The sequence below is a fragment of the Mesoplodon bidens genome (genome assembly GCF_964165515.1).
Source record: "Mesoplodon bidens genome assembly, chromosome: 12".
Classification (NCBI taxonomy): domain Eukaryota; kingdom Metazoa; phylum Chordata; class Mammalia; order Artiodactyla; family Ziphiidae; genus Mesoplodon; species Mesoplodon bidens.
This window is the reverse complement of record NC_138168.1, coordinates 19004946-19293303: the sequence shown is the minus strand read 5'-3', so window position 1 is coordinate 19293303 and position 288358 is coordinate 19004946. Positions and strand designations below refer to the sequence as shown.

At 35.2% G+C, this 288358-nt stretch overlaps 1 protein-coding gene across 1 annotated transcript; it reads right to left on the bottom strand.

The window, feature by feature from the left end:
• Positions 1-89883: 89883 nt before the first annotated feature.
• LOC308625870 (protein crumbs homolog 1-like) lies at positions 89884-271070 on the bottom strand (the record flags this gene model as incomplete). The annotated part of the gene is made up of 5 exons (XM_081250482.1): positions 89884-89921; positions 251547-251737; positions 262226-262304; positions 263267-263438; positions 270983-271070. The coding sequence occupies 5 exons, from the start codon at positions 271068-271070 to the stop codon at positions 89894-89896; spliced, it is 558 nt and encodes a 185-aa protein (XP_081106608.1). The 3' UTR covers positions 89884-89893.
• Between the last annotated feature and the right edge of the window lie 17288 nt (positions 271071-288358).

The following is a 288358-nucleotide window of genomic DNA, read 5'->3' as shown; positions in this document are numbered from 1 at the left end:
TGTGTTTATAACTATACCACAGCAAATATCTGCTTTAGGGATAAGTGCCTTTCTGTCTTAAGAAATTGAAGTCTTAGTTCAAAAGTGTTATCCCTTTAATTGATAGCCCTTTAATTGTTATATAATGTCCACAGCTGAGTAGAATTAGGCTCACCAGTCCTTGTCCTATGTACTAGTTATCGGACTTTGAGTTTCAGAGAATAAAATAATTTTTGTTTCATATTCTATAAAATGAGAATAACAACAGTCATGGCCGGATGTTGTGAGGATTATCCCTCTCATATTCATATGAAAACCAAAGTCTAAGTGAGCCAAGTTATCACAAAGAAAAAATTGCAGGTGTAGGACTCAAACTTCATCCTCTGTTCTCTTAAACACTATAATATTTTCCTCAATATATAGGTAGCTGCTTAAAGAGATTCAGATTTTTAAATCTTATTCATGACTAGGATGTGTTACTTGTACAAGGCATATTTCCTAGGAATGATCTCTAAAATTATGTTTGAAATACCGGTAACTCCTTTCAGGTAATATGTTGAATTGTTTTGGATCTTTCACCTCTTAATGTAACACTTACAGGGTATAATCATTTGAGACTCTGAGACAAAACCAGTTTTCCCTCAGTTTGAGAGTTTTTCTTTTTAGTCAGTGCACTAACTGAGAGAATATGCAATTTGGGAGAAGTTAATAGAAACAAGTCTAATAAATAGCTCTCAGAATTTTCACTCTTTTACTCATGGCACAATTGGGAAAGAAAGAGTTGCAACAAAGGGAATTCAGTTCAAAGTTTTGGTTAGGAAGGTAAAGAGGAAGCTGAAGATGAACCAGAAGAGGGTAGGGAGTTGAGAGATTAGTAATTGCAGGGAAGCACCCACAGCTCCCAGGCTGGAGAGGGAAAGGGAAACAACGGTATCACCTGTAGCAGCCCCAGTGCCTGGATGGAAGGAGGGGTCTGTCCTGTGGGAAGGCGAGCCACTCCCAGAAGAGCTGCGAAGTGGCAGAGTGAGGGGAGGACCATCTGAGCTTCTTCCTGCCCCGCGGGCTCCACGCAGCATCTCTCACAGGCTGACCTCAGCTGGGGGTCGGGAAGTGTGGCACGTGGGACACACAGCACACAGAGGTCACCTTCTTAGGTGACGCTCATTACTCCACAAGCTGTTACACATTTAATTTCTGAAGGTTCAGATCAATTTACCCACTCACACAATCAAAATAAAGCTTTATGTCTTCTGACAAAGTAGAGAGTGTTCCTAAGGTACTACCCTTCTACTACTAGCCGTTTACTTTTAGTTACCGGGGGTGAACATGACACTGCTTCCCCAATACAGACCCACACAGCATTCATGCTGTCAACCAGAAAGGCTGACCTCCCCTCCGTCCCTGACTATCACAAGCAGTTAAGTTTCATATGGCGAAGGAAACACGATGCAAATACAGGATGAACATGGGACCGAGTCCCTCCATAGTTACATGTGCTGTGCATTCCTAGACCTGACCACTGACACATTTGTGTGAACTTCTTCTCTGGTTTCATGGTTAAAGTCATGCAAAGTGAAACTTCTCAAAACGTAGCTGACTCTTTTATGGTATTTCTCATTTCCAAACACGAGTATAGGCACTCTAAATTCCTCACGCTTTCCTACCACATGCTGAAGCTTCACTTTAATTCTGCCCGTATTACTATTAATAATTGCCAATAATGGCCAGACCAGAAACTGCTAAATTATTCAAGTGCTTAGTAGAAAAACCCTTCCACAGTAGTCACCTTTTTTTTTTTTCTATTTGTAGGCAATTTAAAACATGTTTTGAATGTGGAACAATAACATATAGTTTAAATATATATATATGCAGTAGCTTCTTCATAAGTCTATTAGACTTTATCTGATTTTAGGTGATTGCAAAATAAAAAGTTGGATAGTATTTTTTTTAAAATGTTAGAGGAATACCCAAACATTGACTGCAGATGTGAGGGGTTGGTGTCTCTACTGAGGGTTTCAAAGCTGTTGCTTCCCATCGGATTACTTTGTTTATTCATCTGACTACATGCATATGAAATGAATCCAATAATAATCTGGAAACTTAAAGCATTAACATGAATTTTCCCACATATGTATTTATTATTAACAAAATAGATGATTTCAGTTTTCATTTAATCAATTGCTTACTGATACTGAGGCATGAGATAGATGGAACCCAGGCTGAGCAGCTGGAATCTGCCCCCTGTGTACAGACAATCCAAGATAAAGATAATGACAGAGGCAGGGAGGAGCTGAGTCCTGCTTGGATAAGAGATAAGGAGACCATGCATTTCTCATTCTTGAGGTAAAGGAGACCTCCCAAACTACACATGCTCAGAAAGGTTCCTCAGGGGTCAGAGAAGGGAGGGGGCACCAGACCATATATGTTCAGTCAACTTCCCAGAAACCTTCACACTACAATCAATCTTGGCTAAAAGATGTGCTCATACACAGGAGAGGGCACTGAGTCAGACCAAATATGGACTCAGAGCCAGAAAAATCAAGATGAAACCCAAAAGAACTTTTCCATGTAAGAGACTTAAACTACCCCAAGGACACTACTCTTTCTCTGAATCCGCCTGTGTGTGTCTATCCACTTGTATTCTTTCCTCTTAATCAACACTTTGTCATTACTTTCCATCTCTTTGTTGAAATTCCTTTCTCCAAAGCAGACAAGACAGGGCCTTGCAACAAGCTACTGTCCCTTGAGGTACAGTGGCTAAGATTTAATGCTCTCACTGCCATGGCCTGGCTTCAATCTCTGGTCAGGGGAACTGATATTCTGCTTCAAGCTGCTTAAGGCTGAGGCCACCCGAGATCAATGCTTTACATACACTGACGGTATTGCATCCTTTATTTAAATTCTCTACACAAAGAATGAAATATAATGCAGTGATGACTACCCACTTTACAAATAGAGGATAACCTCTAACACTCACATGCTTATAGCACATTGTTTATATCTGAGACTCAGCGAAAAGGTTCCTTTAACAACTTTAGAAATAAAAAATCAAGAACATCTGTGATGTTGATTTGACCCATAGGCAGTTACAGGGCAGATGTGCATACTCTCCCATCAATCACCATAGCAACAACCAAGTAATTGTTTTTAAATAGCAAAAAGTACCTTTGTGGAAATCATTTCAGGTATCCACAGTTAACTCTATGTCAACAATACACTGATGGGTCTTTGTTTCTTTAACAGGAGGTTCTTTTAATAAAAGAATGTCACCTTTCCAATTATTCGTTCAGAGTTTCAGAAAAATAAAACATACCACCGAAAATGTATTCTCCAACTTCCAAGGAATGACTGGCAAACCTGAATCTCATTTCTGTATTCCTAATATTTTTTTCCTATGCATATAATATCTGTAGAGATAAGACCTTAAGGCAGTGCTCGTGTCACTTGTTTTCTTTGTTTTCTTATGATTATTTTATACAGATTTATTATGAAAATAAATTCACATTTTTAGTATATTTTCTGTGAAAAGTTTGTGAAATAGCATCTAAAAGAAATTATATGCTGCATTTTTTATTCCTGAAACATTTTGTAGGTTCAATTCAATTAGCATATTTTGAAAGGTGCTTAGGGTGCATCAGGCCCCTTGAAAAATTCAACTTTCCAATAGCTATATTCCCTGGACGCTCTTTATTTTCATCTCAGCCAAATAAAACAACCTACTTATGAATTTAAATCATTATGCTATTTGCATTCTTTGCTATACCTTAGAAACAGCTCTAAATACTAAAATATAGAGGAAAATCCTGATAGGGTATATATTTGTTTCTTTTTCAATTTAAAAAAGGGTGTGTCTTCTCCTAGGATGGAGAAATGAGGCAGTAAGATCTAGAAGAACAGGCATCATTATACCTAGTTTACTCTAAAACAGTTGAATAACAACAAATTAACCCATTTTTAGATTATATTAAAACATTGTTTTTTTGGAAAACATCAGAATAATTACACAAATTTTGTATTTAACAACTAGATATTTGTCAATTTTCAGCTGGAAAACCAGAAGAGATTAAACCCTATCCAGTTGGTCCCCTCCTGTCAACGTGCAGTGCTTGGCATCACGGGGGCTCCTTAGAAGTGTAGACGGTCATGGCTCACCTAACACCGGGGTCAGAACCTGTGTTTTTACAAGAGCCCAGTGGTTTGTATTCAATTTAAAGACTGACAAACTCTGAGCTAGACCTAAATAATTTTATGCAATTTTCACCTATTGATTAACTTCAGTATAACCAGCAAATTATTTTGACAAACTAATTCACCAGCTTGGTGTATAATTAATTATACATGCAATTTTTCTCACTCTGAAAAGGTCTGGTGGTGAATTTTTGAAAACTTCATACTAAATACGGTGACATCATATTTAAATTACATTTTATGTATGTAGTTAATAATTTGGTAATTCCAACCATGAACACCAAAGACCTTGGATAGTTAACATGAAGAAATTCTAAGACAGTCAAACTCTTGCAGGATATGTTCTTAAAAATCCATTAGAATAACTCACATGATTAAAAAAAAATCAAGGTGAATGATACATTTTGAAAAATTGAAGTAGCCATTTTAAGCTACATAGAGGCACTGTTAAAATAAATGTGATTAAAACATTTTATTTGCTTAGCTGCTTTGTGAGTACTTATATTCTGGAGCCAAGGAAGATCATAAAAATCACTTAAGGGTATAAATTCCAGACAACATTTTACAGTACAATTAGCATCTTGGCTAGAATGCTAAGCACTTGTGAGTTTTATTCTATGAATAACTAGCTAACCAAATTATTCCAGACTATCTGACTTCCCCAAATAGGGCTTCAGAGGCTTGTTAACTCTCTTTAAATAAATTCCTGCTTCTGTTCCTCTTGGATCAAGTTACATAAAAATGACCATGATGTAGCCTAGACAAAATAAGGCTGTCAGTTCAGCACACCTGACCTTATGACTCTTAATTTTATTCTCTTATTTGAAACCCATTGTGTCTTCTCTGTCCACATCACCTCCTTGGGGACGTCATCTCACATAACCTCCTTGTATCTTATTGTGAGCTGCTAACAGGATGACCCTTTCTATGCAATCAATACATCACATAGTCGGTATTTTAAATGAGTGTATATTCAATATGCCCTGAAATTTGCTGAAACTCCATTCACATTTTTTGGTGATTCATTTATGGATCAACAGACAAGGAAGAAATAAGTTTAATTTTATTTATGTAAGGAAGATATCCACCTTTTGTCAATAATGACATTCCTCTAAAAGAATGGATTGCTTATAGAGTTTATATAAAATCACAAAATAAATATTGAACTACAAAAACATGTTATAATACATAAAACCAGTAGAGTTTATTGCCGGGGAACTTAATATAAATTTGTAATACGAAATGGTTCAAGGATGTTATATACAATTCACTTTCTTCTTCTCTTTCTTCCTTTCTTTATTTTTCCTTATTTCAATTACATAGATATTTAATTGGGCACTTGCTGTGATCTGGGCTTTTTCCTTATTGCTGAGTATGTGTCAGTCATCAAGAAGTCCCTGCTCACATGCCATTTGCCTATCAGGAAATCAAACAAAAATTATGTACAGATATGAGTATAGCATATATATATATATATATATATATATATATATATATATATATATATATATATATATATATATATATGAATATATATATATATGAATATATATGTATTTGTGTAAGAATGTGGGTATAATTAGTTGCATATAAGAACTATATATGCATATATATGTATGTATTTGTGTGTGAATTTATTTATGTGTAATCACTTGCATACAAGTACTATGAAAAAAGTTTAATCAGGATGCTGATGGAGAGTGTTATTTTAAATTGAGATTGAGTGGTTAGGAAAAGCTACCCTGAGATTGAAATTAGAATAGAAATGAATGTAGTCAAGGAATGAACCCTACAGTTATCTGGGTGAAGTGCTCATAGACACAAGAGTGAACAAGTGCAAAGTTCCTGAGATGAAGAGGACGACATATAAAGGAACATCTAGTTGACCACTGTGGCTGGAGATGGTGGGAAGAGATGTGGACGATAGGAGCAGTGAAGGAGATGGGAATAAGTCTTGTAAGTTAGGCCATAGTGAACATTTTGGATTTCATTCTGAATGCAATGTTTTAAAAAATGATAACTTTGACTGCTAGGAGGGATGCAGACATCAGAAAATAACAGCTGGGGCAGAGTGACTAGTTAAGTGGTCATTGCAGTAGTTGAGCCACAAATCATACACGAGAGTGGATCAGTGGAGGTGGTGGAACGTGTACAGATTGTGATATATTTAGAAGGTAAAGCCACTAGAATTACCTAATAGGTAGATGTGAGTATGAGAAAAATAAAGCAGTCAAGAACAACTTTTGTTATTAGCAACTGGATGAATACATTTGCTACTTACGGAAATAAGAAAGTCTTGGCAAGAAATATGTTCCAGGGGAGAATCAATGGTACTTCCAAGCAGAACTGAATAGGGATATAGCTATCTGAATATGAAGTTCATGGAAAAAATAAGAGCTTCACAAGCAAATTGGAAAGCTATCAATACATAAATGCTATTTTAAATCCACAAATCTTGTTGAAATACCTAGGGGATATATGAAACTGTAGAAAGGGAGAGGTCCAAGATTATAAATACACAGGTAGTCAAATCATGGATTTAGTAACCATATAAGCTAAATGTTTTTTGCATATAAAATGAAAACATGTTACTGAATGCACTTTAAAATTATTTTTTATAATTTTTCTAGAAATTATACTGTCAGGCTTAGGTGAAACTGGTAAATAGATTACATGATAAAATCTACATCTGCTGTTCCAGAAACAGGAATATTTGATAAATATATCAAATATATATATATATATATATATATATATATATATATATATATGTACACATATACATATATATCCACACACAGATAGATATAGATATAGACACTATAAAACTACACATATGTATAGTGATTTTACATGTATATGCATATATAAATATTTTGGTAAAAAAAGAAAAACCTCCTAATGATTTGACATAATCTCATCAAGTTAAAATTGACAAATTGGTTGCAAAATTTTTATGGAAAAGCAAAGGGCCTAGAATAGTCCAAACGATTTTGAAAAAGGACCAAGTTGGAAGATTCATGTTATCTGAGTTTAGGATTTTCTCGAAAGATATAGTTAATCAAAATAATGTGGTATTGGCCTAAGGAGAAACATAGATAAGTTGAACAGAATAGAGTGTTTAAATTGGTTTTCAACTAATGATCTAAGGTAAATCAATGGAGAAAGGATTCTATCTACGTCACTAAGTGATGAAGTACTGGATATTATTGTACAAATAAATCATCATCCATTGCATTACATACAAAAATAAAATTGAAATATAAAAGTGTAAAACCAAAATTATAAAAATTCTAATAGAACAAATGGGAGAAAATGTTTGTTTCTTTATGGTTCAAAAATATTTATATGTAGGATACAAAAGCATGAACCATAAGAGAAAAAAAATAAATTAGTCATCATCAATAAACATAAAACTTCCTGCTCCTAAAAAGACATTGTTAAAAAAATAAAAGCACAAGCCACAGGTTCAGAGAAAATATTTGCAAAACATGCATTGGATAAATATTTTAATTCTATAATATATAAAGAAGTTTGACAAACAAAAATATAAACATGCAAAAGAAGAGATACACATAGCAAATAAGTATATGGCAAAGATGCTCAAAGTCATTAGTCATTGGAAAAATGAAAATCAAAATCCCATTGGGATACTACCACACACTAGTAGAATAGCAAAAATTAAAGACTAGAACAAAAACACCACAGAAAGTGCTGACAAGGATGGGAAGAAGTTGGAGTTCTCACATAATGCTGATGGCCATACAATGCTGCTTTCACACTGTAATGGGAGAGATGAGTAGTTGTGAGAGAGACCTGCAAGGCCTAAAACAGTTACTCTCTGGCCGTTTACAGAACAGTCAGTTTCTGCACAGCTCCCACAGTCACCATGAGAATACTTATGACACTAAAGATATGTTCACTTTCAACTAAGAGGAGAATCAAGAATTTTTTTTTTTCAGAAATGTACTACTATTATATTTTCTGTTCATTAGATAAATTAAATTAATTAAAAAAATAAAACATTTTAAATTAATATCTTCCTGTATAGTGTACTGCTGATTTGTTTGTTTGTTTGTTTGTTTCATTTAAGCTGTTTCATTCACTTTATCTCTAATAGTACTTGACTAAGGTAAAGAGTTTCCTTCAACTTCAGGATTGAAAGATTTGAGGGGTGGCAATAATGTGCTTTCATAGAAACAACCCCCAAAACAAAAACTGTGCGTTGGTTGAGAAAAATATTTAGTTTCTGAATATTTTGTACTTCAATTGAAGATTGTTGTTTGGACTAAATTTTTTTCTAATGTTTTAAACATGAACTTTTGCTTTCCAAAATTATTTTTTTAAATGTCCTTATACCTTTGCTCTAGGGTAGCTCTCAGGTGATGGTGATTTTACCCCTCCAGGGAAAATAGAGCAATGTCTGTAGACACTTCTGGTAGGTGCATTGCTGGTGGGGGAAGGGGTACACATTACTGACATAGGGGCCAGGGATGCTGCTAAACATGTTACAGTTGCACTGGACGTTCCCCACAACAAAAAATGATTCCACCCAAAATGTCAACCGTGGTAAGGTTGAGAAACCCTCCTGTAGGGATATGGCAACAAACAAAGTAATTAGCTTCAAGGCAACAAAATTACCCTGGAATTACTATCTCCATTTCAACTTTCATTACATCTATGCAAATCTCAGCATCTTCCCTGAAGTAAAATGACAGGAGGAACTTTACAGCAGATTTCCTGTAATAAGCAATGTGCAATTACAAAGAACATAAACTTAGGAATTTTTTAGGAAGTTCCAGGAAATAAAATAATTTCCCTGCTAACAAAATTATATATATATATATATATATACACACACACACACACACACACACACACAATGGAATATTACTCAGCCATAAAAAGAAACGAAATTGTGTTATTTGTAGTGAGGTGGATGGACCTAGAGTTTGTCATACAGAGTGAAGTAAGTCAGAAAGAGAAAAAGAAATACCATAGAGTAACACATATATATGGAATCTAAAAAGAAAAAAAGAAAAAAAAAAAAAGGTCATGAAGAACCTAGGGGCAGGACAGGAATAAAGATGCAGACTTACTAGAGAATGGACATGAGGACACAGGGAGGGGGAAGTGTAAGCTGGGACAAAGTGAGTGAGAGAGTGGCATGGACATATATACACTACCAAATGTAAAACAGATAGCTAGTGGGAAGCAGCCGCATAGCACAGGGAGATTAGCTCGGTGCTTTGTGACCACTTAGAGGGGTGGGATAGGGAGGGTGGGAGGCAGGGAGATGCAAAGATATGGGGATATATGTGTATGTATATGTATAGCTATTCAGACTGTTATAAAGCAGAAACTAACACACTATTGTAAAGCAATTATACTCCAATAAAGACGTAAAAAAAAGAAAAAAAAATGTGCAAGACCTGAGTTCTTCCGTGAGTGAGAAGGAGTAGCAAAGATAGAGCAAGTAAAGGAGGATGAGCCAGCAAAACAGATCAAGAAGTAGCATCCGAGAGAGAGGAGCACCTGGAAGCGCAGTGCCGAGACCTTCCCCTGGTCAAATCGAATAGTTTAAAACATCTTCTAATGCTTTTTCAAGTTTCTACAACATTTGGGCACAATATCAATAACCAGTAAGAAACTCTCCCTACATCAGCACAGTGATCCACTGACATAGGAACAGCAAAAGTATTTAGTCAGGAGAGTCAATTCAATTCAGAAATCCTTGTGTGACACCGATTTCACTGCACTCTGTGGGGGGTAATGTGGAGGGGGATAAAAGCATGAGAAAGACTGCAGAAGAATAAATCCCATGGGAAAACGAGTATTATAGAAGATTATACAGAGACATAGTTCCCTCTAAATAATATGGTGATTAATTCCTCTGGGGGTCAGAAGGTGAGGGACTCTAAGGATGACTCCCTGGAGAGATGACGTTTTGACAGAAGCCTTGAAACAAATATAAGACTTCAGCAGTGTTTGAGGATGAAAGCCATTTTAAATTTAGAAACTAGCTTGTGTAAGACCTAAAGTATAATGTTAAGGAAAATAACTCTGGCATGAGAGGAAAAGCCTTTCTTCTGGGCATCTTCAGACAGCTATTACTTGATATTCTTTAAGAGAAAGTGAAAGTCTTGGGGGAACGTACAGGACAATCGCAAAGTAGGTGGATCCAGAATAGGAATGGACGAAAATAATCAATGTTGAATGATGACTAAAACAAAAGAAACAACACAAACTACAAATAGATACTAGATCATATATAAAATGAAGTCCTTTTTTATATTACAAATTAAATTACTTATCTATTCTTTTAAATTACATTCCATTTATGTAAAAACTTAGTTGTGCATATTTATTATAGGAAAAATGATTTCAAAGGGCTGTGCATCATAATAGCTCCAGAGAGATCATTTAAATACTCACAAAATATTTATTAATTTATATCATGAGTCACGAGTATTTCCAATTACTGAGAAAAGTATTTGTCTAAAATGCATTATGCACATGAATAAGATAGACTTTATATTTGGACCTTTATTTTTAACCACAATGAGTGTTTGTAGTGAGAATAATAACTTTTAGGAGATAATTTCGCACTATTCTTGAAACTGATATCAAAGACATAAAGTGTGGGAACATTTTTGTGACAAGCTTTGAGTTATTTACTTAATTGAGATTAAAGAAATACATCAAAATTGTGCTCCATTGCTCATTGAAATATTTTATGCTCTACTTGTTACAAGAGTTCCAACTGACTTGATATTATTTATTTTTAAGAGGAAAAATAAAAGATCATGTGAAGACTGTTTCTCGTTATGAATGCATACACTCATGTATAGTCTTTGGGTCTCCAGCACAATATACTAAGTTACTATAGAAACCGTTTCTAGGGCAACAGGAGAAAGAAGTATGGGTGTTTCTGCTGTCAGCTGTGTGCCTTAAAGAAATGAATAGTAAACAAATAGTAGCTATTTGTATAAATAAATCAAGGTATTTTGTAATATACTGTCTTATGTAATTAAAAGTACCAAGAACGAATAACTGACCATACAAGCAGATACATTGGAAAAAATGACCATTTGATATTCATTTGTCACATCTCCAAAATCTGAATACGTTTGAAAACTTCTATTAGAAACAGGTTAAATATAACTATTGTACATCATAAGAAAGAGCTCATACCTGTTTCTAATCAGAGAAAATCTTTCTTGGTTCTTCACTTTGTCACATGAAGAAGCTGAGGGTAGTGATCTGCACATAATCTTAGAGTAATTTAAGGGACACTGAGTTTAAATTCAGGTTCCCAAACCCAAATCCAATCTCCTCCACCACTAAGTTTACCTCCAAAATATGTTTTTAAGAACAATAAAATACATCAAATTTATACTGAAGACCTACCTCTGTGTTCAATACTCAGGGCACAAAAAAAAAATTGAGGCTTTTAAACAATCTATTTTCTAATGTGTACTGATGGCAAATGGACAACTATACACTTAATTACCATCAAACAATTGTCATAGAAGAGGGGTCATCATAGTGACACCGTACCAAGGCTCTCACTATTGCAAAGCTTGTCCCAGATCCCCACAGAACTTTGAGTGACTGCTAAGAGGACAAAGTGAGAAGTTAAATTCATCGTGTTTAGCTCACTCCTACCACATAGGAAATCCTTAATATATTTAGTTATTAGTTTTGCAAGAAAGTGATTAAAAGTGATATAAAGAACATGTAATCACCACCATCTAATCACAGGTACAATTTGACCTATTCTGGGAACTGCTACCCTGAGTCAGAGTCATAAACACTACTTGGTCTCTCTCGCTCTTTCTCTTTTTTTTTTAATTTCTAATCCTTTGTTCATTTTTAAATTTTTGTGCCCTGATCTCAGTCTGAACACTGAGAACCCACTTCTGCTTGTATCCATTCACCCAGTCCAGATCCAGCAAAGAGGTCTCCTAAGCATGGTTCACCAGCTGGGGGTCTACTTGTTATGGGGTCTTGTAGTTTCCATTTACTCCCTTGCCCCACCATATCACAGTTTTCTGGATTCTCTTGTGTTGTCAGCAGAATACTAAGATGACCCTTTCCACGACCCTCATCCTTGATCAATGTCCCTTTGAATGTGGGTGGATCCTGTGAGTATGGGAAACCATAACTCTGGTGATTATATTCTGCCATAAGCAAAGGAAGATTACACAGTGGAACTAATCTAATCACAGGAGCCCCTTAAGCAGACCAGTTTCTCCCACAAGTTGCAGAAGAGGAAGTCAAGGAATTCAAAGGGTGAGAGAGGTTAGACACCAGGAATGCTCTCTGTTACTGAGACAGAGGGAGTTGGGGGCACAGCCTCGAGCATGTCTTCTGGGAACTGCGAGCTGTACCCAGCTGATGGCCAGTGAGAAAAAGGCACCTCCGTCCTACAACAGCAAAGAAAAGGATTCCTTCCACAAGTAGTGAGTTGGAGGAGGACCCTAAGACCAGATGGGACAATAGCCAGAGCAGAGATTCCATTGGTATATTCCTGACCTATAGTAGCTGTAAAATAGTACGTAGCATTAAGATTGTGGTGATTTGTTACCCAGCAAAAAAAAAAAAAAAAAAAAGACATGATGCTTTCTGCATAAACCCTTTGCTCTAGCATCTGCATCTGCCAACTCTGAACCCAGTCTCCCAGCTGAGATCTCTTTCATCTACACCAGTCTCCCCTGGCCCATCGTACTTCAGCCAGCTACCTAGGCAGGCTTTAGAATTTGATGTTGACATGTAGCAGGGTTTTTTTTTTTTTAAATGAAGAAAATTACAGAAATAGAATTATCTATTCATGAAAAAAGAATAAGATAAAAAAGATGAGAAGTGATATTTCCAGCATTTTTACAGGCAGTTACATTATCTTGTCCTGGTCCTAACTTGGTCTCCAAATCACACTGTCAGGACCAATAAAGTTAATGGTAATGTATTTTTTTAAATTATAAAATTTGAACTGAATTTGCCGATTTCCATGTAGTAGCCTCAAATTAACCATGAACAGGTCTAAGAAGGTATGATACTTGTGAAATTAGTAGGACCTGAGTATAATTCTTTCAAATGTTTTCTAGTTTTCCCGTCTTTTTAGAATTAGATTTTTATTTTTCCAGAACAAATATATGTGGAATAACAATATTTGAAACGCATAAAAATTTCTCTTTAAAAGTAGAACAATATTTGAATAGTTAGCAAATATAGTAGTTGGCAGAAGTACTAAAAATTTGGTGTAACTTGACATTTCTGAGGTGGTAGACCAGGATACTTATCTCTTTTACAACAACCTATTTTTTTTTCTTCAATTTCCTTACCTAATTAAGGGAAGCAGATAATAAAAATGGTAGGGAGCTTAAATCAATTTCAAATGCAAAATTAAAAAAAAATCAACATCAAAATGCCTTTGAGAAAAGTTGCTTTGCGTTGAATTGAAACTAATTTTGTTGGATGAGGGCAAGTTTCAAAGCAAGGACACTGGAGGCTAAAATTTACCATTTAAAATGAGACCTGACAGTCTAGGACATCTGTAAGTGCTAAGCTATACATTCCAAGAAATAGCTGAAAGTTAGCTTTGAAAGATAATAGATCATTTCATGCAAACAAAATATTTTAAAAACATCATTAAGTCATGGATATTATCTTGGTATGTGCTATTAGCAGTTAAGTAATTTTTGAAAGAAAATGATAGCACAAAGTGGAAAGCTTCAAATAGAAAGTAAATGTATAAAGGGATAAAAGATAAAGAATTCCAATGACCTTCATGAGAAAAATTCAGATAAAATAGATTATTCTTTCAGATAAAAGAATAATCTTTCAACACAATTTTAAGAAGCAATAAATGTGTTTTTGTTAACAAATTTATTAAAAGCAAATTATTCTTATTGGATGTATATAACATATTGAGTTGTTTACTCTCATCCATGTCTCTTGTCATGTATAACATGAAAAAATATATATAAAACAAAACAAACCCTATTCCTAAAAAGACTTGTCTTACGTTTGGAAATTAGCTCTGTCCCAGAGATTTTACATATATTAAAGTGAAATCTTACGTATTTTATCTTTAATATTAGTGGTTCTGTTCAAAATTTGTGCACACAAATATTTATAGTTTACAAGCTGGAGTCCTTATATGGCCTATATGATAAAATTAAACTAATATGAGTTTAATTTCTTGCTTGTGATTCAGTCAATTAGTACTAGATCTCTCAAAAAAAATTTCTTTTTGAAATGAGCTAAACAGAAAAAAATGGGTGAACACTGATTTCTATCACCAGGAAATAAAGACAATTAGTACCAAATCAATAAAATACCAAAAAAGTATTTACATATTTATAGAGATTATAATTTCAAGCAAAATCAATATCTTTTATAATACAATTTATATACGTTTACAAATCTGTAACAAATATTTTGGTGATGAATAGGACATGGAGATGATTTAGAAACAAATTGTCCTCTTGTTTCTGTTTTCTCGTAAAGTGAAGGGGTGAAACTAGCTGATTAATTGTCATTCCAAATGTAGTAATTGCTTCTTCATCTACTGGCTGGTACTTCTAATCATGCCTTTTCTAGTTTATGCTAGAAAATTATTTTTCCTAGACCCTTTACATTTGAAAAGTACTTTCAGATGTTTATAAAATGTATTATTTTTGTGAGGATTTTATCTTTGAGTCAGAACTTTCCTATTATTTACTTAACCATTTGTAATGTCTACCACTGTCTGTGTCTTGAAATACAGTTGACTCAGAAAGAAACATTCTAATGTCCATATAGATTGGCTCAGTTTGTTCACTTGTCCACTGTGTGGATGGATGCCGAGCCGCCTTGCTATGACCACATCACTGCAGTGGGGTCAAGAGCACAGTAACCTCAGGAAGCAGCATACTCACTTTACCACGCCAACTGTGGACAGGTTTTCTTCACCATGTATGTTTTTCTCCTAATTTAAAAAAAAATGTTTTAATGGAGGATTTGTTTTGAACTTTTTTGATTTTATGTTAAGAGTAATGATAGATGCAATGTATATAGACTGACTACCTCTAAAAACTGAGTTAAACACAGCATATGCCTTGTCTAGTTTAATCCTCACAAGAGCTTTTTGCAGTGGCCATGGTTATTATTCCCATTTTAAAGAGAGAAAGGCTAAGTATTCCCAAGATCACACCACTACTAAGTAGATTTGGAACTATATAGCTTGGTTCTAGAGCCCAAATTCTAAACCCCCATGCTGTTGTAAGGACACTTTAGAAAACAATATGCTAATTTTGGGGGGCATCAATAAAAAAAGTATAAGTCCTTTACACGCATGTTTCGGTTTCCACCTATGTCTGTGGAATTCAACTGATATTATTTATCTCTTGTGCTTTTAAAAAATAAATAAATATAAAATAGGGGGCAATTCCTGTGTGGTTAATAAAAATAAATACACTTTTTTCAGCCAGTTTGTGAAAAATGTTACTTTAATTACAGGCCCTATTTGGTTTTGAAAAAAAAAAAAAAGGCGACTTTCTTCAAGTAGAAACAGTGATACTTACCTACCTTCAGGTACAAATATTAAATGGTATAAAAGTACAAAATTGCACTGTTTATTAATTTCCACTATCAAAATGATAAAACACAACTTTATTTTATTTCCTTCCATTATAGAGAGCCCATCAGATGCTGTAAAGAGTGACAGAGGCAATGGTATCAAAGGAAGAGACAGAAAAAAACACTAGAGGAAATAAAAATTATCCAAAATCTAAGCAAAATGGTAAGTTACTTAGAGAAGCTTCACCCAAAATAAGAGCATTTATGAAAATCAAATAGAAAAATACAGTTCATAGTTATAATCTTAGATCAAAAGAGTTGTGCTTATCATCTGAATTTTCCAAATTCTATCCAGAATTTTTTTCAATGTCCTAATATGAATGGAATATTCATGTCTTGTTTCTTAAGCATTAAAAATCACTGTTTAGAAAGTAAAATAGGGAAGTTTTGGAGGAAAGGGAAAGAAAATATGATAGGAATATAGGAATTAATGTTATTTTTATACTTGAAGGATCCTGTAATTCAAAGCTGAGAGTAGGCGTTAGACACTGGCTGCCTTCAGGGTGTGAATGCAGAATGAGGAGTCAAGGTCTCAGGAAGGAGAGGACAGCCTCACCCCGGATCTAGGGAGCCTCACTACTGACTCTCTGGAACTGATGATACATGCTTCAAAGCATTAATAAGAACTAAAGAGACTTAGGGAAGGGTTAGAAATCCCTGGCCAAAGTACAACCAGGGGTTTTCAACTACAAGAGTTACAAGAGTGTGTCTCTGTCTAGAAATAAAATATCACAATAGAGTAAATTATTCAACCGTAAGTAAGCAAATCAAAAGAGAGTATATATCAATAAAATTCAGGGCAAACATCAAGCTTAGATTTCAAGTACTCAGAGCTTAAAGACCAGACAGGTATTAGCTGTGTCTGGGACAGTAGTCTAGAAACTAAAAGAGCATATAGAGTTGAATTACAAAAACAGAAGCTTAGAGAGAGGCTAGCATTCAGGTGGCAGTGTGACAGCAGTTTATATATATTTACTCATATAATCCTAAAAATTAACTCCACAAAATTAGTGGTAGACCCATTTAATAACAGAGACTAATCACATAGCTTTTCTAAAGTCAAAGAGTTAGAAAGTCAGAGAATGGGAATTTTAGGATTTGTCCATCTTTCTGCCAGATTACCAGGCAATGAAATTATATAACTCAAGGTTTTTAAAAATCTTTTTGCTTTTAGTGTGTCCTTGTAGGAAGATGGTGAAACACACAGTGGGACACCATGTGACAAGAGAAGGCAGAAATTAGTGATGCAGCTGCAAACCAAGGAACACCGAGGGCTGACAGCCCCACCAGAAGCTGGGAAGTAAGGAAGGACTCACCTCTGTAGGTTTCAGAGGGAGAACCTGGCCCTACCAGCACCTTGTTTTTCAGATCTCTGGGGTCCAGGACTGTGAGACAACAAATTTCTGTTGTTTTAAGTCACCCAGTTTGTGTTCCTTTGTTGTGGCAGCCCTAGGAAACTAATACCTTGTTCATCAAAATATATTTATAATTCTAACATCAGTGTCACATTTACAAAATTTCAAAATCAATATTATCAAATTTCGCTGTCTCAGGATCTGTTTTCTTCTCTTTCCATATTTTCTAATTCTGGCTTGTGTTCTGTCAATAGTTCATACTACATCCTTGGGTCTCTCTACTCCATATGGGCTTCTTGTTATATACAAACACATAGGCATGCACCCAAGTCTATACACATACATACACACACACACACATGATACATGTACTATTCTAGTTATATTACCACTCAGGGCATAGATAGCTTGGATTACTAAATATTGTTATTAGTAGAGAGTTCCTCCATTCAACACAAACTCACAGGTAAATTTCCAAAATAAGCATAAATACAAAACACTAAACACATATTTCACGCCGAACATGACTTGGTAATTCATGACAGATGCAGGAGTGAGAGTCTTTCTGTGCCTCAGGGCCATGATCAGTAATGTCATTATAAACTTATCAGACTTTTGCGTTGTAATAGAGCTATTGTAAGACACCAGTTACAGCTGATAAAATGTCAGATAATCTTATTTGCAGCATGTCTGGAAAAATTGGTTTGCCTAGTTTTCCTTATTTGTCTTCAGAGGGTGGTTTAAGACAATTCTCTCTGCTTAAAAAAACCGATTACCAAAATAAATAAAAATAATACAGTGTACCAGCAAATCCTATTGGCTTAATCTTCAAAATAGATCCAGAATCTGACCATTTCTCAGGCCTTCACTGCCACCACCTGGACAGAGCCAAGGTCATTGCTCACCTGGATGAGGGCATCGGCCTCCTAACTGGTCCCCTGCCTTTGACAGCCCCACTCCCACCCACTAATCAATACTCAGCAGTACAGCCAGAGTGATCACTCAGATCCTGTCACTGTCCTGCCCAAGCCCCTGGCATAATTTTCTGCTTCACTCAGAGTACAAGACAAGCCCTTGTAATGACCTAAAGTTCCTGGAATCTGATTTTGTTTCCTCTCCCCTATTATATACCTGACTTCACCCTCTACAAGTCTTCCTCTTGCTTACTTGTCCCACCACATGGAGTTTCCCTTATGTTCGTAGAAAATGTCAAGCAAACGGCATCGGATACTTGCTCTTGGTGACATGTTTTTCTTCCTGCCTCTACTCAGTCCTTATCTCCTTCAAGTTGTTTCCTCAGCGAGATCAAACCTGACCATTGTCTCCCACCCATCAGCACAGAATCTGTGACAGCCCCTACCAGTCTGTTCTGCTTTTTTTTTTTTTTCTGTACACGGGTCTCTCACTGTTGTGGCCTCTCCCGTTGCGGAGCACAGACTCCGGAAGTGCAGGCTCGGCAGCCATGGCCTACGGGCCTAGCCACTCCGCGGCATGTGGGATCCTCCTGGACCAGGGCATGAACCCGTGTTCCGTGCAGCAGCAGGCGGACTCTCAACCACTGCGCCACCAGGGAAGCCCTGTTCTGCTTTTTTATACATGCAGATTACCACATTATATATATATATATATATATATATATATATATATATATATATATATATATATATATATATATATATATATATATATATATATATATATACATATATATACATATATATACATAGTATGTATATTATGTGTATATACACATGATATGTATATTAGAACTTCACTATGTACACTTTATTATATATAACATGTTACAGAGAAATACAGGTTTGTTACACTCAGTGTTTACTATCTGTCTCTCTCCACTGGAATTTAAGCTCCAGGAAGGCAGGAGACATGTGTTCTGTTTAGCACTGTATCACTCACACCACAAACAGAGACTAGGACATCCTCACTAAGATGTGTTGTAAGTGAAACACGGTTATTCAGGAAGAACATCAGTTACGCTAATCTCTGTTACACTCAGATGAAAACACTCTCTAGGGATTTAAATAGTGTCTTAATTACTGACATTAAATAGCATCTCAAAATGCTGCTGACTGATGTTCATAGAAGTGACAGCTTGTCATACTGCACCACTTGCTTCAAGTATAAATAGATTTGGGAGGCAACAGAAATATATTTTTATTAATTTCCTATGTACAAGTGACTGACAATAGTACATAGAATTGAGAAAAACTACGTCTGTGGAGAGGTAAGTGATTAGGTACGCTGTCAAAGGTGCTTTTACACCAGGGGTTCCAGAAACTACCACCACATAAAGCCTACTGGCTACATTTTTTTTTTTTCTTTTGGGAAAGGTTTTGACAAAAGAACTAGGTACACGGTCCCTACCCAAGGGCAAAAGCCCGTGAGCTGCAGGTCCTTACCCCAGTTTTGAACCTTGTTCCCCTGCTTCCCGGACTCCCCAGAGAAGGGATGCCATTCCCCAGGGTGCCCCACTGAGATCTACCCAAGAATGGGGGCCAACAAAGACATGAAGAATAAAAAGAACCACACTCCCTTCATTGAATTGTATCTTATCCTTACAATTCATCATATCTGGGTCTCGCCAAGTTCAATTCCAATGCCCATGAGATACTTACTAGCTGAGGGACCTGAGCCAGGACAGTCTCCACCTGATCCTCATCTGTAAAGTTGGGAGGGGACCCGGTCACTGTCAGTTACTAAATGGATATTGAATAAATGGCAGCTAGTATTATTAAAATCATCCGTGAAACCAGGAGTTGTATCTTCATTCCCATAATATCCAGAGATGTCCACGAGTATCTGTGCTGTTTCTTGGCCAAAGCATTTCCTCCCTGTGACAGTGTTTTGCAAGGCTTATTGTAACACTGACCCAGATCACAGGACTGGATTATTTAGGTCCTCTGCTGGGAGCATCCAGTGCCCATCCTCACTCATACTCTCACTGTAGAGCTGATATTCTGTCTCATACCCGCACTGTGCTGAATCCTTTCCCAAGAGCAGATAGCTGTTCCCTAAAGGAATACCACTTCCTGAACAGCTGGGATCATGCTCAGAAACAAACATGACCGCCCCATTTTTACCTGTCTCACCAGCTGCCTAGGGTCTCCCGGTGTCAAGTCACTTGATAACCAAAGGCCTCCTGACCTGATACATTCATAATTCTTTGAGATGACTGTATATGAAGCTATCCAGCTTCTTCCTTAGGAAACCAGACACTTCAACCATGTTTAGGGTATTTTTCCCAACCTCCAGCTTCTGAACTTCCACAGCTTATATTGCTCTAGTCATAGTAGCCTTCACAGCTAAACCTCCCTTTTACTAAGTTGATGACAATCTTTGTGACCAGCTTTAAGATAGGTTTTACCAGAAACAGACTCAAGACATAGAGAACAGACTCGTAGGTGCCAAGGCGGGAGGGACAATAAAGGGAAGAAAAACAAAGGGAAAACATAAATTGTAAGTGTTTTTACAAACGTCTTCTGATAAGAGGAGATGTTTGCATCGACCCTGAGGATAGGTATTCTCACAAACTGGGCAATAGAGGGCATCCATGAAGATGGAATATGGACCCTAAAGAGAAGAGCTGTGAAACTGTATGATGGGATTGAAGAGGGTTTTTCAAAAATAGGGTGGAGATGGGTGGTAGAGAAGTAGCTGTAATGCTTCAGATTTAAACCTTTTCTGATAGGAAATGAAGACTCACTATAGTTTTTTGTTTCTTTGTTTGTTTGTTTTTGTGGTGCACGGGCCTCTCACTGTTGTGGCCTCTCCTGCTGTGGAGCATAGGCTCCGGACGCGCAGGCTCAGCGGCCATGGCTCACTGGCCCAGCCGCTCCGCGGCATGTGGGATCTTCCCGGACCGGGGCACGAACCCGTGTCCCCTGCATCGGCAGGCGGACTCTCAACCACTGTGCCACCAGGGAAGCCCTTACTGTAGCTTTTTAAGCAGAGGAATTTAAAATATCACATAAGAAGAACAACTCTGAAAGTAATGTGGAAGAGAGACTGGGAGAATGTAGACTAGAAATAAGCAGCCAATTTTAGAGAGAACTGTGGTAGTCCAAAAAAGATGATAAGAGTTTAAACTGGAGTGATAGTAGTGAGCTGAGAAGCTGCTGGAGAGAACTTTATAGATAGAATCCATAGTGCTTTTGATGAACTAAAGTTTACCCTGAAGTTTGGAAAAATAGATGGATATAAATTTCATGTCTGAGGTATGAATCAGGGGAGAAAAATTATGGGTAGGGAGAGAGATGGAGGTTGAAGTTGGGGAGATAAAGATTTTATCTTAGGTTTCTGAGGCACTGACTGGTTGAAAATGTGATTCTGAAAGTGGGAGAGAGTTTATACCTCTGCATGTATTTGAAGCCATGATTGTAGGTGCTTCACCTCCAAAGACAAATTTCAAATAAAGGAATGAGAATTGAAAGAAGCGTGAAGAGTGTGTGAAAGGAAGGAGACAAGAGAGAGGGGAAACATTTAAGAACACACCCTGGAGGATTCAAACTGCAAAACTACATGAAACTGGCCTGGAGGAGTAGGGAAGAAAATTCCAGAACCGCAGCAGCACAGGCAGGGCCAGATACACCACTCAGGGAACCAAATGCAAAATGAAAATATGGGGTCATTTGTTTAAAAGAAGCAGAAAAAAATGTTCCATTAAAGGTACTAAAATATAAAGCTTTTCCCTTTTTACCTGTGGTCTCTTTCCCATCTTTTCATAGTATTTTTTTACTTACTGTTTAAGGTAATTCCAAACAAATTTTAAATTTTCAATTATTAGCAAAACTTTGACCATTCATCTTTATATTGTGCAATGCCAGTTTTAAATGCAAACATAAGAGAATTTAGTCCTTTTTTCACATGATCAAAATTACACACTTCATATTTCAGAGCTAGTATGTGCATTTTGTTCTTACTAAGAGCTAACTCTGAACACTGAAACAAACTAACTCAACTGCTTTTATTACATGTCTTGGAGGATGCATATTCTAACACCACTTTGGAAGCTGACAGCTGTCATAGTACAATATCAGCCATGGAAAATATGTAAATAAATGAGTAAAGCTATATTCCAGCAAAACTCATTACAAAGACAGGTAGTAAGCCTGGGCAGCTTTGACCTGCAGGCCATACTTCGCCAATCCCTGGTTTATGAGATTAATTTTCCCAAGGTCACATGCTGCTGAGATGGATATTCAACAATAAAGATGAAAGCATTTTGAAACCAAAGAACAGTAACATGCATGAAAAAAATTGTATTATTAAATTATTATATTCACTCTACTATATTTTGTATATGGTGTCAATAATACAATTCATTTTAGTGACCAGCGGGAATAAAATGCAAATAATGAATGTTTTTGAATACTGCAAACTAGCACAACACAAAAAACACAGGGTATTCATTTGTGGAAGATGCTGGAAGATGCACAGGAGAGAAAATGTCAGAATGTTACTTCTGAATTTATTACTGTCCTGTGCTGCATGTCAGCAGATGTAGTTTGACCTGCAGGAAAACCGTGGTGTTCATTACTGGATCAGTTCTGTATGGGGTTTGTTTTATAAATTGCAAGTAAATTAGAACAAAAGTGACTATTCGATATTGCAACAAAAGCTTCTATCACTATGTAAGTGCTTCCTTGCCCACAGGGCTAAGGTGAGGTGCAGTACAAGGTGTCACATGTCAGCTGCACATGTCTGTCTCCTCTGACACTTAGTAGTTTTCACCAAAGGAAAGCTTCTTCATCCAAATTTGCTGGCTTAGGAAATGTAAACATAATAATGAGTCATTTGAAAACCCTAGGATAAAAACATGATTCAAAATGTGTCAAGAGATAGAAATAAGAAACAGGTATGATTGTTTTAAAAAGGTGTAATTCGTATCTGAACAATTCTGGGCCAAACAGACAAACAAACCAAAAATTACATCAATGTCTGGTGCCTTTCACAAAGTAGTCAGTCAGTTAACATCTGAATATTGGATAAAATGATGTGCTTAATGCCATTCCAATTTTTTTCCAATTTCATTAAAGTGTAAAAATGCTGCAGACATGTTACTAATGATTTCAACATATATAGTAATTTAGTTTTTAAAAAGTGCATGGCATGTTTGAATATAAAGATATAGCCCTGTGTTATTTCAGAGAAATATACTACAATTTTTTCAGTTGACTCCCTTGTCACTATAATAAGGTTAATTAGCAATAATTTTCTTTTTTTTTCTACATGAATATTTTCCTCAAGATTCTTGTAAAATTGATCATTTTGATCTAATATGAATAAAGTGATTAAATATACTTTCTGACATTTTTTCTCACTATACACAAATACTTGCAAAATCTTATTTTACTATGAGTATAAAATATATAATCAGTGTAAAACATTCAGAAAATAAAAACAATATTAAAAGCAACATTAATGTTTTGAAAGAATCCTATGTATGCATATGTGTGGTGTGCTTGCACTACAGATGTCTGAGCAAATATGTGGTTTTATTGGTTCCACTTAATAGTATGAGAGAAGTAACTTTTCATGTCAGCATTTATTTAGTACAACCACCACTTTTGAACACAGATGTTTTGAAATATTTATTATTTTAATAACATAATTTGGGTATATCAGTAATAATTACCTAAAACTGAAATTGATATGTTAAAACTTTTCCAATGGCAAACAACCTCTGAAAAACGGGTGCCCATTTACTTCCCCCCAAAGGGTAGAGAATCTTCACCAATTCAGAGTATTGTAATTAAAAAACAAAAACAAAAAACTGGCGAACAGAGAAAATTTGTCTCATTTTAAATTTGCTATCTTCAATTGATTCTGATGATTTTGAAATATATTTTTATTGTGTGTTTATAGCAATCTGTTTTACTCTTCCAGTGGTCAGCTTTTTCAGTTTGATTTGACAGAGTATTTTATAGCCATATGTCTATCTTATGAGGCAATACATTTTTGCATATATCTGCATTATGTTTATGACAATTTTTGGCTTAAAAATTATTAATTTTAGTTATTCTACTATAAATATACTCACTATCAACATTTTACTTATAATTTTCTATTTTTGCTTCGAGATTAAAAATTTCCAGTTAGATATCAAATAAATATTAACTTTTATTTAGATTATTTAATGTTTTATTTTGTAATTTTATCTAGTTAGTACTCATGGATTTATTTTGGTATAAGATATAGGGGAAGAGTTTTCAAAATAACAGAATGCATCAACATAATTTAGTAAGTATTAAAATCTTTACCAATTAAGATCCCTCCTTTTTATGTAATTTTATATCTAATGAGTATATATATATATCTGGACTTTCTGTTCTATTTTTTTATCTGCATCCCTGTGATAACATCATAATCATTTATTAAAGTTTATTTTAATACTTTACAAGCAAGTTCTCTTATTGCCATTCCTTTTCAACATTTCTCTTCCTACTGTCTTTCACTTTAAAATGACTTGATCAGGGTTCAACAATTATCCCATTTGAACTTGTTTGAAATTGCTTTATACTTTTCAAATGTAGTGTCTCTGTAGTGTTAAGGGATCACACTTCTGAGCTCTCAAATAAAGATATGTCTCCATTTATCTACATTTAAGATATTCAACAAATTTCACCTTTTAAACTTTGTTCTGTATAGTATTAAGCAGCAGTAGTTTGTGTTTTTGGTTACTTAAATAATGCATTTTCCCATTAGATTTTCTAAATACTATAAGAAAAAATATGTACATAAAAAGGCATTTTTACTAGTTTATGAGTTTAATAGAACTACCTCTTCTGTTTCAACTTTAAGAATGGACAAAAGACACCGAATAGCCAAAGCAATCTTGAGAACAAAAAATGGAGCTGGAGGGCTTCCCTGGTGGTGCAGTGGTTGAAAGTCTGCTTGCTGATGCAGGGGACGTGGGTTTGTGCCCCCATCCAGGAGGATCCCACATGCTGCAGAGCAGCTAGGCCCGTGAGCCATGGCCACAGAGCCTACGTGTCCAGAGCCTGTGCTCCACGACAGGAGAGGCCACAACAGTGAGAGGCCCGTGTACCACACACACACTCAAAAATGAAGTTGGAGGAATCAGGCTCCCTGACTTCAGACTATACTACAAAGCTACAGTAATCAAGAGAGTATGGTACTGGCACAAAAACAGAAATATAGATCAATGCAACAGGATAGAAAGCCCAGAGATGAACCTACGCACATATTGTCACCTTATCTTTGATAAAGGAGGCAGGAATGTACAGTGGAGAAAGGACAGCCTCTTCAATAAGTGGTGATGGGAAAACTGGACAGGTACATGTAAAAGTATGAGACTAGAACACTCCCTAACACCATACATGAAAATAAATTCAAAAAGGATTAAAGTCCTAAATGTAAGGTCAGACACTATCGAACTGTTAGAGGAAAACATAGGCAGAACATTCTATGACATAAATCACAGCAAGATCCTTTTTGACCCACCTCCTAGAGAAATGGAAATAAAAAGAAAAATAAACAAGTGGGACCTAATGAAACTTCAAAGCTTTTGCACAGAAAAGTAAACCATAAACAAGACCAAAAAACAGCCCTCAGAATCGGAGAAAATATTTGCAAATGAAGCAACTGACAAAGGATTAATCTCCAAAATTTACAAGCAGCTCATGCAGCTCAATAACAAAAAAAACAAACAACCCAATCCAAAAATGGGCAGAAGACCTAAATAGACATTTTTCCAAAAAAGATATATGGATTGCCAACAAACACATGAAAGAAAGCTCCACATCATTAATCATTAGAGAAATGCAAATCAAAACTTCAATGAGATAGCATCTCACACCAGACAGAATGACCATCATCAAAAAATCTAGAAACAATAAATGTTGGAGAGGATGTGGGGAAAAGGAACACTCTTGCACTGTTGGTGGGAATGTAAATTGATACAGCCACTATGGAGCACAGTATGGAGATTCCTTAAAAAACTAAAAATATAACTACCATACAACCCAGCAATCCCACTACTGGGCATATACCCTGATCAAACCATAACTCAAAAAGTGTCATGTACCAATATGTTCATTGCAGCTCTATTTAAAATAGCCAGGACATGGAAGCAACCTAAGTATACATCAACAGATGAATGGATAAAGAAGATGTGGCACATAGATACAATGGGATATTACTCAGCCATAAAAGGAAACGAAATTTCGTTATTTGTAGTGAGGTGGATGGACCTAGAATCTGTCATACAGAGTGAAGTAAGTCAGAAAAAGAAAGACAAATACCGTATGCTAACACATATATATGGCATCAAATAAATAAACAACAACAAACAAAACAAAACAAAACAAAAGGTTATGAAGAACCTAGGGGTAAGAAGAGAATAAAGACACGGACCTACTAGAGAATGGACTTGAGGATATGGTAAGGGTAAGCTGTGACAAAGTGAGAGAGTGGCATGGACATATATACACTACCAAACGTAAAATAGATAGCTAGTGGGAAGCGGCCGCATAACACAGGGAGATCAGCTCAGTGGTTTGTGACAACCTAGAGGGGTGGGATAGGGAGGGTGGGAAGGAGGGAGACGCAAGAGGGAAGAAATATGGGAACATATGTATATGTATAACTGATTCACTTTGTTATAAAGCAGAAACTAACACACCATTGTAAAGCAATTAGACTCCAATAAAGATGTTTTTTTTTAAAAAAAGAATGGGACTAAGTATTATTGTGAGCTATTTATATTGTTATATTTGTTAATAATAACAGATACCTAAAATATTTGGAGATAATGTAAATTCCTTAGAATAGAAAGGAGAAAAGAGAAAAAAATAAACATTCTCAGTAAACTGTAAAATGAATGTCAGTGTCTTTATATATAATGATGTGGTAAATTGTATTATTAAATATCTTACTTTGACTCATTCTTTTATTCCTGGAGAAAATAATATTTGCCATTTTCTAGAATTTTACTAATATAGTACTGGATTTTTTTTTAATTGAAACGTTACATCTATGAATGGAATAACTGGAACTCATGCAAACTTTTCTTTTTGTGCTATTTTTGTTACCCACAGCTACTAGAGAATATTTGGGTGAGGAATCTCCGGTTGCTCTCCCTTACACTCTTCCAAACAACTGGTAGAAAAAAAAATAGACATATTACTACAGAAAAATAATATGAACTGCTAAAAAATGTCCCTTTTTCTCTCTTAAGTTTCATTTTATTCATGAGTTAGACCAAACCACAAAGACTGAATTGTTTAGAGGATGGCGTACCACAACACCTTCCATTCAGCTTAATAGAGCTGTGGCTGGACTGCCAAATAGCAATCATATGCGCCAAAAGTCCCACCAAACTCTAGGAGACACACTGGTAGAGGGTGTGCCATGATGCTCACTTCGCTGATCACAAGAGGGTGCTTGAGGTATCTTTTTTTTTTTCTCAGCAACCCAGTGCAAGGTGAGGAATCCACCAGAGCAAGGGAGCACAGAATAACAGGCTCTCCAACTTTTATACTTCCTAGTATGGAAGCAGCAAGAAGGGAGGAAACAGTAGTGCCCAATGTTTCACTTTAGAAACATGCAAGGAAATTCTCCCTGCGTCAGTGACACGCTCCTTCCATACTTTGGCAGTGTATTAGAACGTACTGAAGATTTTCACACTGCAGGCCATTCTACTATGGCCTACCCCACCTTTTCTTTACATGAAAATATTAGACCAGATGTGGTTTTAAAGGTATTTTCCAGATCCTGAATGGGTTTGGCCAACAGGCACAGGAGACAGTGAGGTTGTGTGTACATCTCCTGGACTTCTCCATATTGGATTGCCTTGAACTCCTGTGTCTTCCCCTACAGAGGAGACACAGCTTCTGTAAACTAGCGGCTTTCCTCCAGAGTTTCTGGGTCCTGGTAACTGCCCTTTCCTTTGCCCATTCTGGCCTAGGGTCAGTAATGATATTCTGCTGGTACTAGTCCCAGCAAACCATACTATGTCTCATTGTTTCCTTATACCCTACCCATATATTTGTAAATGATCTTTTTATTAAACTCTCCCCAAGTACCCAGTTGGAGTTTGCTATCTTTTTCCTGATTTGACCCTTACCAATACAGTGGATGAAGATATTGGAAAAATGCCAGCATGTCTTGGAAATGATTGATTACCTTGTCTAAAAGGATTAGGGAGGCTAGAGAAACTAGAAGGAGACTAGGAGAATTGGAGGAGGTCAAAACCATCAAAGAATATTTGCAGTTGGAGTGAGGGATGAGCAAAATGCAATGTGACAAGATTTTGCTCATAAAGGGCAAAACTAGGATTCAATTTCCTAGAAATGGGGAATTTGTGTCCTGATTGTCTGGACAGTCAGGGGTGGCTATGGGATTACTGTAGGAGAGGGGGTGTAACTCAGCTACATTTCCTAAGAACCTTCTCTGTGAACAGTGACGTGTTAGGCATTGTCAATAAGTCATAAGTTAGACAACCAGCTATCATCTTGTAAAAGTACAGGGAGGATTCTACTTTTAAATTCGTAATTAAACTTACTACGTTATTTTTAGAAACTTTGTAAAGAAAATCATATCATATTGGACACACCAAATATAATGATTTGGTCTTTCATATTACTGAGTTGTCAGCCATAAGTCACACACTTAAAAACTTTAAAATATTGATATAATGTGAATTTCTTCTGAAGCATACACGTACACACATACACACACAAAAAACTAATACATTCCTCACTGAAGAAAAATTAACTTCACTGTCACAATTACACTTGAAATGCCACAAGATAGAACTCTTCTAAAAATGAAAAAAAATCCTCTTTCTGTAAAATACAATTTATTAAACTTTTTTTGTACATTTCCTAACTTGATAGTAATTTACAAGGGTAAAGGAGATTAGTAATTTCTAAAATGCTTTAAGCTAAGAGCAGTTATCTAAGAAAAGTGGCTTTTCATTAATTACTTCAAGACTCTGAATTCAAATTCATATACAGGATATTATTTTCTGTCAGTTGTTATATGGTGTTTTTGTTAAATAAATAACATTAATTTATATTCTGTGTTATGTATACAGTGATAGCATCATGGCTTTGCATGCAAAAATGATAAACCACACCATGTAGGATGGGCAAATCCAATAGAGTTCCCTTGAGTTTTTTCATCTTCTCAGTTTAAAAAGTACCAGCTCTGAAGAAAATGTTAGAAAGTGTTTGCTATATTGTGTTCAATCTGACAAAGAAGCTATTTCAAGAAATGAGAATAATAAGAGTTATTCCAAAACTTTGAAAGATCCATTGTAACGACTTGAACTACTTGTTGCTGATTGATTGCCTGTGGTATTGCCATCTCCAACATACTCCTGCATTGATCTGGGAGCCTTTGTGGCAGTGTGTAAAGAATAACCACTTATGACAGGTACAATGGCAGGGGCCATCTCCATTGAACTGGCTGCTGCCCTGATTACAAAGAGTCTGTTTAGAGCACCTGGTGACCACGACAGGCTCTTTCTTCTCTGTAGAAAATAAACTCATTTCTAAAAGTTTACAGAACTAAAAGTGAGAAACTCACCAGAAATCATCAGCTGAGGAGGTGCCGGAATGGGCTCCAGGGAAGACCAGATAAGAGATCTAGTGATGGAAAGCCTTTGACTTGCTGCAGGAGATTCCTGACCACGCCCATGATGCTGCAGCTCCCATCTGGACCATTCTGAAGAAGTTCTGACCTCTTGTTTTAAATCAGTTGCTAAGGTCAGATAATCTGTATAATATGTCCAATCTGACATAACTACAGACATGGGGACAGAAGTCTGTATTGGAAGTGATTGGGTTGCTGAAACTATAGAAAATGTTACAGGAGAGGTTACTTCTGAAAAAACAGATGTGGAGTCTACATGTCGTGGCAGGTTGTTTTTGAGGTCACTTGAATACGTAGTTTCTGGATGACTTTGAAAGTTTAATTCAAAATCTAGAGATCCATCCCCTGTGTGAGGTTTGAACCGGGTATAAGACCCTTCATGCTCTGGCATGCCCAGTAACTTGTCTTCATTCAGCATCTCAGTGGCACGCAAGGTTATACCATAGAGTCCTATTTTCAATAGTTTAAAAATGTTTTCTGATACTGAAGGATCATCAGCAGTCAGTTTTGAAGTCAAATCCGAATTCACCAGGTCTGAAGGGACAGTTTGTGAAGGGATAATGGATGAACGCCTCTTATCCAAACATAAATTAACATCCAAATTACTTGATAGGGTTACATATTCTTCTACAGATGAGACTAAAATTATTTTTGTACTCTTTGTAGAAGGAAATAAAGATGACAGTTCTGTGATTGCCACTGATGGCATGATTTCAGCAGCCGAAGGAAGTGAGTGTCCAGAAGAGATAGTTTGTGTTCCTGTTCGTGCAAACCAGCTGGCTAATACTGCTGAATTCATCCAGAATGTCTCGTAAAAGTGGGACTGTTTGCTATGCAAAACTTGATCTGAAAATTCATGAGAGGATTTTATTTCAGTCATAGAACACGTTGCACATGTTTGGATTAATTCACTTAAAGAATCAGCAACCTGTGGTTTGATATTTGTGAGTCTCTGGTTGCTGGATGCTTCAGTAATAACCTGATCTTCATTGGGAATGGAGGGTTGTGTGGTGAATTGGTGCAGAGTTGATGAATTTAAGACAGGTAACTGCTTGGATATGATTATCTTAGCAGGAGAAATGAGAGACATCGAAGGGCTCAGCAGTCTCCAGGACTCTTTTCTTGAAATTAATGAAAGAGCTGAATATTCTTCAATATCCTCTTGAGAGACGACTGGAGGTGCACTCAAGGAAGCAGTTGCAGTCGGGAAGCCACGAGAGACTAATAAGTGTCTGTTTAACTCAACAGCAGCCCCTGGAACACCACTAATTACTGAACTCATTGTGGTAGCAGACAAGACAACAGTCCGGGAGCTCTCAGATAATAAAGACTGTGTAGGAAAAATAAAATCTGTCATTAAGGAAGAGATGATAAACGGGGTGCTCTCTTCCCTATCAGGGAAAAAGAGTCCTGGTGCACCCACTGGAGTTTGGATGGGCATACATGATACAGATGTTTTGCCCCCGACGATTTGTGCTGGATCATGAGCACCAAAATTCAGAAACTGAGAAGAGGAAATATCTGCAGAAGAAGGAAGACTGTGTTTTGCTGAAAGCTCTTTAGTGGAAATCAGTTCTTCGAGTAAATAGCTTTCAGAGGACGTGCCAATATTTAATGATGCCAAACCAGTGGTTGGGAGAACGTCGTGCTGGAAAATGTCTGTCTGTTTTGGACCTTCAGAGAGGAAAAGGTAAGAAAGAAAGAACGAGAGAGCGAGAAAGAAAAGGAAGAAGAAAAATGGATTAAGCCCTGGGCTGAATCTTCTGCAAATTACACTACACCTTATATGCATTATATATATGCAGACAAATATGGCTCTGTAAATCATATTTCTAATAAAAGTGTATGAGAAAGTTTAGTGACTTCACAAGCTGCATAAATGCAGAGCTCTATTATTCATACTCCCTGGGGTGACCAAATTCAGAATAAATGGTCTTCTTTAGAATAACTTTCATTCCAAATTAATGATGCTTTTGAAGTACGAAACATGAAAATTTACAATTCTTTGACAGTGAAAAATATAAAAGAATACTTGACCTAATGAGTTAGAAATATTAGAAATTTCATTTTACTTTCTGAATAGAAAATCTTTTTATATTAGATACCATTATATTTCAAATTAACTCCTTAAAAGAACATAAATTATACAGAAAAAATATAGAGCAGTATACCTTTATGCTTATAATATCCATTAGGCTTTAAAAATATATTTTTTAACAAGGAATACCTTGTTAAAGGCTATAATTCTCATTCTAATTATCCTGAGAGACAAGAAAGAATTTGGAATTTAACATACAATATACTATCTACAATATGGCACCATTTGATTTAGTAAGTTAAATAAGACGTGTCAAAACATACTCAACCTGTCAAAATACTTCCCAATAGGGAAAAAAAAAAAACAGATTTTTAAATATCTGAGTGTTCTTCCAATAAATTGATAAAAATATAAGTTTACATATAATGATTCAGAGGATGTTAAATAAAGACATAATGAGGCAAGTAGTAGAGGCCTTTTAAATAAGTTTTACTGATAGTTGAAACAAAATGAGGTAGAATTGGGGTTCAGTTATCTACCAAAATTTACGTATCAGAATAAAGACTATTCATGAACATTTTGCACTGTTTCAGAAAGAGTATTTATTCATAAAGGACACCAACATTTTTAAAACTTAAAAAACAACACATAACCAACAAGAATTCTAAGCCAATTTTATAGCCCTGAAAAATCAAGTGTCTTAGAAAAATAAATATTGAAATAAATCAGAAAATGTTTTAAAACATAACTTTTTCAAACTTTTCTGCATCATACTCTCATCTACTTACCTTGACCAACTGGAGTAGTGTTCACCATGGCCCTCAGTTGGGTAGCACTGGCAGGTGGGATGCTACTGACCGAAGTCCCTGAGGTGGGCACTGTGTATGTTTGTGTGGAAGTGGCCTCTTTTCCTTGAGAGCTGGGAGGTAAACAGGTGGTTCTTCTTATTTCATTACCACAGAGAAGCCCAATGGAGCAGGTCTGCAAATGACAATCGCCATAGTTAAGCACATAGTTTCTTTGTCCTTGAGAATTTTTAAGTTAGTTTTGAGGTCCATTTGCATTTTCATAGTTATATTAGTTAGCTCACCACCTTATTGTTTAGAAAATGGAATCTCTACAGTAAATTTACCTATATTTCAAAATTAATTAAATTCTTCAAATTTTAGATATGCTCAACTGAATGCCTAAATTTATTCTTGATTCCTTTAAGTCAAAATACTATTTTCCATTTGCTTTGTGGATATTTTTTTCCAGTGAAGAATCTGTGCTGTATGGTAGAAAATATGAATATAAAAACTCTGTTACAAATTTTAAACTTTTCTTCTCTAAATGTCATATTTAGTTGGATACTAAAATAAAACACATGATCTACAACAGATAATTTGAAGACATTATCTTGTGATTTTCTGAATCTTTTTAATCTACATTGGTTTAAAAAGCAAGGGTCGTTTTCTGTTTTAGCTTGACTTGAATGGTCTACTTCTGCCATATACTTATAAAATAATTTCCACATAAAAAATTAATTTTTAATTCATAGGAAAGAGAGTTGTGAGGCATGTATAAATAAGTGTAAATGGATCAGGGATTCTCCTTTAAATGTAGAGTTAAAAATTAGTTATACTATTTGAAACATTTTGAATTTTAAGGAAATACCACATACCTATTTTCTGACAATAAAGACATTCATAGGTAGCTCTGCTTCACTGTTACAGTATTTGTCCAAGATTGTATCTAATTTGTACAAAATGTAAATTTTGCTTTAGTTATCCCTTTTTTGTTTGTTTCACAGTTATATATTTTGTATGTACTTTCAACTCACACATTAAAGTATTTAAAGATTAAAGGCCAGTGTTATATAACTACCTTAAAAATCTAACATGTAGAAAAAAGTAAAAAGTGAAGCTAGAAGTAATAGAAGAAACAGCAAGAAAAATATATCTATTATCATTCCACACATTCAAGACCAAGAGATTGTCCTTTTCTCCACTCAAGGGTAAGCAGCAAGCCCTAGAAGGGCTTCACAGATTAATGACAATGCACAGGAAGCTAGGATAAAAACCAGAATGCCAATATGCTATCTTACAGTGAAAACCTAGCTGTTACACAGCTCATAAATATTTGCATGGTCATGGTCAGCTTTCCCCTCCAGAATCACAATCAGAAGCCCTAATTAACTACCTTGAGAAATCATCACCACAGGATTAAGGATCCTCAAAGTCCCCATGACCAACAAGTTCTCTCCATGTCAGCAGCAGAGCTACCCAAGAATCACAGGTTTCCCTGAGGTGCATTAGACCAGGACATGTAAAACTAGTTTTCAAATGCTTAACAACATCAGACTAAGTTACTGCCAGAAGAATGATCTTGAATACTTGATGTTAACTGATGTATCACTGATTAAAGTTATCTACCTATTAGACAACTTGACACTGGCCCTGCCGACATTTGTCTCTATGATTCTCATATGTTCTCTAATAGTGTTGACTGTTATATTATTGATGTGATAATACATTCATCTTCCAGGTGACACTTAGGTCCAGCAACCAGGAAGCCATACTCCTTCTTTCCTATGTTGCATGCCTAGGCTCACATACATCCAGTGCGGTTTTTAGCCTTTAACTCTCAAAGCTGAATTTACTTTCCCAATTTTGAGCTTGATAGGAAACATCTTGTTATATTCCCAAGTACTAGCAACTTTTATATCATATTTTTTAATGTTCTTCCAAATAGATTTTAATTGTTTGAACTTTCTCTGTCTATACACACAGACACAGACACATACACATATGCCAATACAATTTGTCTTAGAGAGACTTCCATATTTTCCTTAGTTAAATCCAAAACTTCATGGGAAAGCTCAATACATGTTCACTAAATCTATTTCCTCTTCCTCTTGGGTTACATGTCTCAGTCACTCTTGTGTCTCTGTGTGATCATGTGACTTACTTCTACCCAAGGAAGGGTGAACGTACCATGTGTGATCCTCCAGCCTCCCCGCTGTGTGCTGACCTCTGAAAACACATATTAAAGATGGGTAGCCACAGAAAGGAAGTAGCCTAAGTTCCTAAAAGTCTATCTGAAGGAGAATATCTGAAATCAGGAACACTCACTTGGACTTCATGTGAATGGAAAATAAATTTATATTGTATCAGGCTAGCAAAGTTTTGGAGGTTATTGTTATAGCAGCTAGCATTTTCCTTACTAGTACATCAATCTTTGCCTCACCTGGTCTTTCTGATAATATTCTTTGTTAGCTATGAGAAAATTAAATTTAAAAAGCACCTCATAAATGATTGAACATTTCTTTTTCTATATCTGCCTGATTACATTGGAAGGTATAGCATTTCAAATATTTAGTTTTGCTTTAATTCAGTAAGCCTTTAATTCTGTATATTTCTTTCTTAATTTGGTGGTTACCATAGTAACTTATTTGACCAATACAACCTAATTCACTCATTCATTTATCCATCAAGTATGTATTGAGTGACTGCTATTATATGTTTTATTCACTGATATTTATTGAAACTTAATATGTGCCAAGATGATGATCATCATTTCTACAAAATTTCATGACTTTAAAAAATATATTTTTACTTCTGAATCTATGTTCAAGGAAAACAAGGCAAATAGGATTTTTTGAGTCAAAGCTTTATGAGAATATGGTCATACGCATTTTTTAAATTTTATTTTATTGTATTCATTTTTGGCTGTGTTGGATCTTCGTTGCTGAGTGCGGGCTTTCTCTAAGTTGCGGCTAGTGGGTGTTACTCTTCACTGCAGTGCACAGGCTTCTCATTGCTGGGGCTTCTCTTGTTGTGGAGCACAGGCTCTAGGCACACAGGCTTCAGTAGCTGTGGCTTGCGGGCTGTAGAGTGCAGGCTCAGTAGTTGTGGCACACAGGCTTAATTGCTCTGTAGCATGTGGGATCTTCCCAGACCAGGGCTCGACCTTGTGTTCACTGCATTGGCATGTGCCACCAGGGAAGTCCCGATCACCTACTTTTTAATGGACATTGTGTAGCTCTCTTGTCTTTGCTCAACAAATATTTGTTGGTCAATTTCTAAGTGTCAGTGACTGCTGTAAAGCCTGGGAATGAACTAGTCAACAAGATTAGCAAAGTTTCTCCCATCATATAACTTGTATTTTAGTAAAGGAATTAGAATTAATACTAATTAACAACAATTTGCTTAAAGACAAAATTTTGTGAAATAAATAATAAGGAAAAGCAGGGAGGGCTGTTTTGGACGAGTGGTTAGGGAAGTCTTATTTGATCAGGGATCTGAATTAAGTAAATATCTGAGGAAAGGGTATTCAAGGCCGAAAGAATTGTAGTACAAAGACCTCAAGACAGAAACACGCTTGTGTATTTGAGTAACAGCAAGATGGGCAATGCAGATAAAGAGAATGAGGAAAGGCCATTGGTGGACAGAAATGAGGTAATCGACATGGCCAGGAGAGATATCATACCAGATGATTTGTTTGTTTATTTGTTTGTTCTTGAATTTGGAATTAATTCTGAGTGTGATGAGCAGCCATTGGAATATTAACATTTAGAGTAGAAAAACTGTATGGTTTGACTTATATTATGAAAAGATTATGTTTATGCTACATAGATAATAGACTCTTAAGGGAGTCTGAAGAGAGGACAGAGTGGAAGCTGGGGCATCAGTTGGAAGGTGGCGGTAACCTTGGTTAGAGACAGAAATAGATTAGCCTGGAGTGAAAGTAGTGGTAGACAGAATAAGGTTACTTTCAGGAGATACTTGGGAGACAGAGCCTATGAGATATGTTGGTAGATTGATGTCTGGAGTGAGAAGAGAAGGTTAATAAATGATTCCTAGGTTTCTGTTCCTGTTAATGGATGAGTAGAGGTGCCACTTACTAATTTGAAGAACACTAGTGGAGACAAGTTAGGGGATGGAGGTGGATCCAGATTTCTATTTAAATACTTTAAATTTGAGAAGTTTATTAGCTATCCAAATATGGAGATAGAGTAGTAAACTGGAAACATGAGTTTTTCTTGAGGCAGAATTAGCCTTAAATCATTTCCATTAATTAAGAAACTATGATTTAAAATATACCATAGCCCTTCTCCCTAATTCTCTAGTCATAAAGCTAGAGAATGGCAGAGCTGGGATTCATATGTGGGCAATGAGGAGCTTGAACCCACACTCACAATCATAATTTTGCCTCTTGTTACTACTTCAACATTTGTTATGAACAGTTCTACCCTATAGCTGATTACTTTAGATAAAAAATTAAAATGTTCTTCTACTCAGCCTGTTTAACAAACACCACTATCAATTAAATTTAATGATCAACAACAATGTTTTAAGATCTGGGCAAAACAGTGTCTCTCACTGAAATGAGTTTACAACCCAGCAGATCATTTTTCTTTCTATGGACGGTCACATTTGACAATGTAATATCGTACTTCATCCATATTTTCTACTTGAAATGATGAGTATGTAATACAGCAAACAACAACAAAGATCCCAGTGGTCGCAATCAGTTTTGTATCAATTTAATTCTGTGGTTTAATCTACTTTCATCAGAACGGGTGGGCAAATTTTACTCTTTAAAATACTCTAAAATAATTGAAAGATTGAATTTGTCCAACCTCATTGAAATATACATTATTAATATGTCATTGTTTATATAGCAAACTGTGTACATAATTTGTGGAGGTTAGTGAAAATAAAAGTATAAAACCCCTTGTTGAGAAATGATTAAATATTCAAGTCAACAACAGCAGAACATTTGACCGTGTGTGTGTGTGTGTGCATGTGTGTGTGATGGGGGAAGGGTCTTCTAATGGCAGGGTCTCTCCAACTCACAGGTCACACAGCCATGATGGCAGCCTGCTTATATATACTAATTTTCCCAGACTAGAACATTGGATCTACCCACTTGTAGCTTGGTGCTCTTTGAAAATTTTCTCTGCGTAATATTTGCCTTCTTAAAATGAAATATCTTTTAGATAATTAGAAGAAACAATTCAGATCATTGGTGTGCCAAATTCATGGTATGGTTGTTCCTTGTAGAATTATAAAGAAAACATCAAGCAGATGAACCAAGATAAAGTAACCAATTAAATCAGTCTCTAAGTATAGGTTTAGTTGCCCCATCGATTACAGTTCTAAGAAACAATAAGCTTTTCCCAGGTTTGTTGAAATTGAAGCTTTTAATTTATGCTAATTGCAACTGTCCTGTTGCATTAGCAAAGATTCACTAAACTTGGTTCTCTTTAAACAATCTCCGCTTTTTGGCAAAACTTTGCATCATTTACATCATTTCCAATTCTATAAAAATTTCACTGCATCAATTTACTACTTAAAATTCTCATGTCACAAGTTACAAATCACGGTCCAGTCACAAGACCAATAACCAATAGTTCACATCTAGATAATAGATTTTCCCCATAACTTGTTAGTTAGATAAGGGGGGAGGGGATTACAAACTGAAACTTTTTACTATCCTGTATATGGTAGGAAGAATGCTACGTTCTAAGTTGGCCCTCAAGCTTTCCTGCCCACCCAAACCTCCCACCCACCAGTGTATAGACCCTGCATAATACATGATGGGTTTCACTGCATGATCAGCCTAGGTGACTTACATGGTACGGTTAACCTTAAGAAAGGGGGATTACGTAAGCCTTTTAAAAGCAGTTTTCTCTGGCTGGTCACAGAGGAGGAAGCCAGGGATTTGAAGTAAAACAAGGATTTGAGTCTTGTTGCTGGTTTAAAGACAGAGGGAGTCACATGTCAAGAATTTCAAGTGGCCTCTAGGAGTTGAGACCAGCCTCCAGCTGCAGCCAGCCTGGCCACAGAACTGAATGCTGCCATTGACAGAAATGAGCCTGGAAGTAGATGTTCACCCAATCTTCCGAGGAGAATGTAGCCCAGCTGACACACTGATCTCAGGTTGACTGCTGACTTACAGAACTACAGCTGATAAATGGGGGTTGTCTTAAGCTGCTGAATTTGTAGAAATTTGTTCTGAAGCAATGGAAAACTAATGCATTGTCTCACTAGCCTCAACACAGTAAACACCAAGACGTTGGGTCCTCTCCAGTCTTGGAGACCAGGAAGTCGTCATCTTAGGGTTGTTGGCGCCACCAGCTGGCGGGGTTTGTAATTTTTGTTTGAGTCAGTCCTGGACCTTTGTGCCCTCAGATCCCCTCCTCCCCACTCCACTCTCAAGCTTTGCTAGGAATCCTGCCCCCTGCAGGCTGCACTTCCTGGGTTCCTCATTGGCTGGCTTCCGCCAATGGGAGGCACTAGGGTCTTGGGAGAGGGTGAGGGGAGAGCAAAACGTAGACATCTCCGCCCCCTCCCCCTATGCCCAACGTATGCATGTGGTGTCCCAGACTGCATCCTTTCCGCTCCCATGCCTGCATCCTCCAGATGCCCTGTGCGGTGCACACTTCCCCCTTCCAGCCTGTCTGCAGTGGTTTCGTGCCGTGGCTAATCTCCTCTTGCTTCGCTAACTTTTGGTTGGATCCCAGCTCTTCCCTCACCTCTGTAACCAGTTCCCTCTATTATAAATGCTAGAGGTGGTTTCTGTTTTTTTTCTGGTTAAGACACGAATTGATTCACTGTTGCTGTACTATAGAGGATACAGGCAGATTTCTGTAGGCAGTTATCTAACTTGATGGGGAGATGAAAGGTAATGTGGGCGTCAACTTGAAAGCAGGAATGACATTCTGAAGATTGATATAATTCACCCATAGTAATAAAATATATATATATATATATATATATATATATATATATATATATATATATATATATATATATATATATATATATAATGATCAGAGATCAAACGTTAAGAATACTTTGGTGTAAAATATGTAATATTGACATAATTTTGTGCTTATACAATTGGGATAAGTATTTTTATTTCCAGCTTTTCTAGAATTTCCTACATAAAGTCAATATGTAGTGTCCATGCCAATAATCAAAATTGTTAATGATATGACTGTTTGTGTGCCAACTTGACTTATATGTCTTTATCAGTAAACTAAACATGCTTCTAGGCAGCTGGTTATGTTTGTTCCACTTTCCCCTGAAAGCCCAGGGCTAGTACATAGTTAAATATTTGGGAGTTAGTAAACATTTGTGGGAAAAAAACGAAAAGATAACATTTTTGGAGAAGACATTTTTATCTAGCTACTTCCCCATTTCTTTTTCCCCTTTCTAGACACACATTTTGAGAGATGTATTGGCCAGATCTCTCACACATTCTGTTCTTTATTCCAGCCATTCTAATCCAGCTGTCATGTCATCAGGTCACTAAAAATATTCATGTAAATTTCCAGAACTACAACCATACTGTTCTATTCAAAGCACGGTTTGGGGTATTCATTTTATTTAATTCCTCATCAATATTTAACAGAATCAACCACTATCTTCTGAAACGTTTGGTTTCTCCCATACTTCCTACCTCTCTCCCTACTCCTGTCTCCTCCCTTGGCTTCTTCTCTTCATTCTGGTCTTTAATTTGGAATTCCTTGGAGCTTTATCTTCAATTTTTACCCATTTTTTTTCTACATTTTCCCCAGAAGCATTTTCATCTATTCAAAAAAACATAAAGATATCTGTATATTCATGAGTCCCCAAACTATATCTCCACCTCACACCTCTTGCAGGAGGACCTAATATTTAACACATACAGTATTACAGTGATGAACTGCTTATTCTAACACGTTCCTATAACGATCCTCTTCGCTCAGGAAATGCAACACCTTTGCTTGATTGCTCAAGCTATCTCTGGTTTCTATCTAACACGTCTACTTAATGCCACGTCTTGCTAATTCTTCTATAGTATATTTTAAATATATTTTTTTCTCTCAATTTGCCTTGCCACAACCATAGGTCAGGCCTATGAAATAATTCATGCAATAATTGCAATGGCCTAGCTTCACTCATACTTCTAACCTCCTTCCAGACCCTTCTTCACAGAATAGGAAGGATATTTTAAACATCTGAATAAGATCACATCACTCCCCTATTAAATTTTTTAAAATATATTTCCACTATATATTTGAAGAAAATCCAAATAATTTTCCATTTTTTTGACTCACTTCGTAATCTGGCTCTGCCTGTTTCTGCTGACCTATCTTCTCCCTTGTTCCGACCGGACCTACTGCGCTCATCTCACAGTGTCTGTTTTCACCACCGCATGTGGGGCAAAGCCTTTTCCTCCTTATGACCCATGCATGTGTCCATACCCCTGACATCACGTCCAACTCTCACTCTTCCCTTGGATGATTTCTTCTCATCCTCCGGTCTTAAGTGTACCCCCCTTAGAGAGAACTTCTCTGTCACCTGCATTATTTTTCTCTCACTGCAAAGTTTTCTTTTCTTTCAGAACACTAAGTACAGTTTGAATTTTATTTTCATTTTTCATTTACCTTGATTGCTGTGTCTTTTCTGGTATGCTACAAGCACCACTAGGTAGACACCTATGTATGTTCCATTCTGAGCCCTACTCAGCACACTGTTTGTTGGCCATTAGCCAATGAGGGTTCGTTGAATGAATATATAAAAAATACTTACAAATTGTCTCTATACATTAAATAGTTGACTTTCCAAAATATCTGTATAATTCCACCCACACCTTCTGTAATTGATGTTTGAAACACAAATGATCCTTCACATGCCATATGTGACAAGGAATGCAAGCAACCAAATATGAGAGTCCAATAGATGCCAGTCTTGACTTACAAGGGGGGTTAAGTTTCCTCTGAGAAATAAGGACCCAAATCATGTGAATAGTCTGTCTTGAGACCAGAGGCGACAGGTGAAAAAGTACAGCTGGTACTATTCTACTTTCCCTTTGTGTCTTATACATTGAGAAAAACAATTTCTCCCTTTTACAGGGTCTCTTGTTAAGGAATACTCAACTACTAAACAAAGATGTGCTAGGAAGAATGGATAAATTCTTTGATTTTAAGAACTGGGGAGTTAAATAAGACCAAAGTCACTTAGCAACCTCCCCTACACCACACTTAAGTTGTATGAGGTAACTGCTAGGCTTTGGGTACTGATAAAAATAGAGCCCTGAGTGAGTTTTATGTGTGCGTAGCAAGTCCTAGACAGGGATACAGCTGATGGAAGGACAGTCCCGTTGTCTCTTGTGCTGGAGGAATGTGTGCCAGGGTTATCTTTTAAAATAAAATCTGACCAGGTCATTCCTCAACATAGAAAATCATCAGTGGTTTACCACTCTTCCTCGGAAAAACCAAAAATGATTTAGCATAGCACACAAAGCCACTGGCCATTTCTCAAAACTTATCATTTCTTACCACTTTTTCACATATGCTAGGCTAATTCCTATTTCACATATGTTGTTTTCCTTCCTGAATCCCACTTCTGCCACATATTCCCACCTTGAACCCAGGTAATCTAAGTACCCTACTTTTTTGGTTCAGTTCAGTATAAGTATTCTTTCAGTATTCTCTTCTGTGTTCCTCCAGTTTTAAAAAATACAGTTGACCCTTGAACAAGATGGGAGTTAGAGGTACTGACCCTACACACAGCCAAAAATCTGCTTATAACTTATTGGTTTCTCTGTATCAGGGTTTCTGCATCCTCTGATCCAACCAACTGCAGAGCACGTAGTGCTGTAGAATTTACTATTAAAAAAAAACCAAAACTCCCTTTTAAGTGGATCCACACGTGTATTTTAAACACATGTTCAAGAGCCCACTGTACATCACTACTGTGCTTTCATGAAATATTGTGCATACCTTAACTCTGTCTACTACCTATCATATTGTGATTATCATTTGACATATTTTGAACTCCCAGTAGTATATAGCTTTTTAAGAACCAAAATAGTCCTTAAGTGTCTGGCTCTGTGTGTGAGATATAGGTTAGTAAAGGGAGCTCTTGGGGAGACTGTGGTCTCGGGCTAAGTGAGGCTGCTTCACATTGGGTTGAAAGAAGAGGGTAATGTTTCTAATGAGTTGGAGACCAAGAGCCTTTGATCTAGTCAACTCAAATTGATTAGAAATGTTGAACTGGAGTCTTAGGAAAAGATCTTCATATTACTTAGTTTTCATTGAAATTCACAGGTGACAAAAAAACCTGTGGAGTACAATGGGTCTTAATTTGAGAACCACATTTTAATTAATGAAATAACAATTTGAGAAATAAGATACACATTTGAAAGTTAATTATACATACAAATTACTCAGAGCAGATACATGAATAATATATGTCTAATACATTTATAATGAAGGTATTTAAGCATTTTCCCCCTTTTTCTGTACTGGTAAATGTGCCTGTACATAAAAAACATATTAAAAAAAAAATTTGGAGTTATAGGAAGATTGGGTTAAAACTACATTTGTAATAAATTTGCTCTGAATACGTTTCTACTGTTTTCACATAAATAAAACCCTAAAAGTCCAGATAAATTTTTAGAAATAAAACAATCCATATAACAATTATCTTATTATATTTTGATAGAAGATGCACATAAATGGGGTATCTTCAAATTTTAAGCAAATGGTATTTTATCAACTTTCCACAATGGATGAATTCACTTATATGCAATTAATTTTCATCTCTGTGATCCTAATCAAAGAGGTGCTAGTTAACTATAATTATTGGGCTCAGAGAGATGAAGTAGTTTGAGTTTTAAAATTATAAGCTTGTTTGTAGCAGAGCTCATGTTGGAAATACCATTGTATTCAATTTAAATTTAAATAATTTGTACTTGATGTGATATAATTCAACACAGCAATATTGAGAATCTACTCTGTCAACCATCATATCAGAATCATTTAATAACTATCATAATTATTGTAGGTGCAAATTATCAGTGTGATTGATACAATGAAATCTCTGGGTTCCTAATGCCAATAGCCTCCTCTAAATTGTGGCTCCAAATTCCCCCCTCCTCACATTGAAATCAAACATAATAAAGATTTCTCTGAGGCCACTGTCTATGAATCACCAGTCCTAAGATATGATATCTGATTCAGAGCCCTGACTATGTACAAGAAAAGAACCACTAAAATATCTCAGAAGTCAAACGCCCTGGACTAACCTACTATTTCAGGAAGAATAGATGAAACTAGCAGACACTATAGACTAACCAGTGTGAACACCCAGGATTCTCCAATGGTCATTTGAGAGCTGGCAAGTAGAAAGTTTTCTTACCATCATATGCTTATGCAATTTAGGGTATCTTTCCTTAGTCACAGAGTGTTCAATTATTGTTCATGAGGAAAGACACTCATTTCATGATTCATTTACTAATTCCTGCAATAGAAATAATGTCTTCATTCTCTGAATCCCTACAATCCTTTAATTGTTTACACCTTAGATCACTCATCTCTTTCTAATCTGTGTTATACTTGTTTCTATTCATGTTTTATCTCTGCTTTACTTTTTTGAATTCCTTAAATCACATCTCAAGTAATTCTGTAAATCAAGTCCTAAAGAAGCACTAAAATATGTGTAATAACTTTTGTTTTTAAATAATACACCCTAACACCCTTCCAGGTACATTGCTTATAAATAACTTGCAACTTTCCTTACCTGTTCTCTGTGGGACAGCTTCCACATATCTCAGTCATATCTTTATTTTGACATCTATAGCATCATATATATGTAACTCTATCAAAACATGTTAGCTGATAAATATCATTTATTTATCTTTTTCTTTCTTTGGGATGCTCTTCTACACCAACCAAAACAGCCACATTTGTGTGCATGACACACATCAAAGATTTATCAAAACACTGATAATTTTACACTTTTCTTTACCTTTAGAACATAAAGGTGAAATCTTCATTTTAAAACATTAAACAGGATGCCTTCTGAACACTACCAAGCCTATTTTCTATAACATAATTTGGCAAGACATGTTATCTTTCTCTCTTCCATGAGTTAGGCTGACAGTTAGAATGTTTTGAAGCTGATCTTCAAGTTCTGAGTCTATGTATACAATCCTACCTTTACTTAGGAAATGCAAGTGCTAATGACATGAAAACGTTACACAAAGTAAGACAAAATAAATCAAGCGCTATGTTACAAGGATAGCGTCTAACACCTAAAATAAATCAAATGTTACAAACACAATACGATGAGCTGAACCCCAGTACCACATGGAGAAGGAAGATCAACAGGACTTATTCTTCCTTGTAGAGCCACTTTTTTCTTAATTTCATTTATTTTTAATTAAGGGGAAAATGCTAAACCAGGTGCATTGAGTATGAATTAAAAAAGACTCCCAGAACACAAGGTAAGCACGAAAATCCTGCTGTTTCTCAGTGGCAATGCCAGAAGGATCAGGGAAACAGAGAGATTGGTTTTTATCATCAAAGAAATGCAGTAGATGTGGGTTATCATATTTCCTCCTGCTACCTAGCCTACATTTAATTACTTATAGAATCAACTGGCAGATGTAAAATGCACAGTTCTATTTGTTAGAACATAAGAACCATGTGAAATAAGAAATTTTGGTGCAAAAACATAAGAAAATTTTTGTAGGAATGATGTGAGCTAAGTCCTTTATAGTGTAGACTGTTTTTGACAAGAGAAATTTGAGCATAGCTCAGAGTGAAAAAAAACAGAACTCGAGCTGAATGCAGAATAAAATCTTTCTGACCTAGTGTTTATGAATATAAGATTTGGATTTAATGGAAAAATGTAATTCTAATATTTTCCAGCTCTGGATAAGTGTTTCAAACTCTGAATCTGTTTCCTCATATGCACAATAAGGGGAATAATGATTCTTATGTCACGAGTTTGTTTTAAACATTAAATGAGGTATGCATCTAAAACATTTAGCCTGCCAAATAGTTAATGCTTCACAAATAATAACTACTTCTCATGGTAGCTTATGGCTCAAGTGATATTTTAAATCACTTAACCATTATGGTAGAAAGGAATTTGTGATATATTTAATGGTGTATGGCATTGTACCCAATAGCCTCTGGTTTGCAAATTTATAGTATGATTAATTAAATCTAAAACATGTATAGTCTCATCCATGTTATTGTGCATTTGATAAACAAAGACTTATTCAGAATCTATTATGTGGCATCAACTTGGAGAATAGAAGAAAACTAGATGCACATATTTCTTGTTCACATGGAGCTTATTGGAAGGGAGAGAAGCAGAGTAGAGTGAAGAAGAGAAGAGGGAAGAGGAGGGTAAGGGGGAGAGTGTGATCACACATTAAACATATAGCCACACAAATGATGGATCTGATGGATTACAGTCTGGCGATTGATATGAAAACAAATTATAAAATGCTACCTAATTGCTTATGAAAATTCAAAATGGTACTGCACTTTGAAATTCAGTTTGGCAGTTTCTTAGGTAACTTAATAAATTTTACCATAAGATCCTGCAATTGCCCATTCCCTGGTGTTTATACAAATTAACTGAAAATTTATGAATGCACTAAAGCCTGCATACAGATGTTTGTAACAGGTTTATTCATAATTGCTAAAACTTGCAAGAAACCAAGGTGTCCTTCAGCAGGTGAACGGATAAAGTGCAGTACATCCAGGCTATGGAATATTCAGCACTAAAAATAAATAAGCTATCAAGCCATAAAAAGACACAGAATAGGGCTTCCCTGGTGGCGCAGTGATTGAGAGTCCATCTGCCGATGCGGGGGACGCTGGTTCGTGCCCCGGTCTGGGAGGATCCCACATGCCGTGGAGTGGCTGGGCCCGTGAGCCATGGCCGCTGAGCCTGCACGTCTGGAGCCTGTGCTCCACAACAGGAGAGACCACAACAGTGAGAGGACCACGTACCGCAAAAAAAAAAAAAAAAGACACAGAATAAATTTAAATGCATATTGTTAAGTGAAAGAAGCCAGTCTGAAAAGACTTAGCATGATTCCAACTGTATGACATTCTGGAAAAAGCAAAACTAAAGAGACGGTAAAAAGATCAGTGATTGCCAGGAGTTAGAGGGGAGGGAAGGATGAATAGGAGGATCACAGAGGATTTTTAGGGCAGTGAAAATACTCTGCATGATACTATAATTGTAGATGCCTGTCATCATTTGTTTGTCAAAACCCATAGAATGCAAACACCGAGAGTGAACCCTTATGTAAACTATGGACCTTGGGTGATAATGTTTTTCATCATTTGTAGCAAATGTACCCCTGTAGTGGGGGATGCCAATGGTAGGGGAGGCTATGGAGTGGGTTTTGGAATCCAGCCTATGCTTTTATTTTGGAAAGTGATTCAATAATATCTTCTGCCCCTACCCCTACCAATATGACATAGAGATATTTATGTTAATAATAAATGAATAAAAGGTAAGTCGTAGAGGAAACATCACCAGCCTATAAGTGTGAGCGTTTAACATTCTGTTCCCAACTTTCCAATGTACTAACAATGTTATCTTAGGTATGATTCAGAAGTCAACTCATCATCTATACCTTCATGCTATAGATTTGGAAACTGAGGCTCACAGAACTTTCTATCTAACTGAGGTCTAAAATGTTAAGCCCATTCTCCTTTGAGGTAATATATAAAACCAAGAATATTCTAAGTTTCTATCAAATATGAACATTAATCCACTAGCCCTTTTTATACAAGAAATAGATGCATAAAGATGAGAGGAGGGCAACTATTACCCATGATATCTAAATAGCTCTAGGGGGTAGTCACAATTTTACTACACTTCATTTACCAATAAAAACCACTGCTCTAAAACATTTGGGTTGTACATCATAACTGTGCCATAGATCTGTTATATAAAATGAAGAAAAATCTTATTTTCAATAGTGTATTTATGAAAATATTAAACTATATTTGCCCATTATAAACTATATTTACATTATACAGATAACTTCCTCTTTGGTTGTTAAGTTTCATTTAAATTTGTACCTTTCTTCCTTCTCCAATATCATCACAACAACCCTTGGATTGCGTAAGATTGTTACTGTGTTGGTTAGAATGCTTAGAAGACATTCAAACAGGGATGAGATGCTTGTGGTGAAACTGGTCCTGAGAAGCAGATGAGCCTTTGTTCTAACTACTGCACACAGCGTTTTCATTAGCAGTACTGAGCAATCCCTCTGGGTGGGCTTCCAACTTAGGTAAGCAGAGGAAGTCTTGGCACTTTTAGAGATTCCTTTCTAACCCTTGCAGGGAAGCCTTAATCTTCGTCCCTTGAGAAAGTTCTTCTAATGAGTACTTTACTCAGATTTGAAAATTGCCTTATTACACTTAATGTTAGAACCACAAACAGTGTCCTCGATAATGTCTTCATTTCCCTTGGCAAACAGTTTCCTGAATAAACCCATTGCTGTCTTTCTTATTATCCTATATGCACCTGTCTACTCCACTCAGCTGAAAGCTCTCTTTGGTGAGAAATTGAAACTAATGAAGTTTTACATTTGTTGAGGGTCTATCATAGTGTTCTGCACACAAAATATGCTCAAAATATCTTAAAGCAAAGCATCAAATTTTGCCTTAAAGGGAGCATTGTTGTTGTTTTCCTATGCATTCATTTGCTTATGGACCTGGCCCCTTTTCCTTAATTTGAATATAAGAACAGTACGTGTTCATGTTTTTCTTCATATGATTTACAAGTACTTTGCTATGGTGAGTGTCCAAGGGATGTGTTTGATCTAAAATATCAATAACCTGATCTCAAATATGGATAAATTTCTAAAGCAATAAAACATTCTTCTTTATAAAAGGAATTATTGAGTTTATCTAAGAATTATGCCTTTGCTTATGTACTTTCTACATAGAAACAATAAACTTTAATTATTTAATAGGATAAGTCATGGCATCCTGAACACAGCAAATACTTGTGAATATTTATTAACAACATTGATCACTTTATATCATGATAAAATAAACACCAGAACCATAAACAAACATAAAACCCAATGGTCTGTCTTGCTATCCTGTGCCTTGTTCTTAGGTCTATTTTGAAGATGACATTTAAAAACCAGGTATTGCAAATAGACTGTATTGTTGTAGAATTCAGAGCATATTTTCTCATGCAGAAAGTGGTTTTTCCTTTTTTTTTCCATTTTTAATAGAATCCAGCTTCTACACTACATAAAGATCTGTGTTTTAATTTAAAGAATGAAATAACACTTTTATTGACTGCTATAATTCTGTAAAATACAATAAGCATGACCAACTCACAGTCACCAGTTAATGTATGGATCTATCTTGTTCGGTAGAAATTCATTTATTGAGGGAGAAAAGAGCAATGGTGATCAAATTAAAAAGAAGGAGATCATTTGCCTTGAATTTTTTAGCAAGCAAGTCTAGGACACTCAATAAATTGTGTCTGTCACTTAAATTCTTTTACAGAGTATTTGAATTTCAGAATAATGTAAGTACTTTAGTGCTTTGATTTACTTTCAAAATCAGATCTGCTAAAAAGAATAATCTGCAAAAATTATCAGCTTGTCAGAGATTGTCGCAGCTCAAAACATTAAGAAAATCTGAGAGTTTAGGTCTTTAATATTATGCACCAAATATTAATTATCAGAAATAAAGAAAAAATAGCAGATGATGTTCACTCCTTAAGTTACTCTTCATTATCAAATAATCATTGTAGGGATATTAATATTAAATGTAGTGATATTAATTTTCTCTAACCTCATAAACATGCAGCTGAGTTAACATTTTTATATGACATTGTAATTAGTGAGAGTTTTAAAATAGCTTAAATAGAAGAAATATAGAAAAAATGTAGCATCTTTTCAAAGATCTGTTTGAAGAATGATGATTTTAGAGGGAAGTTGAAGTTAACATAAATAGACTTAATGTGAAGAGACTTGCTACAAACTATTTCAGTAAGAAGCTTGATGATTTGTATTGAGTTTTGCTGTTTCAAGTTATAATCAGAAATTCAATACTTGCATATTCCCAATAATTTGATATATTTTAACAGATTATGTGTGCTATTATATCAGCAGTTATACTTCTATGTACAATATAATATATATATATATATATATATTTTTTTTTTTCTACATGTTAGTGGAGAATCTGATTGCCATGGTATCTTTTAAGCAATTCCATGAAGACCTCAAGCAACTCTGGGAAATAGAATGATCATTCAAGGTGAGATACCTGAGAAGCCTAGTTAGAATAAGGAAATCGGTTTTTTAAAGACACATTGAATTTCATGAATGAAGGAAAATTCATCTATTTCCTTATTAAATATATTCATAGGTTATTTTATTCTTAAAACAATCACAAGACTTCTGTTTTCTGGCCCAGTGTGTAAGAAGCTTAGAAGTCATCACTCCCTTCTTCACAAACATAAAAAACTGGATAAAACAAAAATGACAACTTTTCTTTGATTTGTGATACAACTGAGGTCACAGGGCAAAGTCCTCCCCCCAGAACTGGACAGACAGTAAGGCAGAAACAAAGAATCATAGCAGAGCAGAAACCATTGCTGGAGCCAGTGCCATGGTAGGAAAACAAACTGTAATTGACAAAGTGCTGGAGGCCTACTGTGTACAAGCTTGAGAGTTAAATTAATCACTCTGGGGCAGTGGGGGAGATCTTAGGGAATCCCCTGTACTTTCATTAAATTTTATCTCCAGGAGTTCCACCAGGTTCTCATGGTAAATACATGAGAAAAATCCCTTTGTGCTTCCAACAGCAGGGGAAGAATAGTTGTTCTGAAGTACTTCCAGGGCATTCTGTTCTCCTTAACAAGGTCTGACCCCAAAGGAAACTTTTGCCAGAATGATTAATCAATATTCCCATCTCCAGCCTCCTGAAGCTTTCTTGTCACACGTAAGAGAGGGGGAGGTTGAGAAGGAAATGTGTAGCTCACAGCCCAGAGGTGAGGCACAGGCTCCCTAAGGGCCAGAGACCCTACTCTCCCACTTCACCCACATCAACAGGGCTCCTTTACAGTAACAGGGACTACAATGGAAAGAACTGCACAGTCAGAGTGATTTAAGAAGAAGTCTCTAAGGAAACCCAGTGATTAGAGAGGAGACAAAACAAGGAAATCAGCAGACATTTTAGCCTCTGGCACCCATAGCCAGAGTAAACAGTAAACATGGCCTGACTCCTAGTTAGACAAAAATAAAGTCTCATACTAAACACCTGTTTATCTCAGTTATTTTTATCCAGCACTCCATGTGTGGTTATAACTATAAAATGACAAGGCATGCTAAAAGACAACACAGTTTGAAGAGACAAAGAAAGTACCAAAATCAGACTCAGATATGGCAGAAACTTTTCAATGTTCAGACTAGGAACTTAACACTATTATGATTAATATGATAAGAACTCAAAAAAAAAAAAAACTCAACAATGATAACCAAATTCAAAACATATGTATTATATTTTGTGCTCTTAAAGATACTACAATTATCCCTGCTCTTCAAGAGCTTGAAATCTATCAGGGTGGACAGATAAATAAGGAAACAAGCAAATATTATACTAGAATGTGATAACTGATGCAGGCTTTAGTCTCTTCCCATCTATCCTGACTTACCCCTTCTGTGAGTTGTCAATTTTTCCCTATGCCCACTGCTTTCATGGCCACCTAAGCTCTATATGAGCACGTAATCCTTACTCCTAATGGATTCAATTTACCTATCCTCCAATCCTACTAACTACGTTGTTCCTTAAGCCTCTCTGAAATTCTATATTATTCTGTGAATGACATTCTTTAACATACCAGTGAAGTTTGACTTTTTGCCATGATTATGAGTCTTATTTCTTTATATCCCATTTACTCTCAGGATTAGTTGGAGAAGGAAGGAAAAATCTAAAAAGCAATTGTTCAGTAGTCTTATGTATTTGCCATAACTGTTTCTAAAATAGTTTTGTCAAAGGTGTGGACAAGATGACAGAGAAGGAAGAACTTGAACGCCTCCCACAGACACCACAAAATTACAAATACAGAGAAACTAACTATGAAAACTATATGAAGACTAGCAGAAAAGGTTTTCCACAATTAAAAACATAAAGAAGGAGCCAAAAGGAGAAAGGTAGGAGGAGTGGAGATGCAGTATAGTCAAGACCCAGACCCACCTGGTCAGTGACCCACACACAAGAGGAATATCACAACTGCAGAGGTTCACCCCAAAAAGCAAGAGATAAAACCACATTTTGAGTTTCCCCACCCAGACATCCTGCACTTAGGGTATGAGCCCCTAGAGAGTCTGGCTTTGAAAACCAGCAGGGTTTGCATATGGGAGACCCAGAGGGCTGTGGGAACAGAGATTTTGCTCTTCAAGAGTATGCACAAAATCTCACACACTCTGAGTCCCAGCATAGAGACTATAGTTTGAGAAGCCTGAGTCAGACCCACTTGCTGATCTTGCAGAGTCTCCCAGAGAGACCGGAGGCAAACTGAGACACCCACAGGAGATGGAGATACTGTTAGCAGCCATTTTTGAGAGTCATTCTATCATGTGAACACAAGCTCTAGCAGGCAGCATTTTGGAATCCTCCCACTATGCTGTCATTGTCAAGGGCTTACCTCCCCACCAGTGGACCAGCACCAGCCCTGTGTCCCTCTGACACTTTGATCCACACAGCCAGGCATGTAGGGACATGGCTCAACCAATGAGTGACCAGCACCAGCTGCATGCCAAGCCACCCCCCCATCAGTTCGTATAGCCAGCTGGATGAGGACACAGACCCACCCAAAAAAGGGCTAACACCAGAGTGCAGCCCTGGATCTACACAGCCAGCTGTGTAGGGACCTGGTCCTCTCCTCCAGTGGCCCTGCAAACATGAAATGAGGCAGAGCCTCACAGCCAACTGGGCTGGAATATAGCCCCATCTATCAACAAGCCCCAAGTTCTTGGCCCACCATAATAGAAGGGGAAACACAGCCCACATAGGGGGCAGCCTTAGAGTGTATGACTCTAGCAACCAGAAGGAAGCATGCTGCTGGGCCTCATAGGATAATTCCTACATAAGATCATTTCACCAAGGTTGGTAAACATAACCAAAATACCTAATACATAGAAATAAACACAAATAATTAGGCAAAATAAGGAGAGAGAGAAATATGTTCCAAACAAATAAATAACACAAAACCTCATTAAAAGAACTAAATGAAGTAGAATAAACAATCTGCCCAGTAAAGAGTTCAAAGTTATGATAAGCAAGATGCCCAATGAACTTGGGAGAAGAAAGGATGAACACAGTGAGAAGTTCAACAAAGATTAAAAAATATAAAGAAACAAACACAGCTGGAAAATAAAATAAAACCTACACTAGAAGGAATCAACAGTAGATATGAAAAACAGATCAGTCATTGAAAGACAGAGTAGTGAAAATCACCCAAACTGAACAGAAAAAAAAAAAATAATTAAAAGAAATGAGGATAGTTTAAGAGACCTATGGGACACCACCAGACATACTAACAATTACATTATAGAAGTCCAAGAAAAGAAAATAGAGAGAGAAATAGGGGCAGAGAACTTATTTGAACAAATAATAGCTGAAAACTTCCCTCACCTGGGAAAAGAAGCAAACATTCAGTTCCAAGAAGCACAGAGAGTCCCAAACAAGATAACTCCAAAGGGGTTCATACCAAGACATGTTCTAATTAAAATGGAAAAAAATGAAAGATAATGAAAGAATCTTAAAAGTAGCAAGAGGAATGCAAAAAGTTTCATACAAACAAACTCCCGTGAGACTGTAAATTGATTTCTCAGCAGAAATTTTGTAGGCCATAAAGAAGAGAAATTATATTGTTAAAGTGATTAAAGGCTACAACTTCCAACCAACTCTACCCAACAAAGGATATCATTCAGATTTGAAGGAAAGATAAAGAGTTTTACAGACAAGAAAAACCTAAAAGTGTTGAGCACCACTAAACTGGCTCTACAAGAAATGTGAAACGGACTTCTGTAAGTGAAAAAGAAAAGGCAGTGACTGTAAATATGAAAATTACAAAATAAAAAAAAATCTCTCAGGTAAATGCAAATATACAATAACAATAGTAGAGCAACACTTATAAAGCTACTAGGAAGGTTAAAAGACAAAAGAAGTGAAACAATCTATATCCTCAATAAGTAGTTAAGAAATACACAAAACAAGAAGGATGTAAAATATGATATTAAAAACATTAAATGTGGGGGGAGAGAGTAAAGATGCAGGGTGTTAAAACATGTTGGAAAATAAGAGATCATCAACTAAAAATTGTTGTTTAGGTTGTTATATATAAAAATCATGGTAACCACAATCCAAAAATCTATAATAGATATACACATAAAGAAGAGAAAGGTACCCAAACATGACACTAAAGATAGTCATCAAATCATAAGGGAAGAGAGCAAAGGAAGAAAGGGGAAAAAAAGAAAAAGAATGAAATGGCAATAAGTACATAATTTTTAATAATTTTTTAAAATATAAATGAATTAAATGCTCCAATCAAATACAGAATGGCTGATTGGATACAATACCAAGATCCATATATATGCTGCCTGCAAGAGACTCACTTCTGATCTAAAGACACACACAGACTGAAAGTGAGGGGATGGGAAAAGGTATTCCCGGTAAATGGAAATCAAAAGAAAACTGGGGTAACAACATTTACATCAGACAAAATTGACTTTAAAACAAAGACTGTAAGATGAGACACAGAATGACATTACATAATAGTAAAATAGAAGATATAACAATTGTAAATCTATGTGCACTCAAAACAGCAGCACCTAAATACATAAAGCAATTATTAATAAATATAAAGAAATAAATTAACAGTTACACAATAATAGTAGGGTACTTTAACACCCATTTACATAAATTGACATATCATCCAGCCAGAAAATCAGTAGGTAAACATTAGTCTCAAATGATACATCAAACCAAATAGACTTAATAGCTATCTATAGAATAGTTCATCCAAAAGCAGCAGAATATACATATTCAAGTGCACATGTGATATTTTCTAGGATAGATCACATGCTAAGCCACAAAACAAGTCTCAGAAAACTTAAAAATATTAAAATCATACGAAGCATCTTTTCTGAACACAATACCATGAGAATAGAATTACGTATAAGAAAAAAAAAACTGCAAAAAACACAAACACATGGAGTCTAAACAACATGCTACTAAACAATCAATGGATTACAGAAGAAATCAAAGAGGAAATAAAAAAAAATACCTGTAGACAAATGAAAACAAAAACACAGGATCCAAAATCTATGGGACAGAGCAAAAGCAATTCTAAGAAGGGAGTTCATAGCAATACGAGCCTACAACAGGAAACAATAAAATCCAAGAAAGCAACATAATCTTACACCTAAAGGGACTTAAAAAAGAAAAACAAAGAAACCCAAAGTTAGTAGAAGGAAATAAATGATTAAGATCAGAGCAGAAATAAATGAGTCTAAAAAAAGAACAGAAAAGATCATTAAAACTAAGAGCTGCTTCTATGAAAAACTAAATGAAATTGATAAACTTTTAGCCAGGCTTAAAAAAATAGAGAGAGGGCTTAAATAAGTGAAATTAGAGAGGAGAAGTAACAACCAACAGCACATGAGAGGTTGTTACAAACAATTATATGCATATAAAATGGACAACCTAGAAGAAAAAGGCAAATGCCTAAAAGAATATAACCCCCAAAGACTGAATTAGGAAGAAATAGATAGTACAAACAGACTGATTCCTAGTAATGAAATTGAGTCAATAATTTAAACAAAACAGAAAAAAAAAACTCCCAACAAACAAGTCTACCAAACATTCAGAAAAGAGTTAATGCCTATCTTTCTCAAACTACACAAACAAACTGAAGAGGAAAGAACTCTTTCAAACTCATTCTGTGAGGCCAGCTTCACCCTGATACCAAAACCAGACAAAGAAAAAAAGAAAGAAAGAAAGAAAATTATAGGCCAATATCACTAAAGAATACAGATGCAAAAGTCTTCAAGAAAATATTAGCAAAATGAATTTAACAATACATTAAAATGATCCTACAGTACAATCAAGTGGATTTATCCCAGGGATGCAAGAATGGTTTAATATCCACAAATCAGTCAATGTGATATATCACATTAACTAATTAAAGAATAAAATTTATACAATGATCAGAATAGATACTGAAAAAGATTTCTAAGAAATTAAACATCCACTTATGAGAAAAATCCTCAACAAACTATGTATAAAGGGAAGAATCCTCAACATAATAAATCCCACATATAAGAAATACCCAGCCAACATCATACTTAATGTTGAAAAGCTGAAAGCATTGCCTCTAAGATCAGGAGCACAACAAGGATGTCTACTCTCACCATTTTTATTCAACAGTGTTGGAAACCCTAGGTATAGCAATCAGACAAGAAAAGGAAATAAGTGTAGATTGGAGAGGAAGAAGTAAAATTGTCACTGTTTGTAGATGACGTGATACATATACAGTAAATCCTAAAGACACAATCAAAAGACTATTAGAACTAGTAAATAAATTCAGCAAATTGCAGGATACAAAATTTATATGCAGAAATCTCTTTTACTTCTATACACTGATAACAAACTATCAGAAAGAGAAATGATGAAAACAATCCCATTAAAATTGAATAAAAAAGAATATGTTACCACTGTATAAATCTAACAAACAAGGTAAAAGTCTTGTACTCCAATAACTATGACACTGATGAAAGAAACTGAAGAAGGCACACATACACATAAAGTTTAACAATGTTCATGGATTGGAAGAATTAATATTGATAAAATGTTCATACTACTCAAGGCAATCTACATGTTCAATGCAATCTCTATCAAAATACCAATGGCATTTTTCACAGAACTAGAACAAATAATTCTAAAAATTTGTGTGGAAACACAAAAGACCCCAAATAGCTAAAGCAATGTTGAGAAAGAAGAATGAAGCTGGAAGTATCAAGTACTGGATTTTAAACTATACAACAAAGCTATAGTAATCAAAACAGCATGGTACTGGCACAGGAACAGACACATAGTTCAATGGAACAGAAGAGAGAGCCCAGAAATAAACCCACACACTCATGGTTAATTAATCTATGACAAGGGAGGCAAGAATATACAACAGAGAAAAAACAGCCTCTTCAATAAATGGTGGTGGGAAAATTAAACAGCTACACAAAACGATCAAACTGGACCACTTTCTCACACCATATATAGAAATAAACTCAAAATAGATTTAAGACTTAAGCATAAAATCTGAAACTATAAAACTCTTAGTTAGAAAACATAGGCAGTACACTCTTTGACATAGGTCTTAGTAACATTTTTTGGATCTCTCTTCTCAAGCCAGGAAAACAAAAGCAAAAATAAACAAAAGAGACTACATCAAACTAAAAAGCTCTTGCACAGTGAAGGAAATTACCAATGCAAAAAAGGCAGCCTACTAAATGAGAGACAATATTTGCAAATCATATATCTGATTTTCTTATATTTGAGCAAAACATTTTTCTTTTGAAATTCCAACTAATAATTTATATCTTAATTTCAAGGGTATATATTTAAGTCATATTTAGTTTAAAATGTCTATATACTGCTATAACATTGATAGGTACAACATAAATTGTAGATTCTTTTTCACTAAATTGTTTCCTCTATATTTATCTGGTCATTTTAGAACATATCAAATGCATTAACAAAAGTAGAATCCCCCTTATATCTTTGTAGCTTTTACCCACACAGTATATCTTATGATTATAAGTTTTTAAGTTTTATTTTAGCTTTCAATACTTGAGACAGTGGCTATAAGAATATCCATTTCAAATTTATTTGTTAAATGCCATAGTAAAATATAGGTTTATTATATCTGTAACAGTTCCTTCCAATTAGTAGACTTCTGGTTTTATAAAACTATATGTTTTTTAGGATATTTTTTACATTGTCAACATATACCTCAAAGGAATTTTAAAGATATTTGGTAGTAAATTCTTCTTGTTTAACAAAAAATTCTATAAAATGATCATTTCTTTTCTAATTATTTAGATTTCTATATACCAGCTGCATTAGCAGCATAATTTACTTAAATAAAGGATATAGTTCAGTCTTCTCTTTCTACTGACTCCTTGAGGAAGCTATTATTGACATAATCTGAGGTGATACGAAAATAATTTCTTGGCACTGAATACCTCCCACACTCAGTTGTCAGAGTGCCTGAAATTCTTCCTCAAAGATCATCCTCCTGCGATCACTAAGGGAAAATCCTTTCCCCAGGGCAAAGCCTGGACTGGAGGATTCTCAGAGAAAGGAAGACAATGGTTCTGTTTTAGTTTACCCACATTCATCTCAGACAGATTGGACTTATACCCAGGATTTCTCATATTCTTGTGTTCTGATGATAGGTATCGACCATTTTTCTGTTCAATTCCTTAACCACTTCTGGGCACTCCTGCTTCTGATCCTCCAGCTCTGAGGAGTCCCCTGCCCCATTCATATCTGGGCATCTTTCTTCAGCACTGGCCAGGCCTCGAATTTCTTGAAGTGTGATTCCTGAATACTGCACCTGACTGGATATCCTCCCTAATTATTTAACCTTAATCTTGGTTAAGACTAGTCTATCTATTAATCAAATTTATAAATATATATTTTTAAATTTATTTTTATTTTATTTTTTTATCTTTTGACTGTGGTGGGTCTTCATTGTGGTGTGCGGGCTTCCTCTAGTTGTGGCGAGTGGGGGCTCTTCTTCGTTGCAGTGTGTGGGCTACTCATTGTGGAGGCTTCTCTTGTTGCAGAGCATGGGCTCTAGGCATGGGGGTTTCAGTAGTTGTGGCATGCGGGCTCGGTAGTTATGGCTTGAGGGCTCTAGAGCACAAGCTCAGTAGTTGTGGTGCATGGGCTTAGTTGCTCCACGGCATGTGGGATCTTCCCGGACAAGGGCTTGAACCCTTGTCCCCTCCTTTGGCAGGCAGATTCTTGACAACTGCACCACCAGGGAAGCCCTATTTTTAAATTTTATATTGGAGTATAGTTGATTTACTATGTTGTGGTAGTTTCAGGTGTATGGCAAAGTGATTTAGCTATACATACATATATATATATATATATATATATATATATATATATATATATATATATATATATATATATATATATATATATATACATTTTATAAATATACATTTAGAGTTCCTGGCAACACAGTCTTGCCAATTGCTCTTCCCTTACTATCGATATATTCATATGCTGTGGCCAGCTTTAATAAAGGATTGTGGTCAAAAGCTGTCTTTTAATAATGATATTTCTACCAGGTAAGTCTATTCTAGTGCTAATGGAATCACCTGTTCAAATTTGCCAAAGAAGGAGATTCATCCTCCCCAGACACACTACACTCTGAGCTCAGCCCTGGAAGCAGTGCTATGTCATTGAGCAAAATGGAGGTTCTGCCAATACCCTGATGATATTAAGTAATTCCTCCCTGGCATTAAAAAGAAAAATGTTTAGCTCAAATATAAGAATTATTTGCCCTTTAATGTTTTAATGCATTTGGTCACTTGCACCTTCGTATAGATCAGTTTCTCAGAATGCTTTTCTCCTGAGAGGAAGGGCTGAAGGTTCATGTGATGGATAGAAGAAGGGAAAGGGAATGGTGAGAAAAGCACAGTAAGTGCAGACAGAGAAGGAGAGAGGTACTGAGAGGAACGTCTCCAACCTCCATTTGTCACCATGCAACATTCCAGTATTTCCTCTTGTTCAAAGATGATGAAAAAAAGGATCACAACAAAACCCATCAGGAAGTTTTACCATAAGTCCAGGTGTGCATAAGCATGGCAAGCCATCACTGTGTTCATTTCCTCTGCACATTCCATGAACATGAAGTTTGGAAAGGCACTCATAAAGTTCTTTCTCACAGGGACGTCCTGATCTTCCTGTTAACACAATAACAAAACAGAGATTCAACTCTTAATAATAGTTGTAACGATAATAGCTTATATATATACATACACACACACACACACACACACACACATATATATATATATACATATATATATATAGTTTCAATTCAATTCTTAATAATAATAATAGTAAGGAGAATAGCTTAATAATAATTCAATTAATAATAATAATAGAAAGGAGACTAGCATATATACATTTATATAGTTTATATACACTCCTACTCTATATTTGTGCTAGGTATTTAATATAAACTGTTTCAATTATCTTTATAATCATTCTATCAAGTAGCTATTATTATTATCTCTATTTATTAGCTGGAAAAATTAAATTAAGAGAAGACAAATAATTTGCCCTAAAATCATACAGTGTGTAGAAATGGAAGCAAATATATGTAAAATAAAGTTTCATATTGTACCTTTGGTGTCATTCTACATTCCACATCTAAATTTTTTTACATATTTACTTTGGAATAGATACGTAGAAGAGAATGGAATAAACACACCCCATAATTCCATTTAAAATGAATCTTAAATTCAAAGGAAAGCAATTATTACAGATTTCCCAATATGAAATGTTTTCTTGTAATACTCATAGTGTTTTACAGTTAGTATTTCTTAAGCTGTAGTTCTAAAGAATACAAATATTATGTTTTTGTTCAGCTGACTACTGTCTGTAAGAATTCTCCTTAAACATGAGATCTAATTTTCCACACTAAAACACTGTGTGTTTGTCTTCTGTTTGATATTTTCCAGAATTTTAACATGAAACCAGCACCAACATTGCTAAACTACACACACAATATCTGAGCTGTGGTTTACTAGGTGCATATTAGAAGCAGTGTGAAACCATTGATTCTTTTTTATGGGGCAACTATTTATAATAAATCAGCATGTTTAAGAACATGTTAACCTGAATATACTATTCCACATAGGAATGAAAGATCTACAGAAACAACTGTCACTACTCCTTGATGACCTATGTGAACTTTAAAGCAACTTTTTAAATTTTATTTGTCTATGTATTATCTCACAGCATTTAATCTGAACTCTGGCTAGTGGGAAATTCAGTCTTATTCTTGTTCCCACTTAGCAATATATTCTCACCTTTCTCCCTGATAAATTGTATGAGAACAATTAAATAAGTATTCTGGGGTGTTTAGAAATGATTTTTACATATAACGTGTTTATATATATATATATATATATATATATATATATATATATATATATATATATATATATATATATATATATATACATATATATATATATCATGTGGTTGTTGGCAATCTGTATATCTTCTTTGGAGAAATGTCTATTTAGGACTTCTGCCCATTTTTGGATTGGGTTATCTACTTTTTTGATATTGAGCTGCATGAGCTGCTTGTATATTTTGGACATTAATTCTTTGTCAGTTTCTTCTTTTGCAAATATTTTCTCCTGTTCTGAGGGTTGTCTTTTTGTCTTGTTTATGGTTTCTTTTGCTGTGCAAAAGCTTTGAAGTTTCATTAGATCTCTGTGTTCACTTTTGTTTCTATTTTCATTACTCTAGGAGGTGGGTCAAAGAAGATCTTGCTGTGATTTATGTCAAAGAGCATTCTGCCTATGTTTTCCTCTAAGAGTTTTATAGTGTCCTGTCTTACATTTAAGTCTGTAATCCATTTTGAGTTTATGTTTGTGAGTGGTGTTAGGGAGTGTTCTAATTTCATTATTTTCCATTAGCTTTCCAGTTTTCCCAGCACCACTTATTGAAGAGGCTGTCTTTTCTCCATTGTATATCCTTGCCTCCTTCGTCATAGATTAGTTGGACATAGGTGCATGGGTTTATCTCTGGGCTTTCTATCCTGTTCCATTGATCTATATTTCTGTTTTTGTGCCAGTACCATATTGTCTTGATTACTGTAGCTTTGTAGTATAGTCTTAAGTCCGGGAGTCTGATTCCTCCAGCTCCATTTTTTTTCCTCAGGATTGCCTTAGCTATTTGGGGTCTTTTGTGTCTGCATACAATTTTAAGATTTTTTGTTCTAGTTCTGTAAAAAATGCCATGGGTAATTTGATAGGGATTGCATTGAATCTGTAGATTGCTTTGGATAGTATAGTCATTTTCACAATATTGATTCTTCCAATCCAAGAATATGGTATATATCTCCATCTGTTTGTTTCATCTTTGATTTCTTTCATCAGTGTCTTGTAGTTTTCTGAAATCAGGTCTTTTGTGTCCTTAGGTAGGTTTATTCCTAGGTATTTTATTCTTTTTGTTTTAATGGTGAATGGGATTGTTTCCTTAATTTATTTTTCTGATCTTTTGTTGTCAGTGTATAGGAATGAAGAATATTTCTGTGCATTGATTTTATATCCTGCACCTTTATCAATTCATTGATTAGCTCTAGTAGTCTTCTGATGGCATCTTTAGGATTATCCATGTATAGTATCATGTCATCCATGATAGTGACAGGTTTACTTGTTTTCCAGTTTGTATTCCTTTTATTTCTTTTCCTTCTCTGATTGCTGTGGCAAAAACTTCCAAAACTATATTGAATAATAGTGGTAAGAATGGACATCCTCTCGTGTTCCTGATCTTGCAGCAAATGTTTTCAGTTTTTCACATTTGAGAATGATGTTTGCTGTGGGTTTGTCATATATGGCCTTTATTATGTTGAGGTAGGTTTCCTCTATGCCGACTTTCTGGAGACTTTTTATCATAAATGGGTGTTGAATTTTGTCAAAAGCTTTTTCTATTTCTACTGAGATGATCACAGGGTTTTTAGTCTTCAATTTGTTAATATGGTGTATCATGTTAAGTGGTTTGCATATATTGAAGAATCCTTGCATCCCTGGGATAAATCCCATTTGACCATGGTGTATGATCCTTTTAATGTGTTGTTGGATTCGATTCTGTTTGCTAGTATTTTGTTGAGGATTTTTTCATTATCTTCATCAGTGATATTGGTCTGTAATTTTATTTTATTTTTTTACTCTCTTTGGTATCAGGGTAATGGTGGTCTTCTAGAATGAGTTTGGGAGTGTTCCTTTCTCTGCAATTTTTGGGAAGCATTTGAGAAGGATGGGTGTTAGCTCTACTCTAAATGTTTGAGAAATTCACCTGTGAAGCCATCTGGTCCTGGACTATTTTTGATTGTTTGTTTTATAACAAATTTAATCAGTTATACACATACATATGTTCCCATATCCCCTCCCTTTAGCGTCTCCCTCCCACCCTCCCTATCCCACCCCTCCAGGCGGTCACAAAGCACAGAGCTGATCTCCCTGTGCTATGCGGCTGCTTCCCACTAGCTATCTACCTTACGTTTGGTAGTGTATATATGTCCATGCCGCTCTTTCACTTTGTCACAGCTTACCCTTCCCCCTCCCCATATCCTCAAGTCCATTCTCTAGTAGGTCTGTGTCTTTATTCCTGTCTTACCCCTATGTTCTTCATGACATTTTTTTTCTTAAATTCCATATATATGTGTCAGCATACAGTATTTGACTTTCTTTTTCTGACTTACTTCACTCTGTATGACAGACTCTAGGTCCATCCACCTCATTACAAATAGCTCAATTTCATTTATTTTTATGGCTGAGTAATATTCCATTGTATATATGTGCCACATCTTCTTTATCCATTCATCCGATGATGGACACTTAGGTTGTTTCCATCTCCGGGCTATTGTAAATAGGGCTGCTATGAACATTTTGGTACATGTCTCTTTTTGAATTATGGTTTTCTCAGTGTATATGCCCAGTAGTGGGATTGCTGGGTCATATGGTAGTTCTATTTGTAGTTTTTAAGGAACCTCCATACCGTTCTCCATAGTGGCTGTACCAATTCACATTCCCACCAGCAGTGCAAGAGTGTTCCTTTTTTTCCACACCCTCTCCAGCATTTATTGTTTCTAGATTTCTTGATGATGGCCATTCTGACTGGTGTGAGATGATATCTCCTTGTAGTTTTGATTTGCATTTCTCTAATGAGTAAAGATGTTGAGCATCCTTTCATGTATTTGTTGGCAGTCTGTATATCTTCTGTGGAGAAATGTCTATTTAGGTCTTCTGCCCATTTTTGGATTGGGTTGTTTGTTTTTTTGTCATTGAGCTGCATGAACTGCTTATAAATTTTGGAGATTAATCCTTTGTCAGTTGCTTCATTTGGAAATATTTTCTCCCATTCTGAGGGTTGTCTTTTGGTCTTGTTTATGGTTTCCTTTGCTGTGCAAAAGCTTTGAAGTTTCATTAGGTCCCATGTGTTTATTTTTGTCTTTATTTCCATTTCTCTAGGAGGTGGGTCCAAAAGGATCTTGCTGTGATTTATGTCATAGAGTGTTCTACCTATGTTTTCCTCTAAGAGTTTGATAGTGTCTGGCCTTACATTTAGGTCTTTAATCCATTTTGAGCTTATTTTTGTGTATGGTGTTAGGGAGTGATCTAATCTCATACTTTTACATGTCCCTGTCCAGTTTTCCCAGCACCACTTATTGAAGAGACTGTCCTTTCTCCACTGTACATTCCTGCCTCCTTTATCAAAGATAAGGTGACCATATGTCCGTGGGTTTATCTCTGGGCTTTCTATCCTGTTCCATTGATCTATCTTTCTGTTTTTGTGCCAGTACCATACTGTCTTGATTACTGTAGCTTTGTAGTATAGTCTGAAGTCAGGGAGCCTGATTCCTCCAGCTCCATTTTTCGTTCTCAAGATTGCTTTGGCTATTCGGGGTCTTTTGTGTTTCCATACAAATTGTGACATTTTTTGTTCTAGTTCTGTGAAAAATGCCAGTGGTAGTTTGATAGGGATTGCATTGAATCTGTAGATTGCTTTGGGTAGTAGAGTCATTTTCACAATGTTGATTCTTCCAATCCAAGAACATGGTACATCTCTCCATCTATTTGTATCATCTGTAATTTCTTTCATCAGTGTCTTATAATTTTCTGCATACAGGTCTTTTGTCTCCTTAGGTAGGTTTATTCCTAGATATTTTATTCTTTTTGTTGCAATGGTAAATGGGAGTGTTTCCTTGATTTCACTTTCAGATTTTTCATCATTAGTATATAGGAATGCCAGAGATTTCTGTGCATTAATTTTGTATCCTGCAACTTTACCAAATTCATTGACTAGCTCTAGTAGTTTTCTGGTAGCATCTTTAGGATTCTCTATGTATAGTATCATGTCATCTGCAAACAGTGACAGCTTTACTCCTTCTTTGCCATTTTGGATTCCTTATATTTCCTTTTCTTCTCTGATTGCTGTGGCTAAAACTTCCAAAACTATGTTGAATAAGAGTGGTGAGAGTGGGCAACCTTGTCTTGTTCCTGGTCTTAGTGGAAATGGTTTCAGTTTTTCACCATTAAGGATGATGCTGGCTGTGGGTTTGTCATATATGGCCTGTATTATGTTGAGGAAAGTTCCCTCTATGCCTACTTTCTGCAGGGTTTTTATCATAAATGGGTGTTGAATTTTGTCGAAAGTTTCTCTGCATCTATTGAGATGATCATATGGATTTTCTCCTTCAATTTGTTAATATGGTGTATAACGTTCATTGATTTGTGTATATTGAAGAATCCTTGCATTCTTGGAATAAACCCCACGTGATCATGGTGTATGATCCTTTTAATGTGCTGTTGCATTCTGTTTGCTAGTATTTTGTTGAGGATTTTTGCATCTATGTTCATCAGTGATATTGGCCTGTAGATTTCTTTCTTTGTGACATCCTTGTCTGGTTTTGGTATCAAGGTGATGGTGGCCTCGTAGAATGAGTTTGGGAGTGATCCTCCCTCTGCTATATTTTAGAAGAGTTTGAGAAGGATAGCTGTTAGCTCTTCTCTAAATGCTTGATAGAATTCGCCTGTGAAGCCATCTGGTCCTGGACTTTTGTTTGTTGGAAGATTTTTTATCACGGTTTCAATTTCAGTGCTTGTGATTGGTCTGTTCATATTTTCTATTTCTTCCTGATTCAGTCTTGGCAGGTTGTGCATTTCTAAGAATTTGTCCATTTCTTCCAGGTTGTCCTTTTTATTGGCCTAGAGTTGCTTATAGTAATCTCTCATGGTCTTTTGTATTTCTGCAGTGTCAGTTGTTACTTCTCCTTTTTCATTTCTAATTCTATTGATTTGAGTTTTCTCCCTTTTTTTCTTGATGAGTCTGGCTAATGTTTTACCAATTTTGTTTATCTTCTCAAAGAACCAGCTTTTAGTTTTATTGATCTTTGCTATCATTTCCTTCATTTGTTTTTCATTTATTTCTGATCTGATTTTTATGATTTCTTTCCTTTTGCTATCTTTGGGATATTTTTGTTCTTCTTTCTCTAATTGCTTTAGGTGCAAGGTTAGGTTGTTTATTCGAGATGTTTCCTGTTTCTTAAGGTGGGATTGTATTGCTATAAACTTCCCTCTTAGAACTGCTTTTCCTGCATCCCATGGGTTTTGGGTCGTCGTGTCTCCATTGTCATTTGTTTCTAGGTATTTTTTAAGTTTCCCCTTTGATTTCTTCAGTGATCACTTCGTTATTGAGTAGTGTATTGTTTAGCCTCCATGTGTTTGTATTTTTTATAGCTCTTTTCCTGTAATTGATATCTAGTCTCATAGCATTGTGGTTGGAAAAGATACTTGATACAATTTCAATTTTCTTAAATTTACCAAGGCTTGATTTGTGACCCAAGATATGATCTATCCTGGAGAATGTTCCATGAGCACTTGAGAAAAATGTGTATTCTGTTGTTTTTGGATGGAATGTCCTATAAATATCAATTAAGTCCATCTTGTTTAATGTATCATTTAAAGCTTGTGTTTCCTTATTTAGTTTCATTTTGGATGATCTGTCCATTGGTGAAAGTGGGGTGTTAAAGTCCCCTACTGTGATTGTGTTACTGTCGATTTCTCCTTTTATGGCTGTTAGTATTTGCCTTATGTATTCAGGTGCTCCTCTGTTTGGTGCATAAATATTTACAATTGTTATATCTTCTTCTTGTATCGATCCCTTGATCATTATGTAGTGTCCTTCTTTGTCTCTTCTAGTAGTCTTTATTTTAAAGTCTATTTTTTATGATATGAGAATTGCTACTCCAGCTTTCTTTTGATTTCCATTTGCATGGAATATCTTTTTCCATCCCCTTTCTTTCAGTCTGTATGTGTCTCTAGGTCTGAAGTTGGTCTCTTGTAGACAGCACATATATGGGTCTTGTTTTTGTATCCATTCAGCCAATCTGTGTTTTTTGGTGGGAGTATTCAGTCCATTTACATTTAAGATAATTATCGAAATGTATGTTCCTATTCCCATTTTCTTAATTGATGTGGGTTCGTTATTGTATGTCTTTTCCTTCTGTTGTGTTTCTAGCCTAGAGAAGTTCCTTTAGCATTTGTTGTAAAGCTGGTTTGGTGGTGCTGAACTCTCTCAGCTTTTGGTTGTCTATAAACGTTTTAATTTCTCCATCAAAACTGAATGAGATCCTTGCTGGGTAGAGTAATCTTGGTTGCAGGTTTCTCTCCTTCATCACTTTAGTTATGTCCTGCCACTCCCTTCTGGCTTGTAGAGTTTCTGCTGAGAGATCAGCTGTTAACCTGATGGGGATTCCCTTGTGTGTTATTTGTTGTTTTTCCCTTGCTGCTTTTAATATGATTTCTTTGTGTTTAATATTTGACAGTTTGATTAATATGTGTCTTGGCGTATTTCTCCTTGGATTTATTCTGTATGGGACTCTCTGTGCCTCCTGGACTTGATTAACTATTTCCTTTCCCATATTAGGGAAGTTTTCAACTATAATCTCTTCAAATATTTTCTCAGTCCCTTTCTTTTTCTCTTCTTCTGGAACCCCTATAATTCGAATGTTGGTGTGTTTAATGTTGTCCCAGAGGTCTCTGAGACTGTCCTCTGTTCTTTTCATTCTTTTTTCTTTATTTTGCTCTGCAGCAGTTATTTCCACTATTTTATCTTCCACCTCACTTATCCGTTCTTCTGCCTCTGTTATTCTGCTATTGATCCCGTCTAGAGTATTTTTTTTTTCATTTATTGTGTTTTTAATCGATGCTTGATTCATCTTTAGTTCTTCTAGGTCCTTGTTAACTGTTTCTTGAATTTTGTCTATTCTATTTCCAAGATTTTGGATCTGGGAAATAGAACCTTGGATCATCTTTACCATCATTATTCTGAATTCTTTTTCAGGTAGACTGCCTATTCCCTCTTCATTTGTTAGGTCTGGTGGGTTTTTATCTTGCTCCTTCTCCTGCTGTGTGTTTTTCTGTCTTCTCATTTTGCTTATGTTACTGTGTTTGGGGTCTCCTTTTTGCAGGCTGCAGGTTTGTAGTTCCCGTTGTTTTTGGTGTCTGTCCCCAGTGGCTATGGTTGGTTTAGTGGGTTGTGTAGGCTTCCTGGTGGAGGGGACTAGTGCCTGTGTTCTGGTGGATGAGGCTGGATCTTGTCTTTCTGGTGTACAGGTCCACGTCTGGTGGTGTGTTTTGGGGTGTCTGTGGACTTTTTATGATTTTAGGCCACCTCTCTGCTAATGGGTGGCATTGTGTTCCTGTCTTGCTAGTTGTTTGGCATAGGGTGCCAGCACTGTAACTTGCTGGTCATTGAGTGAAGCTGTGTGCTGGTGTTGAGATGGAGATCTCTGGAAGATTTTCGCCATTTGATATTATGTGGAGCTGGGAGGTCTCTTGTGGACCAGTGTCCTGAAGTTGGCTTTTTCACCTCAGAGGCACAGCACTGACTCCTGGCTCCTCAGTTTGGGACAATTTGTTGTCTATTCATGTATTCCACAGATGCAGCGTACATGAAGTTGATTGTGGAGATTTAATCCGCTGCTTCTGAGGCTGCTGGGAGAGGCTTCCCTTTCTCTTCTTTGTTCTCATAGCTCCTGGGTCTCAGCTTTGGATTTGGCAGCTCCTCTGCGTGTAAGTCACCGGATGGCGTCTGTTCTTCGCTCAGATAGGACAGGGTTAAAGGAGCAGCCTCTTCGGGGACTCTGGCTCACTCAGGCTGGGCGGGAGGGAGGGGCATGGAGTGCGGGGTGAGCCTGCAGCGTTCAGAGGTCGACGTGACGTTGCACCAGCCCGAGGCGTGCCGTGTGTTCTCCCAGGGAAGCTGCCCCTGGATCCCGGGACCCCTGCAGTGGCGGGCTGCACAGGCTTCCGGAAGGGCAGTGTGGACAGTGACCTGTGCTCGCACACAGGCTTCTTGGCGGTGGCAGCAGCAGCCCCAGCATCCCACGCCCGTCTCTGTGCTCTGAGCTTTCAGCCGCGACTCGCACCCGTCTGTGGAGGCCCTTTAAGCAGCGCTCTTAATCCCCTCTCCTCGCGCACCAGGAAACCAAGAGGGAAGAAAAAGTCTCTTGCCTCTTTGGCAGCTCCAGAATTTTCCCGGACTCCCACCCGGCTAGCTGTGGCACATTAGCCCCCTTCAGGCTGAGTTCTCGCCGCCTGCCCCAGTCCTCTCCCTGCGCTCTGACCGAAGCCCGAGCCTCAGCTTCCAGCGCCGCCCGCCCCGGCAGGCGAGGAGACAAGCCTCTCAGGCTGGTGAGTGCCGCTCAGCACCACTCCTCTGTGCGGGAATCTCTCCGTTTTCCCTACCCAGGTATGTGGGGAGTTTCTTGCCTTTTGGTAGGTCTGGGGTCTTCTGCCAGCGTTCAGTAGGTGTTCTGTAGGAGTTGTTCCACGTGTAGCTGTATTTCTGGTATATCCGTGGGGAGGAAGTTGATCTCCCCGTCTTACTCTTCTGCCATCTTACCCGGAAGTCCTGGACTTTTGTTTGTTGGAAGATTTTTAATCACAGTTTCAATTTCATTGCTTGTGATTGGTCTGTTCATGTTTTCTATTTCTTCCTGGTTTAATCTTGTAAGGTTATACCTTTCTAAGAATCCGTCCATTTCTTCCAGGCTGTTCATTTTATTGGCATAAAGTTGCTGTAGTAGTCTCTTATGATCCTTTGTATTTCTGTGGTGTCCAATGTAACTTCACCTTTTTCATTTCTAATTTTATTGATTTGAGTACTCTCTCTCTTTTTCTTGATGATTCTGGCTAAAAGTTTGTCAATTTTGTTTATCTTCTCAAATAACCAGCTTTTAGTTTTATTGATCTTTGCTATTGTTTCTTTGTTTCTATTTCATTTATTTCTTCTCTGATCTTTATGATTCCTTTCCTTCTACTAACTTTGGAGTTTGTTTGTTCTTCTTTCTATAGTTCCTTTAGGTGTAAGATTAGATTGTTTGAGATTTTTCTGTTTCTTCAGGTAGGATTGTATTGCTATAAACTTCCCTCTTACAACATCTTTTGCTGCATCCCATAGGTTTTGGATTATCATGTTTTCATTGTCATTTGTTTCTAAGTATATTTTAATTTCCTCTTTGATTTTATCAGAGATCCCTTGGTTATTTAGTGAAGTATTGTTTAGCCTCCATGTATTTGTGATTTTTACATTTTTTCCTTGTAATTTATTTCTAATCTCATAGCATTGTTATTGGAAAAGATGCTTGATAGGATTTCAATTTTCTTAAATTTACCGAGGCATGATTTGTGACCCAAGATGTGATCTATCCTGGATCATGTCCCATGTGCCCTTGAGAAGAAAGTGTAATCTGCTCTTTTCAGATGGAATGTCCTATAAATATCAATTACATCTATCTGGTCTATTGTGTCATTTACAGCTTGTGTGTCCTTATTAATTTTCTGTCTGGATGATCTGTCCATTGGTGTTAGTGAGGTGTTAAAGTCCCCTATTATTATTGTGTTACTGTTCATTTCCTCTTCTATAGCTGTTAGCATTTGCCTTATGTGTTGAGGTGCTCCTATGTTGGGTGCATAGATATTTATAATTGTTATATCTTCTTCTTGGATTGATCCCTTGATCATTATGTAGTGTCCTTCCTTGTCTCTTGTAACACTCTTTATTTTAAATCTATTTTATCTGATATGAGTATTGAAAGTCCAGGTTTCTTTTGATTTCCATTTACATGGAATATCTTTTTCTACCCCCTCACTTTCAGTCTGTATGTGTCCCTTGGTCTGAAGTGGGTCTGTTGTCGACAGTATATATATGGGCCTTGCTTTTGTATTCATTGATTAAGCCTGTGTCTTTTGGTTGGAGAATTTAATCCATTCACATTCAAGGCAATTATCAATATGTTTATTCCTATTACCATTTTCTTAATTATTTTGCATTTGTTTTTGTAGGTTCTTTCCTTCTCTTATGTTTCCTAGTTAGAGAAGTTTCTTTAGCAATTCTTGTAGAGCTTGTTTGGTGATGCTGAACTATATTAGCTTTTGCTTGTCTGTAAAGCTTTTTAATTCCCCATCGAATCTGAATGAGATCCTTGTCATGTAGAGTAATTGTGGTTGTAGTTTCTTCCCTTACATCACTTTAAATATATGGTGCAATTCCCTTCTGGCTTCTAGAGTTTCTGCTGAGAAATCAGCTGTTAACCTTATGGGAGTTCCCTTCTAATTTATTTGTCTCTTTTCCCTTGTTGCTTTGAATAATTTGTCTTTAATTTTTGTCAGTTTGATTACTCTGTGTCTTGGCATGTTTCTCCTTGGGTTTTTCCTTTATGGGACTCTCTGTACTCCCTGGACATGACTGGATATTTCCTTTCCTTGTTAGGGAAGTTTTTTACTATAATCACTTCATATATTTTCTCAGGTCCTTTCTCTCTCTCTTCTCCTTCTGGGACCCCTATTATGTGAAAGTTGTTGCATTTAATATTGTCCCAGAGTTCTCTTAGGCTGTCTTCATTTCTTTTCTTTCTTTCTTTCTTTCTTTTTTTTTTTACATATTTATTGGAGTATAATTGCTTTACAATGGTGTGTTAGTTTCTGCTTTATAACGAAGTGAATCAGTTATACTCATACATATGTTCCCATATCTCTTCCCTCTTGCATCTCCCTCCCTCCCTCCACCCCCCCATCTTCATTTTTTTTCATTCATTTTTCTTTAATCTGTTCTGCAGCATTGAATTCCACCATTCTGTCTTCCAGGTCACTTTTCCTTTCTCCTGTCTCAGTTATCCTGCTATTGATTCCTTCTAGTTTATTTTTCACTTCAGTTATTATATTGTTCATCTGTTTGTTTGTTCTTTAATTCTTCTAAGTGTTTGTTGTTTAATTCTTCTAGGTCATTGTCAACCATTTCTTATCTCTTCTTGATCTTTGTCTCCATTCTTTTTCTGAGGTCGTTGATCATCTTCACTATCATTTTTTGAATTATTTTTCTAGAAGGTTGCCTATCTCCACTTCATTTAGTTGTTTTTCTGGGGTTTTATCTTGTTCCTTCATCTGGTATATAGCCCTCTGCCTTTTCATCTTGTCTATATTTCTGTGAATGTGATTTTCGTTCCACAGTCAGCAGGATTGTAGTTCTTCTTGCTTCTGCTGTCTGAGAAATATTTTTTTTGGGGGGGAAAAGCAAAAGCTTTTAAATGGTATTTATTTCTCCTATCAGAGCATTGTAAGTTTTATTCTACTTCTTTTATCTGTAAGAATTATTGGCTGTTATTTCCTCTGGGGATTCAAATCACCAGGATCCCAGAACTCTGGGGTATCCACAAGCTGTCTTAAGCCTTCTCTGGGGTTTGTGAATAGTGAGAATTCTTTTTTAGTGACCAAAAATATCCCCCATATATATTCTTGTGAGACTATTATTGCTCAAGGAAATTCATGTATTCAACATCATTTTGGGATGGATGAAACTAAATTTTGAAGGTAAGATGAGTGATAGAAGTCACAGGTAGAAAGCAACAAATCTGAAAGTTTAGAAAACTGGAGGAAAGAGAGGGAAGAAGACTCCTGGACACAACTTGTTTATATCAGTATACAGTTAAAGATAATATGAGCAAAGGCAGCAATGGCCCAAAAGACCTGTTGTTAATAAAAAAGTTCCCCTTGAATAAAATCATTTCACCCAACTTGTCCATCTCTATACTGATGATCATTGGCAGTAATAATAATGTAAATATTAATGAACCAGCTTTTACAAAGGACGTGTTGTGCACCAGACACAATGGATATAGATAAAAATCAGGAATTTGAAGCTTACATAAATTTTGAAAATACCTGTAGTGAGATACCATGATCTAAGCACCAGGATTTCTTGCTGATAACCTAAAGGATTGATTACTAGTATCACAGAACAACGATTTCATATGTTTTAAGTGTGATCATCACTTAGAAGCTGGTTGATAGTCAACAACATTATTGGTGAGTTGATTGTCAAAATTGTATTGTACAAACACACACATATACAATACACATATATAAATACATATATTTTGTAAATAAATGTGACATTTGCATGATCAATACTTTTTCGTAATTACCTTGTTGACATTTGCAAATATATCCATTGATGTGATCCTCACAGTTCACACCATTTAGGCATGGTGATGAAGAACTTTCATTTATGTTAATTTCACAAAATTTCCCAGAAAATCCAGGGATACATCTAAGAAAGAAAAGTGAAAAATACATATCTCTATAAAATACACATGAGTCCATATTGTAGAGTTAATATTTGCCAAATTAATAATAAAATTAAGGACATGAAGTAGTAATTTATTTATTATTAAAGACATGAAGTAGTCATTTATTATAAAATTAAGGACATGCAGTAGTCATTTATTATCAACTACTATTTATTAGTAGTTGATTTATGAGAGATAATTTATGAATATCTATTAGTGTTTTCAGTGAAATTAAGGCCAATTGATCTAAAAGCAACCATAGCCACAAAGAAAAAGGGAAAATAAAAAGACTCAGGAATCCTAGATCTAAATCACTGTAGACTTTACTCTTTCCATTCTATTTTAAACATAGGTAGCTTGGTATATACGTATGTGTGCATGAATACATGTATGTGTGTACTATAAAATACCTATGCCTGTACTATAGAAAATATTGACTAAGGTTGATTACAGGACAGTCAGTAAACGTTTAGAATAAAGGTAAGCTTGATAATTATATACAGTGTTTCACAAATATTTAAATATAAAATAATTCGTTAGTGATCTGTTTTAGCCAAAAAACTGACCATATTTACTTAAATTTATAAAATAAGTAATTTTAGGGGCTTCCCTGGTGGTGCAGTGGTTGAGAGTCTGCCTGCCGATGTGGGGGGCGCGGGTTCATGCTCCGGGCTGGGAAGATCACACATGCCGTGGAGCGGCTGGGCCCGTGAGCCATGGCCGCTGGGCCTGCGCATCCAGAGCCTGTGCTCTGCAACAGGAGAGGCCACAACAGTGAGAGGCCCGTGTACCAAAAAAAAAAAAAAAAGTAATTTTAAATTTAGCATGTAACTGAAACTGATATAGAATACATTATAACATTTAAAATATTGGTTGTGCTTATCCTTAGTTTGATAGAAATGTCACCTTTCACCTTGGAATTCCCTCATTTAGATGAGTTTTCAGAGCTCCAACCACGTGTAGTTGGGAACCTGCCTTGAGGGAATAGAAAGGAGTGAACTGTGGCCCCAAAACAGTACATTTAAGTCCTAAAAGCACTCAGTGCCTGTGAATGACCTTATTTGGAAAAACGGTCTTTGCACATGCAATTAAGGATCTTGAGGTGACATCACAGTGAATTAACTGGGTGTGTCCTAAATCCAAAGACACATGTTCTTATAAAGAGGAGACACAGGGACACACAGGAAAGAAGGCCATGTAAAGAAAGAGGAAGAGCTTGTGTCGTGCAACCCCAAGACAGGGAGCACATGGACCTTCTAGAAGCTTCAAAAGTAGGGTTGTTAATATATATATATGTATAGTGTTCAATGTTCATGACAGTTACACATTTACTGAATGCCTACAACATGAGAGATCTTTCAAAAAAGCTAAATATAAACTTATAGGTACATATAATATATGTACATATATTTGCACTCACTGCCATTGCCCAGCATCATGAGAGAGTTTGTACCCCATATAGCTTGCCAGGGAAAAAAAATCAAAATTCAAAATTCAGAGTATGGTTTCTACTGAATGTGTATGGCTTTTTCACCATTGTAAAGTCAAAACATTGTTAAGTCAACCATTGTAATTTGGGCACCGTTTTTACTTGAAACTGCCAAATTTAAATTTTAAAAAGTCAAAGATAACTTTGTGTGTGTGTGTGTGTGTGTGTGTGTGTGTGTGTATATATATATATATATAGTGTGTACATATATATGTATATATAGGATGTATATAAATATATAGTCAGGATGCATAGTTTATACTAGTGTCTCTGACACCTCCAGAGAGAGTGTGGCCTTGCCGACACCTTGATTTTTGATTTCTGGTCTCCACAGCTGTGACCAAATAAATTTCTGTTGTTTTAAGCCACCAAATCTGTGGTAATTTGTTACACCATCCCTAGGAAACAAATACAGAAATTGACATTATTAGTGTCTGTGTCTGCTCATGCAATTCCTCTCCATACTTTCTTTTGGGATATCATTATACAAAGCACTTAGATGTCAGTTGCCAAACCATGGTCCAGGAACTAATAGAGGATACACAAACATTGATTAAAGTGAAAAGTCATGAGAGTTACATATTTACTGAATGCCTACAACACTGCAAGTAGTTCAAATGACTGACACATGATGTGTGAGGGCACAGTCTGGGGTGATGCCAGTGAAAAAGGAAACATTAATAAATGGAGGTTAAGAAAATTATATAATTTTGGAACACAATTTTTACAGTAGCTAATAAACTGAAAACTTATTTACTAGTAATGTTTCTAAGGTCACAGCACTAGCAAATTGCACAGGTGGAATTTTTGTCTTAATTTTTATTGGAATATAATTGATTTACAATGTTGTATTAATTTCAGGTGTATAGCAAAGTTAATCAGTTATACATATACATAGATACACTTTTTTTTAGACTTTTTCCCATATAGGCCATTACAGAGTACTAAGTAGAGTTCCCTGTGCTGTACAGTAGGTCCTTATTAGTTACCTGTTTTATATACAGTAGTGTGTATATGTCAATCCCAGCCTCCCAATTTATCCCCCTTCTTACCCTCTGGTTACCATAAGTTTGTGTTCTATACCTGTAACTCTATTTCTGTTCTGTAGATAAGTTCATTTCTACTTTTTTTTTCAGATTCCTCATATAAGTGATATCATACGATATTTGTCATTGTCATTCTCTGTCTGATTTACTTCACTTACTTTGACAATCTCTAGGTCCTTTCAAGTTGGTGCAAATGACATTATTTCATTCATTTTTATGGCTGTACACTCATCCACAAGCCAAAGCTAGCCACTCTGTTTTATTTTGAGCAACTGGCTCTATTCAGCCAAAGCTAATAGATAACTCTATATTAAATGATCCAACATGTTAGCATGACCCCCAATATGTGGGACTGTCACTGGACCTAATTGAAAGCTCTCTCCTGACCAACAAACAGTAAGACCTGTTTTAACTATGTATGGATTTATGAGCTCATTCTGCACAATCAAGGTGAAATCTTCAATATTAAATTATCATTGAGACCAAGAACCTCCTCTTTGTAGCACATAGGAATCAAAGATAATTCCCTTTCAAAGGAAATTCTCCATTGCTGGTGGTCCCTTACTTGGAAAGTAAACAAAGTTGTGGCTTATTTATTCACCACTGAAAGATTCATTTTTTTTCCTTTAGTATCATAAATTGTTTATTAAAAAGAACAACTAAAGAAGATAGCGGTGCTGGTGGGGAGGGACAAATTAGGAGTTTGTGGTTAACATATACACAATACTATATATAAAATAGATAAACAACAAGGACCTACTGTATAGCACAGGGAACTATACTCAGTATCTTGTAATAAACTATAATGGAAAAGAATCTGATAAAGAATATAGATGAAAGAGAATCACTTTGCTATTACACTTGAAAGTAACACAGCATTGCAAATTAACTATACTATAATAATTTTTTTAAATGCTCTATCAATTACATATTTGCCAACATTATATGAAATGCTTATTTGTCTACATTCTTATCCATCATCAATATTAATATTTTTTTTAACTTCCTCTGTAAATGAAATAAAAATTATGAGCTTTATAGGGATTTTTTTTTGGGGGGAAGTAGGTTAGCATTTTTTTAAAATTCTTTCCAAAACTTCAGTTCCTATCACTTTATTATTATTTTTAACATCTTTATTGGAGTATAATTGCTTCACAATGTATGTTAGTTTCTGCTTTATAAAAAAGTGAAGCAGCTATACATATACATATATTCCCATATCTCCTCCCTCTTGCATCTCCCTCCCACACTCCCTATCCAACCCCTCTAGGTGGTCACAAAACAACGAGCTGATCTCCCTGCTCTATGCAGTTGCTTCCACTAGCTAACTGTTTTACATATGGTAGTGTATATATGTACATGCCACTCTCTCACTTTGTCCCAGCTTCCCCTTCCCCCTCCACACAGCCTCAAGTCCATTCTCTACATCTGCATCTTTATTCCTGTCCTGCATCTTGGTTCTTCAGAACCATTATTTTTGTTTTTGTTTTTAGATTCCATGTATATGTATTACCATATGGCACTTGTTTTTCTCTTGCTGACTTACTTCACTCTGCATAACAGTCTCTAGGTCCATCCACCTCACTACAAATAACTAAATTTCGTTTCTTTTTATTACTGAGTAATATTCCATTTTATATATGTGCCACATCTTCTTTATCCATTCATCTGTTGATGGACACTTAGGTTGTTTCCATGCCCCAGCTATTGTAAATAGAGCTGCAATGAATATTGTGGTACATGACTCCTTTTGAATTATGGTTTTCTCAGGGTATATGCCCAAGAGTGGGATTGCTGAGTCATTAAGGTAGTTCTATTTTTCTTTTTTTAAGGAACTCCATACTGTACTCCATAGTGGCTGTATCAATTTACCTTCCCACCAACAGTGCATGAGGGTTCCCTTTTCTCCACACCCTCTCCAGAATTTATTGTTTGTAGACTTTGTGATGATGGCCATTCTTTATATCTTCTTTGGAGAAATTTCTATTTAAGTCTTCTGACCATTTTTTGGATTAGGTTGTTTGTTTTCTTGATATTGAGCTGCAGGAACTGCTTGTAAATTTTGCAGATTAATCTTTTGTCAGTTGCTTCATTTGCAAATATTTTCTCCCATTCTGAGGGTTGTCTTATCATCTTGTTTTTGGTTTCCTTTGCTGTGCAAAAGCTTTTAAGTTTCATTAGGTCCCATTTGTTTATTTTTGTTTTTATTTCCATTTCTCTAGGAGGTGGGTCGAAAAGGATCTTGTTGTGATTTATATCATAGAGTGTTCTGCCTATGTTTTCCTCTAAGAGTTTTATAGTGTCTGGCCTAACATTCAGGTCTTTAATCCATTTTGAGTTTATTTTTGTGTATGGTGTTAGGGAGTCTTCGAATTTCATTCTTTTACATGTAGCTGTCCAGTTTTCCCAGCACCACTTATTGAAGAGACTGTCTTTTCTTCATTGTATATTTTTGCCTCCTTTATCAAAAATAAGGTAACCATATGTTCCTGGGTTTATCTCTGGGCTGTCTATCCTGTTCCATTGATCTATATTTCTGTTTTTGTGCCATTACCATACTGCCTTGATTACTGTAGCTTTGTAGTAGTGTCTGAAGTCAAGGAGCCTGATTCCTCCAGCTCCATTTTTCGTTCTCAAGATTGCTTTGGCTATTCGGGGCCTTTTGTGTTTCCATACAAATTGTGAACTTGTTTGTTCTAGTTCTGTGAAAAATGCTATTGGTAGTTTGATAGGGATTACATTGAATCTGTAGATTGCTTTGTGTAGTACAGTCATTTTCACAATGTTGATTCTTCCAATCCAAGAACATGGTATATCTCTCCATCTGTGTGCATCAACTTTAATTTATTTTATCAGTGTCTTATAGGTTTTGCATACAGGTCTTTTGTCTCCTTAGATAGGTTTATTCCTAGGCATTTTATTCTTTTTGTTGCAGTGGTATATGGGAGTGTTTCCTTAATTTCCCTTTCAGGTTTTTCATCATTAATGTATAGGAATGCAAGAGATTTCTGTGCATTATTTTTTTATCCTGTTACTTTACCAAATTCATTGATTAGCTCCAGCAGTTTTCTGGTATTATCTTTAGGATTTTCTATGTATAATCTCATGTCATCTGCAAACAGTGGCAGCTTTAATTCTTCTTTTCCAATTTGGATTCCTTTTATTTATTTTTCTTCTCTGATTGCTGTGGCTAAACCTTCCAAAACTATGTTGAATAATAATGGTGAGAGTGGACAACCTTCTTTTGTTCCTGATCATGGAGGAAATGTTTTCAGTTTTTCACCATTGAGAAATATGTTGGCTGTGGGGTTTTCATACATGATCTTTATTATGTTGAGGTAATATTACTAATGAACATAGATGCAAAAATCCTCAACAAAATACTAGTAAACAGAATCCAACAGCACATTAAAAGGATCATACACCATGATCAAGTGGCGTTTATCCCAAGAATGCAAGGATTCTTCAATATATGCAAATCAATCAATGTGATAAACCATATTAACAACCTGAAGAAGAAAAACCATATGATCATCTCAATAGATGAAGAAAAAAACTTTTGAGAAATTTCAACACCCATTTATGAAAAAAAATCCTCCAGAAAGTAGGCTAGCTTTTAAAAAATTAACAGGCTATATTCTTAGAATTATTTTAGATTTATAGAAAAGTTGCAAAGGTAGACAGAGGGTTCCCATACACCCTGTTTCCCTTATGGTTAACATCTTACATTTATATGGTTCATTTGTCATAACTGATGACACAATATTGATAGATTATTATTACCTAAAGTCCATATATTATGGGGATGTACTTATTTTTTACCTAATGCCTTTTTTCATCTTCCAGGATCTTATCTAGGACACCACATTACATTTAGTTGTCATGTTTCCTTAGCCTCCTCTATACTGTAACAGTTTCTCTTACTTCTTTCTTTTTGATGATTTTGAGATTTTCAAAGTGTTTTGGTTAAGTATTTTATACAGTGTCCTTCAACTTGGGCTTATTTATTGCTTTACTTATGGTTGTTAAGGTGATATGGGTTTGGAGAATAAATACATCATAGGAAAGATTCATTCTCTCTAAATCATATCAAGTGTACCCTTTAGGAGGGGGTTGCTACACACATCCCTCATAAGGGGTGGGAAGTTATTCTCTATCTCCATAAGGGGAAAAAATCTACAAAATAATTTGAAACTCTTGAAATTAAAAGTTTTGCTGAGATTTTTGAGTGATAGTGCCTTGAATCTATAAATCAAGTTGGGAGGAAATAACACTCTAAAAATATAGATTGTTACAAGTAATGAATAAGGAATATCTTTATTTATTTAGATCATCTTTGAATAAGGAATATTTCTCAATATACTTAGATTATTTTTTTATTTCTTTCATCAGAGTTTTGTATTTTTCCACATACAGGTATTACAGATATTTTATTAGATGTAAACCTACGTGTTTTACTTTTGGATGGTTGCTATTGTAAGTGGTATTAATTTTCTGTTTCTTACTTTCCAAAATTCCAGTGTTCATTGGTAGAAAACAATTGACTTGTATATTGATCTTATATCCTGCAAACTTGCAATACTAGTTTATTTGTTCTAAGAGTGGATAAAAAAGTTAGTAGACTCCTTAGAGTTTTCTTCAGGGACATCTGTGAATAAAGACAATTCTACCTCATCTTGTCCAACCTATAAATATTTTATTTCTTGTCCTATCTGTAAATATTTTATTTTATTAGGTTAAGGAAGTTTCCTTTAATTTCTAGTTTTTTGACAGTTTTATCATGACTGGGCTTTGACTTTTCTAAATTATTTTTGTGTATCGATTAATATATTCAAGTATTTTTTTTTATTTTTCATATGTTACTGTGATCATATGATAATATGGTAAAATGATACCTGAAATGATAATATGATGCCACGATTTATATGACTATGTTTTCTTAATCATTTGTTAATATGATGAATTGCACTAATTGATTTATGAATGTTAAATCAGCCTTGCTTTCCTGGAATGAACCACACTTGTTTATTTCAGGCTTGAACATAGTTATCTTCTTGTCATCTGCAAAGGGCCTATGATTTTTATTTTATTTTATTTTATTAATTATTTTATTTTTTTTATTTAAACTAGTACCCAATATTTTATTTTATTTTATTTTTTGAATTTTAGTTTATTTATTTTTTTATACAGCAAGTTCTTATTAGTAATCCATTTTATACATATTAGTGTATATATGTCATGATTTTAATTTTAAGCTTTAAAAGTTAAACTTTTACTTTTTGTTCTTGTAAGTTTAGGTGATGTTCACATTTCTAGCTTGGATGATGAAAATATTCTGTAACTTCTTAAAATATGGAAATGCATAACAGTTTATAGACCTGTACTCCATGAAAATATTTATACCATGACAAGTAATAATGTTTAACATATGGGGGAATTGGGTATTTATATTGATATTAATGGTAATTTAATCTTATACACATCTATGCACTTTATAAACATTTTAATAGAATTTATGACAGATTGAAATAATATAGCCAATTTGTTTATCCAAAAGGATTTATTTAAAAAATACTAAGACACTTTTGTCCTAACAAGTAAAAAGTTGAACAGATTGAAGTCAACTCCTCTTGGGTCCATAAAGCCAGCGAGCCACTGACCACAAGATTGTAGAGACAGATGGAATACAGGGATTCCTGGCTTTGCTGTAGAGACTCAAGCAAGGAAAACACCTCAAGAATGAGATCCAGGGTAAGACAACTTTCACTGGAAGTAATGAACTGCTGGAGGCTCATTGTGGACAAGGCTGAGAGTTAAAAGTTCCATGAGGATCCAGTCATAAAGGGGCCTCTGGAATATTTAGAGATTTACTTCCAGAAGTTTAACCAGGTTCCCACAGTAAATATTAGAGAAAAATCCTCATCTGCTTTAGCAGGGGAGGGGAGAGGAGTCATTTTGAAATATACCAGAGCACTCTGTTCTTCTTGACATGGCCTGCCCTCAGGGGAAACTAGTTAGCCAGACCCTATCCTACTGGGGTACTATCAGAACTTAACTGACCTGGGGAAGGTAAAGGCCAAGTTCCAATCAGTTCTAGCTTTCCATGTGGGAGAAGGCAAATGCTAACTCCAGCCCACTCTAGCCATCCAGCCTTAGCTACAGGGGAGGAAAAAACTCAGAAACACTCACAGTCCAGAGACATAGGCTCACTGACAACTGTGACCTACTCAGAAACCCTAGAACACTGCCTCTCCTTCTACACCTCACACCACATTATTAAACACCTATTTACTACAATGGAATAGTATTCAGTGCTGGAAAGTAATTAGCTATCAAGCTATGCCAAGGCATGGAGGAACCTTTAATACAAATTACTAAGTGAAATATGCTAATCTGAAAAGGTTACATCCTGTGTGATTCTGAATATATGACATTCTGGAAAAGGCAAAACTATGGAGACAGTAAAAAGATCAGTGTTTGCCATGGGTAAGAATGGAAGGGAGATGAATAGCAGAGCACAGAGGATTTTTAGGGCAGTGAAAATATCTTGTAGGATATTATAATGATGGATATGTCAGCATACATTTGTCCAAACTCATGAAATATACAACACTAGGAGTGAATCCTAAGGGAAACTATGGTATTTGGGTGATCATGATGTGTCAATATAGGTTCATCTTTGATAACAAATATACTGTTCTACTGAATGATGTTAATAATTGGGGAGGCTATGCATGTATGAGAGTAAGAGATATATGGACAAATCTCTGTACCTTCCTCTCAAATTGCTGTAAACCTGAAACTGCTAAAAAATAGAAAGTCTTTTAAAAAACAGTAAGGCACTACTAAACCATGAAACTGTCATATAGGGCTTTTAACACAGGACTTGATCTACCATACTGAGGGAAGGGACATAAAACACAAATTGATTCTGAAACATGGTAATTCAAAAACATTGAAAGCAGATATATTTTAATGAGAGCTCAGAATATAACTTCACAGAGACCTAACCTCATCCTTCCATTTGAGTACTTGACAGTCACAAGTTTATTTGAACTGATATTATCAGTTGGTGGGAGCCACCCTCAAGTGATTATTCAAATAGGAAAATACTGCTTCATTACCTGTTGGAGATAGGTACAAACGGAATCATTTAGTATAGTTTGTAGCTACTTTGATAACAACCTCACCTGAACGCTTTACTATAAGCACTCCGCTGGTTACCACCTCTTTCTTTAACTTTTCGAAATCCTCCTCTAGTTACCCACTGTTCTTATTGCTGCTACTGTTGCCTTGATATGGCTACCTTTATTTCACATTTACTAAGATCAACATTGTGGTGTTTCTTTCCATTATCTTCTTTGCTTGTTCCTCTTCCTTAAAGACAGCAAAGCATTATCGACCTCTCTTACTGATCTTGTCCGTGGGGAGCTCATGGATTGCACCACAACAAAACCACCATTTGGGGCATTTATCAAGTTAAATTATAAAGCACATAACAAAGAAGTCTGGAAATAGCTTATTAAACAAATAAAATAATGCCTGGTATCATATATTAAGGTGAAAAAAATGATTAGTATTCAAAAACTGAATTTACGTCCCACACAATCTATTCAGAAACCTTTTTAATTTTAGTTGACAGGTGTTACAATTGAATTTAAATGAGATTTATTTTAACTTACACACATTCACTAAACTCTTCTTTGACTTTGAAATACTTACTTTCCAGTTTAAAAATAAATATAATTGTAATCTCTATTATTCCATTTGCTGGATTTAGTAGCATCGTTTAATTTAATAATTTTTAAGAAAGGAACGACATTATAGCATTTTTTTTCAATTGCAAAGCATCAACATTAAATATATCAATTTTAAATTCTCAGAAGCTGAAGTAATTATTCATTATTGGGAATTTTGCTTAAACCAATACGTCTCAAGTTAGAATATCAAAAAGTATCAAATGTGTGAATAAGTCCTTTCATACAGTTTAAAAATCCTCACAGTTCTTTTCTGTGATCTATCTTCTTTCTTCAAAATAATTAGTGACTACAACTGTACACATAGCCATTGCTTTAAGATATACCAAAATATGAAGTGTTTATCCCTCTAAATAAGAGACACTCCCTTTATAGGTAACTGTCTCCAATTAAGAATCCACACACCTTGAACATAGCTTTTGCATAAGTTTGCTTGTTTGACTATATCTTAGTAAAAAAATAAAACTTTCTGGACTCATTGGCTGCTTTTTATGTAAGTACCATAGTCCTGGAGAATAGCCATAGGCAAAACAAAACAAAATAAAATTATATTACATCTCTCTTATCACTGAGCTCTGATCTTGTCTTTGCCTTGAATGATATACCAGATAATCATACTGGAACTGAAATTGTCATTTGTAACTGATCTAAATCATGGAATTCAAACATTTTTATTATATTCATGTAAATGACCATGGATTCACTACGCTATTTTATTTCTCTTATAGTTTCTGTAGATATTTTGTTATTGTAAACTACCAGATCCCTGGGAAACCCAAAAGGAACACCAAGTGGATAAGTCAGGGATATCCTAGTGAGTAGGCAGAACCTGACCAGGGTGGCCTTGATTATTTGCTGAAAACATGACATTATGTTGTGCCTCACTATTTACTGTTCCATTCAATTGAGCACATTGTATCTTCTAAATATTTTAAAACACAGGTATTTTCAACTTATTTGATTGATTTGTTGCAGGAATGGTGATAGGTCAAAATCTAAATTACTACATGTATTTTCAAATGTATAATTTCATTTTATTACAGCCTTAAGTAAATTGCACAAAATATAATCCTAATTAATATGTGAAATATATATTTTTATTAGTATTTCCTAAATTATGAATCTTAAAGACCATTTTCAATTTAACATTTTTACTTTTATCCTGAGTAATTCTAATATCATTATTACTAATTATGCATATGAACCAAGAGAATATTCTCAGAAGATAACTATTGTAACATAAATCTAAGTTTCCTGAGACCACTTTACAAATCAGAATATTGTCAAAATAGCTGTTGAAACAATATATAGACACATAAAATAATTTAGAAAAAAGCAAGTACATACAAAATAACTACAGCTGTCAGTGATTATAAATGCACAAAAATAAAAATGAATTTCTTTTTATAGATGATACTATTTCATATCAGTTTTTAAGAAAATGTTGCTTTAAATTTTGATCTTGAGAGTTTTTAAATCTCAGAGTGCTAAGTTGTTTTGGTTTGGAATGCTCCATATGCAGAAACTGAACCAAGGAAATGAACGCAGGTTGTTTATTTGGTAGGTGATGACAAATAGGCAGAAGTGAAGAAGTGAGGAGAATGAGACAGAAGAAAAAAGTCAGTTAGGAATGCATTATTCATCTGTGTGACACTGTGTGTGCTGGGGCTCAGTCCCACCTTTCTCTATTTTCTTCTCTCACTGAGTGTATGTTGTACTTAGTGATTCACTACTAATGGGTGGAATATGGTCAAAGCGTGCCTTCTCTTTCTTCTCTCTTTACTTTTCTTGGGCAAGCCAGCTGCTCTGTAGTAAGGATACTCAGACAACACTGTGGAGATGGTTACATGGAGAAGAACTGAAACCTCTGGGCAACAGCTGCATGAGGGAACTTGGAAGAGGATCTTTTAGCCCCAGTAAAGTCTTCATACAACTGTAACCCAACTGGCATCTTGATTGCAACCTAATGAGAGGTCCTGAGACAGAACCACCCAGATGAGCCACTCCTAAACTCCTGAGACACAGAATAATAAGTAATTAATAAACAAGTGCCACTGTTTCAAGCCATTGGATTTGGGGGTAGTTTGTTACAGAGCAACAGGTAACTATGAGGACCTTCTGAAGATCTAGGAAGAAGACACATCAGAAGTTTTCCCTGGAATCTTTGAGAGATGGAGCAGTTGTACATTGCCTCTTGTCTACTTTGGTCAAGGTTGCCCCGAGTGCATTAGCTTACCCACATGTCTGGGCTGATTTGTCAGTGGTTATCCTCCATGTGCCCCCAGTAAGGTCCCTCAGCTTCCGAAAAAGTTCAAGACATAAAAGCAGAGACAGCTGAGGTGGGATCTAGTGGTGTGGCTAGGGACTGTCCAGCACAGCTATTATGGGATGATAACCAACAAAAACACTTGCTGTATTTGCTACATGTGGAGCCCAACCTACTGTGTATGTTAAATAAGTTTTCAAAAAAAAAAATGGAGGAAGGAATTTAATGAACTTCAACTACACTGAGATCTTATGTTAAGAGGAATTTTTTTTCTTCTATATTCTGCTTTTAGGGATAATTCATGTAATATAAAAAAGTAGACGGTCATTTGGGGGATTATTTTTAAGAGATAATAAGCAAATAGTCAGAACCAACCTGGGCAATGAAACATCTCAATCTATTATAAATTTTATCACTATGTCTATATTACTCTATTGTGATTAGAATTATTTTCTCAAAGCAAATACTCATTATTAAGAAAGATTGCATATTTACAGTATACTGTGATATTCCAGTTAACAAACGTTATATAATTAATGCTAGCTAAATTTCCGACTTATGTACTAGGCACTTTGGAAGGTCATTTGCATCCATTTGTGAATCCTCAGAACACAATCCAAGATTGACAATATTTTTAGGCTACCAATAATTGGAGCCCTCTCTCTGGCCTGAGTTTAAAATAAAAATAATTCACTTGGCAGGCACAATTTTAGTAGATTCCGTAGTAAACATATTGTTCCCATGGCAAGAGTCAGTCTAAATCCTGACCCACAAATGAACCCAGTTATGAAAGAAGATTCTGACTAAATCTCTTTAAAGTTTTGTTTCACTTAAAGATCCAAAATTTCTAGTGCTAGAATGGCTTAAACAAAGTATTCAAGAAGTAGGGAGTTGTATTCTGCAGGCCCCATCCAATGTTAAAGAGCACACAACTTCAGGAGGCAACCTATCTGGTATTTCAAAAGCTCTATTGACAACAAGTAAATTAAGTTGAGCCATCATTATTTTTTTTAATACTTGCAAGGCATCAAGACTTTTGCCATAGTGTTATTATAATGCTATTAACTATTCTCTTCTTCTTCCACTCATTGGATGGCATTCTATTGATTGCAGAAATCCATGAACATTCTAACCCATCTCCTAAGCACTTGACCATAACTTTCATTTTGTCAAAAAATTTTCCCCCTTATATGGGAAATTTCCAAGTTTCTTAACTCATTCATTATAAAGCATAGTTTCCAGGTTTCTGATTATCATGACTACACATCTCTGGAAGAACAGTTTCTTCCAATAAGCAGATTTCCCCTCCTAACCTCCATCCCAATATTACATTTAAAAGATGTTTTATTCTTTGAGGACATTTGTCTACGTATGTGGACACACAGTATATATTCTGCTAGAGAAATTAAGGCTCTTTTCATAGGGAAATAAGTTTTACACTACTTCTTTTTGGGGAACAAATAGTAATTATGTTTGAGGAGGCAACATGCTAGAGCTGTTTAGCATCCTAAGTTTTTACATTTCAAATATGTTTTATTTCAATAACTATTTACACATAAGTCATTTGGTATATATGTGTATTTTTTTGTGTGTATGTATATATGTATATATATATATGAAATGGAGGCTCAGGAGGTTACACAGTATAAAACAAAACCAAGATTAAAGGGGACTAGGATTTCACATTAAATGGTGAAAAAATTGATTTTTAAACAGTAAAATATATACATTTCTAAAATTTATCTGAGGTTTCACGAAAGCACATTTAAAATTATGAGTTTTGTGGTTTCCAACATGCCCCCAACCTCAACATACACCATATTATCTTATTGAATCATTTAATTCTCCTTTGACTAATGATATTTTAATGAAATTATTTTAAGCCTTCTTCAGACTTCCAATTGTCTCTCTTAAACTTTAATATATAAATTATCTTTTAAATGGCCTCTGTTTTTATTTTCTTATTGACTTTCTCTTCTTCCATTTTAACCAGTCTAACTCTGTCCAATCTCCATGGGCATAGAGTGTGATTGAAGCAATTCCCCAGCAGAACTTTGGTTAGTTTCACAGGATCCTGTATCTTTAGCAAGATTTTAAATTTTACTCTTAAGTTGATTTCCCTTGTATTTACATTGTCTTTTCTGCAAGTTATCAGGGAACAGATTCCTGATATCTCAATGTAGTATTTATTTAAGAGCCATATTTGAGTTAGGGTTAATATTAAAAATGACTTTTTTTTAATTTCAACAAATCCTATAGCAGCAAGGTTTGGAAAAATATCACTAAATAACAAATACTCAGGGGAAAAAAGATCCCTTGTACTTAACAGTATATAACATATTTTGAAAATTATTGTACTTCTCTAATTTCCTTTTTATGAATATGACTGTACCAAAAGGAAAAGTCTGAAACATGGAATTTTTTTTTCCATCTTGCCACAAGGCTTAGCAGAGAAATGGAAATGTCCAAAGTATACTTCTTTCTAAATAATTGCTATTTATGCTATTTCTGGACTTTAGTTCAAAGATAATATTTGAATGTAATATATTCTAGCTCAGTGTGGAATCAGAAATTTCTGAAAGTATTTAAGTTGTGTGTAACTAATATAGCTAATATAGCCAATATGGTGAGGAATTCTCCAACATAAGACATAAGACAAAAATGCTTCTATAATCCTCCATGAAATAATATAAATGAACTAAAATACTAACCGGCCACTCATCAGCCTAAATCAGCTCATAATGAATAAATCACTGCATAAATTGAACTTTAAGAAATGCCTTTAGGATTGTTTATATCCAGATAATTTATTTCTCTCAAGAGCATCTATGGCTTCTATTCAGCTTGTTAAAATACTGATTATTCTGACCTCTACCTATTTACAAAACTGTACATTTCCTTAGGATCATTCTTTCTAATTTGCAATTGTGTCATTAGAAAACTGATAGGAGGAAAAACAAATCTGAGCTCCAATTATAGAAACTGATTTTCATATTAGAATCACATTTATCGAAAAGATGGGTAGCAAGAAGTATGTCATGAACTCTATAAAACTCCTAGCTGTGAAATAACTATGTTGTATTTTCATTTTTTTATTTATAATATGAGTACATTATGGTCAGAGACCACAATCTGTGTAAGTGCTTTTCAAACTTTAATGTAAATATACATTTAGGGATAAACTTCTAACAGACTCTGCTTCTTTCTGAAATGGCATTTAGTTATAGATAGCTACATGTTTCTTCTCTACAGAAGTTCTAACCAGATTCTCTATTATATCTGAAATAGTGAGAATGTCAATTGTGTGTTTGTAAAAAATACAAAAAAAATAAAAAAACTAAGTGTTTATTAAAGTCAATAAATATATCCTGTTTTAATTATAATTATTATGACCTGTTAAATATTATGCAGCTGGTTACTCTACCTCCACAAGACGCAGCTCCTGTCTGGGCTCAAGGAAATTCTCTCCATTTTCCATGTTCTCTTCAGCATTCATATTTTGAGAGATTCTTAGAAGGAGCAGGCCGTCCAGCCTGTATATTTTTAGACTATCTTCATCGGCCCAAAAACATCCTCTTTGACATCATCTGTCATTAAGTATTTTGTACTGGGGAGGAGGGAGTTTAAAGCCGTAGCATCCAAGGAACAAAGTGAGCTCATTTTAAGCATTTTCCCTGAACATGTCCTTCCCTCTGGAATTTTTAGGGATGTTAAGAACATGATGCAGGTGTTCCTAGCTCACTACCAAGTAATATTTTAATAAGATGACAATGTATTCAGTCCACTAATTAGTCTTTAATGATTTTATATTTTTAATAGTGCCTTAGTTGCTTCAGGAATTTTCTTTCTTGTTCACTTTCTTGCCTGCCTGTGCTTTTTGCTAGGGCTGACAAAAGTAACACAGATGGGATGTCTTAAAAAATAGAAACCCATTTTCTCACAATTCTGGAAGCTACATGATCTAGATAAAGGTGTCAGCAGGGGTGGTTTCTTCTGAGGACACTCTCATTCACTTGTAGAAGGCTGTCCTCTTCCAATGTCTTCACGTGATGTTCCCTCTGTCTGCGTCTTCAGCCCCTCTTCTTGAAGGACCTCAGTCATATGGGATTAGTTCTCACTCATATGACCTCATTTTGCCTTCATTACTTCTTTAAATATCTTATCTCCAAATGTAGTCAAACTCCAGGGGTTAAGACTTCAACATATGAATTCATAACACCTGCTTCTTATCCGTAACTCAAAAGAAGTCTATGCCTGGATAACAATCAGAAGAAAAATGTTAGGAATATACTCAATGAAGGAAAAGCAAAGACATGAGTTTTGAAGTAGAGTTAGACAAAACATGCCAATAAAACTTTAAAGCATGGCTTCCCTGGTGGCACAGTGGTTGAGAGTCCGCCTGCCAATTCAGGGGACACGGGTTCGTGTCCCGGTCTGGGAAGATCCCACATACCGCAGAGCGGCTGAGCCCATGAGCCATGGCCGCTGAGCCTGCGTGTCCGGAACCTGTGCTCTGCAATGGGAGAGGCCGCAACAGTGAGAGGCCCGTATACCACACACACACAAAAAAAAAACACTTTAAGGTGAGCAAAAGCCATTTTAAGAACCTTCACAGACATTCCTATTATATGAAAATTCTTGATCAGAATTGTGAATTTTTAAAACTATGGTTAATTATTAGCATTATACAAATATTTTTTTCCTATTTTCACTACATAAGCCCCAAAGGTAGAATAGCAGTTTAAGTTATAAAGTGAAAATACCTTTATTAAAAAGTCCTCTTCATGTTTTTTGGAGAAAAGGCGTTATATGGGAATCCCCTACACTGAAGAATTACATGCATGCAAAGGACAGAAAAATCTGCATTGTTATACTTCGTGATGAAGGCAAAAATAACATTTGAATCTTCCCTCCTGTTCTTTGTATTCACTAAGCACACTGAATGTCTCATCTTGGATAAATGGCTATGGGGCACTGAGCTCAGTATCTAAGGTCAGCTGCCCTAACCAAGAAACTTAGGGCTTTTGGCATCTCCTCCAGTCACTTAGGTGACATTTCTACTTAACAAAAACTGTTGAGTTGAAATGAAAGCCTGCCTTACCAGGTAGAGGGGTAGAATTTTTCTTGAATTGTAAAGCTGTATCATCACAATAGAACTGCTCAAAAATTATATTGTTTTGCTACTTGACACAGTAGAGATTATATGTTCCAGAGAGAAAATCACACACAGGTGTGGTTCCCATGTGTTGGTGTAGCATCAGAAGAGCAATATATCTCACACACACACATACATACACGTACACACAGACACACACACATTACAGCAGGGAGTGGAGACCACTTTGAGAAAAGAACACTTGATTTCACTCTCAGCTTCCCTTTAACACTTAAAAAAGTTTCAGGTGTTGCAACCACTGTGTCCAAGAAAACAAAAAGTGCATACAGGCTGTGCAGAGTAGAACACAAAGGCAGAATCATCCTACCAACTTGATGACATTATTGAGCTGCTGAAACAAACCTGGAATCACCAATCTCTGGATTTCTTATTTGGGGAAAATAAATTCCTATTGTTTGACTCTCCCGTAGCCTGTTGTGATTATTATTTAAAGCAAAATCACCTTAAATCATAGCAGCTTTTGTTTGAACTATCACTCAGAGTTTGTCTTTGGATTTAACTTCTACTTTGATAAACTTTTATGTGTACATGTTTTCAGAACATATAGAAATGTGATCACATTTTATAAATTAAGACAGCTGAAATTTAATATACTATTATATATTATCTTCTGGACCTCTCCATAGTTGTATACATATATTTTCTTATATTTACAATTGAAATACATTTTCCCCCCAGGGATTTTAGGATCTTCTACTGTGAGTGAGCATGGGACATGTGATGTGGCCCCTTGAATACTGTGCCCTTGTCTATATATCATTTTACCCATATGATCCATCTGTTCCAATATATATAGGTTTCCTCTTCTTTGGAGAAATAATGAATGAAATAGTGCCTGTGCAGAAAACTCACATTCACTTTGGGAGCAGTCAAAGTTCCTGCCAGAGATTCAACATGGGTCCAACTCTGCATTACCAAAAACAAGCTATCTGTTCTTTTCATTCTTTCTAAAGCCCTTCTTTATCTTGAGAGGGTAGAATAATCTTGTACCTGCTCTGTAATTAATAGAAATTTTTAAAAAAGAAAATATTTTCAACCTGTTAGTTCTTCCAAATTCACCTACTTCCATTCTCAGGAGAGAAGAGATGTGCTCTTACGCACAGATAGAGTGATGTTATAATTTGCATCTAAGTCTACAGACTTCGAGGATTAAACAAGATCCTCCTATTAATTAACACAGAAAAACAACAGGCATGAACCACAACTATTTCAGACAATCTGGTAAGTGTGATCATCCCACCCACAGAAGGTCTGTGCTGTCTGTATGCTCAGCATCCATTCCCCTAAGGGAATCCTGTGTGCCTGTGGGTAGGTTGGGGGGCCGGAAGGGAGAGTGGTGGTCTGAGGTTAACAGTGGAATCCTACATTGTGTCGTCGAAAGGGTAGAAACGGTCCAACCTGCTCCATTACAAATCCCCTTAGGTTTGGTTTGGAGGTGAGGATTTGACTTAAGCAATGCCAAGTAGTTTTCTTATGAGTTGATTTGGTCTTTCTTTCAGACTGTAGCCTGAGAAGATTGAGGTCTAGGTTATCAACAGCAGTTTTTCCCACTCTGTGTATGGAGTTCAACTTCAGCTAAAGCCAATTCTACAGCTGAGTAGAATCGAAAGATAGAGAAATAATTTCTGGACTGAGTCATCCCTGGATCCAGCTATGCCTGAAGTTAGCAGCATAAGTGAACTTCCAGTTTTTATGAGCCATAAAAATTCTAGGTATGTTTTTCATTAAATTACTTTAGTTGCTTGTTTGTAATTTTTTTTGCTGAAGTTAACTGAATCTTAATACAGTATATGGTCTTCTTATGAAATAAAATAATTGAGATGGAAAGGAGTGAGTAAGAACTAAGAGGAAAAGAAAAAATAACACAGAAAATCTGTGTTTCTATTGTGAGACAGAATCATATCAGAATTTATAAAATTTTTATTTTTTAATGTTCAAGTGCTTTTTAGAAATGCATACTCTCTGATGACAGAAACTATACTCCTAAGAATTATTGCAAAGCTAATATATTTATACTTATCATTTCCCATTTTAAATATACTAATACCCAAAGAAATAGTAGAACATTACAATATGACATTATGAAAGCATAATGAGTAGAAAAACTGTATATATGTATGAAAATAATGTGTTTTGCAAACCAGTTCCTGATTTCTTCCTACCCGAGTTGATCTAAATATACTTTTTTGTGTGGTTGATATGGTGGTCTTCCTTGCAATTGCTAACAGGGCATGTCACAATCACTTACCTGTGCTACATAGCTCTGAATCAAAATAACACATATTACTGGGTGGGAGGAATCTCTGTATGAGCTTAAAGAATGCAGCATCTGCATGTCAGCTGCCCAAACTCCTTCATTGGTAATTCTTTGCTATATAAAGCTTTTTTTTCCCCTTAAATTCCTAATTTAGTGAGCAAATAACTAGAAATGGTCCTTTAGGATTCCATTCATCAGAATTTTATTATTTCACATCAACTAAGCCTTTATGAGATAGCTGAATTTCTTTGGGGAATAAATACTGTTTACTATTTTACTTTGCCACCCAACTAATAGGACGTTTTAGGTCTATATCAGCATTAAAGTCCAGGCTGAATGCTAGGTGATTAGGAGATTTTAATGAACACATTTCTGAGCGATGGAACATTGAAAACCAGACAGCACAGCCATCGTGTGTTTGAATCAACAAATAAAACAGAAGAATTAAGAATTCAATGATTTGTAAAATGACCTAAAGTAAAACTATTTTAGACAAATTATAATATTGGATTCTTACTGGGAACATCAATCCTGTATGTAATCTTGGATCTGAAACTGACTCCATGGGGAGTTCTCCAGATGGTTCACTTGATTAAACAGAAGCAAAGACAGTGTAGTGCGCAATATTCAGGAAGTACGATATTCAGAGCTAAGGCTTTGGAATTCTTGACATGGAGACGACACAGAGATAAATAAGTTCTCTGGGAATTGTCAGCTGTGTGACCTTGATCAATGATGCAAATTTTACATTTATAAATATCCATAAGATTTTCTCATGTATAATTTCAGGATTATATTTAAACTGAAATTATAGGTCTAGCTTGAGGATGAATTTAAAAAGTAAATGTAATAAAAATAATGTAAAAATATACTTATTACAATGTTATGAACATTTTGGTACATTTTAAGTTCTAGTGGTATTTTTAGTATTCTCTTTTTATTATTGCTCTGATGGTTGTTATTTATATTAAGCAAAAAAAGGCACAATGTTGAGATGGATAAGTTAAGTTCCTATTTCCACATGCTTAAATTCTCTAAAAGAAACTGCTTGCTATTCTTTAACCATCACAAGAATATATTTCAAAGTAATTTATAGTTTCTGCCAAAAAGATAATATGTTATAATATCTGAGTGCTATACTTAAATAATTGAAATAATAATATTGAAAAACTATCCTATGAAGTATTGATGACTTAGGGATCAAAAGAGTAGGCAAAATGATGACTTACTGATTACTGAAGTGCCGTGAGTAAGGATACAATTTTATAATTTTGAAAGTGAAGATGAATTGGAGATCTTAAAGAAAATATTTTGGTGATATATACAGTGTGGATTAAAAATAATAAAAAAAAACACTTGTTTTCAGAAAATAGGAGAAGTAGATAGTCTAAGATATTTTCAGTATAAAACACTTAAAAATATAAACAAATTTATACTTATGTGTGTGTTCACGTGTCCCCAGACAGTATTACTTTGGGTTATGAAGGGGTAGGTTTGGAGGGCTTCCTTCAAAGCATGCTAAAACTGGGGGGTAAATATTTGATGAGAAACAATTTAATAATTTACTGTGATCATGTAATTGAATATTCTTAATCTTTGAAAATATGGAAGTATTTTGGGGTAAAGAGCTATGTGTCTGCAAAGTTTCTTTCATGCTACAGAAAATAATGCACATGTACCTGTGTGTATTGTTTCTCATGTTGAGATAACTTTCTGTTACTGGGGATGCATGGGTATACAAGTACTCCAAGTGTCCTAGTGGGAGTGAATATTAGACTTTAACAATATGTTTTAAAAGCTTCATATGTTTGCATTTATTTTAAGTTAGTAATTTTTATGCCATTTATTCTAGAAAAGTTGTCATCACAAAGGCAAAGATGAACTGATGGGGTATTTATAGTCGGCAGAATTCCAAGATTACCACAGTCATGCCTAATCTCTCCCCTTCCACCTCCAGTGTGGGTGAAGCCGATGACTGTGATGAAATATCACTCTGATTGTGTCCAGTTGTGTGGCAGTGGGGATAGTGCCTGGAGTAAGTCTAACCCAATGGAGTAAGTGCTTTAAAAACAGAGAGATTTTTCTGACTGGTACAAAAGAGGCAGAGAGACTCACACTGTGTGGCCTAGAAGAACTAAAGCAAAAATCCAAGTTGTGAATGTGGGGACCATGTAGGAAGAAACCATGGGTGACATCTTGGAGCAAGAAGTGTTCCCTGGCTGACAGGAAATTGGGACTCAGTCCAGCGGTCACAAGAAAACAAATTCTGCCAATAACCCGTGGACTTGGAAGAGGACTCCAAGCCCCAGATAAGAACACTAGCTCCAGTGTCATTTCTAACATCAGGTAACTGGAAAGCATCTATATAACTAGCAATAAAGACCAGGTAAGCAAAGTTTGACATATTAGTCAGTAATTAACTTTCATGTTTGCAAAGCCCATGTACAGCCTATGTGAAAGCAGTGTAGAAATTTCTGTGTCTATGTATCAATATATATATTTTTATATACACTCATATATTTTTATATTGCATATTGTTATGGGTAGGACTGTGTCTCTCGAAAGAGGCCTAAACCACGGTACCACAGACTGTATCCTTGTTTGGAAGTAGAATCTTTGGCAGATATATTCAAGTTAAGATTAGGTCATTGGAGGAGACCCTAATCCTTATCTATAGGGGAAATTTGGATTCAGTGACAGACACACAGAGAGGAAAGGGCATGTGAGGATACAGGGAGACCATCATCTACAAGCCAAGGGGTGCATGAGGCTATCAGAAGTTACTACAGGTGTGAACGTTCACTCACAGTTCTCAGCAGGAACCAGCCCTGCCAACACCCTGCGTTTGGACTTCTAGCTTCCAAAACTGTGAAGCAACAATTTCTGTTGTTTAAGCTACCCAGTTTGTGGTACTTTGTTATGGCAGCCAGGAAACTAATATAAATCTTTTATGCTCTTGTTGATGCAACTACAGCAAAATTTAACAGTGACTGTCTCAGTTGTTGAAAATTTATTTAAGTGGGTTCTGAAAACGAAATTGGTAGTATTCAGTCATGTTTGACCTATTAACATGACAATTTTGTTCCAGACTTTTGTTTTATATTTTTTGCTCTTCATTTTTGAAGTTTTCATAATAAAAATATATTATTTTCATTAATTGCAAAATACTGATAACCCTCTTCAAATCAGCAAATGTTGGAGGTTATTTATGTTCTTATAGATGATAAATAAAAACTAACAACTAACTTGTAAAGTCATTTCCTTTCTTATATTCCTTTTTCTTCTGTCTCATATCTGCCTTGTGGCATTTCATAGTTTGTGCATTATTCATACACATGTCAGGTTTTATGTTGACATATTAGATACAGACATGACTAAAATCGGCAGTTTCTTGTCTCCACTGAAATGAAATAATTAATGGGAGATTAGTATTGAATAGTCAGAATATGCACAGAAATTTTCTTCAATTCATTGTCTAACAAAGACAGCTCTTCCTTCAGCAAAGAATATTCATTCCAAAACATGTTAATGTTGATTCAATGGTTGAGTAATCATTTAAGGATTTAGTGAAAGCTAAAAAATTTATTAAGAAACATGTTAGTGGTGTCGAGTGGGAAAGACAGGCATCAAAGTAGTAATCATGAAAATGTATGGTACAGTCTTACGACGGGAAAATTACATGAATGACGTGGAACTAACCAAGTCAAAGGTGAGAAAATTCCCACTGAGGAAGTGATTTGTAAGGTGAAGACTTCTGATTTATGCAGGATAAGTAGAAACTAGCGGCGGAGAGGGCTGGGGGTTTGGGCTGTATAGAAGGCTGACTAAAAATATAAATATATCACTGAACAAAATTCTGTGATCTTGGTTAAGACACTCAAAAATTGTTATGATGCCATGGTCCATTAAATGCATGATTTCTTTTGACATCAATCTTGATTTTGTAGAAATACTTTTCAAATCTGCATTTTCTGTCAAGAATAAATCTCATTAACTGCTCCACTACAAATGGCCACTTCTGTCACTGCAGATTTATATAGGGACAGCTATACATTATTAACAAGCTATGAAAAGTCACTGGCTAAATGTCACCAAAGCTGAGATATAGCTGCACCTTGGGATTCATATAGCAAACAGTTTGGTTTTAATCATCTTAGACCACAGATGTCTTGACATTTGAGCAGCGACTTTTTCCTCTTTAACTTGCACTGGAGTCAGACCTCTATTATCTCAGCCATAATTTTCAACTTAAACTGTGATAGAAAGTTTTACCTTCTAAATTAAAAAGGTGAGAAAAAATCTATCCATCAAAGATCTTATCATTTATTTAATTGATGCTCACCTCCATCCTTCTCCTCCCCCACCCCCAAACATAAGTGAGCAAGGGCAGCTATAAAATTCAAGCATCTTTAGAACTGCCAGAAATGTTTTGAGTTAACTGCCTTTCTGTTACATTAATACCTATGAGAAATGATCTTGCTGAACTACATTAAAATATATGATTGATTTTACTGTTTTTTTTGATAAAATAAATAGGTTTCATACTTTTAAAATATGCATCTGAATATTTTTTCTGCTCAGGGTCTAATAATATTGTCAGGACATCAATCTATGGTTCCAATAAAATGTCTAAATTTATTAACAATATTTCACTGACAATATCTAATATACAATATTATGAACTTAAATTTTATTAAAATATATCATTTTAGCTTTCTACTGTGGAAGAGTCACAACAGCAATATAAAGAAAATGTAATTTTTTAAACTAATAATAATCAAGAAAAAATTACAAAACAGACATCTTAATACAGAAAGCGGTCACCAACAAAATTCTATCAAACATAAACTGCATAACTTGTAAGAAAACATGTGTGCCCCAGTGTCTTTTATAATTTTACTATGTGTATAGGACAGCAAGCTATGGATGAATAATTATTAGAAACAATTGCATGGATCCCCTATTTTCAAATTATCAGGAGAGAGATACATTTAGATATAAACTTTACTTCTTGTGTAGTTTCATTTTAAATTAAGAAGGCAACACATAAACAACTGTAGTCTCCCCATAAAATTTAAAGATGCAATAAAGAAAAACAATTAGGGACTTCACACCTTGAAAATACCTAGACTGTGTAACTGAACTCAAGATGTCCTCTATGCAGAGGTTCTAGGATTATAGTTTGCCATTCCATAGTGCCCTGTGAATATCTGTTCTGTTTTTCACAACTTAAATTTCAAAAGGAAAAAGACTAATCATCAAATTAATTGGTTTCTTACAGGTCTCTGTCAGGTGTCTTCCATTTATTTAAAAAAAATATATATATGTATATATATATACATATATATGTATATATATATACATATATATATAATAAAGTAAGCTATAATTAGTATAATAAATTTATACATGGAAATGAAAGTAGTTGATGGTATATAACATTGGGCACACCATTATTTTTTTTTAACTGATCTATGAAGGATGATACTTAAAAAATATATATTTACAGTATCTTCACTTTTTATTTTGCCAGGAAATATGTGTAGTCAGAAGTCTGTTGTTGTCTTTAGCTCTTTGACAAGTTGAGAGCACCACTTTTATGTTTGCTTCTATTTCCTCTTCTTTATTTATTGAACAATACTCAAGTAATATTTGTCAATTACTTATTATGTATGAGACACTGTACGAGGTTCTCTACAATGATGAGCAAAACGTACATGATGCTTGCAGAGATTATATTCAGATAGAAAGAGAAAAACAAAACTCACACAAAACAGTAACTGTTGCCATGGTAAGTAATGGGAGATAAGACCTAGATTGTGGGTGGTGGGAAATGGGGAGATGTTTCCCTACACCTGTTCTTTTCATAGTGAGCAGGGGGACAATCACCCTGGAACAGCAGGCTTTGCTCAGGTGCAACAGAGTACTTAGTCAGCTGCCCCTACAGGCTTGACTGGTTGATGGAAGATTTGCTAGGCCCTGAGAATTTTTCCAGGATTTGCAGTTCTCAGTTGGGATTCTCTGGAAATAAACTCTGAGCAAAGAGTTCCAGTGGAAGCAGTTTTTGGAGAGATGTAGACAACACCTAAAGTGGAGTAAGCTGGTAGAAGGAAGAGAATGCAGGAAATGAAGTTTACATTATTATGTCAATTATTGAAGTGGGGATTAGGGTTTATTCCCTGGGCAAGTTCTGGTCAACCATGAAAAATACACTTCAGAAATACCCCACCTGATGGAGTGAGGAGGGTAAGTTACTTACACCCCATCTCCCACCAAGTATAGTCATGGGCTACATGCTGGATTGGGGAGATGCTGAGGAAGGAAAGAGTGTGAATTCCCCAGAATTCCTGTTCTGCCTTTCAGGGCAGAAGATTCTGAAAGCTCTCAGGCTCATAGATACAAACACAGGCAGCTAGAAGATGCTATGGCAAGTTGAAATGGTAACATCATAGCAGTGTGAGAGGTACCCTGACAGCATCTGATAGAGTGAGTTAAAATTACTTGTATTAAATAATTACTTGTTGACTGTTAATTAAAGGTCACAGACCTATGTGGTATGTAGATTTTTGTCCAGTAGAGATGCAAATCATTTCTGTTCAGTGGAAACAAATAACTTCAAAGGTTTATTATTTATTGCTCTGTAGGACAGTAACCAGATTTGTATTTAAGTTAGTAATGTTATTCTCAAATGCCTTTATTAAACTTCCTATAAATATATATCTTTTCAAATGCCCTATGAACTAGTCAACATCTTCCAGGTAAGTCCTCTCATTAATTAATGAAATTAATGAATTAACTTATACTTATTTATTTTATATTGGCATGACAAACCTACTTATAGTTTTAAAGATATAACTTAATTTGTCTGTGGCACATATTAAGTGCTCTATATATGTTACTAAATTTAATTCTCAGAATAGTACATGTAGAGGGGTTTTTATTTTATTTTATTTTATTATTATTATTATTTTCTTTCTTTCTTTTTTTTTTTTTTTTGGTGGTATGCGGGCCTCTCACTGCTGTGGCCTCTCCCGTTGCGGAGCACAGGCTCCGGATGTGCAGGCTCAGTGGCCATGGCTCACGGGCTTAGCTGCTCCATGACATGTGGGATCTTCCCGGACCGGGGCACGAACCTGCATCCCCTGCATTGGCAGGCAGACTCTCAACCACTGTGCCACCAGGGAAGCCCGGTTTTTATTTTATAAGTGAGAATAATTGCATTTTAATAAGGTTGAGTAATTTGCCCAAGCTCACAGTTGGTAAATAATGGATATGAATTCAGACGCAAGGAAGTCTGGCTTGAGAACCTTTCATGTTTTCAGAATAACTGCACTAAACATTTTCTGATAGGAGCAGAGATCCCTCCCAGTTAAACACGCAACTACCAGACAACTGTGCACATCTAGGCCAGAAAAATAGCCCTTTAGTTGAAAGAGTCAGATATGTTTTAATTTTTAAAAGAGTCAATTCAAGCATGAAAAACTGATAATTTTCCCCCAAAATAATAGAACTAGACTTCCTTAGGTTACAAAAGTTATCTTTCTAAAACTTCAAAATTCACTAAAAATTTAGTAGTGATTATATATACTTGTAAAACAGTATATTCTGATGAAACGTAACATCACTAATAAGGGAGAATTTCTCAGTTTTCATTCTCATTAAGTCATATAAAAGCTTAATGGAGGGAATCTTTAATTGGATACCACTTCATGTGGCTACACTCTAAATTTGTCAGTTAACAATTTTTTGAAAGGTTGGTAAGTGAGTTGCTCATGGTAGACTAAATTAGGCTGCTTGAGCAAATCTCAGGCAGCTGAAAGTCACAAAGCCTTATTTCTTGCTTATGAGATGTATCCATCAAAGGTCCACCAGGACCACCCTCCTTTATCATCACTCTCACTCTGGACCATCTGATGGAGCAGCCATCATCCAGAGCATCTGCAAGTCTACCGCCAGCACTAATCTCTCTCCCCACTGGTCACATCATTCCCAGTCAAATTCATTAGTCAAAAATATCGATGCTGCTCCACCCTGAACATAAGTACCTGGAAAAGGAAACCTGGGATATTTAGAAGAAAACCCTAATGATGATCACAACATGAAACAAAGTGAATATTCATAACTATATTTATTTCTATAATCTATATTTATCCCTTTATCTCTTTCTGTGAAAAGATATATATGAGAATTTTAAATTTGTATATATATATATGTGTGTGTGTGTGTGTGTGTGTGTGTATACATAAGAATATAAATGTGACACATCTGTGATAAAAATTATATAGACTTTTGGAGTTTTCATGAAGACACATTTATGTTTTCCTGAAACTTTGTGCATTTTAATAATGTTCTGGCATTTATACAACATTGAATTTGGGGGTTTTAAATAATTAATTAGTAAACTTGGAAATATGCTTTTTATAAAACAGAAAAAAATAGGCTTTTGTCTGGAAAATAGGAATAAACTGAGAAAAAATATAAATGAATTAGGGATAGATGGTAAAAGCAAAACATAATTAAATTACAGTAACTTGTTTGCAAAAGGGATTTATCCAAAATTGGATTTCAAACTAGTATAGTTGAAATCAAATTTAGCTTTTCTTGGCTCAAAGAAGATATTTTTTTTCCTTTACACTATATTTTAGGTTCCACGTTTTGTATAAAATTTAGACTCAAAGAAATAGCCCTAGTCAGTATCAATATTATTATCCTCAGTTTTTTGGATGTTTCAAAATTACTGTTATTCTAAAGTACATTTATATTATATTTAAATGTCTTAATTAAATAGATTCATTAATTAAATGTGTGTAGGAATTAAAAACAAAATTTGGAAATTATTATTTCACTGACATAAGAATTACACTTAATATCTTCATGCTTAAATTTACCCAATTGTCATCATCCATTTTTACTCCCAAGAACACTTCTCTTTTTGCCCATCCTGATCTCAATCCTTGCTATTCACAGAAAGCTATGCTCTTTCTGTTTTCTAAAGTCAGGCCACTGGTCTTTCCATATTTACTAACATATCATGAATGTATCCAGGTCTTTCATTCTAAAGGGAGCACCCGGATTCCCTACTTATTACCCTTCACCATTAAAGTAATCTTATTCATTGCTTCCATTTGTAATTTCCCAGTTACTCCTCAATCCAAGACAACAATTTGCACCCTTAATTCTTAGTTTAAATTGCTTGGATGAAATAACCAAATCTAATGATTACAAAAAGTCAAGACTCTCTTTTAAATCCTGATTCCTTTTTGAGATTTGATGCAATAAATCATTCTCCTCTGGAAGTTTGATTTTCCCCTAACTTCCAAGACATTCTATGTTAATCTTTTCCTCCTTGTTTCTTTTATTTCACTGGTTCCAGTTCAACCACCCACTTCCTAAATGTTCTTTCATTTGGCTTTAAGGTCTGTTGTCTTTTTTTTTTCTTTCTTATAAGTTCTTGCTAAGTTATTCCACATCCAGATAAATGTTTTTTATCATCAACATTACGATGACTCCAAATTGCTTTCATCGATTTAGACCTGAATATTGGGTTTCCCCTTAATTATCCTCACTTAGATGGTCTACAGACACCTTACAGTGAACCTAACACCAAATTGTTTTTCCAATTCCTTCCTCCCACAACCAGTTTCCATCTATTCAATAGGCTATATGAAAGGATTCTTCTTATTTCATCCTGTTTGGTTGAGTCCTTTGAGAGTGTCTAAAATAGATCTCAAAACTTTGTGCAATTCTGCTATATTTACTGTTACCACTTTCTTTCCTAGGACATATTAAACTTTTAACATTTTCTTCAATTTCCTGTTCCTACATTGTAATTCTCATCATTTCCACTGTATTTTTCCAAATCCTAGATTGTATTATGTCACTCCCTTTCAGAAAAATGATTTCTGATGTCTCCCCACTCATGAGAAATCACTTTATATTACTTGCAGTACTCTAATCTGTAAATCCATCATGCTAGATTAGGTGAGCTATAATCAATGGAAGGACAAAAGCTAGAAAGTAGATCCCCTGGCTTATAAATACATGTGAATTCACTTTGTAAGATGAAATGCATATATTTAAGCTAAATTTATCACAGATTATTTAACATCATGTGTCAGTTACCCATCACATAGAGCTACAGATTCATTCTGAGGCATAACTATTTTACCCATATATAGAGAGAGAGGGAGAGAGAGAGAGAGAGAGAGAGAGAGACCTAGATCCTTGTTACTTAATCCTATCCATGTACTGCTTACCCCCGAATAGTGTTTTCTACAAACTAGAGAATCATTCCTACGCCTGACTAGATCCCAAAGGGTAGCACTGCTGAGATGGAACATAGATAAAATAGATATAAGTAGCTAAACTGCAACTTCTGAGACATTTATTAGAGAAGCTTGTACATAGGAAGAAAACCAAAAAAATAAAAAATAAAATCATAGCCAAACAAACAAACAAAAACAGATATTTGCAAATGATATACCTGATAAAAAGGTAATATCCAAAATATACAAAGAATTCATACAACTTGATATCCAAAAACACAAACAAGCCAATTAAAAAATGCTCAGAGAAACTGAATGGATATTTTTCCAAAGAAGACATACAGATAGATGGCCAACAGACACAGAAAAACCATCACTAACCATCAACATCACTAACCATCAACATCACTAACCATTAGGGAATTGCAAATTGAAATATCAGTGGGATACCACCTTACAGCTGTCAAAAAGACAAAAAATAGCAAGTGTTGGTGAGGATGTGGAGAAAAAGGAACCGTGGTGCACTGTTGGCCAGAATGTAAATTGGTGCAGCCATTATGGAAAACAGTATGGAGTTTCCTCAAAAAATTAAAAATAGAACTACCATATGATCTAGCAACTTCTGGATATTTTCCCAAAGAAGACAAAAGCAATAATTAGAAAAAATAAGTGCACCCCCTATGGTCACTACAGCTTTATTTACAGAAGCTAAGATATGGTAGCAACCTAAATACCCATTAATAAATGAATGGATAAATAAAATGTGGAATATATATATATATATATATATATATATATATATATATATATATATATATATATAATGGAATATTTCTCCACCATAAAAATTAATAAAATCTTGCCATTTGCTACAACATGGGTGGACCTAGTGTATTATGCTAAGTGAAAGAAGTCAGACAGAGAAAGACAAAAAAAAATGATTTCATCTATATGTGGAATCTAAAAATCAATAGAAATGAACAGAACCAAAAAAATCAACAAATATAACAAAACCACCATAGATGCAGAGAACAAACAGGTGGTTGCCACAAGGGAGTGAGTAGGGGTATGAGTAAAGTATGTGAGGAGATTAAGAGGTACAGACATCCAGTTACAAAATAAATGAGTCATAAGGATGAAATGTACAGCATGGGGAATATAGTCAATAATAATGTAATATCTTTCTATGGTGATGAAGTTGGTCAAAAGGTACAAACTTCCAGTATAAGATAAATAAATACTAGGGATATAAGTACAACATGATTAATATAATTACTGCAGCTTAAATGCTATATATGAAAGTTGTTAAGATAGTAAATACTGACTTCTCATCACATGGAAAAAATTTTCTTTTATTTTGTATCTGTATGGGGTGATGGATAGTCACTAAATTTATAATCATTTCATGATGTATGTAAGCCAAATTATTATGCTGTAAACCTTAAACTCATATGGTGCTGTTTGTCGATTATATCTCAATAAAACTGGAAGAAAAAAAATATAGTCTTTCCCAAACAATTAAAAAAAAATAAGACATATAGTTTAGGATTAAGAACAGGACGTTCAAGGATATTGAAAGACCACTTAGTTTCTTTAGTTGTGAAAAGAAACACTAGATGTGATCACCTTATTTTTTTACTGATTTATTTATATATACTTTGAATAATATTACCAAAAGTTTCAGTAGATAATGTTGATGTAAGCATATAGAAAAATATTTATATCTTCCTTCCATAGGTTGAGAAGCACAGCTAGTTCTATTAAAGCAGGGAAACCTTTTCCATACAATTTTCTATATTTAGAAATAATAAATGTATATGTTTCTGTATACATTTTCTATATTTAATTCTATATTTCTATACCTTTATTCTATATTTAAATTAATTTTCTTCATCATGATATGCTTTTTATTTGCAATTGAATTTGATTATTTAAAATTTTAGGGCTTCCATGGTGGCGCAGTGATTGAGAGTCCACCTGATGATGCAGGGGACACGGGTTCGTGTCCCGGTCTGGGAGGATCCTGCATGCCATGGAGCGGCTGGGCCTGTGAGCCATGGCCGCTGAGCCTGCACGTCCGGATCCTGTGCTCCACAACGGGAGAGGCCACAACAGTGAGAGGCCCGTGTATCGTAAAAAAAAAAAAAAAAAATACATCTACAGTTATGTTTTCTTTTATCACCTTCAGAGTTTTGTTTCCAAACTAGACAGTGTCTGAACATACATGAGGAGACTTCCATATTTTATATGTTCGAGATCAAGTTATATGTAATGGGAAGTGACTGTTATATGCTGGAAATTACTCATATGTAGAATTCTTCTGACTTACACTCTTTTTTGGAGGTAATGCTTTTAACTTTTCAATGTATTTTATTTTGATGTTTCATTCATATTTTTCCTTAAGATAACTGTTAATTTATATTTTTCCTGAATATTAAACATTTTCAGAGTTTTCAAATATTTTCCTCTTTCTGTCATATTATTACAGATTAAAGGGGTCCACAGATCACCAAGTACAATAAATTGAAAAAAGACTTACACTAAAATAAACCATTATAAATGTTCCAAAATCTGTGAAAAGGAGAAAATCCTAAATATTTCTGGAAAGAAAAAAATGGTGTTAAATAATTGGAACCAAGAATAACATTTCACTTGCCAAGATAGCAATTTTATCAATATTCTGAGGAAAATATTTCCCAAACTGGAAACAATCAAGCGTGATAGTAAGGATGTCCTTAGATGTCAAATATTTAAAAAGAAATCAATCTCTCAAGCACCAAGCTCTGTTTGTGGTTGTTGTTGTTGTTTTCTGGATGCTAAAGGAAAAAAGAAATTATGAGCCCTGGAAGCAGGTCCACCTGGATTCTGAGGTGCTAAAAAATTAATAAATGTTTGAGGGGAACAGAATTTTCCACCCCAAACTATGTCCCTTTGACATATTAATTATTTAAAACTGATTATTTTCTAAGGAACAGCAGATATGGGAAAAAATTCTGAAAATCAACAAGGAGTTACCCTTTTCTAAGAAACATTTGCATTTGTGAGGGAAATCTCCACTGGTAACGGTGTCTCCCTCTATCTGTACCAGAAGGTGGAGGAGGAGGACAAAATCTCTGGAACCTCAATGGAAAAACAAAAGACTGGGCTTCCCTGGTGGCACGGTGGTTAACAATCTGCCTGCCAATGCAAGGGACACAGGTTTGAGCCCTGGTTCAGGAAGACCCCACATACCATGGAGCAACTAAGCCCGTGCACCACAACTACTGAGCCTGTGCTATAGAGCCCGTGAGCCACAACTACTGAGCCCATATGCCACAACTACTGAAGCCCGCATGCCTAGACTCTATGCTCCACAACGGGAAGCCACTGCAATGAGAAGCCTATGCACCACAGAGAAGAATAACCACCATCGCCACAACTAGAGAAAGCCCATGTACAGCAACAAAGACCCAATGCAGTCATAAATAAATAAATTGATTTAAAAAAAAAGGAAAGAAAGAAAGAAAGAAAGATAGAAAGAACAAGGACTTAAATCTACATAGCAACTTTACCCCTGTTTTTTGTGCTTTTCCTGGTCACCTCCCATAACAAACTCAACCCACATTCAACGTACTTTTCTGTCTTTAGTGGAGGATTATGCTTTGGCCATTTGGGGGAGTTACTCAGTTGTCCTAGGTCTCTCCCACGTATACATGTTTTTAAACTTTTGTTTGATCTTCTCCTGTTAATCTGTCTCATGTCAGTTTTATTCTTAGACCAGCCAGAAAAACAACATGGGAAACTCACTGAAAGAACAATAGAAGTAGCAGGCATGTGAATATAGGCTCAAGGGCACATACCCTAAAATAGCCATGAGAGATATTGCTGACCTGGGGTCGGAGCTCTTTCTTTTACTCTCTTCTCTTCTTTCTAACACATTGACAAGGTTTTATATAAAAAAAAAATACCAGAATGAAAGAAAGATGGGATTGTATTGTGTACAAATATGGGGTTTTCCATCTGACAGCTCCAGATATGCCCCCTTACTGGCTTAAGGCCCTCGGTACTAGTTTATTCATCATTTGGTGAAGATTAATTGAGCTAATGTGAGGACAGTGCTTATACAATAAGCTAATCATAAGCATACCTGTCGTTATTCTGATGAAGTGTTAGCAACTATGACTATTCAAGACGATGATTTAACAACAGTCTTTAAAACAAAAATGCTTTAAAAAGTTTGCATTACTTAAATGGAACATTCTTCCTATGAACCTACATCATAATAAAACATTAAGATTTAAAAACAAAGCTATATGTACAAGGAAAATGATCCCAGTCTTATAAATGATGATAAAAGGTAAAAATGACTTAAATCAAACAAATTGGCAATGTGATGTGGAAGATTTTTCGTAAGAATTAAAGCAGCCACTTGAAATCATATTTTTGAAAATATATTTAATGTGGGAAAATGTAGCTCTCAAACTGCATTTCATTCGATTACACTTTTTTTCAAAAATAATAAGTGAATATGGAGAAAAAATCCTCATGAGAAATATACCAATATATTAAAATTGGTGATTTGGTGATAATGAGTGTATTATTTGTTTAATTTTTTCTTTGTCTTTCTATAATTTATCCATCTTCAGCAAGATGCATATAAATGTATTACAACAAGAACAAAAACAACTGCAGAAAAACGTTTAAAAGGTTACTTTTAAGATGATTGCTTTAATAATGAGGAATAATAATAGTATTAGAATCTTCAGTTCTCTATTTGCTTTTTTTTGTTGAATCATTATTTAACTTTCTTTCACCATTTCCAATTTATAGATTCATTAGGCTAAATTGTCATCATGCATTTCTCAAAAATGGGATACTAAATTGGACTTTATTAGTCACCTCTTTTTTTTTAAACAATCAAATGGTCTCATATTTGCACTGATGCCATGTTTTTGAACATTTTTCTTTTTTTGTTAATAATTTACAGGAAAAAATGTTCATAAATTGATTTATATAAAGTATACGTCTCATGTAACAGGGTCTGTGATTATAAAACAACAGTTACCAAGATTAGTTTAGATCTCATTTACACATAGAACCACCCCTGAAATGAGCTAAACTAATATGACGTATTGCCGAAACTAAGAGACTGTTTAGATGAGATGGAACAATCTACCAGCTCAGCTGTGAGTATGTGAAACTTCCAGGGAAGTTTCAGAGGAAGGAACGGTTGGGACCCAGGGTAGCTCTCCCCAAAATATGCCTCAATGGCATATTGATTATTTCGAGTTAAAGTTACTTGAAAAGGAGCCAGTACAATAACTCTTTGAGCCTCTTTTGTTTTTCTGAATGTAGGAAATAATCTCCCATGTAAAGGATGCCCTCCCTGGACCAGGAGACTAAGGACAGACATTCTTATCAGCAGAGACAGGGAAGCCTGTGTAAAAAATCCTTGCTGCTTCTTCACTAATTTACTATCTAAGCACAAACTTTGCTTAAATTCCTTACTAATTAAGCACCAAAAACTAAGCTTCTTTGTCCTGTGAAAACCTCAACATTTTATTGTTTCTTTATGTAACAAAATATAAAAGTTGCCCACTTTTGGTCACTTACTGAGCATCCTTTTTATGATCTTCCCTGTGCATGAAATTAAATTGGCTTTTCTCCTGCTCATCTGTCTCATATACACTTAGCCCAAATGTTTTTTTCCCATTTCATCATTTTCAAATCTCTATTCTTCCTCGTGCCTAATTTCTTGTAATATAAGGATCCTGTCAAGATACATCTCCTTCAATCTATATTCTATCTGTAACTGAATCATGTCCATTTTTCTTGCACAGTGTGTTATAAGAACTCAACAGAGTCTCCCATTAAATGGTTACCACTCCAGAGCAGACTTCATTGCTTCACTCCAGGCTAAGACAGCTCACTCTTTCCTCTGACTAATTGCTTCTAGTACATTCTCTGTAGCACATCCAGGTTACTCTTCCTAAAATGACTCATCTTGTTTTCCCCTTTGCTAAAGGACAGGAAATAAAAAGGTTGGCTAACAGAGGGTAAAAGCATTGTGAACACGAGTGGTTTAACTTATATCCATAGATAAACTACTTAGTTTTCTAGTCCTTGTGGAGTACACACTGTAGGGTGTCCTTAAATTGGTGGTGAGCCAAGTGACAGTATTTCTCGAAATATTGTACTAGTTTTACTATAAGGTTAATCCATAGATTTTCATTCACATAAATTCAGGTAAATCCACATTCTGATAATGAAAATGCTAAATATTGTAGAATGTCATATTCATTTACATAAAAACGTTTTAAAGTATAGAGATATCTTTAGTAACTGGAGGGTTTGACTTTTGATAACTATAAACATTTGCAAAATATTTAGGAACAATAAAGTAAATACAATTTTCTCTGACTTAAGAGGAAAAGGGTCTATCATGAAGAAACATGGAGTCATCTGTTCATATGAGTAAAAAGTTAACATTATTCTAGTTTTAATTCTAATTTGCTAGGTTCTTAGGTTTTGTTTTGTTTTGACTTCCCAAAGACCAATGAGCAGACAGAAAAATATTATCAAAGTTTGGTAGCATTTAAGGAAAGGGGCATATAAATATCCCGACACTGTGACTCCAAAAAAGCATGAGAGAAATCTAGTAGAGTTCAGTTGTTGATATTTAGGAGCCCCAAGAAATGGTCCTGTGTTTTCATTCAGGTGTCTTTGCTTATTGGAATGTGTAAAGGCACAAATAATTTAATAAATGTCCCTCCCCAATAATTTATATCATTTATTAGTATCTAAATTTTCACTTAAAATTAGTTACTTTACCAGTATCCCTGGTTACTGAAGACACAGATACAGAGGGCCTTCCCATGATGTGTTGACAGCAGAATCCTGTCTGGGACCACTGGGGGTGGAGGAAGCAGATGCCACCAGTCTCTAATTCCAGATTTGGAGGCAACATGTGTGTGCACCATTACATCCTTCAAGCCATGGATGGATTTCCGTGAAGGATATTCTGTCAGCAGTCATTTAAAATGTCACTTAGGGTGGCTTCCGGGTAAGATGGCAGAAGAGTAAGACACGGAGATCACCTTCCTCTGCACGGATACACCAGAAATACAGCTACACGTGGAACGACTCCTACAGAACACCTACTGAACGCTGACAGAAGACCCCAGACCTACCAAAAGGCAAGAAACTCCCCACATACCTGGGTAGGACAAAGCGGAGAGATTCCGGCACAGAGGATCGGTGCCGAGCAGCACTCACCAGCCCGAGAGGCTTGTCTGCTCGCCCGCCGGGGCAGGCGGCAGTGGAAGCTGAGGCTCGGGCTTCGGTCAGAGTGCAGGGAGAGGACTGGGGCTGGCAGTGAGAACTCAGCCTGACGGGGGCTAATGTGCCACAGCTAGCTGGGAGGGAGTCCGGGAAAACATAGGAGCTGCCGAAGAGGCAAGAGGCTTTTTCTTCCCTCTTGGTTTCCTGGTGCGCAAGGAGAGGGGATTAAGAGTGCTGCTTAAAGGAGCTCCACAGATGGGTGCGAGACGCGGCTGAAAGCGCGGAGCCCAGTGACGGGCGTGGGACGCTGGGGCTGCTGCTGCCACCGCCAAGAAGCCTGTGTGCGAGCGCAAGCCACTGTCCACACCGCCCTTCCAGGAGCCTGTGCAGCCCGCCACTGCCGGGGTCCCGGGATCCAGGGGCGGCTTCCCTGGGAGAACGCACGGCACGCCTCGGGCTGCGGCAACATCACGCTGGCCTCTGCTGCTGCAGGCTCGCCCCGCAGTACGTGCCCCTCCCTCCCGCCTGGCCTGAGTGAGCCAGAGTCCCCGAAGAGGCTGCTCCTTTAACCCTGTCCTGTCTGAGCGAAGAACAGACGCCCTCCAGCGACCTACACGCAGAGGCGGGGCCAAATCCAAAGCTGAGACCCAGGAGCTGTGAGAACAAAGAAGAGAAAGGGAAGCCTCTCCCAGCAGCCTCAGAAGCAGTGGATTGAAGCTCCACAATCAACTTGATGTACCCTGCATCTGTGGAATACATGAATAGACAACAAATCGTCCCAAATTGAGGAGCCAGGAGTCAGTGCTGTGCCTCTGAGGTGGGAGAGCCAACTTCAGGACACTGGTCCACAAGAGACCTCCCAGCTCCACATAATATCAAACGGCGAAAATCTTCCAGAGATCTACATCTCAACACCAGCACCCAGCTTCACTCAACGACCAGCAATGTACAGTGCTGGACACTCTATGCCAAACAACTAGGAAGACAGGAACACAACGCCACCCATTAGCAGAGAGGTGACCTAAAATCATAAAAAGTCCACAGACACCCCAAAACACACCACCAGACGTGAACCAGCTCACCAGAAAGACAAGATCCAGCCTCATCCACCAGAACACAGGCACTAGTCCCCCCCACCAGGAAGCCTGCACAGCCCACTAAACCAACCTTAGCCACTGGGGACAGACACCAAAAACAACGGGAACTACGAACCTGCAGCCAGCAAAAAGGAGACCCCAAACACAGTAACATAAGCAAAATGAGAAGACAGAAAAACACACAGCAGGTGAAGGAGCAAGATAAAACCCCACCAGACCTAACAAATGAAGAGGGAATAGGCAGTCTACCTGAAAAAGAATTCAGAATAATGATGGTAAAGATGATCCAAGATTCTATTTCCAAGATCCATAATCTTGGAAATAGAATAGACAAAATGCAAGAAACAGTTAACAAGCACCTAGAAGAACTAAAGATGAATCAAGCATCGATTAAAAACACAATAAATGAAATGAAAAATACTCTGGATGGGATCAATAGCAGAACAACTGAGGCAGAAGAGCGGATAAGAGAGGTGGAAGATAAAATAGTGGAAATAACTGCTGCAGAGCAAAATAAAGAAAAAAGAATGAAAAGAACAGAGGACAGTCTCAGAGACCTCTGGGACAACATTAAACGCACCAACATTCGAATTATAGGGGTTCCAGAAGAAGAAGAGAAAAAGCAAGGGACTGAGAAAATATTTGAAGAGATTATAGTTGAAAACTTCCCTAATATGGGAAAGGAAATAGTTAATCAAGTCCAGGAGGCACAGAGAGTCCCATACAGAATAAATCCAAGGAGAAATACGCCAAGACACATATTAATCAAACTGTCAAAAATTAAACACAAAGAAATCATATTAAAAGAAGCAAGGCAAAAACAACAAATAACACACAAGGGAATCCCCATCAGGATAACAGCTGATCTCTCAGCAGAAACTCTACAAGCCAGAAGGGAGTGGCAGGACATAATTAAACTGATGAAGGAGAAAAACCTGCAACCAAGATTACTTTACCCAGCAAGGATCTCATTCAGTTTTGATGGAGAAATTAAAACGTTTACAGACAAGCAAAAGCTGAGAGAGTTCAGCACCACCAAACCAGCTTTACAACAAATGCTAAAGGATTTTCTCTAGGCAAGAAACACAACAGAAGGAATATACCTACAATAACGAACAGAAAATAATTAAGAAAATGGGAATAGGAACATACTTATCCATAATTACCTTAAATGTAAATGGAATAAATGCTCCCACCAAAAGACACAGATTGGCTGAATGGATACAAAAACAAGACCCATACATATGCTGTCTACAAGAGACCCACTTCAGACCTAGAGACACATACAGACTGAAAGAAAGGGGATGGAAAAAGATATTCCATGCAAATGGAAACCAAAAGAAAGCTGGAGTAGCAATTCTCATATCATAAAAAATAGACTTTAAAATAAAGACTACTAGAAGAGACAAAGAAGGACACTACATAATGATCAAGGGATCGATCCATGAAGAAGATATAACAATTGTAAATATTTATGCACCCAACATAGGAGCACCTGAATACATAAGGCAAATACTAACAGCCATAAAAGGAGAAATTGAGAGTAACACAATCATAGTAGGGGACTTTAACACCCTACTTTCACCAATGGACAGATCATCCAAAATGAAAATAAAGAAGGAAACACAAGCTTTAAATGATACATTACAGAAGATGGACTTAATTGATATCTATAGGACATTCCATCCAAAAACAACAGAATACACATTTTTCTTAAGTGCTCATGGAACATTCTGCAGGATAGATCATATCTTGTGTCACAAATCAAGCCTTGGTAAATTTAAGAAAATTGAAATTGTATCAAGTATCTTTTCCGACCACAATGCTATGAGACTAGATATCAATTACAGGAAAAGAGCTGTAAAAAATACAAACACATGGAGGCTAAACAATACACTACATAATAACGAAGTGATCACTGAAGAAATCAAAGAGGAAATTAAAAAATACCTAGAAACAAATGACAATGGAGACACGATGACCCAAAACCCTTGGGATGCAGCAAAAGCAGTTCTAAGAGGGAAGTTTATAGCAATACAATCCCACCTTAAGAAACAGGAAACATCTCGAATAAACAACCTAACCTTGCATCTAAAGCAATTAGAGAAAGAAGAACAAAAACATCCCAAAGATAGCAGAAGGAAAGAAATCATAAAAATCAGATCAGAAATAAATGAAAAAGAAATGAAGGAAACGATAGCAAAGATCAATAAAACTAAAAGCTGGTTCTTTGAGAAGATAAATAAAATTGATAAACCATTAACCAGAATCATCAAGAAAAAAAGGGAGAAGACTCAAGTCAATAGAATTAGAAATGAAAATGGAGAAGTAACAACTGACACTGCAGAAATACAAAAGATCATGAGAGATTACTACAAGCAACTCTATGCCAATAAAACGGACAACCTGGAAGAAATGGACAAATTCTTAGAAATGCAAAACCTGCCAAGACTGAATCAGGAAGAAATAGAAAATATGAACAGACCTAACACAAGCACTGAAATTGAAACTGTGATAAAAAATCTTCCAACAAACAAAAAGCCCAGGACCAGACGGTTTCACAGGCGAATTCTATCAAACATTTAGAGAACAGCTAACACCTATACTTCTCAAACTCTTCCAAAAAATAGCAGAAGGAGGAGCACTCCCAAACTCATTCTACGAGGCCACCATCACCTTGATAGCAAAACCAGACAAGGATGTCACAAAGAAAGAAAACTACAGGCCAATATCACTGATGAACATAGATGCAAAAATCCTCAACAAAATACTATCAAACAGAATCCAACAGCACATTAAAAGGATCATACACCATGATCACGTGGGGTTTATTCCAGGAATGCAAGGATTCTTCAATATATGCAAATCAATCAACGTGATACACCATATTAACAAATTGAAGGAGAAAAACCATATGATCATCTCAATAGATGCAGAGAAAGCTTTCGACAAAATTCAACACCCATTTATGATAAAAACCCTGCAGAAAGTAGGCATAGAGGGAACTTTCCTCAACATAATACAGGCCATATATGACAAACCCACAGCCAGCATCATCCTTAATGGTGAAAAACTGAAACCATTTCCACTAAGATCAGGAACAAGACAAGGTTGCCCACTCTCACCACTCTTATTCAACATAGTTTTGGAAGTTTTAGCCACAGCAATCAGAGAAGAAAAGGAAATAAAAGGAATCCAAAATGGCAAAGAAGAAGTAAAGCTGTCACTGTTTGCAGATGACATGATACTATACATAGAGAATCCTAAAGATGCTACCAGAAAACTACTAGAGCTAGTCAATGAATTTGGTAAAGTTGCAGGATACAAAATTAATGCACAGAAATCTCTGGCATTCCTATATACTAATGATGAAAAATCTGAAAGTGAAATCAAGGAAACACTCCCATTAACCATTGCAACAAAAAGAATAAAATATCTAGGAATAAACCTACCTAAGGAGACAAAAGACCTGTATGCAGAAAATTATAAGACACTGATGAAAGAAATTACAGATGATACAAATAGATGGAGAGATGTACCATGTTCTTGGATTGGAAGAATCAACATTGTGAAAATGACTCTACTACCCAAAGCAATCTACAGATTCAATGCAATCCCTATCAAACTACCACTGGCATTTTTCACAGAACTAGAACAAAAAATGTCACAATTTGTATGGAAACACAAAAGACCCCGAATAGCCAAAGCAATCTTGAGAACGAAAAATGGAGCTGGAGGAATCAGGCTCCCTGACTTCAGACTATACTACAAAGCTACAGTAATCAAGACAGTATGGTACTGGCACAAAAACAGAAAGATAGATCAATGGAACAGGATAGAAAGCCCAGAGATAAACCCACGGACATATGGTCACCTTATCTTTGATAAAGGAGGCAGGAATGTACAGTGGAGAAAGGACAGTCTCTTCAATAAGTGGTGCTGGGAAAACTGGACAGGGACATGTAAATGTATGAGATTAGATCACTCCCTAACACCATACACAAAAATAAGCTCAAAATGGATTAAAGACCTAAATGTAAGACCAGACACTATCAAACTCTTAGAGGAAAACATAGGCAGAACACTCTATGACATAAATCACAGCAAGATCCTTTTGGACCCACCTCCTAGAGAAATGGAAATAAAGACAAAAATAAACACATGGGACCTAATGAAACTTCAAAGCTTTTGCACAGCAAAGGAAACCATAAACAAGACCAAAAGACAACCCTCAGAATGGGAGAAAATATTTCCAAATGAAGCAACTGACAAAGGATTAATCTCCAAAATTTATAAGCAGTTCATGCAGCTCAATGACAAAAAAACAAACAACCCAATCCAAAAATGGGCAGAAGACCTAAATAGACATTTCTCCACAGAAGATATACAGACTGCCAACAAATACATGAAAGGATGCTCAACATCTTTACTCATTAGAGAAATGCAAATCAAAACTACAAGGAGATATCATCTCACACCAGTCAGAATGGCCATCATCAAAAAATCTAGAAACAATAAATGCTGGAGGGGGAGTGGAAAAAAGGGAACACTCTTGCACTGCTGGTGGGAATGTGAATTGGTACAGCCACTATGGAGAACGGTATGGAGGTTCCTTAAAAAACTACAAATAGAACTACCATATGACCCAGCAATCCCACTACTGGGCATATACCCTGAGAAAACCATAATTCAAAAAGAGACATGTACCAAAATGTTCATAGCAGCCCTATTTACAATAGCCCAGAAATGGAAACAACCTAAGTGTCCATCATCGGATGAATGGATAAAGAAGATGTGGCACATATATACAATGGAATATTACTCAGTCATAAAAAGAAACGAAATTGAGCTATTTGTAAAGAGGTGGATAGACCTAGAGTCTGTCATACAGAGTGAAGTAAGTCAGAAAGAAAAAGACAAATACTATATGCTGACACATATATATGGAATTTAAGAAAAAAAATGTCATGAAGAACATAGGGGTAAGACAGGAATAAAGACACAGACCTACTTGAGAATGGACTTGAGGATATGGGGAGGGGGAAGGGTAAGCTGTGACAAAGTGAAAGAGCGGCATGGACATATATACACTACCAAACGTAAGGTAGATAGCTAGTGGGAAGCAGCCGCATAGCACAGGGAGATCAGCTCGGTGCTTTGTGACCGCCTGGAGGGGTGGGATAGGGAGGATGGGAGGGAGACGCAAAAGGGAGGGGATATGGGAACATATGTATATGTATAACTGATTAAATTTGTTATAAAGCAAAAAAATAAAAAAAAATAAACAGCTAATGGGGTACCTAATAAAGAATGGATCAAGCTAATAACCTCTAAAATGTCAGTTAGGAACTCATGATATTTTTGCTGTTTTTTTTAATAATCTTTTGAGAGTAATTTGTATGTTATTAATATTGTTATTTTCAGTTTCCCTGAGTAGCATTAGCTTTCTTTCAATTTGTTGGGAATATTATAGTTTCATGTACTAGGAGTATACTTAAGTGTAGACTTAGGACCCTCAAAATATTATTATGTTTTTGTAGAAACACTGAAAATAAAAGATAATTTAAATATTAAGATGTTTACTCATACTGAATAAGCTATATATGGTTATTTTATTCTTCATACATGAATGGATAAATGCATATACAAAGATTTGACCATGAAAAGTGCTCTACAAGAGGGCTGAGGAGACAAGAGACTCCATATACTCAACAAATAGATTAAGCTTCTTTCTTTATTTATTTTTAAAATTCTTTTGGCCGCGTTGGGTCTTCGTTGCTGCCCAAGGGCTTTCTCTAATTGTGGCAAACAGGGGCTACTCTTCATTGTGGTGTATGGGTTTTTCAGTGTGATAGCTTCTCCTGTTCAGGAGCACAGGCTATAGGTGTATGGGCTTCAGTAGTTGTGGCACGTGGGCTCAGTAGTTGTGGTGCCTGGGCTTAGTTGCTCCGAAGCATGTGGGATCTTTCCAGACCAGGGATCGAACCTGTGTCCCCCGCATTGGCAGGTGGGTTCTTAAACACTGTGCCATCAGGGAAGTCGAAGCTTCCTTTTTGTAGGTAAATATAGTCAATTGGTCTTGAAGTTTAACACAGATCACAACATGTGTTAGGCTTATTAAAATACAGCTTGTTGCTCCTCACTCCAAAATTTTTCACTAAGTCTGGGGTTGTGTACAATAATCTGCATTTGTAACAACTTCTCAAGTAAGACTGATGTTGCTGCTCCAGGGACTGCATTTTGAGAAATACTTTTTAAAGTAAAATTTTCTATAGACTGTCTAGAAAGGTTTTTTAAGGTAATCTGGATTCAGCCAATCATAGTTAATAAAGATAACATTAATAAACCCTGCATTAAAATATCAATTATTTTAATGCTATTATGTGAAAAGACTAAAAGAGAATAATAGGTATTTAATGGTCAAAATAAAACAAATTTTCTAAAAATTGTAGATGAAAACAAAATCTTTCATAATAAGAATACTTTGCTTGCTTTAAAAGTATACAAAACTGCTAATTACCTTCAAAATGTAAATACTTCATGAAAAGATCCCCTAGAGTGTAGAGGTAGGAAAAGATCAAAATAAATATTTACTCTAAATGTTTATATCTGTTCCTTTAAACCACTTTTATGTAGCACAACTCACCCTCTTTCAGTCCCTATTTATGGCACTACCCCACCCAGCCTTCCAGCTAGACCATAATTATCATGGACTCAGTTTGACTTCCACTCTGGCCACCTTGTTTTCCCAAATTTATTCTGCTGGAATAAATCCCTTATTTTGCCTATTGTAATTGGTTATACATATATAAGCTTGTCTCTTTCTCACAGTCCCTGCTTATGCTCTTCCATGCCTTTCTCCCCACTGAAGGGGAGCAAAACTTGCCACTGCAACATATGTCTCTTTAGCATAAAGATTATTTTAGGCTGATTATTTTTAAGACACAGATGACACAAGGAAAACTCTGAAAACTTGAGTAGATGTCATACTTTTGTAAGAGCCATTTATATTTATAATGGAAATCTCCATTTGTAAGGGTGTCTCCCGCTCTGTACCTCGAAGAGAAGGATGATGGAGTCTCTAGAAACTCTTATCAGTGGAGCAGGCGATGATTTGCATAACAATCTTACCCTTGTTGATTTGCATAACAAATTTACCTTTGTTATGTGTTTACTGTGCTTTCCCCGGTAACTTCTCATGAGTAGACTTCCCCTCAACCAACATTTTTCTTTTGCTTTTAGCTGAAGATGATGTATGAGAGAGTGGTTTGGGCCATTTAGGAGAGTTACCAGATTTTCCTAGGTCTCTCTCATGTTTACAGGAAGTACACATGCTATTAAATTTCTGTTTGTTTTTCTCCTGTTAATCTGTTTTTTTATTACAGTGGGAGTCTCCACCAAGAACCTAGAAGGGTAGATAGAAATTTGTTTTTTTTTCCCTCTTCTACACCACACACTGGATTATAACTTCTCTATGGATGAGGATTGTTTCATATTCACTCTATATTTTTCTCAGCACCTGGTCAATTTTTTCACACATAATCTTCTTCTTATAAAATTGTTGAATAAATAAATAAATAAATAAAATGAACTAAGAAAATAGTACTATAATGGTATTAAAATCCAACCTTTCCTTCAGTTCCACAACATTTTTTATCATGTTACATGCATCAAGTTATACTCTGGGGATATCAAAAATAGTAACATATGTCCCTTTCCCTCAAATAAATTAGAGGGGAAACTCACTATTTCTCTTAAATGAGTGGTAAAAATGTGAACTCTCATATTTTAACACAGCCTTCATGGACTTACTTATTTTATTTCATTTCTTAGGAAACAAAGTTAAATGAATTGGCTTATTTCAGTTTGATACATGTGAGTGAACCTTTCCAAATGGGATTAAAAATACTAGCAACTGTAACAGAAATATAAGTATTGCCTAAGTAGCAATCTGATCTTATATTATAAATTAGTCTGAGATGCTGGGAGTTGCAAAAGGATGTAAGAAGCTTGAATAGGTATGGTCTGTACAGAATATTTTCTGTATCTGAAAAGTATGGAATTCATCATTAGATGTGAAAGAAAGACAAGATTTCAGAGGGGAAAAAATGAGAAAAGAGAGAGAAAGTCCAGAGGGAATGTGTAAGAGTTTTGTGGAATTCATAGACTGAAGGGTTTTGGACCAGTATGGTGAGTGGGAGAACTGGGGAGAAGGAGAAAAGTGGTTTGAGATGTGATTGTGTGTGTAATGAAACGGGTCTCCTCTAATGTTCTTTAAGAGACACAATTAAGGGTTGCAGCTCCTTTTTAATTACGTACAAGCACTGGTCCATGCTTTAATAAATGCAGTTGTCTGCAGAGTCTTGGTCCTTTGGGCCTAGGGATTTCTAAATGTACATGTATTTTATTTGTTTTTAAAGACGTCGTTTATCTTGGTTTTACTCCCTTTCAGAATGTTGAGAGTAGGAGTGAGAAATGCCTTCAAAATCAGGATTGCACATTAATAGGAAAAAGTGATACTTATGCTGAAATAGACTCACAAAATATTATTTAATCCTGTGGTATTTAATTTTGCATACTGACCAAGAAACTCAACATTCCCTGCAGCTTGACTAAACTTTACACAGGCTTCTTCCTGACTCTCGGCCCCTGGCCTCCCTTTTCTCAGAGTGCTTATTGCTTACTTTAGAAAACTTGTCTTTGTAAAAAAAAAAATTGCCTCTTGGAGATGTAAATTCTTTAAAAAGACTCTTGTGAGTTTTTCAACCAGGAATGTCTTTCTCAAGGACCTGGGATCCATCCCTTTGAAATGGAATCATCAAGGAAGATAGCTCTCATCTCCTGGTCTCTGGGAGGGTAGGAGCTTAACTTCAGGGGGTGCCTTGCTCCATGTGTGCTACCTCCTGTCAGAAAGAAAACTTACTTTCCCCCTGGGTAAGGCCTAGGATTTCCCCACCCCAGCTGTTCAAAACTCTCTTGCCCTTAATTTCAGAGGAATTGAGCTCAGACTGGTTCTGACCTCTCTTCCCTATTGCAGTAACCTTGAATAAAGTCTTCCCTGTCTGTTTAAGTTTGTACAGTGAAACTTTTGCCTTGACAATACAAAGTGGCCCATAAGTAAATAAATAAATAGAAATAAAGAGCTAATAATAGTAACTGAAAGTCACAGGCAGAACTGTGTTGTATTTGATCATTTTGCTATTATTGTATCCACATAGCTTCAGTTGTTTAACTTCAAAATATAGGGAATGAGAAATTTCATATTCTCTTATTTTTCTACATTGAATTTAGTACTTTTGAGACCCCAGCTGACATCCAGCAGGAAATTCAATCTTCCTGTGGCACTACCCCTCTTTCACTTTCATGAGCTAATACAAGAATCTTGGGTTAAAATAAATAAATAAATAAAAGGGAGGGTGCATTAAAAAAAAACAAAAAAAGAATCTTGAGTTGGCGATGCCAGAAAACTGGCCATGGGCATAAGTACATGTTTCAGAGAGGGTGCAGCAGTTTTGTCCATACTATTTTTTTTTTCTCCAAACTGCTACCTCAGGTAAGTTCAGGGCTACCAATCACAGAGGTTTCTCTCCTTCACCAGCAACCTCCCTCTGTCCCTGTCCTAAAATGATCAGTAAATTCCTCCTCACAATATGGGGCAGAGCGTAAAATTCATCCCAAGACTGTTACTTCCTCTTCCATGGAGGGAGGGTAGGGGGGTGGGGGGCATTTCTCAGGGCTGGAAACTTGTTTTCAAATTTACTTTTGTTTTCAGTTTTAAAACTGAAGAAATTTATCAACATCTTTCCCTGGAGGAGGGCTGGGGAAAATGTGGGATCATATATATATTTTTTTATTTTCATGAAAAGAAGAATCATTTATTCATATATATTATATAAGGAGTAGTTATTTAGAATTGAAAAGATGCTAAAAGGGCTATGATTAATTTCATCAGACATGATGAGATATACAAATAATTACTGTAAATCAAGAAAAAAATGTGTACCCTAAATCGAATGCAAATATTAGTCTAAGAGGAAGGAAATAAGGATTTTATTACATTTACTGAGTTTTGATTTTGTTTTTTTTTTTCAGTATGCAGGCCTCTCATTGTTGTGGCCTCTCCTGTTGCAGAGCACAGGCTCCGGACGCGCAGGCTTAGCGGCCATGTCTCACGGGCCTAGCCACTCCACGGCATGTAGGATCTTCCTGGACCGGGGCACGAACCCGTGTCCCCTGCATCGGCAGGCGGACTCTCAACCACTGCACCACCAGAGAAGCCCCGGAGCTTTAAATTTAACAGGAGTTTGCCCAGACAGTACACTTTCAGGAACCTCAAACTTCAGTTCAACAATTAGTGGATTGATACGTGAGCAAATGCTTTTTAAAAAATTATTATTATTATTATTATTATTATATTTTATTATTATTATTTTTTTTTTGCAGTACGTGGGCCTCTCACTGCTGTTGCCTCTCCCATTGTGGAGCACAGGATCCGGACGTGCAGGCTCAGTGGCCATGGCTCACTGGCCCAGCCGCTCCGCAGCATGTGGGATCCTCCCGGACCAGGGCATGAAACCATGTCCCCTGCATCGGCAGGCGGACTCTCAACCACTGCGCCACGAGGGAAGCCCCGTAATTTTAATTTTTAATATAGTATAATTGCTTTACAATGTTGTTTTAATTTCTACTGTACAGCAAAGTGAATCAGCTATACATATACATATACCCCCTCTTTTTTGAATTTCCTCCCCATTTAGGTTACCACAGATCATCGAGTAAAGTTCCCTGTGCTATACAATAGTTTCTCATTACTTATCGATTTTATATATAGTATCAGTAGTGTATATATGTCAATCCCAATCTCCCAGTGCATCCCACTCCCCTTTCCCCCTTGGTATCCATACGTTTGTTCTCTACATCTGTATCACTATTTCTATACCAATTTTTTCAGATTCCACATATAAGCATCTATATACGATATTTGTTTTTCTCTTTCTGACTCACTTCACTCTGTATGACAGTCTCTAGGTCCATCCACATCTCTACAAATGACCTAATTTCATTCCTTTTATGGCTGAGTGGCATTCCATTGTATATATGTACCACATCTTCTTTATCCATTCTTCTGTTGATGGACATTTAGTTTGTTTCCCTGTCCTGGCTCCTGTAAATAGTGCTACAATGAATATTGGGGTGAATGTGTCATTTTGAATTATGGTTTTCTCTGGGTATATGTCCAATATTGGGATTGCTGGGTCACATGGTAGTTCTATTTTTAGTTTTTTAAGGAACATCTATACTGTTCTCCATAGTGGCTGTATCAATTTACATTCCCACCAGCAATGCAACAGTGTGTGGACCTCTTTTTTTAGGTGTGAGGAAAGTTTCAATCTGGTTAATCCTTTGTTTTTAACTTACTCTGTAAACAGATTATATATATTATAGTAATGATAATAACAGTAAATATACATTTGACACTTATGTGGCAAGCATTATCTCAAGGTTTCTCAGACGTACATCATGATCATAATTGGAATGTTCTCGTAAAGTAACTTCAGACGTAGGGGCTGTTCACCACATGAGAATATATGGATACTAACATCTTCATACCCAATGTTTAGAAAGTATGCATTTTCACTGCTATACTTATGTCTGGAATCAACATTTTGGGAGAGTAGTTTGATAGAAACATAATACTATAAATAATTTAGGAACAGCTCACCACTGTGTACTCAAATTGATATATGTATTTCTATCGAGGAGAAATTATGTGTCTTTAAATTAAGGACAATTATTTTACTGAATTTTTAGAAGAAAGTAAATGAGCATGGTGCTTTATTACTGAATTACACTGTTTTTAGATTATATCTAGAATCCTTTAAAGGAAAGCTATTTAATAGGCTTATCTTCCAGAGATTTTTCAAATACATACTTTGGATTTTGTTACATTTTGCTTTTGAACCATCTTTCCCTTATAATTGATGCTCTAGTTCCTGTTTGCCCATTACTGAGAGGCAGTAATGCAATAGCTTTCATGGATGGCCACCTTTCATGTCTCGTTTGCATTACTCTATCCTGCATGAAAGAAACATTTTTTGGGGGTATGTGTACACACAGTGTGAGATCTCTGCTTTTATTTTTTTTTCTGCCATGCAATCTGTATGCCAATATGACTTTGAAACTAAACTTTCTTCCTCTTCTCCTAGACTAAGATTCTAATTTAGGCATAATGGGATTTGAACCACCCTCAAGCCTTTTAAAATATTCAAAGGAGGCATAAAAGAAATAGCAGGTAGACATTTAGTCTTTGTTACTCTGTATGATGAGGATATTGCATTACACACATACTAATGTAAATTCCTCTAAAATATATAATTTCCATCTTTTCATTCTCTCATTGTTCCCTTTCCACAATCACCTTGGATTCCAGAGACCTTACACAACTAAACTAAATAGGTTTTCTGAAACTGGTGTGCCTTGGTTTTTTGAATTCAGTAACTGCACACTAGATAGAAAATATAAGTAATAAATTTCTCTTTGTGACTCTTCTTGACAAGAAAAAACATTAATTTAACTTCTCTGGTTGAGCTTGAACCAAGGCCTGAAAAGTAGATAAATGACTCAAACTAACTCTCACAGGGAAATAAATTATTGCCAGTATCCTAAAGTTAGTTGAAAGAAAAGCTTTCATATTTAGGAAAAGTTATAGACATATGACATTAAAATTGAGAAATATTCATTTTCAACTTCTGCAGGTCTTCTATCTTTATATTTAGTCTTGTTCTTTGTAAAGATATATTGGGGGCAGTATTTTAACTTAAGAATCAATTGCATCCTTCTTTTTATAAATAAGAAATATGGAATATGTGTTTCAATCATTTCTGCAAAACCAAACGTAAATGGCAGTATTTCAGATTCAGGATATAATTATTATATACATCATTATCCTGATAGATTCCTGCAGGCCTTTCTCAACCACCAAACAGGTAAATATTTCAGAGGAATCCCAGATGAAGAAATCACTGAAACAGTGGTTTGGATGGGACGTATTTGGGGTGGATGGCGTGGATTATTTATTTTGACACTAGGGCAAAACAGTATAATTGAATTATGATAATCCTAATTCCTTCATCATGCGGACAGATGCTAAGAAGCAACACGCTCATTACTATTTGTATACATGATCTCATTCTCTGTCCCTAATAAAAGAGTTGGTGCCATGACTGCAAAATGATTTGAAAGTTTGCTGTACTCCTCCCAGAAGCAATAGTTTTTAAAGACACTGTCTAAACCTTTTGCCTCCAACAAGAAAATACCTCTAACAAGGAAATACTTTTGCTGATGATCAGAGTGAGTTAAGCTTACACTTGTTCACACTATTCATGATAAAGATCTCTCTTCAGGATCTTTAAAAATAAATGAATATCTCCTTGATGTGATATTTGCTGATTAATTCAGACATAATCAAAAGTAATAATTTATATGACATTAATCTCAATGCTGGTTTTAATGATGCCTGGTAGAATGTATCTTTCTGCCAGTCCCTAAAAACACATCCATACAATGCTGCAACAATAAGAACAACATCAGGAAAAAGGGACATCTAAATAAATAGAGACCTATACATTAGCTGAGTAGAAAAACTCATTTGTTTTTAATATAATTAGCATATAAATTAAGTAACAAATATATGTTCTAAATCTTACTGCAATTTAAGGATGTAAAAAATGTGTTGAGATATTACTAATAGAAAAATAATGAAGAAGTCCATATACTTCAAAGACCAAGAAACTTAAAAATCAACAAAAAGATATATGCTGGTGACATTTTTCATATGTGATACAGAATAGTGTCCTATAAAAGTTGCATAGAATCCTGTGAATGTCAATAAATATATAAAATCTATTCTGAGTGGTATCATGAATTTATCTATGTCTTTTATTGGCGGAGAGGAACAGCACTACAAAATCCTTGGGTCACTTGACCTTTTTAGCAAGGGCAGCTGAGACATCACACAGAGAATTGTTCAGTAGGTGCTCTAAGGGGACAAAATATCCCTATTATTTGAGACTTTACTCACTAATATTTCAATTTTTCAAAATGTGTTCATTTTTTTTCTTCTTATGTGGTAGAAATAAATTTAAAGAACTTTATTTAATAAGTTCGAGCTCTCTGCTTATATAGAGAAAGCACAATTACTGTCAGTAAAATGAAAGTCCTCTATACTCAGCTAGAAACTAAAAGTCAGCTCATGGAGTTTCTACAAACAGAAGAAAGCTCAACACCTTGAAGGGATTGAGCATACTCTTTATTCTAAATTCCTGGTCTCATATTTATTATTATCTTCAATAAACAAAACAAAACAAAACAAAACAAACAAAAAAAAACACTCTTAGTCTTCCCTGGTGGTACAGTGGTTGATAATCTGCCTACTAATTCAGGGGACACGGGTTCGAGCCCTGGTCTGGGAAGATCCCACATGCCGCGGAGCAACTAGGCCCGTGAGCCACAACTACAGAGCCTGCGCATCTGGAGCCTGTGCTCCGCAACAAGAGAGGCCGCGATAGTGAGAGGCCCGTGCACAGCGATGAAGAGTAGCCCCCGCTTTCCATAGCTAGAGAAAGCCCTTGCACAGAACTGAAGACCCAACACAGCCAAAAATAAATAAATAAACAAATTAAAAAACCAAAACAAAACAAAGAAAAAAGAAACACTCTTAAGTGCCTAAGGAATAGACAGTTCTTGGTTAATTTTGTTCTTTCTCCTCTACACAGAAACCTCCTTCTAAAGTCTTCTTTCCTTTTATCTGTTATGTCTACCATCTCTGGCATACAGACATAAACAAATACACACACACACACACACACGCATATATACGATGATTATACTGTGTAATTTATTTGAACATATATATACTTTTTTCTTGAAAAAATAAAATTTATGAGTTTTAGCACTTAAGCCTTTCCCCAAATGCCATTTCTCCATAAGCATTACCATGCAGATGTCTTCGCTCTTAAGAGTCTTGATTGTTACTATGTTGATGACACCCCCTCCTCACACCCCCCAGCCTCAATATGACACCATGTTCAAATTCTCAGTAACATACGTATCTCTACACATGTCAAAATCAACATAGCCACAAATAATTTTATTATTTTCTTCCCCAAAAAATCCCAATATCTTATGTAAGAGTTTTAATTAATAACAGCACCATTTTTTTTTTTTTTTTTAGTAATGTGGATTTAAACTTTAAACCTTTTTGGACTCATTTCCTTTAATCTTAAATCTCAGTCAGATTCCAAGTCATGTATATTCTGCATGCAAAGACTCATGGGCTTCTACCCTTTCCTTTACACTTCCACTTCTGGTACTTCTAATTATCAATTAACTGGACATGTTCACTAGAATATTATCTAAGTCTTCTGCTCTCTCCCTAACTTCAATTCTTACTAAATGCTGGGGCAAAATATGTCCTTCTAAACTGAGATTCTGATCATGTTTCTATGAGTGGAATCTTTTCTAGAGTAGCTTATGGAATTAATTACAAATTACTCAACATATTCTATTTAGATCCTTACCATCAGTATGGTCATTTACTTTGAAAGTTACTTAACTACTTAATGCCTCAGTCCCCTTGCCTATAAACTGAGGTAATGATACAGAAGTTTTACTCATGTCAAGGGAATTAAATTACATATATCACACATTATAACTACTTAATGAATGATGGCTTATTTTTATCTATATTTCTGAGTTCACATTTTAAAATGATTTAAAATAATTTACATTTTGAATTTTTAATAATTTTACATGAATAATTTCCAACATATGAAAAGTTGGAAAAATAGCACAATATATACCAGTAAACCCGCCACAAATTTCAATAATTGTTAACATTTTGCTATATATCTTTTGCACACATATGTTAAGGTCCAAATGCATACTTTCTAAACATCTTCAAAATAAGTTAGAGAAAATGACACTTTATCCTTAAATACTCCCAACATACATCTCTTAAAAATCAGGGTATTCAGCATATTATCTGGATCATTGTCATACCTAAGAAAATTAATCATAAAAAGCTCACATATTTATTCAAATCTCCCCAAATGTTCCTTTAACGTATTTCATAACAAGTTTGGTTTTAGTTTAGTTCATCATTTTAAGCAAGATGCAATCAATTTTCCTGCATTGCATTTAGTTATTAGAAATGTTCTCTTTCCTTCAATCTGAAAGACCCTCAGTTCTTTTTAATCACAAATTGCTTTATAAAATGTCTAACATTATGTATTTACTTGTTGCTAACTTAGCTCTTCTAAACTGTGTATTTCTGCTAAATTGGAATTAGATCTAAGGCCAGATTCAATCACATTAACCAGTTTGGGTTAGAGACATTTATAAGTTATTCACGTAGTATCATGTCAAGAAGCATATCAGGTGTCTTACATACAGTAATGCCAAATTTCACTGATTGCTTAAGATGGTGACATCCAAATCTTTCTTGTAAAATATAGTTTGTTAACCCCCTTTGCAATTAGCAAATATGTGATGAGTGATACTTTTACAGAGTGGAAAAAACATTTCTTCTAAAAGTTTTGCAACCACTGAGGGATCATCAAAAATCAATCATTTAATCAGCAGTTGGAAATTAATATTTTTTTTAAATTGAAGTATAGTTGATTTATAAGATTGTGTTAGTGTCAGGTATATGACAAAGTATTCATATATATTTTCAGAGTCTTTTAGATTATAGGTTATTACAAGATACTGAATATAATTCCCTGAGCTATACAGTAAATCCTTCTTTCTTATCCATTTTATGTATAGTAGTTTGTATCTGTTGCTCCCATACTCCTAATTTATCCCTCCTGCCTTCCCTTTCCCCTTTGATAACCATACGTTTGTTTTCTATGTCTGTGAGTCTATTTCTGTTTTGTATATAGATTCATTTTTATTATTATTTTAGATTCCATGTATAAGTGGTATCATATAATATTTGTTTTTCTTTGTCAGGCTTACTTCACTAAGTATAATATTCTCTAGGTCCACCCATGTTGCTGCAAATGACAATATTTCATTATTTTTCATGGCTGAGCAATAGTCATACACACACAGACAGACAACATACCTTTTTAAGCCAAACATCTGTTGATGGGCACTTGGGTTGTATCCATGCCTTGGCTATTGTAAATAGTGCTACTATGAACATTGGGGTGATGTATCTTCTTGAATTAGAGTTTTCATCTTTTCCAGATATTTACCCAGGAGTGGGCTTACTGGATCAAATGGTAGCTCTATTTATACCTTTTTAAGGAACCTCCATACTGTTCTCCATAGTGACTACACCAATTCACATTCCCACCAACAGTATAGGAGAGTTCCCTTTTATCCACACCCTTTCTAGCTTTATTATTTGTAGACTTTTTGATGATAGCAATTCTGACCAGTGTGAAGAGACACCTAATTATGGTTCTGATTTGCATTTCTCTAATAATTAGCAAGGCTGAGCATCTTTTAGTGTGCTTGTTGTTCATCTGTATGTCTTCTTTGGAGAAAAATCTATAGGTCTTTTGTCCATTTTCTGATTAGGTTGTTTGTTTTTTGATATAGAGTTGTATGAGCTGTTTGTATATTTTGGATATTAACCATTTGTTGATCACACCTTTTGAAAATATTTTCTCCCATCCTACAGGTTGTAATTTTGTTTTGTTTATGGTTTCCTTTGCTGCACAAAAACTTCTAAGCTTTATTAAGTCTCATTTGTGTATTTTTGCTCTTATTTCTTTTGCCTAGGGCAACGAATATAAGAAAATATTTCTACAGTTTATGTCAGAGAATATTTTGCCTATGTTCTGTTTTGTGGTTTCATGCCTTATATTTCTCTTTAAACCATTTTGAGCTTATTTTTCATATGGTGAGAAGGAATGTTCTAATTACATTGGTTTACATGCCGCTGTCCAGCTTTCTCAACACCACCTATTGAAGGACATTTTCTTTCTTTTTCTTTTCACTGTCTCTATTTTTTTTACTTAAAGTATAGTTGATTTATAATGTTGTGTTAATTTCTGCTGTAGAGCAAAATTATTGTTATACATATATACACATTATTTTTCATATTCTTTTCATATTATGGTTTATCACATGTTATTGAATTTTGTTCCCTATGTAGAAAATGTCTTTTTCCCATTGTTTATTCTTGCCTCCTTTGTTGTAGATTAATTGACCATAGGTGTGTAAGTTTATTTCTGGGCTCTCTATTCAGTTCCATTCAAATTCTGTCATAAAGAAATGACTTTTTATTCATCACCAACTGGAGATTAGCCACTATTTCTCTTAAAAGGCAAAGTCAATGATGAATTCTTTCCTTTTCATTACGAATATTAGAAAAGGAGTTGAAGTAATAATCCTTTTCAATGGTAGTAAGTGAAATTTTCTCTCACTTTTTTTTTTTAGTAACACTAGGGACTCATATTTTTCTCTTTACTATTTGATAATCACTTATAGTCATTATTCTCTTTAAAGCACACATTACACCATATTTATCCATTGTTTTCATTCAGGCCAGCCACTGTATCCTTTCAGTACATATGGCCTTTGAGTATCCAAAAGAGTAAATTTGATTTCATGTACTGCTTTTTTTTTTTTTTTTTGCGGTAAGCAGACCTCTCACTGCTGTGACCTATCCCGTTGTGGAGCACAGGCTCTGGACGTGCAGTCTCAGCGGCCATGGCTTATGGGCCCAGTCGCTCTGCGGCATGCAGGATGCTCCCAGACCGGGGCACGAACACTTGACCCCTGCATCGGCAGGCGGACTCCCAACAACTGCACCACCAGGGAAACCCCATGTATTGCATTTTGCCCTTAAAACATATCTCACTACATGCAAGAGGAGTACTCACTTGAAATAACTCTTTTATTTATGTAACATTCTTATGAACTTGATACAAGTTAGGTTTATTTGCTTAGCTCATTTCTAGCTACACATTTTAAAAATAACTCTTTGATTTCTTTTATGTCACATACAGGGCAGAAATTTCACCCTTGTTGCAGCAGGCCAAGAATAGAGGAACCAGGCTGCCTTAGCTCCAGCTTGCTTATAGAGTGGAGTTTCTGTATTCAGAGGAAACCAGAGGTCGTCTTCTTCAACAGGGCCTGGAGCAGTGGCTCAGAGATTTTGCCTGAGAGGAGAGGCAATTCATAAATCAGAGTTTTTGCCCTCTTTTTAAGGAACTGATTTTATTTGAAACAGAATGTGGGAAAGTTCAAGCCTAAAGGCAATCCTGAAAGTAATGGATTTTTTAGAGGTAAGCACTTAAGAGGAGGCTGGGAAATATATACATATATATGTGTGCATATGTATATATATATGTGTGTGTGTGTGTGTGTGTGTGTGCATACATATATATGTATGTGTATATATATATATATATCTATATACACACACACACACACATACACACACATACGAGAGCAGCAGACCAAATGTGAGACCAGTTAGTTCACTGGAGAGAACCAGGAAAGGAAGCAACTAAAAAGAGAAGAGGCCAGGACACGGGCTTCATAGCACACCTCAAATGTTACCACTTTAGGTATGGACACAGTGGTTTATCCAGAATAATTCTCTTGTAGATAAAAGTTTTAAAAAATGGGTAAGATATAAAAACGTAACTGTTTGTAGGCACTGTAGATGACCAAAAACAGGCGGAAACTGGAGAAGATTCAGCTTTGAAAGAAGGTAATTGTACTGAATGAGATTTCTTATCCTATGTCTACTGCCTGAGGGCAAAATCCCATGCTGTTCTGTACATCCATCAGAAATATTCTTTGAAAATGATGGTTAAGTAAGACCATCATTGGATAATGGATAACAAATAACATTGCCGGCAGAACTATAGTACAATAAATTGTTAAAAAATGTGTTAGTTGGGGAGAAACAATTTTGAAGATTTTTAATCTACATTAAGAATAAAAAGCATCACATGAGACAAATATGTAGGTAAATCAAAAAAACTATATTTTTTTCTTCTCATTTTCTTAAAATATATGATTCTTTAAAGCAAAAATGATAACACTTTATTCTTGGATATATATATATATATATATATATATATATATGAGATATATATATATATATGAGAGCAATAGCACAGAGGTCTGATAGGGGTATGAAGAAATAATATGATAAGACTTTTACATTTTTATAAAAAGTGTTACGATATTAATTTTAGGTGGACTGGGATACATTAAAAACTCACTCACTAGAGAAAAAATAAAAAATGTAATACAGAGATATAGTCAATAAAAGAATTAAAATGAAATATTAAAAACGTTCCACTAACTGAAAAGAAGACAGAAGAGGATGAAAAATAAATCAAAACCAGATTAAATAAATGCAAAACTAATAACATGTTAGACCCAAATCCAACCCTAAAGACAGAAAATTCTTAAGATGGATAAAAGTAAGGCCCAGCTATAGCCTAATAAAAAGATGCACTTGAAATCTAAAGACACAGATAAGTTGAAAGCAAAATTGAAAGGATAGAAAAAATATATCAAGAAAACAAAAACATAAGAAATTTGGAGTTGCTATATTAATATCCAACAAAAAAAAGACTTTAAGATAAGGAGTATGACCAGAGGTAAAGAAAGGGGTTTCAGAAGGTTGCAATAAGCAATGCATCAGGAAGAGATAACAATCCTAGAAACAAATGCACCTAAAACTAGAGAATCAAATAAACAGTCATAGTTGGAAATTTTAAAGTTTGTTTTTAAGTATTTGTAAGCAAACTTGAAAATTCAATAATGCCATAAAAGATGTAAATTAAATTATCAACCACCTTGCTCTAATTCACCTGTATAAGACAAACACTCAGTAACTTCAGAGCAAAAAAGTACATAAAAAACAGTAAGCAAAGGAGACAAGTTCTGCACTGTAGAACATGTCTCAGTAAATTACAAGAGACTGATATGTTACAGAGGTTGTTTCAAAAAATAAATTGAAAAGAAAATCATTAAAATAATATATTAAATAGTCACATATATTTGGATATTAAGCGATGCACTTCTAAATCACACTGAAGTCAAAAACATCACAGGGAATTTAGACAATAATTTTAACTTAGTAAAAATACAAAATGCATAAGAAGCTGCTAAACTACTGTTCAGAGAAAAAATATAGCTATTAAAGCTTTTATTAGATAATAAGAAAAATTTCAAAAATAATGATCTAGGGGCTTCCCTGGTGGCGCAGTGGTTGAGAGTCCGCCTGCCGATGCAGGGGACACGGGTTCGTGCCCCGGTCCGGGAAGATCCCACATGCTGCGGAGCGGCTGGGCCCGTGAGCCATGGCCACTGAGCCTGCGCGTCCGGAGCCTGTGCTCCGCAACGGGAGAGGCCACAACAGTGAGAGGCCCGCGTACCGCAAAAAAAAAAAAAAAAAAAAAAAAAAAAAAAAAAAAAAAAAATAATGATCTAAATTTCTTCCTAAGAAGCTAGAAAAAAAAATTAGACAAATTAAACCTGAAGTAAATATAGGAAAGTAAATTAAACGTGAAGTAAATATAGGAAAGTAAATTAAACGTGAAGTAAATATAGGAAAGTAAATAAAAATAAACAAGGTAATTCAATACCAAATAAATAATAGAAAAACAAATATGAACACAAGAATTAATTTTTTGAAAAGATTAATAAAATAAACCCTTGGAAGGACTGATCGTGTAAAAATGAGAGAAAAAAATATTAACGATTTTACAAATGATCGAAAATTCTATAAATATTTTAGGGATTATAAAGAAACATTAAGGACAACTTTATTCTATTTTTTTTTTTTTTTAATATGGGAGGGCTTCCCTGGTGGCGCAGTGGTTGATAGTCTGCCTGCTGATTCAGGGGACACGGGTTCGTGCCCTGGTCTGGGAAGATCCCATATGTCTTGGAGCAGATAGGCCCATGAGCCATGGCCGCTGAGCCTGCACGTCCAGAGCCTGTGCTCCACAATGGGAGAGGCCACAACAGTGAGAGACCCGCGTACCGCAAAAAAAAAAAAAAAATGGGGGAGAACACTTGAATAGAAACTTCATAATTACTTAAAAACCTTACAAATTATACCAATCAATGAAGAAAAGTTTGAAATCATCATGTTCTGACTTTTTTTCTGTAGAAAATTTCTTGTTCTGTCAGAAAATGAAATGATAGTAGCTGAAATTTATATATATATATATATATATATATATATATATAGTAGATTTATCATTCAAAAATACAATGTTCAATATTGTTGAATTCGATTTGATATTTCTAACAATTAATTTAAGAATGGAGGGCACATCAGTGCCTATTTATCGAAAGTAATAAATTGTAGTAAAGCTTTTACCCTTGTGCTGTTGGTCACGAAATGAAATTTTTTTTCTCCTCAGCTATTAATCCAGAACATTTTATGTGATTCAACTTCACCTAAATAAGAATAAGGGAGCCATTATCTTCCAAAGTAATTTGGCGTAAATCATACTAAGACCAGTTTTACACATCTTAAAAGAAAGAAATATGTCTAAAAGACAGAACAGTTCCCAAGGATGGAAGTTTTTATAAGTAGAGGAAAAAAGTAAGTTTCACATGCTCTTTCTACATAGATAAAGCACAGGATGCAGCCTATAGTATCAGTCGTCTATGATTACAGCCTCATGGTTCTATAAATGAATGGACAGAATGTAGTCAGCAATATGCTCAGTGTGGGACAAAGACAGTAAGACATACAAGCACACACATGTATAGTTTGTAAAATAACTTTAAAAATTGCAAAACAGACACTTAAAAAGAAAATGTAAATTAAGAATTGTAAATATATATGTGAATGTATATATACATATATAGACACACACACATATCACACATTTACTTAAATTGAGATTAATTTAAGTAATCAGTTTAGAAAGTTGTCAATATCAGTCAGATATTTAAGTGAGGTATTTGAACAGGTCTGGAAAAAATGTACCACCTCCAGGAACACCTGTGAGTAAGTATTTCCATGCCATAACCGATTCCAAAGTTCTTTCTTTTGAACTCTGGGTTCATTCAGGTTTATACTATTAAGGGCCATACAAATATATCCAAAAGGTTATTCATTGTTCATTTATTTATTTGGTAAACTTTTATTAAATATTTAATGCTCTATACTTTACTGTGCACTATAGATATGGACATAGATATTTAAAAATATAAGTTTAAGCATTTCAGTGTAGAAATATTTGAAGGATTACTAACCAGTTCTATGGGGAATAAATGGTTTTGGGTGCAAGAAAGTTCTTAATGGCTAAAGCAATGATTAAGCAAGTTTTGAAGGAAAAATATTTTACTGATAGATCAAATAGTAAGAAAACATTTTATTATTTGTTAGTATGAAATACATGATTAAATAATTCTCTTTTTAAACTATTTCTTCATACTTTCAAGAACTAAGAAGGTTCTGAAATTTTCCTCTGCTCACAAGCTAAGATACTAACATGCCAAATTTCACACAGGAAGACAAAAGAAAGACAAGGTCGTAGAAAAAGAACCTGGGTACCCAAGGCTCAGCAGGCCATGTGGGTTTCCTGCCAGACCCTCTTGGTGATGTAGAGTGAGTCAGGTGGGTAGAGCTCGTGAGTGGGTTTGTGGCACAGCCAGGTACCCTGGGCTTGGAAACCCAAGTCCTATGTGAGGCCTGCAAAGCTGCCTCACCATTGCCCAAGGGTGTCATTTTTTTATGACACTGAACTGTAAACAAACTTGTTTTCCACTCCTGAGGGAGACACTCTGTCTAAACCCTAGAAAAGGCAAAGGGAGTCATTGCGACTGTTTGCAAGATGTGCAAACACCTGAGGTACACATGAAGAAGTCTCTCCCAACACACATCTTAGAATAAAACTATTAAACACCAAATTTTAAAAAGTGATTAGTTTTAAACAATTTTCATGATAATTTTTGTTTATCAAAGTTTAATTTGAACAAAAAGTTAATTCAGTATTAACATCATGTTTTTCATACAGAATAAGATTTGCACATTAGAAATAAAATATATTAATAAACATCCAACATCTGAAAAATGTGGCACTTCTCCAGAATGATTCTTTTTTTAAATAATTTAAAAAATATTTTTAATAATAATAATTTTTAATAATTATTTTATTAGAGAATAAATGCTCTTCTTTTGAGCCTTCTTATAATGATAAAAATCTCTGAATTTATTACATGCACAAACTTTCAGGAACATGCCAGTGTGGGTGCATATTGTTTCTTAAAACACAACAAAATGAAGAAAGATAATAAAAATAAAGCAGAAAATTTCATATATGCTTAAAATCACTACACTCCAATCTCTGAAGAGTATCTGTTACATAAAATTTAATTTGAGCCAATTTGAAAGAGCACTGAGGGGAAAGACATGTAACTTTTTAAATTAGAAATGCAATATAGTGTTTTTATAAACCAGTGGAGGAGATCCCAAAAGGTTTAAAAATGTCTCTTTCTTGGAGAGGTAAGAGAAGAGGAGCTGTGGCAATGAGGTAAAAGACACATATTAAACCATGTAAAATCATTTCCCTTCCTTTAATCTAGCATTGCTACTATGATGCAGAACATATGGAAACAAATATTTTTACAAAGATTTTGGAACTATAACACCTGTATCATTCCATCAAATTATAAGTGAATATATAATTTAGCCAGTCAGGAGATGGATATGAAGAGTACATTCATGAATAGGGAATTCTCAGGGTCAAAGTTCTTACAATTAGTAGTGATGCATTTAAATATATAACTCCCAAACTGTGGTAATATATATATATATATATATATATATATATATACACAATTATTATTATATGTGTGATAAATTATGAAACAAAGACAGTCATTAAAATACCATAATTTAAATGTGTATATGTGGACATCAACATATGAAAGATGAAACAAAACAAAATAAAGCTAATTATTAGTAGTGAGGAGATAGAGGCAGGAGAAAGTAAGAAGGCATTAATTATCTTATCTTTCCCAGAGCAGAACACAAGGAATAGTAATCATTGGTGCATATTCTTTTGAAGAACAATTTTCAATGTGATTTAGAATGCCACAAAATTTATTCAACTGCCTAAATAATTTTACCTCTGGAAATAAATCCTATGGACATAACTGCATGACTACACAAAGACATAAACAGGGGGGCCCGGAGGAAGATGGCGGAAGAGTAAGACACGGAGATCACCTTCCTCCCCACAGATACATCAGAAATTCATCTACACGTGGAACAACTCCTACAGAACACCTACTGAACGCTGACAGAAGACCTCAGACCCCCCAAAAGGCAAGAAACTCCCCACATACCTGGGTAGGACAAAAGAAAAAAAGAATAAACAGAGACAATAGGATAGGGACGGGACGTGCACCAGTGGGAGGGAGCCGTGAAGGAGGGAAGGTTTCTACACACTACAAGCCCCTTCGCGGGCGGAGACTGCAGGTGGCGGAGGGGGAAAGCTTTGGAGTAGCGGAGGAGAGCACAGCAACAGGGGTGCGGAGGGCAAAGCGGAGAGATTCTGGCACAGAGGACCGGTGCCCTCAGGCACACACCAGCCCGAGAGGCTTGTCTGCTCGGCCGCCGGGGTGGGCGGGGCTGGGAGCTGAGGCTCGGGTATCGGCTTTCAGTCGGAGCGCAGGGAGAGGACTGGGGCTGGCGGCAGGAAGAGAGCCTGAAGGGGTTAGTGCACCACGGCTAGCCCGGAGGGAGTCCGGGGAAAGGGTCTAGAGCTGCCGAAGAGGCAAGAGACTTTTATCCCTTTTGTTTCCTGGTGCGCGAAGAGAGGGCATTAAGCGGGCTACTTGGGGAAGCGCCGGAGACAGGCGCGAGCCACGGGTAAGGCGCGGACCTCGGAGACGGGCGTGGGCCGCCGCCGCCGCCGCCGCCCGCCGCCGCTGCTGCCTCCTCCGCCGCGGGGCCTGTGTGCGAGCGCGGGTCATTGTCCGCCCCGCCTTACGGGGGGCCTGTGCACCCCGCCACTGCCGGGGTCCCGAGACCCGGAGACGGCTTTCCCAGGAAAGCGCATGAAGCGCCACGGGCTGCTGCAACGTCACGCCAGCCTCTGCTGCCGCAGGCCCGCCCCACACTGCGCTCCCCTCCCTCCCCTCTGCCTGAGTGAGCCAGAGCCCCCGAATCAGAGGCTCCTTTAAACCCGTCCTGTCTGAGCGAAGAACGGACGCCCTCCAGCGACCTACGCGCAGAGGCGGGGCCAGGTCCAAGGCTGAGACCTGGGAGCTGTGAGAGCAGAGACAGGGAAATCTCTCTGTGCAGCCTCGGAGGCAGCGGATTAAAGCTCCATGGTCCATTTGATGTGCCCTGCATCTGTGGAGTGCATGAATGGACAGCGAATCATCCCAAATTGAGGAAGTGGACTTTGAGGACAAGATTTAAGACTTTACCCCCTTTTCCTCTTTTTACAACGAATTATTCCAAATTAAGGAGGTGGACTTAGCAAGATTTCAGACTTCTCGCCCTTTTCCTCTTTTTACAACAAATTATCCCAAATTGAGGAGGTGGACTTGGAGAGCAAGATTTTTTATTTTTCCCACTGCTCTCTTTTTGTGAATGTGTATGTGTAATCTTCTGTGTAAGATTTTCTCTGTATAGCTTTGCTTCCACCATATGTCCCAGGGTTCTATCGGTCCGTTTTTATTTTTCTTTTCAATAATTACTTTCTAATTTTAATAACGCTACTATATTTCATACTTTATTCTATTTTACTTTACCTGCTCTTTCTTTTTTCCTACCTTCCCTTCCTCCCTCCCTCCCTCCCTCCACTCCTCCTTTCCTTCTTTCTTTTTCCTTCCTCCCTCCCTCCCTCCCACCCTTCTTCATTCCACTTTCTTTTTCTTTCCTTCCTCCCTCCCTCCCTCCTGCCTTTCTTTCTTTCCTTCCCCCCTCCCTCCCTCCCTTCTTCCATTCACTCTTCCTTTTGCTTTCATTCCTCCCTCCCTCCCTCCTTTCTTTCCTTCTTTCTTTCCATCCTTCCTCCCTCCCTCCCTCCTTTCTTTCTTTCTTTCTTCCGTCCTTCCTTCCTTTCTTCCCTTCTTCCTTTCTTTCCCTCTCTCTTTCTTTCTTCTACTAATTCTTTCTTTCTACTTTTTCTCCCTGTTATTCTGAGCCGAGTGGATGAAAGGCTCTTGATGCTTCAGCAAGGAGTCAGTGCTGTGGCTCTGAAGTGGGAGAGCCAACTTCAGGACACGGGTCCACAAGAGACCTCCCAGCTCCACATAATATAAAGCAGCGAAAATCTCCCAGAGATCGCCATCCCAAAACCAGCACCCAGCTTCAGTCAACGACCAGCAAGCTACAGTGCTGGTCACCCTATGCCAAGCAACAAGCAAGGCAGGAACACAACCCCACCCATTAGCAGAGAGGCTACCTAAAAACATAATAAGGCCATAGGCAACACAAAACACACCACCAGACGTGGACCTGTCCACCAGAAAAACAAAATCGAGCCACAAACACCAGAACACAGGCACTAGTCCCCCCCACCAGGAAGCTTACACAACCTACTGAAACAACCTTAGCCACTGGGGTCAGACACCAAAAACAAAGGGAACTACGAATCTGCAGCCTGCAAAAAGGAGACCCCAAACACAGTAACATAAGCAAAATGAGAAGACAGAAAAACACACAGCAGGTGAAGGAGCAAGATAAAAACCTACCAGACCTAACAAATGAAGTGGTAATAGGCAGTCTACCTGAAAAATAATTCAGAATAATGATAGTAAAGCTGATCTAAGATTCTATTTCCAAGATCCATAATCTTGGAAATAGAATAGACAAAATGCAAGAAACAGTTAACAAGGACCTAGAAGAACTAAAGATGAATCAAGCATCGATTAAAAACACAATAAATGAAATGAAAAATACTCTAGATGGGATCAATAGCAGAATAACTGAGGCAGAAGAACGGATAAGTGAGGTGGAAGATAAAATAGTGGAAATAACTGCTGCAGAGCAAAATAAAGAAAAAAGAATGAAAAGAACAGAGGACAGTCTCAGAGACCTCTGGGACAACATTAAAAGCATGAACATTCGAATTATAGGGGTTCCAGAAGAAGAAGAGAAAAAGAAAGGGACTGAGAAAATATTTGAAGAGATTATAGTTGAAAACTTCCCCAATATGGGAAAGGAAATAGTTAATCAAGTCCAGGAGGCACAGAGAGTCCCATACAGAATAAATCCAAGGAGAAATATGCCAAGACACATATTAATCAAACTGTCAAAAATTAAACACAAAGAAATCATATTAAAAGCAGCAAGGCAAAAACAACAAATAACACACAAGGGAATCCCCATCAGGATAACAGCTGATCTCTCAGCAGAAACTCTACAAGCCAGAAGGGAGTGGCAGGACATAATTAAAGTGATGAAGGAGAGAAACCTGCAACCAAGATTACTCTACCCAGCAAGGATCTCATTCAGATTTGATGGAGAAATTAAAACGTTTACAGACAAGCAAAAGCTGAGAGAGTTCAGCACCACAAAACCAGCTCTACAACAAATGCTAAAGGAACTTCTCTAGGCAAGAAACACAACAGAAGGAATATACCTATAATAACAAACCCAAAGCAATTAAGGAAATGGGAATAGGAACATACATATCAATAATTACCTTAAATGTAAATGGAATAAATGCTCCCACCAAAAGACACAGATTGGCTGAATGGATACAAAAACAAGACCCATATATATGCTGTCTACAAGAGACCCACTTCAGACCTAGAGACACATACAGATTGAAAGTAAGGGGATGGAAAAAAATATTCCATGCAAATGGAAATCAAAAGAAAGCTGGAGTAGCAATTCTTATATCAGACAAAATAGACTTTAAAATAAAGACTATTAGAAGAGACAGAGAAGGAAGCTACATAACGATAAAGGGATTGATCCAAGAAGAAGATAAAACAATTTTAAACATTTATGCACCAAACAGAGGAGCACCTCAATACATAAGGCAAATACTAACAGCCATAAAAGGGGAAATCGACAGTAACACAATCATAGTAGGGGACTTTAACACCCCATTTTCACCAATGGACAGATCATCCAAAATGAAAATAAATAAGGAAACACAAGCTTTAAATGATACATTAAACAAGATGGACTTAATTGATATTTATAGGACATTCCATCCAAAAACAACAGAATACACATTTTTCTCAAGTGCTCATGGAACATTCTCCAGGATAGATCATATCTTGGGTCACAAATCAAGCCTTGGTAAATTTAAGAAAATTGAAATTGTATCAAGTATCTTTTCCGACCACAATGCTATGAGACTAGACATCAATTACAGGAAAAGATCTGTAAAAAATAAAAACACATGGAGGCTAAACAATACACTACTCAATAACGAAGTGATCACTGAAGAAATCAAAGAGGAAATTAAAAAATTCCTAGAAACAAATGACAATGGAGACACGACGACCCAAAACCTATGGGACACAGCAAAAGCAGTTCTAAGGGGGAAGTTTGCAGTAATACAATCCCACCTTAAGAAACAGGAAACATTTTGAGTAAACAACCTGACCCTGCACCTAAAGCAATTAGAGAAAGAAGAACAAAAAACCCCAAAGTTAGCAGAAGGAAAGAAATCATAAAGATCAGATCAGAAATAAATGAAAAAGAAATGAAGGAAACGATAGCAAAGATCAACCAAACTAAAAGCTGGTTCTTTGAGAAGATAAACAAAATTGACAAACCATTAGCCAGACTCATCAAGAAAAGAAGGGAGAAGACTCAAATCAATAGAATTAGAAATGAAAAAGGAGAAGTAACAACTGACACTGCAGAAATACAAAAGATCATGAGAGATTACTATAAGCAACTCTATGCCAATAAAATGGACAACATGGAAGAAATGGACAAATTCTTAGAAATGCACAACCTGCCAAGACTGACTCAGAAAGAAATAGAAAATATGAATAGACCAATCACAAGCACTGAAATTGAAACTGTGATTAAAAATCTTCCATCAAACAAAAGCCCAGGACCAGATGGCTTCACAGACGAATTCTATCAAATATTTAGAGAAGAGCTAACACCCATCCTTATCAAACTCTTCCAAACAATATCAGAGGAAGGAACACTCCCAAACTCATTCTATGAGGCCACCATCACATTGATACCAAAACCATGCAAGGAGGTCACAAAGAAAGAAAACTACAGGCCAATATCACTGATGAACATAGATGCAAAAATCTTCAACAAAATACTAGCAAACAGAATCCAACAGCACATTAAAAGGATCATACACCATGATCACGTGGGGTTTATTCCAGGAATGAAAGGATTCTTCAATATACGCAAATCAATCAACGTGATACACCATATTAACAACTTGAAGGAGAAAAACCATATGATCATCTCAATAGATGCAGAGAAAGCTTTCGACAAAATTCAACACCCATTTATGATAAAAACCCTGCAGAAAGTAGGCATAGAGGGAACTTTCCTCAACATAATAAAGGCCATATATGACAAACCCACAGCCAACATTGTCCTCAATGGTGAAAACTGAAACCTTTTCCACTAAGATCAGGAACAAGACAAGGCTGCCCACTCTCAGCACTCTTATTCAACATAGTTTTGGAAGTTTTAGTCACAGCAATCAGAGAAGAAAATGAAATAAAAGGAATCCAAATTGGAAAAGAAGAAGTAAAGCTGTCACTGTTTGCAGATGACATGATACTATACATAGAGAATCCTAAAGATGCTACCGAAAAACTACTAGAGCTAATCAATGAATATGGTAAAGTAGCAGGATACAAAATTAATGTACAGAAATCTCTGGCATTCCTGTACACTAATGATGAAAAATCTGAAAATGAAATCAAGAAAACACTCCCATTTACCATTGCAACAAAAAGAATAAAATATCTAGGAATAAACCTACCTAAGGAGAAAAAAGACCTGTATGCAGAAAATTATAAGACCCTGATGAAAGAAATTAAAGATGATACAAATAGATGGGGAGATATACCATGCTCCTGGATTGGAAGAATCAATATTGTGAAAATGACTCTACTACCCAAAGCAATCTACAGATTCAATGCAATCCCTATCATACTACCACTGGCATTTTTCACAGAACTAGAACAAAAAATTTCAAAATTTGTTTGGAAAAACAAAAGACCCCGAATAGCCAAAGCAATCTTGAGAACGAAAAATGGAGCTGGAGGAATCAGGCTCCCTGACTTCAGACTACACTACAAAGCTACAGTAATTAAGACAGTGTGGTACTGGCATAAAAACAGAAAGATAGATCAGTGGATCAGGATAGAAAGCCCAGAGATAAACCCACGTGCATATGGCCAACTTATCTTTGATAAAGGAGGCAGGAATGTACAGTGGAGAAAGGATAGCCTCTTCAATAAGTGGTGCTGGGAAAACTGGACAGGGACATGTAAAAGTTTGAGATTAGATCATTCCCTAACACCATACACAAAAATAAGCACAAAATGGATTAAAGACTTAAATGTAAGGCCAGAAACTATCAAACTCTTAGAGGAAAACATAGGTAGAACACTCTATGACATAAATCACAGCAAGATCCTTTTGGACCCACCTCCTAGAGAAATGGAAATAAAAACAAAAATAAACAAATGGGACCTAATGAAACTTCAAAGCTTTTGCACAACAAAGGAAACCATAAACAAGACCAAAAGACAACCCTCAGAATGGGAGAAAATATTTGCAAATGAAGCAACTGACAAAGGATTAATCTTCAAAATTTATAAACAGCTCATGCAGCTAAATAGCAAAAAAACAAACAACCCAATCCAAAAATGGGCAGATGATTTAAATAGGCATTTCTCCAAAGAAGATATACAGACTGCCAACAGACACATGAAAGAATGCTCAACATCATTAATCATTAGAGAAATGCAAATCAAAACTACAATGAGATATCATCTCACACCAGTCAGAATGGCCATCATCAAGAAATCTAGAAACAATAAATGCTGGAGAGGGTGTGGAGAAAAGCGAACACTCTTGCACTGCTGGTGGGAATGTGAATTGGTACAGCCACTATGGAGAACAGTATGGAGGTTCCTTAAAAAACTACAAATAGAACTACCATATGACCCAGCAATCCCACTACTAGGCATATACCCTGAGAAAACCACAATTCAAAAAGAGACATGTACCAAAATGTTCATTGCAGCTCTATTCACAATAGCCCGGAGCTGGAAACAACCTAAGTGTCCATCATCGGATGAATGGATAAAGAAGATGTGGCACATATATACAATGGAATATTACTCGCCCTTAAAAAGAAACGAAACTGAGCTATTTGTAATGAGGTGGATAGACCTAGAGTCTGTCATACAGAGTGAAGTAAGTCAGAAAGAGAAAGACAAATACCGTATGCTAACACATATATATGAAATTTAAAAACAAAAAATGTCATGAAGAACCTAGGGGTGAAACGGGAATAAAGACACAGACCTACTTGAGAATGGACTTGAGGATATGGGGAGGGGGAAGGGTAAGCTGTGACAAAGTGAAAGAGCGGCATGGACATATATACACTACCAAACGTAAGGTAGATAGATAGTGGGAAGCAGCCGCAGAGCACAGGGAGATCAGCTCGGTGCTTTGTGACCGCCTGGAGGGGTGGGATGGGGAGGGAGGGAGGGAGGGAGATGCATGAGGGTAGGGATGTGGGAACAGATGTATATGTATGACTGATTCACTTTGTTATAAAGTGGAATCTAATAAAAAAAAGACATAAACAAAATTGTTCACTGAAAAAAATTCTTCTGATAGCAAAATTCTGAAATAATCTGCATGATACACTCTGAAGGCAGTTGAACAATTGAGTTAGGTATGTATGTACGTACTAATGTGGAAAACATTTACAAAATATATTGGGAAGAAGTTGAAAATGTATGTTTATTATAATCCCATTTATAACTGAGCCTTGTTTAATTTTAATAGTAGTATTCTAGTTTAAATAGTATATATATATATATATATATATATATATATATATATATATATATATATATATATATATATATAATACTATATTTTTACTTCTCATATATCAATAAAATCATATCTGCTGTGACTCCTGGATTTGGAGGCAATGTCCTATGAGAATTTCTTTAAAAATCCTGCGGGGTTTGGGAGAGCAATGATTGAATGATCTCATAAAACAGAGCTGCTCTACAAGGTGGGAAGATCTGATCACCAATGGATGGTTATGAGAGAGAGAGAGACAGACAGAAACATTCACATTATAAGGTCAAATTATCTTGAAACCTCTTTGTTAAAACAGCTTATATTTCCTCTACCGAAAACAGTAGAAAGTCAAGTTGAATTGACTATTAAAATAAAGTAGGGACCTGACTATGAATTAATCTGGAGTATAAAACACAGCGAGGCTTCTCATGGACTTAAATGTATAGAACTATAAAAAATAGAAATATACAAAGTAAAAAGCCTGGGAAAACAAGGAGGAGCCCATAGAAGCACAACTCCTTGGTTCCATTTAAGAAAATCTTTAGTTCTCATCAGATCTAGTGAACATGTGTTAAGGAGAAGCTCTGAGCAGGAGTGCAGCCTGAAGATGTGGGGATTCTCAGATCTTGTAAACCCAGCAATTCTCCTCAAAATTTGGTTTGAAAAATAAATAGACATATGCAAAAATGTACCTGCAAATGGCAGTATTATATATAACAGTGAAGTTTTATGTATATACTCTATTATTATACATAACTGTGAATATCATCTATATCCCAAAGAGCTTATTCTGATATTTGGCTTATTTTAACATATAAAGAAAAATGTAGACAATTAGATCTCCCTATTTTGTTTATGACTTTTATTACATAAATCAGATCAGAATAACTTAATCCCTTTACTCCCAATTTCTAACTTATGAGGAATCGTATCTGATCTGCCCCACTTTGATAAAACTACATCACTGTGCTGGTAGACACTTCACCACATCATGTACATAGAGGCATTGATGACTTCTGTCCTTGACTATCTTTACAAGGATATTTGTCTTCCTCCAGGGTAAAGGACGGATTTGTTTCCTGTAGAATGGGAAGGGGTAGGGGGTAATGGTGAATAATATCTCCCTTCAGGGCCAATATTTAGCAGGTTTGCTAGCAACTCCTTTATAAAAGGATCCTTTATAAACTTGGATTTTTACAGCTTTGATAAAAACCTACTGCATGACCGTCACCCATCTAGAATGTTCTTCATTGGGTCATGGGATTAAGAGACTGGGAACCAGAACAAACATGAAGCTCATGATTCCTGCTCTGCCAGGAATAGTCAAGTGCACTAGCTCTGATTCAGGTGTCCCTGGTATTCTATCAGCATTTATGAAACTGTGGCAACCTAACCTGCAAGCTTGAAAGAAAGCTGAAATTACAGACTCTTCACAGTTCTTGATATTTCGTGTTTATTTTGAATACTGTATTAGTTAATTCATGCAGAGGGTAAAGATTATTCACACACACACACACACACACACACAGCAATAAACAATGTAACAGATTGTCCTTCTATGTGAATTGCAGAAATATATAGACATAATATTAAGACATATATCTGGAAAAATCATGACCAAATGTCAACCAAAATTATGTTTGAGTATTAGAATTTTTCTGTATTATGCTTCTTTTTCCTATTTAAATTGTCTTTTCTAATGAGCATGCATCATTTGATAACATATTTTTTCTAAATAAAATATGAAATCCACATAATTGTGTTATAAGAGTAATTTTAATGGTCATAGTGTTTTCAGTAATCAAACTTCGCAAAGGGTTTTTCTTGATAAATATGCAAACAATTTTTATAAACAACCTGCAGTCTCTTAAATATCAGTCCCTTCCTAAGCTTAAAAATAAAATTTGAGGGAATTCATTCTGAGCATCCAGTAAGATGACATTATTGTCTTCTTCACTTAAATATTTTCTCCTTGTTTCACTCTTCCCATTTAATAAATCTATAAATTTACCCACATTTAAAAATTTTATATAAATACTTTAGATTCAGTAAGCTACCTAATTATTTTAAACACAATATCTTTGCCCATATGTATACCTCTGTTAGGAAAATCAGATCATTCACCACAAATCACCTCTAAGTGTTCCTGAAGCAATGGAGAGAGTAATGTCAGCATTAGACATTATTCGTGTAGACCATTGAAATCCAAAATGGGAAGCTAGATTGTGTGAACAAGCCAGATGCCAGTATGAAAATTTGTCCTAGAGGGGCAGTATGCAGTAACACACTGTTCTTATTAAAATTTGAGCTAATAATTAATATTACAGACCATTCATTTTAACTTCACACCATGAAAATTAATAAATCATTAGCTACTGCAGACTGGTGAGCTTGCTGGTGGCACATTCTTTAAGCTTGTTTCCCAAATGTTTTTACCCTAGTTTGTGTGTGTGTGTGTGTGTGTGCATGTGTGTGTGTGTATGTGCCCTTCAGCTAACAATCTAGGAATCTACTTTGTGATTGTTTCTAATTTTTTTTTTCATACTTGATATATCCAGTGTTAGACTGTTCAATTAGTTTCCTAAACTATGAAGAACTAATCAAAAATATGAATACATTGTAGGAGATGTATTTCCAAAAGTAAATATTTCCTTTTGAACATGGGGCAAGGCAAAGAAAATATGCTAACAAATACATCTTATAAAATGGGGCACAATACTTTTCTTCATTTAGTGATTACATCCTCATTGCACAAGTGATAAATCTTAGATACAGGAAAATTGAGTAATTAACCCAAGGTTGGTCAGCTAACAAGTAAGTGGGTCAAAAATCAAATCCACTATCTTACATGATATCCTAATAGTCATCTCAAATGGATTAAAAATTTGAACATAAAAACAGAAACTGTAAAACTCTAGAAAGAAACATAGGTGATAAGCCACTTAACATTTGTCTTGGGAATGATTTTTTGGGTTTGACACCAAAAGCAAAGGCAAAAAAAGCAAAAATTAAAAAAAATGGGACTATGAAAACTAAAAAGCTTGTGCTCAACAAGGGAAACCATCAACAAAAAGGAAAAGGCAATCTACTAAATGGGAGAAAATATTTGCAAACCACATATCTGATAAGGGGTTGATATCCGAAATATTAAAAAAAGCTCATACAAGTCAAAAGTGAAACAAACAACCCAATTAAAAAATGGGCAAAGGGCCTGAATAGATGTTTTCCAAAGTAGACATACAAATGGCCAATAGGTATATGAAAAATGTTCAACCTCACTAATCAAGAAGGAAATTCAAATCAAAACCACAATGAGATATCACCTCTCAACATTTAGGATGGCAATTATCAAAAAGACAAGAGAGGGACTTCCCTGTTGGCACAGTGGTTAAGAATCCTCCTGCCAATGCAGGGGACATGGGTTTGACCCCTGGTCCAGGAAGATCCCACATGCCGCAGAGCAACTAAACCCGTATGCCACAACTACCGAGCCTGTGCTCTAGAGCCCATGCTCTTCAACAAGAGAAGCCACCACAATGAGAAGCCCGCACACTGCAATGAAGAGTAGCCCCCGCTCGCCACAACTAGAGAAAGCCTGCACAGCAACGAAGACCCAACACAGTCAAAAAAAAAAAAAAAGATAACAAATGTTGGTGAGGATGTGGAGAAAAGGAAATCTTTGTTCACTGTTGGTGGGAATGTAAACTGGTATAGCCACTATGGAAAACAATGTGGAAGTTCCTCAAAAAGCTAAAAATATAACTACCATATGATCCTGCAATTCCAGTCCTGGACACATATCCAAAGGACATGGAGACAGTATGTTGAAGAGATATCTGTACTTCCATGTTTATTTCAGCACTGTTTACAATATCCAAGGTATTAAAACAACCTAAGTGTCCATCAATGGATGAATGGATAAGAAAATGTGAAATATATATACATATAATAATAGAGGAATCTTATTTAACCTTATAAAAGAAGGAAATCCTGTCATTTGAAATAACATGGATGATCCTGGAAGGCATTATTCTAAGTGATATAAACCAGAGGAAGAAAGACAAATACTGTATGGTTCACTTACATCTAGAATCTAAAACAAACAAAAATAAATTGAACTCATAGAAGCAGAGAAGAGAAAAATGGTTATTGGGGCTGGGGCTGGAGGGGAGTAGGGAAAGCCTTGTAAAAGGGCACAAACTTTCAGTTTTAATATGAATAAGGCCTAAGGATCTAATGTATGACATGGTGACTATTGCAGACAATGCTGTATTGTATAAGTGACATTTGCTAGGAGAGTAGACCTTAAATGTTTTGACCAAAATATGTATATATGAGTATGTATATATGAGAGGTGATAGAAGTGTTAAATGATTGATGGTGGAAATTGTTCCACAATGAATATGTATATCAAATCATCACATAGCACACTTTAAATATCTTACAATGTTGTCGATTACACCTCAATAAAGCTGAAAAAATCCATGTCTTCTCATAGTGTAGATATTTTCCACATGGTTTTTCAGAGCAGGTATCATCATGTTCACAGTAACACTGACCTCACTCTTAAAATGCATTGTTTAATAGGCAAATAATTTCACTGTACACATGCCCTTTCTCACCATATAAAAGAAACTTTAGTACAGATAATACACACCATTATTAAATGTATAATACATAAAGCTGTGCAAAACTAAATGAAAAGACAACCCACCGAATGGGAGAAAATATTTGCAAAGGTTGGGACTGACAAGGGATTATTCTCCAAAATTTATGAATGGCTCATGTGGCTTAATATCATCCAAACAAACAACCCAATCAAACAGTGGTCAGAAGACCTACATAGACATTTCTGCAAAGAAGATATACAGATGGTCAAGAAGCACATGAAAATATGTTCAACATTGCTAATTATTAGAGAAATGCAAATCAAAACTATAATGAGGTATCACTTCACACCAGTCAAAATGGTTATCATCAAAAAAATCCACAAACAACAAATGCTGGAGAGGGTGTATAGAGAAGGGAAGCCTTCTACACTGTTGGTGGGAATGAAGTGGGTACAGCTGCTATGGAGAACAGTTTGGAGGTTCCTTAAAAAAACTAAAAATAGAGCTCCTATATGATCCTGCAACCCCACATGTGGACATATATCCAGAGAAAAACAGGTCCATATGGATAAAGACACCCCGATGTTCATTGAAGCACTGTTTACAATAATCGAGATATGGAAGCAACATAAATGTCCACTGACAGAGGAATGGATAAAGATGTGGTGCATATATACAATGGAACATTATTCAACCGTAAAAAAGAATGAAATAATGGCATTTGCAGCAACATGGATGAACCTAGTGATTGTCATACTGAGTGAAGTAAGTTATACAGAGAAAGAGAAATATTGTATGATATTGCTCATATATGGAATCTAAAAAGAAATGATACAAATGAATTTATTTACAAAACAAAAACAGACTCACAGACTTGGAGAATAAACTTATGGTTCATTCTCTAAGGGGAAGGGTGAGAGGGAGGTATAGTTAGGGAGTTTGGGATTGACATGTACACACTGCTATATTTAAAACGGATAACCAACAAGGACCTACTGTATAACACAGGGAACTTTGTTCAATATTATGTAACAACCTAATGGGAAAATAATTTGAAAAAGAATAGATACATGTATATGTATAACTGAATCACTTTGCTCTACACCTGAAACTATCACAACATTGTTAATCAATGATATTCCAATATAAAATAAAAAGTTAAAAAAAAATCTATTTCTGAAAAAAAGTTGTACAAAAGTGAGATTAATATATAATATGACAATTTACTGAATATGAAATAAATAAATGTGTTTATATAATAACTTTCCTGTATATTTCCACCCTATGTAAATATATACATATACTTGCATACATATGTGCGTTTAAAACAATGTGATTGCTTAAAGTCCTCGATACTTTTTCATGATGGAGGGCCATAAAAAATTTTATTGGAAATTTTCAGAGCAGTTATTGCTACTTACTCATCATACAAAAGCAATAAACTTAATAGTATAACTATAGATTGTTTTATTTTGACTTGTTTCTTATCCTCTGTATCCCAAATTGAATTTGTTCAGAAAACACACTGAAATGAAGTTTTCCAGAAATTCCTGAGAAATAATAATTTTTGAAATATTGAATTCTTCATTAAAAGATTTCTAGGTCACATGCTAAGTCAATTCTAAAAATATCATATCTACAGAATTAACATGTAGGGATGTCTTAGGCAGTGAAAAGCAAGTGGAAGTTAATGATGCATAACCAAAGTCGAATCTGGAATTCTACAAATATGATGCAATTTGAATGTGAGAAAAATGAGTCTGTTATGTGGAAACTGGGTTCACTGCATTTTTCTAAATAGAATCATATCACTGTTATTACCAACATGTACTTAGTAATTACAAGACACTCACCATTCTATGGGTTTTTTAAGAATTATGTCATTTAATTCTCAGTACAAGCCTATGTAATGTGTATTGTTGTTATCTTTACACTTTCAGTGGAAAATTCAGTAACAAACAGATTAAGTAATTTTCACAAAGCCCAACTGATATTGAATGCAGGCAAGAATTTCAGCCCAGTTATTCTTGCTCTGTGGTCCATACTCTTAAATATCACGTTACCTGGTATCTAGTCCCAAGCATCTCTCTTTTGTATTCAACTAAACCAAATGAACACACACACACACACACACACACACACACACACATGCACATGCACATGCATATACACTTATGTTTTTCCTTTCTTTTTGGTTTGCTTTTGTTTTCTATGCACAGAACATTTCTTGAGAAATATTGCATAATTCATGCCTAGATAGATCTGTTCCTTTATAACCACCACCTGTGTAATATTATTGTTACATGAAATATGCTAAGCTTTATGTAAAATTTAGATAAAATTAAACAAAACTAAGTTAAATTAGATACAAATTTGTAAGTACTCACAGCCTCCCATTTTCTTCCCATTCCCTTTAATAAAAATTAGATAAGTTAGACGTAGTATATTTTGTTGTATTAATGAGAATAATGGGTACAGGTGCTTAAATCAAGAAGTTATAAAACATAAGACTGATTTAAATTAGTAAAGACTTGGAGAAAGAGCGCCATAAGGCCTGTGAGACAGGAAAGCAGAAGTTTTGAGAAGTATGAACAAAAATAGATAGGAGTTAATCGAACATATTTCATGTAATCTCTGTTTCAAGGTTTGATACCCCTTATTTTGCCACTCTCAGAACATCACTTGTAAAGATCTATATAATTCTGCACACCGATCATGAACTGTATTTACATTTCCTTAGCACCTTGCTCACAAGGGAGCTCCTCTTTACTCAGGACAAAAAATAGTGGTGATTTAAAGAATGAAATAACGTTCAAAATATCAATCAAGGAAATGTGAGAATTCTGAATTTAAAACTAATAGGTTGTCACCTAGCATCATTCTACCAACACAAATACAAGGAGATTGATATTTACATGAAAGGATACTGCACATCACAAAAGAGAATCCCACTTGCTTACATGATGCTCCCTCCAGGGCATAGTTGGGGAGACAGCCTTTGACTTCACATTGCCATGTTTCTGTGTAACATTTTTGAAGGTGCTAGCTTGAGTTATGGTCGGGACAACTTGTTTTATAGTTCAAAAGCAGCAACCTGGTTTTCATTTTATGAAATAATGTAGTTGGTGCCACCTCTAATAAACCTGACAGTTACTCAGGGCTTTTGTGCCTGATGTCTAAGGACAGAGAAAAAGTATTGCTTTGAAAAATATTGTACTGTAAGATGGAGATACAGGGATTTCTGTAGAAAATAAAATTTTCTGACAAGGCCCTCTCATCTTGGCAAGACATGAACCAGATGTTCATTCTGTATTTAGACACATTACTAATAATTAAAAAGACATTGTTTTCTTCAACAGCTGACTGCACCAGTCTTTGACTTACACGAAAATAGATAAAGGCTTCAAGACAGCTGCTTCAAGCAGAAAACAGCATCACATTTTATTTATTTTTTATATTATTTTTTTTGAATTTTATTTATTTTTATACAGCAGTTTCTTATTAGTTATCCACTTTATACATATTAGTGTATATATGTCAATCCCAATCTCCCAATTCATCCCACCACCACCTCCCTCCCCCCCGATCACATTTTAATAATCGAATTTAGGAACTCCTATTTTCAAAAATCAGAAAATATTTCTTTGTATTAAGACAATTGACTCTTTTTAAAAAGCTTTCTGTCTTAAACTCACAGTTTTATACCTTATGACATATATATGTGTACAAACAGTTATTTGCAGACTGTTGAATTTTGCCATTGAGGTTCCTTAAGGAGAAAAAAATATTGAAAATTGCAATCCATGGGTTTATGTATTATACACGTGTCAAGATGTAAATCTGTTCAATTTTTCAAAGGAGTCTACTATGATCATGACCATTAACCAAGAAACAGGTGTCGCTGAAAATGTTGAAAAAAATATAATACATCAATCAGTTCATTTATTTGTTTCATTTAATTCTTTAGAAACAAGATAAATATAAAATATTTATCCAACGGTATAAGAATTAATGAGGGAGGTGTTCTGGCATAAAATATGATATCATGTGTAAAATAGTATAAGAATAATAAAGTAAATTGGGAGAGGAGGCTAGACTGAATATTTCCTTTGTGTCTATGACTAGATGGTCAGGGCAGGGAGACGATTATCATGGAAGTCTTATGGAGGTGCTTTCAAAATTGATTGTGTTTTATTCATTTTATACCCTTAGTTTGGAGCACAGTGCTTAGGTCATGGTAGGTACTTTATAACTATGATGGTAAATAAATAACTGGGTGGATACACAAAACAAGTTTTAAAGAATGAATCCAAACTAGAAAATTTGGTGAAAAATGTAAATATTATTCTGAACAAGTTATTCCATAACATGAAAAATATCTTGTGTAAATGCATGCAAGTGAAAAAAGTGTGTGTGGATGTGATACAAGAAACATTCTTAATTTGGTTCAACTAGAGTTTCTATGGGAAGAATAGCATATGAGACAGACAGAGTAGGTGAAACACAGATTATAGTGCTCCTTGATTAAGGAGAGAAGGGGGTTGGCAGAAATATGGTGCGTCTATTTCAGAAAGGTAGCTCCAGAAGCAGTGAGAGAGTGATTTGATGGTGGTGATGATAAAGAGGAAAAAACTGCTGGTGGTGGTAATGGGAATTTCATGTTGAGAAAAAATTAGGATGCAGCAAAAAGAAGACATGAAAAAGGACAGTTCTAGGGCAATAATTCCTAAAGGAGTTAGAGAGATATAGAGTTTGTGAATTAATATTCTGGAAACAGGGAATAAGCACAGTGAAATTTCTGAATCCTATGTGTATTTTTCCAAAAATAGCACCAACTCTGCAAGTGCTTATACCAAAAAGTTACAAATTACAAGAGCAACTCCATTATTAGTGCTACCAGTGTCATTAGTCATTTTGTGAACAAAAAATATATGCATGTCTCTTGCAGCTTGTTTCAAAGACTGGAAAAGCTAAGGTATTTCGGGACCAATGCCCTGGAAAAGCTCTAAGGTGAAACAGAAGGTAACTGTGTAACAATAGGGCCAAATTATCCAAGGCAACACAGTGCAGCACTGTGTATTTCAAAGGATCAGATTCATAAAGCCACACATCAAAGCTACTGCTAGAACAAGGAGTTATGAAAGCATCCCCAACACCACAGACACACTCAAAATATTCATAAACCAAAGCAAACCAGCTTAAAGCACCCAATGTTGCCATCCATCTTTTGAAGTGTAAAACAGACAAGGGGAATGCATTTTGAAAATGAGGGCACCTAATATGACTTTGTAAAGTAACTTTATCCTAAAATGCCAGTATTATGGGCAATAAACATACAATCAAAGCAGTAAATATTGTTTCAAACTAATTGAAACATTGAGGAGAATTCCCTTTTGGGTTTCAGAATATGCTTTCCACAACTGCAGCAAGAAAAAGACTAACTTTGAACTTGGTACCCTCTCCAAGTCCAACTTACTTTCCACCTCAGTCTGGATTGGAGCAGTGGTCACCTGTAGTCTCCACATGGGATTGGACTGCTTTCAAAATACTCTTTATGACACTGTTGGCATGAAAGCTCAATCGTGCCCCAAGCTTGATCTTTAAATGGCATTATTTTTGAACAGAGTCTTGAGAAAAAGAATTACTATTCTCTCCATTTGTTCAAAAGGGGAAGGTTTTCTTATGTTTATAAAAGCCTAGGTGTTTATTAGTTAATTATTCAGCTAGTACAGATTCCTGAATACATGTGGTCCAGAAGGTTGCAGCGGGAGGCTCAGGGAGTATAGGACATAGAAGAAAGACATATGGACCTACAGTTCGTGTGCACATGTTTACTGATGTTCATGAATGTGAGTGAGATGCAAAACCGGAGCCCTGGGGATTTCTAGTTAGTCCGCGAGACCCATGCGCTAGCCACGACTTGTGTGTTTTAAATAATGTTTCTTGTGAGACTTCTTCATATGATAAGAGTGGCTTTCCTGTCCTTCTTATTCCAGAGATCCTGGAAGGAGACTATTCCACTTTGGCAAAGCTCCATGAAACTAACAAGGCGAGGGGAGGTTGTGCACAAAAATGCATTGCTGCAGGTATCGCATTCCAAATATAAGATATTCTACTTTCTTTGTTTTAAGGGTTTGTTTCCAGAGAACTAATGGTGTTCACTTATCTCAGATTTCATAATAGCAAGCTAAATCTATTGATATTTTGGAAGATAATTTGAAAAAGTAGATGCTGGAGATCCTTGTCTTTCTAAGAAAGACAAGTTGACATTATTTCAGTAGTATAGTTATATAGGGTTTGCATTAGAATGGTGGATACAAAATAGAAAGACTCAGATTCTAGAAATGCTTTAATGATCAATAAGAATTGGTAAATTACTGCTTTTGGTAGGTGAGGGAGGATTTTAGGCTTGTGTAGCTGACCAATCATATTAATAATGGGGGGAAAAAGAGGAAAGCTTGTTTGGGGGGATATGATAAGTTTATTTTTATGTTTATTGAACTTAGTTTACAAATTCAGATAAGGAGTAACCAGGATGAAAACATACTTTACTTTTTAACTGGGTGAGGTCTTTAATGTGGAGGAAACGGGCTTCATCATCAACAGAGAGACTTGCTTTAAAATCTGCATGCTGCACTTGACTGGTGTGTGATGTGGGGAAAGTTATTTGACTTACTTGAAATTCATTTTCATAATTCATAAAATAGTTTAATGAGACACCTCCCCCAGTTGTTGGTGTATAAAGTACCTAGACCTCATTAAGCCCTTGAAATTGTTGATCTAACTCACCTTCCCACTCCCTTTCTTTAATTCTGTGTTAAAGTGTAGATGACCAAAACAAAATTTACCTTAAGGAATATAGAGTTCTTCCTGTTTACTTCAAAAAAAGCATATCTAACTGAAGTGCATGCCCTTTAAAACTATGCTATGAGGCTCTTCTCAAAATTCCATCATTCAATTGTTATGGGTGTTTATACGTAGGTTTAAAGTAGAGCGAGGCCAGAAATTGCAGTAAAATAGTGATTTCTTGGCCGTGTTATGAGAGTCACTACCTCAAAGGATCTCAAGGAAGGCTTATGAAAGATACTAAACTTCATGTCAATGTGGAAATTCCTTAGAATTATTTGTACCAATCATTTATGTTTTCTTCTTTGATGCATGCGGGGTATGTGTATGTGTATGTGTATCACGAGCTGAGACACTCTTGGAATTTTACTGCTCTGAGCTAGTCTGCCTCTCACTACGGGCAGTTCTGCTGTAACACTTGTTTTGTAAACACAAATTTATTTCAATGTAATTGACATATTAAAGAATGATTTGTGCCTAATGTGAATTTTGTGTTCTCTTATGCATGAATTCTTCCTTGTGAAACACTAGGTGAATGCAGAAAACCACACTGGGATGAACAGAGACATCCAGGAATCTATAAAACACACACACACACACCCCTCAAACATCTTCCAAAGACCTCAGTTCACCCAAACACGTTCTGCAGTCACAACCGTCCATCTGATTTCAGATAACCCTCTTGCCAGCGATTCACAAGAAGCTGAAACCTTCCAATGTCCACTTACAAAAGCAGACTTAAGGCCTTTTTCAAGGTAAAGATTATATTTTATTTAATTTCATATATTTTATTAATTATTTAATGTGCATATCACTGTACCACCACTTTTATCAGTTTCTTATCTTGTTCAAATGTGTCTCTGTGTTACGCTGTTGAATATTGTGCCCTTTACCACCTATTTCACATCAGTCCTGTGGTCTTTATTGTGTGATTTTGCCTAGTAGAGTACTTTTTAGGAATGCATGTGCCACACAGCAGAACTGACTCTACCCCTGAACTTGACCAGGTAACATGAACCTCTGCAATACTGCTTCCTCTTCTTTAAAAAGGAGAGAAGAGTGATATCCATCTCATAGGGCTGTTGAAGAATTAAAGAAAATGATGTATCATACACTGGGCATTTAGCACACACCATGGGACATCAGAGCACTTAATGCACGTTACATGTTGTAGGAAGCAGAAGAACAGCCCTCAAAGGTGTCCACACTCTATCCCTGGAGTACCTTTTGCTATGTGGAAAAATGGAATTTGCAGATGTAATTAAGCTCTTGGACCTTCAAATAGGGAGAGTATCCTGGATTACATGGGTGGGCCCAGTGTAACCACATGAACCCTTAAAAGCGGAGAACTTTCTCAGGCTGGAGTCAGAGAGATGCAGCAGAAGGAGATATCAGAGAGGTTCAAGAGAAGGACCTGACACATCCTTGGTGATTTGAAGATGGAGGGAGGATGTGAAGTGGGGTGAAGGAGGCTTTAAGGAGAAGCCCCAGGTTGACAGCCGGCAAGGAAACTGAAAGCTCAGCTAGGTAACTGTAGGACACTGGATTCTGCTGACAACCTGAATGAGGTTGCTGCAGACTCTTCTCAGCAGCTGACACTTCGATTTTGATCTTGTGAAAAGTGGAGCGGAGAAACCAAACTAGCTCACCCATTCTTCTGAGTTGTGGCATAATAAGTTTGGAATGTTTAAGTGCTAAGCTTGTGGTAATTCACTATGGCAACAACAGAAAACTAATGTAGGCATTGTTATTGTTATTATTATTATTAAATACTTATAGTTCTTATAAAGAGCAGATTGTTACTGGGTAAGAAAAAATATCATTTTTAACCAAATTGTATTTACTAAACAGAACCTTCTTTAGGGTCATCCCTTTTAAACTTTGGCTATGGATAAGGTATATGGACTTAATTTCTTGTAAAAATATCAATCATTTAACATATCTCATTAAAAAAATAATGTTTTGGGACATAAAAGATTTTCTCCATATAAGAAATTCCTTTAAACCTGCATTCAAACTTGAATATAGTCATTATTTTGAGTTTTTAAAGTTAACCATTCAGTCATCAGTTACTACCTTGAATAGTAGCAGGAAAGGAAGAGAGGAAAAGCTCCAGAGAAAAGACCTTGGGAAGAAGGGAAGGGCACTCCAGGCAAACTTTATTTGCCCCCAGAGTAGTTTTTGGCCAGTAGTTCTTTATGCTTCACTAAACTTCACTGTTCATGTGTCAGTCAGTCCTGAATCTTGCAGTTGGAAGGATAATAAACATGAATAATAAGTCTATGGAATAGAGTCCTACTGCAGCTGTAACAAATTACTACACAATTTGGGTCTTAAAACAACAGAACTTTATCATCTTACAGTTCTGGAGGTTTGACGTCCAAAATGAGCCCCCCTGGGGTAAACTCAGGAGCCTCTGGTGGATAATCTGTTTCTTTAAGTCTTCCCATTTGTAGAGGCAGCCAGCGTTCCTCAGCTCCTGGCCCCTTCCTCCACATTCACAGCTAGCAGGTGGCACCTCCAGATCCCTCTCTGACTGTGCTTCTATCAGCACAGCTCTTCTCACTCCAACCCTTCTGATTTTCCTGTGTAAGGACACTTGTCCTTGTAAATCCAGGCAGTCTTCCCATCTCAGATCCTCAATTAGCTATATCAGCAAAGTCCCTTTTGCATATTCACACACTCTGAGATGAGGATGTGGATGTCTTTGGAAAGCCATTATTCTGCTTACCACAGCCTGATATAACAAACATATTTCTAATAAAACACATACATCTCTAACATAATTGTAACAGCAATAATATTTTGCAAATTATTCAACAGTTACAGTGCAGTTTCTCCTCTTAAATCATGTTTCCTTGCAGCCTCATGGAGGTTTTTATTTTTATTTTTATTTTTTAATTTGTTCTTGTTTTAGCTTTGGCTTCATAAGTAGATAGGACTTTTTTAGATAAGACAGATCAGCTAGTAAAGAAGGATAGGTTCTAGAAGAAGACCATATTAGTAAGAGGAAAAACATTAAAAAAAACAGTATATTTGGGGACTCCTCCAAAACAAGGCTAGTTGTACCCCCCCACACACACAATCTGTCTTTATTTCTATCAATCTATCGATCAATCCATTTTCTGTGTATACAAATAATTTTCAAAATGATTTTTGGTACCTCTCTTGGTGTTTTATTTAAGTGCTTAAATGTACAAAGATTTGCTTACATTTTATGAGAGCTTAAATAAGGTATGGCGAGCTTATTCCATATTATTAAACATAGTCTTAGAGATCTAAAACCAGTCAGCATTTCTGTAAACTAAACAAAAGGTAATAAATAATTCTAATATTCTCTAAGCTGAATATTCCAATTTATCCTTTCATTCTACAACTACTCATCAAGTGCCTACAAAGTGGCAGATGCTATCCTCAACATTGTTGATTTAGTACCACAGAAAATACCAATGACAAAACAGGCAGAAGTATCTGTCCTTATGGAGCTTACATTCCAGTAAGGAAGCTCGGAAATCGATCAATCAATCAATCAATCAAACAGATAAGTAAAATCTATCCTAACTCTAAGTGGTAAAGGAGAATGGGGGAAATGGGGAAGAGGTTCTAGGGGAAGGTGGGTTCCAGGGAAAACTGCAATTTTAAATAGGGTGGTCTTGGAACACCTTGCTGAGAAGGTAACATCTGAACAAAGTAAAAGGATGTATGGGATCAAATCTTGATTTGAATTTCTGGATAAGAGTCCTAGGAAGAGGAAGTGAAAAGTCTCAGAGCATCAAATGAGACTTTTTCGAGAAACTTCATTCCATCTTTCAACAAATGTTGATTGATGCCCTGGTGGGCCAGACAGTCTTACACACACTGGGAACACATCAGTGGACAGAACAAATCCCCTTGCTTCCAGGGGCTTACGTTCCTAGGGGAAGATGACTTTCTTTCAAATTAATTCATTCTACTCTACCCACCATCTTTTTGAAAATGAGGTTAAATTATACACCATGCTCCTAAATTTTCCTATTTATGAAAGAAGAATAGTTTGCTAACCTTAAAAGACATTAGCTTTTAGAGAGTATTTAGCTAAAATGTATACAGTACTAAGAATTATTTTTATAGGAATAAGTTTGGCTATACAATGATCACAATCCTGGTTTAGGTTTCTGACTGTTACTTTGAATTTTGGTTCCATTGTACCTAGGCCTTACATTTGCTCCTAAGTTGGAACCTGATAACATCAGAACAAAACTCATTTTATGAAGAAGATTTCCTAGAGTCTAATACCCAGTAAATGTAGTTAGTTTATTCAAACGTTACATGGTTTTCAGAGTAACATGTGTTGCACAAATAAAATAAATCATGGATTTTTGGGATAAGCTAAAGTGTTGTCAACTGGGCTGTAAATGTTTCAACATAATAAACAGTGTAGTGGAATAGAAATGGCTCCACAGTTGAAGATTTCAGTTTGTGATGGACTGATAAAAAAAGATCTGCTTTAGGTAGGAAAGAAAACAGACCAATGGATTCATTTTCAACAATGGAGATGGTCTAAAAGAAATATATATGTATTAGGATTGTCAGTTGACAGATGGTCGGACTGTATATAATAAAGCCAAAATATATTTTGACAAGAAAGTGGATGTATCTGACAGTTCACAAATCAGAATCCCAGGCAGCACAGATGAAAAAAATATAATTGAATGTGTGCTAAGCTGATGCATAGTTAAATTTTCACAGCCCAAGGCAAGAGAGTATGGGAGATGGACAGGAGTATTAGCAGGTCTGATAAAAGAAAGAGAGTATGGGAGGCAAGAGAGTATGGAAGATGGACAGGAGTATTAGCAGGTCTAATAAAAGAAAGAGGCAGAGTAGGGATAAAGCAAATAAAAACAGAAAGAAGACAACATTCTATCACACGTAAGATTATTTTATTTTCAGTAACTTACTTGAAAAACCAAACTGAACCTTGCAATTCTGAATATATTCAAAGTTATCATTTTGAACAACACAGGGCTAGATTTAAATACTAGTATACTTTACCTAAAAAATATAATATCTCTTAATGTAAAAGTGAATTTTCTCATATCCAGGAAGAGAATGCAAATTTCATTAACACTGTTTCCCAAAATAATCCTATGAAATAAGGAATAATAGTAATAATAATAATAATAATCCTAGGAAATAACACTTCAGTAGTGTGTTATTTTTGACCAGGTATTTAAATTAGTCTTTCTTTGGCCATTTAAATCAATCATAATTACTGTTATTTTAAGATACTATTCTATGTTAAGCAAATTTGAAAAGTGATGATTTATTTTTTTAGAAAATGAATGAATTGAATAACAGATTCCGCATTTTACCTTCAGTAATTAATATTATTCATCTAGTGTTGGCTTCTGAATTGTTTTCACAGGGACAAAAAACTCAATTTTATTTTGAAAATATCCATATCCTTCAAATTCTAAATACTTTTTAGGTCAGTATATCTGTAACAGCTATTCTTTATATTATAATTCAGAAAAGGTAAAATGTAACGGCTCCATAGTTGAAGATTTCAGAGGAGGAATCTCTTTCCTCCTAAGGAATCAAGCAGTCAGACATGGTGCCTTAATGTCCTTGACCTCTGACTCATGAGCGATACCTGCAAAACCTTACCCCGTCATTACTCTTGTCAGGCACATATGCATTCACAACAGAAAAGTGAGACAACTATCAAAACATTTTTGGAAGAAACCCAAGTGTAGAAACAGACCAGTGTGGTTATCTTTAAAAATCAAGAGGGTCGGGCTTCCCTGGTGGCACAGTGGTTGAGAGTCTGCCTGCCGATGCAGAGGACGCAGGTTAGTGCCCCGGTCCGGGAAGATCCCACATGCCGTGGAGCAGCTGGGCCCGTGAGCCATGGCCGCTGAGCCTGCGCATCCAGAGCCTGTGCTCCACAACAGGAGAGACTACAACAGTGAGAGGCCCGCGTTCCAAAAAAAAAAAAAAAAAAATTAAGAGGGTCTAGACATCTTCTTGGTAAAGTACAGAGTGCCCAGAGATATTTTCCATTTATAGCTGAAACTAAAAGTGACACTGCTGGATATTTTACTATTGTTTATAGCATCATATTTGTGAATATTATATTATATCACTGCCATCTGTGCAGGTTCATAAATCCCAGAGCAATGAGGCGTCCTAATAAATCTGATGCACATTCTCTTCACATTATTGACCCCTTTTATTTGCTGATTCAAAAACTCTTCCATAGCATTTGTGATCTACGTATCATTATCCTTTATGTCTAACATCATTTCCTATAAATCAATAGCCTTCCTCCTTGAAGGTGGCCCTGCAGAATGAGACACTCTATGCTTGTTCGAGCACAGAGCATACTGGATGTGGGGCCTGGCTTGCAATCTTTTCTGTACCCTGAGGAAAGAGTAGGCGATAGCCTGTGAACCTTTTACAGATTTTGTCATAGCCTCACCTGTTAGCTCTCTGGCCCTGGTGAGCAGACTCAGCTGTTTCATTCCAGTCACTGCTGACTGCGTCCATGGTCAGCAGTCTTGGTCACTCTAGCTCTGTCCCGCTACGTGACACTCCCCTTCCCCATCACCTCCTTGTGTTTCTGCTTCTCTCAGGCCCCATCTGCTTAGAAATTAATCACTGAGGATTTATTTGGCACTCATAGTGTTCTTGTTATTTTTGTTTTAAACCATTTAGTGCAAAGAGTTCTGCTGCAGGACATATTTAGTGCTGATTTGACAGTGAACTTGAGGAGCTGATTTATATTAATTTATATTAAAAATACAAAAGAAAAACCCCACAAGATTATTTCAATTGAAGCAGAGAAGCATTTGAAAAAAGTTCAGTACACTTTCATGATAAAAGAGTCTCAACAAACCAGGAATAGATAGAAACTACCTCAACATAATAGCTGTATATAAAAACTCACAGTAAACATCATACTCAGTGAAGGACTGAAAGCTTTTTCTCTAAATCAAGAACAAGTCAGGGATGTCTGTTTTTCACTTCTATTTAACATAGTACTGGAAGTCCTAGCCAGAGCAACTAAGCAAGAAAAAGAAATAAAAGGAATGCAAATTAGAAAGGAAGAAGCAAAATTATCTCTGTTCACAGATGTTATGATCTTATAGGATAAAATCCTAAAGATTCCACTTAAAAAACTGCTGAAATTAATAAACAAATTCAGTAAAGTAGCAGGATACAAAGTCAATACACAAAAATCAGTTGCATTTCTATACAATAACAAAAGGAATTTAAGAAAACACTTTTATTTACAAAATCATCAAAAAGAATATAATACCTAGGAATTAATATAACTAATGAGGTAAAAGTTTTGTACATTGAAAACTACAAAACATTTCTGAAAGCAGTTATAGAGATAAATAAATGGAAAGACATTAGTGGGAATGAAAATCCTCAGACACTGTGGAAAACAGTATGGCAGTTTCTCAAAAAATTAAAAATAGGACTACCATACAATCCATCAATTCCACTTATGGATATATATTAAAAATAATGGAGAGCAAGGTCTCAAAGAGATATTTGTACACCCATGCTCATAGTAGCATTATTCATAAAGAAATAAAGTGTGGAAGCAGCACAAGTGTCCACTGACTGATGAATGGATAAGCAAAATATGGTATATACATATACTAGAATATTACTCAGCTTTAAAAAGGAAGAAAACTCTGACATATGACTTAACATGGATAAACATTGAGTACATTATGCTAAATGAAATAAACCCATCACAAAAAGACAGATATTATATGATTCACTTACTTGAGGTACCTAGAATAGTCAAATTTATGGGGACAGAAAGTAAAATGGTGGTTGCCAAGGGCTGGAAGAAGAGATGAATGGGGAGTTATTGTTTAATGGGTACAGAGGTTCAGTTTTGCAGGTGAAAAGAGTTCTGGAGATGGATGGTGGTGATGGTTGCACAACAATAGAAATGTACTTAATACCACTGAACACTACACTTAATGATTAAGATAGTAAATTTTTATGTTTTGTATCTTTTATCACAATTAAAAATGGGAAAAAATGTAGGTAAGGCCTGTTTTTGTTTATAAAGAGTCCCTGAGTTTACCTCAACAGCAACTTAGCCCAGGATCTCATCATATCTTGCTGAGACAATGACTTGATCCTTGAGCAGATCATGGATTTATGTCCATTGGAACAAATGTGAGGTGTAGATATTGTGAAATAAGTCAAAAGAACAGCTAATTTATTTGCAGCGTGCACTAGTCAGGGCAACATACCCAACTGAACACCACAATGTCTGCAATGGTATTCTCACTTCTAACTCCATTTGAAGATGAAATTGAAATCCTACTAAGGCTGTATACTATCATGAAACCCAAAGGTGGTAAGTTAGATTTTTGCTTACCAAATATTCATGCCAATTTCCATCTATGAGAGGAATATATTTCCCTGTCCAATTGACATTCGTTTTAGCCGTGCAGCTTGCTGTCTCTGGTGGAATGATAGTGGCCATAATGTGAGCAGAAATTGAAATGTGCTTCTCTGATTTGACTTGGCCTCTTGCACATCTATCTTTCTCCATAAGAAGGAGATACCTCAGATGGTTGAAAGTGTAAAAAGAATGAAAAACAGGTGAGCTCAGTTCATAGTAGGAAACAAGCCAGACTGAGCAAAGTCTAGATTAGCTGAATTCTAGCCAATCCACAGATGAGTGAATAAAAACTAGATACTTATTGCTCCAGGCTACTGAGTTTTGATGTTTGTTACCATAACTGACTGGTACACTGAGGAAGAAGGGGGTTTTGTCAAAATACAAAGATGATCAAGATTTTAAAATTCCCTAGTTTGTGAAACTGTATTGATTTAACTGGGTGAAGGAGCTGAAAAAAGTGGAAGTTTAGTTTTACTATACATGCAAAGATATGGTCTGAAGATTTGAAAGATAGAGCACCTAGTGAGAAGAGAATGGAGAAAAAAATGGGAAATAGAGATATATCTTAGGAATTTTATTGGTTAAAGGGAAGAAAGATATAAGACTGTTGCTGGAATAGGTGTTAAGGAGGAGAGAAGCATTTTTGATTTTGTTGTTTACTAGTTATTATTCTTTAAATAAAGAAAGATTTTAAATATACTTACAATTACAAGAGAAGTGTCAATGGAACAGGAGGATTACAATGCAAGAGAAGAAGTTACTGACTGATTTTGCACAAAGCTATAGCTCAGTTTGCTTGTGAATGACATTCAGCACCCAGTGAAAGACAGGTAAAAAATTCTTACCCAGAGACGGGGGGTTGGGAGTGGCAAGAAAAAGAATGATGTTGCATATAAGTTCTAAAGACATGAGAAATGTGTATGCACATAGGTTTGTTGAAATGAGAAGAAAGACAGTGATAGTCCCTGGGCTAGATGGCTTATATTTGTTGTCACGGGATAAGGGGATTTTGTGATTCAGAAATTTGGAGAAGTCTACAAACAACTTGTGTGAGGAATTTTATTGTCTCTAAAATGTATGCATAAGATGACTGTTGAGAAGTAACAAAAGTTAAGTCTACAAAAAGTACATTTACATTGGGAACTGCGTCTAAGCAAGGCCTTGGAGACCTGGAATGGATAAGGAGGGTTCCGGGAGTTATTCTGGGTGGAAGGTCACTTAGATCTGGCTTCCCCATCTCCCTTCTACCGTGTGTCTTACTAGCAGGCCCTGTGACTCTTCTGACCAAAATCCTTTAATGGCACCCAGTAGTCATGGGGAAAAGTTCACTTTCTTTAGTGCTCTATATTAAATTATGACTCAGCAAATATTCACTCCTGACAAATAAAAGAAATGCACTTCCTTATTCTGTTAAAGAACTAGTCATTTTCTGCCCAAGATTTTCCAATATTTTTTGTATTCCACGTTGGTCCACATATGTCAATGCCCCTCTCCCTTCATTGCATTAAATGTTCATCTCAGTTCTTTCTCCAAGAAACTTTTGTTGATTGTTTTACTTCCTGTTAATTCCTTATTTTACCAATGTGTTTGGCTCTTGCTATTTTTTATCATTTTCTTGACATAATGCAATTTTTTATTGTTTCTCTCTCCATGAATCTATCCATTTAATTTTCTTCTCTCCTTAAGCAGAACACAAGCTCTTGGGGCAAGGATGGGGGTGGGATTTACTGAGGACACCTACTTGCAAGTCTGCTTTATACTTCTGTGAAATCTATACATATTTGTGTCAATAACAAAGATAATGACAAGAGCAGTCCTCCCCAAATTTTATATTTTTCACATTATTAAATATCACAATATTTTCTTCTTGGTTAAGTTTATTCTAAAATCTGATCTTAACTTAGAACTAAGTCTTCCTTCAGAGCAGACAATTTAACGTTTACTGATCATTTACTTCTGCTTTCTTGTTTTCAGTGTAGTCATTACAAATTCACCTTAAAGAAAGAGAATCAAAAGATTTAATCAAATAGGCTAATCTTTTATAAGATAACTTCTTACTTTTGAAAAGTGACTCAGAGATGACAAGAATACAAATTACACAAATTATCCTATTTTTAAAGGGAATGACAAAATATTTTTTTAAATAACAGAATATGATATCCTCAGTATAGTGGAATTTAGCATGACAATAAAACAAACAAAATCCTGAGATGAGAACCACATGTTCTAGCAACAGTGTTCCATTTTGGTTTTTACCCAATCTTTAAACATCTGCTCACATTAAAAATACTTTAGGGCAAAAAGAAACAAACAAACAAACAAAACCCACAAGTAAGCTGCTGGCAATATAAAGAAATTCTATTCTTAATAACATAACATAATTCAGGAAGACCGTTTTGAGGACTGAAGTGAATAAACAATTTGTGACCTTCACTCTCAAGAACACACCCTTTATCTGTGAAAGTTATCTCTAGAAAATACGGTTCTGACACGTTTTCTTTCTCTGAAGTTTTGTTTGATGTATTTCTTAGTGATTTTTGTTTATAGTGATTTTTGTTTGTTCAGGAAGACCTTTTTGAGGACTGAAGTGAATAAACAGTTTGTGACATTCACTCTCAAGAACACACCTTTTATCTGTGAAAGTTATCTCTAGAAAAATACGGTTCTGACACGTTTTCTTTCTCTGAAGTTTTGTTTGATGTATTTCGTAGTGATTTTTCTTTATAGAGAAAAGGTAGATATCTGGTGTATATAATAGGCAAAATTTTCATTTGCATGTTTGACTGCAAATTCTTTTCTGGAAATACTACTGTATGAGCAGAGATCAAAGTAAGTTAAATTAATCTGCTTAACAAAATTTTGAAGGTATGTGTAGACAACCTGCTGTAAATTATTTTTCACTATGTGTTAACTTTTCTCTTTTGAGGTAATTTTATTCTCCATTTAAAATTTTTGAAATATTAAAGCCATTCTACTGCATTTTCTCTAAATTCCCTCTCAAGATAAAAACTGACTTTTAACCTAAAACCGCTATGTTAGTGTGTGTGTGTTTACAGGACAGTGGAATTTGGAGATAAGGTATACACAGATAGGAATGGGTATAATTAGTACCCTTTCAGACATATAGTGCAAAATCAAGAGCACTATATTTTTTTCTTAATTTTAATATATTTTTGAGTATACATATAGTAGAATTCTCATTAATTATGATCTAAGGAAAAACATGTCAGATTTCTATATTGATTATTACTCTATTGTTACTCATTATTCCTATATTTTCCTCTAATGTGTGACTGAAGTATATTTAAATATACATAGAAGTATATTTAAATGAACTTAAATATATTAATGGGTGATTAAGACATGTATTTATAGAATATATAATATTTTAAGATTAGAATGTAGCATCTAAATCACTTACTTTATGGTACAGTACGTTATATTTTCTCTGTCTTCTTTACATTCAAATTTGGATAACAATACAACTGATCTTAAGATTATATAGATATACTTATTCATATTGATAGATTAGTATGAAAGCTACATAATTTATAAAATATAAAAATAATAACTACAATCTATAACTTATACTTTGTCTAATTGAACAATTTCTATTTCATAGCAATTAAATTATTTAATGGATTGGGTTTCACTTTCTTAAGCTGAAAGAAAATGATTGAACACATTTGAATGATTTCATATTATTGAAAGCTTAATATTAGGAAAATGTAAAATAGAAAGATTTAGAACTGTTACATTTCATGGATAGGGCCTGAGAAATTATTTACTATTTTTTGACATAAATTTGGCTAACGTGAAGTTGTAAGTTTCATTTTAGTAATACATGTAATGTAATTCATATTGACAGACTATACATAGATAAAAATTCCTATTGCATGTTAAGATGGAAACTAAAAAATACAGAAAAATCATGAGTCATGATGTAAAATCTTAAAACAGAAGCTTATATTATAATTAGATTAATTTAATTTAAGTCTCAATGATAGTTTTATGTTTCAGTTATGATCAAACTTTTAGCTTGGTTCTGGTAGTTCTATAAAAATGAATTAAATTTAGTATTCATAATTAGTTGTATGCTCAAAAATTAGCTACTGAAGTTCTCAAGTTTGTCTCATATTATTGCAAATTTTTTTTAACAGCTTATACTACTGATTAATGAAAATTCACAGTAAATGCCTCTGAAAATGTGCTAATTTAAACTTTGACAATTTGGAAACATTCTAAGATAGCTTTTTGAATTTGTCATTTCTTTTCCTTTTTTTTCTTATTTGTTTGAATAAACTAGTATGAATATTGTCTTTTATAAAAATGAGATATTTCAATAAGTGACAAATAAATACATTCTATGTTGTTAAAAATAAAATCATATTTTAAGAGCTCTGAATAAACAGTGAAGAAATGACTGGCTTCTCGGAATATTTTACATAAACTCAAAATAAAAATCTGTAAAGAATGGTTGAAGAAATAACAGGAATGTTAATTTCCTAATGCCATCTTCAGTTTTTTATTTAGTGTTGTTGTGATAACTCTGACTCAATAACAAAAAAACTTCTTAGAAAGTTTAGGAAACAAACTTATGACTACCAAAGGGGAAAGATGGGGACAGGGATAAATTAGGGGTTTGGGATTAACATATACAGACTAGTAAATATAAAATAGATAATAAACAAGAGCCTACTGTATAGCACGGGGAACTCTACTCAATACTCTGTAATAGCCTCTATGGGAAAATAATCTTACAAATAATAGATATATACATATATATATATAACTAAATCCCTTGGCTGTACACCTAAAACTAACACAACATTGTTAATCAACCCTACTTCAATATAAAATAATAACTTTAAAAATAGTTTTTAAACTATTTTCTTACAATATTAAGAGGTATTGATTACCAGATCTTTTTCAAACTCTTTTCACCCTTTAGCCCATTGTCGTAATTGTTACTATTTCACCTTTTCTGTAAAACTTTCCTAGTAAGTCATTTATCTTTCTAACTGCCTTTAGTATGTTAAATCTTTTGTAAAATGATTCCTTTATTATGTACTTGTATATTTTCTAATTGATAATATTAATTGTATATTCTGGGTCTTGCCACAGTGTCAGACACTAAGCCAAGATTGGGGAATACAAAAGTGAACCCCATCATACAAGGGGAGCTGGCTAGGAAGAAAAGGAATGAACGGGTAATGAAGGAATGTAAAATTACAGTTTGTGACAAATCTTGTAACAGAAAATTTTATGATGAGCCTGGACTTTACCTGGGAAACAGTGGGGCACAATTTAGCATTTTATATTACCTTCTGATGTTTTATTGTCTGGTAATTCTCATTTTAGTGAGTGTATTTTGCTTTCCAATTGTATGCCATCTCAAGTTGGAAAAGAACAATGTAATAAGGTACTATTTTTAATTCATCACTTTGAATCTAGGTGAATGGAGTATATGACAGTTTATTAACATAAATCTGACTGGATCACTGTTGTGGTAGAAATTCTATAATAATCCACTGTGATACAACAAGTTTCTCGAATTGTATTTTTTAAAAAATATCATAAAAATAAAATTAACTTTTTTACTAAAATAACCAAATAGACCTCATTGACATAAGTATCCCTCTTTTCCTACTTCAATAATCTTTCAGTATTTTCACTCTCTGTTCTACTTTGGTATAAGGTCAAGTTTTAATAGTAAAATATTATGTACAAAGTTATACAACAGTCAATTTTAAACAAAGTGATCTACTAGAGAAAAAGAATGATACATATTTTACAATGATCGTGGGGAAATATTCCTCTTAATCAAAATTTGGGAGCATCATCTCTCACAGACCCAGTACTTGGTTTAACCTTCTGCTGCCACCATCTTGAAATTCTTAATAGTTTTATCTTGGAACTTGTGTTTTGCTTGAGGTCTGACAGGACAGTGGGGCATGCTGGGGAGCCAGGCTGCTCCATTTGTGTACAGCATGCTCAGTTCCCTGTGAGTGCATAATCCGTGCATATTTACAATGTGCAAAAGTTCAACAAGACTCAGACCCCATATACTTCCCCTGTGTAACTCTGTTAGGAGCATCGACAGCCTTGGGAGGCCACACTTTCCATCTAAACCAGTACTTGTTTTAAATACATGCATATGTATAACTGAATCACTTTGCTGTACACCTAAAACTAACACAACATTGCCATTCAACTATGCCCCAATATAAAATAAAAATTAAAAAAAAAAAGAAATCCATTTGAGCTATAATTGTAATAAATAAATAAACAAATAAATAAATAAACACCATGATGGTCTAAGAAACATGAATCACCAAGCAGTTCCACCACATCCTTTTTTATTTGTGTTATTTCCCTGTATTAGTCAACCATCTACACTGAAAGCTATAGTTCCTCTTCCTTATAGCTCTTCCTGAACTTATCAGTCCAAAGCAGAGAGATTGGTAGCACGCACTTCATCAGTACATGAAATAAACACAGTAGAGTTAGTCTTGCTGCCTTTTCACTATTCTGGCAAGAATGAAATATATACTGAGAAGATTTGGTGATTTTTAACACTATTATATATACATTTAAAATCAGCATTGCACAATATAAAGACCAACAGTACAATTCATGTTAATATTTGTAAAATTTAAAACTTCTTTATTTTGAACAACAATAACAGCAAGTGAAAAATATCATGACAAGTCTAGAGAGAGACCATGGAAAAAAGGAAAATGGTTTATATTATAGTAATTTTAACAACACATTTTTCCTACTATTTCAAGAAGAAGCTCCCATTTTCATTTTGAAATGGTGGCTTGCTACAGACAAAAATAATCAAATAGTCTTTCTCATCATTCAGCTAGAAGGGGTCAGTCATACAACAATCACTTCAGTAACATCTCAATAGCTTTATAATAATCAAAGTTTGGTTTTTGAAAACTACAGCTATTTACTCAAATTATGAAAGTAAAACCATACTGTGATACCATTTCTTGGAGGAAATTTTACTGCAGAAATTTAAAATCTAAACAAGAGACAAAGGTCAAACAAAAGGGCAATTGTTTGTGTATTTTAGCCAAGGAAGATAGATAGTTACTTTACAGGCTGTGATGCAGATTTTCCTATGAAGGTCAAAGATGAACATGATTATCATGACCACATATAAAAAAACTTCTGTGGTGCTAATATAAAAATGTAGTATTACCAGAAAGATCTGGTTAGGCATCTTGCAGGCTAATGATATCTGCCAGATTGCTGATCTACTAAGATATTCAAAGTTGTCTTCTTCACATCCTAGTTGAGCCTATTGTTCTTCGTCAGATGGTTCTGTGAAGAACCACTACTTTTTTATATCCAGAAGTATCTGAAATTTGCTTTCTAACACAAATCCTTGATTACTGTCCTGAATAGTATTAAACGATTGCTATTTACCAAAAAACCTTAAAAAACCACCATCCTTCCAAATTCTCAGAAGTTCCAAAATGTGGTTTATCACAAATATTAGGCTCCTAGATTAACTCTATTAGGGCTCCATAATCTATTTTGTAGTAGAAAAATAGAAGCAATGTTGTCTTATGAAAAGAAAATAACCAAATGAGAAATAATGCTTTTTCAGTTTCATTTTATGCTAATATTTGCAGATAGATGTCACTACTTACTTCTTTACTGAGTAGTTAACACTTTTATATTGAGCAATGAAAACTAGGGAAAAAATGAATACAACAAAATACATCAAACTACTGAAACCACAATAGATCTATGTAAAATATATTTATGAGGAAGACTAATGAATTTTCTGTATTGGAATGCATTGTTGTTTTGCACCTACAAAGTTCACACTATATGCTAGAGGATATTTTCAACTTATAAAAATGAGAAATACAAAAAATGACTTATCTTAGTCATTTAGACTTAGTGTTTGTTTAGGGTCATGAAATCTACATGACAATTAAAGGATTTGTTTGTCTGTATTTTTAACATTTGTTTGTCTGTATTTTTAACATTCCTTAAAAACTTTAAATTCTTCACATCTTGGAGAACATGTGATCTGTGAAAGCAGCACAAACTATTTTTGTGTCTATTTTCAGTTTTTATTTGAGCCTTATTTAAGGACCTAATCAAACATACATTCCAGCATAATTAAGCAGAGCAGAGACCACAGGGTACCTCTGCCATGGCAAGGTCATGGCTCCCCTCTGGTTGGCACCTCTGACCTATCTGGGGCACTTTCTCTTTTATGCCTGTCACTGCACAGTAATTCTGGGGACCCAGCTAAAAGCCACACATCCAGAATCTGTCCAGAAAGAATTTTTTACATCACAGTTATTCTGATGTTTTTGTTGTTCCTGACTTACAAGCAAACCATATTGTGTTTATGGGAAATAGTCAATTCTAGTATACATTCTAGTAAGGAAGAGAAATCATAAGCTCTATCATTGTTTTTTGTTTGTTTGTTTGTTTTGAGAACCACATGCCAATGAATGAGATTCTATTTTGTGACACTGTGTGTCACACCAGTCAAAATGACTTTCATCAAAAAATCCACAAATAATAAACACCAGAGAAAGTGTGGAGAGAAGGAAACCCTCCTACACTGTTGGTGGGAATGTAAATTAGTACAGCCCCTATGGAGGACTCTATGGAGGTTCCTTAAAAAAATTAAAAGTAGTGCTATCATTTGATCCTGCAATCCCACTCCTGGGCATATATCTGGAGAAAAACGTGTTCCAAAATGATACATGCACCACAATGTTCATTGCATCACTGTTTACAATAGCCAAGACATGGAAGCAATATAAATGTCCATTGATAGATGAATAGACAAAGAAGATGTGGTACATATCTACAATGGAATATTATTCAGCCATAAAAATAATGAAATAATGCCACTTGCAGCAACATGGATGGAGATTTTCCATCTGAGATTTTCAAACTGAGTGAAGTAGGTCAGACAGAGAAAAAGAAATATATGATATTGCTTATAAGGATAATCTAAAAAGAAATGATATAAATGAACTTATTTAAAAAGCAGAAACAGACTAACAGATATAGAGAATGAATTTGTTTATAGGGCAGGGAGAAGATGGTGGGAAGGGATAGTTAGGGAAATTGGGATTGATATGTATACACTGCTTTATTTAAAATGGGTTACCAACAAGGACATACTGTATAGCACAGGGAACTCTGCTCAATATTATGTAATGACCTAAATGGGAAAATAATTTGAAAAAGAATAGATACATGTATATGTATAACTGAATCTCTTTGCTGTACATGTGAAACTATCACAGCACTGTTAATCAACTATACTCCAATATAAAACAAAAAATTAAAAAAATAAAGTAAAATAGACGTTCCAATCAAAAGATATAGAGTGACAGAATAGATACAAAAACAAGACCAATATATATATACTGCCTAGAAGATACCCATTTCAGATCTAAATACACACAGACTGCAAGGGAGGGGATGGAAAAAGTTGTTCTATGCACAAGTGGTAAGAATACTTGTATCAGACAAAATAAACTTTAAAACAAATACTGTAACAAGAGACACAGAGAACATTACATAATGAACAAGGGATAGAACCAAAAAAAATGTATAACAATTATATATATATATATATATATATATATATATATTTATATATATTTATATATATAATTATATATATATATAATTTTATATATATATATATATACCCAATATGGGAGCTTCTAAATTCAAAAAGCAAACATCAGCAGACATAAAGGGAGAAACCATCATTAACATAATATTAGTAGGGAAGTTTAACACCCTACTTACATCAGTGGGTAAATCACCCAAACAGAAAATCAATAAATTACCTGTCCTTAAACAACCCATCAGACCAAATGGAATTAATAGATAAATATAGAATATTCTATCCAGAAGCAGCAGGATACACATTCTTTTCATGTGCACATGGAACATTCTCTAGGATAGATCACATGCTAGGTCACAAAATAAACCTCAGTAAATTTAAGAAAAATTCAATCATATCAAGTTTCTTTTCTGTCTACACACTATAAGACAAGTCTACACACTATAAGACTAGGACTACCAAAAATAAATAAAAACTACAAAAAACAAACCTGTGTAGGCTAAACAATATGCTACTAAACAATCAATTAATCACTGAAGAAGTCAGAGAAAAAAAAATACCTGGAGAAAAATGAAAATGAAAGCACATGATTCAAAATATGTGGGGTGCAGTAAAAGCATTTCTAAGAGGGAATTTTATAGCAATACAAATCTACCTCAGGAAACATGAAAAATCTCAAACAACCTAACCTTACACCTTATTGGAAATCCTAGCCACAACAGTCAGACAAGAAAAAGAAATGCAAAGAATCCAAACTGGAAATGAAAATGTAAAACTGTCCCTATTTGCAGATGACATGATACTATACATAGAAAACCCTAAAGGCATCATCAAAAATTTACTAGAGCTCATCAATGAATTTGGTAAATTTGCAGGATACAAGATTAATATACAGATATCTACGTGTTTCTATAGACTAAGAACAAACTCTCAGTAAGAGAAATTAAGGAAAAAATCCCATTTACCATTGAATCAAAGAAAACAAAATACCTAGAAATAGATCTAAGAAGGTAAAATACCTGTACTTGGAAACTAAAAAACACTGATAACGTAAATTGAAGATGAGGCAGACAGATGGAAAGATGTGTGGTGTTTGTGGATTTTAATAATTAGTATTCATAAAAGTGACCATAGTCCCCAAGGCAATCTACTGATTCAATAAAAATCCCTATCAAAATACCAATGACAGTTTTCACAGAACTAGAACAATTAATTTTACAATTTGTATGGAAAACCAAAATATCCCAACGAGCCAAAACAATCTTGAGAGAAAAGGACAAAGACGGAGGTATCAGCATCCCAGACTTCAGACTATACTATAAAGCTACAGTAATCATATCAGTATGGTATTGGCACAAGAACAGACACATAGGTCAATAGAACAGAATAAAGAGCCCAGAAATAAACCCATGTACTTATGGTCAATTAATGTATGACAAAGGAGGCAGGAATATGCAACAGAGAAAAGACAGTGTCTTCAAAAAGTGGTGCTGGGAAAACTGGACAACTACATGTAGAAGAACAAAATTATAATATTTTCCCCCACCATATACATAAATAAACTCAAAATGGATTAAAGACCTATATGTAAGACCAGTGACTGCAGATGCAGGGACCCGAGCTGTCTGCCCCCTAGTCCATAATTACAGCCTTTATGACTTTATGCATTTTTTTTTCTTCCACACACATTTTCACTTTTAACAGCTGAGTAAATGCTTGAGTTTAGGAAGAGTAAAGTCTAATTCTTTTTTCATAGAATATATTTTAATATTGCTAATAATAGAATATCTTAGAGAAATTTGACTCATTTATATTTTCTAAGGGTATTATATATTTGTATTCTATTATGTTATTTGGGGATTAATTTTACTATAGAAAAGAAACATTGGGTCTTTTGGTATACTTTGCAAAACTCCACTTTCTGTATGAACACAATATTTATTCTAAAAAATCATCAAAGTGATTTAATAATTTATTACCTGCTTATCATTTTCAAAGCTATGTTTTAGGAAGATTTTGTTGATAGCTTAATATATAATTAAATAGAGGGTAAAAAAATCCTGAATCTCAGCCCAGTTTCTTTCTCAGGTATCACATGGTAAATTCCTGGATTCTTCTAGTAGCTATAGATCCAAGAAGTAATTAGATTACTGAGACTGAGAATAAAGAATTGTGAATGAAGATAAAACTATGGCTTCAAGTTTATAATACTAACAAAAGGAGTATAGCTAATAGCTAAATAGTAGTAGTAGTAGAAATAAGCAGTAGTTGGAATAGCTAAACGATAAACAATATATATTTTTTTTACCATAATACGTGTCATCCAAATAAAACTTCATTAGAATGAAAATAAAAGATAAGCATGAGGGTTATACATTTGAAAATTATCTGCGTGAAGGTGCATGAATCTGCTTATAAATAGCAATCTAGAGCAAATCATGTCATAAAAGAAATTTCAAGTTTACCTTACATATCTATATAAATACACATTTATATACAAGTCCATTATCTATTTATAAAATTTATAAAAGTTACCAAGGTGCATTCAAACCTATACCAATATAATATTTACACTGAGACTTGTTCTATTTGAAATTATTTTCTAGAAAATTATTAAGCAATAGTTATTTGCTACCCAAAACCGATATAAACATTTATTCTACCATAATAGACTCAGAAACTGACCCCCCAATTTCTTCAGGTATTAAATATTTCATATTTGTCATTTTAATTGAAATTTTGGTTTCAAAGTTTGTTGTGAAATCAAGCTCCATCTATTTGCTGCAAATCAATTTGGCTTTTAGATTTGACTCGTGCAATAGTTAAAGCCTGCAGCAGCACCAAACAATACTTTCCATTTAATGATATGTTTGTAGGCATCAACATATTTTCAATCTGAGACTTTTATTTAAACAAGGACTTTGCTTTTTCATCATTAGATGTATATAAACTATGAATGCGAAATGGGACAATGAAAGGATTCAGGCTGTACTGTTTCATAGCCTTTTCCCAAATAGATTAGATCTAAGATTATTTCCACAAATTTAAGGTGTGTTAATGTATCAAGTACATTTACAAAATGTATTAATATGTATTTTTTAAAGAATAATTTATGCTTGTAAGTACAAGGACAATTATATTTCTACAACTTGTCTTTATTCTTTAGTTGAAAACAAAGCTGTGTTGAATTTGGAACATCACTGTAATGCTGTGTGGTTCATATCTTATGTGTGAAACCACCACAAACTGGGCACTTTTACTCAGAGCAGAATCAGCCTTCCTGGATGGAGTTCACAATGACAGATATTTATATGAACTTTTATTCTATTATGTATCACAGGTAGATGGAGGGAAAAAAAGCATCCTGAAAATCCACTTAAGAAACAGATAATTTAAAATGACTATCAAAATTAAAATTAATAAATTTCCTGAATTTAAAAATAATAGACCTCCAGTGTTTTTTTCTACAGATGTGGCACTCCTTGATGAATGTGTCCAAGGAGAAGAAATATTTTAATAAAGCCACTTTGGCCTTAGGCTCATTTACAACTTCTTTGATACCTGGTAGGTGGATTTTCACACAACATATACACACCAGAGTAATACCTGATTTATGAAATAGAAAAACACTAAGATAACGTTGAATTCCCAATTCCCAATGAATTCCCCTGTCTCTAACCTACGATCCACCCTCATCTCCTGCTACTCACATCTCTAACAACAGGGATAAAATTCTGTTCCAAAGAAAGATAAGCCCTGTCACAGCTTGATGCTCTTTGTTGGTAAGAAATGTACTCCCTCATCATCCTCAATAGAAAAGTCCTGTTCTGCCTTGAACAGTCACCACTGTTGATCCCTCCCTGACTCTCAGGACCCTGGACTAATTCTCTCCTCTTATCCCCACATCTTGTTCAAACTTCTATTGTAACACATACTGCACTGTATTGGAATTACCTTAAGATAATTTTTCATTATCTTTCTTGCCCCCCAAACTGAATATTGGAATACACATTTTGGTACAATAACTACACTGTAATATCCTGTATTATTTTTAACTGTATACATCCTTTCCACAGATGATTTTTATCCCAGTCTTCTGAATAAGAGATAGAGAATGGTATATTGTCTTACAGAATCGCTAAGTGGATTTCATGTCTTTGAACTACAAATGTTCTGTCTTCTCTTATAGAGTAATTACTTCTATAAACGAGTAATTTATTAAATCATCTACACACAAGGTCTTTGATGAGTGCCAAACTTACACTTGCTCTGTGCTCCAGCTCCATTGATAAGGCACCAGGGGAAACCCCCTTGGGGAAGCCTGGACATCCTTGTAATTGCTTCAGTGGTCACTATGAAGGGCAAATGCTAATATCAAAATATAAGAGTATGGCTGAATTTTTGTCATTAAATTGAAAATAAATATAGTTGTGTTACTGATGATTGGGCAGCCTGTCCCTTGAGTGCTTGGTTTCTTTTGATGACAACAATGACAAAGGAAAGACTCCATGACTCTCCTCTTTCAGTGGCAGCCTGGGGAAATAAAATTTGCACCTTGTCTGTACTATTATTGCTGTGCTTGTGGACACACAGTGACGGAGTTAATTTTCTTGCTCTGACTCAAAGACACAGACCCAGTTTCTCTGTTCCTGGCAATGCAGTGTATGCAGTACCCTGACTGGAATTAGGAAGAATCGTGATGCACCACACCTTTATTGGACAGATTTCCTTCCTTTCCTCCACATTGAGCTGGGGGAAAATGGGAGAAGGAGCTAAGCCTACTTCCGTTTTACTAAATAGTCTGCTTTTTGGGTAAAGGAAAGTTTATCCATTTAGTGGGGGGAGGGGAAGAAAACATTCTTACATCTACCTACACTAGTAGTAGTAGAAAATTAGTCTTTATTTGTAATGAGAGGGGTAACTATTAAGAGATAGAGGGTATTTAACTAAATGATCTTTGTCTCAAACAAGACATCCTTCAGTGATCACTGAACAGACTCATCTTGTGGATTCAGTGCCATGATGAACAACTTCTCATCACTCCTCTTAGTCTATGTTCACTCAGTGCAACTAATAAGTTCTTTTTATGCCTTTGTAAGTACAATTTTTTCTGTATAATTTTACCTAAAAGCAGTTTTCTTGTCATTTCACCTACTGTTATAATGAAAACAATGTGCCTATATGAAGCAAATTGAAATGTATAAGAAGAGTCACCCTATTTGGGGACAGAAATAATATAACACTAATAATTTAATTTCATTTCTACTCTCTCATTTCAACATATAATCAGTTGCATTGCAAGGACAGAATAAATTAATAATTGAGAGAGTAAAAAGGAACTAGTGTTTCTAAATATAATTCACAAGAGAGAACTGTATTTTAAAACCAAAATAAAGGTGGATGCAATTATTTAATAATGTACAACTGACTGAGATAAATAACTCACTTCTGAGTTATTTTTAATAAGAACAATCTAGAGGAAATACAGTTAGCAAAGAGTAAAACTTTCAAGAGTAAAAAATTTGAAAATAAGCTAAGAGAACATGTCATAAAATGAATAGGCTGGTCTCTAATAAGATAACAAAATATTACACATAATTACCATGGATAATGTCCATTTGTAAAAATAGGTCAAAAATACAAAATCAGTCAAAGCCGATGAACTCAATCCCTATAATATTTAAGCATTTTGTACAACATTGAAACCAAAAGGAATCTTTAGCACAAAAATACACAACATATTTTGTTGGAATTAGCTTTTTTATACTAACTTGCATTTGTGTACTCTCATTGAAGGCACCAAGGAGATGGTGTATATAAGTATCTCACTCTTGTCAGAATATTGAGTCCAAACTTTCTGAGCACTTTCTCTTCACCGTCTTCACATCATATGCCCTGGCTTCTTCTACACACTCCAGACTGGTGAGGATTTTTAGATATTATCTTGTATGTAGGGTGACCAACCATGCAGGTTTTAGCACTGAAAGACCTGTATCCTGGAATTCCGTCAGTTCGGGGAAAATCAGGATGGTTGGCCTTCCCACTTGTGTGCTCCCTACATTTTAGCTCTGGTTTAAGGCTGCCTTAGAACAGGAACGACATCAGGGCAGGTTCAGGCGGAAAGGAAGAGAGAAGTGTCTACCACAAGGTTGGTCTGTCTTTCTATTCTACCTCTCTTTAGGATGCTGTGAGGTTTGAAATGAACCATAACATGTCCCATGGACACAACAAAGGAAGCTGAGAAAAAAGTGCCAGTGTGCCCTGCAGGGCCTGTAGACTCAAAGGAACCTAGAAGCAGGAAGATGCTGTGTGGAACAGTTTCGAATCTCAGTGAATCAGCAGTGCATTTCATAGGGGCTTGGCAGTCAGAGGTGATAAAGAGTGCAAGGGTGCAGTGAATTCACAGGAACAAAAGAAATGGCTACATATTACACCAGCCCTAAGTGCCTCAGTGGAAACCCTGTGAAGTAAAACTTTGACTCTCAGGCAGCTGCTGCGACCAGACACGTAAGAACATATGAGCAGTACCAATGAGGGTGGTGGCCTCCCCATATGACACAGTAATCCCACTACTGGGAATATACCCTGAGAAACCATAATTCAAACAGAGGCATGTACCACAATGTTCATTACAGCACTATTAACAATAGCCAGGCCATGGAAGCAACCTAAGTGTCCATCGACAGATGAGTGGATAAAGATGTGGCACACATATACAATGGAATATTACTCAACCATCCTCTTTAACTCTTTGATGCACCTTGCAAAAAAGGAAAGAAGGAAATGGAGAAGGATGCTTTTTGATAATATTTTGCTAAAAGCGACACTGTCATGAGGAAGATATGACTAAACATTTTTCGGTCACATTTTCCTGCCATCAATGGATTTAGAGGTTTCCTGACTCTACTAGAATTCAGTTAGAGTTTTCTACACAAGGGAATTGAAACCATCAAATTTCATGTCATTGCAACATTATTCAGGAAGTTGGAAATCCAAGTCTCAGACGGAACAGTGAGGAATGAAAAGATGGTTACACTCTCAGTCAAGTGGAGAGAATCAACCTGCTTGAAGATCAACCCAAAATCTGGTTATCACTTAGAACATATTTATAACTTTCCTTGTCCTCAAAGGCTGACTCAATTTCTCTACATTTGTTTCTCCATATTTAAATAGGAGATAATAATTACAATACCAATGTCCTCACAAGTTTTTAATAAGGATTAGCAGAGACAGTATATGTTTGTAGCATATAGTAAGTGCTCAACAAAAAATTAGCTGTTAATGTTGTTACTATTAGTATTATTTAAATAGAAAAGGTCAGTACAGGTTGAACATACTGCAAATACCTGATATTTCCATCTCTCTTATTTCTGATATGATTTATCAAATCACATGAATATGAAAATGTAAGAATTGCTTTTGTAACTGTTGTGATGGCTGACTGCTGAAATTTTTTTATAGAAGAAATTAGTGAAAGTCTTCAGCCAGTAAGTTCCAGAAGACAAAGGCTAAATTATTTCTGCAACACACCTCATCCGTCTACTAGAGACTGAGCTGAAATCCTGAGGTCCCTGAAAACCCACTCGTAGAGGATTTCAACTGCTCACAATGTTCCTCTAAAGGGCAGCATGAGAGTGATGTGATAGGGGATAAAGGCTGATTCTGCAGCCTCTGTTGAAAGTAAGACATGATTAATTTCTCCAAAAGACTCTTACTTTATTTTTTCTTATATTTCTTTCTCTTTCTCCACACAGAGAGAAACAGATACATGCATGGGTGTGGTTCCAAAGGTAAATGTGCTCTCATTTTCATATGTTTGAAAATGCAGACGTGCACTCACACACACAAGACACACATACACACATGCACAGATACACACATATACACACATAAACACAAAAACACACACACATTTCCTTAGATAGAAAACTGCTTAAAATTTATTTGGTACCTTGAGTCATTTTCTTTGCAAGAGTGGCTGTACTGTTTTATACACCACTGCTTTGTTGTCTTGAAAGAAAACGTGCATTTATAGTGTCCTGATTTTAATAAGTATATCTGCAGTCTCCTTTGGGTTTGATTGCTCTTATTTTGAAATGGAATTTATTCCATAAAATTAGCTATAGAATAACACATTAGAAATAAATTTCCTGGAGAAGAATATTAATAAAATTATTAAAAATAACTTATTATAAAACCCAACTGTAAAAGGGGATTAAGAACACGGTATGAAATAAACACTGGCTTCCTTGCCATCATTATTCTTTAACAAATCTTTGATCCTTTGCCTATTTTGAAGAAAAAACATGTTTGATATCATATTACAAATTACCACAGGTATACATTTTAAAGAAATGAGGTTGGACTTTAAAGAAATATCTTTAAGGGTACACTTGAGATTTAATAAATTCTGAAAATATTAAGCACCATAGCTTCAGTTGTACTTCATTAAGCTTTTGGCACTATTTTCAAATAATTATGGACCGGGATATATTAACTAGGCTAAGGAAAAAGGTCTGAAATACTAACCTATTGTAAAAACTATTTTGTAAAAAAATAATACAAATGTCTTGCACACAATCAAGCTTCTAGAAAGGGTAGAAGGTAGGAGGTAAAGCCTCCATCACTACTCCCTGATCTTAGTACCTTGAGATACTATGAGGTTTTATGCTATGTATTCCTTCTCTTTTTCCTCCCTCCTTCCCTCCCTCTCTTTCTTTCTTTTTTTTATGAAAAGATATCCAAGAACTACTCACTGTGCTTATCCTATCAATACTTTTATATTTGCCCTTCTACTGAAAAATAAACTTGAGAATATTTCACAGGTAAAAAAAAAATCAAATGTATTTATTATTTTCTGGTCTAATGAGTCTTATGACAACACTTTAAACTCAAATTGAGTATCTTATTATTTTGTAACATTAATTTGAGTTACTTCTCTGTTTAAAAAAATGGCTGAGTCAAGCAAAGGAAGAATTTATTCCTAGAGAAAAAAATATATATATGTCCAGCTAAGTAAAAGGAAAGATAAAAAGTAGTCAAAGTTGTTTTAGTCTACAGATCATTAAAAGTTATGAATAGAAATGGGAGAAAAGTTTAAAAATGCTATAAGATGATATCATTAGAGTAATCAGAGAGTCACTTTGCGTTCATATGAGCTGCAGATACTTTTTACTGCTAAATTAGGTAAAGATAAAATTACATTCTTTTAACGGTAAAGTAACAGCTGAAGCATTGTGATATTTCCATTATTAAGATGAAATAAAGTTTAAATTAACATAGAGAAATGAAAAAAGAGAAATGTATTAAGCTATTATATTTGTTTCATACATTGCCAATATGAATATCTCAGAAGAACCAGAGTAAACTATCATTTAAAAGTACTTTGCTAACAGTCCTAAAAAGTATTTGTTAAAAGTAGAATAGGACAATTTCAGAAAAATCATATTATTTTATAATACAAAATATAAAAAGGTGATGATACTGATAATGATCTTTAATAATTCCTTCATGCATATATTTAGCAAAAGGGTTACCCACACAAAATGGACAGGGGTAGGGACATTAAATTCTGTTTTATGAGCATCTTAGCTTGGTTGAAACAGAGCCATGGTCCTTTTAAAAGGTCAATTACATTTTTGGTCTTTGTAGAAAATTGTTGGCGAGGAATTTTTTCTATAGGCATCACCGTTTTCCTTAAGTGTGTCCTAAATCATATCAGAAAGTTTTATTATAACTTCAGGGTAGCTCTTTGATAAATTACTAAATATGTCTTTAAATAAATATGTAACCATAAAATACACCCTTTGGTGATAAGGTCTCAAGAGTAAAAGTTTCTCTGAGATAGGAGTTTGAGGAAAATCAACTGGCCATGAACCCCCGTAATGAATGAAGCCTTGACTGCCAGATCACCCCTTATCAACAAAGGACCTACTGTGTATTATTTCATCTTCTCCCCTGCCTTTATTCATGTCTGTTAAATATGATTAAGACATTTATTTTTTTTTTTATTTTTTAATTTGTGGTAGAACACTTAACTTGAGATATAAACTTTTAACAGAATTTTAAGGGCACTAATACAGTATTTTTAACTAGAGGCACTAAGTTGTACAGCAGGTCTCCAGAACCTAAATGTCTATTATCTGTTGAATGGCAAACCCCCTTTTTCCCCCTTCCCCCAGTGCCTGGCAACCTCCATTCTAACTTCCTGTTTCTGGGAGCTTGGCTAGTAACTCTGAAGGCAGCAGGACACCATACGAGGTTTTGGTGGGGCAATGGTTGAAAAGAGCTTATATAACCTACATGGATGATAAGACCAGGAAAAGAGTGTTTCTGATTGCCTGTGAACTGAACTAGGTTTCTACAGTTGCCTCTTGAGTCACCTGGAAGCTTCTTTACTGCACCTCAAACCAAAGCCAGAGAGTCACTATTATAGTAAAACAGACTTAATTCTGCAAGAGGAATATAAGAAGTTACATTACTTTCTTGTCATACTCAAGACAAAAGATTTGTCAGTTGATGTGATAGGGATTGAACAAGGTATTATTGCAAGGCTGAATAATTTGTTTTTCTCATGCTTTCCAGGCTCTTTCTGAGAGGTGACCGAAGCCTCAGCACACTTACATAGAGTGTTGCCTCTATTCCACCATCAGCGGGTGTCAATGGTATTGGCCACAGCAATGATCATTTAGGACATGGTGGGTTTCTGGAGCATTTGGTGTTACAGGGAGCATCAGTGAGATCTGGGCTCCCAAAATAATGAGCAGGAAAATTTAAAAAAAATACAGAGACTCCCAATACCTTGGGGATTACTGAGTGAAAATGGTAGTTGAGAGCTTGAAGATATTATGATTTTAGACATCATTGTAGGTTGATATTGAGGGCAAGGTGTTGGAAAACATTTTCTGTAATGAGTCAGAGAGTAAATACCTTTGGCTATGTAGATGGTCTCTGTTTCAATCACTCAACTCTGTCATAATTAGCCAAGGACAATATGTAAATGATCAGGCATGGTTGAACTCCAATACAATTATTTATAGACACTGAAATTTTAATTTCATATAATTTTCATGTGCCATGAAATATGACTTTTTAAAATTTGTTTTTAAACTTTTAATTATGTATTGCTTAAGAGCAATACAAAGAAAAATGTCTGGCTGGGTTTGGCCTCCATAGTTGGCCTACTTGTGTTGTAGCCAATCTAGTGAAGATAGACACCTATTACATGACTAACCAGGAGACTGAACATAGTTTGATAAATGCTATGGTGAAAAGGATAGGATATGATTAGATCACCTAAAAAATATATCCATCTGTTTTGATAGATTCAGGAAAGCTTCTTGAAGGAGGTAGGAAGCTAAGGCAGGGAGGAAGGAAGTTACCAGCTGTAGGTGGAAATAAAGTTTGTGGATCCAAGTGGAGGTCAGAGAGCAAAGCAAGTTTAAGGAACTAAGAATATTGGAGTAAAGCTGAACTAATTTTGGCCTGACCATATAGTTTTAAAATGTAAGCCTCTGCCTTCTATGTTTATAAATATATGTGCTTATTTATTTATTCCTGGTAAGAAAGTGATTTTCTTTACTTTTACCCTTAGATTCCTTCACATGAAGTTTGCTTAACTTTGATGACAAGAGACACTGCTTGTAACTTGATCTTTGTGGTGCTGCCTAGTAGATTCCATAAATATTATAAATCCTCAGCAGCAAGGGTTAAGGAAGCATACAGTGGAGTTTGTGATATTATTTAAGACCAGGCCCTATTGATATTTTATTTTGAGTACCTCTTTAAATAATTATACAAACATATTTCACATGCAAAGCAGATGTCGATACAAACCAAAATAGAAATAGTCTGTAGAGAATGAAGGTTATTATTCTTTAAAGAGATAATATTAAACATTACTTCTTTTTCTTTTTTAAGACATACATTGAAAGCTATGTAGATATATTTATCTTTTCTCAAACATCTGCAGTCACAAAAGTCAGACAATCTATTCTCAGAGTAGTTGGTTTATCACGACTTATTTTTATAACACTTTAGTTTCTGCACACACACACACACACAAAAGAAGTCCTAAAAGGATCCATCCCATAGAAAAACAGATTAATCTGCCATAGCAGTTGAGTGGAAACTGTAAGTGTATTGATCCCTAAGAGCTGCCAGTGCTTCTGAGGTCCACGGTTTCAGTAAATTTCTCTTAAACTCAACCTTTAAAACCAGATGCTGCTTATAGTCAGTGAGTTTGGAAGACTTTGAAGGTAGGCAGCATCATGAGCATAGTCAAATGGTATTTAAAGCACATAAATCACCAAAGGAATTATCATTATTATTAGTAGTAGCAGTATTAATAAAGAAACCCTCAAATGAGCTTTTGCATTTATACACAGAATTTTTTGTTTGTATAAAGCATTTAAAAAAATTTTGAGGTCAGTGACCATACAGCCAGACACCACCACCAGTAGTACTAAGGCTGCATGTTTAGTAGAGTAATCCCTTCTAAAACACAGCAGGGCTCTACTTAGACCCGAGTTTGTACATCCTCAAAAACCCACAATTGCTGTCAACACAGAAGGTATTAGATATTACAACTCAAATAACTCCAAATTGCTAAATCCAACCATTCTTGGAACCTTTGGCTACTTGAATTTTCCCTGAGAGTAAACGCTTACGGGCACTCCCCTCTGGAGTTTCCACCCCTCTGACTCCAGAATAGCTCTCGGTCTATATTCCCGTTTTCTTTGACAGCATTTTAAACCTCGTCACTTATTATTTATCTATATCTCTTGAGTATGTATATGAAAATAATCCTTTGATCTAGATTTTTCAAACTTTTGGTATATACTTACAAGTAGTATTTGTATTTAATAATTTTTACTATTTCTGTAGTGAGATTCACTTTCTCATTCCTAATATTTATTTATGATTTCCCTCTGTGTGAATTGCCAATTATTTGATTATTTTATGAGACCTCAACAAACGAGACTGTGTTTTTGTTGATCAAATCTATACTTGTTACTTTACTTGTTGCTGGTGCTGTATTCTAGAATATTGATTTTGATTTGTATTCTGATTAAGGCCTCCCTTACTTATTTCTAGATTATTCTGTTGTTCTTTTTCTTCCCCCTTAGCTTACTTTAATTCATTAATCTTAACTCATTTTTAAATTCTACTACATGTATTTAAGGCTACACATTTCCTTTCTTCCTCTTTGTCTACATCACAGTTTTTATTCTATAATGCTTTATTGCTATTCATTCCTATGGCTTATAATTTCCTTTTTGATTTTTGTTTATCCTAGGAATTTAATTCTTTTCATTTTATTTTATTGTTAATTTCACTTTTTAATTTTATTGTGGCTTATAAATAAGGACCAAAGTATTTCTGCTTCACAAGATTTACTAAGATTGTCTTGTGTTTTCATCCATAGTCATATTTCCCTATTTCATGAATGTCATAAAAGAAGGTTAATTTCCTATCTGCTGTATGCAATGGTCTAAATGTAAGAGCAAGTTATCTCATTGCATTATGCAAATACTCTGTCCTCATTTCTTTTCATCTAAGCCAGGTTTTATATTATAAGAGAAGCTCTTATTGGATTGTATTTTTTAAATTATTTATCATTTATATAGACACTGTTTTATTGTTTTTCAATACTTTAGTATAAGAAATCATGTTTCATTTAATAATTTTCACATGGAATTCTGTTTTCTTCTTGTTAGCATTTTCCTGTTATACCTTTGACTAAGAGTGAATTTTATACAAATATCTTTTTAAGATATGTTTATTAAGAGTATTATATGATTGGATTTTGTTTTATATACCAGTTTAACAATATGTCTTTATTATTAAATGCATCTATTTTCTTTCACGGATTTAATTTTTGTACAGACTTTTATATATTCTCTCTTGTATCAACTCTCTGTTTATCAAGGTCTTCCTGGGGTGGGTGGAATGGATTGGGAGATTGGGATTGCCATATATACACTACTATGTATAAAATAGATTAACTAATGAGAACAGACTCTATAGCACAGGGAACTCTACTCAGTGCTCTGTGGTGACCTAAATGGGAACAAAATCCAAGGAAGACAGGATATATGTATCATATAACTGATTCACTTTGCTGTGCAACAGAAACTAACACAATATTGTAAAGCAATTATACTCCAATTAAAAAAAAATGTTCTTCCTTTCCGAGCATGTGGCTGTCGTTTAGTTTTGATGTAAAGTTCTGTCGATTAGTGTAGGCAGCACCAGGGGCTTCAGTGGGCTTGTGGAACTTCACAGGGGCTGTGCCCTGGCAAGGAAGTCTTCTTCAAACTCCTTCTGAGAGGATGCGGTATAGTACATTTGGGTCTGGTGGATACAGAAAGAGGAGGTGGGGGGAATACAATTTCCTAATTTTTAAAATTATGAGTCTTCTACTATAAGACTGGAACACTTTTGTTTATTTCTCTCTTTGCCTTTCTTTCATGTTGCCTCAGTCTCTACTTTGGAGATCCAGAGTTCTCTTAAAGTGTGGTTTAAATCTCAGGCCCCATAACCCATTTAAATAGGCTTCCTATGCTGATCATTCCATTTCTGCAGAGCAGTCCTGGGGTTTCATCTGGGACCAGAACCACTGTTGTCTGATTCAGGAAATGAGCAACGTGGGATAGACTGCCCTGAAGTTCACAGTGCTATCTCTTAATTGCCTAGATTCCTGTGGGCCTGTGTCCTTCTCCTGCTTTCTTCATGTGGGCACTGAGCTTTGATTAATGCTGAAATTGCAACTGCTTCTGCACTGGTTTTCAACTGTGTGTGTTTTTCCTGGAAGATTTATTTCACTCTTTTTTCTTTGGCAATCATGAGTTTATCTTTCAGGAATCTGTCAGAATGTGTTGGCCACCAAAACTATTCTTTTTAATTGCTAGCACTGTTAAAACTGCATCCTAAAAAAGACAGATTTTTAATTTGCAAATAATTTAATTGGAAGTAGATGTAAAGGCATATGGCCAGTTTGTCATCTCAATCCATCTTATAGTCAAATCAATTCTAAAATAATCTTGTATTATAAATAACTATACATTTTGTTTTATAAAAATAAAGAGTATCAATAAATAAATTAAGAAAGAACTCAAGAATTCTACCCACAAGAGATAAATACATTTACAACTTTTCATTTGTCTCTGTGTGTGTGTCTCTGTGCAGGCCTATAAGAGTTCATATGTAAGATATGGTCTCTTAGGCTATTATGTTTTTATTTATTTTTTGTTTTTTTTTTAATTAATTTTTATTGGAGTATAGTTGCTGTACAATGTTGTGTTATTTTTTGCAGTACAGCAAACTGAATCAGCTATACATATACATATATCCCCTCTTTTTTGGATTTCCTTCCCATTTAGGTCACCACAGAGCCCTGAGTAGAGTTCCCTGTGCTATACAGTAGGTTCTCATTAGTTATCTATTTTATACATCATAGTGTATATGTGTCAGTCCCAAACTCCCAGTTTATTCCACTCTCCATTCCCCCCTTGTTCTCCATATGTTTGTTCTCTACTTCTGTGTCTCTATTTCTGGTTTGCAAATAAGTTCATGTGTATCATTTTTCTAGATTCCACATATAAGCAATATTACACAATATTTGTTTTTTTCTTTCTGACTTACTTCGCTCTGTATGACAGACTCTAAGTTCATCCACCTCACTACAAATAACTAAATTTCATTTATTTTAAAGGCTGAGTAATATGCCATTGTATATACGTGCCACATCTTCTTTATTCATTCCTCTGTCGATGGATATTTAGGCTGCTTCCATGTCCTGGCTATTGTAATCAGTGCTGCAATGAACATTAGGGTGTATGTATCATTTTTTTAAGATGTTGGGGGGTAGGAGTTTATTAATTAATTTATTTATTTTTGCTTTGTTGGGTCTTCGTTTCCTTTTTTTTTGCTATGCGGGCCTCTCACTGTTGTGGCCTCTCCCGTTGTGGAGCACAGGCTCTGGACACGCAGGCTCATCAGCCATGGCTCACGGGCCTAGCCGCTCCACGGCATGTGGGATCTTCCCGAACCGGGGCATGAACCCATGTCCCCTGCATCGTCAGGCAGACTCTCAACCACTGCGCCACAGGGAAGCCCCGGGTCTGCGTTTCTGTGAGAGGGCTTTCTCTAGTTGTGGCAAGTGGGGGCCACGCTTCATCACAGTGCACGGGCCTCTCACTATCGTGGCCTCTCTTGCTGTGGAACACAGGCTCCAGATGCATAGGCTCAGTAGTTGTGGCTCATGGGCCTAGTTGCTCCACGGCATGTGGTATCCTCCCAGACCAGGGCTTGAACCCGTGTCCCCTGAATTAGCAGGCGTATTCTCAACCACTGTGTCACCAGGGAAGCCCTGCATGTATCTTTTTGAATTATGGTTTTCTTTGGGTATATGCCTAGTAGTGGGATTGCTTTGTCATATGGTAGTTCTATTTTCAGTTTTTTAAGAAAACTCCATACTGTTCTCCATAGTGGCTGTATCAATTTACATTCCTGCCAACAGTGTAGGAGGGTTCCCTTTCCTCCACATCTTCTCCAGAATTTGTTTGTAGATTTTTTGATGATGGCCATTCTGACTGGTGTGAGGTAATGCTTCATTGTAGTTCTAATTTACATTATTCTAATAATTAGTGATTTTGAGCATCTTTTCATGTGTTTATTGGCCGTCTGAATGTCTTCTTTGGAGAAATGTCTGTTTAGATCTTCTTCCCATTATTTGATTGGGTTGTTTGTTTTTTTGATATTGAGCTGCATGAGCTGTTTGTATTTTTTGGAGATTAATCCCTTGTCAGTTACTTCATTTGCAAATATTTTCTACCATTCTGAGGGCTGTATTTTCATCTTGTTTATGGTTTCCTTTGCTGTGCAAAAGATTTTAAGTTTCATTAGGTCCCATTTGTTTATTTTTGTTTTTATTTCTATTTCTCTAGGAGGTAACTCAAAAACAATCTTGCTGTGATTTATGTCATAGTGTTCTGCCTATGTTTTCCTCTAAGAGTTTTGTAGTGTCTGGCCTTACATTTAGGTATTTAATCTTTTTTTTTTTTTTTTTTTTTTTTTTTTTTTTGTGGTACACGGGCCTCTCACTGTTGTGGCCTCTCCCACTGCAGAGAACAGGTTCCGGAAGTGCAGGCCCAGTAGCCATGGCTCACTGGCCCAGCTGCTCCACGGCATGTGGGATCTTCCCAGAGCATCCCACGAACCCATGTCCCCTGCAACGGCAGGTGGACTCTCAACCACTGTGCCACCCGGGAAGCCCTATTTAATCCATTTTGAGTTTATTTTTGAGTATGGTGTTAGGGAGTGTTCTAATTTCATTCTTTTACATACTGCTGTCCAGCTTTCCCAGCACTAGTTGTTGAAGAGACTGTCTTTTCTCCATTGTATATTCTTAGCTCCTTTATCATAGATTAGGTGACCATAGGTGCGTGGGTTGATCTCTGGGCTTTCTACCCTGTTCCACTGGTGTACAGTAGGCTATGATGTTTTGAAATTGACATTTCCATCTAAACATTTTGTTTTTAACACATTTTCATTATAATAAAATTGATTTATAACATTATTTTTACAGCTAAATATTATTATTTTGTATGGAAATACAGAAGAAATACTACTGAAACAAATTCTCCAAGTGAGGGGAATTAGTAAGGAAGAAAAGGATAATTCAATTAATTCAATATCACTTGACTACACACTTAAATGTATAAAACAATATAAATATGTATGTACACACATGTGTACATATATGCATATATGTATCCAACCACTTATTGTTAGATATATTTTCAATGTTTTCCAGCATTTGAATATTTATATTTTTGCTATTTTCCTTTTTGCTCCTGTTTTATCATTTTCCTATTAATTTTAAATATCTTTACTGATTTATGAAATAACAATATTTATCATATTGTTTCTAAGTTTTCTTTTGTTATTAAAGTTAGTCTGTTTCTTGCTATACAGAATGTGTACAATTTTATGTAGTCAGGTTCCTCAATATTTTCTATTTCTCCTTAGGTCATAATTTTAAAGACACTTCCATCCTCACTTTTATTAATATCCACACCTAAATTTTCTTCCAATATTTTTAGTTTTAAGTTTTACATGATTATATTTTAATCCATTAGAATTTAATTTTATCAAAAGTGTACACTACAGACCTTATCATGTCCCCCAAATGCATAGCTTTTCATCCTGACATATTTTTTTAAATGCTCCAATTTTACACATTGTTTACACCACCTTTAATGTACCATAAATGTTATGTATTCTTATTTATGTATTCAGACCATCTATCTCCTTTGAGGATATACTTACTGTCATTATCATTCCAATTATGAATTAAGTGATTAGAAATTGAAAGCTATACACTCGTAGGTTAAAAATATCACCTAGCTAACAGCCTTCATACAAACATACCTAAATTCCCATTTCATAATTTAAAAAAAATAACATTCTCAAAGTAATAATTAAAAATTTCAGAAACATTCTTTCAGTTAAAGTAACATATTAAATCAGTGGGAATGAAAGGGTTACTTAATAAATTATGTAGAAATATCTATGTCATATCTGAGAAACCAAAATAGGGAAAACGTTAGATTTCTATTCCACATCAGACATGAAAATATTTTCAAACCTAATACATATTGAAATAGAAATATCAATAATAGAAAAATATTGATAATCAATGTAGCTGATAATGTCAGCTGGTATTTGTTAAGTTTAATAGAATGAGGTGACTTTGTATTATATATATTCAGAAATGATGTTTCCTTTCATCACTCCTTCTTTTCAACAAAATAATGGAAGTCCTGGCTAATGTAATAAGACAATAAAAAGAAATACAATTTTGTTTACAGATTACATGATTGTCTATGTAGAAAATGTCAATGAATTCACAAAGAAAAAGGCCATTTACATTAGCAACAAAAAATGAGATACATAAGTATAAATCTAACAAAGCATGCAGAAGATTTAATGAGGAAAACTATAAAATTCAGATTAAATAAATCAAGGGAGAACTAAATAAATGGAGAGATATTTAATGTTCATTGATCAAAAGACTGAATATTATAAAATGTCAGTTCTTTCCAACTTGATCTGTAGATTAAATGAAATTCCAATCAAGATACCAGCAAGTTATTGTATGGACATTGACAAACTGATTCTAGAGTTCATATGTGGAATAGAAGAATAGAATACACACAGTATTAAAGGAGAAGAACAAAATAGGAGACTGACATTACCTGACTAACTACAAGACTTACTATGAAGTCACAGTAATTTGGACAGTGTGATTTTGGTGAAAAAAAAAAAAAAGCAAATTGATCAATGGCACTGAATAGAGATCCCAGAAATAGACCTACACAAATAAAATCAACTGATCTTTGACAAAAAATCAAAGCTAATTCAATGGAGAAAAGATATACTCTTCACAGATGATGCTGCAACAACTGGATACCCACATATAACGAAAAATGATTCTTGGGATTTCCCTGGTAGTCAGTGGTAAAGAATCCTCCTTACAATGCTGTGGATGTGGGTTTGATCCTTGCTTAGGGAACTAAGATCCTACATGCTGCGGGGCAACTAAGCCCATGTGCCACAACTACTGAGCTCGTGCACCTCAACTAGAACCTGCATGCTGCAAACTACAGAGCCAACACGCTCTGGAACCCGTGCACCACAACTACAAAGACCACATGCCCTGGAGCCTGCACGCCAAAACTAGAGAGAGAAAAACCCCACACCACAACTAGAAAGAAGCCCACACACCACAACTAAGAGCACGTGTCCTGCAAGGGAAGATCCCTCATGCCTCAACGAAGACACTGCATGCTGCAACTAAGACCTGACGTGGCCAAAAATAAATTTAAAATGTAATAAATTAAAAAAAAAAGATTTTAAAAAGAGTGATTCTTGACACAGACCTTACACCCTTTACAAAAATTAACTCAAAATTTTTCATACACAGAAACGTAAAACACAAATCTCTCAAACTTACAGAAGATAATATAGGAGAAAATCTAAATGACCTTGGGTTTATTACTGAATTTTTAAATACAACACCAAAGGTAACACTCATGAAAGAAAGAATTAATAAGTTATTTACAATTAAAAAAATCTGTTCTGCAAAATACACTGACAGACTGTGACAAGAAGGCAGAGACTGGGAGAAAATATTTGCAAAATACATACCTGATAAGGACTGTTACACAAGGTATACAAGTAACTCTAAAACACAATAGTAAGAAAATAAACAATATGATTAAAAAATGGGCCAAAGACTAACAGACTCTTTACTGAAGAGAATATGCAGATGACGAGTAAGAATATGAAAAGATGCTCCACAACATATATCATCAAGGAAGCACAAATTAAAAAGAAAATGAAATACTATATTTACCTATAATAGTCATTATAATAATGACTAAAATCCGAAACACTGAGAACACATATCCTGGCGAGAATGTGGAGAAATAGGAATTCTCATTTCATTGCTAGTAGCAATGCAAAATGATGGTAACTATGGAAGACCAAAGTGAACAAAGCCAATCTGAAAATGTTACATTATATGTGATTCCAACTATATGATGTACTCTAAAGCCAAAACTAAGGAAGAGGTAGAAAGATCAGTGGTTTCCAAGTATTGAGGGAGGGGGGAAGGGAAGGATAAATAGGTGGAACACAGAGTATTTTTAATGCAGTGAAAATGCTCTGTATGATATTGAAATTATAGATTCATTCCAATATATATTTGCTCAATCCCTTAGAATGTACAAAGTCAAGTCTAAACTGTAAGGAAAATTATGAACTTTGGGTGACTATAATGAGTCAATAATGTAGGTTACTCAATTGCAACAAATATACTACTCTGGTTGGTGTGGTTGGTAATGGTGAAGGCTATGCATGTGTAAAGGCAGAGGGTATATGAAAAATCTCTGCACCGTGCCCATTTTGCTATGAACCTAAAACTGTTCTAAAAAATAAAGCATTTCAAAAAAAGATGATACATTTATAATATATAAGAATACATCAGGGCTTCCCTGGTGGTGCAGTGGTTGAGAGTCTGCCTGCTGATGCAGGGGACATGGGTTTGTGCCCCGATCCGGGAAGATCCCACATGCTGAGGAGCAGCTAGGCCCGTGAGCCATGGCGGCTGAGCCTGTGCGTCCGGATCCTATGCTCCACAACAGGAGAGGCTACAACAGTGAGAGGCCCGCGTACTACAAAAAAAAAAAAAAAAAAAAAAAAAAAAAAAAAAAAAATCACAAAGTCAAATATATACTGAATTGTATATATTTAAATATTTACATTATACAAGACCATTTAAAGGGATTATCTCGTTGCATTCTGTGATTATAGAAGTTTAACTACCAGTGGATATAAATCATAATAATGTGAAGAAAAAAGAAGCATAAAACACTTTGTCCTTAACTATTTATTATGGCAAGCAATTAATCCTGGATCATGAAACCAAACCTTCTTGGGTATGAAAATTAGAATAATTTTTATGAGTGTAGGAATGTAGCTCTTAGAAAAATGTATAAATAATATTGCACAAAACTGACTACTATTTTTAGTAATATTTGAGCACTGCCAGGGTTAAGGCCTATATTATTCTGATGTGAACTGGTGGCAATCTGGGTGACCATAGTTGGCTTCACTTTAGAATCTTACACAAGTAGTAACAAAAGCTCTAAGCAATGCTGAGGACTCAAAAAAGTGGAACATGAGAGCCCTCTCCTACCCATCCTTGCTCTTCTTTCCCAGGTGCTGATGTGGCTCAGGCTTCACCAGCCCACAAGACAGTTGTAAAAGGGCTCTGCATGTCTTCAGGAGTATCTTCCAAATCTCAAGTTAATGCCTCAGAATCCTGCATGTACTTCCCAGTTTTCACCAAGGTTGTTTGTAGGGGAGAGATTCAGGAAACTGAAGCTCATTTGCCAAGTTGTCTCCTTGAATCTTTCCTTATAATTCACCTTTCTTTTACGAAGAAAGTGGGGGTAGTAGAGCAGGAAAAGGTTAACACAAGCCCATGGTCATAACTGTGAAGGCTTTTAACTGGGATTATTTAATGTTAAAGTGCAAGTTTATCTCCAATCTGAGATCAGTCCTAGACACACATCAAGAAGGAAAAGCATAAGTACACCTCAATTTACTTATCTGCTTATCATGGAGGTAATTTAGCATTTTAATTAAATTTAGCATGTTAATTTTAGTACTAGCTTCCATCTAACTCTGTACACCATTTTCCTTATAACTGGGGTCCCATCCTGATGTTTGACTTATGCAACTACAAGGGTTTCACTTTTTGTTCTTGAACCACAGTCTGTCATGTGTAAAATGCAATTCTGATAACCGAGTGTCTTAATAACATGGGCCTGCGCCTTAAATTTCAGTCAACCCTAATCTGGCCTCTCCAAAATGAGAGTGGAAAACTTCCTACTTTCATTTGAAACTTTCCACTGTAAAGTCTCAGACTAGATTTTGGTCTCTTGTATCCTGGTAACTATCTCCTCTGTTAAATTTATGACCTTTCGTCTGATCCCTTGACCCTACCTGACACTTGGTCCTACCTCTAGTTCTTCCACATGTCACTAAATTAGATACTAAAAATAATATTGAATTTACAACTATTTAATATTTGTCTCACAGACTAGTGTTTTGTCCCTGGGGAAGGCATTTCTACTGTCTATCAGATGAGTAAATGGCCTGCAAACGAGGGAGAGCAAAAGCGGATCCCTGGACATGGTCATGACAGAGGATGTAGATGAGTGATACTCTCCTGGGTGAGACAGGAGGCAGTGGTATGGCTGAGAGCTCGTGAATGCTCAGGACATTCAAAATCAAATCTGAAACTCTGTAGAGTCCAAGTCAATGAACAAACAAAACAAGCATAGTCTGAACTGCAAAATTGTGTACTATTCCTGAGACATTCCTCCCCAGACCAAATAGACTTCTCCTACCCTCAGGACTGAAGCCCATAATTCTGTGACTCTGGTTTCCCTTATATCAACATGGCTCATATGTTCTATTTTTAACAAGCTTTTATCTCAATATAATCATCTTAAGGCAACAGGATGTAAGATAGACCTTGGTTCAAACCCCAACTCTTCCATCTAGGAGCTGACCTACCTGAAGCAAATGATTAGCTTCTCTGAGTTTCTGTGTTCCTTTTCATAAAATAGGGTAAAATAATTTATATATAAAGTGGTTGTAGAGAAGGTTAAATATAAACTAAAAGAGATTCTAGGATGAAAAAATAAAAATTACTTTTGTTAATCCTCTCCACACTCTCATACATGCCTTCTACATGTTGCTTTTCTTTCTTTAGGCTACAAAAGCTTCTTAAGAACAATCCTGCCCTTAGCAGTTGAAATTCAGGACCAGATTATTGATTACAGAGAAATATTATTGTCTATTATAAAGTTTCCCAATAACTATCTTAGTGTTTTTATATGGAAACTTATTCATGAATTCTTGTCAAAAGCCTAAAACATTACAACTATATTGAAAAGGAGTAAACAGAAAGACAGTATCTAAATTTGAAAAAAAAAAAGAAAAAAGAAAATATAATTGCTAGTTATTTTGTTTTGTTTCCTTTGAGACTAATCTCTCAGTGGTGCTTTTTCAAACAACACATCTATATCAGGTTCAAGTTCTACACACCCTTTACTATTATCAACTTGCAAAATTTATCAGCAGAACAGAGCCTGCTGCAGGATTGCTGTTGTCTATAAAAATGCAAATGGCCCTAAATCAAAATGGGCTGTTGCAAAACTAAAAATCAAATGTCGTACGAATCAGCCAACTGCCTGGACTTAGGAAGAGAGCATTTGAAAGCTCATATGTGGACTGATATTGCCAATTGACATACTCTGTTGTTTTAAGCAAACCTTTTAAAAATTCATTGCTTGAGCAGATCCAGCAAACCTGTTTTTCTCTCCAGAGAAGCTATTCCTATTGCCTTGGCTTATGAAGTTTCATAGGATGAGAATTATTCTAAAAATAGCTATAAGGTAGGCTATTTACACATTAAAAGATATAGCGACTGAACAAGAGGGTTTGTGCCAATCTTTAACACAACACAAATATTTTCCATTGTGATGCAGCATGTATAGGAGCCATCTCTTGAACACACATAAGAAGAAAACTAATCCTTTATAATTGTATTTAAATATATACTTTTGGCTCTCTGGCAGACTGTCCATTCTTTAACAAACAAATTCTATTCAGGTCTTTGCTGACTATTGCTCTTTCTGTGTAATTATATAAAATTAAGGCTGTGTATATTTAAAGTGAGACAGTTCTAGACTATCATCATGCATACCACCATTAGCCTTTACTATTTCCAAGTCAAAACATAAATACTTAAGTAATAGTCATTTCTTCTGGGGCTTAGCATACAAATACTTGTCACACTGCCAGGTTGGTTACACAAGCTGAAGTGGTTGACACTGAAATTCCTTCCCATGCTTCATTAGCTAGACTGAGAAGTGAGCTGAAACATTCCTGTCATAAGGAGCCCTGCTAGATTTCAGGTGTTATCTAATTACAGAGCAGATTGTGATATAAAATAAGCAAGGCAGGCTGCTGTATTAAGTGGAACTCTGGCTTCCAGATAAAAACATGATTTTAGTTATTATTCTTTATACCTTGGACACTCAAAGCACTTGAGAACCCATGGCCCTAATTTGGTCATGAATGTGCTGTTGGAATGTAGAATTCAGTTAAGTTAAATAACCAAAGGAAATAAATAACATCTAAAGGATGAAGAAACATAAGGTACTTAAGGATGTGTACTTCTTATTTTATTTTGTTCATAGTGTTTTAAATACCACACTCTGACCAAGAAGTAATGAGTAGGTCCTGGGCTTTCCTTAAATGTGTTTTGTACTTGTTTTATCATTAATATATTGATTAGTTTTCCTAATGAGATTACAGCAAATCTCTTAGTTCTAAATAAAAGCTTTGTCACAAGTTGCAACTAATGAACACTCTGCTGTAAGTAATAAAATGTTTGTAATTTCTTCTTTTTGTTTCAAATTGAGGATATTCCTCTTTTGGTCCATATATAAGGTATTCTGGAAGAAATTAGCAACCTTCATGCTCCAACTTATGGAAAAATGCCCTTTTTCTATAAACCTTAAATTCTAACAATAACAAAAGCTATTTTAATCTGAAGAAACTGCCATGAATTTAAGAATAATCTTAAGACCTTGAGATAAAATGAATCCTGCATTTATCCAATGGCACTAGAAAATATTAAAGTATAGAGAAATTAATTATATGTGAATGTTTAAGGATAGTATTTAAGTTTAAATAAGATTCCAACCCAATTAAACAGCTGATAATAGGTTTCCCTTTAAAATTAACTAGTTGACTTAGTTTGTTCTTAGAAAGGGATTTGTAGAAGTAATCCCACACTAATGAATAACTCATAGTCTAGATGCAGCCAAGAATCCAGTGTGTGTTCACACACATCTCAGATGCCAGAAGGACTTGGATGGGAGCAGATGCCATTAGAGGTGGTAGTGAATTTATCTTGCCTTCTCTGAGAATTGTTTGTATTTTCTAGTAGCAGTCTCATTTCTTGTCTTAAAGTTGTGAGTGCTAATATCATGAAAAGAAAAGAAGCCACATTTGAACTGAGTCTCAAAGTAAGATATTGCTGATTCCATGTTCAAAGAAATCTGCAAAATCTTGGGCTCCAAGTGTTAGTGGAATAAAATGAAAGCAGTCCAAAATATTTGCTAAAGTCATACGTACAAGAAGAGAAAGCCCCTATCCCTAGGCATGCTCTTCTCATCCTTTGCCACCCATATCCACCCCTTCTGATGTATTACAGTAAAAAAAAAAAACTTCCTGCTCCATGGCTGCTTCTCTCTAAGAATTTAAAAATTAATCCCTCACTAGAAAAAAACTGTTGTTTAGTCAAGAGAATGAGAAGACAAGCCACCAACTGAGAGAAAATATTTCCAAAACACTTATCTAATAAGGGACTACTACCTTAAACTAACAAACAAACAGAGAATTCTTAAAACTCAAAAAAAAAACAAAACTCAATGAAAAGATGAGAAAAAGATTTCAACAGCTACCTCTCCAAAGAAGATATACAGACAGGAAAATACATATCAAAAGATGCTCAGTATCTTCCACCATTAGGGAAATGCAAATTAAAAGAATGAGATATCACTACACACCTATTAGAATGGCTAAAACCCAAAGCACTGACAAAACTAAGTGTTGAAAAGCATTTGGAGCAAAAATAACTCTCATTAATTGCAAAATGGTACAGCCAGTTTGGAAGACATTTTGGCAGTTTCTTACAAAAGTAAACATACTCTTACCATATGATCAAGTTATCCCACTCCTTGAAATTTACTCTGATGACTTGAAAACTTGACCTTTGGTAGGTGAATGAATAAACGAACTGAGATACACCCAAACAATAAAATACTTTCCAGTGGTAAAAAGAAATGAGCCATCAAGCTACTAAAGTACATGGAGGAATCTTACCTGTATATTGTTAAGTGAAAATAGCCAATCCCCAAAGCCCATATACTGTATGATTCCAACTATACATATGACATTCTTGAAAAAGCAAAACTATGGAGACAGGAAAAAATCAATAGTCACCAGAGATTGAGAGTGGAAGGAGGGAAGAAGAGGTAGAACAACAATATTTTTATGGCAGGCAAACTATTCTATACAATAATTTAATGGTGGATGCATGCCATTATAGGTTTCTCAAACTCATAGAACAACAACCCATAGTAAACTATGGGCTTTAGTTAATAACAATGTGTCAATGATGTCTCATCAATTATAACAAATGCAAGATGTCACCAGACTAATGCAAGATGCTAATAAAAGGAGAAATTGGTGTGGAGAGAATTGGGTCTATGAACAATTTTTATACTTTCCATTAAATGCCTTTGTATATGTAAAAATGCTTTTAAAAAGACTATTAACTTTTCTTTTATTTAAAAAGCATTGTTTGATGGATTGATTACAAAAGGGAGTGACAAGAACTGGTTAAGTACTGTGCTCTCTCCCCTGGGAGTCATCCTGTGTGGTCTTTATTGTGGACGACCATCTTAAGAGTTATGCAGGGTTCAACCTGAAAAAGGTCTGCAGCAGCCACATCTTCTTGTCTCCTTAAATTTAAAAATAAGTACCATCCAGATCCTGGTATTTGTAACTTTCTGAACATACATACCAGGCATTTATTTCCCCAGGTGAACATTGGCCAAATAAGTAGGCACCTGAGGGATATATCTACTATAAGAGGAAATCAACATATGCTAAATGAAGTAGACTTTTAAATCAGAAGGATTAAAAATAAGTGTGTTATATAGCCTTAAAAAAATAAGGGAGGATATAAGTAATAAGAGGCAGAAATATCTCATTTAAAAGTGGTTTTCTGGTATATGAAAAATACAGTAGTTGAAGAAAATAGCATGGTAGATGAGATTTTTAAACATCATGATTGTTATGACCGAAGAAAGAAGTTCATTCTGGGGAATGTGCTGGTTCTGTCTACATTGTGCCTGTTCCCATGATGAATATACACACATAATCACTACACACACTGTGAGTATGAGAAAGGAATTCTGTGTATTGCTTGTTTGTGTTCTGTTGCTTTTTGTGAATTTGTAAAAGTTATTTAAATGTTATAGGTTTGGTGATCTTCATCTAAAAAACATAATTATGTTACTTTAAAGATCTTCTAGATGTCAAGATTATGTAATATTGCATTACTTTATAAGACCACACTATTATATGATGCTATAATAGTACTGCATTTTTCAGGAATATATAGTACTATTACTTAGTACTACAGTAAAATACTGTATTATCACATAATACTATATTCATAGTAATGAAATAAGCAATTATGTCTAAAGAAGTTAGAAATGGACCAGTAGGCAAAAGACAATTTATAGAATTTATGGGAAAGTAAATTTCATCTACTTTCTTATCAAGATTCAAACATGTTCTTTCTAAAGATGATGAATAAGCATTATTTATGGTTCATAAAATAATTTTATGGTTCACACATTACCTTGCATATTCAAAATCTATATATATATTTCTTTGTAAATAAAAACTAGTTTCTTAGATTCCCAGTCTTAGATGTGGATTAATTTAGTAAACTGTGCTTTCTAGAAAACAGTATAAAACTCATTAGGAACTTTCTCCATTACTGTTAAATAACTGTATAGGTACAATAATAATATAACACTGGGAGAACTTTTAAATCCTCCCAAAGACCTTTTTGCTCTCTCCAACTGTTCAGTTGACAGATTCTGCTTTCAAAAATAAGAGATTGTTTTAACGTTTAATTAATTTCCTCATCTTTTTACTTTTAAACAAAATCAAAACAACAACAATGTACCCTCTAGGCCTGAATAATTTGTAATTTTAACCAACTAGCCATCTAAATTATAAATTTTCAAGAAATTAAAATAGATTACATGTTTGACCTTTCCAATGAATTTTATTACTTTCCTCAGCTTTCCCATTTCTATGCCCTGCTAGCTCCTATTTTACAGAACAGGTTACATTAAGCTGTACTTTGAATGTAATATGATGCTTGGTAGGGGACCTAGGATGTCTAAGAGTTTCTCGCTCAGTAGCCCTAGTAAGGATATTTAGCATTCACTCCAAGTAAATGATACAAGCTAGAAATAGTATCTTTATAAAGCCACATTTTTCAGAAGTTTTCCAGAAAGGGTGTCATGGTTTGAATGCCAGATAATTTTCAGTTTATTTCCAAAAATGAAAGTTAAATCTGATTCTGATCTTATCTGTATATATTTATCAACTTGTATTTGACATAAAGGGGAATTATTGGAGGTTGGTGGGGGGAAGCATGCTAATTAATAAAGTACTCTTCAGAAATTAATTTGGTTCAAGTTAAGGTACAGTTAGTTTTATGGTTCAGGCTCTTTCTGAGTAGTCGAGTTTAGACCATAAACTCAGGATAAACCTAGAGCTTACTATTCATATGGCTTAAAATGCTATTTTAAGGTAAATTGTGTTCTTATCGACACAAGGCAACACACAGAGTACTCTCTACACTTTTTCTACTCAAACTAACAACAATAAAATCATGGTTCAGCAACTTATGACATTTGTGCAAAAGATCAAAAACAACCTCTTGTTTTTTAGTCATTTTGTCATGTCTCCTGATTGTCACAAAACATCCCTTTTCTTATGTAGGTTCCAACTCTCTTCTCTACATTACTTAGGCTAGAAGCTGATTTTCAGTGAACAATATTTCCCTTCCAGTAGGTATCTCAGAGAAGTTATCAGAACATATGATGGCATTTTAAGTTACCAAAGTCTAAGTCACACAATATACTTATAGAATGAGAAATAAATGGAATGCTTACATGGGCATGTATGTGTACTTTCAGGCCAATACAGAAGTAAATACCTTTAGATGTTTTTTCTCATCACTTCAATGCCTTAAGCAAGTATAGAATCATTCAGTGGCAACAATATTTTATTCCAAACATATACTAAAACCACTGTGGGTTATCATTTTTTAATTAATTTTCTTCAAAATGTCTTAGAGGATAAATCATCAAAAACTATATAATTCTAATAAATAAATGGAGATTTGATTAATCAATATGATTGGAATATGGGTAAAACAAATTGTTAAACCATTTGATAAGAAGAAATATTGTAACCTCTTATCATGTCTTGAATCAGGTATCGCCAGAATTCAAGTAGCTTGAAGAAAACCAGCATTTATACTCAGATTCAAAATGTCTTTTTTTTTTTTAATGAGCAGACAGATACATATGTGGGCTTTCAATTTAAAAGCATAACTATCATTATTAGAGGAAAACAACCAATATAGGTATAATTAACTTTTATTCATTAAATTTTCAGGAGAATTCACATTTGTCAGCCAGAATTTCCCCTACCAGATTTTCAAAAGCAGAGTCGCCATTTCAAGAAATTTTACTCTTTCTATAGATCTGATATTCTCAACAGACTGAGGATTATTTATATAAATTTACTGCTATATAGTTTACATTATAATGAATTTCTAAGGAATTAAGCCCCCATACAGATACTTTTGGGGCTGTTTCTGTAGACTTCTATGTATTCTAAAAGGTGTACAGTGGTTTTACAGCGGTCTTAATCCAATAATGGGGAAGGGCATTACACATAGTGATTCTAGGTATGGAATTATTTCAGTCTGAAGAACGTAAAGATTTTTTCTTGCTGCTTGCAATGGCCATAGAGAGTTGAGAACTTCTATGGAACAATAAATGATCAAGATAATCTTAATGAAGAATCTTACAGTGGTTATATTCTTTTCTACTCTATTTATTTATGGCATAGTTTCTCAACTTCAGCACATTATTTACATTTGGGGCCCAGATAATTCTTTGTTTTGGGGTCCTTCTGTGAATTGTAGGAAGCTTAGCCCAACCTGGCCCTCTACCCATTAGATGTTAGTAGCAATCACCCCACTTAGTTGTGACAACCAAAAATACCTACAGACATTGCCAAATGTCCCTCTGGGGGACAAACTGCAGCCAGTGAAGAACCACTCTCTTAAAGGATACCATGACACTTATGAGGCCTGTTTTACTTATAGGATAGAATCTAGATTTTATATTTAATAGGTACCCAATTTTCCCTTTACAGTTTCATCTTTAGGTATTGTGACAATTGTGCTTTGTATGTCTATTTTTGACATTGTTTCAGTCTTCAATAAAGAAGTATATCTTTGGTATGATTGATACTTAAGATTGTTGAGAGGGAAGGGAATAAAGGGGAGAAAGCATCAAAATATGCTAATTTTTAATCAACACAGTATCTATGAAATTATCCATAATTTCATAGTTGTACTGTTATCAGCATAATAGTTATTAATATTTCCAGTAGTGACCCTGAGGCATTATAATATTCACAAATGACTTTTGAATCATAGCAAGTTAACTGATGCCCAAACAATTTTAGGGATGGGCATATATACAAATTTTAAAATTCATATTTGATCACTTACTCAACTTTTATTGATCACCTCCTACATGCAAAATATTGTTGGACTGTAAAATAAGTAAGAAATATTCTCTATCCTCAAAAAATATATTTCTTAATAGAGTTAAGATAGAAAAAACAACAATAAAAACTAAGTAGGATTATGTCACAGGAGAAATAAAAATGTGCAATGGGAATTTGAGGAGATAATTTCACATTAGTATCTATAGCATTTCATTTTTTAGTATACCCTGTTATCTAACCATCAGAGAAAGAAGGTATTAGTACCAAGATAATTTACAATTTTCACAAATATTTGAATCTATAAGTAAGATTAAGCCTGTACATTTTCATGTTTGTAAATTTGACCTAATTTGTTTGATGGGAAAGAATCCAAAGTCAAGGTTGATGATATAAATGACACCATTTTCATAGTTAAAAGCCTTGGGTTAAATGCTGCTCTGCCTGTTAACAGCAGAGTGATCTTTGCCATGTATGTATTAAGAGGAAACACACACGCCTGCCCAAGGAACATAGACACCTAATTTATGAAGAAGTTGGAATGTTTTGCTTTTTCCAGAGAAATGGAATTGCTGTGATCTGACTAAAAACCTAGTACATTGAATAATGAATAATTCAAGTTGAGCATAGAAATGTTGTAATTACACCTAAATGAGAGTTTGGACTTGTTCTTTAGAAAATTAGGAACCACTACAGTTTTTAAAATGGTGATTTAGTTAACATCCCTACTTAAAAAAAAAAAAAGAAAAAACATATATATATATATAATCTGCTAGAACCACTACTATGTGGGATGAATTGGCTGGGCAGAAGATTGGAGATAAAAGATGAATTAGGTGACCATCAACTAATTTGAAGAAGAGAAGATAAGGATATGAACAAAGAGTCTGCCAAAGAAGATACCTGTGAAGGATAACCAAGGTAGGAGGTACATGTGTAAGTGTCCTGGTTGGGTTCTCCAGGACCACACCCTGAAGCAGGGAACAGTCCATTATTCCATTAATAAAATGCCCTTAGACAAAACTGGTAAGGAAATGGAGAAAGCAGGGCATGAAAAGGAAGATGAACAATGGTGAGATGTCAGACAATTTAATGTAAGAACTATCTGAAAAGAAGTAGCAAATACATGAGAATGTGAAGTCTTGGAAAACAGACCTAGAATTTTTTTTTTTTTTGAATCTTGTAGAATAAAATCAAATACTCTATTTAATGAATGGGTTTAAAATCTGCAGGATAGGGCTTCCCTGGTGGCGCAGTGGTTGAGAGTCCGCCTGCCAGTGCAGGAGACACGGGTTCGTGCCCCAGTTCTGGAAGATCCCATGCAGCAGAGCGGCTGGGCCCGTGAGACATGGCTGCTGAGCCTGCGCGTCTGGAGCCTGTGCTCCACAACGGGAGAGGCTACAACAGTGAGAGGTCCGTGCACTGCCCAAAAACTAAAACTAAAAAAAAAAAAAAACAAAACTGCAGGATATTATGTATAATATTCAGTATTATTTATTATTGGTCTATATGTAAAACAATTGAAGATGTATTAATCAAAATGTTACAAATGATTATCTCTGAGGCATAAGATTATGGAAGACTTCTTTTTTACTTCATATGTGCTTAACTTAGTTGTTTATAATTATTATGAATCTACTTTTTTTGTTAAAATTAATATTATAATGAACAAAATGCAGTCTCAGGTGCACTTTTAAGTCAAAATAAAGGAAAGTAAAAAATATCCTACTCACTGAAATTTGGAAAATCTCAAACATTCAGGAAAGTAATAGAAAGAAATTAATGAAATTAAAATTAATTTTAACAGCCCTCAGTGCATGATATGGAAAGCTCCTAAACTCATTTTATACAACTAGCATGAAACTGAAAGCCAATTTGGTATTTTTCCTATTTTTCACAGTAAAAGATAAACAAAGGAGTACCTGGAATTATATCACTCACAGGAAGACTATGAAATGAGTAAAAAATTCTTACCAAAAATATTCCTCTAAAAAAGAAGGATTAAGAGAGGAATTAGAGTCTTCCTCTTTCACCAAAATTTTGCAATTATCTTCCAAGGATGAATTCATGGGCAAAGAAATTAGCATGTATTTATTTCACAGATGAAAGTGGTACTCAAGTCACAAAGTGTTAGAATGCTTGGAACATAATAAGTTCTCACAAGGAAAGGATGGAAAAGCCTCCCAAGTACTAGATTTAGCAAATAAAAATACAGCACGTTCAGTTACATTAAAACATTAAAATTTCAAGTAAATAATTGATAATTTGTAGCATAGGCATGAGTTTTGTTTTTTGGTTTTTTTTTTTTGGTACGCAGGCCTCTCACTGTTGTGGCTTCTCCCGTTGCGGAGCATAGCCTCCGGACGCGCAGGCTCAGTGGCCATGGCTCACGGACCTAGTTGCCCTGTGGCATGTGGGATCTTCCCGGAGCGGGGCACAAACCCGTGTCCCCTGCATCAGCAGGCGGACCCTCAACCACTGCGCCACCAGAGAAGCCTGACATGAGTTTTCCATATTGATAACCCATCCCCACTTCAAACGTATTAAACCGCAATTAGTGCAGCTGGGGACTAAGACATCTGTTTTGTTTAAAAGTTCCTCAGTGATTCTAATATGCAGCCAAGGTTGAGAATCACTATGCTTAATGATTATTTATTAGTCAAACCATCTATCTGACACATACAATGACAATTATGTGGTCATGGCTTTGCAACGTATCCAGGAGCAGATTAACCTCAGCCCTTGTGCCTCCTCTGAGCCACAATATTCTCTGTTGGTTGAGGATTGGCTTCAAGTTTTCAATCTGACTCTGGTCTCCACTCCAGCTTCCTTTTCCCTATGCTGGGAAATAAGCTACAAGCCCCAGCACCCGGTTCATTTCCTCATGTTCAAGGTCATCAGGGAATAGGTACAGAAATAAAAATAATGTCTGTTATAAAACTGCTTAACCAATGTGTAAAACTCTAATTTCCAATACAATGGGTATTATGTTTTATCTCATAAAACATGAGATGGTTGAGGATGCTAAAATGGTAGAGCAGATAAGAAATTGATCATATCAGGAAACCCAGTCATCTGCTTCCTGGGTATGCCACTTAACTTCTTTGTGCCACAATTTCTTCACTGGTGAAATTAATGGTTTGACTTGATGACTGTAGAGTCATCTGTAAGATTTAGTTTTTAAAATGTCTTGTGGGAATACTAAGATTGACACACATAAGTTATTAGATGATTAATGGTGTCTTCAGACTATTGTTATAAGAGGCATATATTTTAATAAAAATGCTGTGGAGATAAAATCGAATATAATAGGTATTTATGCTCCATATTTGTTATTTGGGAAGGCTCTTATGTACAATTAAATGTAGATGACAAATTTGCAGTCAACATTGATAGTAATGCTATGAACCTTTCAGAAAATTGAAACTCAGTTTTAGAGGAAATAAATGTGTCTTGCATTCAGCTCACTTGCAAAATAATCAATGGCCTATTTAGGGTCATGAAGTAGAAACAACAATACTTTCATGACATTTAATTGAGATTTAGCTTGACCAATGGACACAGAAATGTCTCTCAAATACTACCCATCTATTAGGGACTGACACTATTTTTTTAAGTGACTAAACTGAGGCTTTTTCTTTTAAATAATACTTAATAGATGAATAAGCATTCTTTTTTCCCTTCTAATGCCTGCCCTGGGATATGTACATTACACATTTTATTTTTTTCTTCCTTTCTAACTTTACTATAAAATATAGTGATGGATGATTATTGTCCTTAATTATTATTATGATTTTTTTTTTGGTCTGTCTCATACTTTACAAATATATTTTATCAAATGCATCTAAATACATTAATTTTCAAGCTGAAACAAATATGTCATTCAATAATGTATATATCCTCCGAGCCCCTTCCTCCCGCCCGGACTGAGTGAGCCAGAGTCCCTGAAGAGGCTGCTCCTTTAACCCTGTCCTGTCTGAGCGAAGAACAGACGCCCTCCGGCGACCTACACGCAGAGGCGGGGCCAAATCCAAAGCTGAGACCCAGGAGCTGTGAGAACAAAGAAGAGAAAGGGAAACCTCTCCCAGCAGCCTCAGAAGCAGCGGATTAAAGCTCCACAATCAACTTGATGTACCCTGCATCTGTGGAATACATGAATAGACAACACATCATCCCAAATTGAGGAGCCCCGAGTCAGTGCTGTGCCTCTGAGGTGGGAGAGCCAACTTCAGGACACTGGTCCACAAGAGACCTCCCAGCTCCACATAATATCAAACGGCAAAAATCTTCCAGAGATCTCCATCTCAACACCAACACCCAGCTTCACTCAACGACCAGCAAGCTACAGTGCTGGACACCCTATGCCAAACAAATAGCAAGACAGGAACACAACGCCACCCATTAGCAGAGAGGTGGCCTAAAATCATAAAAAGTCTGCAGACACCCCAAAACACACCACAAGACGTGGACCTGCCCACCAGAAAGACAAGATCCAGCCTCATCCACCAGAACACAGGCACTAGTCCCCCCCACCAGGAAGCTTACACAACCCACTAAACCAACCTTAGCCACTGGGGACAGACACCAAAAACAACGGGAAATACGAACCTGCAGCCTGCAAAAAGGAGACCCCAAACACAGTAACATAAGCAAAATGAGAAGACAGAAAAACACACAGCAGGAGAAGGAGCAAGATAAAAACCTACCAGATCTAACAAATGAAGAGGTAATAGGCAGTCTACCTGAAAAAGAATTCAGAATAATGATGGTAAAGATGATCCAAGATTCTATTTCCCAGATCCAAAATCTTGGAAATAGAATAGACAAAATGCAAGAAACAGTTAACAAGGACCTAGAAGAACTAAAGATGAATCAAGCATCGATTAAAAACACAATACATGAAATAAAATATACTCTAGACGGGATCAATAGCCGAATAACTGAGGCAGAAGAACGGATAAGTGAGGTGGAAGATAAAATAGTGGAAATAACTGCTGCAGAGCAAAACAAAGAAAAAAGAATGAAAAGAACAGAGGACAGTCTCAGAGACCTCTGGGACAACATTAAACACACCAACATTCGAATTATAGGGGTTCCAGAAGAAGAAGAGAAAAAGCAAGGGACTGAGAAAATATTTGAAGAGATTATAGTTGAAAACTTCCCCAATATGGGAAAGGAAATAGTTAATCAAGTCCAGGAGGCACAGAGAGTCCCATACAGAATAAATCCAAGGAGAAATACGCCAAGACACATATTAATCAAACTGTCAAAAATTAAACACAAAGAAATCATATTAAAAGCAGCAAGGCAAAAACAACAAATAACACACAAGGGAATCCCCATCAGGATAACAGCTGATCTCGCAGCAGAAACTCTACAAGCCAGAAGGGAGTGGCAGGACATAATTAAAGTGATGAAGGAGAAAAACCTGCAACCAAGATTACTCTACCCAGCAAGGATCTCATTCAGATTTGATGGAGAAATTAAAACGTTTACAGACAAGCAAAAGCTGAGAGAGTTCAGCACCACCAAACCAGCTTTACAACAAATGCTAAAGGAACTTCTCTAGGCAAGAAACACAACAGAAGGAAAAGACATACAATAACGAACCCAAAACACTTAAGAAAATGGGAACAGGAACATACATATCGATAATTACCTTAAATGTAAATGGACTAAATGCTCCCACCAAAAGATACAGATTGGCTGAAAGGATACAAAAACAAGACCCATATATATGCTGTCTACAAGAGACCCACTTCAGACCTAGAGACACATACAGACTGAAAGTAAGGGGATGGAAAAAGATATTCCATGCAAATGGAAACCAAAAGAAAGCTGGAGTAGCAATTCTCATATCAGACAAAATAGACTTTAAAATAAAGACTACTAGAAGAGACAAAGAAGGACACTACCTAATGATCAAGGGATCGATCCAAGAAGAAGATATAACAATTATAAATATTTATGCACCAAACATAGGAGCACCTCAATACATAAGGCAAATACTAACAGCCATAAAAGGAGAAATCGACAGTAACACAATCATAGTAGGAGACTTTAACACCCCACTTTCACCAATGGACAGATCATCCAAAATGAAAATAAATAAGGAAACACAAGCTTTAAATGATACATTAAACAAGATGGATTTAATTGATATTTATAGGACATTCCATCCAAAAACAACAGAATACACATTTTTCTCAACTGCTCATGGAACATTCTCCAGGATAGATCATATCTTGGGTCACAAATCAAGCCTTTGTAAATTTAAGAAAATTGAAATTGTATCAAGTATCTTTTCCGACCACAATGCTATGAGACTAGATATCAATTACAGGAAAAGAGCTGTAAAAAACACAAACACATGGAGGCTAAACAATACACTACTTAATAACGAAGTGATCACTGAAGAAATCAAAGAGGAAATTAAAAAATACCTAGAGACAAATGACAATGGAGACACGCCGACCCAAAACCTATGGGATGCAGCAAAAGCAGTTCTAAGAGGGAAGTTTATAGCAATACAATCCCACCTTAAGAAACAGGAAACATCTCGAATAAACAACCTAACCTTGCACCTAAAGCAATTAGAGAAAGAAGAACAAAAACATCCCAAAGTTAGCAGAAGGAAAGAAATCATAAAAATCACATCAGAAATAAATGAAAAAGAAATGAAGGAAATGATAGCAAAGAGCAATAAAACTAAAAGCTGGTTCTTTGAGAAGATAAACAAAATTGATAAACCATTAGCCAGACTCATCAAGAAAAGAAGGGAGAAGACTCAAATCAATAGAATTAGAAATGAAAAAGGAGAAGTAACAACTGACACTGCAGAAATACAAAAGATCATGAGAGATTACTATAAGCAACTCTATGCCAATAAAATGGACAACCTGGAAGAAATGGACAAATTCTTAGAAATGCACAACCTGCCAAGACTGAATCAGGAAGAAATAGAAAATATGAATAGACCAATCACAAGCACTGAAATTGAAACTGTGATAAAAAACCTTCCAACAAACAAAAGCCCAGGACCAGATGGCTTCACAGGCGAATTCTATCAAGCATTTAGAGAAGAGCTAACACCTATCCTTCTGAAAGTCTTCCAAAATATAGCAGAGGGAGGAACACTCCCAAACTCATTCTACGAGGCCACCATCACCTTGATACCAAAACCAGACAAGGATGTCACAAAGAAAGAAAACTACAGGCCAATATCACTGATGAACATAGATGCAAAAATCCTCAACAAAATACTAGCAAACAGAATCCAACAGCACATTAAAAGGATCATACACCATGATCAAGTGGGGTTTATTCCAGGAATGCAAGGATTCTTCAATATACGCAAATCAATCAACGTGATACACCATATTAACAAACTGAAGGAGAAAAACCGTATGATCATCTCAATAGATGCAGAGAAAGCTTTCGACAAAATTCAACACCCATTTATGAAAAAACCCTGCAGAAAGTAGGCATAGAAGGAACTTTCCTCAACATAATAAAGGCCATATATGACAAACCCACAGCCAGCATCGTCCTCAATGGTGAAAAACTGAGACCATTTCCACTAAGATTAGGAACAAGACAAGGTTGCCCACTCTCACCACTCTTATTCAACCTAGTTTTGGAAGTTTTAGCCACAGCAATCAGAGAAGAAAAGGAAATAAAAGGAATCCAAATTGGAAAAGAAGAAGTAAAGCTGTCACTGTTTGCAGATGACATGATACTATAAATAGAGAATCCTAAAGATGCTACCAGAAAACTACTAGAGCTAATCAATGAATTTGGTAAAGTTGCAGGATACAAAATTAATGCACAGAAATCTCTGGCATTCCTATATACTAATGATGAAAAATCTGAAAGTGAAATCAAGGAAACACTCCCATTAACCATTGCAACAAAAAGAATAAAATATCTAGGAATAAACCTACCTAAGGAGACAAAAGACCTGTATGCAGAAAATTATAAGACCCTGATGAAAGAAATTACAGATGATACAAATAGATGGAGAGATGTACCATGTTCTTGGATTGGAAGAATCAATATTGTGAAAATGACTCTACTACCGAAAGCAATCTACAGATTCAATGCAATCCCTATCAAACTACCACTGGCATTTTTCACAGAACTAGAACAAAAAATTTCACAATTTGTATGGAAACACAAAAGACCCCGAATAGCCAAAGCAATCTTGAGAACGAAAAATGGAGCTGGAGGAATCAGGCTCCCTGACTTCAGACTATACTACAAAGCTACAGTAATCAAGACAGTATGGTACTGGCACAAAAACAGAAAGATAGATCAATGGAACAGGATAGAAAGCCCAGAGATAAACCCACGGACATATGGTCACCTTATCTTTGATAAAGGAGGCAGGAATGTACAGTGGAGAAAGGACAGTCTCTTCAATAAGTGGTGCTGGGAAAACTGGATAGGGACATGTAAAAGTATGAGATTAGATCACTCCCTAACACCATACACAAAAATAAGCTCAAAATGGATTAAAGACTTAAATGTAAGGCCAGACACTATCAAACTCTTAGAGGAAAATATAGGCAGAACACTCTATGACATAAATCACAGCAAGATCCTTTTGGACCCACCTCCTAGAGAAATGGAAATAAAGACAAAAATAAACACATGGGACCTAATGAGACTTCAAAGCTTTTGCACAGCAAAGGAAACCATAAACAAGACCAAAAGACAACCCTCAGAATGGGAGAAAATATTTGCAAATGAAGCAACTGACAAAGGATTAATCTCCAAAATTTATAAGCAGCTCATGCAGCTCAGTAACAAAAAAACAAACCACCCAATCCAAAAATGGGCAGAAGACCTAAATAGACATTTCTCCACAGAAGATATACAGACTACCAACAAACACATGAAAGGATGCTCAACATCTTTACTCATTAGAGAAATGCAAATCAAAACTACAAGGAGATATCATCTCACACCAGTCAGAATGGCCATCATCAAAAAATCTAGAAACAATAAATGCTGGAGAGGGTGTGGAAAAAAGGGAACCCTCTTGCACTGCTGGTGGGAATGTGAATTGGTACAGCTGCTATGGAGAACGGTATGGAGGTTCCTTAAAAAACTACAAATAAAACTACCATATGACCCAGCAATCCCACTACTGGGCATATACCCTGAGAAAACCATAAGTCAAAAAGAGACATGTACCAAAATGTTCATAGCAGCCCTATTTACAATAGCCCGGAGATGGAAACAACCTAAGTGTCCATCATCGGATGAATGGATAAAGAAGATGTGGCACATATATACAATGGAATATTACTCAGCCATAAAAAGAAATGAAATTGAGCTATTTGTAATGAGGTGGATAGACCTAGAGTCTGTCATACAGAGTGAAGTAAGTCAGAAAGAGAAAGACAAATACTGTATGCTAACACATATATATGGAATTTAAGAAAAAAAAATGTCATGAAGAACATAGGGGTAAGACAGGAATAAAGACACAGACCTACTAGAGAATGGACTTGAGGATATGGGGAGGGGGCAGGGTAAGCTGTGACAAAGTGAAAGAGTGGCATGGACATATATACACTACCAAACGTAAGGTAGATAGCTAGTGGGAAGCAGCCGCATAGCACAGGGAGATCAGCTCGGTGCTTTGTGACCGCCTGGAGGGGTGGGATAGGGAGGGTGGGAGGGAGACGCAAAAGGGAGGGGATATGGAAACATATGTATATGTATAACTGATTAAATTTGTTAGAAAGCAAAAAATTTAAAAATAAATAAATAAATAAATAAAAAACTTTAATCAAAAATAATAATAATAATAATAATGTATATAAAAGAGTAGTTGTGAAGGATGAGAATGGGCCAATTCTCAATTTTAAGTTATTTTGTTCATCATTTAGTAACATAAGAAACTGGTAGGTTCATTACCACCAACTAGTATTTTTAGTATTTATGATTCAAGTATATTATTCAGTGTACTTGAAAAACTTACTAAAGGAAAGGTAATTTTTAAAAAGTCTTGGAAAAGTATCTTCACTTACTCTTATGTGCCCTTTGTATATCTAATATTTTTATACACATTGTGCGGATACATAAACACAAATTGTGAAATGCATCTTATGTAAATGAAGAAGATCAGAATTCAGCATCATTTCAAAGGCTTTGACACTTACAACATGTGTGTGATCAATGTCTACAGCAGAAAAATAAATACAGTAATTTGCCAGCTAGCTAAGGTCTTTATGTTACATTAGGGGCATCAAAGGCTGTCAGAAATTTTTAAATATTTAAGAATCCAAAGTTTTTAACATTCCAAACTCTTAAATGTTCCAAAGATAGTTTTGAACTTTCTATATCTCCTCCCCTACACTTTAGGAACCCAAGTTCAGCCAATATTTTCCAAACTGACAACTGCATTAAAGACAAAAACTCTCATTTGAAGAAACATTTTTTAATGACAGAAATATAAACTCATCATTTAAAAATGTTCTCTGCATATAACTGATTCACTTTGTTATAAAACAGAAACTAACACACCATTGTAAAGCAATTATACTCCAATAAAGATGTAAAAAAAAATGTTCTCTGCAGGATGACATGCATATTAGCTTACAGAGTTCAGGTATATATTTTGATCCTTACATAAACTTTGGGTTTATTTGGTGATTTTTAAATTTGTATTTAATATTAATTACATCAATACTACGGTTGCTCTTAACATTTTTAATGTTATTTGTGATATCTTCTTAATCAACAGTTTCCAAGTTTTGCCTATTTTTATAGCATTTTCTTTTGGTTCTTTGTTTTCTGTATAATTAATTTCTACTCTAATGTTTATTATTTGTATTTCCTTCCTTATAATCTCTTTAAAGTTACATTTTTCCTCATTATTGAGTTAATGCATAGTTTGCTAATTGTATATACTTCATATTTTCTAATATGTGCATTAAATAATATAAATTCCATTTTCTCTATATACAAGTATATATAATATATATTGCTTATCTGTTAGCTTTTTTGTTTTCCGTCACAGACTCTAATATTGCTCTGTGGTGGATAATATGGTCTGCTTTACCTATTCATCTTTCTGATTATCTTTCTCTGTCACTAGAATGTAAGTCCCTGATGGGACGACATTTTGTCTGCTATGTTCATTATCATAGGCTCTGAATCAGAAGAGAGTTTGACACATAATAAACCTCAATAATTACTTGAATAAACAATTTGAGTTCTAGAGGTTTCAGCTGTCTTAGGCCAGTTTGTACATTATTCATTTCTTTTCTTGGGTTCCTATAATCAGCGATGGCATAAATTCAAGCCATCATATACTTTTCACACAGACGGGGATTTCAATTTATCACAGAGTTCTTTGTTTTTTCCCACCTCTTTTTTGGGTTACACAGGAAGTTTACTCAATAATAATATCATTCCAATTTTTGAAAATTCAAAAGGGTCTTATGTTTAAGTTAATTTTTCCAGGCCCTTGTTGAGCCTTCTCCAATCTACAAATGCATGAACTTCAGTTCTGGGCAATGGTATTGAATTGTTCCTTTGTTAATTTCCTCTTCCCTGTTATCTCTTTCCTAGAGTAGTAAGAATCATCTGAGTTTTTTAAAAAATATTTTCTTCTATGCTTTCATTTTGCATCTATATGTATTTTTGGGGGGGTATGCTTTCTGGGAAAATTATTAATTTCAATTAAAATTTATTCATTATTTGAATAATTAATTCAAAATTTCTCCCTAATTTTTAATTTCTTCTATCATTTTTTTTAGTTTCCAAAAGTTATTTTTGTGTTCTTTATATGTATTTTTTTATAGCCTGCTCTTTTGTGGTTGTTGTTTTAAATGAATGAAGGTGCTGCTTGTCTCTCTGAGGGTATTAATTATATTTTTGAAGCTTTTTTGTTCTGATTTCTCACTGACTCCAGTGTCTCTGTGTTCCTCTTCAATGTCTCTTTGTTTAATCCCTTTTACGTTAGAAGACTTCTCCATATACCTAGTGATCCCTGTCTATCTGATCCAATTTTAGAGTGTGGCCCTGATAAATATCACACTGGAAACCTGCTGTGCATTTGCAGAATTTTAAGGGTCAGGTATAGGTGAAGGTGACTAAGGAGGAACGTGACTAGTTCATTAGTATCCCCAGCAGTCACCATCTCCTTCCCTGGGAGGGACAATGGGTGTTGTCTGTAGCCTGAGTGCCTGTGATCCAGCAGCTAAATAGGACAGAGGTTCGGACCCTGAGCATTTAATGCATAGATTTTCACAATCCTCCATTTTCAACATGGTACTCTCAGCTCTAGTAGGGCTTACTGTTGACAACTCCAAATTCTTTCTGTTTTAACCTTTCTAGAGAGCAAATTCTCAATATTCTGCTTAGGTGTGCATGTGTATGTTTGTAGTGTGGGACAGGGTTCCAAGGAATTACTGAGGCTTGGAAAACGGAGTGTATCTGGGTGTATAAATGCTCCCAACAGTGATGTTTCAGAGCCTTCGTTCTATAGCCATCTTCAACCATGAGCTACACAAGGAGCAAGGACTCCAACTCTTCATCCGTTTAAGGGTTTGTCTCCTTCTTAGTTTCTCCCCCTATTGTCACTTACTTTTCCTTGTTTGCAAAGTTAACAATGAATTTGCAAATTTCCATCATTCAAAAAACATTTTTTCTCTTGTGACACCCTGTCCTTTTCTCTCTGCTTTATGAGAGTGTATCTTTTTAAAAATCCTTTATATATTTATTTTAGTAATATTTGTGGACTTTAGAGTGGTATAGATGTGTGTTCTACTATATGTAACCAAAAATCCATATATCCCCTCGAAAAATGACTGCCATTGGCAATCTCCCATTCAGCTCTCATATCAGTTATTCAGCAACTTCAGTTCAAACACAGGAACCCATCTCCCACTAGCCCACTTATCTCCATTCCCTATGTTGCTGTAGCATTTAAAGACATGTTAATATTTGACCTGTTACATTTTCAGTCTCGCCCTAAACAATTCCATTCTTCAACTGCAACAATTATTTGTATCTCTCTAAAGTACAAGCATGACTATGTCATACTCCTCAAAATTTTTTCAACAGTTTCTCTAATTCCTAAGAATAATCACTAACGTTCTTAGTTGTGCACACAAAACACTTGGTAACTGAGTCAGCCACCCCTCTTGCACTTGGATTCCACTCAGAAAGTACCTCCCTGCTTTTCTCAACCCAAAGATTATGAACATGGGGATATGGGAGCACACACACAGGCTCCATAAATATTCAGCTATTTGCAGTTCTATAAATGTTCAGAGATTTCTTTCACACTGGACTAACTATTCCCAATTCCTCTATCAAAATTGCATCGTTTTCATATCATTTGCATCATGGTTTAGCTGTAACCCATTCCACGGCCATGCCAAGATATTTTTCCTGACCCTGTGTTACAGACATGCCTTCACGAGCCTCCCTAGTCCATCCAGAGTGCCATTTACCACATTGCATTGAACTTTCTGTTTTCTCCTTTCCCTGTCCACCGCTTGCTGAGCTTCACCCCCAAGAGTGTAAGGTCCGAAAGGCCACTTGCATACTTTCCTGTATCCAATCTGAATCCCTGTCACACTACTTGGCACAAGTCAAATCTCAGTGACTCCTTGATAAACAAATATCCAAGGACTACTATGAATGCCAAACAAACTAGGAGAATGTGAATAATCTTTTAATAATTAATTTGGGGGTAAATAAGTTGTCATTTGATTTTTTTCTTTGTTTTTTATGAAGAAGCTACAATTAAAAAACCCTGACACAAAACATCCAATGAATCATTTACCATCACATTGATTTTCTCATTAGATTCTTCTTAAAGAAAAAGTTTATCTTCTGGGAGAGACTAAAAAGGACATTTTCACTGTAAAGATTTTGCAAGTAAAAACAAATAAGGAAAATAACAGGGTTTGTGTTTACAGTCACCAAAAGGACCACAAAAATATGGCAGAGAAATAGTAGAATAAGACCTTTAAATATATTTCAACCTCAAGAATATGAAAGTATAATAACTACTTATAGCATATAAAAGTGTATCTCAATTAAATGTGAATTATAAATTCACAGTAAGTTTGATCATAAAACATGAGGAAGAAAAATATGGGTACACCTAATTAACAATTAACAATCTCCTGATAAGCTACTAGAGAACAGATAATAAATATTTTCTCATGACTATTTTTCATGTCAAATAAGAATACTGGAAAGGGATATATTTAGAGAGGTTTTCTAATAAAGGTTTGTGTCACTGAAACCAAGATAAATTGCATTAGATCCTTCCCTGAAGATTTTGAATAACAGAGTAAAATCATCCTACTTCAGTATCACTAAGGCAAAATGTAGAGAAAGAAAATAAGAACATGATCCCATTCTTTCTCAACTGTTTCTTAGCACAATGTAAGCATAACTTATAAAAGAGTTATCATTTCAAAGATACAACTGCTGGTGCCTTTTTGAAAGACAAAGGGAGCACTCCCTGTAAATGAAGTCCTGAAGAGTTTCCATAGATTACAGCTTTTGCTTTTCCCAATTTTTCTTCATCATAGTTCATTGTTGGCATAAGGTACACACACACAAAAATAATGTAATGTACCTAATCCACTTCAGCCTAAGACTAAAAGAAGTATATAAATTGTATCTGTCCTGTAAATAATACCTCAAATGTCACTCTGTAAGAAAAAAATAATCGTTCAATGGCTTTTAAGTTGGTAAATAAATATTATTGAAATAATAATAATAAAACCCCCACATTAGGTGTTCATTCATTAGGACCTAAATTTTACTCTTCATGCACTACGTGACTCCTACAGAAAGGACACCAAGCACTATACATCATAAAGGTTTTCTATTTCTTGCTAATTGAGAAAAGTAAATTTAAAAATTTTAAGAGGAACATTTATGGCAGAATAACAACTGAGGACATAAAGCAATATTTTCATGAGTTATTTAAAATTAGCAGTTAGTTGGACAGGATGTGTAATCAAAGAGAAAAATTCAAAAAAGAAAATCTGCAACTTTGAATTACTGATGGATTAATTGTTACCAGTAACTAACCATCTTTCATCTTATTTTGTGTTAATTGTCTTAAATCTGTATAACAATGTAAACTAATAACTATATTAAATGATTCAAATACTAAAGTCAATGTTTATCAACCTGAAGATCTATTTTAAAGGAAACAGTGTACTCACACCCCACCATGTTGCATTAAATTGCTTTTAGTACATCATTAAAATAGGAAACATAAACATAAAACATATGTTTACACAAAACATGTCAAAAACTCTATATACTTATAGTTTTTATAGAACAATATGACCAGAACAAAAAATTAATATAGTACTCACAGAACTACATGACTAATAAAAGTAATTTTATGTGATCAATGACACCACTGAATTGAAACCACTGCTGGCTACATGCTGTGATACCCACCATCACCTGCATGTTCTGGGGAGCTCAACCTAGCTGCTCTCCCCTTTGCTTTATGATAAATCACTTCTCTCACACTTTTGTGTATTCAAATTACTGCAAAATTTTCACTCATCTTGTTGTGATTTTACGTCAGGTGAATAATACTTGGCTCCAATTCCAAATACACATATTAATGCTATCGAAATTCATCTTCATTAACTTCTGATGATGGAAGAAATACTACCAGGCTACAATGCAATGGGAAACAGAAATATGTGTGTAAACCATGATATTCTGTGCCAGTAATTAATACACATTCACAATCCAAATAATGGGGAAATAGCTTATGAGATATTGATAAATATTAAAAAATATTAACCTTCATTATAAAATGAAGGTTGTTACTGTGGAGAATTTTTAGACATGAAGCGTATGTCCATGGGTCCTAGTTTGAAAAATACCTCTGAAGAGAAACTGTAGTAGGTAGAGTATAGTAGGGTTAAAGCTGACTTAAACAGTATCAAATGTAATAAGGGAGTTAATTTTTAGGGCTTACATTAATTTCTAGTATTAGATTAAGATCACTTGCTTTTGAAAAATTAACAAGAGATAACAGAGAATTAATACCTGAAGTACCAAAGCAGAGGGGTTTTCAAATACTTCCAGGAATCAAAGCTATTTTCAATTCAGCAAAATCAGAGTGTATCCTTGAACAAAGAATTTATTTGGTGTAGTGAGCTATTAAGTGTAGAATGTTAGATAACAAGTTTCCAAAAGATTCCTCCCTCTCTCTCTCTCTCTCCCCATCTATGTATACACACACAGACACATACACACACACACACACACACATGCACCCAACAAGATCTTTCCTAGTCATGACCTAATTACCCAGGATATGTACTGATCTGCTCCTCTGTAATTTTACTGAAGCAGAAATTTGTTTCATGCCCATCTCAGAACTGATGTATCAGTTAGTACTGTAATCACTTAGCTAATAAATGTGTCTGACTAATGTTTATACTTTTGCATTGCTACTTATCACTGTGTGGCCTTAAAAAGAATGCTGCCTCCTGGTACTTACTGGTTATGAAGTAAATTATATATAAAAAGCCAGAGAAAGAAACTGTTCTTTACTAGAAAATATCTACATAAATGGCTTGAGTCTTGCATCTACCAGTATAAAACAGTTATTTTTAATTTTTAGCTTTATTTTACTACTTTTGGGGAGTTAAATAATGTTAGAATGCATGGACATATATACACTACCAAATGTAAAATAGACAGCTAGTGGGAAGCAGCCACATAGCACAGGGAGATCAGCTCAGTGCTTTGTGACCACCTAGAGGGGTGGGATAGGGAGGGTGAGAGGGAGGGAGACGCAAGAGGGAGGAGATATGGGGATATATGTATATGTAAAGCTGATTCACTATGTTCACTATGTTATAAAGCAGAAACTAACACACCATTGTAAAGCAATTATACTCCAATAAATATGTTTAAAAAGTAAAAAAGATAAAATAAAATATAAAATAATAAAATTACAAGAAGTTGAATGATATGGTCCCATAAACTTTTTAGGAATCAGGTATAATGTGTGAGGAGCAATGCTGTACAGATTTGAAGATGCCCTGACAGGGAAGATCCTAAGTGGTCAGCAGGTAATAGGAAAGGATCCAAACCCCCCAGTACCTGAAAAAAGTGCTCAAATAGATATTTGACAGTTTTGCTCAAATGTGGTTTTAATAGAGGGTTATAAATTAGATGTTGCCAATGTAACTAGAACTTATCCTTGACCTGATCAAAAATACATTAACTTTGATAGATACTCTTCATTTTATTTATGGTCTCAAGTTCAATGGCTTGAATATCAGAAGTAAATATTCCAGTGGACGTCTTTGCTCATAGTTGACACCCAATCACTAGAATAAATCCCCATTCCTCACTTTTCTATTATATAAGTTGCAAATCTTATTATGTCTTGCAATGGGGCAGCTCAAAGAATCAATATCCATTACTATGATATTTTGAACACATATTACATAATTAGTCATTGAGATATAGACTTGTATTATTTTTTCCTACACACACACAAATCCACATGACACAAGCTAAGCATCTATTCTCTCTGCACCTGGGGCTTTTGTATACAAGGACACATGTAGAAGTTGACTTTTAAAGTATACAGAGTATGATATTTGGGTTTCCTTGAGAAATGTAAACCAGACAAATATCTTTGAATAAAAGCAAGAAGAAGGAGGAGGTTGAAGACAGAAAGGAAGTAAATATCCCCAAGTATTATAAAAGAAGGTGCACGACTATTGGTAGGATAATATATCTATAGGTTCTTTAGTAGAATATGTTGTCCTACTGTGCTGGGGTTTTGGAGCACAGTTGATTTGATTCAGAGAAAAATAAAGGCTGTGGAACTTCTCACAAACACATACACACCTAGATCTGCTAGATGTGAGAACTTCCTCCAGGGTTGCTAAGAGACTTCAATCTGTGCATTACAGAAAGGCAACAGTGAAGCAAATTATCTTCGGACAAGAGTGTTGACCCAGGTTCAGGACTGGCACACTGGGGTGAGTCTGGACTCTTAGAAACAACTGCTGATTTAGAATATATCACTAGTCTATCTGAAACTAAGGTTGATTTAAAAAAAATGATTACATAATAAACAAAATGAAACAAAAAGCAAATAAGCACACACATGGATGGTAGGGAATCGGTATTGAAATAAAGATGCTAAAATATGCTTCTGAAAATCCATTGTGTATCCAAGTCACATAAACAGTTATTAATATTTTGCCCCATAATGGAAGATTGTGCTTTTTATGTGGAAGTAATTATCCCAGGAATCCATTTAATGCCTCAAAATTTATATAAGGGTACTAGGATGGAACATTCATTAAGGACACTTAGGTTTACTGATGAAAGGGATTATAGACTAAATATCAAGGAAAGAACCGTCTGACTGTTGCTTGCCCTCCATTACCCCCAGGAAAGACAGACTAGATGTGTGTTTCTAAAACCCCATTGAGGGGAGATAATTGAGACAGACCAGCAGGAGTAGGAGATAGAAGTTAGATATGTGATAGGGCAATTGACTACTTAAAAAGAGATTTAGTGTGACCCTCAACTTATCTGATACAAAACTGAGTTTCAGGTTCTGAAAGTAATAAGGACCCACTCCCACCTCCTCTAATTTCCTTGGAGAAATGGAAGAACCATGGAAGCAAATAGCCTGACACACACACAGGCTGTATTCTGAGGTGTCCAAGCTTCCAGGTCTGGCCAAGTTCTGCAAAGCCCAGCTGAACCAGAAAGAGAATCGTCTCTTCTCAAATTAATGATGTAGACTTGACTTTGAACATTTGTACTAAAGAGAACAATCCTTTACCTGAATATCTTAGATATCATTTAACTCCGAGATATTTTTGTGTGACCCAAGGCTATGTTAGAGATACCAAAATGCATAAATGAAATTCAATCCTACACCTTCCTGGTGACTTGTGGCTTGGTGCTCATTGATTTCGATTTAGAGATTAACTAGTTAGTATTTCTTGTCCTGGGGTACGGTGAAGGAAAATTCATACCATTTACACTTGTATTATCAATATTTTCCATGATAGTCACAAACATAACTGCTTCTCCAAAGCATTGTAGAATTTCAAACAAGGAGATAAATCTGATGGAGTTCACTTCCTGCCCAGCAAATTCTAATTAGGTCAGTCAATATCATCCAAATACCAAATGTTGTAATATATACTGTGTAAGGTATGGAAGAATAAAATTGGCTAAAAAAAAAAGAAGTACAAGGATCAGATGCAAGAAAAGAAATCAAAGTGAACATGATAATTAAGAACAGCCTTAATCTTTAAGGGTTCAGGGTAGTAGGATCAGTTATATTAAGGGATGGGACACTGAAGTTACAGCCAGAACTGAGCAAAAAATTAATCTACATCAATGATTCCCAGTTCAAAGATCTTAAATTAATGTCCAAGATGCTTCGTGCCCCCACAGTTTATCTAAATATATTTTCCATCTTCTGGGTTTGAAATTAAACAGATGATTTTTCAGAAAAATCCTAACTGGAAAATGAAAGGAAAAATACAATTGTCAGTGACATCTATAGGTATTGCTGTTTTACCAAAGCATACCTAATATTATGCCTCTAATAATAAAGGGTGTGAAAAATGGTATATTTACAGAGTGAAGTAAGTCAGAAAGAGAAAAACAAATACCGTATGCTAACACATATATATGGAATCTAAAGAAAATAAATAAATAAAATAAAAGTTCTGAAGAACCTAGGGGCAGGACAGGAATAAAGACACAGACATAGAGAATGGACTTGAGGATATGGGGAGGGGGAAGGGTAAGCTGGGACAAAGTGAGAGAGTGGCATGGACATATATACACGACCAAAGGTAAAATAGATAGGTAGTGGGAAGCAGCCGCATAGCACAGGGAGATCAGCTCAGTGCTTTGTGACCTCATAGAGGGGTGAGGTAGGGAGTGTGGGAGGGCGGGAGATGCAAGAGGGAAGAGTTATGGGAACATATGTGTATGTATAACTGATTAACTTTGTTATAAAGCAGAAACTAACACACCATGTAAAGCAATTATACTCCAATAAAGATGTTACAAAAAATGGTATATTTAACATCTTATACATTAATATCTCAACTTGATCAATTATAGGAGACAGTTATTTTCATTTTTTCTGAACATAGGCTTATTTTCAAAAAGTTAGCGTGAATCATACAATTCACAAAATATAAATCATGAAATATGTATTTACTTTCTATTAATTATTCTGAAAAGATATTTCCAGTGATTTTAAAGTACAGTGCCTGGATGTAAGTTCTTGCATTTCTTTATCCTCCTTACTAACCTTAAACAGGCAATAGACCCATGATATTTCTAAACTTATAAACACAAAATTTGCCAACAAGCCAGATGGCACTCAAATAAAAAAAAAGGAAAGAGAGCTTTTCCAATACCCATGTAATATCTGCTTATTCCAATTATTAGATATTCAAAAGAGAGACTAAGTAAAGGATGGATTTAATATCTTATACATTATATAATTATGATGCATAAACCAATTATATATATGTATTATCATTAAGATTATTCTTTCATTCTTTATATTCTTCATAATTCTATTGATATTAAATGACATGTAATAAAGATTAGAAATTCCCAAATTAAAAAGTAGATCACTTCTTTTAGGTTAATTTCCTCAAAGGAGCCAAAGAGAAATCTTGCCACATTACACATGCCTGCATGGTTATATATAGTAAGTATTTAACTTGAAGTATGACAAAATACTTTAACTCATCAATTAATTCATCAGTTTTAAGAATTCTGAAATTATGAACTCAGATATTCCTAAGGATTTGTAAAGATCCTCATCTTGTTCACAGAGATGTTAAAACATAATGACAAAATGACAAGTTTCAATCCATAGAGATATGAGAAGGTTTTGAGATACCAAGGAACATGTTCAAAAATAAACTATTTACAGACTGAGTTCTTTCCATATGTTTTATTACATTAATTTTTATTTTATTCCTTGAATAAAATTAGAATATTCTAATTAAATATAAGAAGAAAGTATATGTGAGAGGAGGTGTCTTATCTATATAATGTTGTACATATCTATACAATTTTGTGCATACCAATCCTAGAGCTTATTATGTCCCTAGGTTACAAGAACTGATTGGAAAATTCACTCTGGCTGGCTCTTTAGCATCATTTAAGTTAAAAGGCTTTAGGTTTTACAATTTATTCTGACTGAGCCACAGGGTTACATAAACGCAGGCGACCTAGCATCTGTTCCCCCTTGGATTGGAGTTAATGATCTTTGCATAAACAGGATTTTTTTAGATTTGAATCCATAATCATCAAAGCCTAAAAAAGGAGAGCCATCTTTGGCTCTCATTCTACTCTTACATTCAATCAATAGTAAAATCGTGAATTTTACCTCCCAAATCTCTCTCAACCCTACCCATCTTCTCCCTTTTCACTGTCTGCTGGACTCACACTCCCACCTCCCCATCATGATCATTGCAGTATTTGGTATACTATCTCCTTTACCAGATACATTACTCTCAGTAGATATGTTTTTTAATGCAAACTTGACTATTTAACTCTCCTCCATACAATCCCGAAAAGACCTGTTCTCATTATGTACAGGATTAAGTCCAAAATCCAATAAGTATTTTTTACTAGTCTCTTGAAGGACTGGTTACTTAGTCTCTCCTTTCCTTGCTTCACTTTTATTTTTTCTTCTTTTACTTTTGTTATCAAATATATTAGGGTCATGAATTCATCCTTTAAGACTGAAGTCAAAGGACATTTCCTTTTTAAGCCTCATAGGACTCTGTAAAACAGAGTAGGTTACTTTGTACTTTATTCTTCCACTGAAGTTTTGTGTATTTGTAGCATGTAGCCCTTACACACTGTGTTACATTTTGCTGATGAAAAAGTTAATCAGTCCATTGAAGAAAGAAATGGAAAATTTTATTCCAGCCAAGCTGAAGATTATAACACAAGAACAGCCTCTCAGAAAGCTCTGAGGACTGTTCTGACTGTTAGACATCAAAGCACAGTTATATAAGTTTTTTGAGACAGACGGCTACACATTAAATGAAGTATTATTGATAGTTTATACAATTCATGCCTACACATACAAAGCCAGTAGTGAACTGGGTCACTGGTCATCATGGCCCCTTACAAGATTAAGAAGGAAAGTTATATCCTAAGGAGTTTGACCCTGATGAGATTAAGAAAGAATGTTATCTCCTAAGGAGCTCTGGTTAATGAAGATGCACCACACACACTAAAGGGGAGAGAGGAGACCCAAAGGGGCAAAGAACAATATTGTGTTTAAATTTGTTTATCTTGCCATAAATTACGAATTGTATTTCATTAATTTGTGTACAGGTTTCCTTAATAAATTGCAAGTTTATTAATTTAAGATATGTACCCACTTTATTTCTATGTCTTTTCTGTATGCCGGGTCAGAAAAAAACACTATAAATATTTGTTGCATAAACAGACAAGTTAATTAATTTAAAAAAATATATTTATGGCTTCCTTTGCTTATGCTGGGGTCCAGGAGGGGGTCAACGTCCAGGTCGGCCCCAGGGTTAGCGTGGCATGAACATCTCTGCTAAGAAGTGACTGAGATCATATTTTTCAGGCTGAAGTCCCAGTAAATTATCTCTTCCAAGATTATTCCTAAAACATTAGCTGAGGGGCTGACAGGGACTTGGTGCTCCAGTCAGATGTCAGGCTTGAGCCTCTGAGGTGGGAGAGGCAAATCAGGACACTGGTCCACCAGAGACCTCCCTGTCCCACATAATATCAAACGGCAAAAGCTCTCACAGATATCTCCATCTCAATGCTAAGACCTAGCTCCACTCAACAACCAGCAAGCTACAGTGCTGGTCACCCTATACCAAACAACTAGCAAGACAGGAACATAGCCACACCCATTAGCAGAGAGGCCGCCTAAAATCATAATAAAGACAGACACCCTAAAACAAACCACTGGACGTGGTCCAGCCCACCAGAAAGACAAGATCCAGCATAATCCACCAGAATACAGGCACCATTCCCTTCCACGAGGAAGCTTACACAACCCACTTAACTAATAATACCCAGTGGGGGCAGACACCAAAAACAACAGGAACTACAAACCTGTAGCCTGTGAAAAGGAGACACCAAAAACAGTAAGTTAAGCAAAATGAGAAGACAGAGAAACATACAGCAGATGAAGGAACAAGGTAAAAACCCACCAGGCCATACAAATGAAGAGGAAATAAGCAGCCTAACTGAAAAATAATTCAGAGTAATAATAGTAAAGATGATCCAAAATCTTGTAAATATAATGGAGAAAATACAAGAAACGTTTAACAAGGACCTAGAAGAACCAAAGAGCAAACAAAAAATAATGAACACAATAAATGAAATTAAAAATTCTCAAGAAGGAATCAATAGCCGAATAACTGAGGCAGAAGAACAGATAAGTGACCTGGAAGGTAAAATAGTGGAAATAACTACCACAGAGCAGAATAAAGAGAAAAGAATGAAAATAATTGAGGACAGTCTCAGAGACTACTGGGACAATACTAAATGCAACAACATTCAAATTATAGGGTTACCAGAAGAAGAAGAGCAAAAGAAAGGGACTGAGAAAACATTTGAAGAGATTATAGATGAAAACTTCCCTAATATGGGAAAGGAAATAGTCAATCAAGTCCAGGAAGCACAGAGAGTCCCATACAGGATAAATCCAAAGAGAAACATGCCAAGACACATATTAGTCAAACTATCAAAATTTAAATACAAAGAAAAAATATTAAAAGCTGCAAGGGAAAAGCAACAAATTACATACAGGGGAATTCCCATAATCTTAACAGCTGACCATTCAGCAGAAACTCTGCAAGCCAGAAGGGAGTGGGATGACATATTTAAAGTGATGAAAGGGAAAAACTATAACCAAGATTACTCTACCCAGGAAGGATCTCATTCAGATTCGATGGAGAAATTAAAACCTTTACAGACAAGCAAATGCTAAGAGAATTCAGCAACACAAAACCAGCTTTACAACAAATGCTAAAGGAACTTCTCTAGGCAGGAAACACAAGAGAAGGAAAAGACCTACAATATCAAACCCCCTAAAATTAAGAAAATGGTAATAGGAACATGTATATTCATAATGATCTTAAATGTAAATGGATTAAATGCTCCAACCAAAAGACATAAAGTGGCTGAATGGATACAAAAACAAGATCTGTAAATATGCGGTCTACAATAGACCCACTTCAGACCTAGGGACACATACAGACGGAAAGTGAGGGGATGGAAAAAGATATTCCATGCAAATGGAAATCAAAAGAAAGCGGGAGTAGCAGTTGTCATATCAGACAAAATAGAGTTTAAAATGAAGACTATTACAAGGGACAAAGAAGGGCACTACATAATGATCAAGGGATCTATCCAAGAAGAAGACATAACAATTAAAAATATTTATGCACTCAACATAGGAGCACCTCAATACATAAGGCAAATGCTAACAACCTTAAGAGGGGAAGTTGATAGTAACACAATCATAGTAGAGGATTTTAACACCCCACTTTCACCATTGCACAGATCATTTAAAATGAAAACAAATAAGGAAACACAAGCTTTAAATGATACATTAAAGAAGATGGACTTAATTTATATTTATAGGACATTCCATCCAAAAACAACAGAATTCACTTTCTTCTCAAGTGCTCACGAACAGTCTCCAGGATAGATCATATCTTGTGTCACAAATCAAGCCTTGGTAAATTTAAGAAAATTAAAATTGTGTCAAGTACCTTTCCCAACCACAATGCTATGAATCAAGATATCAAATGCAGGAAAAAAAATCTGTAAAAGATGCAAACACATAAAGGCTAAAAAATACACTACTAAATAATCAAAACTACAATGAGATATCGCCTCACACCAGTCAGAATGGCCATCATCAAAAAATCTAGAAACAATAAATGCTGGAGAGGGTGTGGAGAAAAGGGAACCCTCTTGCACTGTCGGTGGGAATGTAAATTGGTACAGCCATTACAAATAACAGTATGGAGGTTCCTCAAAAAAATAAAAATAGAACTACCTTATGACCGAGCAATCCCACTACTGGGCATATACCCTGAGAAAACCATAATTCTAAAAGAGTCATGTACCACAACGTTCATTGCAGCACTATTTACAATAGCCAGGACATGGAAGTAACCTAAGTGTCTATTAACAGATAAATGGATAAAGAAGGTATGGCACATATCTACAATGGAATACTACTAGTCATAAAAATAAACAAAATTGAGTTATTTGTAGTGAGGTGGATGGACCTAGAGTCTGTCATACAGAGTGAAGTAAGTCAGATAGACAAAAACAAATACCATATGCTAACACATGTATATGGAATCTAAAGAAAATAAATAAATAAAATAAAGGTTCTGAAGAACCTAGGGGCAGGACAGGAATAAAGATGCAGACATAGAGAATGGACTTGAGGACAAGGGGAGGAGGAAGGTTAAGCTGGGAAAAAGTGAGAGAGTATCATTGACATATATACACTACCAAATGTAAAATACACAGCTAGTTGGAAGCATCCCCATAGCACAGGGAGATCAGCTCTGTGCTTTGTGACTACCTAGAGGGGTGGGATAGCGATGGTGGGAGGGTGATGTAAGTAGGAGGAGATATGGGGATATATGTACATGTATAGCTGATTCACTTTGTTATACAACAGAAACTAACACACTATTGTAAAGCAATTATACTCCAATAATGATGTTTAAAAAAACATATTTATGTAGAGTACATCATATATAATGCAATACATTTCTGTTTTTTCTGAATTCATATAATCAATATATATAAAGTGAATGCCTTTTATTTCTTAAGAATTGGGAGATATTAGTAACTCTCTTTTCTCTCTCTCATTCTCATTCTGTCACACACATACACACACACACACTTGCACACACACACAATGATATTTCAGTTTAAACTACTTTTAAAATAATTTAAAAATTTTTCATTGTCAGGTTTATATTTCTGCTAGACCTAACATATTTGGAAGAAGCTAGGAATAATTTTAAGGAAAAGGAAAAATCAAAATCACTCTTTTAAAATTGGAAGGCAAGATGAGTTTTCAGCTCTATAAATTGGTCTACAAAAGTATTGCTATAGGACTAAAGTATGCTGTAAGGTGCTGATGCCCTGACCTGTGGAGATGTAGTAATTCCACTGACAATAAATGTATGATCACTTTCTTCTCTCTTCACTGCCCAATGTCTTTGATGGAAAAGCACTATCAATCTAGACCGCAGAGTGTGGCATTAAAGTTTAATTCTATCCAATCAGGTGGGCAGAGATGAAATTCTGACACTAGCTTTTTCTGTGAAAGAGAAGGAAATTTCCAAAAACTCTTATAAACCGTTGCAGCAAACCAACATATTATAAGAGCCAAAATGATATATTTCCAGCTTTAATTTTATTTCATTACTCAAATATCTGTGCAAGTATACTGTAAAGTATAAGTGGACTGTGTATTCTGCATTTTTCCAAAGCAAACATTTTATTTACTTTATTTCAAAGTTTAACCTTTCTGCCTTATTTAATCCTTTAGATTCCTGGCCAATTTTTATTTTTTGCATTAGTACAGTTATATAATTAGGTAAAAAATTTGTGTATTAATTGAAGAAAATGTAATTGCAAGTAGTTGGTGTTACACCTTTAGAACATTAAAAGTTCTCCTGTCTTTTTCACTTAAATAATTAAAAAACAATGTTGATATAATTTTTCCTTTCTATTCAATCCAATTTATCAATGAATTATAGCTCAAATTAAAAAAAAACTACCTTTAAAAATGGATTATTTTTTAAAAAGCAATAAAGAAAATGATCTAAACTTAGAATACTTCATATCCGCAACTGGAAAAGTCAGATTAGTCTGCTATTACAGAGACACACAGAGAGCTCAGTGCTGTTCAAAACCACGATTTCTTTGATTCCTTATCATCTGAGTAAACTATTAAAAATCTACTTCAATTGTTATAACTTTAAAGCTCTGGGAAATGCATCCATACTTTTAGGTTACTACTTTCAGAAAATATTAAAATATATAAAAACATAATGATTTTAAGATCGGTAATTAGTAGAAGGGATTGAATAATTACATATTTCCATACAGTTATATTTCACACAGGAAAAACACTAAGCATTTTAAATAATTCAACAGAATATACTTTTGAAGAAAAAGAAGTGTTAAACTCTTATTATGTCTGCTGATAATGCAAACAAATTAAAAACCACATCATTTAACAGGAATTGATAAATTATATGCACTAAAAATGTGTTTTTCATTCAAAGCATATCCTTCATGAAAGGAGTGAAATGCCTCAAGATCAAGTGACTTACATATATTTTAATTTTTTTTTAACATATGAACTTTAAAAAGAAAGAGCTGCTGAAATGGCTGCATATCTGGCTTACAATTGTGGATTAATGGAATATTCTTAGCAATTTAGCCATTGTAATTCTTTATTTCAATTTTTTGTTTATATATATTAAAAGTATTTTTGTTGAAAATGCAAAGACTAGTAGATATATCTAGAATTACATCAAAGACTGCAATGAATATCTATAAGAGTCAGTGTGGTACATTATTTTTATTCTAATTATTTTATAACTACATTTTTTCTAACAACATTTTTACAACACACGTTGGGAAAGGGAGCTGCAGAAAATAGAAGGAGTAGGAAGAAGCATATCCTATTTCTCTTAACTAGTTGTTGAATAGATGTCTTCCATATAAATTATCTTTATCTCACGAAGTCCTTGCCACAGTCTGATTAGGTAGTCATTTTCTAACCTATTTAATAAATGAAGAAGCTAAGCTTCAGAGAGATGCCCTGACTTGTTCTCGGTTGCATAAACGGTCAAGCACTATGGGCTCTGAGAGTAACTCTGACGTCATAGCCCTCACTCTTGCCTTAGGTAACAGTTTCCTATCAGATGAGGCATATCCTGTCTGCATCCTGTAAGATGGCTAACCACCTGCCATGATAACAAAAACAAGAGGAGAAACTTAATTTTATATTAGCTTAATTTATAAAATTCATTTTAATTGCTACAACATCATTCACATTTTATCATTTTCATACTGAGTGATCTTAACTATTATTTCAAGATTGAAACATGGAATTAAATTACTTTTTAACACTGCCACAGTGAGCTCCCTGGTAAGAATCAGTTATGTGCCAGTTTTCTACATGTAGACAGATTGTCTGTATGTATGCATCTAGTCAGCTGTGAAAAGATCCTGAGACTAGACTGATTCACCAAAGTTTTTTGGCTGAATTATTCAGATATACATCATTTATTTCAATACCTTTGTTGTTATTTATCCAAGTCATTAAATAATGGGAACGTTTTGCATAACCATTTGATATTTATCAATTAAAATATTTTAAATTCTTCTCCTAGAAAAATTATTTTACTTGGAATAACTTGTTCAGTATTACTAAAGATTAACTTTTGTAAGCATTAGTTCCACTTAAATCAAGATGGTGGTGTAAGACGATGCTGAACTCACCTCCCCCCACAAACACATCAAAAATATTTCTATATGTGAAATAATTCTCATTGAAAACTAACTGGAAACTGGGAGAAGGACTCCTGTAAAACCATGGCTGCAAAAAGGTACACACAAATCAGGTAGGAAGGGAAAATAAGTAACCAGGTTCAGATCTATGACCCTAGGAGCAGGCTCAGAGGAAAAAGGAGATTACGTGGGTAGAGACCCTCCATGGTGAGTGAGTGATTTGGTGCCGCAGCCCCGGGGTCTGACACAGGGAAGACAAGCCCCCTTGTCTTGTTTGAGAACCACTGAGACTAACAAGAGGACTGTGGGAAGCCTGGACTCCCCTCGTGAGGAGCATGAACACTTGCTTGCTCCTGAAGTAGGGTGCACAGGACAGATTGAAAACAAGGGCTGGCTGACTCATTTCTAGTGACCATCTTGTGCACCCAGCCTGAGCCAAGCTTCAACACCCCAGCACTGTTTTCCTCCATTCACAGCTTCACACCAGAGTTAGGGCAGCCATGACTGAGGATAAAGTCTTGCCCTTGAGATGCTGTGGTGGCTTAAATATTAAGCAGCATCTGATCAGGGCAGAGGCAGCATTACTGGCAATTACACAGGTGGAGATTCAGATGCAGAGTGGATATCTCACGGTGGCCAGATGGCCACAGCCTGTGCCCCAACCCTTGCTGAATCCCCACACCAGCTCCTGTTGCTCCAGCACTGCTCCCCTCGCGGCTGAGGTTGCTGGCTGTGATGAGAGGAAGAGCCTGCAGTTAAAGGGCACTGAGCTAGCTCAGACTTGAATCTCTGGGGTTTGCTCTAGCACCGTGGGGCCCGACTCCATCCCTGACAGGGCATTGAAGGCCACTGAGCAGAGGAGAAGCCTTGGCTCACCTCTGTCTCTGCCTCTAACCCCTCCATCTCCAGCCCCACCACCTAACTAGGTGATAGCTGACAGCACAGCCTGGAGGAAGGCATGACTTGTGCTCACTTCAGATTCAGCTCTCTCAAAAAAAACAGCCGGGCACACACAGATTGTATAGGGTTGCTCCCACACAAGGGCATCCCTTTAAAACAAACAAACAAACAAAAAACATAACAACAACAACAAAATGAAGCTGCCTCTCTTGCAATTCAAAAACTTCAAAAAATACTGTTTTCTTCATTGATGAAAGAAATTGAAGATGACACAAAATAAATGGAAAGATATCTCATGCTCTTGGATTGGAGGGATTAATATTGTTAAAATGACCATTCTACCCAAAGCAATCTACAAATTTAATGCAATCCATATCAAAATACCTATGATGTTTCTCACAGAACTAGAACAAATAATCCTAAAATTCATATGGAAACACACATTGCCAAAGCAATCTTCAGAAAAAAGAGCAAAGCTGGAGGTATCACACTCAAAGACTTCAGACTATACTCAAAGCTAGTAGAAGTGATCATCAACATTTACTTAATTTCATGCTTTATTTATTAAGTAAATTAAAAGAAGAGTGATAGGAGTCAAGGGCAGAATAGGAGGACATGGAGTTTGCCTCTCCCCACTAGCACATCAGGAATATACCTATAAATGGAACAGTTCTCAGAGAGCACCAGCTGAACACTAGCAGAGGACCTTGCACACCTAAAAGGACAAGAAAACTCCCCATTAACTGGGTGGGACGAAAGAAAGGAAAAGATAAAAGAGGAAATGGGCTGAGACCTGCAACCCTGGGGGAGACCTAAAGAAGAGAAGAGGCTCCCACACTCAGGATAGCCCCCTCCCTAGTGGGAAGATCAGCTGAGACAGACAGGGATTGGAAGGGAAAGCAGCAACTGGTCAGTGGCAAGCAGGACAGAGTAAGACCCATGCAGATGGTCCATGACACAGCTCTACACACCACAGCCTGAGTCATGTGTCTCCTGGTGTGGAGGGGGCTGGGTGCTGAAATGTGGGATTTGGAGAGCAGCCCCAAGGAGGGAACAGCTGTTGGTTGTCAAGAGGCAGCCTGAAGGGATAGTAGTATGGAGCTCCACAACTGTAAAAGTGTGTGGAAGGAGACTGGGCCACCATAGAATCAGGGTGCCATTGTTCAGTGGCATGCAATAGGCAGGGTCACCATTACAGCCCCCTTCTCCATGTGCCAGCCCTTGCCTCTGTGGGCACTAGGAGGGGCGCCCACCTGAGCAGGCTTACCGTTCTCTCCCTGCCAAAGCCTCCTCTGGCTGCTCCAGCCCCAGCAGGCTCATAGACTGCTCCTGTCAAAGCCTCCTGTGGCTTTACCAGCCTGGCAGGCACTACCTCCACCCCCACCTGCCTAGGTGGGGACAGGTGCTCTGGGACAGCCTCAGGAGCAGATAATGGTGGGAGTAACACATTCAGAGGTGGGGTTGAAACCACAGCTGAGCCCCAGTTGTTGTGCCACTAAGGCAGAAGAACTGAAATATCTCTTCGGATTCACAGCCCTACTGCTGGCTTAAATTCAGTTCCTATAGAATGTCTGAATGGATGAGTGTTCCCACAGCTGAAATAGGTCTAGCTGTAGCAGTTGTGGACTTGGGTGACACACACAGGTGGGGACTGAAACAGGTCAGAATCTGAGCTGCCTCTATATCTCCCACAGAGTGTTCAGAGACACGATTACTGTAGACCTGGGACCTCATTTTGATGGATCTGTGCTGGTGGTCTGGTGAAAACAACATGTGAGACACCAGGGCCAATTGCTGGCATGCCCACAGTTAAGGTGAAGCTGAGAGCAGTGCCAACATCAGTGTAATTTGTGGGCCAGCACAACAGGTGAAAAGTGATACAACAGAGCACACTCACAGGTGAACAGCTCCAGAGGAGGACAACTCAATGGCTTCTCTCACAGTGGGAGTGCTCCTATCCTGCCTACTTCACACTGAGGATCAGAAACAGATCTGGGGGCCTCTACTCCAACAGCTAGGGAGCAGACACCGCCCCTGACAGGGCAGTGACAACCATAGAGCAAAGAGGAGGCTCCACTCAATATCCAATGCAGGCTATGGTCACCACAACATCAGTCATATCTCCAATCAAGAAGATAATGGCCAATATACATTAAGGAAAGAAGTGGCAGTCCTCTCTAAAACAGGCCTTGTATCAAAAAATATTAACACACAGGGTCCACATAGGGACATTACCACATAAAAAGAGCTCTCCAAGACAGTCTGAGGGTCAGACAACAAGAAGAAAAACCACCAGAGCATTTGCTTTGAAGGCCAGCAGAACCTGAGTGCAGGAGTTCCACAGGATTGGGGGAAACAGAGACTCCACTCTTGGGGGGTGCACACAAGACCTCACATGCATTGGGACTCAGCACAAAGCAATACTTCCATGGGAACTGGGGCTATGGAAGTTCCCCCGCAGTTCCCTTTCACTGTGGAGGAAAGGACATGGGTGGCTGAGGCCCCAGATAATATTGATTGGCATGAGCTCTCCATGAGGTCCCTAATTCGGCACCAATACCTGAATGCACCCAACAGCCTACAGGCTCCAGTGCTTGAATCCCTCATGCTAAACAACAAGCAAGACAGGAACACAGCTACATCCAGGAGCAGACAGGCTACCTAAAGTCATACTGAGCTCATAATTACCTCAGAACAGCACTTGACATGGCCCTGCCCATCAGAGGGAAAAGACCCAGCTCCACCCACCAGAGTGCAGGCACCAGTCCCTCCCACCAGGAAACCTACACCACCCCCTGGACCAACCTCACACACCAGGGGGCAGAGACCAGAAGCAAGAGGAACTATGATCTTGGAGCCTGAAGAAAGGAGACCACAAACACAGAACATTAAATGAAATGAGATGACAGAGAAATATGTTACAAATGAAGGAACAAGACAAAAACCCACAAGATCAAATAAATGACAAGGAGATAGGTAATCTACCTGAAAAAGAATTCAGAATAATTATAGTAAAGATGATCCAAAATCTTGGAAAAAGAATAGAAGCATGGATTGAGAAGATACAAGAAATGATCATCCAGGAGCTAGAAGATTTAAAGAACAAAAAACAAAAAACAAACAAACAAAAAAAAGCAAAGAGAGACAGAGAAAGATGAACAATACAGTAACTGAAATGAAAAATATATTAGAAGGAATCAATAGCAGAATAAATGAGGCAGAGGAATGCATAGCTGAGCTGGAAGACAGAGTAGTGTAAACCACTGTCTCAGAACAGAATAAAGAAAAAGGGATGAAAAGAAATGAGGACAGTCTCAGAGAATTCTGGGACAATATTAAATGCACCAACATTTGCATTATGAGGGGCCCAGAAAGAGAAGAGAAAGAGAAAGGGCCTGAGAACATATTTGAATATATTATAGCCAGAAACTTCCTTAACATGAGAAAGGAAACACTCACTCAAGTCAAGGAAGCTCAGATCATCCCATACAGGATGAAACCTAGGAGAAACATGTTGAGACACATATTAGTCAAACTAACAAAAAATAAATACAAAGAAAATATATTAGAAGCACCAAGAGAAAAGCAACAAATAATATACAAGGGAATACCCATAAGGTTGTCAGCTGATTTTTCAGCAGAAACTCTGCAGGCCAGAAGGGAGTGACACAATATATTTCAAGTGATTAAAGGGAAAAACTACACCCCAGAATACTGGACCAAGAAAGGCTCTCATTCAGATTCGACAGAGAAATCAAAAGCTTTACAGACAAGCAAAAGCTAAGAGAATTCAGCACCACCAAACCAGCTTTATAATAAATGGTAAAGAAACCTCTCTAGGTGGGAAAGAGACCAGCAACTTAAAACAAAGTGTACACATACAGATTGCTATGTCAAAATCTCATGGCAACAGCAAACCAAAAAACTATAATAGATACACACATAAAAAAGAAGAAGTGACCCAAACAGAACACCAAAGATAGTTATCAAGTTACAAGAGAAGAGAAAAAAAGAGGAAGGTAAGAAAAAAGTTCTACAAGAACAAACCCAAAACAACTAAGAAAATGGTAATAGGAGCATACATATCAATAATTACCTTAAATGAAAATGGATTAAATACTCCAGTCAAAAGACACAGACTGGCTGAATGGATATAAAAACAAGATCTGTATATGCTATCTACAAGAGATCCACTTCAGACCTAGGGACACATGGAGACTGAGAGTGAGGGGATGGATACAGGTATTACATGCAAATGGAAATTCATATCAGACAAAATAAACTTTTAAATAAAGACTGTTAGAAGAGACAAGGAAAGACAGTACATAAAGATCAAGGGATCAATTGAAGAAGAAGATATAACAGTTGTAAATATATATACCCACAACATAGGAGTCCCTCAATATATAAGGCGAATGCTAACAGCCATAAAGGGGGAAATCAACACCAACACAATAATAGTGAGGGATTTCAACACCACAATTACACCAAAAGACAGATCATCCAAACAGAAAATAAATAAGGAAACACTAGCCTTAAATGACACATTAGACCAGATAGACTTCAGTGATATTTATAGGATATTCCATTCAAAAACAGGAGAATATACTTTCTTCTCAAGTGCACATGGAACATTCTCTAGGGTAGATGACATCTTGTGTCAAAAATGAAGCCTCAGTAAATTTAAGAAAATTGAAATCATACCAAGCATCTTTTCGGACCATGATGTTATGACACTAGAAATTAATTACAGAAAAAAAAACTGTATAAAACACAAACACGTTGAGGATAAACAATATGCTACTAAACAACCAATAGATCACTGAAGAAATCAAAGAGGAAATAAAAAAAAAATCTTGAAACAAATGAAAATGAAAACACAATGATCCAAAACCTTTGGGTTGAAGCAAAACCAGTTCTAAGAGGGATGCTTATAGTAATACAATCTTACCTCAGGAAACAAGAAAAATCTCAAACAACCTAACTTTACATCTAAAGCAACTAGAGAGAGAAAAACAAATAAAACCCAAAGTTAATAGAAGGAAAGAACTCATAAATATGAGAGCAGAAATAAATGAAATAGAGAAGAAGAAAACAATAACAAAGATCAATGAAACTAAAAGATTCTTCTTTGAGAAGATAAACAAAATTGATAAAACTTTAGCCAGTCTCATCAAGAACAAAAGAGACAGGACCCAAATCAATAAAATTAGAAATGAAAAAGGAGAAGTTGCAACTGACACCACAGAACTTCAAAGGTGGTAAGAGACTACTACAAGCAACTATATGCCAATTAAATGGACAAACTAGAAAAAATGGACAAATTCTTAGAAAGATAAACCTTCTAAGACTGAACCAATAAGAAATAGAAAATGTGAACAAACCAATCTCAAGTACTGAAGTTGAAATTGTGATTTAAAAACTTCCATCAAACAAAGTCCAGAACCAGATGGCTTCACAGGCCAATTCCATTAAACATTTAAAGAAGAGGTAACACCTATCCTCCTGAAACTCTTCCAAAAATTTCAGAAGAGGAAACACTCCCAAGTTCATTCTATGAGGCCACCATCACCCTGATACCCAAACCAGGTAAAGATATCACAGAAAATGAAAGTTACAGGCCAGTATCACTGATGAACATAGATTCAAAAATTCTTAACAAATTCTAGCAAAGATTATCAAACAAAACATTAGAGGGATCATACACTATGATCAAGTGGGATTTATCCAAGCGATGAAAGGATTATTTAATATACACAAATCAATCAATGAGATACACCACATTAACAAACTGAAGAATAAAAACCTTATGATTATCTTAGTAGATGCAGCAAAAGCTTTTGACAAAATTCAATACCCATTTATTATTAAAAACTCTCCAGAAGGTGGGCATAGAGGAAACCTACCTCAACGTGATAAAGGCTATATATGACAAACTCACAGCAAATGCCATTCTCAACAGTGAAAAACTGAAAACATTTCCTCTAAGGTCAGAATAAGACAAGGATGTCCACACTCACCACTTTTATTCAACTTAGTTTTGGAAGTCCTAGCCACAACAATTAGAGAAGAAAAAGAAATAAAGGAATCCAAATTGGAAAAAAAGAAGTAAAACTGTCACTGTTTGTAGATGACATGATACTATACATGGAAAATCCTAAAGATGCTACCAGAAAACTACTAGAGCTTATCAGTGAATTTGGTAAACCTGCAGGATACAAAATTAATACAGAAAAATATCTTGCATTTCTATACATTCAGAGAAAAAGATCAGAAAGAGAAATTAAGGAAACAAACCAATTTATGATCACATCAAAAAGAAAAAAAAATACCTAGGAATAAACCTACCTAAGGAGACAAAGACCTGTACTCAGAAAACTATAAGATATTGATGAAAGAAATCAAAGATGACACAAACAGATGGAGAGATATATCATGTTCTTGAGTTGGAAGAATCAACATTATCAAAATGACTATACTACCCAAAGCAATCTACAGAATCAATTCAATTCCTATCAAATTACCACTGGCATTTTTCACAGAATTAGAACAAAAATTTACAATTTGTATGGAAACACAAAAGACCCTGAATAGCCAAAACAATCTTGAGAAAGAAAAATGGAGCTGTGGTAATCAGCCTGCCTGACTTCAGACTACACTACAAAGCTACAGTCATCAAAACAGTATGGTACTTGCACAAAAACAGAAACATAGATCAATGGAACAAGATAGACAGTCCAGAGAAATACTCATGTACCTATGGTCAACTAATCTTTGACAAAGTAGGCAAGAATATACAATGGAGAAAAGACACTCTCTTCAATAAGTGGTGCTGGGAAAACTGGACAGCTACACATAAAAGAATGATACTAAAATACTCCCTAACACTGTACACAAAAGTAAACTCAAAGTGGATTAAAGACCTAAAGTAAGGCTGGGTACTATAAAACTCTTAGAATAAAACATAGGCAGAACACTCTCTGCCACTAATCAGAGTAAGATCTTTTTTGACCCACCACTTAGAGTAGTGAAAATAAAAAAATAAAATAAATAAACAAATAGGACCTAATTAAACTCAAAAGCTTTTGCACAGCAAAGGACACCATAAACAAAAAAGACAACCCACAGAATGGGAGAAAATATTTGCAACCAAAGGAAACAACAAAGGATTAATTTTCAAAATATATAAACAGCTCATGCAGCTCAAAAACAAAAAACAAACAAACCACCCAATCAAAAAATGGGTGGAAGACCTAAATAGACGTTTCTCCAAAGAAGACATACAGATGGCCAAAAAGCACATGAAAATATGTTCTTCACTAATTATTAGAGAAATGCAAATCAAAACTACAAGATATCACCTCACAACTGTCAGAATGCCATCATCAAAAAACTTACAAACTTTGGGCCTCCCTGGTGGCGCAGTGGTTGAGAGTCCGCCTGCCAATGCAGGGGATACGGGTTCGTGCCCCGGTCTGGGAGGATCCCATATGCCGCGGAGCGGCTGGGCCCGTGAGCCATGGCCGCTGAGCCTGCGCGTCCGGAGCCTGTGCTCCGCAACGGGAGAGGCCACAACAGTGAGAGGCCCGCGTACGGCAAAAAAAAAAAAAAAAAAAACTTACAAACTTTAAATCCTGGAGAGGGTATGGAGAAAAGGTAACTCTCCTACTCTGTTGGTGGGAATGTAAATTGGTACAGACACTATGGAGAACAGTTACAGAGGTTCCTTATAAAAGTAATAATACAGCTACCATGTGACCCAGCAATTCTACTCCTGGACATATATTTGGAGAAAGCCATAATTAGAAAAGATACATGCATCCCAATGTTTATTGCAGCACTATTTGCAATAGCCAAGACATGGAAGCAGCCTAAATGTCCATTGGCATGGAATGAATAAAGAAGATGTGGCACATGTACAATGGAGTATTACTCAGCCATAAAATATAAAATAAAATAATGCCATTTGTAGCAACCAGGATGGACCTAGAGACTGCCATACTGAGTGAAGTAAGTCAGACAGAGAAGGACAAATATTCTGTGTTATTTCCTATATGTGGAATCTAAAAAAAAAAAGATACAAATGAACTTATTTACAAAACAGAAATAGAGTTACAGATGTAGAAAACAATCTTACGGTTACCATTGGGAAGGGAGGAAGGATAAATGGGAGACTGGGATTGACATATACAAACTACTATATATGTAATAAGTAAATAAAAAGGACCTATTGTATAGCACAGGACATTCTACTCAATACTCTGTAATGGGCTATATGGGAAAAGGATCTAAAAAAGAGTGAATATATGTATTCGTATAACAGATTCATTTTGCTGTACACCAAAAACTAACATAACATTGTAAATCAACTATACTCCATAAATAAATAGATAAATAAATAAATAAATAAATAAACAAATAAATAAATAAGAGTGGTATATAACAAATCCCTTTTTTTTTTTTTTTTTTTTTTTTTGGTACGCAGGCCTCTCACTGCTGTGGCCTCTCTGGTTGTGGAGCACAGGCTCCAGACGCACAGGCTCAGCGGCCATGGCTCACAGGCCCAGCCGCTCTGCGGCATGTGGGATCCTCCCGGACCGGGGCATGAACCAACATCCCCTGCATTGGCAGGTGGACTCTCAACCACTGCACCACCAGGGAAGCCCAACAATTCCCTTTTATTAACTACAATTTAAATGGTGAACCTTATTTTCCTTTTTCTTTCTTTTTTTTTTCTGGTTTTGTTTTGTTTTCTACTATTTTTCTCATATTACCTCCTGCAGAAAATCATAAAATTCATTAACTTTCTGGGCATAAGGTCCAACTGACCATCATAAATGCAGAATTATTAGTGTCACAAATCTCTCTAATACAGTTAAATTGTCTAATTTTCCCTTCCTCTTTTCTTCTGGTTCCAAGAAATACTGAATCTCACATTACTATGTTCTGATACATATATGCTCCTCTTCAGCTCTTTTGAACTTCATAGTCATGTCAAGTGACTATATATATATATATATATATATATATATATATATACACACTTTATATACATTAACCAATTTAAGACTATTTCTACTTCATGTTAAGGAAAGAGATTTGGTTATATCTCTGTACTTATCTATTCTGATGCATATTCTTAAAGATATTTCAAGATGCACAAAGAATTTACACATCTATGATTTGAGATTAAAACTAATTTTCAAGTTTGAAATGGCACAATTATCCTACAAAAACTTATCATGTACATACTAACTTCTGCAACAGTCTATAATTTATGGGAATTTCTTTAAGGCAATATAAATTAGGCTATGATTTTTAAACTTTGAGATTCCAACTTCAATGATATTGTTTAGTACAAGTGGTTTTCCAAGAAATACTTGTTGAATTAAATTATATAATAATTAGGTTTACCATAAATTCATGTTTTCCCCAGTTCTAATATTGTTTTTTTAATTAACTGAATATTTGCCTGCAAAATATAGCAGTCACCAAAGTTCATAATTTTATGAGAATAGACTATTAATATTCTTTAATACTTACCAGATTTAGTATTTATTAGATTAAATGAGAGTGATCTTATTTTATATATATGTTAATAAACTAAAGTGATGTTAATTGTGTCTCCAACTGGAATAAAAATTCACATATTTAAATCTTGATGAAATAGAGCAAACTCTATGTGCACTTTATAGAATCATAACTCTCATATGGAATAAACATGTTTTCTCTGTCACTAATTTAACTTTTCTAACACAAAAACTTCAGTTTTCTTTGTTTTTTTACAATCACATTTGGTGTGTTTGACATTGCTTTGTGTTTAAAATAATCTAGGTTTATATTTTAAAAAGTAATGATTTGGTCATGTATTATTGCCAGAAACTTTGAAAGGTAAACTACAATACAAATGCTCAATGTTTAATAGTAGAGTTTTACTTATTTACCTGTGGAATGACAAAGAAAAATATATATCATAACAACACTAAACAGAGAAAAAAATACAATGTATTATGTTTAAATTCAATTACAAAGTTATATAAATTTTAATGTAATTCTACTTTTTTTATTATGATGTATATTTAGTAAATTTATATTTTAGGGTGATTTATTAATAATGTTTGAAAAATCTGTAATCAAGTGTTAAAGACTTAGCAGTTCACTTCATTTGTAGAAAAATTGTGTACTGTATAATATAACAAATACCGCAAGGAAATTAGAAATTCCAGTGATTGTCTATAAGCACAGGCAGAGAAAAATATTTAGTGGTTATTATGTGTTGTGATTGTTCACAGGGTCATCAAAAGGAGTCAATTGTATTTTGTGAAATAAAATTGAAAATAAATGTTAAGGAAATATATCCTACATTTTAATATAGCAAAACATCTACTAATTTGATGAATAAAATATATATTTAATGTAAAATTATATTGTATTAAAGCATTTCATGTATAACAATCAAAACCATCAAATTTTAAAAACTGAGTCTCTTCACATTCTGAAGCCATGTGCTAAAATATCAAATATAATGTCCTTACAGTAGGCTTCCTAACGAAAGTTAGTCCTACTTATTATCCTATCCCTTGCAATATTTGATAAGGCAAAATAAGGTAATTTATTGTTCTCATAAATGGATTTTCTTATTATTAATTTATTTTTTGATTCTTTTTTGTTTGTTTGTTTTGTGGTACGTGGGTCTCTCACTGTTGTGGCCTCTCCCATTGTGGAGCACAGGCTCCAGACATGCAGGCTCAGTGGCCATGGCTCATGGGCCCAGCCACTCCGTGGCATGTGGGATCTTCCTGGACCGGGGCATGAACCCGTGTCCCCTGCATCAGCAGGCGGAATCTCAACCACTGCGCCACCAGGGAAGCCCTATTTTTTTATTCTTGATCAAAGGTTTATTTTTTTTTGGAGTGAGAGAATTAAAAACAGTTTAAATTTAAAGTATTACATGGTTCAGCTAATATTTTTAAAAATGTAATATCTATGTACTGGAAAATCATCTAACTGTGGCTGTTAAAATACAGATATTTCATTCCATGTTATAAATCCAATTAACTAGCAGCAAATGTGATTGATGATTGTTGAAAAAGGGTTATTGTTGAATAAATACCCTTACCCTGTAACCTTCACAAGTTACCTACCATCTCTGAGCTTTCATCCCTGATTTTTTCTATCCAAGTATATAGAGAAGTATCATATATCCTTCCTCATGGATAATATGAGTGGATTCAGGAAGTCTTACTTATCTCAGATGTTTCACTTAGCAGTACGTTATGGTTGCTGAAGTCCTATAATTAAAAATTCACTAGTTTTTACTGATTTTATTGATTTTTTTGTAAAAGGAAAGATACTAATGTGAGGAATTAAACATTGTTTACCAACCTTTTAACATAATACAGTCAGTATTGATATGAATTAATACTGCTCCATCATGATAATTTCATGGAAGAAAGTGTAATGATGCTTAGGTGAATGAGAAGGGAAAGAATGTGAAATACTTCAAGAATATGGAGGATATGACCAAGGAGAGTTGGATTTGGAAGAAAGTATCAGAGTAAAGGGACATTTGCAGCTACAGGGTGGGAAGTCATGTAGGATGGAGGGGGCTCTACAAAGCCAGAGACAGAGAACTCCAAGGGAATAAATGCTTGCAATAGGATTTCACATATTAAAAACAAAACCAAGTACCTTTGTATCTAAGTGTTTTGCTATAAATTATTTGCTATATTCTTTACAATCTACATTGTGCCAAAGAAAATAGTTATGTATATTGTCTTTACTTCTTTCTATAGTTCTCTGCTCTGTGATTCTAATCTGTATTTTAGTGTAATTTCAACATAGTTTTTTATGTTTTAATAAAACTTGAACACATTAAAATGCTATTAAACTGTTACACATGGTTAATAATACTTATGGGCTTCTGAAAGTAGCTATTATTAAACTGAACAAAGTCATTAATGTCTTTAAACTTTGCACCAGGATGTACATTACAAAACACACATCTAACTGCATCTAGAGAATAGTAATGATATCTGACTATGTATGCTTCCTCTTTTTTTACCATATATATATTTTACTGTATCTTTTATATTTTGTATTTTAAATTAAAAAGTACTTTAATAAAAATAAAAGAGTAATGCATTGGATTCTAGTATGTACTCTCCCAGTAATTGTGACTCTAGGCAGTTGACAGAGTATAAACCTTCTCAGGGCTTTGTGTCTTCATCTATCTCTATAATCTTCTTCAGCCCTAAAATTCAATGAGTAAATAAGAAACATCCATTTGCATTTAAGACTAGAAATGCAATCTTAAGATACTGTATTTTCTGAACAAAAATATATTTTCATTTATTTTAGATAACAAATATAGTGTGTGAATTGCAAAAACTTTGAAAAATTTCATCAGTTGTCAATCACATCTTTCTCTGTATTTTAAACATTCATGTTGTTAGTTTGATATCTCTTCATTGGGCAATATAAATTTACTCACTGAAGAGTCTGAACTGCTTAACACATATATTAGTAAAAATAAGTTTTGTTGTTTGAAATCCCCTTTCATTTCTCCAGAAATGATCTCAGAAGTATGGATATAGAATTTACTTGAACATTTAATATTACTACGAACCTAACAGCCCAGTAATGGTTTATCTAAAACTAATGCTAACTTATTTTACTTGAAATGGTTAACTTACTTATGTCAGTATTCAAAGCGCTATCACCTATATTATTTGTTCACAGTAATGAGGAAACTAGCTATATATCACTGGCTTATTCATTTTACTGTCTTTAGGTTTAAATAATCATTTTTCTTTTTTCATTCTTTTATTTTCTATTGAAAGACTGTCTATGCCTTTCAGAATTTAACTACTATACTACTTCAGGAAGATTAATTAATACTAGCTACACATTATACATCATTGTTGCAGTTACAAAATAATCTAAAATAATCAAATGAGAAAAATCAGTGATGAACACACTAGAAATCTGACACACCTTGGACCTGGAGAAGCCCAATAATTAAAATCGGAATAGTAATGTGGAGATGTTTAAATGGACACTTCGTGCTCAGCAAGTTCACCCTCGGTCTAAGCAACCACGGTACATGTAGTGGAATAGCCTCTTTCAGGTGCACCTCTGCTCAGCACTTCCTCTCCAGGCCTTAACTGGTCTGGCCTCTCACTTACAACTGTCTGGTAGACACAGGAGTGATTCAAGGAAGAAGAATCTGGCCACTATAGTTGGGATATGAAAGTGGTCTTACGAGATATCTGGATAACAGCAATAGAGCAGGCATACAAATGTTAGTAACTGAGACTCTGAATCAACTTAAAAAATTCTGTAATGATGACTGAAAAATTGAACACTTGAAATAGATTACTTTATAAACAGAACATAATAATATGGTTTATTAAGCAGGCTTTACATTTATAATGTAATAAAATACCTATTTAAGAGTTCACATGCACTGAAAAGTAGAAGAACATAAATAATATTCTTATAAGAAAAAAATTCAGAAAGTCAGATAAGAGGTTGAGAAGTAAATATTAGAATTGAACATATTTTTTTTAAAAGGATACAAAAAAAGAAAAAAGTGAAATGCATGAAAAGTTTTAAATTTGTGATTTGCAATATGTATCAAATATTAGTACCTGAAGAAGAATTAGTGAACCAGTATTAATGCACAAAAGGATAATAGAGGAATAATACAAGAAAACTTTTCAGACATGAAGAAATAAATGAAAAATATATAACATGGCATATTCCAATTAAATGCTTAAACATCAAAGATAAAAGGGAAAGGGATTAAATTGTAATTTCTCAACTTGCCAGTCATTGGGATAAATATTTCACACATCTCTTTAAATTAAAGAAGTTAAAAACCAAGTCAGCTTCCAAGAAGGAAATGAATCAATTACATTCATAAAATATAATGTTCTTGAAAGTAGGCCATTCTCTGCTCTATTTTCTTCAGTGACAGAGATGAAAGCAAAATAAAGCATCAAATGCATAATCCTCAGTCAACATAAGATCTAAGAAGTGTGAACTTCACCAAGTTCTAATTCATATGTGAAGCCAAAATCACAAGCTATTTTAGGTCGACATTTTCAGATTCTCCAGGAAATTTGAAATGGTAATACACTCTTTTTTTTCAGATGTGATTACAAACATGAGATTTCAATTGGAAGAAAATGTATTCTCCTAAAATCACTAGGGAACCAATCGTATAGAATATTCTACAGATCTTTGAGGGCTGAAATAATTTAATAAGGTAGTTTATGACAAAAAAAGACTTCATGATAAATATTCTTAAGGTGAAAATTTATAGGTTTAGATAACTATTTTCCCAATTAAAATCAAACAAAGTTTTGTGAGCTGATTAACAAATAAGCCAGCAATGAGAACCAAGATATTAACTATGATTTATATAAACATTGAAGGAAAATGAGCATAAAGAAGACAAGAAAAAAAATAGTTGATCAGATTTTTAAGAGTAAGATTATTTAAATTCAATTTGAAGAATGCACAATAGGGATAAAAACAATAAATTTTATATATTATTAAATTTAAAAAACATCATTATTTTATTATGGTTTAAATAACTATATCAAAAGCTAATTCTTAACCCACATACAAATCTGATGACTTAACTTGCAAAACTCTCCTTCCCATAGTGTATGAGTTTTGTTTTGTAAAGAGACTGTCTGAGGACTGTGCTAACCTGGAACCACCTCTGATGGCTCCACCCAGTCACTGTGCATGTCCCCTAGAATCTACACCTCCTCAGGCAGCTACCATTCACAGACTTTCAGGGAATTACACGCAGCTTGCATCAGCAGTGAAAATTTTGAAAACAGATGACTCATTTAAATGAATTTGAATAACAGTGTAGCAATAATGAATGCTGACACTTGCCCCTGGGAGATGCCCAGGAGAAGAGGCAAGTGTCTTCATTCCAAATTCTGTCAACTTCACACCTTAAGCAAGTCAGCCTAACTAGCCACGAATAATATCCCCCAAAGGAACAATGATAGAGTAGCTATTATAGAGCTTGATTTAACAAATACTACTCATGTTGTAAAAACATATATTTTTAGCTTTAGGTTCATTTATTTCTAATTTTTCAATTTAACATAAAAGTTTTCATGAATGGAATCTTTTTTCTTTCTTTCTTTCTTTTCTTTTTCTTTTTTTTTTTTTTTTGCTGTATGCGGGCCTCTCACTGTTGTGGCCTCTCCCGTTGTGGAGCACAGGTTGCGGATGCACAGGCTCAGCAGCCATGGCTCATGGGTCCAGCTGCTCCATGGCATGTGGGATCTTCCCGCACTGGGGCACGAACCCGTGTCCCCTGCATCGGCAGGCAGACTCTCAACCACTGCACCACCAGGGAAGACCCCATGAATGGAATCTTGATTTGTAATATTATATTTCTTGAGGATAAATTGTCAATGTACAGTTGCTGACCTAATCCAGGTGCTGATTAGGTTATAACCTGGAGGGAGTTTGTTGTGGCCAAGTGATCATTTGTATAATTTCATTATTTGAAATTAGCGTTGATATTAGAAATAGGTTTACTTTCTATACTTTATATACCGCCAGAGTAAAGTAAGCAAAATCCAAGCTCAAAAATACAAAATACGAGGTAACATACACACACACACACATGCACACACACATTAGTAATGAAAATGGCACATCAGGCAATATGTAACAAAGAAAACCTGTGTCATAGTAATAAATATTGTGTGCATATGCTAAAAGAAAGAAAATAATCTTAGGTTTATGTGAAATTAACATCTATGTGTTCCTTGTTAGAAATACAGTCCAAATAAAATTATACAGCATGGTTTAAAATAAATAAAAGGCCAAGAACACAGCGTAGATATTGAACAAAAAAAAATATAGTAGTGGCAGTATTGAATGTAAGGCAACTTATATTAATAATTTAAAGAGAAATAACTGATAAAATATAGAAATAATAATAAACATTACTATTGAATAATTATGTTGCAAAATACACATGGTCAAACTTTCAGTAATGTAAGATATTTTGACACAGACACAGTTGCTTACAGTTTTTAACTTAACCTCAACTTCTCACAAATCAGACTGACAGTGAGTTTTTTTTTTTTACATACCTGGGTTCAATTAATATTTTACAAATTGAAAAGATAATGACTAAATTCTCAAATGACCAACCAATTATATATTTTACAAAATCATAAATAACAAAGATAATGAAAATTCATCTCCTAGGAATTTTAAAAAGATACCTTAATAATTGGTTTAAAAATACAGTGACAGATTAATTTGTTTTTATATATCTTAAATAAAAAATTTTATCATTGTTAAGATCTTAGAAGGTAAATGAATCTCTGCTTAAGAAACATTCTATAAATATGAACTATTTGTAAATCATTCATATGGTGTAATATTTAAGAAAGGGAATAAGAACCCAATTCTGGGAAAGAGAGGAGATATAAAAGTTACAAAATGAGGGTTGATTAAATTTGGGAGCTTGACTTGAGGTTGATATGAATACATGGTATTTGGTAAAATATATAAGCAATGCTTTTTTTTAGAATTGATTTCAAATTTGGGATTATATTTCTAAAGACAAAATCTTACTTAAAACTTAGTTTCTGCATTTCAGAGTGCATTATTAGAGGGATGTTTACAAGCTTTCATAAATACATATGTAGTTGTTTGTGGATAAATAAATACTGACCTGCAATAAAAAGCGTGTCGAGGTCCATCAACGCATATCCCTCCATTAAGGCAGAGGACCACATTCAGTTCAGGCTCAGTACAACTGCTAATATTTACTTCACAATATGTACCATTTGGGCAAATGCAAGTAAAGCCATGGGCTGTCTTCTTGCAGAAGCCTTCATTCATACAAAGGATGGATGTGCAGTCCTAAATTATGAAATAGAGAATCAAATTTGATTATTAGTGTTAAGACTAGAAATCTTATAAAAATTATATTTTTATTTAAATATTTTTCAGAAACCGATATGCAAGCTTATCTGGTATTCCCTTCCTCTAAAAACTGAAATATTTATTTCTAGTAATAGATGTTTAACTTTTATCACCAGAAATACTTGTCAAATGTTTCATTGTGGATTTTTCAAGAAAAAGAACTTTATTAGACTTTATTAAATTATGTGTTATGTGCATAATACCAGGAGTTCACTGACCCTTAGTATCCACCATACATCCCCATTTGCCTGGCATAGCCCCAGTTTAACTCTGCTGTCTGTGGGTAATGATTAATAATGTCTCAGTAACTTTCAAAGGAATCTTGAGTTTGATCACATAATTAGAACAGACAATTCACTATTGATTTATGTTCCTCTAAAAAAAGCATCTATAATATCTGAGTTTTTATTCCATTTATAATCTTTTTTCATCAGTATTAACAGGTATATATTTTTTCAGCTTTATTGAGGTATAATTGATCAAAAAACTCTGTAATATATTTAAAGTGTACAGTGTGATGATTTGATATACATAAACATTTTGTAAAGATTCAAAGTTATGGAGTTAATTAACACTATGGAGTTAATTAACATATCCATCACCTCACATATTAACTTCTTTGTTGGAGGTGGAGTTAGTGAAACACAAGTGTTTCTTTTACAAATTTTAATTATATAGTACATAATTATCAATTATATTCACCATGTTATATATTAGATTCCTAGAACTTATTCAACTTATAACTGAAAGTTTTTACCATTTTTCAACCTTTCCGTATTTTTCCAACTCCCCTCCCCCCAAACCCTAACCCTCCAGGGCTCTGGCAACCACCATTCTACTCTCTGTTTCTATGAGCTTTACTTTTTTTTTTAATTGAAATTTTTTTAGAATCCACATATAAGTGATGTCATGTACATCTGTCTTTCAGTGTGGCTTTTTTCACTTAGTCTAATGTCCTCCAGTTTCATCAGTGTTGTCACAAATGACAGGATTTACTTCTTTTTTAAGGCTGAATAATATTCCTTTGTATATATGGACACCATATTTTCTTTATCCAATCATCTATTCATGGACACTTAACATTGTTTTCATACCTTGGCTATTGTGCCTAATGCTGCAACAAACATGGGAGTGTCGATATCTCTTCAAATAATAGTTTTATTTCCCTTGAATATTTACCCAGAATTCGATTGCTGGACCACATGGTAGTTCTATTTGAAGTTCTTGAAAAACCTCTATACTGTTTTCCAAAGTGGCTGTATTGGTTTACATTCCCACCAGCAGCACACAAGGGTTCCCTTTACTCTACATCCTTGCTGCATTTGTTACCTTCTCTTTTTGATAATAGACATACTAACAGGTGTGAGACAATAGCTCATTGTAGTTTTGACTTGCATTTCTGTGGTGATTAGTGATATTGAGCACATTTTAATATACCTGTTAGCCATTTGTACGGCTTCTTTGGAGAAATACCTATCAATTCATTTGCCCATATTTAATTGTGTTATTTTTTGTTTGTTTTTTTGCTATTGCATTATATGAGTTTCTTATATATTTTGGATATTAATCCTTTATCCAATATGTAGTTTACAAACATATTCTCCCATTCTATAGGTTGCCTTTTCATTTCGCTGATGGTTTCCTTTGCTGTGCAGAAGCATTTTAGTTTGATGTCATCCCATTTATTTATTTTTGCTTTTGTTGCCTTTGTGTCAAATTTAAAAAAAAAATGATTGTCAAGACCAACGTCAAGGAGCTTACCCAATATGTCTTCCAGGAGTTTTACAGCTTTAAGTCTTATGTTCAGGTCTTTAATCCATTTTGAGCTGATTGTTGTGATGGTGTAAAATAGGGATCCAGCATCATTATTTTGCCTGTGGCTATCCAGTTTTTCCAACCTCATTTATTCAAGAGACTATCCTTTCTGCATTGTATATTCTTGGCTTCTTTAACAAAAATTAATTGAATATATTTGTGTGGATTTATTTGTTGGCTTTCTATTCTGTTTGATTGGTCTATGTGCCAGTTTTTATGCCAATACCATAATGTTTTGATTACTATACCTTTGTAATATAGTTTGAAATCAGGAAGTGTGATGCTTCCAGCTTTGTTCTCTCTTCTCAAGATTGCTTTGGCTATTTGAAGTCTTTTGTGGTTCCATACGGATATTAGGATTATTTGATCTATTTCTCTGAAAAATGCCTTGGGAATTTTGATAAGTGTTGAATAGAATCTGTAGATTGCTTTGGGTAGTATGAACATTTTAGCAATACCAATTCTTCCAATCCATAAACAGGGAATATCTTTCCATTTTTGTGTGTGTCTTCAATTTCTTGCATCAACATTTTACACTTTTCGGTGTACAGATCTTTCACCAACTTGGTTAAATTTATTCCTAAGTATATTATTCTTTTTGATTCTATTGTGAATGGAATTGTTTTCTTAATTTATCTTTCTAATACTTTGTAGCTAGTGTATAGAAACACACTTTTAAAATATTTTGTCTATTTTAAGATGTTAACAAATTAACTTTGAATGCATATAAAAGTTCTATATTTTTACACTTAAAATTTTGGAATACCAATTGTAGTGTCCAAACCAATCACTCCTCAGGGAAAAGCTGGGAGTTAAGGGTCCCCTCCTTTTGTATGTTTTTATGGCAGGTCTGGGGTTTATGGTGAGGGTGTGTCTCAGTCTTTCTTATCCATTTCAATGTGCATGTTTTCTCAGTTACCAATGTGTAGTAGTTATCCAGCTAGTTTCTGGATTTCTCTGAGGAAGAATTGTTCTGTGTATAGCTGTGCATCTGTGGCAGGAGCAAAATGCAGAGCCTCATATATTGCCATCTTGATCCAGAAGTCTTAATGTGCATGAAATCATAACCTTTTAATTAGCCAGTATTCCTATGCATGTATCCAAATTTATGTCCAGTATTTCTAATGCCTATCATCCCAGAAGCAGAGGGGTGTCATGGAGTCAGAGGAACCTGGATTATATCTGTCTCTTCCTTTTCAATCTTTAGCATATTTGTATACGTCTCCTACTTTTACTCAATCAACAAAGGTATTCAATTTATTGTAGGTTCGTTTATGCATAAAATGGCAATAATCTCACTTACCTCATAAAAGTTCCTATGATAACTAAATAAAATAATGACTATAAAGCAATTAGCCCTGTTCCTGAGACATAATAACTGTTCAGTAAATAGTATCTTCTTTCCTTTACACTCTGAAGGTCAAAGGACTTGTCAGCCTCTATTTCAGTCATTTGGAACTTGCTTAGTATAGAAAATGAGTTTTCCAGTATATTTAATGTCTACTAAATCATACTATATACTTCTTAAGTTCATTATTACATATTATATGCTTGTTGGTGTTCTGGAAAGCACCGAACATGTTGCCTTGAACATGGTATGACACCTATTTTCAAAGTAATGATAACTCTGAAAAGATTTGCACCTATAATTCTGAGAAATAATTTATAGAACTTTATGACATCATTAGTAAAACTTTAAAAATGTATTCTGTATATGTTGTCCACACGAAATTTGTTAGTGAATATATACAAATATGATTCATTTGCACTGTGTGTTCTCAAGTTAGTACATCTTCAAAGGTAATTACCTATACAAACATAAGATAGTTTTTTTTTAACATTTTACCCTGGAAAGTAATATTTTCTAGAACTATCATTAGTTGACACTAATGCTTTTAAACATTTAGTGACTTTTAAGAAGTGTTAACATAACAATAAAAACTCAAACTGACAAGGCTAATGTGGGAGCCCTTGCATTCATATCATGCATCAAATGGAAAATTAAAGGTTTGTCAAAACCACCAGAGAGTTTAATTAGTGTCATTTTCAATAAGAAATTGGCTGTGCACTTGAGTATAAAGCTCAAGTTATGCTTGCAACCCAGATGGTGATCTTTACATTTGCCTGTGATAGAGTTAAATGTATGTTTTTTTTTTATATATAAATGGATACCATTCTGATATTTGTTCTACTTTTGCTGAAAATGTGAACTCCTTAAGGATAACCAAAGGCACTTAGACTTGAGGCAGGTACTGCAGTTATTTTTATGGATGTAGGATGCCACAGGGAATGGTGTGGAAACATGTTTCCCTCTTAGCCCTAAGGTGAGGTAAATTTAGAATGAGTTATTAGAAAGCATTACATAAACTAATTGAATTATATTTCCAATGGGAAGAAAGAGTTTTTAGACTGCCAAAAGTTCTGTCTCTAGGGTTTACAAGAATATTTTACTAAATTAATTAGAAGGCTTAATGGGAAATAAAAAAACAATTTCTTTTCAGAAAAAACCAAATTATCATTTAAAGTTCTTGATGTTTCCTCGTTCAAAAATTAAGGAAGATGTCTTTCCCTTTACTCATCATTATCTATGTTACTTTTCTATACTCTATTTAATATAATAAAGTGCTTCCTGAGAAGAATTCACTAAATTTTAATTTAGAAAATGACAGAAACAAAAGGCTGGTATGTTTAGAGAAAGAGGGGGAAGTTGGGAGTAATGTTGCAGACCAGGGCAATTTAGAAAGTTGATCTGGACCCCAACATTCACTCAACTTGTATTCAAAACACCAAGTCAGGAAATGTACAAGACTGTAGAATAACAGAGCAATGATGTATTCATTGTGGACTGTTTAGACTAATAAATGTGCAAGTTAGCTCTCTGACAGTTGTATTGTATCCTAAAGTGTATATATATATATATATATATATATATATATATATATATATATATATATATATATATATATATACATACATACATATATACATACACAGTTTAGATCCAAAACTTTGTCCTGAGATCTCTGAACTTCCCTGAAGTATAGAAAGTTACTATCTGAAATCATTTTTATCATAGCATTTGTCTCATTGAATCATATGTTTTATTTTTAACTGCTGTTTTAATACTTTCTTCAAATAAGATCTTAGAGAAATGAAACATGTTAAACAAGTAAACATGGAACTGTCCATTTGAAGAGTGGAAACAGAACATGGTTCCCATTAGAGCCCTTCCTTAGACCTATTAGACCTGCCTTAGACCCCGCCCTGCAAAGACCTATTAAATATCATAGAATTTCTTGAACTTTGTCTAGCTCTGAATAAAACCTACCAATATAGTGCACTGTTTCTAAAACTTAAATTGAATGTGGATACTCTGGGGATAGCTTGTTAAATTTTAGATTCAAACTCATTGGGATGAGGCCTGTGTTTCTCCATTTCTAACAAACCCCCAGGTGATCCTGAAACTTCTAGTTCATGGAGCAAACATTGGTAACAAGAATCTAGTCCAACAATTTTATTTTACTCACAAGGATGAGGACAAGCCAAAGGGTGTTAGAGTGACTTCACCAAGGTCTTATAGCAAGAGGACAACAGAATAAAATCACATAGACACTAAATGCCATGAATTCCAAAGTATAGCTCGTTTTACCACCAAGTCTTTGGTTTTTCTCTAAAAGGGATCCCTTGGCTGTGGAAGTGTACATATAATAATGCATATGATGACTACTTAACATCCCTAATGTTTACTTCCAATACAATTTTTATTTACTGTTTTCTTTCTCAAAACTTACATGATTGAATATGGGTTTACAGTAGTTAATAGGGAGAATATTTTGTTTGATTCCTAATTTAATCAGACATAGAATGTTTTGTTGTAAAGAAAATACACTCTTTCACTGTTATTTCAACAAATCAAACAAGATTATGAAATATAAAAATTGGGATTGTTTCAGTAAATATTAACTTTTATTTCTTTATTGAAAATGTGTCTGGTAGTACTTCCAGGAAACAAGGGCACTGAAAAACAGGAAAACAAAACCATTGTCTTAGAAACTGCCTGAAAAGGTGCAAATGAATCAATATAGGAAAGAAAAGTACATCAGGGCTAAAACTAGACATGGTGCCAAATTCATGAAACAAGTGAAGATTTTTTAAAGGTAATGCAAAATTCCAAACCCTTTAAAAAAGCTAACAATTAATACCACTCCTATTTCCTCAGGTAAAGAAAAGAATGCTGCAAAAGAAATCTAAAGTGTATATTAAAAATCATGGTAGTATATTGTACTCTAACTTGGCAAAATGAGGGGTCAAGCATGAACAAGTCCAAAAGACTGAGGTTTTTGTGATTCAACATTACTAAGGACTCTGTAACACTGCATAGGATGTGGGTGTGGTGTTGGTGGTCAAGAGGGGCTGGGAAAGAAAGGGTAGCCCCTTTCCCCACCTGTTTTACTCTTCTGATTCAGAAAGTCTCACTCTTGTGTGAGCAGTGATGGAAGTCTGCCCTTATATTGGAGATTCAAGATTTATGCACCATGACAAGTAATGGAATAGATAGAGAAAATACATAGGAAAACTATGTAGGAGATTCCTAATAAACACACAAATATTGTGGGAAAGAAACAGGCTATGAAGCCAAAAGGAAATACACCCACAAAAATACAAATTAGCATGAAAATAATTTTCAAAGGACAAACGATTATTTCCTACCATGAAATAAAGTATGAAAAAACTCAAAATTCTACATCTAAAACACACAATTTTTAAGGGCAATAACATTAAAATATCTTAAATCTTCATCAAGAGGGTACTGGTTAAATAAAAATGAAGCCTCCATACAATGGAATATTAATAAGAATAAAGTAGAACTATATATATTAATGGAGAATAATATGCAATGATAAAGTGAAACTGTGTGTGACAAATATTACCATTTATGATATGTCCCTTATTTTAAAGATGTGTTTTCAATCAAAGGAGATAAATATTCCCTACAATTACATTTGGGAAATAGAAGAGCATTTGGTGGGAGATCCCAACTCAAATCTTATGCTGAAAATCATACTGATGGACCAATCTCTTAATTGAGAATAAAAAGATGAGACAAATACTAGAAGAACTCAAGTAGATCCCTATTAAACATACCACAAATTGTACAACCTTTGGAGAAAATATCAGTACACTTGGATACAAAAAAGGAAAGCCTTTGAATGTCTAGATCCACTATATACTAATTAAACATTAACAAAAAATGAGAAAATGTACATAATGTATATGGTAGACTAAAGGTAAAAATCTTATTATATAAAAACCCCTTATAAGTTTCAGCTTACACTTGAGGAAATACAGATACACACACACATTCAGTTCTTTTCTTTGTTCATTTCCTTTCTGTTTAGAAAACTTCCTTTAGTCCTTCTACACATGATTAGTTTTTTAGTTTTTCTTCAACTGAGAATGTATTACTCTTTTTATTCTAGAATCTTTTTTTAACATTTTAGTACTTAACACACATAATTTTATATTCAAAACAAAACACTTTTCCTTTAGAGTATTTATCCTTCTCAGTCCCAACAAAGTAGAAAAGGAAATACATGATTTCTGTATTACTCTACTCTCTTTTCTGTGTACTCAGAGTTGAATTACATGTTTCACTAACCATGGCATACATTCCATACCCAATCATGCATTTGCTTTTCTTTAGCATTAGTTCTAACATTTTTAAGCTTGCTTCAAATTATCAGGTTGACAACAAAAAATTTTGCTTGTGTTCTTCCCTCCTAAACCCTAATATAAACTTTGCTTTTACACTTTCCCAGGAGCTTCAGATACATATTGATGTGAGAGTTATTTTCAATCAGTACTGCCTGTGTTTCACCACTGCTTTTGTTTCTTTGGACTAGAAAGACAGACTCAAACATCAATCCATGAATGCCCTTCAGAAGCTGTTATCTGGGCATTGCAACATAGAGAAAGTTACAAAAAAAGGTGAGCTAAGTAAGATACATATCTATAACCCTTATCCATATCTCCAGATGGAGCTGGTGAGGCAGGAGCTATATCTGATAATTACTGTAATTTGGTTTTTCATAAATAATACTTTTTAATATTTACAGAATGAATGACCAAAACTACATTTGGAATGTACTTACAGTGTTTGTTAAAAGACAGTTAAAAAACTTTATTGAACTATAATAATTAATATAGATGGCAGGTAAGATTTTAAAAAAGAAGAAAAACAGAGTAAATAGTCCTAAAATTGGCCCATATATAGGAATTAGTACATAAAAAATGAGGCATACCAAAACAATCCAGAAATAATAGATACTTTGCTAAAAGTTCTTGGAAAATTGATTATAGTTTTGAAAAAAATGAAATTAGATTTCTTTTTATCAATTATAATAAAATATTCACAATGGATTAAATGACTAAAAGTGTTGTTAATCATAAAATTGTAATAAATGAGAATATAAGAAAATAATTTAAATATTGCTGTATAAAAGGACCTTCTAAGGAGAGAGGCAAAGCATAGTATCATAAAGAAAAAGGTAAAGAAAAATACAAAAATCTCATAATCTTACAAGTTTTGTAAAGAAAGAAGGGTCACACTCTGGGCAAGATTTGTAATTTTGCAGAATCTAGTGGATTTTATCCATAATTTTAAATAGTATATAAAAACCAAAAAAGGCAGGCAAGTCAAAAGAAAAATACCATTATTCAAATGCTGTGAGTAGACAAGGCTCAAACAAATAAATACAGGTGAGGAATAATCATATGGAAATGTGCTCAATATTCATAATAAGCCAGTGAAATATAAATCAAAATAATGACATGCTATGTTTTCTTCATCAAATTAGTCAACATTTTTAAAAAAATGATTTCATTTGATAAGATCTAGGGAAGCTGGCATGCACATACTCTCATTAAATAAGTGTGGTTCCTCAACACTTATTTGGAACACTTTGTAGCTACTGAAAAGTTTGAGTCAGGACTCGATGTATTATAATGAAATGGTCCCTAAGATACACTAGATGAAGCCAAAAGTCACTGAATAAGGAGCATGATGAGTTCAACTTTATGTTAAAATAAAAATACTATGAAAAACCATCTAGAAACATATAGGTAGAATTAAACAATTGTTCTCATAATACTGGGTGTGAGGGTAAGAATATATACAAATTCATATATGAAAGAAAACATTTCTTTATTTATATATTTAATTCAGAAGACAAATACCACATTTGCACTACCAAGAGACAGGGTTTTGGAGGCTATCACAGGCAACACATGCAACAGTGTAGACAAGATACATGCCTCCTTCATCTTCTACCAAGGAATTTATTAATTACAACATCTCCTTCTCCACATCAAGTGTGTCTTTCACTATCTAGAATCAAATCCACAAAATGTCAATAAATTTTTAGGCTTTCAAAAATGTGTCAAAATATGTGCTAGTTGATTTACCTGCATTATCTAATTTAATTCTCACAACAACTTAAGAGGTATTTTCTATGATTACCCTCATTGAATAGATAAAACATGATTTCAGATTGCAAGTAAGTTGTCCTAGACCACATAGAAGGTAACTAGCAAAATTGCAGTTCAATTCTGTTTCTCCCTCCAAAAAAATAATTTACTAAGTATCAACCACATTCAATATGTATCATCACACAATGATCCTGCAATATAGGAACTGTATTTTACTGATAAAGGAAAGAGACACGAAGGAATTAAATAAAATATTCATAGTCTCACAATGCCAAAGGCTGTCTTTAGTGCCTGTGCTTCCTTCCTTTAACATGTCATTGTCAGCCAGGAAGGACCTGGAAGAACTTCCCATTATCCAGGAAGACACATGAGATTCTCATCCACCATGAATGGTCTTAAACTTCAGGTCACTGAAACTTCTCATCAGATGACACATTCCACATAAAATAGCATGTGTCAATCACATCAGGTCATATGCCTGAAGATCAGAAGACAGATTCTGAGAGTGTTACTGATGTTGAGGTTCTCTACATGTACCCATCTCTTGGTACATCCATCCAGTACTTATTTTTCTCCTTGCTGTGTATGGATCCATTTAATCTCCTCATCCCTACACATCCACAGACACCTGTGTGTCCTAAGATCAGAGGGGGGAAGACAGATGGCAAATCATAAGACTTCTGAGCTCTTTGGACAATGGTCACTTCCAGGATTTAGTTGATTGAGGACTCCATATTGCAGAAGTTTTGATACCAATAGACGGAGCAGGGGGAGGTGAAAGAAGCTATGATTTTTAGTTTTGTTTGGAGTCAGCAAAGATTCCAAAACAAACAAAAAAAATTCCAAAGGAAAGGTGAGAGGCACTTAAATCATCAGTAATTGATGAAATAATGATTTTGAGACCTACAGCAAATAGCTTGTTTCCCACAGGATAGTTGGTCCTATCCAAAATTTCCAAGAGCATGCTTGGGCCCTTTCACAACGTTTTGGGCAGGACCAAATATCAAGGAATTTTGGTGTGGACCAAAAGTCTTATGGGTTCTTTGAGAGGACCACATATCTGCTACCTGTTTTGTATTTCTTTTAAATTACTTTAAATTTATTAAAAATTATAAAACTTACATTAATCTTGATCTTACATCTTGAGCTAGTCCATTCTGCACTGCATGAACATTGATACTTATCAATGAAATCTATGCATCTGAAACACATAATTTTTTTTAAAAAAATAAGTAAGACAATGAAAGCATACTTTCAAGAGAGTTCACTGTTTATTTATTTTTTTCTTTTCCAGGTCAGGTTAAAAAAAAATTAAAAAACACATTCCCATGAGCAATAGAAGGCAGAGTCTATTTCTACTTTCTTATCCTTCAAGGTGACTGGACTGAAAGAACAAATCAATTCTCATTTTTCCCATCTTCCCCATGGCAATGGAAAGAAAGAAAAAAAAAAACAGCTTGAAAAGATAAAAAATAGTATGTCTAGGGATTATGTAGGAAACTGAAATTAGCTGGGGCCAAATGGCACTGTCGTGTACTACCCATCTTCATCCTCCCTCTCTGGCTTACAAAGTTTGTGGCAAGACTAGGAAAGAAAAATCGTGCTGAGTAAGGCAGCTGGGTGCCTCTTTGAGTCATCCCTCCTTGTCACCTGCATCTTCTAGAAATATCCCCACTCTAGATTTGCATAAACTAATATTATATCCATGAGCAGAATAGTTATTATACAACTCCATAAAGAGATTCAAAAAATATCTTATCTGCACATAGGGATGAAAGAACTGGTTTATTTAGGAACATTTTAAATACTAAGTTTGTGATATCATCCCTCCACAGAGCAAATAATAGAATCTCTCATCATCCTACCTGCTACTACTATTACTGTGAGCATTACCTTTAAGGTTATTAAAGTCCAATTAATCCACATTTACTGAAAATTACTTTATGCTAATGAGCAGAAATAAAAGAAGGGCAGAGATAATGTATCAGTGCATTTCATTAAGTTAAACAGGCAGCATCTGTCATCTTAACTGTACTTAGCTCTTGTTTTATGAAAAAACATAATTAAAATTAACTTTATCAACTTTTCCTTGAGATTCAGTTTTAAATATGTGAGTTAAATTTGCCTTCTTCGATTAAATCATAGAAAAATAAAAATAGCTACCTGCCATGTAGACGAGGATGTGGTGGGCAGTCAGTTGCCTTTGCTTCACAGTGTGTTCTGAAAAACCCACTCTTGCAGTCACAGGTGTAATGATTTATGCCATCAATACAAGTTCCATCACGGAAACAGGGCTCTGATAGACATTCATCTATATTTACTTCACAATCGATGACTACATTAGAAGAGACAAGACAAAACACCAGGCTATTTAATGCAAAACTCAAAAGTTTGTTCATTATAGAAAACGTCACCAAGAAATCCGGACTCCCTCCATTAAAGATAATTTGACATCTTATAGTGAAAAAGAACATTTTTTCAAAGTTAAACATGTTTAGGTCTATGAAATTTCAGACTAACTTAAAATGAATGAGAAAATCAAAGCACATATATATTTCTTTCCTCCCCTAACCCTACCCGGAGGACCATATGATGATGAGTTAGGCTTTATAGAGAAGAGCCCAAAGCAGTCTCTTTCAAGCCTTCCAAAAATAATCTGGAAAGGGGACAGAGAAGATGGATGAAAAGTAAAAGGTGGAGATCAACTTCCTCCCCACAGATACATCATAAATGCATCTAAACATGGAACTGCTCCTATAGAACACCCACTGAATGCAGGCAGAAGACGTCAGACTTCCCAAAAGAAGTGTGGAAGACAGGCTCTTGGTGCCCCAGCCAGGCACCAGGGCTGTGCATCTGAGGTCGGAGAGACAACTTTAGGACACTGGTCCATAAGAGACCACCCAACTCCACATAAAATCAAATGGCGAAAATCTCCCAGAGATATCCATCTCAACACCAAGACCCACCTTCACTCAACAACCAGCAAGCTACAGTGCTGCATACCTTATAACAAACAACTAGCAAGACAGGAACACAACCCAAGCCATTAGCAGAGAGGTTGTCTAAAATCATAATAAGGCCACAGACACCCAAAAACACACCAATAGACGTGGACCAGCCCACCAGAAAGACAAGATTCAGACTCATCCACCAGAATACAGGCACTAGTCCCCTCCACCAGGAAACCTACACAACTCACTGAACCAATCTTAGCCACTGGGGACAGACACAAAATAAAACAACAGAAACTATGGAACTGCAGCCTGCAAAAAGGAGACCCCAAACACAGTAAGATAAGCAAAATGAGAAGACAGGAAAACAAACAGCAGATGAAGGAGCAAGGTAAAAACCAACCAGACCTAACAAATGAAGAGGAAATAGACAGTCTACCTGAAAAGGAATTGAGAATAATGATAGTAAAGATGATCCAAAATCTTGGAAATAGAATTGAGAAAATGCAAGAAACATATAAAAAGGACATATAAGAACTAAAGAGGAAAAAAAACAATGATGAACAACACAATAAATAAAATTTAAAATACTCTAGAAGGGATCAATAGCAGAATAACTGAGGCAGAAGAACGGGTAAGTGACGTGGAAGATAAAATAGTGGGAATAATTACTGCAGAGCAGAATAAAGAAAAAAAATTGAAAGAACTGAGGACAGTCTCAGAGACATCTAGGACAACATTAAACACAACAACATTCGAATTATAAGGGTCCCAGAAGAAGAGAAAAAGAAAGGGACTGAGAAAATATTTGAAGAGATTATAGTTGGAAACTTCCCTAATATGGGAAAGGAAATAGTTAATCAAGTCCAGGAGGCACAGAGAGTCCCATAGAGGATAAATCTAAGGAGAAACATGCCAAGACATATATTATTCAAACTATCAAAAATTAAATACAAAGAAAACATATTAAAAGCAGCAAGGGAAAAACAACAAATAACACACAAGGGGATTCCCATAAGGTTAACAGCTGATCTTTCAGCAGAAACTCTGTAAGCCAGAAGGGAGTGGCAGGTCACATTTAAAGTGATGAAGGAGAAAAACATACAACCAAGATTACTCTACCAGCAAGGATCTCATTCAGATTTGTTGGAGAAACTAAAACCTTTACAGACAAGTAAAAGCTGAGAGAGTTCAGCACCAACAACCAGCTTTACAACAAATGCTAAAGGAACTTCTCTAGGTAGGAAACACAAGAGGAGGAAAAGACCTACAATAACAAACGCAAAACAATTAAGAAAACAGGAATAGGAACATACATATCAGTAATTACCTTAAATGTAAATGGATTAAAGGCTCCAACTAAAAGACACAGAGTGGCTGAATGGATACAAAAACAAGACCCATATATATGCTGTCTACAAGAGACCCGCTTCAGACCTAGACACACATACAGACTGAAAGTGAGGGGATGGGAAAAGATATTCCATACAAATGGAAATCAAAGGAAAGCTGGAGTAGCAATTACCATATCAGCCAAATTAGACTTTAAAATAAAGACTATTACAAGACAAAAAGAAGGACATTACATACCGATCAAGGGATGGATCCAAGAAGAAGATATAACAATTATAAATATTTATGCACCCAACATAGGAGCACCTCAATATATAAGGCAAATACTAACAGCTTTAAAAGGGGAAATCGACAGTAACACAATCCTAGTAGGGGACTTTAACACCCCACTTTCACCAATGAACAGATAATCCAAAATGAAAATAAATAAGGAAACACAAGCCTTAAATGATACATTAAACAAGAAGGAATTAACTGATATTTATAGGACATTCCATCCAAAAACAACAGAATACACATTTTTCTCAAGTGCCCATGGTATATTCTCCAGGATAGATCATATCTTGGGTCACAAATCTAGCCTTGGTAAATTTAAGCATATTGAAATTGTATCAAGTATCTTTTCCAACCATAACAATAGGAGACTAGATATCAATTACAGGTAAAGATCTGTAAAAAATAAAAACACATGGAGGCAAAACACACAACTACTTAATAATTAAGTGATCACTGAAGAAATCAAAGAGGATATATAAAAGAAAAAAAATACATAGAAACAAATGACAATGGAGACACGAGAACCCAAAACCTATGGGATGCAGCAAAAGCAGTTCTAAGAGGGAAATTTATAGCAATACAATCCTACCTGAAGAAACAGTAAACATCTCATATAAACAAGCTAAACCTGCACCTAAAGCAATTGCAGAAAGAAGAAGAACAACAAAGAAACACAAAGTTAGCAGAAGGAAAGAAATCATAAAGTTCAGATCAGAAATAAATGAAAAACAAATGAAGGAAACGATAGCAAATATCAACAAAACTAAAAGCTGGTTATTTAAGAAGATTAAAAAAAAGGTAAAACATTAGCCAGACACATAAAGAAAAGAAGGGAGAAGACTCAAATCAATAGAATTAGAAATGAGAAAGAAGAAGTAACAACTGACACTGCAGAAATACAAAAGATCATGAGAGATTACAACAAGGAACTCTATGCCAATAAAATGGACAACCTGGAAGAAATGGACAAATTCTTAGAAAAGCACAACCTGCCGAGACTGAATCACAAAGAAATAGAAAATATGAATAGACCAATCACAAGCACTGAAATTGAAACTGTGATTAAAAATCTTCCAAGAAACAAAAGCCCAGGACCCGATCACTTCACAGGTGAATGCTAGCAAACATTTAGAGAAGAGCTAACACCTATCCTCAAATTCTTCCAAAATATAGCAGAGGGAGGAACACTCCCAAACTCATTCCATGAGGCCACCATCACCATGATGGGAAAACCAGACAAAGATGTAACAAAGAAAGAAGACTACAGGCCAATATCACTGATGAACATAGATGCAAAAATCCTCAATAAAATACTAGCAAAAAGAATCCAACAGCACATTAAAAGGATCATACACCATGATCAAGTGAGGTTTTTTCCAGGAATGCAAGGATACTTCAATATATGCAAATCAATCAATGTGATACACCATATTAACAAATTGAAGGAGAAAAAAACATATGATCATCTCAATAGATGCAGAGAAAGCTTTCAACAAAATTCAACACCCATTTATGATACAAACCCTGCAGAAAGTAGGCATAGAGGGAACTTTCCTCAACATAATAAAGGCCATATATGACATACCCACAGTCAACATCATCCTCAATGGTGAAAAACTGAAACCATTTCCACTAAGATCAGGCACAAGACACGGTTGCCCACTCTCACCACTCTTATTCAACATAGTTTTGGAAGTTCTAGTCACAACAATCAGAGAAGAAAAAGAAATAAAAGAATCCAAATGGGAAAAGAAGAATTAAAGCTGCCACTGTTTCCAGATAACACGATACTATACATAGAGTATCCTAAAGATGCTAACAGAAAACTACTAGAGCCAATCAATGAATTTGGTAAAGTAGCAGGATACAAAATTAATGCACAGAAATATCTGGCATTCTTATACATTAATACTGAAAATTCTGAAAGTGAAATTAAGAAAACACTCCCATTAACCATTGCAATAAAAAGAATAAAATGTTTAGGAATAAACCTACCTAAGGAGACAAAATACCTGTCTGCAGAAAGTTATAAGACACTGATGAAAGAAATTAAAGATGATACAAATAGATGGAGAGATATACCATGTTCTTGGATTGGAAGAGTCAATATTGTGAAAATGACACTACTACCAAAAGCAATCTACAGATTCAATGCAAACCCTATCAAACTACCACTGGAACTTTTCACAGAACTAGAACAAAATATTTCACAATTTGTATGGAAACAAAAAGACTCCGAATAGCCAAAGCAATCTTGAGAACAAAAAATGGAGCTGGAGAAATCAGGCTCCCTGACTTCAGACTATACTACAAAGCTACAGTAATCAAGACAGTATGGTACTAGCACAAAAACAGAAAGATAGATGAATGGAACAGGATAGAAAGCTCAGAGATAAACCCACGCACATATGGTCACCTTATCTTGATAAAGGAGGCAAGAATATACAGTGAAGAAATGATAGCCTCTTCAGTAAGTGGTTCTGGGAAAACTGGACAAGTACATGTAAAAGTATGATATTAGACCACTCCCTAACACCATACACAAAAATAAACTCAAAATTGATTAAAGACCTAAATGTAAGGTCAGACACCATCAAACTCTTAGAGGAAAACATAGGCAGAATGCTCTATGACATAAAGCACAGCAAGATCTTTTTTGACCCACCTCCTAGAGAAATGGAAATAAAAACAAAAATAAACAAATGGGACCTAATGGAACTTCAAAGTTTTTGTCCAGCGAAGGAAACCATAAACAAGACCAAAAGATAACCCTCAGAATAGGAGAAAATATTTGCAAATGAAGCAAATGACAGAGGATTAATCTCCAAAATTTACAAGCAGCTCATGTAGCTCAATAACAAAAAAAAAAAAAAAAAAAAAGAAAACAATCCAAAAATGAGAAGAATACTTAAATAGACATTTCTCCAAAGAAGATATAAAGATTGCCAAACAACACATGAAAGAATGCTCAACATCATTAATCATTAGAGAAATGCACGTCAAAACTACAATGAGATATCACCTCACACCAGTCATCATCAAAAAATCTAGAAACAATAAATGCTGGAGAGGGTGTGGAAAAAAGGGAACACTCTTGCACTGTTTGTGGGAATGAAAATTGATACAGCCACTATTGAGAACAGTTTGGAGATTCTTTAAAAACTATAAATAGAACTACCATACGACCCAGCAATCCCACTACTGGGCATATACCCTGAGAAATCCATAATTCAAAAAGAATCATGTACCAAAATATTCATTGCAGTTCTATTTACAATAGCCAGGACATGGAAGCAACCTATGTGTCCATAAACAGATGAATGGATAAAGAAGATGTGGCACATATATACAATGGAATATTACTCAGCCATATAAAGAAACGAAGTTTTGTTATTTGTGGTGAGGTGGATGAAACTAGAGTCTGTCATACAGAGTGAAGTAAGTCAGAAAGAGAAAAACAAATATCTTATGCTAACACATATATATGGAATCTAAGAAAGAAAAAAGTTCATGAAGAACCTAAGGGTAAGACGGGAATAAAGACACAGACCTACTAGAGCATGGACTTGAGGATATGGGGAGGGGGAGGGGGAGGCTGTGACGAGTGTGAGAGTAGCATGGACATATATACACTACCAAGCGTAAAGTGTATAGCTACTGGGAAGCAGCCACATAGCACAGGGAGATCATCTTGGTGCTTTGTGACCACCTAGAGGGGTGGGATAGGGAGGGTGGGAGGGAGGGAGACGCAAGAGGGAAGAGATATGGGAACATATGTATATGTATAACTGATTCACTTTGTTATAAAGCAGAAAGTAACACACCATTGTAAAGCAATTATACTCCAATAAGGATGTTAAAAAAAAAAAAAGAAAGAAAAACAAAGCACAAACTTAATCTACTTAAAATATTTGTTTTTACAGTGAGGAGTTGTTTTTAAGAATATTGGTGAAGTAATGAATTTCATCAAGTTGTCACTGTGAATACTAATTTATACTTTTTTTGGTAATGATCCTTGATAGTCAAACATTTACTATCTACAGATGTTAAACGTTTGAATTTTTCTATATTTGGTCTTAGTGGGTCAGTTAATGATGAACTAAGATTTCTAAATGTAATCTAACATTGGCTAAATACCTAGTGTTTTTGAAGACCAAAAAAAAAGTTTGAAATAAATAGTTTCAAATAAATGGTTTGAAATTCTATCTCAGTATTTGTTTGGATATCAGGTAAAAGTTTGGGGACTGAGCAATTGGCAGATAGCAGCCATTTCACAAGGTGACATCATAACTTTATTTATTTATATACCATATCAGAACTTCTATTTACGTGACTGCTATTTAGAGTGGTCACACCAGGAAAGTCTGTGATTTATTGCAAATGAAACTTCCAATGCAAAAACAAAAATTTTTTGGAAATTCTCTGAAGAGATAATCAGTTTTCAGGTCAAAATTCTATTTTTAATAGTTACATCTTTTTTTTTTTACTGTAACTCTCACTACCTATATAGAACTTTAGATATTAATGATACCATAAAATTAATATATGTAAATTAGACAAATCTGCATTCATATTTAAAATGACCATCAAGATTTAGGTTCAGGGTGTGGATTAAACAGACATAACAAACTACATTAAGTTGCAGTAATAATAATAAAAAGGCACCTGTTTCTCTGTGTCTCAGTGGCCCATGTCACAGGCTTATTTCTCACTTGTATTCCATGGCAAAGGTGATCTACAGATCCAGTTTACATTATCTTCACTCTGGGACCCAGGTTAATGGAGCATCCTCTATCTGGGTGATTGCCATCATTGTTGAAGAAGGAAAAGGGTACATACACTGCTTCTTAAATATTCTACGTATATTTAGATTGCCAATCCAAGTCACATGACCAAGCCCAACATAAATGAGATGGGAATTAATGGTCCTCCCTCAGGAAGTGGCAGCTATTTGTGACTATATTAATATTTAGTGCAGACACGATCATTGAAACTTCTCATTGTAAATGAGGATCATTTATTGGTATATCATAGGTATATTGGGATAACAATGTAAAATCATGTACTTAAAACAACTAGCCCAGGGCCTTGTACACTTTTAACATTTGATTATTATGATTTTCCTGAGACAAATTTTATCAATACAACTATGCTATATTAAATAAGTGATACAGGTGTTTCCAGAGGCATATTATTCCATTTAAGAAGATAAGTGAAAAGTTTTTCTGTAGGACTATGTACAATGCTGGAAAAATCAGTGATGGAAATTTCAGTTAAGAAGAGGTGGTCTACTTACCACAAAAGTGGGAGTGAGAGGCAGAGCTATAAAGAGAATTGTGCAGGGTGCATCCAGTGCTATTTGGAGACAGGAGATGCCTCTCCATGGAGGGCAAACATGTGTCAGTGTAACTGGAGAACACATCACCAACATTACGTGAGGAACTTTCTCTCCTGATGTGTTAATCATTAATTAAGCTGTGGTTATACTTTGACCCCCCAAGTAGCTGCCAGAGAGGATAAGAATGTAATGACTGATTGACCTGAACATTTTGGTCCCTGTAAACCCTTATTTATTTATTTATTTATTTATTTATTTTCATTTTTAATGCCATAGTCCTTGAGCACCATACAAGTCAGGTCCCCTTTTCACTTTTTAACTTCGTCGTATTCTACTCTCACCCTTGGCTACTCTGCTGTCATTGTACTGACCTCAAATACTTTTTTCCTCTTTCTAGAATTCTCTTTTCCTAGATATTTACAAGAATCACTCTTTTATTTCTTCAGGTCTTTATTCCAATGTTGTTTTCTCAAGGAGGCCTATTTGACCACACTATTTAAAATCGCATCCCCTTCCTCACCCATAATCACCATTATCCTGTTTTATGTTTATTTTATCACCATAGCAAGAAATCTCCTTCTGGCATTCTATGAGATTTACTCATTTTTCTTTTCTTTTTGTCTTTTTTCCCCATTATAAGCTTAGCTCCATTAGGGTGTGGATTTTGTGTCTAGTTCAATGTGGAATTCAGTGAAATCTTTTTAAGTAAATAAGTCATTATTGTGAGTGTGTGTGTGTGTTTATATTTTGTTTTTCATGTCAATTTTGTTTGTTTCTGGGAATTCCCTGGCAGTCCAGTGGTTAGGACTCTGCACTTTCACTGTCGAAGGTGACTGTTCAATCCCTGGTCGGGGAACTAAGATTCTGAAAGCTGCACACACGGCCAAAAAATTCTTTTGGTTTCTTTTCTTATTTTCCTCAGAAGTCTCTGTCCCTTCCCAAGCAAGAGCAAGGCAGTCCTTGAAATCTCAGTCCTTGCAATGGTGAGACTCACAATCTGGAGTGAGGCGATTCCTCCGAGGTGTGTGTCTGAAAGGCTTTCTTGCTTGTGTAGTCAAGAGGAATTATTTAATGAAATTTCTATTTTTTTCTATCTTCAAGCAGAGAAGCTTCCATGATAACTTAAAAAGACATGAAGGTGTGGAGATTGTTGAACTTCAGTTCAAAATGAGTTCCCCGTACATAATTACCAGCTGTGAGAATGAAGGAAAGACTGCTGTTTGCAACAACACAAATGGACCTTGAGAGCAGTGAGCTGAGTCAGACTGAGAAAGACAAATCCTGCATGATGTCATTTATATGTGGGACCAAAAACAAATAAACAAACAACTCATAGAAAAAGAAGAAAATGGTTGCCTGAACCAGAACCAGGGAAGTATGGGCAATAAGGAGAGGTTGGCCAAAGGGTACATATTTTCAGCTCTAAGTTAAATAAGGCCTGAGGATCTAATGTATAACATGGTAGCTAAGTTGATAATACTGTTTTGTATAATTGAAATTTGTCAAGAGAATAGGACCTAAATGTTCTCACATATACACAAAGGAAAGATAAAAATTCTGAGGTGTTGGGCTTCCCTGGTGACACAGTGGTTGAGAGTCTGCCTGCTCATGCAGGGGACAGGGGTTTGTGCCCCAGTCTGGGAAGATCCCACATGCCGCGGAGCAGCTAGGTCAGTGAGCCATGGCTGCTGAGCCTGCGCGTCCAGAGCCTGTGTTCCGCAACGGGAGAGGCCACAACAGTGAGAGGCCTGCGTAGCGCAAAAAAAAAAAAAAATTCTGAGGTGTTGTATGGGTTAATTAACTATGTGAGAGCAGCCCTTTCACAATGTATATGTATATCAAATAATCACCTTGTGCACTTTAAAAGCTTATAAGTTTCTTTGTCAACTATACCTTAATAGATCTGAAAAAAAATAGAAATTTTATATCAACACCATAAATGTAAAACCATTATCTTGTTCCAAAAGTAGAAATGTAACCCAAAATTAAATGCAATAAAAACAATTACCAGGACATCAAAACTTCAAATTTTTCATCTGTAAACTGTGGATCAAAATATCTATGTTATAGAACAGTTTACAGATATATGGGAAGTATATATACACTTCTAGGGGCACATAGAAGATAATAAATGATATTTATAATACGTTATTGTAATAATGACATATTCATTTATCTTCTTCATGGGATTAAAATATGAATGCTTTGATATTGTGTCCACAAATCCAAGCAAATCTAAAAGAAATGATAATTAGTATTTATTAGACATTTCCAAAAGTTTGTTCAAAATTTGTCTCAGTTATTTGCCTGATTTGCCTTATATTATGTCACTTACTTCCTGTTGCTCTTTAATTTATCTAACACATTCTTATTGAGCATCTATTTTGTGCCAGCCATAGTTCTGGACCCCTTCCATAGTTCTCTTTGACTTGGTGCATATCATCACAGCCTACATCCATCATAGTGTAACAGAGATTTCCCAATAACTTAACAGTGAGCACTGTGGATCTTGTTTGTCAAGAGAAGAAATAGTACAAGAAAGTTTTGCTTTTTGTTGTCTGACCTATTGTCCTTTCCTACTATCCAGTTGCTTGCTTTGTGTCTACAGTAATTTATATTTGGAATGATTTTCAATTGACTCCTCTAAAATTAGAGTCTTAATTTCATTAATAACATAGGCAACTGATTTTCTAAGCAGAGTAGATTGTTACCTGTGTAATTTGGGGGACTTTCCATGCCCCTGCCTGGGTCAAAACCCTCTTGACCAGATTACCACAATGCCTGTCTCTGTATTAGAGATTTTCACATCAGAAATAAAAAATCCTTTTCAGAAATAAGCCATTAAAGTATATAAATTGAGAAGCATGTTCAGTAAGATATTTACATGCACCAACATCATTATGACAAATAATATATGTAAATAAATACATCTGTATCTCTCTGTATGTATCATCTATTTGTCTAACTATCTCTTCTCCAATCTCTGGTCCTTCCCTCACTTCCTCTCCAAGCCTTCTTCACCCAACTTCTCCTCACTGATTAGTCTTATATGTTGGAAAATTTTCCCAAAATGACTTTTCTGATTCCTAATCTTTTTCATTTCACATGTGTTATCCTAACAAAGTACTTTATGGACCCGTTACTGCATCCTGAAATAAATGTTGTCTTCTTAGCCTCTGGGTCAACCTTGCCTTTCTTACCATTCCTCTGATGTTGTCAACTACTCTAGTCCTGTAGTTTACAAACCTGATTGAATAATAGAATCACCTGTGGAGTTTTTAAAAATATAACTTCCCAATTCTGAATCTCTGGGAAGTAGGCCTGACAAACTTCACTAAGAAAATATTTCCAGGTGGTTCTAAAGCACAGGTAGATGTGAAGACCACAGCTTTCATAAAATTAGATTAGAATTAAACATTATGTTTTCTTATATCCATGTTAATGCCTGATAATTCTGCCTGGATTGTTATGTCTCCATTTCTGCCTACTTGGTAATTGCAATCATTGTTGCTTTTGTTGTGGTCATCCATTTACAATGCTTGGTGTCAGTTTATTTATCTCTTGTAAAAATAAAATACAGTGTGTGTGTGTGTATGTGTGTATGTGCGTGTGTGTGTGTGTGTATGAAAAAAAACATATCAGTTGTCACTTGGGGATGTGGAGGGGTGGAATGTGGGGAAAAAAGGAGGCTTTATGAATGAGGCATAAAAGCACTTGCAAGTGGTGGATACGTTCCTTTTCTTGATTGTTTTGGCAGTTCCATGGGTATATACATATTTCAGAACTTAACTTGTGTTCTTTAAGTATGTGCAGTTTACTGTGTGTCCGTTATATTTAACAGAGCCATTAAAAATAGGTTAAGAACAGATGTGTGTCTCAACAAATGTAGCAAAGAACAGAAAAGTCAAGTACAGTATGATCTCTGTCAGTTGAATTTCCTATAGTTTATTTTCCTCAAAAAATATATCCCAGTTCTTAAAAGAGATGGGACTCTTAATAAAAGGTAAATAATAATAATAATAAAATAAACGGCAAAGCCATCAGCAGGATGAGCTCCAGCTAATTTTCAATTGTGAGACACTAGGTGCACGGTGCAGACATGCTAGGATGTTTGTTCTTCCTGCCCAATATTTTAGAGAGGATATTAAACACTCCCATTAAGTGCCTGCAAGTGATGCCTAGAGTGGAGTTTGGAGAATGATGGCTGTGATCTTTAATATGATTGTGCCTTTGTAAAGACTCTCACTCAGAATTTCCAGGGTAATTTTGGAGTCAACTTCTTTTTGTTTTTTGGATGATATATATGTCTAACTCACCTCAAGAATATATCCACGTACTTGAAGTTAGGGACCAGCTGGTGTAAATTTGTGTGGTTATCTCCTGACTTAACCTTTTAGCTTCTTTTTGTTCCTTGATTGTAGTTAAGCTTCATCTTGCCTCAAGGCCTTTGTATTTGCTTTTCCCATGTTTTGGAAATATTACTTCCAGAAACCTTTTCCATAAATGATTCCTTTTTATTCTTTGGCACTCATTTCTTAAAGATATTTTTTCCTTGCTTGTCCTACTAGCCTAACTTAGCCCCAATTTATCAGATTACCTTACTTCTTTCACAGAATAATAATAAAAACAAATATTAAATAAATAAATAAATAAATAATAAGGCCTGTTTTTAATTCCGGTCCTACAAAAATTCGAATTTAATAAATTTCCACTGATATCTCCTAATAATAATAGTTAACAACATTTAACAATTTATAGTTAAACTATATTTTCTTGAATTATTGCCTTATCTTTCATAGTTGATTATTAGTTATTTGATGACAGAGCTTATACCTATTTATTTTTACTTTATACAAAATGCCAAATACAAGTCTTTTCATGTTGTCAATGATCAAATAACCTGCCTATTTCCTGTTGAATACATCCAAATAATGGTGACATTTTAAAAATGATTATAACTTACATAACAAGATAATATTTACAAATGACCTAGTAAAATTAATACAAGCACATAATAATCACATAATTAATGAACTTAGAAATCAATGAGTTTGAAAATTCAAATTGCCACTTGTAACCATTTTGAATCACAAAATAAAATAATGGAATAAGAGCCTATAACATTGTATTTTATTATTATTGATACTTAAAAGAATTCGACTATTATATACAATGCTTCCATTTTGGTCCTGGTACATGCCATTGTTTAAGGAATAATATAAGGAAACATACAGTTTTATTCTTTAAGGGTAGTTCCATAAAAAAATTATAAGGTGTTCAAAGAAAACAAGAGAAACAACCTATCATCAATGGAACGAGACCTAAACATTATGCAGAAGTTGAAATTATCAGAGAGGGAATTTAACGTATGTAATATGTAAAAATAGTGAAACAGTTGGACATATGAATAGGAAAAGAGAGAAGAAAAGAGAGAAGAAAATTATTTTTACAATATTTAAATGTAAATGCTAGATGATACAAAGATAAAACCATGTGAAATAAAGTTTGAATTTATATTCCAAATGCCATCAAACAAGCATAATTAGATTATATATTGATCTCAAGAGGCACGTCCCATGTTATTAAATGTTGAATTGGCAGTCAATCAGTATATGATCTATCAAGCACTGGATTAAATAAGCACGGATTAAGCATTTAATTAACAACCATTTTGCTAATATTCTCATTGTTTGGAAAGATTTTATGGGGATATTGTGCAACCCATGTCTATTTTCAAAAGCTCTCCAAGGAACTTTTAGTGATGCTTTATTTTTCTCTGTATAAATATTCTAAGATTGGTCAGGGGCTTTTAAAATTCATTATAGTAGTCCTTTGAGCATTTGGCAAAGGGCAGGTATCAATAAATATTTGATGATAAAGATGATAAAGATAATAATGATTTAATTTGAATCTTGTCTCCTCTCATCTTTTCATTCCTCTTGTATAAAAAGGATGGGGGGCAACTCTTCAATATCAATCCAGGATTAAATGAGGGCATCCCTCTCCTAGACTTCATTACCACAAGAATGGGGTCTGTCAGGAGAATACTTCATAGTTCGTTGGAAAGATCATGAAAACAATTACTATGCCATTAGAAGGAACTTTTGAAGAGGATATTCAAAATACCTTTGACAAAATTGCTAAGACAAGCAAAAACAATATTCCAATTCATATATGTTGCTCCCTTATTGTTCTTAAGTCATACTAAGTGAATAAGTCAAGAAAGGCATGTGAAATGAGGCTTGTGTTTAACTAGGAAACTAGGCTGAAAAGTGAGAAGCTGTTAAAGGTAAAGTTATGCAGTAGGTACGTAGGTGCAAACAGATATATGAGGACAGATTAAAAGTGGAATATATAGAACAGAAAGTATTAGCATCCATAACAGAGCTTCTAGATTAGTTGGAGTCTGTTCTAATGTATAAACACACCCATCATAACAGGGGTCTCTGTGTTGACTGTAACTAACATGTTAAAATATTGTCAGAACCTGTGAAATTCACACATACATAAAAGTGAAGGTGATATAATGTATTCACTTTCATTAATACTAATAAATTCAGGGGGTTTTACTTCAAATAAATGCAAGAAATTTTATTTCAAAAAAATATTCAATCCTTTGCTCATGTCATTCAGAAAATAGCTCATTCTTTGATGCATCAATCACTTAACAGGTTCTGCTATAGTTAAAACAAACACACTTTTATTAATCAAGTTAATCATATATAAAATAATTTATATTTCATACCTCATTGAAATATTTGAGAGTTAAGTGTGCCTGCAAAGAGTTACCGCTGTAAACACCTTGAAGGATACACTTCAGGAATGTACATTCTAGATTTGTCTGAACGAGAGCCTCCAGCACTGCCATGTGTAGATGAGGTTCCAGAAACCAGACTGCTGCACACCACCCTCTAACACAAAGTCTGAGGATGGAGACCATTAGGATTGATTTCATGGTTTAATACTTATAAAGATAAATTCATACAACTCTTTGTTTCTGATTATTCATACCTTATATATTCTGCTTCAAAATCATGATCTTATTTCTTTGTAGATGCATATCAACATCCTTTTTATCTTCTACATGAGTTAAAGAATGGGTGTAACTCTCATTAACTGTTACAGTTACAATATAACATTATTTTCAATGTAACTTGCAACTAACGCTCTTAAAAACAACTTAATTACAAGTGTTCTGAAACACTTTGATCTATGCATTATGGAATGGGTGTCATTTTCACTCACTGGCATATCACTGATCTCAATGCAGCTTGCAAGTAGTATTCTTAGAAACATCTTCAAGAAGAATTTGGTATTAGGCTACTTGTTTTAATACTAAATAAAAACTAAGAAAGACTATTTTGATATGCTTAAATTTTGAATATAAGACAACAGTATTTAGATCAACAAGACTGATAATGAGACAGCATGACTAATGTCAAAATATTGAATGTTTGTGTAACCAGCCACTAAGGGTGGCTAAATTTCCCGGCTGCTCCAGCCTCTCTCCTGTGACTGTCCAGACTTCCCCCTCAGCAGGTAAGAGGTGACATGTACACAGGAATATTAGGATCTGCTTAAATCAACCAATAATTACATAATTTTATTATCACTTCTGAAGATAAATCTAGCAAGTAGTTTTTTAAAGTATATCATATCAGTGAGGCCAGATTTAGCTAGGCTCCTTTTTTTTTTTTTCTGAATCTTACTAGATTGTAACATTTTTGTTTTTGCAAACAATCAAAAAAGAACCAGTCCGTTTTTAATTGCCATTAGTAATTCAAATTATACTGCTACATGGGGGAAATACATCTTAAGCAACTGAAATCTTTCATTAAGAATTTTTTTTTTTAAGTAAGATTAAAGGACGTACTATTACGTGACTGGAAGCTGTCAAACAGGCACTTTACAGAGTCCTGGGTCTCTGAACAAAACGTGTGGCATTTTGCAATGTACGTTTCTCTCATTTCTGACAATTCCACCAAGAACATGGAGGTCAATGAAAAGCTCAGTTTAAAAACTTTTTCATTTGAATTAACCCTAGATCCAGGATATTGATTAAATTTAAAGATTTTGTTTACCTTCTACCCTCTGGATTATGTGCAGACGTATTGTGACTTAAAGACTGATTTAGGTCCAGGGAGTCAATGAAACACATCAGAGGGACCGTTTGGGAAAACAAGGCACAGACACCAGCCCCTCAGCCTGAGCTCTGAACTGTGACACTTAGAGTGGAAGATAAATGTTCCTATCAGAATCAAAAAAGGACCTTGACCTTTATGATTTGGGAATATGCTTTAATAAAAAGAATGCTAAATTATAAATGCAAAATTAGACAGAAGACCTTAGAAAAACCACTTCTAAGTGAAGGGCCTTAAAGTTTAAATTCATTAGCTTCATAGTAAATCCATTCTAGTTTTATTATTATTAATATCAAGCTGCATGGAAAAAAAAAGAAAAATAATTCAAATTGTACAATTTCTATATGTGCCTAATTCCACAATTAAGTAGGAAGTATGCTTTAAAATTAAGTCAATTTCATCATAGAACTAAAGATCCATGATTAAAAACATCCAGTGACCTTGGTGCTTTCAGATTTAGTATTCCAGTGTTGAGAACTTTAATTCAAAGTGCTTGTTTTAATTCTTAAATCAATAGCATAACATTTCTTTGTATAAAAGGTATAGGCAATGGCTTATGAGCTGCATGTTCATTCATAGTTTAGTAAGACATATTCTTGTTTCTGGAACAGCGTTTAAAAACAATAATACATCTCTAAGTTATTTAATTTTAAAATCAAGTTAAAATAAAATGTTCAAGGGTAATTATAGCTCTTCTCTTCCTATTGAAGTTTATAATTTACAAATGAATTGGCTATGGGTTCATTTGATCTATCCTTTAACCAAGCTGTCAAGTCAATATTATCCACAGGAGACAGATGAGGCACCCTGAGAGGTGTCCTGTTGAGTGATTGTATCCTACTTTGAAATGTCGTGAAAACAAGTTACGAAGAGATGTCTTCTGATTTAAAACAAGTGGCTCAATGTGTTAGGTAAGAATCAAAAGAGCTTAAAGGTGTAAAGGTACAGTGGAGTGCCAGTAAATGTTTAACAACTGGCTCTCGGAAGAAAAAAATAGGCAGAGAGGGCTTATTTATAGTATCATCTAATTCCCCTGGTGCCAATAGTCTCCTTTTTTTTTTTTTTTTGATATCAATGTGCTGGAATTATGCCAACCAGCACACAAAGTTTATAATAATTTAATATTCAGCACTTGTAAGCCGGTACAAGCCGGCTTCATCACAATCCTGGGAAGGTATTGTATTTTACTGACTGCTGTTTTGAGGTTGACCAGGATTTTAGAGATTTGGAAATGTATGCATAACAGGGATGGGGAAAGGCAACCCAGCTGGTCAGTTGTGGGAGCTGGGGTGTGACAATGATATGAGAAAATATTTGCATAATGTGTTTTGTGGCAAAGACTGCTTCTAAATGGTCCCTAATATAGCACTAACCAACATAATAGGTCTGAGAATTAAAAGGTAACTTGGGGCAAGATTTTATGGCACCGTGAGTATGAAGGTGATACAAATCATGCTATTATTATTATTTTTTTTAATTTTTTTTTTTTGTTACGCGGGCCTCTCACTGTTGTGGCCTCTCCCCTTGCGGAGCACAGGCTCCGGACGCACAGGCTCAGCGGCCATGGCTCACGGGCCTAGCCGCTCCGCGGCATGTGGGATCTTCCCGGACCGGGGCACGAACCCGTGTCCCCTGCATCGGCAGGCGGACTCTCAACCACTGCGCCACCAGGGAAGCCCCATGCTATTATTAACACTTATTTTGTCTCACGTACTAAGCAATCACTGATAATAGGCTGGCATCAGGGTCAGAAACCACTTGTATCCTCATTTTACAGAAAATGAAACTTATCCACAAGGATGATATGTAACCTCTTGAAAATCAGTCTGTTATTAACTAGTGGCACTGGGATACAACCCAGGTAGTCAACTATGAGAGCCTTCACTTTAAACATTCAAATAATTTTGTGTATAACCTATTAGGAAAATTTCAAATTTATTCCATTAAAAAAAGAACAATCACTGAAAACTATGTGCCAAGGTTAGAGACAAGGTGACATTTTATCAGTTCAGTAGTTAATCAGCCCTGAATTCTGGTGATGACAGTGACAGTCAGAATAAGTGACACATCAAAAGCATCTCCATTTCTTTTGTGGTCATCATCAAATTCCTCCTCCTCCTTTCTTTACATTGTAAAACTATACTAATATTTTTTTTAATTGTGGAAATGAAAGCAAACAAAAGCAGTCTCTCTAATCTCACAATGTTACATCTTTTTTGTCATTTTAATTTCATCCCCATGATGTATAGTTACATATATTAGCACTTTCACATACAAAAAATTTCACCATTATAACGTGATTATTTTGTCCATTATGTTCCACGGTCTTCAGACATGTCGTTTGAATGACTGCAAAATATTCCATGAAGAATGTACATCATAATCTATTTAAGCATTTTCATAATAATGGTCACTTTGTTCCAATATTTTACTAATAATTAACTAATGAAGATTTTTATGCATACATATGCATATATATATTCCTTTTGAGTTATAGCTTCTCTTGATAATTTATACAGGGAAATAGTTCTAGGAAAAATTATTATGTCAAACAAATGAATATTTAACCTCACTCATATTTATCTCATTAGCAGACAGTGACATGAATATTCAAACAGTGGGACATAATTTTTCACCAAAAAAATACTACTTTTTAAAAAAAATAACAATAATTAGCTGTGGTAAAGATGCAGTTAAATGTGCACACTCTTATACTCCTGGTTGGTCTGCAAATTGTTAAAACCCATCAAAATGTAGGAAATTACATAATTTAGTAAGCAATTTAGTCGTGTTGTAAAAAATGTATTCAGATATGGTAAAAGGCAAACATACTCAAATGCATTATCCATGAAATTCCTCTTTAGAAATTATTCCAAAGAATTATCAGAAATGTTTCACAATATACCTAGAAAGGTGATTATTTCAGGATTTTTATAAAAGTTACAATTTAGAAAATATATAGATGTCTAAGTTTGGGATTAACTATACTCTATCTCTATGATGAAATTTTAGTCAGGTATTAAAAATCATGCTGTAGAAAATTAATTAATGACATGGGGTAATTTTAAGACTATATTATTGCTATAAAAATTCTGGTGACCAGGGCTTCCCTGGTGGCACAGTGATTGAGAGTCCACCTGCTGATGCAGGGGACACGGATTTGTGCCCCTGTCCGGGAAGATCTCACATGCCAAGAAGCAGCTGGGACCATGAGCCATGGCCGCTGAGCCTGCACATCCAGAGCCTGTGCTCCACAACGGGAGAGGCCACAACAGTGAGAGGCCGGCGTACCACAAAAAAAAAAAAAAATCTGATGACCAAATACTATGTTCTGCATAAAACTAATTATTAAACTAGCTTTACTGTAATCTAAATAATATTATAGCACTATACAACTGTTACTTCTGGTGGTGGGTATTTTGTAATCTTCCCTTTATGAGATTTTCTTTTATTTTCCTATTTCTACCTTGCACATATATTGCTTTTTATAACAAAAATTATATCTTTATAGGTCAGACTCTTCAATTAAAAAAATAGAGTGAATATTTTCATGTCCTTTATATATAACCAATTTGTTTCCAAAGAACCACACCGATTTCCAATGACCATTAGTCCTACTTGCTTTTGCTTTAGTTCAAATGTATTGATGCATTGTTGCTTAGTCTTTCCTTTTTTAGTGTTCCTATGCCATTTAGCTTTATATGTGTTTTGCAAAAGTAACATAGTTTGGAAATTTGTTTTGAATCTGCTCCAGCAGACTTCTTTTAATAGGGCAATTTAAGACATTTATGCTTGTTTAAGATTTATTATATCTGGTCCTGCATCTGACAGCATTCCTTTAATTTTTTACATTCTTCTTTCCCCTTCTCTCTCTAGTTCTCATTTTTGCTGTACAGGTCTTTCACTAATCTATGTACTTCTTGAAAGGCAAGGACTTTATCTTTTATCTTTGCACTGGACAGAAGTATACAACAATTTATGATTTCTGAATGAGTGAATGAATGATTTAAGAACTCAGATACTTAATTCTAGATTCTGTCACACAATTAAGATTATTATTAGAATTAAACTTTATTCACATTTACATTAAACAAATTGAATATTGGTATATTTTAATTTTTTACATTTATTTATTTTTTATTGTAGTGTAGTCGATTTACAATATTAGATTAATTTCAGGTATACAAGGGTTGTGATTCAGTATTTATACAGATTATACTCCATCAAAAGTTATTACAGGATAATGGCTATATTCCCCTGTTCTGTACAATATATCTTTGTTGCTGACCTATTTTATACACAGTAGTTTGTATCTCTTAATCCCATACTTCTATCTTGCCCTCCCCTCCACGACTGGTAACAACTAGTTAGTTTTCTGTATCTGTGAGTCTGTTTCTGTTTTGCTATATACATCTTTGTATTATTTTTTTAGATTCTACATATAAGTGACATCTTATAGTGTTTGTCTTTCTCTGACTAATTTCATAAAAAATAATATTCTTTATGTCCATCGACATTGCTGTAAATGGCAGAATCTCATTCTTTTTTATGGCTGAGTATTACTGGTATAACTTTATTTAAAATTTTACAAATATAGATACCAAAAGTAGAGGTTTTAACTGACCATCATTCTTTCACTTACTCCATTCATATATAACTTAAAGTTTGATCTGAAACTCCATTTTATGCTTTGAAATATTACTTTGTCTTATACTATTTTATTGATAGAAAAATTAAATAAATAAATTTCTCAATAATACCATTGAGTTTTTGTTTAGTTATGTATTTACTTGTATCAATAACTGCTCTGGGCTTAATCTAACAGTTCTCTTTTATGGATACGACTACATTCAAATTCAAGAATTCTCTCTTTCTTTACCTGGTAGTGGTTTTCTATGTCTCCAGTACATCTGCAGGTTTTCTTTTACAGAAAAGAAAAGCACTTAGCTAGCTTGTTCTTTGAGACTATAAATCTGAAAATACCTTTATGTGGTCTTCTCAGGGACATGGCAGTTTGGATCCTACCTTTCTGACACTTCTTGTTATGCGACTGCCATATCACTCTTGTAAAAGAGGAGGGAAAAACATAGCCCTGATGATTTTAGTTCTTGTGAAATAGCCCTAGTCAAAAGAAATTCGGGGCAACCTGATGATACAAGAATGGAGTCCCATTTTTTCATCCAATTTCTCATCAAAATAAACCTCAGGTTGATGTAAAGATTGAGAACTGACTTATCAGGATAAGAAAACAGGACAAATTTCTGCCAAACTTAATGCTGATGTGCAAAACCTTTCACATAAATTCCTTGTGTCTGAAGATCTAAGTCCAGAAGCCTATAAGGGCAACATTTCAAGTGGTGGCTAGTTCTGCATATATTCCTTCACTTAAGGGTGGCTGGTGCTGGTTAAATTGGGATAGAACAACTACACGTGTCACTTCCAGGCTTGCAGATACAGTACAATTTCTGTCATTAGGCACTGTTTTCCTTTGGAAAATGAATTTGAGTGTTTTGTAATAACAAAAGACATGTAACAATGTGGACTGAGTTATGTACTGTCTCTCTCTCTCTCTCCCTCTCTCTCTCTCTCTCTATATATATATATATATATATATAGATATAGATAGATAGATAGATAGATATAGATAGATAGATATAGATAGATATAACAGCTTATATGTCTTTACTTCATTAAATAAATGCTATAAGAATTGGTATACTTCATCTTTCCCTAGACTTTCTATGGATATATATGGGACAAAAGAAGTGAAATTCTCTCATTTTGTTTCCTTATAAACCACTTTGTGATTTTTCTTTAATGCTTGCCTCTCTACCTGTAATACACTTCTTTGCATTTTACATATAAACCCTAAGCTACTAGGAGGAGCTATAGCTCCATGGTAAGCTGTAATCTGTACTGAAGAACTTCAATATTAAGAAACAGAGAAAAAAATATATATATATAACTAAGGTACCAGGATTGATTTTCACCTCCATCTGAGATCTTATCAATCATATATTCTATTCACAACAAAAATTCTGTCATTATTCTTGATGGTTAACATCCTGTAATTAAAAACATTTTGCTATGCTTTGTAGATCTGCCCTTATTCCTGCTTCATTGATCCATTGCAATCACATTGAATTAATTTTACCTTAGTTCACTATAAATACAATGAAAACCCATTATTTCAGTTTGAAAAGTTAGATTGGATACATAAATTTCATTAGTCATTAGATAATCACAAATCCAACGTATGTTTTTTTTAGACCCAGTCACACAATGATTTTTTTTTATTTTTTAATTTTTTTTTTGTAATTTCAGTATGGCAAATATGTCAAAAATTACCTTACTTTTTTTTTTAATTTTGTGTACCGTGCTATAATATATTATGCTACATATAGCAATGTTCATTTCTAGTAAAACTTTACAGTGCAAATAAGCTTGTTATTTAACAATTATTGGTAATACTACACTCTTTCAACATAATTATTCTCTTCTAGAATTGGATTCTCCATCCTTAGGCATTTAGAGTATGTGGCTAGTTCTCTCTGTGTGCACATACACATATATTTAATAGAAATAAGCTCACATATCAGGATCATTCTAAACAGTGCACTTCAATATTTCTTGCATGATGAGTAAGCCTACATAATTGTGCTTATGTACACAAATCTTGTATCAAGTGATATTGACTCAGAATCCTGCCTCTGCTACTTCTATTAACTAGTATATGTGACCTTAATTTTGCTATACTTTTCTGTAAAGTAGTCGGAACATCTACTTACATAGTGTTGCTGTAAGGTTAATTACCATGGTGCTGAAAAATGCTCTTACTTATTGTTATTTTTATAGAATGCTATTAGATATTATTATCTAGGAATTAGGTAAGAAAAGGTAATTGGTCTCCTCTCTTGGAACAGATGCAATCAGATGAACCATTACAAATTGAAGTAATAAAAATCGATCTTGCAGACTTTGATTTCTGAATGTTTTGCAATTTTGAGGGTGTTATGAAAGTAATAATAAATGATGGACTTTGAAAATTTCTTCTTTTTTACATTTGGTTTAGTGTGTAGGATTCTAGATGGGAACCACTGGATGGAAGGATGTCATTTTGGACTCTTTCATTTATCTTATTTTAATTGAGTATTTTATTTATTCCTTCAGAATATTTTTAATTTCCAAGGGAAGGATGGTGAGAACCTTCCCACCTTAAGACAAGACCTCAAGTTTGTGATTCACTTGTCATGGATTACACAGGTTCCTACTGTCTTTTGAGAACTGAAAGAAACTCTGTAGCACAGAGAATCATAAATCAACTGATATCAGATGTTTTAGTGTAATGAAAAAAAAAAGAATCTAGTTGGTAGCAACTGTTAGTTAACGGCTTAAATAATTTTTCATAAATGACACCCATATGTGTCTTTAAATCAGGTTTTTCCACTAGGATCTAGAGCTGTGCTCTCCAATACTGCAGCAATAGATAGAGGTAGCTATTTAAGTTTAATTAAAAATAAATGTAATTTAAAACTCATTTCCTCAGTCACACTATCCATGTCTCAACAGCTCAATAGCCACATGTAGCTGGTGGCTACTGTAATGCATGACACAGAATACAACACACCCATCAACACAGAATGTTCTATTAATACTGATAAAGCCAGTGGACTTCAACATAAAAAGAAAAAAATCATGAAGAGTCTCTATGGACATTTTTTTTCCTACTTACACCTCACCATGAAATTTTAATATCACAGGTATGTGTGCCATACACATAAAGGAGTGATATACTCCACCCCCTTTGAGAGTCCATGATGTAGACCTAGAGAAAGAGAGAGGATTGATCCACAGACTAACCCCTGGAGGGGCAGAGAAGCCTATAACCATGTATTCACATTTATAAATTCTATGAACCAGTTATTTAACTTTACCTTCCTAGAAGTGCAAATAATTGTAATTAAAATTAATATGTTGAGATAAAAGTAATTTTAAAGATTGATCTCTATTACCCTATTGCCCAGTCTAATTATTTACCTTGATTATTTTTTCAATTTCTTTTATGACAAATAGAAATAATAATAATAGTAGCTACCTTGTCATCTTTCTAATCAACCTTCTTGTGGATCTCTCAAGATATCTAGTGGATAGCTAGTAGGGAGTAAATAATGGGAAGTAGAAGGAAGTAAGATAGTTCCTGTTCACCAGGTCTTAAAAGACTAGTGGAAAGTTGAGATAGGACCAGGGTCTATATCTTTCACTACAAACTCCAGGACTCTTTCTTCTAAATGATATTGCTTTGATATATCAGCATGAAATGATGTGACACCCAGCTGACACCCACTCGCAAGAATCAACTGTAAAATTTTCAGTTTTATGGGCCAATGAATGTCAGGTTGTTGGCGGCTTGAAATCAGTCATGGTGGTGGTCATAGGTACACCCCAGAAATCAGAAAACACTATGAATCAGGAGCTTGACTTTTTCCTTTGGAAAGCTAGTTTTTAAACATTTGCCAACAAATCACTGTCAAACACTTTTTTCAGAATACTAGGATTAACCTTTTCAACCCAATTATTCTAATTCCAGAGCCCTCTATTAAACTTCTGGCACTTGAGGAACGGGCTGAAAAGGCAAAAAAATATTTCTACATAAACCCCAGGAATTGATGAGGCAACTTTCAGTAAATCATTGTTCACCAAGCATCGTTAGTGTTTGCATCTACTACTCTCTATCAGTAGAACTAGCATTCAGTGCATTAATGCTAAGAGTGTTTGTCTTACAATTAACACTGAGCTAACTTTCATAAAGATAAAAATATTTGTTAGGAGGACATTATTTAAACTAAAGACTGAGACAAATGTTCCTAGTATAGGACAGTAAAGGGTCAGGGAAAATAGATGCAAGTAATACTAGATGTTCAGCCATTTTGAACAACTAAGTCTGTCTCCTGTCCATGTGAACCATCTTTCCTTCCTATTTAAACTTTTTCCTGGACACTCCTTCTAATTCTAACTGAAACCTCTCATAAGTCCACCCTGCTTTCTCTTGATAACAACATGTCTTTGAAATTTTCTCCAGAGAAAGCTGTCCTGTCTTTCTTTTGAACAGTCTCAAACAGGAGAAAGAAGTTAGCAGAGTTCCTGTCCCGCTTTCAGACCTTTATTCTAACACAATCATGATGGTAGTTTCCTT